The 288,358-nt window shown below is 46.5% G+C and overlaps 2 protein-coding genes and 1 long non-coding RNA gene across 28 annotated transcripts in view; 1 reads left to right on the plus strand and 2 right to left on the minus strand.

Moving 5' to 3' along the window:
- Window positions 1-271: 271 nt before the first annotated feature.
- On the minus strand, window positions 272-170,544 carry Wwc1 (WW and C2 domain containing 1). Of its 9 annotated transcripts, none has more exons than XM_087194501.1 (25): window positions 165,905-166,597; window positions 164,764-164,988; window positions 109,597-110,017; window positions 97,299-97,408; window positions 84,380-84,583; window positions 73,338-73,414; window positions 71,960-72,039; window positions 66,269-66,398; window positions 64,556-64,702; window positions 63,302-63,375; window positions 59,285-59,527; window positions 53,332-53,421; window positions 52,022-52,557; window positions 48,907-49,015; window positions 48,334-48,414; window positions 47,613-47,699; window positions 46,208-46,400; window positions 37,494-37,646; window positions 35,027-35,118; window positions 26,628-26,736; window positions 25,205-25,369; window positions 18,306-18,398; window positions 7,399-7,632; window positions 2,321-2,442; window positions 272-1,073 (listed from the first exon to the last, which is right to left on the minus strand). In XM_087194501.1, the coding sequence occupies exons 5-25, from the start codon at window positions 84,528-84,530 to the stop codon at window positions 1,007-1,009; spliced, it is 3,033 nt and encodes a 1,010-aa protein (XP_087050627.1). In that variant the 5' UTR covers window positions 84,531-84,583; window positions 97,299-97,408; window positions 109,597-110,017; window positions 164,764-164,988; window positions 165,905-166,597; the 3' UTR covers window positions 272-1,006. The 9 variants fall into 9 exon arrangements, with proteins under 9 accessions (XP_087050627.1, XP_087050628.1, XP_087050626.1 ...); XM_087194502.1 differs by lacking the exon at window positions 109,597-110,017 and adding an exon at window positions 154,641-154,789; XM_087194500.1 differs by lacking the exon at window positions 109,597-110,017.
- Window positions 170,545-191,045: 20,501 nt separating this feature from the next.
- Tenm2 (teneurin transmembrane protein 2) overlaps window positions 191,046-288,358 on the minus strand; it is a 1,248,268-nt gene continuing 1,150,955 nt past the window's right edge. For 16 of the 18 annotated variants that reach the window (XM_087194517.1, XM_087194513.1, XM_087194515.1 and 13 more), the window contains 17 exons: window positions 279,555-279,701; window positions 252,519-252,729; window positions 247,762-247,881; window positions 244,415-244,676; window positions 243,377-243,644; window positions 239,500-239,643; window positions 238,819-239,068; window positions 231,711-231,731; window positions 228,612-228,844; window positions 227,252-227,406; window positions 225,199-226,073; window positions 219,510-219,685; window positions 217,520-217,755; window positions 204,772-205,068; window positions 201,777-203,391; window positions 194,631-194,761; window positions 191,046-193,122 (listed from right to left, as the gene is read on the minus strand). In XM_087194517.1, coding sequence (XP_087050643.1) covers window positions 192,361-193,122; window positions 194,631-194,761; window positions 201,777-203,391; window positions 204,772-205,068; window positions 217,520-217,755; window positions 219,510-219,685; window positions 225,199-226,073; window positions 227,252-227,406; window positions 228,612-228,844; window positions 231,711-231,731; window positions 238,819-239,068; window positions 239,500-239,643; window positions 243,377-243,644; window positions 244,415-244,676; window positions 247,762-247,881; window positions 252,519-252,729; window positions 279,555-279,701 — 5,903 coding nt within the window. In that variant the 3' untranslated portion in view covers window positions 191,046-192,360. The remainder of the gene's footprint in view (window positions 193,123-194,630; window positions 194,762-201,776; window positions 203,392-204,771; window positions 205,069-217,519; window positions 217,756-219,509; window positions 219,686-225,198; window positions 226,074-227,251; window positions 227,407-228,611; window positions 228,845-231,710; window positions 231,732-238,818; window positions 239,069-239,499; window positions 239,644-243,376; window positions 243,645-244,414; window positions 244,677-247,761; window positions 247,882-252,518; window positions 252,730-279,554; window positions 279,702-288,358) is intronic. The other 2 variants (XM_087194512.1, XM_087194509.1) reach the window with 1 other exon arrangement.
- On the plus strand, window positions 270,566-284,557 carry LOC147822965 (uncharacterized). The gene is made up of 3 exons (XR_015444636.1): window positions 270,566-270,781; window positions 277,649-277,727; window positions 281,320-284,557. It is a non-coding gene; the product is annotated as an uncharacterized LOC147822965 (long non-coding RNA).

The following is a 288,358-nucleotide window of genomic DNA, read 5'->3' on the forward strand; positions in this document are numbered from 1 at the left end:
ATGGATGAACATCATGGGAAGAAACTGCAAGACAGATTTCAAAGTGTGGGTGGAATTCCACAGGAGAGAGCACAGAGAGTATTTCCAATCTCAACTGGGAATTCTTAATTTCCGAGGAGCTGAGAAGTCTAATGAGCAAATGAGCAGAATGGGCAAAAGAAAAAAGCCATTTCCAAGGTGGGGAATGAATGAGAAGGAAATGATTGGAAAGGGAAGAGTAAAAAGTCATGGAGACACAAAAGTGAGGGACGGGAGAGAAAAAGACAGGAAGTTCTTTTCAAAAGGCCACTTTATTGATGGAGATAAAACTGAATGGAGTTCTCTGCAGCCCTCCCCTCACTCCATCAGCGGCTTCATTGGGCATCTGAGACCAGTGTGGCCTGTTGCCAGCTGGGGCTGGATAGCTCAGCCAGCCCACTGCCCACTGCAAGGCAGGAGGCCACATAAAAACACGTCACAGCCAATGACAATTTGTGGATGCACATCTGAATCCCCCTGATGATTTCTGCACTTTTTTAATATTGTACAAAATATGTGAACTAGGAAAGGTTAGCTGTACTGTGCCATCTGCAGGACGTCCTTTTAGGATTACCGTCCCCCAAACATCACTTCTTATTGCAGGAAAATCTCTAAAAGGTGCTGCTGTACAAAAAGAAAAATCTAGACGATTTTAAGAAGAGCAGCAATTTAACACTGCTTTAGTTTGTTTAAATTTTCTTTCCCAAAAATACATTCCTAAATATACAAACTATACAATCTTGTCATTTTAATGCTGGTTTTTTTGTATTTGTTTTGTGGGGTTTTGTTCATTTATTTTTTGGAGGTTTTGTTTTTTTTTAATAACAGAACCAAAACTAAAAAAAAAAAATCTGTTCATTTTAAAACCAACAAGAGCGCTAGAGGACTTGTGACTCAGTACCTTCATCTAACACCACATAAATAAACTTTAGCCACAGTCAACATTCACAGCGTGGTCCATGGAACAAAGGAAATACTTTTCTGGCGATTAGACATCATCTGCAGAGAGTGCTGGGATATTCATCCGAGGCCGGGTGAAAAACGCCATCTTCTCCCTGTAAAACAGGCCATCTTGGGGTTTCAGTCTTGCTTGACAGATGTTTTGGGCAGGATAACTGGGGAGGGGTATGGTGGGGACCCCCCCCCCCGGTCCCCCAGGCATGCACTCTAGGTCTTGCGATATAGCTTGGTGGTAGAGCACTTGCCTAGCATTTGCAAGTCTCTGGGTTCAATTCCAGCACCAAACTAAACCAAACCAAAGAAAAAAGCATTCATTTTACTACTGAGATACACCCCCAGTCCTGGACAGGAAAATTCATGGTTGGAAGAGCAGTCCTGTACTTTGTAGGATGTTTAGCAACATCCCTGGCCTTGACCTAGTAGATGCCAGTAGCATCACCAGCTTCTAGTTGGGACAATCAGAAATGGATGGTCATTGCCAAGTGTCCCTGAGGCAGGAAAGACCAATAAAATCACTCCTGGTTGAATAACAGTGGAGCCATGAGCATGACCAGCCATCTTTGGGGTCTCTCAGAGTTTAAAAATGATACTTGGGTCACTTCGAATGTTTTCACTTCTCTGTTAAAAAATCAAGAGAGGGGGCCGGGGATTTAGCTCAGTGGTTCCGCCACCTGCCTTGCAAGCGCAAGGTCCCAAGGTCCCAAGTTTGATCCCTCCCCCACCCCCCAAAAAATCAAGAGAGGCCCAAGCATGGTTATACAAATTACAGTACATTTCAAATGTTTATATTCCACAAAGGCACCTTTTTAGTAGGTACAAAAGTACATGCACATTGTCTGAAAGACATCAGAAGTCTAAATTCAAGGTGTTTTGTGGTTTGGAGACCCAGGCCAAATAGCATTTGGGGCCCTCCACCGATATGACGGGGTCCAGGATGACAAGAAAACAGCCTCCAACATCCTGGTAGGCAGCAGGCAGAGCCAGGGAAGCCCAGCGGGCATCCATCAGCACCTGGGTTCTTTATCATTTAGCCAGTCCTCTGCAATTACCAGTGATGGAAACGCGGAGGAAAGGCCAGAGCGGGTGGCTCATTCATTAAACAAGAGGACCCAACAAATTCGCTGCACTTGTGTGGGACTGATAAAGACAGGCAGGAGAAGAGCACTGCAGTACACACAGATCACCAGGGACAGCTTGGCAGAGGAGGAACATCTGTTTTAACAAGCGCTGCAGCTCTGCTGGAGATGGGCACTGGGGATGGGCGCAGGGAGGCTGAGAAGAGGACTGGGCTGAGGGAGCTCGCTGTGCCAGGGAGGGTGTATGGCTGGTGCCATGAGCTCACCTGAAGGACTGCACTTCCGGGGCCTCCTTACAGCTCTGTCCTCGAAGCCGGTGCACATCCTTGGCAGCTGCTCTCATCATTTTGTCTGTCTGCAGCTCGCTCTTGGGCTCTGCTTGGTCCATCTGTGGCAGAGAAAGCAAGGGCTGGACACAGTAGAGAGACCTCAGGGCACCTAGACCTGAGCCAGCCGGTGCGTGGGGGGGAGTGTTACGCAAACACCAGGTCCCGGGGAGTAAAAGGGGCCATGCATGATGGGGCCCAATTCTTTACAACGGTAACAGGAGGGGTTCACATCATCTCTCTGAGTGAATACCTGTGAACATGTTGGAAATGAGAAGGTGAAGACAGCCTAGAAAAATGTGTGTGACCTCATCTAATCCTCAGGCCCACTCAGAGGATATAGTTTATAATTAGTTCCATTTTACAGACCAGGAAACTGAGGCTCGGGCATGCTAAGAAATGCCTCTAACACCAAACAACAAAGTAGTGGTGGAAACCCAATTCCAAGTCATGCAGTTATGCTTAAGAGCCTTAGTGCCAACACTGCACTCCGTTTTCCAGATGCAACCCTATATAAGCACTCTTGAGAACAAACCATCCTATAAACACACTGCACAAAGAATTCTGGTCCATGAAGCCATCATTTAAGTGGCCTATAAGTAGAAGTTATAGATGTACTATTTTTTACTATTTGAAGGTCAAGTTTTCCTGGTTTGTGTATTTTTTAAAAGGCAGGCCACATAGGTGCTTATTTTCTCATTTCCTTTTGCCTTGACAACCAGGAAGCTCAAAGATAAATATAATATCCAACTATAATTAGGTTACTTTAAGTTTGGGATATATTTACGTTCTTCTTACCCTTAAAAGCCTAATTTTATACTTTCCTTTAGTGCTCTCATTATAACCCTACTTATAAATACACAGGATACAATGGACTCTCGAGTTACACCCTGCCTGACATATGAACAACTTGAGAATTTTAGTTATGAACGACTGGAATTATAGTTTTAACTTATGACCAAAGTCTTCAGTTACATACGACCCGCTTGTGTTTCCAGATGGTCTCAGATACAGATTTATAACCCTTAAAGAGTTCTGGAAGGAGCATTACAATATCCTTTCCTGTGTGGGGTTAACTGAGAAATCCTAGGCCAAGGTCTCTCTAAGGACCCTGAGATCTGCCTGTGTACAGGAGAGAGACCTTGAAGGCTGTGTAGAGGAGCCCGAGCCTGCAATTGACCAATGTGAATTACAACCAGCCTTCGGGAACGAATTGAGTTCGTAAGTCAAGGGTATTAGTAAAGAAAGAAATTAGTAAAGAAAAGAAATTCTGTATTAGTAAAGAAAGAAATTCTTAGAAGAAACATTTTGGGACTTCTAAATGACCAGTTTGGCGCCGTCACACTAGTCCAGGCCTAAAAAGTCCAGAACCATTTTCTTGTCCTAAGCTATCACTTCCTGCACTGAGAGCCAGGATTGCAGGCTCTCTCAATTCAGGCAGGTACCCCTGGCTGGCACTGTCTGAGTACAGAGGGCACTAGCAAAGAAAGGTCTTTCAAGTCATGGATGGCACTCAGGGAGCAGCAGCTGTTATTCATTACAAATGAATTAAATATGGCCCTTGTAGATTAGTGCTATATTGTTTATCTCTTAGAAGCCAACTGGTGAAACAGTCAAATTTTTACCCATATGATCATTTTCAATATAGCTCAAGTAAACAGATCTTTTAAGCTATTTAGAACCTTCCTGCTTCCATGCCTTGTAAAACTGTGCCCAACATTTGCTAGCCATAGATAAGGTAAATCTTTTTTTTTTAAGTAGGAAGATATTGATTGATAGGCAAGTTCCTGAGGGGCAGGAGGGGTCCCAAGTGCGTAGCCCAGGGACCCCACTTTACAGAGAAGTTTTATAGGGTGAAACCCACGTGGGTACAACGTGGGCCACAGCCATGAACATCCAATAAGGTTACAAGCATAGTCACTTAGGTAACGGCGGTCCAGTTGGGAAGCAAGTCACGTAGCAAGGTACAAGGATTTTCAGTAAGGGTGGGGGTCAGGGATATTTCCTGGAGAGGCTGGGTTAAGACCTTGACAACCGCCCCCACACCCAGGTGATGGAGACCTGTTTAGAATATCAATCACTGCTATTTATCCCCAGGAGAAGCACAAGGGTGTGTAGTTTCTCTCTTTTTATAATTCTGGCCTTCAGAGAATATGCCTTGGGCCACAATTGTCCTCTGTGCTGAAGGCACAGCCCTGTATAGCCGGCTGTAATATTTATAACTAACTGAGCTGTCTACAATACCAAGAGCCCCCAATAACCTTCCAGCAAATCCCCTTGGCTTAGGTTGGTCTGTCCCTCTCCGTGCTACAGCCAGGAAGTCTAATTGATGTGGTGCTGTGGTTTGTTTCACCTTTGTCCTGGCCTTCTCGAGGACTTAGGCCTATCTGACTGCCTATAGTATTTCTACGTAGCTCATCTATCTATACTATTCCCCCCACTGAAGAAGTATCCCGAACTGCCCTGAGGGGGCAAGGGGTAATGACCGCTCAAGCTACTTCAGCCTGAAAGGGGTCATAGTTGTGGTTGGCCATCAGGGATACCCTTCAGAAGGTCTATCTAAAGGTCCTCAATAAGCATCACGAGTTTCCAACATGGGGAGGTGTATAGCTTTGAGTCTGGAGGAGACAAGGCCAGAAAGAGAGTTAAGTATACATAGGCCAAACAATAAGATCGACAGAAATATTACGAGTACAGCCAACAGATGTTTCTGCCAGGAAGATCTAGCAATAGCCTTCCACAGGGAGGATAAGGAGAAGTCTCAGGGAAGTTCAGAATCCATCATAGAAGTAATTTAGCACTTATGAGGTGTTTACAAGGTCAATCTGGTGGATCCCTGTAAAGGAATTCTAGCACTTTTATCGTTGGTTCCATTTGCATGACTGGAGTATGGCAGCCTCCAGGCAAGAATAAACAAAACCTTTAAGAAATTAGAACATGTATAATCTAAGCATGAGCACACTAGAATGGAAGGGCAGGTTGGGAAGAAAGTCACACTTGGAAGTTGAAATAGTGATTGTAACCTGCTAGCTTTTATAGATTCTACCATAGTTTTTCCTAATGATCCATAACTGTAGTCAGCTATTGGTGTAGCTAGAAACTGCCAGAAGGAGTCAGTGACTGGAGCCGCTTTTAATATCTACCTTTATTACTATGCCATTATTTTATACCTCTTATGGTTATTCTTTTCTGCTGGGTGTTTAAGACCAAGTTAAAGTGAGACCTGCGTCAATCAATATGAACCTCTCGCTGTCTATCAAGGTCAGCTGAGTCTCCTCAGGCATTACTTTGGAACCATGCATAGAGCCTCTCAGCTCCTCCGTCAGTGTCAGCCATCAGGATGGGTCACGGCCTTGCTTGACCAGGTTGCTTTCAGTGAAAGCATAGGAGACATTTCCCTCTTTGTGACCCTCCTTTGGCACACAGTACATTTGTCCTCTGGTGCCCAGCAATCTCCCTGCTCAGGAGATTGAGTGACTTACCAAAGATGTAGGATCCTATAGGAAAGGTTCCTTTGTGTCCCAGATTTTTGTTGACCTTGAGGGGCCAGGGCCAAAATATTGGCTGTCCTCATAGCCCAGTTACCTTTCTAGTTTTGGTCTCCAAACTTTAGTTGTTGAACACCCAGAAGAGAAGATCAGTGACATAAGTATTTCAATAGGAGCAGTGAGCTTAACTATTATAACAAACATCAAGCACTTTTGAAGTATAAAGCACAGTTAGAGGGCTGTTATTTCTTACCAACCATGGTTGTTTTAGTAGTTGAATCCCTGCAGAATGTTAACAGACAACAGTTATATATTATAGAGAGATTTAAGATCAAGAGCCACACATAGTATTTTAGCATGACAATCATGATGACATTTTCTTTGTAACACTTACATGTCCACCTTAGCATGGAACAGTCTTTTAGTCAAACACCTCTATCTGATCACAAGACATTAAATGACATAAAGAAAACTCTTATTTCTTACGCTTTAGTAGGATGCTATCTAAAGAGAACACACATATTGACCTATAAATGTATTTTAGAAGTTCATGATGTCTAGCCTCTAATTTTAGTGTGTGACATTGTTTCAACTGTTTGGCAACTGAACATCCCTAAGTGTGGTGACACATATACATCACATAAGTTTTTAAGAAGAGTACTATTTGACTGGTTATCTCATTTTGGCTTGACATGTACCTCTTACCACAAGTAGCTGGAGTGCAAGGGAAAGGCAGATACCAGAGTCAAAAAAAGATCATTACCGTAAACAATATCTTAGAAGACCTGTACACCCAGAAGATAAGGTAAATCTTGAAGCTTCAGACACCTTAAGTTGCTGTTGTACTTTGCAATTCTTTGACTCAAAGACTCATCATGCCACAGAGCGACACCATCTAGATGTGTCAGCCCTCCATCCAACCTCCTTCCTTGACGTTCCCTTGTGCCCTACACTGGGCAGCATACCTCTACCTCCTGTGAAAGGACTTCCCCTACATGCAACCTTGCCAAAGTGTAAATGAAACTCACTGAGTCCTACTGCCACTTGTGGTTCTTTTTCCCATAGTCAACCCAGAAATCCCTCTCATTCCCCAAAGCAGGGCAGAGATGCCAGCAAAAGCACAGCAGTACCCAGGACATCTCAGCACACAGCCTCAGCACGATCTGCTCCTCTCTCCTTTGGTGAAAGGTGCTCCTGGGACTGTCTGGGCAGCCATGAGTCAGTGCCCTACCTTTGCTCTGTTAAAGTGCATGCCTTGCCACGGATGAGGGACCCAGTGCATGTGATGAAGGACTGCATGAAGAGTCACAGAGTGAAACCTGAGGGCTCACACGAACATGACAGTGTGAAAAAAAAAAAGGCCCTGCAGCCACATCAAGTGGGCAGAGGGAACCCTAGGCCCGCCAGGGTGAGGGTATGATGGGTGTGAGGGGCCACTGGATCCCTCTCAGCAGGACCTGCGGTGAGGATCTTGAGTCCATCAAAACCCTGGCTTTTCCTCCCAGTGCAGCGCCAGCTCCTAGCACTCACCCTCCTCTCCAGCATCCTCAGCAGCAGGCGGAAGCGTTCATCCTCACGCAACCACTGGGGCAGCTCCTTCTCCCCATGGTTCTTGGCTTGCTCCAGCTGCTCCTTGAGCTCTTTCAGCACTGAGATCTCCTGAGTCAGCTGGCTGTGCCAGGTCCTCGTTGCCTGCAGGTCTAGTTCAAGGTCCAGTGAGGTGCGGATCAGGCGCTCATTCCGCAGGGATCTGACAGATGAAGGCTGCGTGGGGATGGCTTCCAAAGTTACTCAAAGGCTCCACCCTGGAAGCCCACACAACCCTCTCCTCTGAACCCCAAAGAGCCTCTTTCATTCATCCGCAAGCATCCACATCAGGCTTGGCCCCTCCCAGAACCCTGTCATGAATTCTTCCAGTTGCACAGCTCACGTTGACTCAGCTCTTACCATGTCCCAAGAGCAGTGCCAAGTGCTTTACTCCACTATGGCGTTTTGTGCTCACAACACCCCTGTGAGGTCCCCACTGTTATCACTCACACAGAGGTGGCTCACCAAACTTAGGTCACAGAGGGTAAATTATAAGGCCAAGTATCCACCCTAGCAGTTGGCAGCAGACCCTACCCACTCACTCTGTGCAATGAGCTGGCTTCGCTTCCCCTGGTGCCCTCAGTGTTGATACTCAGTTCACGATGCCCTTCGCTGCCTGGTCCTGAAGGTGTTTCCTTCACAAGGCCCGTGCCCCGCTCCTCCAGTGGAGGTCGTGCCTTCTCTGTACCTCCTGCCTGCCCAGCCTTCATCTCGCAGAGCCCTAGTCCCCCATGAGGATCCATTCCTCCACCACCCCCAATCCACCTGGTCTGTGTGGGGCATCGGGGGTAGGAATATGACCCGAATGTGGCCAGTCAGAATCTCAGTGACTAGTTCTGGGGGAGTGTGTTTTGGAAATCCAGTTAATATTCGCTTCTGACACTTTGCTCAACTACTTGGATAAAAGGCAAATGTCTTTACACAGAGGTTGCTAGGGCAGCAAGATGTAAACCTGGAACTGATACAAAGGTGGTCATCTTTCCTATCATGGGGGGTGGCCGTGGAGGGAGCAGGGCCACGATGGGGAAGGAAGCCTAACAACATTTCAACTCCAGGTTCAATCTGTGCCTGAAGCGGGCCTTCCTTCCTTCTTTCTCTGCCTCCCTCTCTCCTTTTCTTTCCCTCTCTCCTTCCTTCTTTCTCTCCCTCCCTCTCTCCTTTTCTTTGTCTCCCTCATCCTCTCTCTCCTTCTCTGACTTGCTGACCTTCTCTTTCTTCATGCAACTCTGAGGACTGCCTCCAAGGACGTGTGCCTGCTAGGCAAGCTCTCCACCAGTGAGCTTTCATGTTATGGTTTGGCTCTTAAGTGTCTCCCAAAGGCCCGTATGCTAAAGGTTTAGTCACAGGCCTGTGGAGCTACTGGAAGATGGTAGCACATTTAAGAGGTGGGGCCAAGTGAAAGGAAGTGAGGTCACTGTGGGCGTGGCCCTGAAGGGGATATTGAGAAGCAGGCCCTTTGCTGTCTCTTCCTAGCCTCCATGAAGTGAGTGGCCTCCTCTGCTGTGTGCTCCTGCCGTGGTCCACTGTGCTGCCACAGGCCCAAAGCAAGAGCCCCAACTGACATGAACTGAAATCTCTGAAACTATGAGCCAAGATGAACCTATCCTCTTTCAGAGTTAATTATCCCAGGTATTTTGTCCCAGTGACAGAAATTTAATATATCTAACCTGTACTTTTTGATTAAATGAGATAATAAATTCCTTTTTTCATTTTTAAGCTGTTTTTTTTTAAATTTTATTTTACGCTGTGTTATTGTTGGGACTCTTGGTATTTATGTGTAAAAGATCCAGATTAATACAGTCATTAACTGTCCTTCCATCAAAAGGATTAAGATTATAATATAATCGGGGGCGGGGATTTAGCTCAGTGGTTCCAGCACCTGCTTCGCAGCTCAAGGACCTGAGTTCGATCCCCGGTACCAAAAAAAGATTATAATATAATCTATAATTATAATATAATCTATAATTATAGATTAAGAAGAATAAGTAAAAGGCTGTGAAAAGCAGAATTCTAGGGTGGCTCCCCGAATTTCTTATATGTGCCCAGTGTAATTGCCTTCCCTTCAGTACTGGTATGGCATCACTACTATTGCCAGTCAGGTGACTGAGTTAATCCATAGGAAGATTTTTTTTTAAATTTAATTATCATATATACATTAAAAACCAGACTAATAGGACAAAAATATATAAACTGTTTAAGACAATTGTACTAACTCAGGCTATGCTATTAGATACATTGTCCATGCTGGATTATTATCAGTAAGTTTTCAATTATTTGGATGTTCCATAATTGCCTTTGCCATTTCACTGTAGGGAGACAATTGAGTTATTTTCAGTTTTTAGTTACTAAAATATAATTGTTATAAATATTTGGGTATAAATCTCCCTAGGGACATATGTATTCATCTTCTAATATCAAAATATTTATTTTTACATTAATTTTATTGGTACATTTTAGGTATGAAATATAATAACATTCATCATTGGAAAATTGCACCTTTACATAATCTCTCTTGGTTCTTATTTTTCCATTCCCCTGCCCTCCCTTTGACCCCTCCATCCTTCCCTATTTAAAAAGACTTTGTTTCCATTTTTTCATTTTCTCATATTAATTCCATTCCCTTCTTTCCTTTCCCCTACCCCTCCCACTTCCCCTTCCCCTTTGCTCCTTTTCTTCCTATTTCACATTATCTATTATACCTTTTAGTCCTTATTTACACTTTCAGTTTCTCACACTGGAGAAACTATTCTGTATTTACACGGTGTGTCCTATTTATTTCACTTAAGAGTATCGCCTCAATGTGCACCCATATAGCTAAAAATGTCTCTAATTTCTCATTTTTTATGGCTGAGTAGTACTCCATTTTATTTTTAAAAACCACATTTTCTTTATCCAGTCTCCAGTGGATGGACAATTGGGCTGCTTCCAAATTTTAGCTATTACAAATTGTGCTGCTATGAACATGGGTACACTGTGGTATGATGGTTTTACTTCTTTAGGGAAGATACCCAGCAGGGGGATAGCTGGGTCAAATGGGACTTCCAGTCCTAGTTCTTTGAGGTATCTCCATACTGATTTCCACAGTGGTTGCACCAGTCTACACTCCCACCAGCAGTGGAGCAGGGTTCCTCTTTCCCCACAGCCCCGCCAGCATTTGTTATTGGTTGATTTCATGATAGCAGCCATTCTTTCTGGAGTGAGGTGGAACATCAGCATTGTTTTCATTTGCATCTCTTGAATGACCAGTGATGTTGAACATTTTTTCATGTTTATTTGCCGCTCTTACCTTGTCTGAGAAATGTCTGTTCATTTCAGATGCTCATTTTTGGATTGGGTTTTTAAATCTGGGAGGACTGGTTTTTGTAAGTTCTTTATACATTCGAGATAGTAGACCTATGTCTTAGGAACAGCAGGTGAAAATTTTTTCCCACACTGTGTGTTGTATCTTCACACTGCTGGTGGTTTCTCTTGCTGTGCAGAGGCTTTTTAGCAAGAAGAGATCCCACTTGTTGATGGTTTGTGCAAGTTCACGGGTAACTGAGGTTTTGTTCATAAAATCTTTTCCTACACCAATGGCTTCAAGAGTTCTACCTAACCTATCCTCCAGCCAGTTTAGTGTTTCTGTTTTAACATTTAGATCTTTAATCTATTTTGATTTTAGTTGAGTGCATGGTGAGAGATATAGGTTTAGTTCTAATCTTTGGCAAGTTGAAACTCCATTTTTCCAGCACCATTTATGAAAGACGTTATTTTTCCTCCTGTGAGGGTGTTTGGCTCCTTTGTCAAAGATGAGGTGGCTGAGTGTGTCTGGAATTGTTTCTGCATCTTTTAATCTATTCCATTGGTCCTCAGGTCTGTTTCTTTGCCAGTACCATGCTGTTTTTGTCACAGCAGCTTTGTAGTATAGTTTCAAGTTGGGGGTTGTGACAACCCTGCCATGTCTCTGTTGTCTAGAATTGCTTTTGCTATTCTAGGTCTCTTCTTGTTCCAAATGAATTTTTGGATTGTTTTCTCATGGTCTGTGAAGTATGCTGCTGGGATTTCAATTGGGATTGCACTGAATCTATATAGCAGTTTTGGAAGTGTGGCCATTTTCACTATGTAGATTCTTCCTACCAGGAGCAAGGGATGTCTTTCCATTTTCTGATATCATCTTCAGTCTCTCTTTTCAGGGTGCCATAGTTTTCAGAGAAGAGGTCTTTGATTTCTTTTGTTAGGTTGATTCCTAGGTATTTCAGATTTTTGGATGCTATTGTGAAAGGAATTGTTTGACCTATTTCTCTCTCAGTGAGTCTGTGGTTCATATAGAGGAAAGCTATTGATTTTTTTGTGTTGACCTTGTATCCAGCTACTTGACTGAATTTGGTTATTAAGCCTAGAAGACTTTTGGTGAAGTTCTTGGGGTCTTCCATAGAGATTATCATGTCATCTGCAAATAATGACAATTTGACTTCATTTCCTATCTTTATTCCTTTTATTTCTTTCTCTTGTCTAATTGCTGTGGCTAATGTTTCCAAAACTATATTGAACAGGAGTGGTGATAGTGGACATCCTTGTTCCTGATTTTAGTGTGAGGATTTCAGTTTTTGACCATTTAGTATGATATTGGGTGTTGGTTTTTCATAGATGGCTTTTATCAGATTGAGGTAGAGACCGTCTATTCCAAATTTTGTAGGGTTTTTATCATAAATGTGTGTTAGATTTTGTCAAAAGCTTTTTCTGCATCTATTGAGATGATCATATAGTTTTTGTCCTTGGCTCTATTGATATAGTGTACCACATTTATTGATTTGAGTATGTTGAACCATCCCTGCATCCCTGAGATGAATCCCACTTGGTCAGGGTGTATGATCTTCTTGATGTTCTGCATTTTATTTGCCAGTATCTTATTAAGGATTTTTGCATCTATGTTCATTTGTGAGATTGGCCTATAGTTCTCTTTTTCGGTTGGGTCTTTTTCTGCTTTGGGGGTCAAGGTGATGCTTGCTTCCAAGAATGAATTCTGGAGTATTGCTTCCCTTTCACTTTCATTGAAGAGTTTAAACAGTAGTGGCAGCAGTTCCTCTCTAAATGTCTTGTAGAATTCAGCAGTGAAGCCATCAGGACCTGGGCTTTTCTTAGTTGCTGAGTTTTTAATTATGTTTTCAATTTCATTGATTGATATTGCATTGTTTAGAATTTTTAGGTCTTCTTCGTTCAATTTTGGTAATTCATACATTTCTAGGAATCTGTCCATTTCTTCTGTGTTGTCCATCTTATTGGCATATAGGTTCTTGAAATAGGTATTGATGATCCTCTGAATTTCTGCTGGGCCTGTTGTAATTTCATTCTTTTCATTCCTAACTGCATGGACTTGGGCCTTTTCTTTCCTTTTTCTGATAAGGTTGGCTAAGGGTTTGTCAATTTTGTTGATTCTTGCAAAGAACCAACTTGGCTTCATTGATTTTTTTGTATCATTCTCTTAGTCTCCATTGAATTGATTTCTGCTCTGATCTTTATAATTTCCTCCCTTGTATGAGCTTTGGGTTTGTCCTGCTCTTCTTTTTCTAGAAGCTTGAGGTTCAGCATCAGGTTGTTTAATTGGGCTTGCTCTGTTTTCCTAATATGAGTATTTACTGGTATGAGTTTCTCTTGAAAGACTGCTTTCATTGTGTCCTATAGATTCTGATATGTTGTATTGTCATTGTCATTTAATTGTAGGAACTGTCTGATTTCTTCTTTAATTTCCTTTGTAACCCACTGGTTATTCAGAAGTGTGCTGTTCAATTTCCATGTGTTTATGAAACTCTTCTGGTTTCTTTTGCTATTGATCTCCAGTTTCATCACACTATGGTCTGATAATATACAGGGGATATCTTCAGTTCCTTTGCACTTACTTAAACATGTTGCATGAGTGAGTATGTGGTCTATTTTGGAGAATGACCTGTGTTCAGCTGAAAAGAATGTGTATTCTGATTTTGGTGGGTGGAACACTCTATAAACATCTGTTAAGTTCATTTGTTCAAGAGTTTGATTGAGTTCTAGTATTTCGTTGCTTATTTTTTGTCTAGGTGATCCATTTGTGACCGTGGAGTATTGAGGTCCTCCACTACTATTGTATTAGTGCTTATTTGATTTTTTATGTCTGTTAGTATTTGTTTTATACAGTTGGGTGCACTAGCGTTTGGTGCATATATATTTATGATTGTCATCTCTTCCTGTTGGACTGTTTCCTTTACAAGGATGTAGTGTCCTTCTTTGTCTCTCTTAATCAGTGTTGGTTTGAAATCCACTTGACCTGCAAAGAGGATGGCTATTTCTGTTTTGTTTTTTTTTGTTCCTGTCTCATGGAGTATTGTTTTCATCCTTTAACTTTCAGTCTATGAGTTTCTTTTTGAATTAAGTGTGTTTCTTGTATGCAGCTTATTGTTGGATCTTGCTTCTTGACCCATTCTGCCAGTCTATTTCTTTTGATTGGTGAATTGAGGCCATTAACATTGATGGTTGTAAATAATACGTATTGACTTATCATTGTCATGACTTTTTCTTTTTGTTGGATTCTCCCCCTTTGCATTTAATTTCTTGTCATGCCCTATGGATTCATTCTGCTGGGCTTCCTGGGGTTGTGATCCTCATTGTCTTTTCCTAGGATATTGTCTAAAATTTTTTCGAGTGCTGGTTTGGTATTTGTGAAGTTCCTAAGGTGCTCTTTGTCATGAAAGTATCTTATTTCTCCATCAATTTTGAAACAGGGTACATCAATCTGGGTTGGAGACTGTTTTCCTTTAGGGCTTGAAATACACCACTCCAAGCTCTTCTTGCCTTGAGAGTTTCCATTGAGAAGTGTGCTGTAATTCTGAAGGGCTTTCCTTTGTATGTGATTTGTTTTATTTTCTCTAACTGCTTGGAGAATTTGTTCTTCTGTTGAGTTTCTGGAATCTTAACTATTATATGCCTATGTGTAGATTTTTTTTGATCAAGGCTAATTGGAGTCCTATATGCCTCACTTATCTGTGTGTCAAGTTCTTTTCCCCTGCTTGGGAATTTTCCTGCCACCACTTCTGTGAACAGTTTTTTTTTTATGACATCTGCTCTCTCCTGTTTCATTGATGCTGATCAATCTTATGTTATTCTTTTTTTTTTTTTTTTTGTACTGGGGATCAAACTTGGAACCTTGTGCTTGCAAGGCAAGTGGCGGAACCACTGAGCTAAATCCCCGGCCCTGTCTTATGTTATTCTTCTTTGAATCGTCTAGCAGCTGCTGGATTGATTTCTTGTGATCCCTTACTATTTTTAAGAATTTTTTCTTTTCCTGGTCACTCATTGCAGTCCTATCTTCTATATCTGAAATTCTATCCTCACATTGGCTCATTTTGCTCCGTAAACTTTCAATGGAGTTTTTAGTCTCCTGGAAATCTATTTGCATCTGTTTTATGGATTCCATTTGTTTCCTATGTTGGGACTTCATCATGTTCCTCAGCTCCTCTATTTTTTTTATCTATGTCCTCTCTAGATTTACTAATCATGTCTTGCACTATGGGCCCAATCTCTGCTGTTATCTGAGAAATTATTTCTGATTTCATTTCTTCCAGGCCCTCTTTTGTTGCCAGTTCAGGGAGTCCAGGTGGTTGAGTATCAGATTGTTCCATCTCGTTTCCCTTTGGGGTTGCTTTAGGTGATCTGGAAGTCTGGTTTTGAGGCTTGTTTACGTGTCTTCTCATTTCAAGGATGTGGGGGGTGTGTGCTGCTGGTGCTGGTGCAGCTCACCTCCTTGGTCCTGGAGGTGTTGCTATGGTGGCCCGGAAGGCTTCTCCTCAGCGCTGGGGTCAGCTCTGCTCCTTGGCACTGGGGGTGGGGGTACAGCAGCCGGGAAGGCTCCTCCTTTGGACTTTACCTCAATCCAAAGGAAGATTAACCCTCGTGGGCCTGCTCTAATCAGGTAAGTCCTTAAATGATGGACTGGGCTCTTCCTTGCTAGGTGACTCTGTTGGCCTTGAGGAAGCAGTGCATGTTATAAAGTGTGTCACATGGCAAAGACCGGAAGTGCCCTCTAGGAGATGAAAGTGGCCTGTGGTCTGCAACCAGCAGGAAACACAAGGGAATAAATTATGTCAATGATTTGAGGAAACCCGGAAGTAGACCCTTTCCTAGTCAGCTTTCTGGATGAAGATGCAGTTAGTCCACCACTAGATTTCAGTCTGTTGAGAACCTGAGCACAGGACTTGCTCACTTGTGCCCCAGTTCCTAACCTGAGAAACTGAGAACAGGAATCTGTTTTATTTTAAGCTGCTCAGTTTGTGGTTATTTGTTTATGCAGCCATACAAAAACCAACACAATAACCAAAAAGGGATTCGAGGCATGGTACAAGAAACGATCCTATCACACCTATCCTCACTTTGCAAATTTGACAGCACTTGGGAGGGTGAAGCAGGAGGATCATGAGTTCAAGTCTATCCTGGGCAACATAATGAAACCCTGTCTTAAAAAACACAAAACAAAAAGCTCAAAGCAGAAGTTCTAGAATGTTCTTCTAGGCTGAACATTGTTTGGTCTATGCTTATAAATGACCGGGGTTGAGGAAATCCAGCTGGTGATCTATGTGGTCCAAGGGCACTGGGCAACTATGGAAAATGACTGTGCCCTACTTGAGCCAATGTCCAGTCTTAGAACCCGACCTGGGCAAGGCTGCAGCAGGGTGAAGCGTAGCTCACACTGCAAACAGAAGCAAGGACTGGAGCACCCACGAGCCCTGGCCCAGCTCTCCTCTCAGTAACTCATCCCTGTAGCTAAGCAGGAGGGGTTAGGAAAAAGGGGGAGGGGACCTGGAGGAAATGCAGGGGAGTGAGGAAGAGTCCCATGGGGTATTTCTGCAGGAATAGATCATGGAACACCAGTTTTAGAAGCCCAAAGAGCTTATAGTGCAGTGCCCAGGGCTCCACCCCAGCTGTGTGATGGAGACTGCGTGAGAAAGTCCTCTTGGAATTAGCGTTGTCACCACGCTCCCCAGGTGACTCTTAAGGTTCCAGAGAGCACCATGCATTACCAGTCAGTTACAGCAGATAGAGCACGGGACCCAGAGTGGACACTCAGTTGCCCAGTAACCTGAGGCCATATCCGTGTTCTTCCCCAGTATGCTCTTCCCTATGTGCCCTCTCCAGAATTGTTAGGGATGGGCAATGGGCAGACAAAACACCAGCTCATTTTTTCAGTTTGTTTTTGCAGTGCTGGGGATAAAACTCAGGGTCTTACATGTGTTAGACCAGTATTTTACCAGGGAGCTACATCTGCAGCCCAAATGTATTTTTACCTACTCATCCATCCCTCCATCCAACCATCCAGCCATCCATTTATCTACCCACCCATCCATCTGCAGTGCTGGGGATGGAACCCAGGGCTTCACACATATTGGACCTGTGCTTTACCAGTGAGTTACACATGCAGCCCAAATGTATTTTTATCTGTGTCTGTCTGTCTGTCTGTCTGTCTGCCTGCCTGTCTATCCATCCATCCATCCATCCATCCATCCATCCATCCATCCATCCATCTGCAGTGCCCGGGATTTAACCTAGCCCTCTACCACTGAGCCACACCCTAGCCCTGGACCAACCCCTGATTGTGGCTGTTAGCACACGGGGCTTCGGGGAGGTGGAGGGCCTCCCCATCTCTAGGCTCTCAGAACTCTCTTCTCTCCATGTCCTCTTTCCCTTTGCTGTTGCCTCTTGCTTGTTCCATTTTTCTCTTTCTGACAGTCTGGCTTCCAGGTCTCTTATTCTGCAAATGCACCAGAGTGAAAAAGGACATCTTTCTTTATCTCCTATGGCCTTGACTGTCAGAGTCCTAGAACAGGGTCACTCTCTGCTTAATGCCACCCTTCAGCCCAGGTCCAGCAGGAAAGCCCTCTTTTGGGGGACAGCCTGTGGCCTTTCCATGTGAGTTTCTTTCCTTTTTTTTTGGTACTGGGAATCAAACTCGGGTCCTTGCGCTTGCGCAGCAGGTGGTGAAACCACTGAGCTAAATCCCCGGGCCCTGAATATGAGTTTCTAGATAGTCTGACTGGAGCCCACTGGCTTCCAGTAGATGCCAAGCAGGCTCCCACAGGGTCATGCTTTCTGGTTGATGGCTGTGACATCTTGGGGTGGTTAATTATGTTCTGGTTTAGGTCTAGAATATCCCCCCCAAAGTCTCATGCATTCAGAGGTGAGGTTTTTGAAAGGTGACTGGGTCACAGGGGTGCTGTACTCATCAGTAATAACCTTTTAATGAGTTCACATGCTATTCAGAGGTGGAGCCTGGTCAGAGGGGGCTGGTCACAGAGGTGTGACTTGCCTGCCAGGATATTATTGCCCCTGGCTCCTCCTTCTCTCTGCTTCATGGATGTCGCAGAATAAGCACTTTTCCTCCGCCATGCCCTTCTGTCACGCTGTGGGGCCAACCAACCAGGCACTGAATTCTCTGACACCTGTGAGCCAAAATTAACCTCTCCTCCTTTAAATTGTACATGTCAAGTACTTTGTCCCAGTGACATGAAAGTGACTAATGCAATTCTTCCTGACTGACTTCGATTTCTACCCAGGAAGACAAGCCCAGTGTGCACATTCCAGATCTCACTATCTGTCATAATTATAAGGTTATATTGGTCTTTTGGTCCTTCCCCCAGTGCCTACACAGGCCCAACTTCTATTCATAAATATCATCAGCCTTGCAAGAGCAACACCCTTCCAACCAGCGGCAGAGGGGAACCCTGGTCACCAGGCCGTGTGTGAGTGTGTGTATGTGTGTGTGTGTGTGTGTTGTGTGTGTGTGTGTAGCATGCAGGCCTCGGGAAAGGAAGGGGACGCAGGCACACAGATAGCTTGGAGGTGACTCTTACCCGTTTCATCCGGACACTGCGCCTCTCCAGAGAGTTTCGAACAAAAGGTGGCTTTTTGGACAGGGTGGAGCTGTCACTATCACTCCGGTTCAGCTATAAGAAAAAAGTCAAGGGAAGTTAAGCATGGTAAAAATGCATTCTGGAAGGTACTCTGAGGCTAGGAAGGAGGTTGAGCTCCCCTACTCATCCAGTCCTTTCTCTCGTTACAGTTTTCTGATCTGGGCTTTATTCTGACATTTTTAAATAAGTGAACACTCATTGAGCACATGCTATGCATGATGCATGCTTCCATACGTACATGTTGGTCTCTGCCTGATGCTAACTGAAATGCATTATCTTACTGAATTTGCCCAACAACCCCATGGGATAAGAATGTTGCCATTTTATGTTGAGGACACAAAGGCTTAGGGGCTCACAGAACTTCCTCAAGGTTGGTGAGCTGAAGATCTTCCCAGCAGGTGTGACATCAGTGTCACTACTCTAGGATATGCTGATCCCTGGACCCATTGCACAAAGAGCTGTTGGCATCGACTCGTCCCCGTCACTCACAGAGATTATCTTTACTGGCTTAAATACAGTCTTTAACAAGACCAATATTTGGGGCTAGCAATGTAGCTCTGTGGTAGAGTGCTTGCCTAACATGTGCCCGGCTCTGGGTTCCATCTCCAGAATTGAAAAGAGGGGAGTGGGGAGAGGAAGAAAGAAAAGAAGGAAGCAAGGAAGGCAGGTTCAAGGCAAATCCCTCAGGGACCATGTACTTGGAGGAGATGGGGCAGACAGGTACTTTGAGGATTAAGCTCATCACCCTACCCTATCAGAATCCCTCCAATCACTAATTTATACCCTACCCCAGGAGGGCTCAGATTCTCATCCAGGGCCAGAAATCAGCCCTGTGGTCATGAAGGATTTTCTACTGAAGGTGAGTCACAGCCCGAAGGACCAGAGAGAAGCATTGGGACAAAAGTATATCCCTGGAGATGAGTGCATGGAGTCACATTTCCAAAGTTAGTAGGGTTGACACAGGTCCACACTACTGTCTATGTCTGGCAGCTGTAAGTTCACCGCTGCAGGTCTCTCCTGAGAAGCTATTAATGTCATCATTTTTGTGGTTATTAATCACCATTAATTATGATTATATATATTAACAGTCCTGCAAAGTTGATGAACACAGCAAGTCCAGGAACATAATTGATGAAATAGCTACCGTACCAGGTAGCGCCTCCTTCACACAGGAGAAGAACAGCAGACAGTGACGCCAACAACAGGCACAGGTGCTGTCTCTGTAGTTCCACTCAGTCCTCACACAATCTGAACAATGACCCAGGGAAGTGAAGGTGCTTTTTCCATATCTCAAGCTGGAGATCATCAAAGCGGGAGCTCATGGCCTCGTCTGCCTGCCTCCAAGGCCATGCCTCCTTCAGGCCCCTGGCTGCATGTAGGGCTCAGAAATGAAACTGGTGTGCAGACATGGGGCCACCGACTTACCAACTGCGGTGGATTCCTGGGTGGATAGCATGTGGGACCAGAAGGAACTTTATTCTATATTGTGGGAATCCAAGGTGACATTTATAGAATATGCGTCAAACCCGGCTAGAAATAGGCATCAGGGTAATGACCCTTAACTAGTAGTTCATGTGATAAAGGTCATGTTATAAAACAGCAGTGAAAGCTACATTAAGTTCTGGAACTTCATTGCTACCTATTTTAAGATAAACTTCAATGGATTTAATCTTGCAAATGGTAGAGAATATCATTGCCTCGCTATTACTTCTATGTAACAGCTAAGGAAATTGAGGAAGAGAGAAGAAGCACAGTAATTTAAATCTCAGGGAGCTTGCTGAGGAATGGGAATTTTGCGAAGACTGTCCATTTGGTCACAGTGGCTCAGTTAACACACGGGCCAGCTGTGCTTATAAATACACAAGTGTGGAAAGCAGCAGGAAGTGAAGTTCACTGTCCCTACCTGCACTGACTTAAATGTCATCAAGGACCCAAATCAGAAAGATTAACCATCCGACGCAGGTCATCTGAAGAACAGACGACACCTTCTGTGCAGAGATGTGACTGATGTCGGGCCAGCCAGACAGGCTATGACAACTGGACCCAAGGAGGCCAAAAGAAGCCACTCAGGAGGTGGCTCTGAGTGACAGAAAGGCTACACAGGCTTCGGGGTCGGACTCCGACTTTGCACCTAGTAACTGCGTACCCTAGAGCAAAGTGCTCTGACTTTCTCGTTCTCCTTTCTGCAGCTATGAACATGCAAATGTTTCCTTTTCTTACAGAGGAGGGAACAGTGTGGCTGATTAGCATTTAAAATCTCGTCTTATGGACAGGAAACCCCCATCTCACGACTCTTGGTGGGAAACGAAGTCTGTCTCCCTTAGGAAACTTAAAGGACCTACATTTTGCTTTCCTGGCCTTTCTGGCAGCCAGAGGCAGGCACAGGACTAGGCTGTCTGTCGGTCAGATGCACTTGCCCGAGGCTCTGAATCATAGTGTGGGTCTCTGGACCCAAATCTCTGTTACTGTGTCCTCCAGATTTTAAATAAGCTGCATTCCACATCAGTGTCTTGGGGGAAAAAAGCCACTGGCAGTGAGCAGTAGTGGTGGCTACCAGAGTTTCTGTGGCTGAAAGTGGCAGGAACCTGGTGGAGTAATCAGTATGCATGGCAAACATGTGCTTAAAAAGAAAAAGGAACCTGTTGGGGGCATCAGTACAGTGGCCACCCCTTATCAGTCGGGGGACACATACCCAGACCCAAGTGGATGCTTGAAACCACAGAGAGTACTGAGCCCTACATAGCCTTACTTTGAGACATAGCCTTACTTTGAGACAGAGTCTTGCTTAGTTGCCTAGGCTGGGCTCTGACGTGATTCTCCTGCTTCATCCTCCTAGAATCCTGGGAATTGCAGTTGTGGGTCTCCACACCTGGCTCATAGACTGTGTTTTCTTACACACACAAACCCGTGATAAAATTTAATTTATAAATTAGACACAAAAAGAGACTAACAGTACCTTACTAAAGATCTTGGCAACCTCAGCAGAGGATTGTGGAGGTGTTTTTTTTCCTAAGAACTTTCACCTCTTCACTTCAGAACCCATGTCACAGTTTCTCTGTGTCATGTCTTACCTGCCAGCAACACTTCTCTTGCACTTTGGGGCCTTTATTAAGTCAAATAATGGATTACTTGAAGACAAGCACTGTGGTACCAGGACAGCTGATCTGATAACAGTGATAGCTACTAAGAGACCAGTGGGTGGGCAGTGTAAACACCGTGCGTAGCCTGCATTTGGGGTGACCCACATCCTAAACTGCATGGAGTCAGAAGGCTTGAGACTGTCATGATAGTCAGAATGGTATGCAATTTACAGCACAGGTTGTTTATTTTGGAAATTTTGCATTTAATAATTTTGGACCACAGTTGACTGCAGGAAAATGAACCAACTGAAAGTATAACTGCAGCGAAGCGAGGACTACCATACTTAACACCAAGGCAACAATGGGACCAGCTGCAGATGCTTTTGGTTCTGACCTGGCCTGCATTGGTGCTACCTGATTTCTTAGGTTAGTTCGACAACCTCACAATAGATACATGAGCTACTTACTTTCCTTCCCCAAAATTTCTTCCCCGAATATCCTGTGGTTTGCAGTCAGGGATGCTGAGGGGTACGGGATTTGGTAGGAGGAAGTGAAGTGCTATCAGTCACAGCCTGGAAAACAAGGAGCTGGCTGAGCAGGGGAAGTAGAACAGAGGCTCAGGGCAGCCCCAACACTCCTTGTTGGGAATTTGGTAGTGCTCATTGTGTGGGTTGAGAACAGAGGGTTAAATTATACCTCAGGAGAGTCTACATGCCCACAGACTCTTAGGGGAAATGATAGGAAAACAACCAGGATGTTGTAGTTAGCTATTTCTCATAGCCTTCATTCAGTACGATTCTATAAGAAAGACATATATTTGGGCTCAAGGGGCCAGCTTTGCCAAGAAGGGCCCTTCCTGCCTGTGGATGTGATCCATAGTGACTGAGAATCTCTTTAAAGATTTGCAGCATACAGCCTGGTGCGGATAATAAGCTATGGAAATGCTTGGCACTGTGCTTGCTATAGGATAATGATATTTAATAAGTGGGACTACAAGTTCCTGTTATTTGAGGATACCAATCCCAGAAACAGGCCATTTAAAGTGAACCTATGTAACAAGAGACCAGAATTTTATAGTACACATTGGAGAAAAAAATATTTACCTGGAAAAGATAAAACGCTATGCAAAAGTTATTGTATTTTCTAGTTTAACAAACTCACAACTACATCTTAATCCTGATGAAAAAGAATGATTTCCTTTCGGTGGGATTTTTCTGATGAGTGACATTCTTCTCTGCCTATTTGGTTGCCACAGCATTTTCGTAACAGTGGTAATTATTCATGTTTGAAGCGTGATAGAGTTTTCTCTCTCACAGTTGTTAGGTGGCTTAACTGTAGGAGGCTTCACCTGGAATTCCGGAAGCCCCCATTAACTCCAGTGACTTAAAGAAATCCCATACCTTTTGCAAGCTTCCCAGCCAATGTGTGTGGTGACTGCACTATCTTTTCAGATGCTTACAAGCTTGAACAATTAGACTTCACATAGCAGGGAGGGATTGCTGCTATTATTGCTGGAACGTTTCCATGAGGACTAATTTGATAAGAGGCCAGTACATTGGTGAAATTTTCATGTTACGAAGAAATGAACTTTTCTATTCAATGTTTCTTTGAGACAAGGTTCTTCTGTGTTGTTGAGGCCAGGCTTGAACATGTTGAGTATCTCAGGTTTATCTCAAACTTGTGATCCTTCTGCCTCAGCCTCTGAGTTCTAGAATTCTAGGCATGTACCACCATGCCTGGCTCTACTCAATCTTACAATTGGAGGCTCTGGATATAGAATACTCAGATACTGAGAACCCGTTACTGTTGTTCTCCTCCATGATAACCAGGTAAAGGGCAGGATGATATGTAGAATGGGATCCAGAAGGCTTCCCCTTCTGTGATGAAGTACTGGAACTTAAAGAAGGAAGGTTCCATTTATGTTTCTACTTATTTATTATTCAACGGTTCTAGAAGGAAGAGGAAAGGAAGGATGCTGACATGTCATCTGAGCCCAGTACACAGGTAAGGAAGGCACATATTTTATTTGTGCCATCCCTGTGGAAGGTTGGAAGCAATGGCTGGTTCTATAGCCCTTAGCAACCAGCATGATCCTCACACTTGGTTCGGTGCTTCAATCCTCCATGCACAGCACAATGAAGGAAAGTGGGCTGGCCCAGGAGGGGTAGGCGAGTTCTACAACCAGGAAAGGATGCGAAGAACAAGGCCATTCCAGGGCGGCAAGAGCAGGTGAGCACCCACAACAGGTGAAGGGGCCTGGTCAGGGAGCAGGCAAGCTTTCCAGCCCCCCACCCAAGGGCAGGGGCCACTGCTGTCAGCTGCACCCAGGTGCTGCCAAGAATGGGAGGCCTGTGGCCCCAGAAAGGCCCTCTATTTTCAAAAGCAACTGGAATTTTATGTCAAACTTCCTAGTTTTGCTTTTTTCTTTCTGTTCTTGGGTTTGAAATGTTAGCAACAAATTCAATTAAAAAATAAGACATAACAACCTGCAGCTAAATACTAGACCAGGTCTGTGTCCTTTTGCATCTGGAGGCTGCAAATGGAACTGCCCTGGAGGTGGGGTCGAAACACCCATGGGCCGTAGAATGTGAGGAAAGGCAGGGCAGAGGTGCACAGAAGAAATAAGAAATAAGTTGGTGGAATCAAAGTAACAACACTGATCAAGTACTGGCTACTGAGCCTTTTCCAGTCTTTATCTACAACAATGCTGTCAGAAAACAGCCCCAAAACACCCTGTCTAATTCACTGAAAGCAAGGCAGGTGGGTTTTCCTTCCAGAAGCTTGATTTCTAGTGTGTTCCGTGTGGCAAAACAGTTACATTTTGTAGCAATTCAAAAGCAAAGCTGCTACTAGCCTCATGTTGCCTTGGCACCAGTTAATCTTCATCCAGCGTCCCTTTAAAGGCATTTTCACTGAGAATATCAAGGTAGAAGGAACAGTGGGATAAAAGAGTATTCAAGTAAAACAGCATTCCACTCCTAGGCTGTCATCCTGGCCGGACCTTTTTCAGGGTTCAGACCTTGGCTGCTGGGTGCCCTGCTTGGCTTTTTGGACACCTAACTCCAGGGATTTAATAGCTATCTCTTTAGCTAGTACCTTTTTTTTGTTTGTTTGTTTCAAAAATAATCGTGTTTCCAAAAAGTAGACAAAAGAGAAGACAAGAATAGGGCATGGAAGCACATGCTTATGATCTCAGCATTCTGGGATCATAAGTTTGAAGCCAGCCTGGGCAATTTAGCAAGACTCTGTCTCCAAATAAAACTTTAAATGGTCAGAGATACAGCCCAGGGTTCAATTTAAGCACTGAGGAAGAAAAACAAAAACAAAACAAAGCAAAAAAGATAAGAAGACAAGTATTTAATCACTAAACAGAAGTAAGTACAATTGATATTTTGGTATATAACCTTCCAGTTTTTGGTATGCACGCTGATACTATTTCTTTATTCTTTATTGTATGTATGCATTTTGCAGTGCTGGGGCTTTAACAGCACTTTAAAAGTAACTTCTTCCTCTACCTACTGCTTGTGAAATGCTTATTTGATGACATGTTATTTTCCTGTGGTCATTAAATAATCACAATGACCAATCAATGAACAAAACCCAACCTAGGAAATAGATCTGTGAATCCCCCATAAGGAAACTGAGGCTCGGTTAATCTGCAGGAGGAGACACAGCCACATGAGAGCCATCGGGCTTGCACTGAGAATGGGGTGCTCTGGGTGACCTCAGGGAGGAGGAAAGGGCCGAACGCTTGCTTACCCGGCACACGTACTGGCTCTGGGGTCCAGGCGAGAAGGTCTTGGAGCGGATGATGGTACTCCCTCGAAGAAATGGCCCTGAAGAAGGGGCACCCACCCTCCGGTCCTTGGGCCGCACCACTGTGGGGGATGGGATCACAGCATCTGTGTTGGTCTCCTTGTCCACCTGAGGGAAAAGCCACAGCCTTGAGGCCACCAGTGTCCCCAGTCCCATCCCTCAGCGGAAGTCTACTCAGTGACTTGCCACTTTGTCTTTGTCCCACAGGGCTTCCTCACTTGAGCCCTGCTGGGTCCGTCAGTCCAGCCTTGCCAGGATGGTGCCCAGACAGACTCACAGGATCAGCAGAGGGACCTCAAGTCTTAACATGCTGGACTTTGCCTCCTCCAGACTTATGGAAAAGCCAGATTTTGTTTGTTTGTTTTTTGGTACCGGGGATCGAACTTGGGTCCTTGCGCTTGCAAGGCAGGCAGCGGAACCACGGAGCTACATCCCTGGCCCATGGACAGGCCAGATTTTGACAGAACCACACTCCAGGTCTCCACTGCCCTCTCCCAGAGTTACCAATGCTTTCTGGGAACTATGCAGGCGGCCAGCAAACCTCTTCTGAAAGCAAGGGTAACAGGTTTCCCATTATCATGCACTGCAGGCACCAGTAAAAGATAAACACCTAAAGGCAGGGACTCCTTATCCTGAATGGGACATTTTGTGATTGGGAAGAAGGTGCCCTCTCTGGCTGAAGAGCTGCAGAGATGCCTGGGTGTGGAGGAGGTAGAAGGATGATGGCCCAAATTCTGCTCCAGGGCCTCACGGCCAGGCACATTTGGGGGACAACCTGCAGCTCTAGCCCATATCATAGTCATATCTGGATCAGATATGATGGGCACTCAAGTTGCAACCTTGCTGCAGGTGGGAAGAACACAGGGGCCTCTGTGGAAAATGAATCTAACCTATTACCACATTCGAGTGCAGCAGGGAAACAGGAAGTGCAGGAACCTGACTGGACTTCTTTTTCCCATCATACTTTGAGCACACTCAAATCAAGAAACACATTCCCTCAAAGCCTCTGAACCTGTCTTCAAGGCCGGTGATACTGGGTCCATTTGAGACAGGAGGGAATGCAGGCCAGACAGGGATGAGTCCTTTGCCTCAGACTACACAGCCAGGACTGGAGGCGAGATTCATACGACTGCACAGCATAACACACATCCAGAGAAATAGGGAAGGCACAGGAGGCAAAAGAGAAGGGTCAAGTCAGCCCTCCTGGTTCATTGTCACCAGAATGACCCGAAGTACAGGAGGGGATGCTCCTAAACAAGCTACTGCAGGTGGCCATTCAGAGACAGGACGAATCTTTTCCGGCTGCTTACGTTTGAGGACTAGTGGTAACTTCCCCATTACCAAGCCGAATGGCAGCTCCTCCTACCTTCACCGCCAGGTACCCATCCGCGTCTGGGGAGGCCTTCTCAGCGAAAACATCCTCTTCCTCCTCCTCATCCGCTCCCTCGTTCTCAATGGTCTCCTCCTCGTACCTCCTGTGGTGAGAAGACACTTTGGTTATCCACTTGAAAACCACTCTGCCTCCACTCCTCTGTCTTGAACTGCAGCCCGGGCATGGCTTCCAAGCCTCTTCATGATCAAGAATATGTTTATTTTAAAAACCCCTAATTTATGGCTGAGGATATAGCTTAGTGGCAGAGCTTTTCCTTAGCATGTGCCATACCCTGGGTTTGATCCCCAGCACCACAATAAAATCACTTTTAGTGAGATGTAATTTAAATACAACAAAATACATTTTCACTGTATAGTCTGCCGAGTTTTGACCATTGTACTCAATTGTATAAGCACAACCACACTCAAGATAAGGAACATTTCATTACCCTAAAGCAGTCCCTTATACTCCTTGCCACCTAATTTCCCCTGCTACTTCCAAGCAATCGCACATGAGCTTTCTGTTGATCAGATGTGATTTTTCTAGACTTTGATGTAAGTGGGACCAAACAGTGTATATTCTTTTGTCTCTGGTTTCTTTGACTTTGAAGTTCACCAAGTTCCTACATGTATCAGTAGTTCAGTTATTTTTAATGGCTCAGTAATATTCCACTTGGTGGATTATACTGTGACTTGCTTAGCATCAATTGAATCAGTTGTGTCAGTTGAAGGACATGTGGATTGCTTCCATTTCTTAGCCACTACTTCTTGCCTTGAAAGCACAAGGTCCCGAGTTTGATCCCCGGTACCAAAGAAAAAAAAAAAGAATAAAGCTTCTAAGAACATCCACATGTAAATCTTTGTATTAGATATAGGTTTTCATTTCTTGGATATTATATTAGTTGGCTAGGGCTGCTGAAATGAAATACCACAGATTGGATAGCTTCACCAATGGAACTTTATTTCTCATAGTTCTGGAGGCTGAAAAATCTAAGATCAAGGTATCAGCAGGTTTGGTTTCTCCTGGCTTGCAGATGGTCACCTTCTCAATGTGTCCTCACAAGGTCTCTGCTTTGTTCTCATACATCCTGGTGTCCCTCTGTGTCCGGATTTCCTCCTCCTCTTCCCTCCCACTCCTCCTTCTTTTTCTTTTTCTTTGTGGTACTGGGGATTGAAACCATGGGTCTTTGTATATCTCCAGCTCTTTTTATTTTTAATTTTGAGACAGGGTCTCCCTCAGTTGCTAAGTTGCCCAGGCCACCTTGAACTCGCAGCCCTCCTATCTCAGCCTCCTAGAGGGCTAGAAGTACATGTGTGTGCACCACCACGCCTGGTTTTTTTTTTTTTTTTTTTGAGAAGGGTCTTTTCCCCAGGCTAGCAATGTACTCATCATCTCCCTGCCCCAGCTTCCCAAGCAGCTGGGATTACAGGCTTGTGCCACCAGGCCTGGCTCCAAAGTTTCTCTTCTTACAAAGACAGCAGGCAGACTGGATTAGGTCTCCTCTAAATTTAGAGGATTTATGTTACCTTAATTACCTCTTTAAAAGCTGTGGCTCCAAATACTGTCTCATTCTGAGATATCAGAGGTTAGGAGTTCAAGATAGGAATTTGGGGAACACAGTGAAGCTCATAACAGATACACAGTTAAGACCAGAACTGCTGAGGAAGTCATGTTGCTCTGCGGAAGGGGCCTGCCATGCTTGGAACCCTGAATTCAATCACTAGTGCTGGGCTCCAAAAACAGAAAAAAGAAAGAGTAGGATTATCAGGCCACACAGTAAGTGTGAGCATATCCTTTTAGGAAACTGACAAATTACAAAATGTCTCCAAAGGATTTTTTTCATTTATAGTCCCACCATTAATTTAATGACAGTTCCAGTTCTATATCAACACTTGATATTCTTTTTTAGGATGAGGGGTACTGGAGATTGAACTTGAGACCTTGTGCTTGCGAGGCAGGCGGAGGAACCACTGAGCTAAATCCCCGGCCCGGTATTCATTTTTAGTTAATTTATTTTTTGAGATGCTCATGATTGAACCCTGAGTTAGCTCTAGTAGAGAGCTATGCCCCAGCACTTTTTAAATTTAAATCTAGTCATCCTAGTGGGTGTACAATTGCATCTTATCGGGGCTTTAATGTACATTTTCTTGTTAAGAAATTTTTCAGGCATTAACCACTCATTTTCATTTGCAAAGCATGTTAGAATTTTTAGACCCTTTAAAAATTGGGTTGTCAGGGGTGAAGATGTAGCTCAGCAACGACGTGCCTGCCTGGCAAGTGCAAGACCCTGAGTTCGATTCCTGGTACCACCCCCTCAAAAAAAAATTGGGCTGTCTTTTTTCTATTAAATTGTAAGCAATCAATATCTATTCAAGACAGAGATCTTTTGTCAGGTGTAAGCAGAGCAAATATTGTCTAAGTGGTATCTTCCAAACAGCAGAAGTTTTAAATTGTGATAAAGTCCTATTTATCTATTATACATTTCATAGTTTGTGCTTTGTATGTCTTGCCTTCCTCAAAGGTGCAAAAAATTTTCTACATTTTCTTCTAGAAGTTTTATAGTTTGTTTTCTTCTATGACCCATTTCAGATTAACTGTTGAACATGAAGTGAAACAGGCTTCAAAGTCAATTTTTCCCCATGTGGACATCCAATTGTTCTAGTACCATTTCCCGAAGAGTGTCGACCTTTGGTGATACCCTTCATAACTGTCCTCTGGACTCCAGGGTTAGAACGATTTGGTGTGACAAATGGACTGCATGTGTTCCGGAGTCATTTATCTCTATTCCCATCTTGACTGTTCAAAGATGTACATAACTGCCAGGCTTCTAACCAGCATGAGCCGGTGTTACCACACTGTGCTGGAAGAATTCCAGCCAAAGGCAGAAAACTTGACATCTAGTTAGCTGGCTCAATGAGGCTTTGGTAAACACAAAATCTCCCTGAGGATTCTCTCATGGAGGAGAACCTTGGATCTCCACTACCAAACTGTGATTAGATGGGGACTTTGCTCTTCCTCCCAGGCCCCAGAGGCCTCTCTACCTTCTAATAGAGGAGCCCCTGAGCATGTGAATTTACAGAAACTTTTCCACAGAGAATTCTGCAGGAGCCACACTCGCCAGCACTTAATGAGGGTTTCATAAACTCTCTGTGCAATGCTATGACCTTCGAATAGCACTCAAGGAGCTCATTGACATTTTACAGACTTAAAGTGAGGGAGGAGCAGAGGGCCGCCAGACCTTGTCCAATACCACAGGCTGTTAAGGTGTAGAGGCAGTTTTCCTGTCCACAATTATCCAATTCCACCATGTACTCGATCAGTACAGGAGTCTCTGCTCCCTGTCTCCCTCCCCCAGGTCTTTCACATATGAGGCAGGCATTCTACCACTTAGCTGCATCTCTAGTCCTTTTGAGTTTTTCATTTTGGGACATTTTGGGACACTAAAATGCCCAGGCTGGCCTTGAACTTGTAATCGTTCTACTTCAGCCTCCCGAGTACTGGGATTACAGCATGTCCCACCATCCCCAGCTCCTAGCTCTTTTTATTTGTTTAAGACACAGTCTCTGTTTAAGTTGCCCAGGTTGGCCTCAACCTTGTGATCCTCCTGTCTCAGCCTCCCAAGTAGATGGGATTGTATAGGCATGTACCACTGGACCCTTAGATCTCTTCGATTTGACTGTGAGTTTGTATTCTTTTTTTTTAATGTTGGGTGGTGCTGAGGATCAAGCAAAGGGACTTGAGCATGCTAGGCAAGTGCCCTACCACTGAGCTACATCCTTAGACCTGTGATTATGACTCTAAAAGTATTTAAGGACAGGGGAAAAGAACTCACTCAATATCAGTTGTAAACAGAAAAATGATTAAAAGAGAGAACATCTTTCACCCATTGCAGTGGTGGAAAAAAAAATTAATAAAATCAAGTGCTGGTGAAGGTACAGTTTAGGAAACCGGAATATCCCTGCAGGGAGTACAAAGAAGAGCACACAATTTACACTATGAAGGCAGGTTAGCAACATCTGTTGAAAAAATTTAAAAGTTAAAAAAAAAAAACACAAGGGCCAGGGATTTAGCTCAGGGGCGCCAGGCCTGCCTCGAAAATGCAATGTTCTGAGTTCAATCCCTGACACTAGAAAAAAAAAAGAATGTATTCTTGATTAAGAATAGTATTTTGGGGCTGGGGATTTAGCTCAGTGGTGCCACTGCCTGCTGCGCAAGCATGAGGACTTGAGTTCAATCCTTGGTACCAAAAAAAAAAAAAAAGAATAGTATTTTGATTAAAACAAGTGTCCCGGGAGTATAGGTTAAAGATACTCTCAGTTGTTGCTGGAGGGAGCATTTACTATGCTGGTACCATCTTATTTAAAAACTATTCTACTCCCAGTACCAAAAAATAAAATAAAATAAAATAAAAACTATTCTACTATGTCTACTAAAATGTAAAGCACATGAGTCCTGGGACCCAGCAATGCCGCTCACTGACATCTGCCACTGACACCCACTCACCCACAAGTTCCCAAGGGGGCAAAATGAAGATTTTTCCCTCTTGCAGGGATTTATAAACAGATTCACCTAAATTTTCTAATACTCTTAATTCTGTTTTGCTTCTGGATCTTTAAAAAAATGTTTTCCTATTATATGAACTGAAGAAACCCAAATACTGTAAATAGAGGGGGTAACAATGACATTGAGGGTCTTGGTGCTGAAGGAGGAGCGTAACTTGGAACAGAGAGCTGGTGTGCAAGGGACCCCCACCTGGGAGCCCACAGCTAAGCAGGCCCAGAAGGCTGGCACTCAGGACCAAAGCAGGCTCGGCCTGGGGGCAGGGGCCGCAGATGGACAGACCTGCTAGAGCAGCACAGGGATCCCAGCCCTCTTTGTAAGTCAGAAGCTGGGAGGTTTGAATGGCAGGGGGTGGGGAGATGGGGGCCACAAAGGGAGAAAGAACAGAAGGTGGTTGCTAGGATATGGCTTGAAAAGTCTCAGCATGAGCTTGGAATTTGGTAAGAGCCACTGATCTTGTGCCAGGGTTTTAGGAGACAGGTCCTGGGCCTATTTCTGGCACCAGACCTTCGCCCATGTGAACTATAGTTGGGTGTAGCACAGCAGTGCCAGAGAGGGACAGCAAAGGAGCAGGAGAGAGAAAGAGATTAAGACAATGTGGAGAACCCTAAAACAAACAAAGGGACATACAAAAATTCCAGGAACCTCACTATACTCTTTTATCACATGAAGAAATAGTAAAAGAATAAAATGGGACTCAACAAACCACAGCCTGTGAACCAAATCTGGCCTGCTGCTTTTTTTTTTTTTTCTGGACAGTTCAAGCTATGAATGGTTTTTGTATTTTTAAATGGCTGCAAAAAAAACCAAAAGGAGAATAATTCATGACAGGTGCAAGTGATATGAAATGCAAATTTCAGTCTCTGGAAATGAAGCATCAATGGAACCCAGACACGGTCACTTGTTTCCCTGATGTTTATGGCTGCTTTTACACTGCAGAAGCACACTTGAGTAAACATGCCAGATGCAGCCGGTGAAGTGGACAGTATTTACTATTGGCTGTTTCCAGAAAACATTTGGCAGGGCCAGAAATTTAGCTCAGTGATTCCGCCACCTGCCTTGCAAGCAGAAGGTCCCGAGTTCGATCTCCGGTACCAAAAAACAAAACAAAACAAAACAAACCATTTGGCGATCTCTGGAGTCAAACCTATTAAGGGAAGCCTCCATCTGAGACTAAATATATAATTGGAGGGCATAACAATAATAATATGAAAGTTACCAACTGCTTCCTCTGGGTCAGAGTCTGTGTTAAGTACTTATCACGCATAATTGTATTGAATCTGTAGGATACTCCAAGGCATAGTGGCTGATTTTTAAATCTGTTTCACTGATGAGGAATCAGAGGTTTAGAGTTCTGGTTCTCAGTCCAGGCTGCACAAGAGAATCACCCACAGATCGATTAAACCTCCTAATGCTAGGATCACCCTAGCCCCAGGACTCCACAGGAAGTTGGCTGAGCCAGCCTCCAAATCCGTATCTGAGTGAACTCACAGCCCCTGTACTTCAGGCTATGTACTTTCTCCAAAGAGCAGGATCCTCCAGCTGTGGCCACTTCTTAGGTGGGAGTTACCCTGTTGCTTTCCAGAGGTCAGTTAGCAGTTTTGCTTCTCTTTTTCCTATAATACTTTCTATCATGTATCGCATGCCTGCTGTATGCATTGCATTTAATCTTCACCAGTGGCTTCCCCTACTCATCTCCTGTAACCCTATAGAGTCAGTATTGTCTCCCAGCTTGTAGGTGAGGCTCGGGCAAGGTGAGAATGAGTTGGGCACAGTTGAATGGAGGAAGCAAACACTAGGCTCCCACAGTAATAGTAATGCTCTGCCTCCTGGTTTGGGTGCTGGTAGTTTGGCTCCTGAAAATTCACTGAGCTGTGTACATTACATGAACTTTTCCATACGTACGTTATACTGTGAATATATTACAATAAAAGTTACATGCAAACCTTTATTACACAATAGCTGAGATTCACAATAGGTGAGATATGCGATCATGGCTATTTAAGTGTCCATCAACTATTGAATGGATAAAGAAAATATGATTTTCTATATATATGAATGCTTTATATATATAAGTGGAATACTGTTCAGGTATAAATCTTGTCATCTGTGAACACATGGATGGACCTGGAGGTTATTATGTTAGGAGAAAGAAGGCAGGTACAGAATGACAAATACTATACAGTATGTGTGCTTCCATTTGTCTATGAAATATAACACAGTCAATCTCATAAAAGAAAAAAGTAGAACTGTGGTTACCTGAGGCTGAAGAGGGGAGAGTGAGGGGGAAATGGAGAGAGATTGGTCCATGGTATAACATTTCCATCAGCTAGGAGGAATAAGTCCTTGCATGCTACTGAAAGTAGGATGGCCACAGTCAATGTGCCAGAATGGCTGTAAGAGAGGATTCTGAATGTTTCAGCATAAAGGAACAATGAAAGTTTGAGGTGATAGATTTTAGCCTGTGATCATGACACAATGTATACATGCATCAAAACGTGATACTGTGTCCCATACATTTGTACAATTATGTCCACTAAAAAATTAAAATTGTGTTAAGATTATACAAAAAATGAAGCAGGATCCAAGCCCTGGTGTATATTACAGCTTGTTTGTGCTACTCAGAACTGAACCCAGGGCCTTTATACTGAGCTACATCCCAGCCCTTTTTCAATTTTTATTTTTGTTTTGAGACAGGGTTATGCTAAGTCACTAAATTGACCAAATTAGTCAGGTTTGAATTTGCGATCTGCCTGCTTCAGCCTCCCAGAGTGCTGGGATTACAGGTGAGCACCACCGCTCCTGGAGGTCACTGTTTCTTAAAGTGTGTGATGGGACCTTTCTGTCTGTATGCAAGGAATTAAGCAGCACTGAACCACAGAGCGAGAACACTGTATCCTTTTCGGTTCTTTCCAGACATTCTGATTCCATCAAGGAGAAAGCCCCTCTGGCATAGCACTTCGTGAACATTGCTACAACACTTGCTCACTTCCTTTTTAGTACAGAGAGAGAAGCTTTCAGGCTTAGCAAGCAATTTCTCTAGCTAGACGTCAATGACACTTTTATTTTCATTACACTAAATTTTCCACAGCTACCTTCTGAGGCAGACTCGGCTCACAGCCTACCCAACATCCATCCTCACTTTTTTCCTTAGTAAGAGCAACTCGAGTTTGGTACCCAGTCAGTGGCCCTCATTTCCCAATGTCCCTTGCAGCTAGACAGGCCAAGAAGCCAATGAGAAGCCAATGAGAAGCTGTGCGCCATTTTGAGAAACATCTCTTGGTTAAAGGTGCACAAACTCACTCCCATCTCTTCTTGTTCCTGCCTGACGGCCACCTGATTGGTGCAGCCAACTCGGGCTATAAAGCAGCCTTGATAACGGAAGCCTCACGGTGAAAACAGCACTGCAGATACAGAGGAGGAGCCTGGGTTCCAGGAACCAAATTCAACTGCTTCTTCCAATTCTTCATTTTAAGTCAGAAAAGACCTTCTACGTACAACTGGAATTTCTGCTCTCTGATCCTAGCTGTCAAATGCATTCCTTACTGAAGAATCTTGTATTGATGGCAAAGGATACAAATCTTCCTTTTATCGTAATATCAAATCCAGTTAATTTTTTTAAAAACCAAAATAAGTGTTGGTGCATCGAGAAAATAACATTAGGCATGATCCTGCGTGGGTGATTCATGGAATGCAAAATGACAAATTGGGAAGGGAATTTAGGAACCACTGTCCCTGGCTCTCCTGTCTCTTGCCTGCAGAGATTCTCTTGGTTGCCCTGGGGTCTGGGGAGCTCATCCCTGAGACTGGTCCAAGCCAAGACACTCACTCACCAGCTGTCTTCCAATGTCTGTGTGCTGCTTCTTCCCTCCTGCCTCTTTTCCAGCTCCACCGCTGTCTGTTCCAACAGGGCAGACACAGCATCCTGCAGAGACAAAGGCTGAAGGGTCAGCTGTGGCTTCATGGACTGGCCCCCATGGAATGAGCGCAAAGCGGAAGATCAGAGTAGTCAAGTATCTCACCCAAGGTCACATAAAAGATCCACAGTCTTCTTTCCTCTAACTGGCAGCTCGCCAGGGAAATCACTCCTGCATGAGTGGACCTACTCAGCAGCATTTTGGAAGACAGCTATGTTCAGCAGATAGGGAATTACAGTTGGGACAGTAAGGAGACCGTGGAGACCAAAGGGTGATCCATCAATAACACAATACAAGGAGGACTAGGAGGAAAGCGAGCATTGTGTGTCTGGGAACACAGAAGCAGGCTGCAGTCAGGGAAGGCTTCCCGGAGGAAAACATCTACACAGTGTCTTCGTGAGGAAGCTTGTGGGACTTGAAGGAATTATCTAAACTCTCTGAGACTCAGTTTCTTCTAGTAACTACTAGAGAAGGTCACTATGAAGTTCAGCTGATCTGAACTATACAAGGTATGCAGAAAAGGCCCCAGCACATAGTCGGCACTCAGTAAGCAGCAGGTGATGTAGACAAAAACCTCTGGTTTCCTGAACACCTGATGAATCTGCAGTGACGCTGAGTAGTGTGGGGAAGAGCCTGGGGAACTCCTGATGCTTTCTTTTCAGAGAAGGAAGAAGGAACTAATAGCAACTGAGTCCTGGTTATGCCAAGTACAAAGACAGATTACATGCAGCATCTTATTTAATCATGTAGCCACCAGGATAGGTTGGGATTACCGCTCCCTTGGGATATGGCAAGGAGGAAACTAGTGTGCTAGGGTCAATGTTACTTTCCCAAGGTCATGTTCTAGAAAGGAGAGGCGTCCTCAAGACTTCACCAGCTCGCTGTCTCCTTTCTGGAGAGAGAGAGTCCTGGGTTTGTGACTAGCTTTGTTGCTTATTGGGTGAATGTCTTCATGGAGCTGGGTTAATCTGTTTCAGCCTTGGTATACTGCACATAATAAACGGGACAAAGATGGATGTGAAAGGTGTAGAGATGATGATGATGGGAAAAAAGGGAGAAGGAGGAAGAAGAGAAAAAGGAAACGGACTTAATCCTTATCCTTATCTTTACCTAAATGACACAGCCCATGCCTTCCACTGAAGTTCTGGGCAGTGACTGTCCAAAGTCTACAGAGAGAAGACCTAGGGTAGACTTAGAAGACTACCTGACCGCCCCCTCCCCAGCCGACTCTGGATGTGGTCAAGACCCTGCAGGGGCCGCTTCCTGTCTCCACCGAGGCCTGGCCAGGCTGTTGGCCAGTAGGTGTGGGCCTTGCAAGGTCAGGGAATAGTTTAAGGATAGTGTCAGACTAAAGTATACTGCAGTAAAACAAATATATTTTTTTCAGAGATAGGCAAATATAAAATTTTCAGGAACCTCAAAAATAATAATGGAACAATTGCTGTTTATTAAACCCTTATATCACATGCTCTTTTCTTTTTTTGTTTGTTTCCTTCTTTAGGTTTTGGGTTTTTTGTTTGTTTGCTTTTGGGTTTTTCTGAGAGGTCTATGTAGCGAAGGCTGGCCTTGAACTATATAGCCCACCTTCTTGCCACAGCCTCCCAAGCGCCGGGATTACAGGCGTGGACCACCACACTCAGCCTACGTTTTGGTTTTCTGAGATGTCTGAGATGGATCCCACTATGTACCCCAGGGTGGCCTTGAACTAGTGGTTCTCCTGCCTCGGCCTCCTGAGTGCTGGGATTAGAGGTGTGCACCATCATGCCTGACAACACAAAGTGCTGTTTACATGGGTTTCTTCAAAGCCTCATAACAACTTTGAAAGGCTCAAATTAGACACAAAAACCACCACAGAGGCTCAGAGAGGTGACATGCCTGACTCCTGTAGCCCAACCAGGCATCTTGTAACTGTCCTTCCCTTGACTTCCTGCTGCCTCTCATATACTTTCCACAATGGACTTCACACCAGTGTTTCAAGAAAGATTAATTTACTGCCTTCCAGTCTTGTCCTTCCTTCTCTACTTCGTTTCTCCTTTTTTTGGCAGCTCTGAGAATGGAATCTAGGGTCCTGCACTTATAGACAAATGCCCTTCCACTGACCTACAGCCCTCAGTCCTTGTACTTCATTTTTTACTAACTGTGAATTAAGGTTTTTATTAGGCAAGAGATAACAGGAAAGCAAAATACAGAAGCAGAAAGTGCAAGCTGCAGATGTGGAGTGCCCTGGCTCTGCGGAAAGAGCCCTCCCCAAGCTCTTCAGCCCCTCTTGCTGCATCAGCATCAGCTTCTACCTGACCAGCAGTCTCCATCCAGGAGGGGCTTTCGCTCCACCCATCCGGGTGCTGCACATGTGCAGGGTTCGTACAAACCGAGCGGGGCTCACCGTGCTCTCAGGCCCTGCAGTGGGGCCTGTGGCTCCCACCAGCTTGGGCTCCCTGCTCTGTTTCTTCAAGTATTTGTAGCTCAGGAGGTTGTACCAGCGAGTCGACCTCTCCCCGGACCGGCAGACCTCAGCCAGGCTGATCTGGGCACCTCCCTGTTGGGGATGGAGGAGAGCAGAGTATGAGTCAATGTCCTAAGAATTGAGCTCTGGGGACAATGTGGAAAACACCACGGCAGGTAAGATAGGGGCTCCCTGGGAAGAGAAAAGAACTGAGTGTTAATTATTTCCAGTAACTTAATCATTTATTGGCTCACTCATTCATAAAACCTTTTCTTTGTTGTTTTGAGACAGGGTCTTGCCACGCTGAACAGGCTAGACTTGAACTCCTAGGCTCAAGTCTTCTGAGGTAGGATTACAGGTGTGTGCTGAAGACTTAACTCAGGACCCTGTGCATCCTAAACCTGTACTCTACCATTGAACTACATCCCAAGCCTTCACTTGCCAAATAGATGCTTTACTAAGCATCTATCCTGTTATCTTTTTTAAAAACTGTAATTAAAAAACCCCACATGACATAAATGTATCATCTTTTATTTGAAGCATACCATTCCATAGTATTAAGCATACTCACACTGTTGTGAAACAGATCTCTAGAACTTTTTAATCTTACAAATCTGAAATTTTGTATTTGTTAAACAGCTCCCCCTTCGCTCTTTCCCTCGGCCCCTGGTAATCTCATTCTTCTGTTTCTATGAACTTTACTACTTTTGATACTTCCTATGCAATCATATTCCATTGCATGTATATACACTACTTTTTATCCATCTTATGGACATTTGAGTTACTTCTACCTATTATGAAGTGCTGCTATAACTTGAATGCGAAAATATTTCTCTGAGACCCTGCTTGAATATACATCCAGAAGTAGGATTGCTGGTTCATATGGTTTGTTATTTTTATTTATTTATTTATTTTTCTGATACGTAGTCTGGCTATGAGATTCAGGCTGGCCTTGAACTCATCATGTAGCCCAGGCTGGTCTTGAACTTGTGGTGATCCTCCTGCCTCAGCCTCCCAAATGCTGGGAATTATAGGCATGCACCATCATGCCTGTGATGGATGATATGGTAACCCTGTTTTTAATTTTTTGAGGGTCTTCTATACTGTCTTTCCATACTGTTTTTCACATTGTAACACCACAAACAATGCACTAGAGTTCCAGTTTCGATATATCTACACTAATAATTATTTTCTGTGTGGGTTTTTGATAGCCATCAGGCTCATGGGTATAAGATGGCATCTCCGTGGTTATAACTTGTATTTCTTGGATGATTAGTGATTGTGAGCATCTGTTCAGGTGCATGTTGCCATTTGTATATCACCCTTGGAGAAATGTCTATTCAATTTCTTTGTCCTTTTCTTAGTTGAGTTGATTTTTTTAGCATTGAGTACCCTTCCCATGCTAGTCATACTTGGCATTAAGTTTTGTGATGGTTCCCACAAGGTCCCACTTTCTAGGAACTATCATTCTCCAAGCAACTCAACATCAACCAAGTAAGGACAAGTGAGCTGAAAAACCATCTATCATTCCTCCCATACCAAATCTACAAAGATCTAAAAAGCTGACACAACAAGTTGTTAGTAAGGGTATGAGGAAACAGCTAATCTCTCACCTTCCTGGTGGGAATGTAAAATAGCAGAAACCTTAGGGAAGGAATGTGGCAACATTTAGACAAAACATGGGTGCCTTTTGCTCTTGGACCCAGCAATCTTCCGTGTAAATGTCTATTCCATAGATACTCCTGCACAAGTACAAAATAAACCAGAAACAAGAATGTTTGTTTTGGTTCCCTCTGTAATAACAAGATTTGAAATAAAGGTCCACCAAATGGAATATTATATAGTTATGTCAAAGATGAGTTCTTTGTCCTGATGCAGAGAGACCATCAGGGTATATTGTTAAGGGAAAAAACTGAATGGAACAGAACAGAACATTCAGTATGATTTTTTTTGTATAAGAAATGAAAAACAGAAGATAATTTTATCGCACCATGTTTGAGGTGCGGGGTGGGGGTGGGGTAAATGCTGATCAATAATCATCTGTGAAACAGGAAACATCAGAAAGAAGAAACAATCAAAATGGCTCCTTATCTAAGGTAGATGGGAGGGAAGGGGAAGAGCTGGATTTCTCATTAGCAAGTCCTTCTTAGAGTTTTTCTTTGAATCATATATGAGAAAACGAGCTCCAACAAATTAACCTATTAAATATAACCCCATAGAGAAAGGAATTAATTCAAGTAATTTAATATTTTTTCCTGAACATCCTTAGTTGAAAGACCTATAAACTAACTTTAATATTCCTCAGAGGTTTAATTTTGTAACTAGGTCCTTTTTTTGAAGAGCTCTTGTCAGATTAGGGATTTAACTCATTGCCCCCCGCCCCTACACCCTTTGCTTCTTTACCACACACCAGTGACTGTGTCAAAGTGAGCCTGTAGCCAGTCCATGGCTCACGATGGCACCTAGGTTGAAGAAAGGACTTTTAAGTGATTTACCTTTGAGCTAAATCCTCAGCTTTTTAAAAAAAAAATTGAGACAGGGTCTAAGTTGTCCAGGGTAGCCTCAAACTTGCAATTCTCTAGCCTCAAGCTTCTCAAGGAACTGGGACTGCAGAGGTGCACTGCTTTGCCTGGCAGGGAAGTGTTCTTCAATTCACTTGACAGCCTCCCTTCTAGTTTCTCCTTCTATAGGCTGAGCATTTCTAATCCAAAAATCCATAAACCAAAGTACTCCAAATTCCAAAACTTCATGAACATGAACATGATGCCATAAGTGGAAAATTCCACATCATTTTGAAGGCACAAAAAATTTTTTAGAATATTCTGTAAAATTACCTTCAGGCTATGTGTATAAGGTGTATATGAAACCAATAATTTTCCTGTTTAGACTTGGGTCCTATCTTCATTTGTATCTTACTATGCAGATACAAATATTTCAAAATCTGAAAACATATGAAATCTAAGGCATTTCTAGTCTTTAGTAATTTGGATAGGGATGCTCAACCTGCATCAGAGCACGGTATGGACGATGCTAAATCTGAGTGGCTACAGGTTATTTCTGGGAGGACAAGGTTGAGCAGGGAGGAAGCCAGTCTAATATGATACATTCCTTGTGTGGTATCAGCCTCTCCCTCTGGAAAGTAGGGGGAATAGCTCCTACCTGTAGAGCTATTGGGAAGATTATAGTCAATTCAGGTGTTAAACATTTGAAGTATTGTAGGTACCAGAATAAAGGTAAATATACACAAACGTGTGTATTAATCATCTATTCATTTAACAAATATTCTTTGAGCCCTTCACAGTCTCTGCAGCCAGAGAAATAGGTAGTACATGATTCTTACCCAGGGGGCTCATGGTTTCTTGGGAGAACAAACACAGTGGATACTATAATTCAGAACAGCTACAAGGGGGAGGGACCATAAAAGAGCTTTGAGGTATGATACCTAGATCACATTATTAGTAAGTCTAACAAGATATACTAGCTCCAGGGGCTGGTTCATAGGTATAACTATCATTTACTTCTGCAAACTAGATGAAAGGCACTTGTATACACTCAGTCATTCATCTATCGAACACATACAAATTTACCAAATAGCCTCTAATTGCAAGGCACTGCTCTGGGTGCTGAGGATACAGCAGGATTTAAAGTACAGATGAAGGGCCGGGGATTTAGCTCAGTGGTTCTGCTGCCTGCCTCGAAAGCGCTAGGTCCTGAGTTCAATCCCTGGTACCAAAAAATAAAATAAAATAAAATAAAATAAAGTACAGATGAAAACCCCTGCCCTCATGAGCTGACTTTCAAGTCTGAGAGAATTACATAAGCAAATCAATAAGCAAACTCTATATTGTGTTTCATTGAAGATGTTATCAGTTATAATGTACATTATTATTTTATGCACCGCTAAGGAAAAGAGTTGCCAATTAAGCTGTCACTGCCACCGCGAATAAACTGCACCTTGGTAAAATGTGAAGATAACATGTACCCTAAATTCTGTGAGATACAGGTAAATATTAGGTGAAAAAAAATTGCTATAGAGAAAAATAATCCAAGGAGAGGAGACAGAAGGGAACTAGATGGTGGAGAGGGGAATAGGACTTCAAAGAGCCAGGAAGGAAGACCACTGTGAGGTGACATCAGGGTGGATTCCAGAATGAGGTGAGGGGCTAGTCCTGCTATGCCCATTGGGAAGAAGGGAATTCTAGCCAGGGGCCACAGCAAAAGCCTCCATGAGAGAATGTGCTGGGTATTCAAGGAGAACAAAGAGGCTAGTGGAAGAGTTCTAGGGATGAACTCAGAGGGAGAAGAAGGGGTCAAATGCTAGAGGTTCGCTGAGGCCAGGCCAGACAGCCAGGTGTGGACACAAGGTAGAGACAGCCATCCTGAGGTTTCCTAGGGATACGCCATGGACTGACTGGCAGTTACGGAGTCTCACTCTGGCTACTGGGAAAGAAAGGAAGAGAGAAAAAGACAGAAGTGAGGAGACCCAGGAGGAGACTGCTGCAATCATGCAGACAGGAGGTGACAGAGGACTTGGGTCAGGGGATGATGGGAGAAGCAGATGGAGCCTGGGACCTTTAGGAGGGGAAGCTGAAGGATGGGGCGTGGAAGAAGAGAGTGGTCACGGGGCTGCCATCCACCGAGACAGTGAAGACAGGACAACATGTCAGGGACACTCTTGAGGCCACCCTGATTTGAGGTGCTCATGAAATGTGTAACAGAAGATGTGGAATAGGAGCAGAGATACGAAGTTGGGGAACAGTAGAGAGGCCCAGACTGGAGGCGTACACCAAGGAAAGTGTTTGAAGCTGGGCAAGAGGGTAAGATGACCAAGGAAGTGATGAGGAAAGGAGGAGAGCACAGACAGGTCAGGGGAATGAGGCAGAATCAGCACCCAAGACCCAGGGAAAAGCTAGTCACCTGCGAAGAACATTAGGAGAGAGAGGTGTTGGGGAAGCTAAGGGAAAAGCCTATCAAGAAAGATAAGGCAAAGAATTGGCCCAGGGCAGCGGACAGGCCAGGGCCATGGGAGAAATAAGGACGCTGGTGTATCAGGAGTCTGGATCCCGTTGAGGAGAGAAAGCTGAAGACGGAAGAGAGAGCGAGAGAACGACTGTTATAGTGACGTCCTGGAGAGGGAGGGGGTGGAGAGGCTGCCAGTGGGCAGGAGCGCGAAGGTCCATCCTTACAGACTGGAGGAACAGTGGGCGCCGTAAAAGCAGCTACCCGTGGGGTGGGCCGGTGAGCGCTCTTTTCAGACTCCTCCACTCCCTCACCGAGAGAAGAAGGGCGAACTAGACGCTGTGTAAGTGGCAGAGAAAACGGGCCAGGCAGCTGCTGTCTGATAGCTAGGCACCATGTGTGGCTTGCAGGACAACCGCAATGACAATTTTTAAAGGGTGCCACCCAGTGTAGCCCTGTGTGCTGTTGTCCAGTTGCACAGGTGGGGAGGAGGAGGGGCAGAGTTTATTTGACAGGGCTGGGGTTTTGGCAAGTGAGTACAGACAAGGCACAAGGAACAAGGGAGCTGTTGTAATGGCCAACTACGGGGCCTGGCAAGCAGGCTGCATTGACAGAGCCTGAGCTGCATGACACACGGCTTAGCGGCCAAGTAGTAGGTGGAGCACATGGTAGAACTCTGGCCTGTGGAAGGCAGCCCACACATTCCGCTCAGTCCATAATCTAGGTCCTTCAGAGGGGGCATAGCACAAAGGAAGCCAAGTCTGTGCTGCAGTCCAAGCTTGTCCACCTACTTGCTAGATGACCTGGTAGGTCACCCAGCCTTCCAGGTCCTTGATCCCTCATCTGTACAATGGAGGCCATGTGGGTACTCACGCTGAGGATTAAATGAGATGCTGCACACAGAGCTCCTGGCCCACAGGAGACTCAAAGACAGTGCTCACCGCGGGCACTGTTGCTGCTGCCTCTTTGATTAAATGGCTTGAAATAGTCTGGGGATTTCACAGACCCATCAATGCAGGGAGACTCCTCATGGGAGCAGACAAACCCTTTCTCCCTCCTGTCTCACTTCCTTTCCTCCCACAGCTACCAAAACACAACAGCCTGACACTCCATGTCCCTGCTATGTGCGGGAAAGGTGGCCTCCCATTGGTCATGGACAGAGCCAAGCCACAGAGAGATGAGCGCTTTGGCTGCTGCCATGGCAACCAGCAATGGCCAGACTTCAATTAAGGAGGAGGAATAAAAGGCATCCACTTAGGGGAGGAAAACAGGATTGAGTCTCTTCTCATTTAAGAATGCCCAGGGCTGAGGAAATGCTTCAATGGAGGAGCCTGGGTTTGGAAAAGCTCTTGGCTTTTTCGTTCAATATCCACCATGCTTGCTGAACCCTTTCAGTCACCATCCCCACCTGTGGCCTCCAGGTGAGCCCTGTACAGACAGGGACAACAGAGAGGGGCTGATGTGTCTTCCAACATGGACCTGCTTGGGTAAAGTATCGCTTCTGCAACTTTCCAACTTTAGGGAACGTCTTTCACCTCTTTGTGATCAGCTTCCCTGCTAGTACATAATACCTATTTTACCAAACTGGAAGGAGGGTCAATGGAGATAATGCACTCAGGAACTTAGCTCAGTGCCTACCACATCAATTACATCCTCCTGACATTCACACTGTTTTCCTGACAGCAGTAACACCATCAATGGCAGTGGCGCTGTTGCAGCCTCAGCTGGGCAGGAAAGGGAAGGGGTTGGATGTCCAGTGAGCACTTTGCATGTGCCCACACTTTGACACTCTACATCCTCACTGCACCACGAGTGACCCAGGGATGGGCAGGACTGGGATAACCCGAGAGGCTTGTTAGAAACACAGACTCTCAGGCCCCGCCCCAGACTTGTTGAATCAGTCAAAACCTACGTGTAAACCAGGGCTCCGGGCACCTTGTGTGCATGCACATTACAGGCAGAGAACTAGTGTTTTAGTGGTTCATTGAATCCTTGAGAACAGCCTGCAAGGCAGGCAGTACGAGCTGGATTTTACACATAAAGAACTGAGACTGAGGAATGAACATGAAGCGACAGGGCAGGAAGGGTAGTCCTGATGACTGGGCTTTCGGCTCAACATTCTGAGAATGTGATGCTATAATCCCAAGACAGAGAAGGGTTTTCTAGCCAGAGCAGAGCCAGGGAAGGCTGGACAGCTCAGAGGCTCCTCACTGCAGTCAAGGCCTGAGGTTCAACCCAGAAGAAAGGAGAACAGCCTGCTAGGATGCAGGGACCACCACTGCCACTCTACCAGCCTGCAGACACGGAGCAGGAAGGAGGCTCAGATGGACATGAATTCCAGGTCTCCCCTCTGCATGGGCTCCACGTTATTCTGTCACCGCAGCACTCAGTTCCAGCATGGCCCTCATCACACCTTGTTTCCATGTTAGCTATCAAAGTGGCTCCTTGTTGAAGTAGTTCCCCCACAGGATCCCCCTCGCCCAACCCGGGGTGGGCACCTAAGGGACTCCTGATAGAGACTTGAGTGAGCAGGGCTCCCCTTTGCACCCACACTGACCTCTCACTAAAACCTGCTAAGGCCTAAGCACCGGCAGGGTTAACAGAGCCCTTTACTTCCTGTAACTCATTCGTACATCACAAGCTTGAGTTAACTGTAAATCCTCCTCCTCCACCTGATAAGACTGGACAACATCCATCTGCACTTAGGTTTGCCTGTCTCGCTGGGCACAAACATACACAACTTCATCTCTAATTCTGATGGGCCAGTGCAGGGAGGGGGAGGAAAGGGGAGGGGAAGGGAAGGAGGGGGAGGAACAGCAGCAGCTCTGCTATAGAAAGGGACCAGCAATGGCCCAATGGAATGAGAACCTATTGTGCATCAGACTCTTAGATGCTTTATACGAATTGTCTCATTTAATCCTTCTAATGACCCTTCTGGAGGCACAGGGAGGCACTATTCATGTATCACAGATGAGAAGGATGAAGATGGGAGATGTTAAATGACTTACCCAAGGACAGCCAGCTATACAAAAAGTGGTAAAGGTGGGATTGGAATGTGGGTTTGTGTCTCTTGTCTAGTCTCTAATGCACCACAGTAAAGCTGAGGCAATGTTTAGCATCTCCCAGCACCTCTCGGGTCTACTCTTTTTTTTTTTTTTGAAACAGGGTTTCACTGTGTAGTCCAGGCTGGCCTCAAACTTGGAGCAATCCTCCTGCGTCAGCCTCCCGAGTGCTGGGATTACAGGGATGTGCCACCCTTCCTGGCTCAGGTCTACTCTTTTCTGAAAGGAGCTCCCCACTCACCATCAGTCTGAGAACACAGTTTCTCGAGGAGTCATCTCTGCCTATAACCCAAGATGAGTCAGGTTCTCAACGTCAACCTGTATTGCTTTCACATCTTTTCTTTTCCTGTTTTTTTTCTTTGTGGTATGGGGATTTAACTCAGGACCTGGTGCATGCTAGGCAAGCGCTCTATTACTGGCCTATATCCCCAGACCTTTTTTGATTTTTGAGACAAGGTCTGGCTAAATTGCCCAGGCTGGCCTTGAACTTGCAATCCTCTTGCCTCAGCTTCCCAAGAAGATATGCACCACTGTGCCTAGCTTCTCCTTCAAATCTTCTAAAACCCAGGGTGGACCAATCCCTAGAAAGGCTGAAGGCCAGGTGGACAGACAGACTGACGAAGCAGCCCTCACCAGGGACTCCTCCACATGGCTCTGATCAGTGGTGCAGACATCGACTCGTAAGGTCTTCTGGTGAAGGGCCGGGTAGGACATGGACACCCAGAATGCCTCATTGAACACGAGGCTGTCAGAGGCGTCCAGGGGCCGGGTCCGAAACAGGCAGGTGGTGCTTTCAGAGCAGGGAAGGACAGCCACACGGATGTTCCTACAGGGGGACAGAACCACAGGAGAGCTGGGGTCAGCCAGGGTGGAGGCTGATGTGTGGGGTTCAACAGCTGTTGATATCCCCCAAAAAACAGTAGCGGAAGAATTTGCAGAATGTCTCCAAACATTATGCAGGTATTTGTGAGGGGCGTGGGAAGGGCCTCAGACAGCTCTTCCTATCCCTGGATCCTGAAATCCCCAGAATTTCAAAGCCTGTAGAGCGGTGCACAAACTCTGTGTACTGGGGGGGGGGGGGGTCATAGAGGGTTCCTTGGTAACACTGAGGAGTCAGGGGAATTGAACCCCTTAGACGCCCAAAGGAGAATGCCATACCCCACGCAGAGACGTATCTGACAGTCCTAACAAAACTACAGACGCATTCATTCTCGGACCCAGACACCACCCTTGGGCATTATCCCACAGATGTGCCTGCAAACGTACCAACAAGGTACAGGAAAGATTATTTGTCCCGGCACTGTTTACATGGGCAAGGGCTGGAAACCACCCAAGGGACCTACGTTGGCTTCCTCCTGTGGTCTGCTTTTCCACGTCTCCCCTTCTTTCCACACCCACCCCCCACTGGCTGGATGTAGCTCCTGGTGCTGTCCTCTAGGCCAGTGGTGGTGAGCCCAGGGCACGTGCGCTACAGCAGGCTGTCTGTATCACTGAAAGCTCTAAAAGGTTCGCCACCACTGCTCTAGACCTTATGGACCGCTACCGGAGACAGCAGGTAGGGAGATGAGTGAAATCCAACATACACTGCTCTGCAGTGGGAAGAGCAGCAGCCCATCACGCAGGTGTTTTCCGTTCAGGGAACAGTCACATCCTTGCAAGGGATGTACAGACTGGCATCGACCCTTTAAAGTGGGAGACTCATCCCTTTCTGCGTGGAATGTCTGAGCTTAGAGAAGGCAGACTACTGTGACACTTCCTCCAGGGGGCACTTTATGGGGACTGGCTCGCCACTCCAGCCCCACAGCTGGCACATAGTATCAGGATGTACGAGGGAAGCAATGGAAAATGTCCAGAGGACTTCCCAGAGTGGTTGGTGAGCTTGCCGCTGCGCGCGTGTACACGAACAGCACAGACCTTCCGCGTCATGGTCACATGCGTTAAACACTTCGAGTTGGAGCGCGACACAGCCGAAGAGTATGCCCGGGGAGGACCACGGAGGGCGAGAGGAAGATTCGCAATGGCCCAGCTCCATACTCACACTTTCCGGTCTTGCTGCAGTAACAGCGCCGAAAGGTTACTCAGCCGAATAATTAATATTGCAAACTGCTTATTCTTCTCATCATACCTGCAACGAAAGAGGGCATGTAGACTACCTGTCGGGAACACATTTCCCTCTTTCGCTCTTAATAATCCTGGGATGTGGCTGCTTTGGGAACTGTGGCGAACGACACAGTTGTGTCCTGTAGGGCTGCAGATCCAGAGCTGCCAGTCCTCTTGATTTTTAAAGACAGCCTAGGAATTTGTGTGAAATTTCCTGATATTGAAATGGTGGCAATTAATTTCTATTAAAAACACTGAAGTCATTCCCCCAGAAAAGAGAAATAACGTGCAAGTCAGCTGAATGTGGGCTGCAGCTCCAGGGTCACCTTGGGTCCAGATGGTCGGGACCTGAGTGAGGACGGAAAGCCAACAGCCAGGGCAACAAAGAACAAACCCCTGCACAGAACCGAGGGCGTCCTGCTTCTGGCCCTACTGATGTCAGTGTGCTGGTTCAAAATCTCACCTTCTCCATCCGTAAAATGGGGAGCTAGGAGGCGGGGAGGAACTGTGCCCCTTTAGCTGGGAGCCCACTGTGGTCGGCAGGGTGTGCTGGTTCTGCTTCCCTGCCTGCTTAGCCCTGAAAGTGAGAGCCACTAAAGTGCAGTGGTAAAGAGGGTGCCCCTGCAGAACCCCATAGCTCTCATCCCCCCGACACTTACTTCAGAGCAACCTGAACCCGAGTGGCACCCACCACTTCTGATTCGTCACTGTCCAATGCAGCTGCTTCTGGAGCACCCAATCTGAGAGGCAGCAGGAGAGAGGGGAGTCAGGTTGTCTGTGGCGAATGGCAACAAAGACATTTTCTGCATGTAGGACTCTAGGTGGGAAACTGGCTGGATTCTCCAGGAGGAGGAGGGTTCTACTTGGCATCTCTCCAGAACCTATTTCCTAGCATGTGCTTGGCCCCTCTCTAGAAGGGGTGTCCATTGCTCTAGTATTTGCTCCTTTAGCAAACTCTTTGCAACCCCACCCTAGAATCAGTACTCTCCAAATCCGAGCCATCTCCAGCCCGAGGACAGGCAGCAACCGTCTATGTACATCTTTGCTGTCTGCATCTTCTCATTTGTTGCCTAGCCCCCTACAGGGCTGTCAGGAAAGGTGAGGTCACTAAAAATGCCCTCCTGAGGGGGACAGCTGGGAGGTGCAAAGCCCAGACCATCTCATGGTTCTGAGCTGGCATAGTCAGAGTTCATGGCCTCCCTGGACACAGGAACCAGCATTCATGGACCCACCTCTGCACAGACGCCTCGTAGACACCACTGTCCCCAGCCACAGACTCATCGGACACTGCAGCTGAGACACAGGCCACTTTCAGGCCACATCCTTGAACTGCATTCACAGCTGGAGGAGAAGAGGGAAAAAGAAAGAAAGGGAGGTTCACAAATCAGGACAGTGTCTTTCCAGCACAACCTTGATCCACCTTCCATCACAAGATGGTCCTATCAACCACCTCTGAATTCTAAAGCAAGGTCCTGGTTTGCCTCAGGGCAAAGGAAGAGGTTGCATGTAATTTTATATTAATATCCCAGGCTCTGGGGTCAAATGCCTGGGCTCAAACACACCTCCACCACTTACTACTTTGTTACCCTGGTGTAATACACTGACTCAATCTCCTTAAACATCAGATTCCTCACTGTGAAATGGGGAAAATACTAACTCCTCAGTAGGGCTGTTGGGAGGACTCCGTGAGACATAATAGAGGACAATCTTGGTAGAGAGAGCGGTACAGGCAAAGTGCCTTGCCAAATTCATACCACTATTCTTATGGCCATTACTGTTTCTGTCACTGTGGTAATGGCTCTAGATCCTTCCCTACAACCTGGGACAAAATAATAGCCCTAAAACCTCAGAAGAGGCAAAGGAGGGACTTAGCATCTGCTGTCTCCCTCGGCCTAACCTTTCTGATCTTAATTCTGCAACTGCACTTCCCTACATGAACAGAAGTCCTTGAGATCCTCTGGCCATGGGGCTTGTAATGGAGAACTCTGCACATGGCACGCGTCCTGCCATTGCCGGGGTAATGAGCACCTATGGTATGCAGGGCCCACAGGTGGACCAGGTTCAGAGCCACAAAGATGGCAGGATAGTCCCTGCCCTCCAAGGGGTGGGGATGGGCAGAAATGAGCCTTCAAGCTCACCACATATACATCTGGGCACGCCTGGGAGAAGAACCGGGGCTGGCAGTACAAGGTGCACAGAACCCGGGAAACAGAGGCTGAGGACAGGGGTGGGTGAGGACAGCATGGGAGTCAGCAAGTGCTGGGAATGGGACAGTGGTTTTCCCAGCCTGCGTCCCATGCCTGCTGTGCCCACAGAGACCCCCGCCTTCAGACCCACACATCTCCCCTCTCTGCCTCTGCTAAACCACTTAAGGAGATTAATCTGTCTGCTGACTGAAGAGCAGCACTAATCGAGTAACCTGCTTAGCGTCTGAGCTCTGCCTCGCACAGCTGGCTATGGACGAGGCTTCTGGAGATGCCACAAAAGAAATGCGCCCAGCCCCACGTGTTACCTCTGCCCCACGAGCCTCACACCATTAGGCAGGGCCAGTGGAGGGAGTTACTTCTCAGGACCTGACTGGAGTCCAAGTGTCCTGCTGCAGCTCAATGCCCCCAATCAGAGACACTTCTTAATACTTCTTAAGCCTCGTTAGAGGTTCTGCCCACACCAACCCCTCAGGGAACAATTTGCTGAAGTTTGCCACCTGCTGTAGTAGGAGGCTTGTTATTATTTTTGTTTGAGAGCACTCAGCAAGACTCCCTTCCTGATGAAGGAACCCTAGGGATCTCTCTGCTCCTCTTCTAAAGAAAGCACTGGCACTCAGAGCCTTTGGTTAACTAGGAACCTGGCCCTCCCCAGTTTTCCAACCTGGCTTCCATTGGCTCTTGCGTATAAAGGGAGATTTCTGGGCACGAGAGCACAGCCCTGCCCACAGCTGAGATGGGGCCAGCTCCTCCTCACTGGTCTCATATGGGGCAGAGCCTGAGCCCTTTGCAGGCAGATCTGGGGATATGCAACAGAGCAGGTTCTAGGCAGGTGATCTCACTGCCAGTCCTGACCCTGCTATTGCACTGAAGTCTTTTAATTACTCTCTGCCTCACTTTATCCATCTGCAAGGAAAACTGAGAAGCCCCGTGGGAGCTTACTGAACACACTGATCTGTAAAGACCATTATGTCCACAGCCAGATGGACTTGGTGGCACCAGCAAGCACCGGGAGCATCACAAGAAGCAATGCACTGAGCTGCCTCAGGTCCTGGGGGTGCAGGTTGTGGGGGAAGACATGACAAGAAAGGCACTGGGCTCTGCAATCAGACAGACCTGGGTCCAAATCTCTGCTTCCTCTTTCATGTCTGGGTGACCTAGGGCAGAGAATGTTACCTCTCTGAATCTTCATTTCCTTATGCATGGAATGGGTAGAAGAACCCAGGCAACTTATTTTACCTACATATAATACAGCTCCAATAAATGTTAACTATTATGATTTATTGTGTAGTTGTTATTAAAGAGTTTTCTTCCTAATAAATTTAGCTGTCATCATCATTTATTTTGAAGATTCAAACTTGGATCTCAAACAATACCAGAATGTTCTTTCTGACCTCACGTGGAGAAGGAATCAGATCTGATCATTCCCAGGTTTTCCATGGAATGAGTCCCTGCTGTGTCACTTTGGTCCCTACCTCAATTAAGGTCAAATCTGATCTTCTAAACTGTCACCAGGTCTTACATGCTCAGGACTTGGCCTAATTCTCTAACAATGGTGGTGACCCCATACTTCTGACTAACAGTTTCCCAGCCCCTCTTTGGTCCCTCTTTTCTCCTCCTACTGTTTCCGAGCCTGGCTTCTTCTTATCATTCATGTCTCTACTCCATTGGCGCCTTTCTTTGCAACCTACCCTCAACTGGCAGTCCCTCTGCAAGCTGAAAGGCTCTATCACATGCCCTGAGCTATTTACTTCACAGTGCTTCTGTCTTGCTGCATGTTTATTGCCTGTACCTCCATGTGAACATAAGCTTCTTAAAAACAGGGACTGTATCCTGAGTGATACAGATCCATTAAACCCATGGTGAATAGAATCCATGTACATATATTAGTGCAAAATCTGGCATTTAGGTTTAGTACTAAACACCTGCTGAATAAATAAATCTACCAGGAAAACCCTGAGCGTAGGACCCATAACATACTGGGTTAACAGATGTCTACTGAATGAATAAACAATCTACCATGTAAAGACCTGACACACAGAAAGCAGTTGGTAAGCGTCACCATAATTACCATGTGGATGGACTCCATGCACAAAGCATCTTTTCCTCCTTGTTTCCCACCCTCCGGATATGGGCCTCCTACCTTGGCCCAGTGGCTTGCCCTCCATCCCTGGTTCCTCCAGCCGGTATCTGTCCTGGGTACTGCCACCAAGGCTCAGCTCACAAAGACTGGCACTCAGCTCTGGGTCTTCAAACTCCAGGGGGTTCAGGAAGGCGTCTCCAGCCAGGAGGGGATCGGTGATGAGAGGAGAACACGGTGGGGATGGGGAGGAGAGAGAGGAGCGTGGGGATAGGGAGGTCATAGACTTCGGGGTGCCAGAAAAGGAGCGCAGGGCCTGCAGGCGGCTGCCACCCTCAGCCTTCTGGGTCTTGGCCACCTCGTCCTCATGGATGGTGGTGATGCAGCCAGAGGGCCGGAAGCCTGTGGCCCCCTCCAGGAGCAGGAGCTCCACCTTGCTCTGCAGCTCCGAGTCCAGCTGCTCGAAGGGGTCGTAGTAGAGGTCTGTGAAGCTGGCTGAGGTGGAGGAATCCAGGCTGGAGGCAGCCAGGGAGCCTCGGCTGGAGGTGAGGGATCCCGGGCTGCTCCCTGAGGACAGGGACTGCATGCTGCTGGAGAGGCTGGCGACAGGGAGGAGAGGACAGGGAAGACACACAGGGAGATGAGCCACCTGGGACTCTGCTGAGCTGGGGGAAGCACCACGGACACCGAGAACACACGATGCCCTGGGACCCACTTCACAGCCGCCAGGGTAGGCCATGAACACCTTTTTCCCAGACACACTGAGGAGGCCCGCCAGCAGACAGTGCCACAGCTGGGACTCACACCCTGGGCAGCTGTGTGTATTGAGGACACACTTCTCCCTTCTAACTCTGCTCCTCAAATCTCTACTGGTCCCACAGCATTTTCATGATATTGTTCCACATTTGAATGCAGCCTGAAATGTTTCCTAAAATCCTTCTTGAAGTCAACTCACTCTTTTATTCTTAAAAATACTTATCTTAAAAGGAAACTTATGCTATTTCTGAAAAGCAACATCACTGTGACACACAGAAGGGAATCAATAGGAAAAACTGAAATGAGAACAGAATGCCGGTATAAAATTTCACTGATACACTGTTGCCCACTAAGGCCCAGGTCTAAATCCTACTTCTTTTGTGTCAGAGTGGGTCAGTAGGCATAAGAAACGTGTCTGTGGGCATTTGGGCACCTGACTGGGCCTTCTCAGTATGAGCAGCCCCTACAGGTGAATGACTGTGCCTGGCCACACCACGCCAGGCCCAAGCTTCTAAACACTCCTACTCAATCCACGGAGAACAAGTTACAGGCGGAGTCGGGCTGGGCCACGGGCGCATACCTGCATTCCCAGGGGCACGCCCACCACCCACACTCACCTCTTCAGCTGACAGTGCAGAGTTGCTACCTGCCGAGTTGCCTCCTCCAGTTCCCTCACCAGCTGGTTCCTCTTACTGTTTAACTTTAATCTGGAGGGAGACAGGGCACAGTGAGGATGCTCCGATCCGATTCACCCCTTCTCCTCCCATCCGCTCCCCCAAAGAAAGCACAAGCATGTGCTCTGACAGAGAGACACATACCAAAGACACACACCCAACAATTCTCAGGAAGAATTCTACTGCGGTGTTTGGAAGAAATCTAGCCTCTACTTACAGGATAATTCTACGGTAACTACTTTATTAATTACCATGTATCAGGCACTGTGCGAGGAACCTTAAGACACTGCCTTCAGTTGCACAATGATGGCAAGAATGATTTTTACCATTTTATATTTAAGGAAATTGAGTCTTTAATTTATGTAAAGCTACAGAATTAGTGGCAGAATTCGGATTCTACCCAACAGTCCCTTCTTCTCTTTCTCTTTCTCCCTCCTTCACCCTTTCTCTTCTTCAACAGTTATTCCCTTTCTTCTCTGTCCCCCTTTCCCTTCCTCCCTCTCTCCTTTCTGTCTTCAATTACTATTTACTGAGTGATGCATCACACTGGCATAGGGGAGAAGGCACTGAACAAAACAGAGTGTGTTTCTGCTCTTGTGGAGAAGGGTGCAATGGGTACTCCATATATTCTACCAGGGAGAGTAGAACAGAAAATTAAGAAATATTCAGAGATCTAATTAGTACAGTCTGGGACAAGGTCTATGGGGGAAGTGTAGACTGACAGGAAAGAACATTAAGAAGGAACACCTAATTGGAATTTGAACGTCTTTGTGGCTCAGACCGCTGATGCTCACCCCTGTCTGTGCCCTCTTAAGTCCCTGGGCTCACAGCTGGACTATTTTCCCAGATTCCCTTGCTGCTGGGTAGGGTACATGACCATGCTGTAGCCAATGAGATGTGAGCAGAAGCCTCGTGTATCAGGCTGAAGTGGTTAGAGAAGTGGGCAAAACAGAGTTCCTCACTGACTCTTGCAGATTCAAGGTGGGAGGTAGCACAGATGGAAAGAGCCTATGTTTCTGAATACAAAAGACTGCTAGTTACTATGAATGTCCCGTTAAATACTGTATGAGCAAGAAATAAACTTCTATTGCATGAATCCCCAGAGATTGGGGTGCATAGCATGTGGATGTGGATGTCCTACTAGTAGAGAAATTTAAACTGACATAATAGATGGACAGGAGTTCTTTAGCAATAGGTACTTTCCCCCCATATCAGCTAAGCAGAGTTCTTTCACCACGCTGAATGATCTGGATACTAAATATCCCACTGCACATGTGTCCCATTGGCAGCCCCTCATCTTCTTCGGCCATCCTGCAGGGGAGGTGCCGACTGATGTGCTGTTCCCAAGACTGGGGAGAGGACAGCTAACCCAAGCTGCAGATTGGAAGAACGGCCTTATTTCCACAGAAAGCCAAACTGCACCGTCCTTCCATCAACATACCCAGGCCTCCAACACACAGCCTGCAACAAAGGCCAGAGGTGGCTCTGACACAACCAGAAATGGGAAGGGCCAGGCTGGGGCTTGTTACTGGCCAAGTGAGAAAACTACTGAAAGACAATCGCAGCAGCAGGCACAGTGCTCCATGGTGTGCTGCATGGCCAGCTCAACCCCTGATGCTATTCTTCTGGAGTCCTGCCTGGGACTGGCAGGAGTGTGCAGTAGATTGGCAGATGGAGCTCATCATGAACAATCCAGAACTCTTAATGGAATGAGCAAGGCTGTGGAATCTCATGTCCCTACCTAGGATCAAAACCTAGAAAGCGTGGGAGGTTTGGGATCAAGAAGCGAGGCATATATTTTCCACCAGAACAAGCCACAGAGCCATGTTCCAGAAGGAACAGCAGGTCACCATTGGAGCCTGGATAGGGTCCTGAGGAAACTGGGAGTCGGGCTGCCTTGGCATCCTGAGCACAGTAGGGGAAGCCACAAGCTGCATCACATACAGGTCCTGAGACCTCCTCCTGGCGGCACTGGGGTAGCATGTGGCCAGATGGCTTGTGTGTGTGATGCCCGGCACATAGTGGGAGGCCAGGAACACATGATGTGTGAAAGCGAGCAGAAGACCCAGAAGCCAGAAGTGGGAACCCCACAAGCTGTAGCTCAGCACCTGGAGTCCTGATTAACAATGTAAAAGCCTGGGCTGCATCTCAGCCCTGAAGAATTGGTCCCTGGGATAAGGCCAGGGAGCTGTTTACTAATCAGCATCCTGCATGGCTGCACCATGGCTCTCCTGAGCGGTGGAGAGCACCTGTAGGAAGGTAGAGGAAGCAGGAGGTAGCAAGAAGCATGTTGAGAAGCCTGTGATTCCAATGGATCCATGACTGTGCCCAGAGGTCCTCTGGTCACCCTTTCCTGAAAGCGTTTGTGCCTGTGCTCAAAGGCTCCATGAATGAGAGAGGCCACTGCAGGATGGTGAGGTTCATAATAATTCCATTGTGAGAGAGAAGGGAGAGAAGAGAGAAGAGGGAGAGAAACAGACACTAAAAGGTAGATACATAGAGAGAAGCAAACACCAAGATCATTATAGAAAGGAAACAGAACTCCAGAGGCAGAGAGATGAATACAGGTAGATAAATGGAGCCAGAAGTAAGCAAACAGCTGTAGATACATCAGCACTGTTGCCACCATTCCTCAGGGTACGCTCTTCGGACTCCTCTTAGGGCCCATGCAGCTCCATCTCTCATGCCCTCCGGTTTCCCTACTACTGTATTTCCCCAGGGGACTCTGCCCTCTAGAAATTCCATATGGCACCCTTGGCAGCTGTAGAGGAGTAGATTCTGGCTGTGTCAACTCACTGCTCAGTAGAGCCATCAGACCTTTGAAGTCTTCAGAGAGGCAGGAGCCTCCAGCTGGGCTCTGGAGCCAGCACGCCTGGGGCTTCTAGTCCCAGAGTTTCCACTCAGTAATGTCAGGCAAGCCTCACCTGTAAAATGTGATTACTCTCAGGGTTACTGGAATGCTTACGTGGTAAAAAATACTGTGCCCCACGTAATGGTAGCTTTTACATGCCAGGCATTTTAGGAGTCCCTAAGAGAATCCCCAGTCCAAGTTTCAGGAAATAAAATATTTTATAGCAGGGAAGAGCCTTCAGACTATGTAAGTATTTAATGGAATTATGCTATTTTTTTTCCCTGTGAAGCAACTGAAGCCCATATTAGTCAAAGAATGGCTCAAGGTCAGCAGGTGGGAAGGTATCTCTTTTGACTGGTCAAGGTGTAAGGCTGCCATGGGACTCTTTTCTCCAGCTGCTGGGTGTGAGAATGATGAACAGCTAAAAACTTCCCAGGGGCAGATGTAGGGCCAGGGAGCAAATGGGTGATTCGGAGGGCGACACGGAAGTGAGGACACGGACACAGAGGCCCAGCAGGACCTGCCCAGGCCACCTGCCAATTTACACTTCCACCCAACACTGAGAACATGAGGCCATGTAGATACGGGCCTTGTCCTCCAAGTACACTCCCAGGAAAATCAGGACAGAGAATCATGGTAGTAAAGGAAACTTCTAGAAGGTGCTTTTGAGGGATGCAGAACACCAATTATCTAAGCTCTCCTCCGTTCGCCCCCCTACATGATGACCGTTCAGGGCTCATCAGACATCACTACCAGTGGAGGATGGAGAGAAAGAAGGGGATACACTTTGGACATCCTTGTGAGCAGCTCCGATCGCATGCTTGGTGTAAAGAGATCCCCACCAGTGACCAGTCAAGGGCTGATCTGAAGCCATGAGGGCCCAGGCAGAGGCTGGTCAACCTGATCCACCTGGAAACATACCATGAGCAAATGGAGCTTACTCACGAGCTAGGATGCTGGCGCAGGCTGGGTGCCCCACCACCCAAGGTGTTCATGCTAGATGAATGGACAAGGAAAATGTGGTAGTATTCAAATACAGTCAAATAGTATTCTGCCATAAAAAAGAATGAAATCTCATCATTTGGGACAAGAGGGACAAGCCTGGAGGGCACAGAAAGACAAGTACCACATGTTCTCACTTATTAGCAGACGCTAAAAAAGCTGATCTCATGGAAGCTGAGTGGAATGGTGGTCAGTAGGGGCAGAGAAGTGCTGCAGGGGAGGGTGGAGAGAGGTGGAGAGAGGTCAGATAACAGGTCCGAAAATACAGTAGCAGAGGAAGAATCAGTTTTAAGAGTTCTATATCTCAGTAGAATAACTGTAGTCTACAACAACTTGTATATTTCAAAATAATAAGAGCCAGAGTTTCCGAATACCATAATGATAACTGTTTGAGATGATGGAAATGTCACTTTTCCTGACTTTCTTATTACACAATGTATATACACAGTTATCCTACTGTATGCCATAAATATGTATGAACATGAACACCATGTGTCAATTAAAGAAATCACTAGCTTCAATTCTAAGCTCTTTAAGGGCAAGACTGCTCAGTAAAGTTTGCTGCCAAAAAGTGAAAATAACCAAATAGATCTGTAGGTCAGCAAGCAAGGATTGTATCCTAAACCGCCAGGCACATGGAACATGTGCAATAAAACCTTTCTTAAAGAAATGAGTAAGTGACTGGTTGATGGACAGAATGAATGGAAGAAGGAATGTGAAAGTAAGGATTGTAGGACCTCCTGAAAATGGCGTTAATCTGTGCCATGTGGGTGGGGAGGTTGGTGATGACACTAGAGCAAATCCACACAAAGTCTAGTATAAGGTCTCACCAGAGAACGCACACTTGGGCTTTGAGGTTACATAAAACTCACAAGGAGGCTGAGTCACAGTATTTTCTAAAAATTGGATTAGTTGCCAATATTCAAAAATTAAAAATAAAAATATTTAACCTTTTGAAATTAGGTTTGAGGATACAACTCAGTGGTATGGTGCTTGTCTAGCATGTATGAAGCTGAGCTTGACCCCCAAAACAAACCAACCAACAAATCCCCCCCGAAATACAGGGCTCTCCATTAGCCCAAGGCCTGTACTCTCACTTGCCAGAGCGGGCTGAGAGCACCTACTGTAGAGAAGTGGGGTCTGACAAGGGTTTTGCCAGGTGGGCTTGCAGGATGTCTATGGCCTCCTTGGCTCTTATCAGGACACCAGTTTGCAACCCCAATCCACACTAGCGGTCTGCAAAGTGTACCCTATAGGACGTGGTACAATCAAATCAACAGGTCACAAGCAGCATGATGCATGAAAAGAAATACATTCATCCCTTTGCATCCTGGAAGACTGGTTTCTAATATCCCTCCTCCATACCCCCTGCCTACTTCCATGATAGTAAAATCCAAACATACTCAAATTCCTTATATAAATGGTGTAGCATTCCCATATAATGTACACACATCCTCCCATATGTTTATAATATACACACATCCATGCGTATACTTTAGAATTTAGATACAATGTAAATATTCTATAAATTGTTGTTAGATTGCATTGTGCACTTCTATTTTTAGTTGTATTATTTTTAAATTCTTTTTCCTCAAACATTTTCAATATGCAGTTGGCTGAATCCATGGGTGCGCAACCCAAGGATAAGGAGGAACAACTATCCAACAGAAGAGAGAAAACACCAGAGGACACGGAAAGCTTATGCACCCCTGGGCGAAGCTTGTGTACTTGAGGTCACGATACAGAACATGAGTCATTGTCTCAGAACTGGAAATCAACTGCCCTAAACGATAGAGAATTACAGGTTTCCATCAATAAGAAGACACGATCAGGGAAACCTGCACCTAGGAAGATGTTTCCGTGACACGAGGCTGTGTAAGGGCCCCGTCAGCAGGTGCCCAGGAAGGGAAGTCACCTTCCCCTGATGCGCTCCTGTAGACAGCTGTGAGACATCTACACGGAGTGTGCTGAAGTGCAGGTCAGGTCCCCAGGACCCAGAACAGCCCTGCCTGGCCCCTCTTGGTTCCCAACCAGTGGACCCACCTCTCTGTCAGCGCCTTGCTCTGTGTGTCCCGGGCTGCCTGAAGGTCTTTCTCCAGCCGCTTCCGGGCCATCTCCAGCTGCTCTACCTCCCCCTGCGTCCACTTTCGGGGACTGATGAAGCGCATCTCCTTCAGCAGCTCCTCCTTCTCGTTAATGAGGATCAGCCGGTCCCTCTCTGAGTCTAGCACCCCAGGCCAGGCCTCACTGTCCAGCTTGGCCAGCTGGATCTTCAGGTTGGCAATCCTGGGGGCAAGAAGGCAAGCGAGATTAATGTGAAGCATGGCACGGAGGGAAAGCGGAAAGACTGTTTCTAAGGCTCCCAGACATGAGGAGCCAGGACATCCTCAGAGCAAACTTACCACCCTCCTTAGGATCAACAAGTTGTTTCTTGGACACTATTTCGGGGGGGGGGGGCAGTACTGAGAATTGAACCCAGGGCCTCACACATGCTAGGCAAGTGCTCTACCCTTGAGCTATATCCCCAGAGTGTCATTTTACTTTGAGACCAGGTCTCACTAGTTTCCCAGGGTGGTCTCAAACTCATAATCTTCCTCCCTCGGCCTTTCCAAGTGCTAGGATTACAGCCACATACCACCATGACTGGCAAGGGGACATATTTTTATCTAACAAACATGTTCGGATGGCTACTGTGTGCCAACGATGAAGTCGGCTCTGCAGAGATGGGGTAGAGACATAAATAGGACATGCCCTAAGTCTGGTACAATAGAGACATGGCTGCAATACCAGTCAATAACCTCCTACCACCAGCTGTGTGCCCTTGGGTAAACTGCTCATCTCTCTGAAAGGAAGATGAAAGCTCCTTCCTCCTAAGGGTGTGGTTGATGAATTTATGACATAACCTATAAACTTTCAAAGCACAGTGTCTGGCACACAGTCAGCCCTCAAAAAATGTTTCTGTTGCTAACATTGTTATTATCTGGTTGGACCACTTATTAGTTATGTAACACTGGGCAAATTCCCTGGGCCTTGAAGATTAGAAAAATAATTACTCATCCTTCCGAATGGTTGTGAAAATCAGCCAGAGGGTACGTAGAATCACTACACATAGGAGTGCTGAATCAGTGACAGTTCAGATCACTAGGACTTCGGGCACTAACCTTGGGTCCTCAGCTCTGACAGTGGGGGCAACAGTAGGTAAGGGACCATGGATTTGGGGTTCAGAGGCCTGGAACTGGAGTCCTGGCTTTGCCTTTATGGCAAAAGGAACTATTTCTCTGAAAATCATTTTGGGGGCTAACAGTATAGCACAGTGGTACATCTTTGCACATGCAAGGTCTGGTGTTCAATCCCCAGCAACAACAATAAAAAATCATTTTGGTATCACAAGCAACTAGCACAGTGTCTGGTATACTGCAGGCACTTAATAAATGTTAAGGGGAGGAGTCAGAAATCCTGTACCCTAACTTCTGTAAGACTCAGTGACCTCATCTTTAAGGTGGGGATAAGGACAGTAACGACAAGGTGGACCAAAAAGAAACGTAGCATGAAGAGCACTTTATGCATTGCCAAGTGTGTAGAAAGTAAACACTATCACCACTGGACTAAGATTCCTAATATAACTAAGAGGATTGCTACAAATATCTAACAGCAATTCTGCCACGATCCTTTAAGACTTGGTCTCTGCAAAGCATTTTCAGCTCTCAGAAACTAGATTTCCTCTATCCCTAAAAGATGGGCTGGAAAGCAGTTGTTAACCTTGTGGGACAGATGCCCTAGGGCTCACCTAAGACTGCAGATCATAAACACAGACAGTACTTGTGGAGAGCCCAGACCTGTGAACCTGCAGCTCGATCTTACCTACAGCCAGTGAGGCCAAACTCTTATTTAGCAGAACACTAGAGACAAGACTCCTTGTGTTGTAAAGCAAAAGTTTCAAATAGAAAAACATCTGGGTTTCCTCCTTCCCCAGCCAATCTTCCCAGAAGAAATTCTTAATTATTTCACTTCATATCTATGTGGACAGCAATTTACAAAAATTGCTTTCAGACAACTTTTCAGCTGCTCCTCTCTAGCACTGTGAGGCTAGAGCAGTATGGTAGGGACTGGCAGGGGCTGAGCCATACGTACTGACAGCTACCCCTCTTCCCTCCTCTTTATTCTGCAGCCTCTTATTTCCTACTCAGCAGGCTATTCTGTCCTTTAGACCAAATCTAGCTTTGGGTGGAGGAGGAGGCAAGAAACTGGATAAAGTCAGATAAGCCAGGAAGCTCTGTAATGAAAAGTTTCATGTCTCCACTCCCGAGAGAACATTTCAGTCCTTCAGTATCTCCAGGACCGATCATGTACAACAGGCAGTACAGCAAACTGGAAAGTATCCCAGGTTTACAGTGGTCCCCTCTAGAGGAAATGAGAAGTAGCCGTCCAAATGTACAAGTTCTGCTATTTTGCTGAACCCCTAGGGGGAGCTGAAATAGTGCATAGGACATCTGTTTATTTCTACCTATTATCCAATCCCTCCTTTTTTTGTTGTTAACAGTACCCCAATGTGTTTTTGGGGAACCACTCCTCCCAAGTTTCCGGCCACGTGGTTCCCACAATCTCTCTCCCAGCATGAGCATATGAGCCATGCCTGGACCTTCAAAGACTTCTAAATTCCTTACCTCCACCCTCTGCTGGCCTTGCGACACTGATTGATTCATCCCCAAAAACTAGCGTCAGGTTCACAACTTGTTAAAACTATTGGGAAAGGAAGTCCCCTTTCTACTGGGATTGCTAGCCTGGTAGTACATAAGCGTACAGTTGCTGGGGGTCATTACACTGCTTGAGAATAAAGCTAACACAGAGGCAAGCATGGTGGAGAAAAGAAGAGACTGAATCTAGGTAACATTATTTGAGTCCCTGGATTTAGCTGAGCCTGAAGCTAGACACCCTAGGATTTTGGAGTTCAGTAAGCCAATAAATCCCCTCATTTGCCTCTTCCTCTGGGTTCTATCGGATTTCTGTCATTGCTGCAAAGAGCCTGGGGCTGAAGGAAAGTTGGCAAAGTGGCAGGTTGGGCAGTGCCTTATTCTACTTAGCCTAGGTAAAAAAGTTCACACATCAAACAACTCAGTCTAGGGAGGAATGGAGACAATGCACCTAGATTCATTTACCCATCATACCCAACTGGCTCTTTCCCAATAAGGCTGGCCCAGCATAAGCATACACAAGATCCTAAACTTGGAGCTATGATGTCCAGAGTTCAAATTCTGACTCTACCATCCAGAAAAATGTTTTAAAATCCTGGATATAACTTTTCTCTTCTCTAACATGCAGATAATAAACAGCAGCTATGCTATAAAGTTACTTTTTTAAATTAAATAAGATAGGGGGCCGGGGATTTAGCTCAGTGGTGCCGTCACCTGCCTCGCAAGCACAAGGGTCCGAGTTTGATCCCTGGTACCAAAAAAAAAAAAAAAATTAAATTAAATAGGTGTACAAATGTTTTAGTATAATAAACAATCTGTTTATGTCTATCAGCAGATGCTCTGAAAGTGCCAGCATTATTATTTTAATTCGTGGCAGAGAAACCCAACTGCTTAGTGGTCTACAAAACCACAGAGCAGCTCAGTTCCTGCAGTCTACAATGTAGGAGAGCACAGCTTGCTCGCAGTTATGTAGGAAATAGTGAAGTGAGAGGTGTCCGTGGACTTTTTAGACTGTTGCCGAAACTAACCGAACAAACCTGCTCCTCCTTCAAATCAAATGCTCCTCAATGATCAAAAAACTCATTATAGAAAGCAAGACAGGGAAGGAGAAAAATAACTAGGCTTTGATATTAAACAGATTTGGGTTCAAAGCATAGTTCCAGTCTATGTAGTGCAGTGTCCTAGGAAAGTCATTTCTTTTCTGAATTCTAGAGAGGACTGAAATATAAAGGTTTTAATACCTACCTTCACAATCTTTGTGAGGATTAAAGAAAATGAGGAGGGCAAAAAGCCAAGCCCAGAGCACATACCCTACCAAGCAGATATGGTTGTTCGAATCCCCTGTCCCCTGGCCACAGCCTCTAATTACCTTCTCTTTGCTTCTTCGTATCGAAGGCGCAATCTGACCTTCTCTGCCAACTGATTGTTGCTGCTGGTGCTGAACTAAAGGACAAGAACAAAGTCAGGAATTATGTAGCTATTGTGGCTGGGGCTAAGTTAGGTTTCAAGAGCTCACAAGAGACTTGACGGCTTGCATGGGCAGAGTCAAGAATAGCCCACAATTACCGGGCTGGCTGTATGGATCTCAGGGAAGCTGGTTAAGCAAAAATACTTTCCTTCCTTCAGGCCAAGGGTACAATCTCAAACTCAGACATCTATCACTTTGACAAGAGAAGCCAAAGGCTCAGAATATCACTTTGCTACCCCAGATGGCTCAGCACCAAGGCAGGCCATGGAAGCACAGACAGCAGGTGAGAAGGAAAGGACAGCCAATACACAAGAAAGCCATCCTGGGGGTGCTAGGCAGGGATCAAAAGAAAACTCAGACAGGCCGCAGTCAGGAGTGGAAAGCTAGGTGAGCGTAGGAAGGTCCTAGAATTTAGCGAGAGCCACGCAGTTCTTTTATAGATACTTTGGCTTACAGGTGGCTTGTAGCTAGACACACGGATGGTATGAGGAAGGAGGGGACAGCTGCTGCCCACACTAGTTTGTCCAGAGCTGCAAGAAGCTACAAGGCTCACTGGATCACACGGACATACCTTCTCTTCACACGTGGGAAGGCAGCTATAGAAATTAGATAGGAAAGCATTTAGCTATAGGGGCTGGGAGGCAGATTCCTCAATGGCACACATTCTATTAAGACAAAAGTACTCCGGAAGTTATGGATCACAGTGGGCTGGTCCTCTGATGTTTCTGTGACCTACCTCCGGACGGCACTTTCACTACCCACAGCCAGGACCAGACAGAGCTCTGGTACTGGGTGGTATGCAGCTGTCTGAAAGCTGTGTGAATTGTTTTGGGACTAACAGGAGAAAAATACCCTTTGCTTTCCAGCTGGTAGAAGAAAAATAGAATGATTGTGCATGAAAAAATGACAGATACTGTGTCCTGTAAAACCGCTTTCTGTACAGTGTAAGGGACACAAGCACTTGGCCAGGCAACACTCGGGGGTGTGTAGTCTCCGGTGCTGGCTCTTCCATATACCTCCACGTCCTATTTCCTGTGGCCAGGAGGGCAGAGTTGGGAACCGGGACCCCCCAAGAGACACAGGCCAGCTCCTCAGGTGAGCAAGGAGAAGGCACCACTGTCCTGTAGGAGGCCCTGCAGCGCATCGCGTACTCACGCTTCCTGAGATGTCTGTCTGGGAGCTCACGTCCAGGTACTGCTTGGGCAGCGAGAAGCTTGAGCTCTCCAGAGAGCCGCTGCTGGACCACAGGTCAGAGTGAGACCCTCTGTCAGTGCGGAAGCCATCCTTCAGCAAGGCAAGGCTCTGGAGTGAGGGGAGGGGACAGGGTGCGGGATAGTGAAGCGCCTTCCCGGGGGAGCTCTGGGGCTGGCCTATTTGTGCGCTTTCCTCTCCACTTCCCTAGCTCTGGAATTCATCCCCCCGAAACACGCTACTGGTGCTGTGACAGAGGGCCAGCAGTGAGTGGGCACTTTCTGTCTGCTGAGCCCCTTACCTGGGAGAAACTGACTCTGGAACCCCTGCCCTGCCACCGCCTAGCTGTGCGATCTGAACTGGCTGATGAATCTCTGTGTGCCTCAACTTCCTCTCCTGTAAAATGGGAATGATCACAAGTCCTATCTTATTGGACCGTTACACTGCCTGAGACTGAGAGTGGAAAGCGATAGTACAGCCAGTGCTCAATAACTGGCAGCTCCATCACAATTATATTGGATCCTGGCAGTAGACTTTTGGGGAATGATCTGTGACAGATGATCTTCATTTTATCACTGAGAAGACTGGGGTCTGACTGTGTCCCTTTAATCACTAACACTATCAGAAATGCTCCTTCTTGCCTATGAACATTTTGAATGTTTTCTCTGGGATGCAATCCTGAGCAGGATCGTCAAAATTATTTTGTTTGTCAAAGAGCATCCAGTTTCCTTCACCGAATTACCGACAGCAGCTCTGAGTCTTGGACTCCTAATCTGCCCATGGGAACTAGGAGGAAATATCTCAGAGGTCAGAGTGGCTCCTACATGGGGAGGTGGTGTGTCCAAGGGAAAAGTGAATGGGCTTGAATCATGCCTCATCTACTTACTCGGAGTCCTAGAATGGAGATAAATTAGAGATTATGTAGCCAGCACAGGCCAAGTGCTTGGCACAACTACCTAGCAAAGTAAAGAATAGCTATTCTCATTTGTGCAGTGCCTACCGCAAAGAATACAAGAGAAATGGACATAGATACATTTTGATGGTCACATTAACAATGCTGAAACCATCTTTTTCCATTTGGTGGACTGCAAAATAAACCAGGAGACTAGAGCTAGAGGTCCTCAGGGTATGCCAGATGGTAACACAGATGGCTTTCATTCCAGCTTCACCACTGACACTAGCTGTGTGGCCTTAAGCAAGTCACTCAGAGCTTCTGAGCTTCCTCTCCTCTATAAAATGGGACCAAATCCCAAGTATCGGCTGAGGAGCCCTTATCTAGAATGTGTGAGACCACAAGTGTTTCACATTTTGAAATGTTTGAATATATATAAGAAGGTATCTTGGGGAACGGACCAAAGGCCAAACATAACATGTATTTATATTTTACATACAGCTTATCCACATAGTCAAAAGGGAACTTTACATGATATTTTTGGTGCAACTGTTTTGATTGTGACCCACCATTTGAGGTCAGGTGTGGGGTTTTCCACTTGCAACATCATATTGGTGATCACAAGTTTCAGACTTTAGAGCATTTCAGAAGTAGGATTTTTGCATTAGGGAAGCTCAGCCTGTAGTGAGGGCTCTACGGTCAGTACAGCTGTGGAAACAGCTTCCATGAGTATCCGGGAGAAACTGATGGGGGCGGGGGGACCCACATCTCAGGAACGTGCGCACCTTAATAAGATCTTGTTTTTCTTTTTCTCCACAGGTGATGGCCTTCTTGATGGCTTTTGTTTCTCTCAAGACAGCTTGAGCTTCATCCAGTTTGTAGCTGCCCTGGGCATCCGACATTTTCTTATCAATTCTAGGAGACAATCAATTGGGAAGGTCACACCTAGGAGGGACAAGATTTCCCCAGGGAAAAAGCACAGGCCAGAGCTTCAGTCCTTCAAGAAGTCTCCTCTCTCTATTTTATACCCCTCCCCTTGTGGGATCAGGTGGAGAAGGTCCTTATTACATTGCAAATGTTCCATAGTATGTGGCTGCGTCAGAAACACTGCTTCTAAGGTCACATGTCCTCTAAGTATAACTCTTACAGGAAGCCTTCCCGGATTGCCTCCTTGCATCCTCCAGCTGGGGTAAGTGGTTCTCACAATACATCACACATAGCTGTGACACTGTACTCATTCCCTGGTGTGATGACTTATGGTTTACACAGTGGCAGCCCTGACTCGACGATGGTAGGCTTGGAATCAGAGTCCAACATGTTTGAATACTTTTAGGATCTAACACAGAAGAGTTCTCTAATCTGGGGATCTCAATCTCTGCAATCTTTACATTTGAGGTTGGATAATTCTCTCTTGGTAAAGGGGAGGGGAGTCCTTCTGCCACTGTAGAATCTAGCAGCATCCCTGGCCTCAGGCCACAAGATGCTAAAAACACAACCTTGACATGGGACTCCTAGTGTCCTTGGGGAGAGAGGATCAAAATCAGCCCTAGTCAAGAACCACAGTCTTGTGGGCCTGGAATGTAGCTCATTGGCGCCATGCCTGCCTTGTAAGCACTAAGTCCTGAGTTCGATCCCCAGTACCACCAAAAAAACACACACAAAAACCAAAAGAACCACTGTCTTGTAATATGCAGGTGTTCAAGAAATAGATACAATGAAGAAATGTCAGAAGGATAAAAATTCCCAGCCTTAGTTCTACCTATTAGTACAGTGAGCTTGGGCCTGGCTTTCAACCACACAAGGCCTCAATTTTCTCCTCTTAAAAAAAAAAAAAAAAATCCCCTATCAGATCATCTGCCTGGCCCACATTTATGGAGTTGTTATATATCAATTCAGATAAAGGATGGTAAAATCCTGTGATGATCTAAGAAGTGCTGTACAAACGTAAGGGATTAAAACACTTCTATTCCAGAAAGCTTACTGGCTTTATCCAGACCCTACATGGGAGGTTCATTCTGACTGGGGAAAAAGTACTAAAAAAAAAATACAAGGCCATGGGTCTTCTTTCTTTCTCTTTAAAATTTTTTTGTGCTGCTAGGGATCAAGCCTAGGGCCTTGCACATGCTAGACAAGCATTTACCACTGAGCTATAACCAAAGGATCTTGATATATTTTTTTGAAGGTCAGACCATACTAGAGATGTTTGTGTGTGTGTGTGTGTGTGTGTGTGGAGGAGGGATGGGGTGTAGAGAAGATTCTGAAGGCAGACAGGCTTTTAAGTGCTTCACACATTCATCAAAGCCTGGGACTAAAGTTCCAGTGAAGGGTGGAGAAAAGGAAGTTTGACAGTTGGAAGGAACAGTCTCAGGATGAGAAACCCTCACAGGCATGCCTCTCTGGTTTCCTGCTCTGGGCCAAATTGTCCAGGGCTAAAAATAGCCTGAGCAGGGGGAATCACAGGTTTTCATCCTGGTCTCCCAGGCAGCGCTGCCTCCAAAGACAGCAGAGGAGAGAGGGAGGCAGGGAACGTGGAATCCACACAGCCTCCCCCTGCGGTTACTCCATCCTCCGTGGAGAGAAAACAAAGCCTCATTTATGTCTCCCCACTAAAAATAGCCTGTCTATTCCCTTTCGAGGACTTGGGCCTGGGCAAGCCTGCCAGGTTGGCGAACGCTGGTCTCAAATTTAGCCTGAAAAATTCCCCTAAGGACGAGTTCCCCAGCCGTCACACTGAAGATGTTCCATGGAAAAGTCCCCAGAGCGAGCGATGGGGATGGGAGGTGGCCTTGCCCCACACTGGCCGGGGCAGCAGGTGCAGGGGAGAGCTGTTTGCTTGAGCATGACAGAGGCTGGGGCTCTGGGCCAGGGGCTGTGCCCAGCCCTTCTCTGCCAACACAGTAAGAATGGCCCTGAATCCCCAGCAGGATGGGACAGAAGCAGTTTGTCTGCTGGGTGCAAAGCTCCTCTACCTGATTCCTTCAAGGCCTTAGCAACCCGGGCTCTGGAATTTGGCTGCAGAAAGTAGCTGTGAGAGGAAACACTCGGGATGAAGCTGGGGTGGGGAGGGGTCGGGGAGAGAACAAAGGGTCACCATTATGTACCCAATGAATGCATCTTTTTTTTTTTCCTTCTTTTTGTAAAGGGAAAGAAAAGTTGTATGTGCAGGGGTGAAAGGTACAGCATATGTTTTAGAATTTCCAAATTTTACAGCTATCCTTTCTCTCCGGCCTTCTGAGATTCACAGGCCCAAAAGCTGCACAGAAGCTGGCGAAGGCAGCCGTCCTGGGCTTGTCCAGGCGTCTCTTACCTGGGCGTGGCAGCTTTTGTTATATGAAGACCCTGCCCTGCCCTCCTTCCCCCAAAGCAATGTGCCTAGTCCCAACTCTTTCCTATTCACAGGGGATCAAAGGGCAGACAGGCCAAAGCCCCAAGCTTCTATTTTAATTTTTATTTTTCTTTCTCTTCTAAGAGGTTTCCTTCAATCCTTAGCAAACTCTCCTTTCTTTCTTTTGAAAATTGGTGTCGCTGGCATGAATCGGACAAAGGGATCTGTGGCAGAGTAACTGCTCAACAAACCTCAGCTGTGTAATCACCATCGTGACAGCAAACACACGTCTCTTAAGAGCTATCTTACTAGGCTGCAGTCACCCGCTAAAAGGGCAAATGACATGTGGTCAAAGTCATCCTGGGAAGTCCCTCAGTTATTCCTTAGGGATGAGTTTCACCTTCCCTCGTGTTTCGCAAAGACAAGAGGCTAAGAAATGGAAGTGACTGAGCTATACCTACCTAGATCTTTAATAAAGATTTCAAGGGAAAATGTAAAGGGGTCTTACATTTACTGGATAATTCAATAATTCTCCCAATATTACCAAAAAATTAAAAACATTAAAAGTCCAGCAGCCCTGGAGTAGGGTATGGCTAGTGGTGGAGAGTGTGCTTAGCAGGATCAAGGCCCTGGTTTCAGTCCCCAGCACAGAAAAGGAAAGAAAGGAGAGAGAGAGGGAAGGAAAGGGAAAAAGAAAAGAAGTCCAATAGTCTTGAGTTCTAGTCCCACTCCGACATTTGTCAGCTGGGTGGGCTTGGGCAGATTTTCAACCCTGTCAATGTCTTCATCTATAAAATGTGGCAAAACAAAAACTGCTCTTACTGGGGTATAAGTAAGGAAATGAGGGGGGTTGGGTAAATAAAATGGCTCCCTCAGCACAGTGTCTAACCCAGCGAGGGAGGATGTAGAATCTTAGAATCCACCTGTGTTCCCTTCCCAGTCCAGTAGGACAACTGGCTGGAGGTCAGCACTGACTCCTCTTGCCTAGCTCTCCCAACATGCCAGGTTCTGTTGTGTCCAGCACAGGGGTTTTCCAATTGAATCACTGCGACTGACCACAGGTTTTTAGATAACGTAATCAAAGCTCAGAAGAGTTCGGTCATTTTTCCAAGGTCCCAGGGAACAGGGATTTGACCCCAGGCACTCTGCCTCCTAGGGTTGATTCCATACCTTCTCTGGCAGGGCATACGTTAAAGCAGATGCCTCCCTCCATACCGGAGGCAGAGCCAGGCTTCCGGCTAAGAAGTGTGGGCAGACAGAGCTGCAAAGGAGTCTTATCCGTGCCAGATATCAAACAAGGGGTGAAGGGGGGAAAGGGGGCCTTATCTTTGGGGTTTCGGCATCAGGCATCAGCTTACCAAAGGACAAGAGTTTTCAGTGCTGTTACAGGGTGACAAAGTGGTAAAACAGGTTTGTGGAGCCTCAGAGGATAAAGGGAAGTGTCCTAACCAGACGCTCTGGAGGATTGCAAGAGCAGAGGAGGGGAGGGACGCTGGGGAGGATGGTGTGGAGGTGAGCAGACCGTCAACTATCCACTCAGAAGCTGCTTGGCTGGGAAGCGCAGGACAGAGACGACTGGCTTCATAGGTCAAAAAGGAATTTTCTAAGCTCATGCTATTGCAATGCATAATCCCTGGTGCTACTGAACATTACCATGAAGTATACAGCACAAGCCCTGGCCTTAGCCAGGTTAGAATCTAGTTTGGGAGACAGGATTAATACATGTCCATATAACACTTGTGTAAATATATAAAACAATAATTTATAATGACTTCAACATGAAAACATTATGTGCAATTTATAATGCATCATACTTCTAAAACTTTCTTTTTTTCTTTTATTTTCCTTTTTCTCCCCCCAGTGCTGGGGATCACACCCAGATTCTCATGTATGCTAGCCAAGCACTCATTCCTGAGCTATATTCCCACTTAGGTCTTTCTTTCTTGTATCATGCATTTTGCTGGAGTCATGGCAGCTCTCCGGTTGACAGGGGCTTGTGGGATGGAAGGATGGAAGAACCAACCAGCCCATCAAATGCAAGCCGCAGCTCAAGAGTTAACAGGACTTGCAGACAGCCAGCTGAGACTTGGGGTCGAGGCCGTTGAGTGGTAGGGGTAGATTTGGGGCTCAGTGGATGAGGAAAAGTATGGTCAGGGATAGAGAAACAGCAAGTGACTACAGGAATAGCTGTTTACACAAGGGCACCCTCCTTGGGACTCTAAGTGAAATATGCCTGTTAGAAGGGAGAGGGTGCCTGGACTGGTGCTACCAGGTGACCTTAGAAATGACCATCCAATGAGCCACCAGAGACACTGAACACAATTCATTGAGGAAGTCCCAGTTATACGCTGTGGTTCACAGTAACAACAAGCTAACATTTATTGAGCACTTGCTATATGAGCTCAGTTTCCTTATCCACAGAATAGGGTTAGCTAGAAGAACACTGCTTACAGAGGTGCTGCAAGGAACAAATGAGTCTACTCACACAGGAGCATGGAAGGAGTCATTGCTCAGCAAATCTCAGCTAGTATAATCACGACCGTGACAGTTAACACAACTGCTCTTAAGAGACAAACAAGCTGCATCGCATTTGGCTGCAAGCCAGTCTTTAAGAGTGAAAATGACATCTGGCCGAAGTAAACCTGGAAACTCCCATAAAAGACCATGTATGTGGCCCTGTGCCCGCTTCTCTAGCACTTTGTCCTGAGAAGAGAGTGCTGTTCCTTTGGTGGAGCACTATTTGAAGTAGTGGCTCATGTTCAGGGGCCATGGAAGCAAAGAGTTTTGTTTGTGTGCACGTGAGACCACTGATCTATGGAGTAGATGGGTCAGTCGTGTGTGCAGACACGACTGACAATACCTGCTTCTGTGACTGGATCGTAGGACTCAGCTGAATGGAATAGACTTTAATGGCTTCAGGAGTTCAGAGGACAATGAGAGTTCTGTGGTCTGAAATAATTCTCCTCTTCTGCCCCAAACACCACCCTTGGGTGATGGAATCTTCCTAAATGCCAGTAGAAGAGAACTTGAATAGAATGATTAGACAGCCACATTTAGAAGTGAAGAAAGTGCCTAAAGGAAAGAGACAGAGAGGGCATTGGAGGAGCCGGCACTATGTCCAGCTATGTCCTGCCTGGCAGGGTGGACTCACTTCTTCAGGGTCTGAAAGCCTCGTTCTTTGAACTGGAGCTCATGCTGCAGGTGAACCATCTCCCTCTTCAGCTTATTGACCTGGAGGGCAGAAAAGCACATAGGGGCTGGATCAGAGGCAGACACAGAGCTGCAGGCCACAAAGGGGGGCCCAGAGCAACCTGCTGGTTCTGCATAAAGACTCAGGCCATCGTCCCTTGGACCACATTGGTCACAGCACCCTTCCCTCACTGCTGTGGGTCTGGTCTTTGCAGCTACCTATTCAGGCAGCATCCCAGCCAGAGCTCCTATAGGTCTCAGCCAGCAGGTCCTCGCTCCAGGGAAATGGCAAGTAGAGGAAGCCAACCCACTTGGGACAGAGCTGGGCCTTCCCACTTGTCTCTATGGAACCATCAGAGCCATTCTGAGGCTCTCTCTCCTGTTCTGATGCATGAGGACAATGGCAATCCTGGGGGTGGGGGCATATTACTTAAAGCAAAGAAAGGACACGAGGATGAAAAACAACGCACACAACTTTAGAGGCTAGACATGCCCAAGAGCCAGATCCAGCCTGTAGGAAGGCTTGCTTGGTCTGCAAGTACTAATAAATTTTCAAAATGAGTTGCTAGTAATTAAATATCAGAGATCTCACATCATAAGCCTAGCTATACACTTCCTTTCTAAAGATCTCTGAAGATCTGGCAATATGGAGCCTGCATTGTGGCATCGGTAAAACAGACTAGAGCTGAAATTCCACTGTCCACTGAGATAGGGCACACCTCTCCCAGTCAGCAATCCCAGACTCTCCTGCCTCTTCCCCACCCGACTTCCCCCATGTAGGGTTTCTTCTAGGCATCTGAGTTGCAGTAACTACTTTGAGTTAAACTAAAGCAATATTCCCAATATTGACTTTACCAAGAGTAAGCCATTGAACCGCTGTGCCTTAGATTTCCTGGGAGTAAAATGAGCATTATAATACTTACCCCACAAGGTAATCAAGAATTAAGATAATACAGAAAAAGCAGAAACTAGGAAGCAAATACACTATTCTAAGAACTTTGGCAGAAGATTTGAGTCTCACATGACCTTGGTTAAGTTTCTTAGCTCCCCTAAGGCTCTGTTTGTTCATTTTTAAAATGCAGAAAATGACAGCAGCTACTTGATGGTGTCATTGCAAAAATGTGAGATGGTACACAGGAAGCAGAGACCACAGTGTTGTGGCTGGTATATGGCAATCATGAAATGGAAGCTGTTACTAGGGCTACAACTACTGCCACTGCTGCTGTCATTTGGAGCTTGTTGGTCAGCACTGGCCACCACAGCTGGATGAGCATCTACTCTGGCCTATGGCTGGGTTCAAGGCTTGGACCCAAACCTGGACAAAGGTGAAGAGGCCTTACCCGGGACTTTGCAGTGGCAATTTCTGCTTTCAGGATCTCAGGGTCATACTTAGAGCTGGAGGATGAGCCAGAGACCACTGTAACGAGAAAAGAAAAAAAAAGGCATTTCAGCACAGTTGCCTTTGGGGGTAGGGGTGCTTTTCTTAAGGTCCAAAGTGATTTCTGTAAGGTCTGTTATGGGTTGTATCTTGATGTTCCCCTCAAAGCCTCAGGCAGTCATAGGTGGGGCTTCTCCAGAATTGACTCATGGTGCAATGCTAGGATCTAGGGCACTAGGATTGAGGGTGTGAGTGCCACCCCTCTAGTAGTCTGCATAGAGAAAAGAGGCAGAAAGACACTGCTGAGAGTCCCACCCCCTTCCCTTGTTGCTTTTGCCCTCTTCTGTGGCCATGAACTGTTGCCCCTCTGCCACCCGGCCTTGGAGCCAGCTGATTATGGACCGAAATCTCTATGAACTGTAACCCAAATAAACCTTTCCCCCATTAACTTTGGGTGTCAGGTATTTTGTCTCAGTAATGAGAGAAAAGTATCACAAGGTCCAAAGGGAGATTTGTTAAATAAATATGATACACGCATAAAAATGGGGGCTATGCAACATATACAGTTTAAAATGATGTACAGAAGCCTGGCATGGTGGCGCATGCCTGTAACCCCAGCACTTGAGGAGGCTGAGGCAGGAGGATCACTGCAAGTTTGAGGCTAGCCTGGGCTACATAGTGAGTTCAAGGGCAGCCTGAATTAGAGTGAGACCCTGGCTCAAAAAATCCTAAATGATAAATTAAAATTTTAAATGATGCATAGAAAACTACCAAATAATAAGGCAACATGTCCAAAACTTATTGTTATAGCTGGGGATTTAGCTCAGTGGTGGCGCACCTGCCTCACAAGCGCAAGGTCCTGAGTACAAGCACAATCCCCAGTACTGGAAAAAAAACCCAACTTACTGTTTTAATAAGTCCAGTGTACAAAGAAACATAAAAAATAATTTAACACTGCAAAATATACACAGTTTACAAATGAATACACTTGAGTCTAAAATGATTGGGTGGCCAGGGATGTAGTTCAGTGGTGTAGAACCTGGCAGGTGTGAGGTCCTGAGTTCGATTCCCTGTACCAATCAATCAATCAATCGGTCAATCAGACTGGGTGATGGGCATGCAGCTCAATGGCAGAGTATTTGCCCAGCAATGCAAGAGGGCCTAGGTTCAATCCTCAGGACTGAATGAACAATAAAAATAAAATAGGTTGGAAAGAAATGTACCAAAAAGATAACACTGATACTTAGAGAGGTAGATGATGAATGATATTCTGTTTTCCACATTTTCTAACATGAACGTCAATTTTCTTATCAGAAAAAATTACTAAACACTATTAATTTTCTCCTTTATATTAAAATACATCTGAAAAGGAAAATAAATGACCCCAAATCCTCCTAGTTTAATGCAATTAATTTTTTCCCTAATTGCCTTCCTGTGTTTCTCTACAGTTCCATCATGTTGTGGTAATTTTGAAATAATAGTTATGTCTTGGAAAAAGATCTTACGGCTTATGATAAAAATGAACATAATAGAGTAAAATGTACTTCAAGGAGAAAAAGGAGGTGGGGACAAAGCAAAAATCAGGGTAAGGAGGTAAACATTCAGTAAGCATAAGATTAAGGCTCGATGCATACCGGGAAGTCCCACTTCCTAAGGTGGCTCTGAGCTTCTTCATGTGAAGAGGGAAGCAGCCAGATATGAGGAACATGGTGTCCTTAAGATAAATATGACCCCCCTGTGCAGAAAAGGACAGTGGTTCTTGGGAGGCCAGAAATGTATTTCTCCTGAGTCCTTAATCACATCAGTGAGCATTTTCCACTTACCATCACATGCCTATCACCTGCAGTGAAATTACCTGCTAGGACCTGGATATTTCTGAGGCTAGAGATGCATTGCATGTATCTGGAGAATGCTGGCAACTTCCAGAGTCTGGAGGTGAAAGTGACAGTAATGAAGGGGGGATGCTGCTCTGCAGATTTGGTTAAAGTAGTTCAGTGGGCCTTTGGATTACGAATGGCGAAAGCTAAAATGTAACACTGGGAAGTCGGCAAAGGAAAAAACCGCTCTGTGTAGTAACATAAAGAATATAACCACGGGAACAAATGTAAGAAGACTGGGAGAGGGGGGAGAAAGCAACTATGAGCATGGTGCATTTCCGCCAACGATGACGACAGTGATGGTGACGATGGGTCCTGGGGTTACCGGAAGAGACAAACAGAGCCCACACCAGGGTGGAGGGGGCCTTGAAGACTGTTTTGACCATGGAACTGCAACTCAAGGTATAGAGAGATTTCATTTCCAGATCTGAGGTTTTCACTTTCGTCTGCTGTTTCTTCTGGTCTTTGCTGGACTTGGGGGTTTTAGGGAGAGAACTGGTTGAATACAGAGCTGAAGGCATTGCTGTACGCATATTCCCAAACAGCCACACTTCTACGACATTTTAAGGTGGTTCACACTGTTTGCTACCCTGTGATTGGCAGCAAGAGCACAGTGAATGCGGAGAGAAGTTGTCAATGTGGAAATAAGACAGGGAGATGGACAGAAACGTCATCAAAGGGAGGGGCTGTTCTATGAGCACCTATCCTGCCAAGGACCTTGGTCACTAGGCTGTGCTGCTGGGGATGGGAGGAGACTTTCGGGGAATGCGAAGAGCGCTGTGGTAGCAGCCTAGGAAGAAGAGCTGCTAAAAAGGGACCGGACACATGCAAGCACAGGAGAGGGTGGCTATAGGGACCCGTTCTGTCCCGTCAAGGCTGACCTGAGGAATGTCACCGTCCTTAGGCGTGTCCAGAAATCCTGGAAGGAAGGGAAGCCAACAAAGGAAAAACTGTCAGCTGAGCCACCAGGAGCTCATACTCATGCTGAGGAGTATTACTATGAAGGGCAGTCTGCACCCAAATCTACTCAAACGGAATATGGACTGGGGCTTATTTGGTAAGTAAGCTTTTTACTGAAGTAAAAAATACATTCATAAAAAGGCACAAACCCTATGAGTGCAGCTCAATCAATTTTCTCAAAAGAAACATTCAAATTCAAAAACAAACCATCAAGGCTCCAATCCGGGCATGGTCACCAGCCTCCCCTTTCTGCCTCTCTTTGCTACTTTCTACCTAAGGAACTTTATATTTAAACAAGACCTTCAAGACTGTCTTGTCTCATTTGTTAAATAACTTTTAGTTTCTATCAAAGTTATGTATGAACACAGTTTAACAGCCCAATGTAGAATGTCTATAATGTTTGCTATTTAAAAAGAGCATTCTACAGCCTTTATTCCTATGATTCATATCTCAAAAGGGAATCATTTTTAATGATTCCAGGTTTTTGTTTGTTGGAGACAGGTTCTCATTTTATGTGGTTCAGGGTGGTCCTGAATTTATAGTAATCCTCCTGCTTCAGCCTCTTGAGTGCTGGGGTTGCAAGGGTGTACAACCACACCTGGCCGTTCCCAGTTTTCAGGGGTTTTTCTTTTTCTGGTACAGGGGATGAAACCCAGGGCCTCACAATGCTAGGCAAGTGCTCTACCACTGAGCTACACCCCAAGCCCTTCAGGCAGGCCCCTAGGTATCTACTCATAGTATGTATGGTTGCTGCTAGATTTTTCAGTTTTAGGAATTATTTATTCACTTCTTCATCTGGAGGACAGGACTTAGTTTCTTTTCCTTCCCCAGCCTCTACACCATCCCTGTGTGCCCATCACTTGGCTCCTAAAAGACACAACAATCTTTGGGAGAAAGCAATCTCCCAATCAGTGTTTGCATCATTTTACTCTGGAAACATTGTTCAGGGAGGAGTCGGCCAGCTGACTTTGCTTACTCTTCCTTTCTAGCACAATTAAAAAAAAAAAAAAATTCCCCCTCTGGAGTTAATGATTGCTATTTTCACATTTGCTTAGTTTCTACAAACATCACAAATTCATCCTCACATTCTTCCGGTTATCTAACTCTTTTCTCTTGGAGTCCAGGCCAGCCTGTGTTCCACCAATGCCATCTCTGCTTCCCTGTGAGCTGAATGCTGGCTAATACAGGCCACCGCACTGAGCTCCTCCTTCACGGTTTTCCAGCATCCTCTGAGTCTCCCTCTTTGGAATCTGCTCCCCTTTTGGTAAAACACCACTTCTAGCAGCTTCCTGAGAAAGAAAATGTGAAGGAAATAAACTTTTTTTTTTTTGGTACCGGGGATCGAACTCGGGACCTTGTGCTTTTGAGGCAGGCGGTGGCACCATTGAGCTAAATTCCCAGCCCAGGAAATAAACCTTTTGAAAGCTTGTGTAATTCAAAATGTCTTTATTTTACCCAACACTTAGGTAGTTTTGCTGGATATAGGATTCCAGGTCAGAGCTGACTTTTCTTAACATTTTAAAGGCATTACACCACTGTCTTTCAGGTTTCCAGATCACTGTGAGAAATCCAAAGCTATTCTGGGTCCTGATCACTTCTGTGTGACCTGATTTTTCTCTCCGGAAGCTTTCAGGATGTTGAATTGCTCCCAGGGTCTGAAGTTTCATCATGATCTATCCAGGTGTGTTCATTTTCATCCATTGTGCAGGGTGCTATGTGAACCCTTTCCATTTAAAAACTCTCTCGGTTCCGAGAAATTTTTCTGAGTTATTTCATGGATGGTTCTTCATTTATTTCCTCTGTTCCATCTGGAACACTTTTTAATCTCAGGCAGTAGATCTCCTGGACCAGTGCTCCTTTTTTTCCCCCTCTCATGTCTAATCTCTTACATTTGTACTCTGCTTCTGAGAAGATTTCCTCAGTTTTAATTATCCAGTCTTCCTAAGGAGTTTTCATTTCTGAAGTCAGATTTTAATTTCCCATGTCTCATGTTGTTACTGGCAGGCTCTCTGTTCTAAAATGTAACTCCCTGTTCTTGACACCTGTGTGGCTTCTCCTGTGGTTTTTTCCTCCATGCCTACTTCTTGCTTCTGCCCCCTTCAACGTGTGGTCAGTCGATCACTTCCGCTGTGGGACATCTGCAGCCTTGGCCATCAGCCTATGTGCAAGAGTAGGGACATCCCAAGCTGATGGGAGTGAAGCTTGCTGTGAGTCGCACAGTACATGGTTTGGCCGGCTGTTTCATCCGGGAATCCTCAACATCGGTGTCATGGTATATCTTTTCTGGTCAGATTTCCTAGACTCTTCTGTTCAGCCTAGAGGCCAATAGCCTGGCACCATTCTGGGCATTGAACAGAATATGAGGGCTAAGCTCTCAGTAGCCTCCTCTATGTTCACATAATCACTGTTTTCAGTGTTCAGTTTGAACTTGCCTGGTGTCTTTTAGTCCAGAAGCTCTGTTTCACTCTCACCAGAAAATAAACCTGTAGTCTTTTGCCAGCTTGCAGATGGGTAGTTGCCGGCTATACCAATACAGGGAGGGGATCTGAAGCCCTGTCTCAAAAACAACTTTCACCCAGTCCTCTTCATCTGAGATCCTTCTCAGTTCCCTCCCACTTCCAGAAAGCTGCTGCCACCAATCTCCAAGGCTTTTTTTACCAGTGCTGGATGGAGAACAGAGTGTTTTTAGTTTTCCTAACTATCAGCCCATTGTTTTCTCTTTTCTCAGGCCTCCCAAGCAGGTTTCCCTCTGTCCAACTGCTTTGCAGCTTGCAAAACTTACTGCTCTTTTTTCTTTCCCCAGTTCTTCCTGTCCTTGTGAATATGGTCCTTTCAAAAAATGTCTTATCTGGTATTTTTTTAGTTTCAGGAACAAGTACTACCAGCTGGGTGGTTCAACTGATGGTTTTAATCATGTGGTTTCAATCATTTCTTTTTCAAATAGGGAATCAAAGCCTAGAGAGAGGAAGGAGCATGGTGAGTTTGCAAAAGAATGCAACAGTCCTGAGTCCTCAACATTGCTGAGGCTGGGAGGAACCAAGTGTGGCCCAAGAACCTTTGCATTAAACTGGCCAATGTGAATTAAAGGAGAATTAAGGTCAGACACACCTGGTATAAAGGCTAACTGCGCCCCTTTATACTACTGTGACTTTACTTGCTCTTCTTTGCCTGTTTCTTTGTAAAATGAGAACAATATCATCTTGTGGGATTTTGTGGGGTGGGGGTAACTTGCTCAGGCAGAGCACTAGCCTACTGCTCTCCAGGCATAGGACAGGTGCACCTTAAATGTTGTCCCTTCTCCTTCCCCGAGGACCTAGAGATGATACCAGAGGACTGACAAGTTTCCAACTTGGGGCAGGGCGGCACCTATTACGAGGAGACACTGCAGCTACATCCAGGTGGCAAAGTCCTCACAAGCTGTCTTGAGTTTGGAGGAGAGGCATGTGGCCTCACCGGTATGTCACCTGCAGAGCTTGAGTTGGAAGGCACACCTGGCTTGTAAAACCCAAAGAAAGTGTCATGCTGAGGCTTTGGTCACACCTCATTAAACTGGGGTGCATGGGCTGGGGAACTCCCCAGTTCCTGTCTGGTGGGGACCTCAGACCCAGGTGCCTGGAATGACTCTGGTCCCTTCAGATGGAAGATCTTTCAAAAACACTTAAATGGCAGTAGCCTCTGAGGCCAGTGTAGCTTTTGGGGATGTCTAAAAGTCATACGAAGAACTGCAACCTTTACTTCCTTCCTACCTCTGGGCATGTACTTACAGGTCAAGTACTCCTAACTGCAGTGCACGCTATGAGAAAGTCTTTTGGCTTTCAGACTTTCAGATTTTGGAAAATGTGCAGTATATAGAATGAGGTATCTTGGGGGGTGGGACCCAAGTCTAAAGGGGAAATTCATTTATGTTTCATATAAACCTTATACACCTGGTTTACAAGGAATTTTATATAAAATTTGTAATAACTTCGCCTATGAAATAAAGTTTCATGGTATGGAATTTCTCATTTGTGGATCGTGGAGCATTTTGGATTTTAGATTTTCAGATGAAGAATGCTCAGCTTAAATTTTTATTGGTGCCAGAGATCTGTTAAAATTTTTTGCCACCAGCCAGGTGTGGTGGTGTAAGCCTGTAATCCCAACACTTAGGAGGCTGAGGCAGGAGGATCACTGTTTGAGGCCAGCCTGAAACACATACTGAGACCTATCTCAAAACAAACAAAAAAATTTTGTCACCAACAATGCCAATGAATTTTGTTATTTATTAGGAGCTTAAAATATGATACATACTATCCCAGGTACTTTATTAGCTTAAGTCCCAGAATACCCCTATGAAAGATATTATTATTAGATCAATTTTTAAAAATTTGTATTAGTACACATTTGCAGTACATGATTACATTCATCATGAGGAGTTGGTACCTGTACATAACACATCTTAGATCAATTTTATATATATAAAGAAAGCTGAGGCCCAGGAGTGGCATAATTTGCACCGTGCGGCTTGGCTGATAATCTGTGTAACCTAGATTTGAATTTAGGCGGTATGGTTCTAGTACCCACACTCAAAATATCATGTGATGCGCCTCGTCTCCATGAGAATATTTATCGAGCCATCAACATGTTCTAAGGAAAACTTGCGGGGTGCTTTCTCTAGAATAGTAGTTTTTGTCTGGGGGCAGTTTTGTCTCTGAGGGGACAAGTGGAGATATCTAGAAGCATCCGTTTGTCATCACTTGGAATGAGGTGCTCTTGGCCTCTAGTGGGTTCAGACCATCAATGCTGCCCGAATCCTATAATATCCAGTGAAGCTTTGCCCAGCCTAAAATGTCAGTAGTGCTGTGGCTGAGAAAACCTCAAATGGACCTGTCGGACGATGGTACTATATAAACATAAGTCATCTGAGACTCCCCTAAGAGTCAGCAGGACTGCTGGAAGGGACACGTAGCCCAGGGCCTCTGACCACAGGCTCCAGTGATCCCACCTCCCCTGACAGTGTTTCTCCAGGGAATGCTTCATTCTTATGTACGACTCTTGACCAGACTCCTTTTCCCTCCTGATTTTTAATTTTGAAAGCTTTATATCCATGCAGAATTTGAAAGTAATATAATAAGCACTGATAAATTGTTGCCCTAGATCTACTAGTTTCTGACACATTTCCACATTTGTTCCATCCATCCCTCCCCCAACCCTAATTTTTTCTCTCAGTGGGGTGCCTGGTTCACAGTAAACCTTCAACAAATGATGACTAGAAACTATGGCAAAAGATGAAAACCCATACCCTATGCAAAGCCATCAATGCATCGTCCACATCTAGCTCGATATCACTTGTTTCCTCTCCCTCCCCAACCCCGATCTTTATGAATAATTTCCAGACAAGATACCACATGCATCTTCTAAAAACAAAGACATTCTCCCACATATCCATAATGTCATTACCACACCTCAGGAAACTCATTCTCCAATCGTCTGAGAATGTCTCGATGGCTGTTTCTCCCCCAGTGCGGGTTCTACTTCGAAATGCAAACATTTCACTTGGTTGGTATGCCTCTTCAGGCTTTTAAAAATCCAGGCCAATTATCCTGCAGTCTCTTCTACATTGCGGATTTGTCTGGCTGGGTTCATAATTAGATTCAGATTAAGCATCTTGGTGAGGGCACCTCGGTGGGGATTTTTCTGTGTCAAATCGGATGACCTCTCGGATGGCATGAGAGGTCAACTGGTCTCCTATGAGGATAAACATGGTGGTCCCACACCTCTAAAATGGGAATGCACACTTTACCCTCTGAAATTTGTAAGAATCTGTGGGGTAGTATTTTGGGACCATCTAAAGACCTGCCCCCCAAAAGTAGGGAGATGTAGGGTTTTTTTGTTTTTTGTTTTGTTTTGTTTATTTTTTAGACAGGGTCTTACTTTGTAGTTCTTCAGGCTGGCCCTGAAGTTACCATGTAGCCTAGGCTGGCCTCAAACTCTTGGTGATCCTCCTGCCTCAGCCTCCCGAGTGCTGGGATAACAGGAGTGCACCACCAGGCCCAGCTGGGAGATGTGGTTTTTTTGTTTTGTTTTTCTGGTACTGGGGATTGAACTCAGGACCTTGTGCTTGCCAGGCAGGTGCAGTGCCACTGTGCTAAATCCCCACCTCTGGGAGATGTGTTTTTATATACATCTGTCACCTTTCAGACCATGGAACTTTAGGGAGAAAGAGAAAAAAGAAGATCACTTCACCTTTTCAAACTTGAGTTTCACCAGGGACAATAATAATTCCTTTTCAGGATGAAGGTAATGATAATATTATGCACTGAATGGCATCTTCCCCCAAATTCCTAAGTTCATGCCTTAACCCTGAAAGTGATGGTACCTGGAGATGGAGGCTCTGGGAGATAATTAGGTTTAGATGAGATCACACAGCTAAGCTGTCATGATGAGGTCCTGGTGACCAGAGAGCAGACACCAGAGAGCCTGCAGTCTGTCTCTCAGTCCCAACCAAAGTGGGAAGGCTGCCACCTGTGAGCCAAGCAACCAGGCCAGCACCTTGTGCTCGGATTTCCAGCCTCCAGCACTGTGAGAAAGGTAATGTGTGAGGTACAGGCCAACTCATCTATGGTACTGTTATGGTGGCTCAAGCTGATGAGGACAGATGCAGCACTAAAACCGTCACAACAGGCTTTAGGGTATTCTCTGACCCCAAAATAGCTAACGAATGCAACATAGTTCCTTTCTACAGTCTCTGACATTCTGGGAGTTTTCCTGAGTTGCCATGGGGCAGTGAGTGACCCCGCAGGGTTTGCCCCATCTTGTCAGCAGGCTGAGCTTCCCAAAGCATGGGCTTCAAACAGGAAGTATGTCCAGTGGCGCAACCAAACCACGGGACCTCGCCATCACATTCAAAGGCTGGTCCCCAAGGCTTGGCCCACAGTGAAAATGTAGGGGGTGGTGACGGAATGGGTTGGCAGCTCATCACTGCCTCTCAGCAGCTGGAAGACCCAGGGCATACTGCTGATCCTAAACTTTACTTCCTTGTCTGCTAAAGGGAGATATTTATTGCACTTGAATTAATAGCTGAATTGCACAGAATTGTTAGGAGGATGACCTAAAATAGTGTATTCAAGACTGCAGCAGAGTGCCATGTAACTTGTAACAAGCATTCAAGAAATGCAACAAAGCTTTGGTTGTTAAAAACTGTGGCAAAAGACAGAAGTCCCAGCACACAGGAGAGAGTCAGTATGCTCTTTACGGCCACAGTCCGGCACCTCACTGGGAAAGAAGAACAAGGGGGACACTAGCAGGCCTGCATGCTCCTTAGACCCCAGGTCGAATAATAAGGTAAAGGCCATGGCCTACAAAGCCTGTATTCTAGTGGAAGCAGATGTACTGTGCTACGCGCAGTTTAGAAAATTAAGAGAGCCACGAGCAAGACTAACGCTGGGGAAGAGGGATTTTAAGAGTGCTGTCAAAGCAAGCCTCTCAGAGGTGATAATCTCTTGGAGGAGAAGCAGCTTGCTTGGCAAATGGATCAACAGAAAAGCATTCTGACAAGGAGAAGAGCAAATGCAAAAGCCCTGAGGTTGAAAAGCCCAGGGTAGGCAATAGAGCGGTGTGGGTGTGTGAGCACAGTGTGTGTGTGTGTGTGTGTGTGTGCGTGTATAACTCAGTGTGTCTGGAGCCTACAGACAAGGGTGTGAGAGGAGGCAGGAGAAGCCAGGAGAGGCCTCATCATGAAGAGCTTTGTGGGCCATCGAAAGATGAATGTAAAGGCACTGAGGGTTATTTGCTTGTTTTTAAGACGCAGTAAAACACACTTTACATACATTTCCCATTTATCCATTTTGAAGTGTACCATTCCATGGCATTGCACGCACTCTCCCTGTGGTGAATGTACACGTCATGGTCATGGCCATCCACTGAAGAGCTCCCTCTTCACACACTGATGTTCCCATTAGACTGCAGCTCCCCACCTCCCCAGACACTGAGGCTTGGCGCTCTGGGATGATCACAAATGAAAATGGAAAGGACAAGGCAACACACGGCCAATGAACCATCTGCAACGCACAGGTGGGAGCAGAGAGAGCGGAGAGGGGAGGGTCGTGTGGACAAGGAGTGGAGGTGGAGACCGGGCAGACCGGAGGGGCTAGGCAGCAGCGCGGCGCTCGCGTGGGAGGGAAGTACTCACAGCTGACCTGGGAGCCCAGCCTGTGCTCCCAGAAGGCGTGCAGCTGCTGGTACTCCTGCTGCGCGAGCTCCAGGCGCTGCTGCTTCACCTGGTAGACCTCCTTCTGGGCGCTCAGAGCCTCCTGGGCCACCACCAGGTAGTCCTTGAGCATGTGCTCCTGCTCCCGCCGCCACTGCACCCGCGGGTCCTCGATCTGCGTAGTTTCTGCAACAAGACCGAGACCCCGAGTTAGCGTCTCACTAGCGCCTGCTGCATCCGGGGCCTTGGGAGCCACTGCCAGGAAAGAAACACAGCGCAGAGCAGTTCACAGTCAACGCAAACGCGTGCAACTCATTTACAGTCGGCAGGGCGTCTCCATCTGGATCAGCTGGGAAACAAAAAGTAAACCAGGATCAACTTCCTAAGTGAAAGTCGATCTCTTGAGAACAGACAGGAGAAAGACCAGGTTTAAAAAAGCTCAATGGCATCACAGATTCTCAATTATTGAGGGAAGAGCAAAGAGAGGAATATAAACCCGGTGTGGTGGCACAAGTTTGTAATCCCAGCACTCGGGAGGTCGGGAGGCTGAGGCAGGAGGATCACTGTGAGTTTGAGGTCAGCTTGGGCGGGGGAGAATAAAGCAGTAATGCTTTAGACAATGTGGACAAGTAAGGACTCTGTGCCCTGCTAAGAAGTATAAAGTACAACAGGGTTACTAAAGAGTTCTATGACCACACAGATTAGGAGCCTTATAAATGTTAATACTCTTCATAATTCCTCCTTATAGTAGTTATGAAAAATATTTTAAAATTCAAAGATGCATTTGCACAAAACTAACATATAGCAAGTACGTATTTAATGTTTATGTCAAGCACTCTTCTAAGTATTTCAAATGTATTACCTTCTTCAGTCGTTACACTGACTTTGTAAGGAAGACTGTTTCTTCCCCATTATATGAGAGAAAACTGAGACACAGGTTAAGTAACTTGTTCAAGGATACACAGGAAATAACTGCTTGAATAAGTATGCTTTATTTACATAATGTACTACAAGGCATTATTAAAAATAATGTCTTTGGAAATAAATTAACAACAACAAAAGGGACACAAATTAACAAAATTGAAAGAAAGGTGCTTAGGATAAAAAATGAGTAGAAATGCAGGGTGCAAATCTGAATAAGTACTTTTGTATTTATCAAATAAATATCTTCAAAAATAATATGAAATGGTAAAATATCAGTCAATGGAGTGCTAAGATACTTTTCTTCATGCTTTTTTATTTTTACAAATTATGTGCACAATAAACACATACAGTTATAATCTGGAGGGGAAAAACACACACACCCCCGCCCCCTACCAGGGATCGAACTCAGGACCTTGTGCTTTCGAGACAGGCGCAACATCACTGAGCTAAATCCCTGGCTGGAGGGGAAAAAAGACCTTTAAAAATACAGCTGAGCAAACATGAAAGTGACAAAGCAATGTCTAAAAGTCAGGGCGTGTGAGCTGTGCTAAGTCACCTCCTAACTGTAAGGTAGGGCAGGAGAGGTTGACGACAAAGCAGAGCTGTACAATCATGGCTATTTGCTTTTTCCAGTCTGTAGAAAGATCTTTTTTGTTTTTTGCTTACCTCAAAGAATTTTATTAATTTTGAATGGGCTACTAGTGAATAAAAATAGGCAGCCATATTCACCAACATCCTGCTTTATGGCTTCTCTTGATCATTCAGAAGATCTGGCTACCTTGCATCCACAATTTGCCACATCGAGCAAAACCTGATCTGCTTCATTCATGCATGGCATGTGCCTGGCTCTGGAACAGTGAAGTCTGTGCCTCCTGCAGCCCTCATTCCTCCTACACATGTCCAGTGAGCATCTCCAGGGAGAAGGAGAAAGACCTGGAGCAGAGGCCGGAGTTCTCATCCTTGCCGATTGCCGTGTGACGCGGGGCAGGCTGCAGAACCTCTCTAAATCTACTTCTGTACCTACCGAGGGCAGTCATGGGCCCTGCACCACTGTGCCAGGAGACCAAATTATTGGTGTTCAGAGTTTTACTTTCATTCGGGGGCAAGCAAAACCTAAGCCACTATCTAGGCCCAATTTCGGAACAGTCAGAATGGCAATTCTTGAAGATCCTTCTCCTCCTTCTCAGAAAAGAAAAAAAAAAAAAGAAGAAGGTCTAAAGATTGCTGAGAGGGACCACAAAATTGCTTCCCATGAGGGAAGCTTTATATCCCTTCAACTAGCAAGAGGGAGGAACAATTACAAGACTGAGAAAAAGAGAGGGGGCGGGGAGGGTGGAAGGCAGGAAGCTGGGCTTCGGGCAGAGGCTTGGGGCCCATCTCCCAGCAGCAGGTGTGGGGCCCCTGGGGTTCGGACATGTGTGTCCTCGTGGGCACCAGCACTACCCCTCTAGCTGGCAGACTGCACTGCTCAGGTCCACCCTGTCCAGGCAAAGCTAGAGATTTTCATCCAGTACTGGGGATTGAACCCAGGCCTTTCACACTGAGCTACATCTTCAGCCCTGTTTTTTTTGTTTTTTTCTTCTGAGACACGCTCTCCTTAAGCTGTTCAGGCTCAAGCTTGCAATCCTCCTGCCTCAGCCTCTCCTACACTGTGGGGCTTACAGGTGTGCACCACTATAACCAGCTTAGAGATGGTTTCTAAAGTAAGTGTGTATGTGTATGTGTGTGTGTGTGTGTGTGTGTGTGTGTGTGTGTGTAGGGGGACTGGGGATCAAACCCAGGGCACTGTGTGTGTAGGCAAGCAATCTACCACACCCTCAAATGTAAAAACTGAGCTACATCCCCAAAGATCAAAACCAAAATCTAAAAATTACAAACCTTATGTCTGTGGGTGTGGCCCAAGGGTGGTGTTTGCCTAGTACACACATGGTTCTGGGTTTGACCCTCAAGACCACAAAAAGAAACATATATACACACATACATAAACACATACATACACACGTACGTGCATACACATACAGATATAAGCATATATATATATTTTAAATATCCATATAAAATTTTCAGTGAAAAATCCCATGATTCTACCATTACCAATTTATAAAATAAGAAGTGAGAGTTTCCATCTTTCCATTCCTACTCCCCAGAAGGTACTGTTATTAGGAGTCTCACACACTAAAACATATTGCCCTTTCAATAAATAAAAATCAGTTTATGTATCAGTTATTTTTTTTGTTGTTTTTGGGGTTTTTTTTTTTTGGTACTGGGGATCGAACTCAGGTCCTTGCGCTTGTGAGGCAGGCGGCGGATCCACTGAGCTTAATCCCCGGCCCTTTTTATCAGTTATTTTTACATGAATAAATAAATAATATGAAGTTATATTTAGTTCAATAGTGGCCTGGAATTTGCTTATACCTCCAAATGTTATATACTGTCACCTTTCTTTATATGTGCATTAATTTTTTGTTTTTGGTTTTTTGGCTCACTGGTGAGTTCAGACTGGCCTCGAACTCACTGTGTAGCTCAGGCTGGCCTTGAACTCAGTGATTCTCTGAGCTCAGCATCCCAAGTGCTGGGATTACAGGTGTGCAGCACCATAGCTGGCATGTGCATAATCTTTTAAAGAGCTTCGTAGTATTCCATGGCATGGCATGAGGGTTTTTTAACCAGAACTCTGTTGGAAAACTTCTGGATTGCTTTCATTTATTTCATTACCACAATTGAGGTTGCAGTGGCATTCTTAAATATGCATTTCTATGTATTTGTGCTACTAATTCTGTAGGACGGATTTTCTTTTAGATTTTTAAATTTTTTATTAGTACACGTTGGCAGTACATAAGGATCACATTCATGTGTACATGTACATAAAACATCTCAATTCTTTATTCCCCTTCCCTGCCCTCTCCTTGGTCTCTAGATCCCCTACCTCTTCCCATTTGGAAAAGATCTATCTTCCGGTTTCCTACAGTCTATCTTTATTTCCTGTTTAAATTACTGATACTTTGTGTTTATCATGTAAGAGAAACCGTGCGGTATTTAAGCTCCTGTGCCTGATGCATCTCACTTAACGCTATTAGTGCAGTTAGAAACAGGGGCGCAGTGACCCCCTTTCCTTGGGGCTTAAGCGGGAGCTCGAGCTCGCCGGAGATGGCAGGTGCTTGCAGTGAGAGGTGGGAGGCGCCTGACCTGTAAATCCGGGAAGCCTGAGTTAGACAGAGCCCTTTTCTTCCCGGCACGCCCTAGTCCCTTTGTTCCTTTGCCGCCCCCGCCCCTTTTGCCCTTCCACCTGTTCCTGCGGCTGCCCCGAAATCTTCAATAAACTGACTAAGGTGCATGCTTGGCGATTCTTTCTCCTTGCACACAAGCAGTTGGACTACTATTGGCCCACTCAGGTGCAACATCATGGCCTCAAGGTGCATCGATTTAGGCAGGGCAGATTTCTTAGAAGAAAATCTATTGGGTTAGAGGGTACTTTTTTCTTTTCTCCTCTCCTCCTCTCCCCTCCCCACCCCTCTTCCCCTTCCCTACCTCCCCCAACCTTTCCCTTTCTTTTCCTTCCTTCCTTTCTTTATTGCTTTTTTGGAGACAGGGTCTCACTATGTAGTTCAGGCTAGCCCACACTGGCTTCGAACTCAGTGATCCTCCTGCCTCAGCCTTCCAAGTGCTGGGATTATAGGTGTGTACCACCACCAATGGCTCCATGTTTTAAATTTTAACAGATTACCTTCTAATCTGGTTCTGCCAATTTCTGTTCTCAAAAACAGCCTATGAGAGTGCCTTTCCCTGCAGATTCTTGGCAAAATTGCTTGAGCCTGTGCCTCAGAGCCAGTGACTTTGGGTCTTTTTTGGTTTATTTTTTCTTTTCTTTTCTTTTCTTTTTTTTTTTTTTTGGTACCGGGGATTGAACTCCGGTCTTTGTACTTGCACAGCAGGCTGTGACACCACTGAGCTAACTCCCTGGCCCTACTTTGGGTCTTTGCTGAACTTTAGAATTAGCTGAGTAGTTTCCCAAAACAAAAACAGGCCTGAGCCCTTTCCCAGAACACTAGTTAGAATTCCCAGGAGTCAACACAAATGTTGACTTTATAAAGTTTTTCCAGGCCCAGGCTCTGGAAAAGTGAGTTCAAGGCTAGCATGGGCTGCATAGCAAGACCGTGTCTCAAAAAAACAACAAAAAAAGATAAAAACAAAAAAAGTTTCTTCAGGACAAGGTGTGTAGCTGAGTGGCAGAGTACTTACATAAAATCCTGGGTCCCAACCTCAGCCACACGCGCACACACACACACATACATATTTTCCAGGCCATTGTGACAGGCAGGTGTAGCTGAGAACCCCTGGCTGAACATTAGAATCAACCAGGGAAATGTTTTAAATGCTGATGCCCAGGCCACGCTCCCAAACCAATTAAATCTCAGCCTCTGGGAACGGGAACAAGGCAATGGTCATTTACAAAGCTCTCCCAATAATTTCCACCAAAAGGTTGCCACTGAAAGTAACAGCCAGCATCTAAGAGATGGAACACAAAGGGGCTGTGTGGCCACTGAGGCTGGTGAGCTGCGGTGGCAGGTAAGATGCTGAACTCAGAGCCAGACACGGTGGTTCACACCTGTAACTCCAGCTACTTGGGAGGCTGAGGCAGGATGATCACAAGTTTGAGGCCAGCCTGAGCAACTTAGTGAGACCATGTTTCAAAATAAAAAATAAAAAGGGCCGAAGATGTAGCTTAGAGCCTGGCCCTGGGTTCAACCCCCAGTACCCGCCTCCAAAAAGGATCCTCTTCTGGGCCCTCTAGATTCACTCTGCGAGGGCCACTTTCCTTCAGGCCTCAGACCTGAGTCTTGCTCCTGGAAAATAAAGTTATCTGAGGGCCTTAACTAGAGGCCTAGGCAAGCCAGGTGGCTTCACTACCATCTTGTGGTGGTCCATGCTTGCTTCTGTAGTATAAATCAATATAAATACAGCGGCACCTCGGTTCATGAACTCAATTCTCTCCACGGTTCTGGTCGCAAACCAAACTGGAAGAACCAACCCAAATTCAACACTGCACCTAACCTGTGAACTTGATTCGGTTCTCACCCTACTTGGGTTTCGAGCAAAATCATAGAATCAAGTTTGTGAACCAAGGTACTACTGTTCATGGTTACATAGACAAACACAACACCCACATACCATTTCCTTTAAATTGGCCTGCAGAGTGAAGCAGGCAACATATGCTGCTGAAATCAGCTTCATTAGGCAGAGTTTAAGTACAAAGAAAGGCAAGTAAGGTGTACAGTCTGACAAGATGCACACACTATAAACCACCCCTTCAGATATTTGTAGAATATTCCCCTTATCCAGTGCTCCCTTCTGCTCTTTCCTAGTCATGACCTGCCAGCCCTCCCTTTCCTCCCAGGCCTGCCTACTGGATATATGTAATCATACAGCAGACATTCTTTGGATCTTGCTTTTCTCACTGAGCATAAGGTTTTTGAGACTCATTCATGTTGTCATATCATTGAATAATATTCCATTGCATGAATATATAGCACTTCACTTTCTCATAACCTTTTCGATTGCTTCTCATGTTGGATTATTGTGAACAATGTTGTCATGAACATGTGTGTTTAAGTCTTTGTGCAGATGTTCTCATTTTTCTTGGGCAAAAATACCCAGGGGTGGAGTTGCTGGTTTATGTGGTAGATATATGTGGAATTTTATAAAATACTAACAAACTCTTTTCCAAAATGGTTGCACAGGGCCGGGGATTTAGCTCAGTGGTTCCACCGCCTGCCTCGAAAGCATGAGGTTCCAAGTTCGATCCCTGGTACCAAAAACACAAAACAAAACAAAATGGTTGCATCATTTTACATTTTCACTATCAGTGAGAATGTAGAGGAATTCTAATTCCTACATCCTTGCTAATAGCACTGTCAATTTTTTTTTAATTTAGCGTTATGGTAGGGTGTATAAATGGTACATTGTAATTTTAATTTGCATTTCCCTGATACCCAATGCTATAAAGGGCATTTTAATGTGTCTATTAGCCATTTATCTCTCTTTGTTTCATGAAATGTCTGTTTAAATCTTTGGCCCCTATTTTTATAGGGTTGTTTGGCTCTCACTATCAAATTATAAGGGTTCTTTTTATATTCTGAATATGAGTCCTTTGTCAGATACATGTATTGCAAATATTTTTTCCTTATCAATGGCTTCCTTTTTCAGTTTCTCAAAGGCAGCCTTTGAAAACTAGTTTGTAATTTGATGAAGCCTAATTTATCAATTTTTCTTGTATGGTTAGTACTCTTGTGACTTGCCTAAAGACAAAAAACAAAAAACAAAAACAAAACTTTACTTACCCTAAAATCTTACAGATTTTCCCTTCTGTTTTTTTCTGTATGTTTTATAGTTTTTGCATTTAAGTTTAGGTCTTAGACCTAAAAGGTCTTAGTCCATTTAGTGTTTATGTTCCCATATGGCGTGAGGCAGGGGTAGAAGTAGAGGGGTGCTATTTTCTTTTTCCATGTGGATACCAGTTGTACCAGCCACTGCTGAAAGAACGATTTTTTTTTTTTTTTTTTTTTGGTACGATACAGGGGATCGAACTCAGGTCCTAGGGCTTGCGCAGCAGGTGGCGAAACCACTGAGCTAAATCCCCAGCCCTGAAAGAACTATCTTTTAGGGGCAGTCAGCTTTTTAAACACTCCTTCATTGGCTCAAAAGAGCTGTGTTAGATGCTGTTACTTCTGAGTTGGTCATAGTCCAGCTCTTCTGCTGGTACTCTTATCCTTCTCAAGTTTATCTCACCAAAATAGGTAACTTTAGACCTGGGCAGGCTCTTGGAGGTAAACTTAGCTGGCTATTTTTTGTTCTTATTTCTGTTCAAATTATACATGGACACGATTTAACAATTCAGCATACGACAAAGTTTACTTCCTTAAACATCATATCCCCATGCCTTTCTCCTTCTCTCCCCAAAAGGCAGCCACTGGCAACAAACATTCAGCTGATTTAGTGCATGACCGCGCCCGGGTATCTCGTCCCAGGCTCCAAGGCTGTACCCACACACATTCCACAGCTCGTTCTCCACGCGCCACATGGGGCCCCACTCTCAGGAGCTCTACGCAGCTCCCTCCTTCCTACACACGCCGCACATCTGCTTTCCACACAAACACAAACGCACCCACAGGCAGACAACACTGTACTTTCCAAAAGCTGCAGCAATGACAAAGGCAACTGTCTTAAAACAGCTGGACAGGGGCCGGGGATTTAGCTCAGTGGTCCCTGGTACCAAAAAAAAAAGGTATGGGGAGACCCTAAAATGTTGGGCCAGGGATTTAGCTCAGTGGTTCCACCACCTGCCTTGCAAGCACAAGGACCTGAGTTTGATCCCTGGTACCAAAGAAAAAAAAACAGCTGGACAAATGGGCCAAGGATTTAGCTCAGTGGTTCTGCCTCCTGCCTCACAAGCACAAGGACCTGAGTTCGATCCTAGGTACCAAAAAAAAAGAAAGAAAAAAACAACTGGACATTTGGAGAACATCAACATTTGTTACCGTGCAAAGAAATGCAAATTTAAAACAATGAAGTAACATGCTAAACATATGATAAATTTATAAAACAATCAAAAAGAAGTGAAAATAGCCTCATTCTGATGAAAATAAGAGGAAAACAGTACCCTTATGCTTTGTGGCAAACTCTGACCCAAACTTTGAGAATACTCATCAATCCAGGAATAGGTGCCAACTCCACCCCAAATATATACAACCTTTAATAATCTTCTATAGTCAGGATGAGTTCCAGGATCCCTGGGGATACCAAACTATGTGAGTGCTCAAATCTCTTATATAAAACGGAGTTGTACTAGGGTATATGGATGTACCTCAGTGGTAAAGTGCCTGCCTGACAGGTGTGGAGCTCTACATTCCACACTTAGCATTAAAAAAAAAAAAAAGTATGTGTGGGGATTTATATCCCATAGAACCTATGAACATTTTCCCTTATACTTCAAATCATTTCTAGACTACTTATAATGCCTAGTAAATGTAAATGTTATGCAAATAGTTATAGAGTTTAAGAAATAATGACAAGGAAAATAGCATGTACATGTTCAGTACAGATGCAATTTTTTTCCAGATATTTTTACTCCACAGTTTTAGAACCCATGGATATGGAAGGCTGACTGTACTTAGAAATGCATCTGTAGGGGCCGGGAATTTAGCCCAGTGGTTCCAGCACCTGCCTTGCAAGCACAAGGTCCCGAATTCGATCCCCGGTGCCAAAAAAAAAAAAAAAAAAAGAAATGCATCTGTAGAAAATCATCCCAAAGAAAAACAAGGACATATAAAGAGTCTTTCTCTAGTCATAATCCTAAGTAAATGGGGGAAACTCCCAAAAGGCTAGCAACGGGCATGCAGCACTTAAGTTTTATGTGTTCAGATGTATTCATACAGCATACATGAAGATATAAGGTCCTACAACCTACATAAAATGTCTCCATGAGTTAAACATGATTAATATGAAGACTATGCAACATCCCTCCAATAATCATGATGTAGCATGAGGAGAAAGAGCAGAATCCATAACATAGCACTGACTAAAACCACACAGCACATAGTCAGTGGTGGGGATACTGAAGGAAAATGGGCTGCGTTTTGGAAAGACTTGTCTGTATTTTTGCTTGCAATCCCTCCTCTGATTCTTCTTTCAGACTTTTGCCCCTAGTCCATGTCTAAAGCTGCCATTCAGAGCCAAGGTCACTAGCAGCACCCAGGTTGCTAAATCTCCTGGTCCATTCTTGATCCTCTTGTACTTCACCGTCCACCGCTGACGGCTGTCTCCTCGATATGCTGTCTTCGCAAGGCTTTACTCTGGTTTTCCTCCCAGGCTTCTCATCACTCTTTTTCCTGAATCATCACTAATTTTTCTCTTCTTTCAATCTCTGAGAACTGAACAGTTCAACCCTTGGTCCCCTCTGCCCCCCGTCTTTATTCTTTTGGGGACTCTCATTCAATTTCATGTCATTAAATAATATCTACACTGTATGCTAATATCTCCCAAATACATATCTTCAGCTCACATCTCTTCCAAACTCCAGGGTCCTAAATGAAACAGCATCTCTCAGATGTGTAGCAAGTACCGAAGGCTTAACATGTCCAAATAAACCCTGTTTTTCCTTTCTAAACCCACTCCTCTGGAGTTTTCTCCATTCAGTGGAAGTCACTTCCATCCCTCCAGTAACTCAGGCCCAAAAAGGGTCCTTCTTTCATTTTTTTGTTCCCACCTCACATGCAATCTACCATGAAATCCTGCTGGCTCTCTATCTCGAAAATACATCCAGCATCTTCCAGCACTCTTGTCACCTCCACCACTAGAGCCTGGCTTGGGGCTGCTGGACCATTACAACTGCCTTTCACAGGTCTTCCTGCTTGAGCCCTTGCCTTAGTAAGGTCTATTCTCAGCACAGCAGCCAGACTGACCCTTTTAAGACATAAGTCAGATCAAGTCATGCATCTGCTTACAATTCTGCAACGGCTGCCATCTTGCACAGAGTAAAAGTGCCCGCCCTTAAGGCAGACTGTCACCTGAGCTACACCCTGTTCCCATCTGAGGATGTCCCTCAGTGATCTTCCCCACGCAGTGTGCCACATGCACACTCACCTTCTTGCTCTACCTGGAACAAGCTACACGTGATCACACCTTACAGCTCTAGTTCTATGCATCCTCTCATCTTGAAATGCTTCTTCATCTCCATCAACTCTAAGCTCAAATTTCATTGTCTCAATAAGGCTTTCTCCACTGAGGAACAGATTACATATTGCCACTACCACCACGCTTCCTTCATCTGCCCAGCACACCACGGCCCCACATTCTGCTCTTTTCCCCAGGGGCATTGAACATTTTCTAACACACGACATAATCTACTTATTTAGTTCATTTTCTATCTCTCTTGCCAAACTGAAATCTCTGGGAGGAGCTTTGCCATTTTGCCCTCTGTGTATCCCGAGCTTTCAGAACAGGTAGTGAATAAATATTTGTTGAATAAGTGAAAGTTGGATGGCGAATTTATGAGCAAGCTATTATTTGATTGCCTTGGGTCTATAGTTCTTAAGAAGAATTTCAGTCCATGAGTAACACTTACACACAAGATTGGCCCAAGTCCATGGCTCTGAATGCTTGGGCCCCAGTGGTCATACTCATGCTGTATCAATAGATCTATCTACAGAGTTCACACCATCCATCACATGACCCCACCTTCAAACCAAAGGGAAACCAGGAGCCTGACAGCTGGTAAAACTACCACACAGAAATCTTCCTGTTGCTGTCCCATTTAATCACCCACCTTCTACACACAGCCATCTCCCTTGGACAATAAACTGCTATAGCCTGCTACTCCTTCCTTCTATTTCCTCAGTAACTCTCAGAATCACCTTAAAATCCCACTCCTGCCATGAGATTTTAATGAGGGGGATGCTCTCAGCAATTAGAACCAGGAAAGGACTGATTAGGGTGCCTGTACATCAATGTTTAACCCAGCATCCCATACAGCCCTCCAAGCATTAACCTCATTCCCCAAACACACTCAATTAGGCATATTTACTTCTCATTACCCAGTATGCAATCATGAGTGCTAATAAAAACCTCTGCTACCCCCAACAATGCAATTAATGCCATTAGCTGTCTTTCAGAAACTCTTCTACACTTTGGTGCCAACAACAGTCTGCTCACCCATCCACTTACTCGTGTATTCATACATGCAGCTCTTTTCTATTTAGTAACGGTTAAGTGTACGCCTACTATGTGCCTTACCAAGTAACAGCCTGGAACTAAAGAGATGAATGAGCCACAGCCCTACTGTAGAAGAACTTACAATAATAGGTAAACAAAACCCAGAAGACGGAGTTGGGAAAGAAGCACAACTCCACTCTCCAGCACCAGTTCAAATCCTAGCTCAGCCCTGTTTTAGCTCTGAGTCTACAGCAGTCAGTTGCCACCTGTAAATCCCACTTATAAGATGAGGACAATCATCATAATACTGCACAGGGTAGGTGGGAGGGCGAAATGACATAGTGCCTATCAAGTGCCTACTAAGTGCCTACCACTCAGTAAACAGGAAATCAGAACTTAGTGCCCTGTTCTCGGCCTTCAGACTTTGCCAGGCACTTCCCACCTCATTCCATTCTCCTCTTACCCGAAAGGTAAATGGAATCCTCCCAATCTAGAATACAGAAAGTAAGACAGGAAATCCTTTTCTTCTGTGCAACATAGATAAATGGGGCAGCTTACAGACAGCGTGGTCTTAGCTAGAGGGTGCACCATAGATTAAGTCCAAAGAGTATCAACTCTCCACACCTGGGAACTGCACCCTGGGTTCCTGTCTCAGACAATATGCTTCTCCCTTTCTTAACTAATTCCTCTTCCACAATTCCACCAAAAGGGCTACCAGGAATCTCTACACTTGATCAGACTGCTGGGATCTCAGACAGGAGAGTGGCCTGACTGGTGTGACAGGCCAGAGACACACACACTCACACCAGTGTATCATGGTCTGTGTGCATATGCGCTCCTGGGTCTGGAAAGCTCTGACTCTTTCAATATGGTCTGACAACGACAATGGCACATCAATTTTTTTATGGGGGGGAAAATCTATATGAACATAAATTTATAAGAATGCACACACAAAACCACACACACACATGACTGGGAAATCTCTGAAATGATACAAGAAATTGTTAGCAATATTGCCTCTATAAAACTGGGAGAATGGACTGCAACAGGAGGATTTTTAGGTTCTATTAAAAACTCTTCTAAACTGTTATGTTTACATGAGAATACATTATCTATCTATATCTACAGTGACATCTCTGCATTTATGAAAAACAAAACAGTCTGGCTTCAAGAATCTCTGCTGATGGCTCTTCCAGACTTGGGACGGAGGACACAGGGAGGTTGTGGGATGCAGAAGAGCACAGGAAAGCGAGGAGTCCCAGCAACTTACTGGTGTTGTGGTCTATGAAGTAATCTCCAACCTGTGGGTCATAGGCTTCTTCCCATCCTAGCGGCAACTCATCACTAATGCAGTCAGCAAAGGTGAGTGGTTTGGTGTACCTGGGAAGGGAGAGGAGACACAGACTCCATAAGCCTCCAATATCCAAGCTCCTGCAACACGCTGCTCCCCCAGGCCAGCCCATGGGTCCTCAAGTTTTGTACTGTGGCACCAGCTCTGCTGACCCTTTGTTTGTGGGAAGGTTGTGCAACAGCATCAGGGTAAGACCACCCTAGTAAGGAGCCAGAGAATCTGCATTCTGCCCCCGATTTTTGTCACTAACTTGCTAGTGATTTGATAAGTCACCCTCCTTCTCTGGACCTCTGTTTGTGCATCTCTAAGTGAGCACTAGGCTCTAAGGCCAAGTCTTGGCTTCTTGACTTGGACTCCAGCCCTCTCTGGCTACCCTGCCTGCAATTTTTGGCCCACCCCACCTCCCAACTTGAGCCTGGCTCTACGGTGTGTTTGTCATGTCCACTTGCCCATTGGAAAGCTGGCTTACTACAGCATCTACAACAGTAGATGCTCTACCCCTGTGAATCTGGCCTGTGAGCAGGATTTATTGGCTGACTGAATTGATTCCCAAATGCCTGCACCTATGCTATCCTTCCCATGACAGTCCTGGCCAAACTGATCTTTTGGCAATAACCATTCTTTAAGTCCCCAGTATGGGAGAAATGAATGGGCTAGTAATCGCCAAGTCTTCATGGCAAAGTCAGACAGATAAACGAAACACCCAAATAAACCAACAAAAGCTTGTCAAGCCTGGAAAACTGTATCACAAACCATTTGTCCAGTATTTTAGCCATAGTGTGGACAGCCAGGAACCTAGCCGTATGGAATTTAGCTGAAGTGGTTTCCTCCTATTACTGCCTTGTCTAAAATACTGATTCTAATATTGCCCCTCTCCTGTCTGCTTCCTCCCTCTCTCAGCTCTGGAAGAAGACTCTGCTTCACACCTTTTCTACAGATGGGCAAACTGAGCCAATGGGATAGGAAAAAAGATGACTGGGGTGGGTCTAGGATTTCTGATCAAGGACTTTCTTGATCAGAGGAAAACTACCCTCTTCCTTATCCTGTACCATCTTCTTCCCTCTTAAACCCATGCCAGAGTCTGACATGGAACCCGAAGGCCCATGAGTTAGAGGCTTGGTCCCCGCCTTGGCACTTCTGGGAGATGACAGGGAGCCTTTTGGAGGTGGGACCTGGTGGGAGGTCTTCGGGTCATGGTGTAGTGAGATAGTAGGACCCCAGCCCCTTCCTCTTTCTGGATACGAAGTGAGCACGCTCCTGCCACAGGAGCTTCACCATGGGTCCAAAGCAAGGGAACCACTGCGGCACTGTGGAAGACTGCTGAGTTCATGAGGATGGGGCCAGTGGTATGTATACATTTATGTGCACCAGACAAAGCACTAACAATAAGGATTTGATAAGCATCGCTTAAGCTGGGCATGGTAAGCACACACCTGTAATCATAGCATTCTGGGAGCCTGCGGCATAAGGATCACAAGTTTGAGACCAATCTGGGAAATTTAGTGACTAGCAAGACTCTGTCTCCAAATTTTAAAAGGGCTGGGAATGCAGCTCAGTGCAATGGTCCTGGATTCAATCCCCAGTATGGGGGCCGGGGCATCGTCATTTATTAGCTGAACGAGTTGGACAACTTACTTAAACTCTCAGAGCCTTTTTTAGATCTGTAAAAATGAGGATAATACTGTAATAACCCTCCAGGTGGTTAGGTAGATTAAATAAGGTTGTATTTGTGAGTTAAACATTTAACACAGATGCTGGCAGGAAAGAGCACTCAAAAAACATTAGTCACTGCCTCTACTTAAGAGCGGGGGAAACCAAAGCTAACCAAGACGAATACTGTATTCTCAATGTCAGTAACAAAGACTGGAATTTGATCAGGGCAGGCAGTCCATTTCCAGTTCTCCCTGCTCAACACCTCTCCTAAGGACCACGGGAAATCACAAGCCACCAGACTGATATAAAAGAGGGAAAAGTGAGGAAACCAGGCAGCAGGGACCTTTCAACAACTCAAAATGCTCTTCGCTCAGGTGCACCTATAGCAGGCAACCTGGACACTTTCCACAAAGCTGTGGTCAACTCCGCCCACCCCTACACTCCACCACCTGCCCAGCCTTCAGGAACCAGATGCCGTTGCCCTCCGTGCTTTCTCTTGCCCAGACTTCTCTTGGCAGTTGGTTCCCTCTTCCTTAGAGGGAATGAAGACCGAGGATCTAGAGTCACAAGTCATCCAGCATTATTCTGTCCAACAGATCTTCCAAAGGGTCTCTGAAGAAAACCTCCACACACAGATACAGCCCTCCAAGGCAAGCTGCTCTGTGACTGACACAGACAAATCTGCAGGGAATAGGAATGCTCAGGGCCCCAGGAAACCTCTCTTCCTGGCTCCTTTTCCCTGAACTCTGCCCTGAGAATTCCCACCTGCCAGCAGAGACGGGAATCTTACTATATGCAGTTTGCACCTCAGAAAACCAAGAACATATGTCCCCTCTCAACAGCTCTCCCGAACCTGCATAAAAACCATCACCTTTTGAAATTCCTCCTAAGAATGAAAGACTTTAATCAATGGTGCATCCAAGCAACAGAATCCTATGTCCAGCACAAAGGGTGCTCAACAAATATTTGTAGAATGGGTGAATAAAATAATAAATAAGCAGAAACCAAACAAGGATGTAGTGGTCTACATATTGCTAATGTGGAAATAGGCTCTCAGTGTACTTAATGAAAAGTTTCAAAGTCATCAACACAAATGATTCCCTGAGCCCTTCAGTGTGTGGATAGGAATGAGTGTAGGGGGACAGGACTGGTGAAAAAAAAAAGCTGAGAATTCTGTTATAGTATGATTTTTTTTTTTGAGACTAGTTATTACCATGTAGTCCAGATTGGCCTTGAACTCACTATGTAGCCCAGGCTAGCCTTGAACTTGCAATGATCCTCCTGCCTCAGCCTCCTGAATGCCAGGATTATAGGCCTAAAGAGGGAGGGGGTGTGTGTGTGTGATGAAAGTGGAAAAACAGATATAGAAATGTTATCTGGGTAGACAGACTTATATGCAATTTTATTTTTTTTCTTTTCTTTTTAAACTAAATGTGCTGTAATGTTTATGCATTAAATATAATTAAAATATTTAATAATGGCTAAATCTAGGCCTGGAAAGCATGTTATATATATCATATTCCCTCTCTAGGTAATAGGTGCTCTTACTCAATTTTACAAATGTTTTCTCAATTTTACAACTGTTACATAGTTAATAAGCACCAAAGTTTACACCTCCTGATGCCCTACCATTAGATTTTAAACCAAACCTCTGGGAATAAAAAGTAACAAAACCAAGTGAGCTTCAGAAAAAAATGGAACATGGAGCAAGCTTTGGTAGAAGCAGAGGATGACACTGAACCACAAGAATTCCTGATGTAAGTGGAGGCACTGGGGCTTTATACTCTGGGTCTGTAGCTATGTCTTGGTACAAAGATACTCAGTAACCTTAGCAAATGCACAGTTCCTTAATGAAAAGGCAATGAAATGTTCCAAAGTCATCAATACAAATGATTCCCTGACCCCTCAGTGTTGGATAAGAACGGGGCAGGACTAAAACAACAAACATGCACCCCTTCTCTAGAAAACCATTAAATTCCACTGATTGCTCCAGCTTCACACAGTGAAAAGTCAGAGCTCGGTTATTTGTAACAGCATCAGTAATGTGACAGGGCTAAGATACTGATTCCCACGAGCAGGGAATGAAGCAGGTGTCCAACAGGCACAAAGGAAAGTGAGGCAAGAGGACCCAAAATTAGAAGAAGACAAGAAGAGAAAGCCTTTGGATTTGATATTCGGGTACCCCATGCACACAATCATGGGGGGAAAGGCAGAGGGCGGCCTCTCAGAGTGCTTCCATGGGAAAGAGGAAAGCTGCTATGGGAAAGAACTATGCAACTTACAAGAAATCTGGACAGCAAGATCCTCTCAGGAACAAATGCCAAGAGGGAGATGAATTATTCAGTGTGCAGAGATGTGTCATTCAGAGAACTGGGATAAAGTGAAGTGTTTTAGCAGCACAGGGATTTAAGCACATGCTCGTGTGCATGCACATAGACACACACACACACACACACACACGCACATGCACAGGTATACACTTTCACTCCTCCTGTCAGGGAGAGCAGAACTGACTGTCCGTGGACACCAGTCCCCTCTCCTGGGAGCTGTGGGCCCTGCTCTGGCCAGCAACACTGTTCCACACCAGGCAGGTGCCAAGAATGTGAGCTGGGAAGAGATACTGTATCATCTGCTTTCAGATGTGGCCAGGACTTGGGGGCCTGCCTGGAACTCCCACCCCCCACCTCCATCCAGCCAGGCCCGGTCAGTCTCTGCCTCCAGCCTGGCCTCTATGTCCTGGGCTGCTCAAAACCTCAATCATGAAAGCAAATGACCCAGATGCTGGAGGGGTGAGAGGGAGGGAGGGCCGAGTGCCAAACAAGAGCCAGATCTGCTTCTTTTTAATTACAAATCTCAGAAGGAGCACAAACATTCCTGAACGTTTCACAATCGGCCCTCCTGGGAAAACAGCCCGGATATGTCGCCTTGGAGACAGGTAGGTCCAGCTAGGTGCACTCCACAAGGGGTATCCAGCCACACCTGCTGGGGAAGGCGGAAAGTAGCTCAGGAGCTGGAGGCCTCCTACCAGCTCTGTCTCCTCTTGGCAGCAGGTAGCCAGTTGTTTTTTCCAAAGGGAGTCAAGGGGTGAGACTCCAGGGGCACCAGGCCATGGAAGTCATTCTGTATTCAGACACAGTGTCTCTTCTAAGAGGCCAACAAGGAGAAGGAGCAGAAAGCCACCTGCCAAGTGTAACTCTGGGGGTGATTCTCTCGGGACTGAACAGTAACCAGTCTCCTGTGTTCCTAGCACTCCCTACTGAAGTGACCTCTTTCTTACCACCCAACAAGCCACTGGCCCCCGACCTGCCCTCTCCGTGCAAGAGCCAGCCAGGCAGGATCAGTGGAAAAGGCCCTCCAGACCTAGCGCCAAACTGTCTGCTCTTTCGGCTGAACCTTTCCTCCCACCCAGGCACAATGGGCAGGCTGGTTCTTCCTGTCTCAGCTGTTTCACACACACACTCCCAAGGCTGGGATTTCATAACCACCACTAACACCTCTCCTCCTTTTGTGCCTGGAAGGCTTGGGTGAGCAGAAACGCCAGTGTCCAAAGTTCTCCTTCCTTCCTTTCACTCGGTTTGGTTCCCACACCTTTCTGCATTCGTCTAACAAATCCAGGGGTGATCAAGATAACCATCTCCCAAGTTTGCGAGTAGGGCTGAGGGTGGGAAGACATGGCTGCTACAACTGTAGAAAAGGGAGAGACAGATGGAGCCCTGTCCTTCCAGTCTAGGGGGAAGACACACCCCATCCAGACACAAATCAGTGCCATCATTTCAGATTCACATTATTCAGAAAAAAAACAACAGGGCCCTGGAATCAAGTGTAAGGGTGAGTGGAAGGTCAAAGGAAGCCTTGGAGAAGCCGACCCTGGAAGGGAGACTGGGCAGGTAAGAAGCAGCCAGCCAAGTGCAGATCTGGGAGAATACCAAGTGCACAGGCTCTGGGGCAGGGTGATGTCGGTGCATTTGAGGAACAAACAAGAAAGCCAGTGTGGCTGGAAGTGCAGTGGTGAGACAGTGATGGCAGTGCTGAGTCCTTGCCAAGTAAGGACTTGGGTTTTAGCACAGTGTGACCTGGAGATGCTCGCTGGCTTCCCGTCTTCTCTCTGCCTTTCACCCTCACTTCAGTTTACACACTGCGCAACCGGACTTTATAGAATACACCCAGCAGCCCTGTCCCATCTGGACTCGATGTGACTTTCGAATGAGCCTATTTCTCCCATCCCAAGCACAGGATCTGGCCAGCGATACGAGACTCACACTTCAAACAGGCAGGGAATGTCCTGTATATTCCGGGACAATATATGTGGCAGTGGGACTCCCCAAAGCTGTGAACCGTGGGTAATGAAGGCTGCAATGACACTTAATAGGGTACAAACTCAGTAAAACTGAGCAAAAGGCTAAAGGGCCTGGGGGAACAGACAGACTCCCAGGAGCAAGAGGTCCAGAAAGGAAGAAAGATAACGGTGGTCAGCTTCATGGAGCTGGGGTGGGAAGGACAGATGTCACGCACAGAGCTGAGGAATTGGATGCTGGCTGAAAGTCAGGCTCCACCTGGTCTGAAACTGTAAGTATGTTGTATAACTCCATAAAGAGGTGTCTCCTTCAAAGAAGTGGATGAGAAGTTCCAATCTCATCAGGGTGGTGTGGGGATTAAATGACATGGCCCACAGAAAGTTCTCGGCAGAGGGCCTGCCTGGCAGGTAATAAGCCCTCAAAAATGTGGGTTGTTCATGTGATTAGCTGGAAGACATCTGTGCACTGTGAAAATCATGTCACTCTTCACCTTAAATCCTTCACACGTTAGCTGCCACCATCAACACCACCAGCACCGTTCTTTACCCCAAGGGATACACAATGGTGGCTAAAACTCATGGGCCCCAGAGTCAGCCAACTGGGTTCCAGTGCAGATACTCTCTTCTCACCAGCTCTGCACCCTTAAGGCACAAACTCTGACCTCTCTGAGTTGACTTGTCTTGTATAAGATGGGATGCTCCGTAACTTCCTTATTAAAAGGGGCTGCGGTTGAGCTGGGGGCGTAGCTCGACAGCAGAGCATTTGCTTAGCAGGCACAAGGCTCTGGGTTCCATCCCCAGTACTGCAAAAAGATTTTTTAAAAGCTGAGCACATGGCACAACCAACATTAGCTGTAATGAGTTAAGTTTTAGGCCCCTAACTTAAAAAAAAATCAGCCAGGCTTGCGTAACTAACGAGCTTTACACTGTGCCACACCAGCCCCCTTCCCGGAGAAGCCGGGACTGCAGGAGTTCTCTTTGTAGAAATCAATCCAGACAAGTGAGGAGACAGCAGCTGTCCCGGACGTGGTCCTCAGAACTTGCTCTCCAAAGCAGGCAGCAGTTGCACAGGATCCCCAAGTTCTCTTTCTCTGAAACACTCCCCTCCCTCTCTCCCACTCTCCCCTCTCAGAACACCTGTCTCAACATTCTGGCTTCCCAACCCTCGGATCTCCTAGTTTCCCTGCTTGGCTGGGCTGGTTTAGCCAAACACTTTCCTGACCCAGGCATGCCCACTCCTGGAATTCTTGTATGGGAGAAAGAAGAGGGGGAAGAGCTGGAGGGAAGATTCCAGACTGTTCCTCCCTCCCACCCTCCTCCCACCTTCAGGCTGGACCAGCAGCTTGGCTCACTTCCTCCTGCCAAATCCCCGAGAGGTGTGTGATCCTGGGGTCACACACCTGCTCCTTCCTCTGCCTCCACCTGGATGTCTCTGAAACTGTGTCCTCCCCAACTATACTGCTTCCGTGTGTCACCTGCTCTGGAACCTGGGGTTACCGTTCTGAGAACCAGATCATGGCTTCGAGGAAACGAGGCCAACTGACTACCTGACGGCTAAGTTCAGCCTGCAGAGAGGGCTGTTTATCTACTACAGTGCTCTATTTCAAACAGGAAGTGGCACGCCTTAGGGGACAGATACTCTCAGCCCCCTGCTCTCTGGTGTCACTCCTGTGCCTCATCAAGAGGCAGCACACACTAGCAGTTAAGGGCAAGCAGCTCTGCAGCGAGACTCCCTGGGTTTGGTTCCAGGCACTGTCATTTTCCAACTGTGTGACCTTGCGCAAATACTTAAACTCTCTGTGGTCCATCCAGTGTTTACATTTGGAAAACAAGAAAAGTAACACATTTATTGAGCGGTCACAATGCACCAGCAACTGTTCCAAGCACTTGATAAATATTTACTCACTTAGCCTTCACAACAACCCTTTCAGGTAGGTATCTTTCAGACCTACTTCAAAGTGTGCCTTCTAGATTAAATGAGATAATGCATGAATGGTACTTGAGTACACAGTGAGCATTCAATAACTGAATTGTTCCTTAGGTACATGGCCGCCCCAATGCAGCCCCCAGAGCAGCAGTATTAAACGAAGTTAAAACTAAAAAGGAACTGCGAATCGATTCCTCGTTTTACCAATGAGAAAACTGAAGCACAGAGAGAAAAGATTTGCTCGGCGTCACTCAAGCATCCAGCATCAGGAGCTGAGACTGAAACCTGGGGACCAATCCCAGCCCACATCACACTCCCAACACCAAGAGATTGACTGGCCGGTGCTGGGTGCTGGGGCAGCAGAGCCTGCAGTCCTGACATCATTTTCCTGGTCTAACTACCACTACTACAGTGGGAGAAGATTTATCACCGGGTGGGAACCGAGACTCAGCTCCCATTCATGGAGAGACAAGGCCCGGCCCGGAGATGGGAGATAGGCCTTCATTTGATTATACGGACTTGCAGGGTAATCCCGGGAAAGCCCAACCCATGGCAGGAAAAAGCCCCTGATAACCTGTCTGCCCCTCACCTGGCTTCACCCCAGCTTCACCCTCATCCCCCTTTGGGAATTAGGCTGTAGAAATTCTGTGCCCCAAAGAGCAAGCCAATGGAGTGAGATGGGACTCCCAGGTCTATCTGTCCTGTGTCATTTCAGCACATTCCTTTTCTGGTTCTGAGCCTCAGTTTCCCCACGGGTACAAAACAATCAAGAAAACCAGCCAGGTGTGGTGGCGCACGCTTGTAATCCTTGTAATCCCAGCACTAGGGAGGCTGTGGCAGGAGGATCATCAAGAGTTTGAGGCCAGCCAGGGCTATAGTATGGTGAGTTCAAGGCCAGCCTAAACTACATAGTGAGACCCTGCCTAAGTGGGCCAGGAATTTAGCTCAGTGGTTTTGCTGCCTGCTGCGCAAGTGCAAGGACCTGAGTTCGATCCCCGGTACCAAAAAAAAAAAAAAGGAAAGGAGAGAAAAAAAACCTGCCTCCCAGGGTTCTGATAGAATCAATGAATTAGGGTGTGGGAATGACTCACCTCAGCACCTGGCACACAACCTAGGCAGGACCGAAGCCCTCCTCCTTTCTGTACTTAGAACCTGGAGGACACTCAGCACCCAGCTTTATTCCCTCTGGCCTGAGCTGGGTTTCTAAGGTACTGGCTGCCCAGGGCCTCTTCCATAGTAATAGCAGCCTCTCTAGCCACCCACCCTTCTCTGAAATTGGGCACTTTTGAGTCTTTTGCTCAGAATCTGGACACATAGCTCAAGAATCTGGACCTCCAAGAAACAGAACTGGTCTGTGACTTCATCACTGGGATCCTGCCTGGCTTAGGGCCCCTCCCACAACAGTATGGTTTACACGAAGAGCACTGGAAGGGGAATGCAGAATCTGGGTTTGAATCCCAACTCTGCCCTTAGACGAGGCACCTGCCCGCTCTGGGCTGTGAGGAGCTGGAACAAGACGAGTGTAAGGATCCTTCACTGCATCAACCTAGGTGAGTCTAAGAAGGGGCCTGGCTTTCCCAAAGGCAGAGGGCACTGTGAGGCTGCAATGGAATAATATACAAGTAAAACATTTTTGCCAGTTAAGTTCTAGGCACTGCAGCACACATGCTACATAAAATAAATCATTTCCCTGATCTTCACAGTATTTCTACCAAGCAGGTACTATCACAACCAACTCCCTTTTTGGCCAACAGGAAAGTGATGTTTAGTAAACAAAACAAACCTAAATCTCCTTTAGTGTTTCCAAAGTGCAAGGCACTGTCCATGGTCCCTTGCATGCTCTGGTTCACCAGTGCTGCTGAGATGCCCATTATAGACACAGTCAGCACACCTGAAATCAGGACATGTGTTCCAATGGTGACATCCTGCCACCACTGCCAGTCAGGTGGCAGTCCCCATGTGTGGGCACAGATACCCCAGGTGCCAGTACTGCCACTGATGGAATGGATGGCACAGGCTTGGGATAAAACCCCAGAAGTAGTAGAAGAGCACTTTTAACCCCCTAAACTGCATGGTTGCAGACCCGGATGGAGGTGCAGTGAACAGACCTGTTTAACCACATTCCCACAGCAAGAGCCCAAAGTAGGTTAACTCTATACAACACCAAGTTGGCTTCAAAGCCCAGCAACATAAGCTCCAAGCTCCTCTTCTTAATCCTTATTACAAGACTGCATGGCTAATTCTCTTTAAGGGGACAAAGGGAAGTACTAAAAGCACAGGTATCAATAACTCTGTTAAAAAGTGACCCCAAAGACTTAGATTCTGAGTGGGAAGATGTTTTAGCAACACTGGAGCTTTATTTTGCTTATATATTCTTTTTTTGGCTATGTGCATACAAGTGACATGTGAGTTAAAAAAAAAAAGCAAAAACTTGTTTGAAAGATTTCAACAAGTATAAAATAAACATTCTAACTAATTAAAAACAATGGGTCACAGTTTATTGGAAGATTTTCTCCTATTCTTATGACTCATGAACTGATATTGCTTCTCAAAGTCAGAGTTCTATTTATTTTTCATAACCCCAAACTAGAAATAACTCAAAAATAACTCACAAATAACTCAAAAATAACAGGTAAACAGACATATAAACTGTGAACACATGCAACAACATAGATAACTCTCAAAAACATTCATTGTAAAAGAAGGGAGAAAGTTATACTGTATGATTCTATTTATATAAAATGCCAGTAAATTCACACTACATTATACAGATAAAAAGCAAATCAATGGTCACCTGGTGATGGGGTAAAGGGAGAGGATTACAAAGAAAGTTTCTGAGATGATGGGATGTTTGTTATACTGATTATGAGGATGGATTTCTAGATCCATATATGTGTCAAAATGCATCAGATTATATCCTTTATATATACATCTTAGCATGTACATTTCAATCATTTCTCAATTAAGTTGTAATGAAAAGCACAGGAAACCCTCATTTTCTATGCAATATATCAATTTCTTTAATCTTGTGAGGTATTATTATTAGTTCCACTTCACAGATGTGGAGACTGAAGCAGAGACACCTTAACTACTTCACTTTTGGCTGGCTGAGAGCAAATCTAGCTGGCTTCAGTTCTCATCTTTGCCATGAGTAACTGTGGCCAAGTCCCTTCCCCTCTCTGGGCTGCTGTTTCCCCATCCCCACCATAAGAAGATGTCATAGCTAAGGGACATTTCAGCACTGAGTTTCCCTGCCTAAATCCTAAGGACTTATCCACGGAGGAGTGGATCCTCCTGGTTACTTCTGGTACCTCCCCTGCTCCTTTCGTGCACATTCGTTGCTGGGACACATCCCCAGTGTCTCCTTAGTGTATGCAGCAGGTCTTTCTTCTGGGGCCACTGCTCTGTGCCATGCATTAGAGGCATTCGGCCAGAATCCAGAGGCAACGTGGTCATCTACCCTAGTGGACGGCCCTCCCGACACCTATCCACAATGCTGCAGCCAGCATGTCTTAGAAAGCACAAGCCAGCCCCGGCACAGTGAAGCCTGCAGACTCCCACATGTTTGCTGATCACATCACGGTGAGCAGGCTGATCCAGCCCTGGAGCTTGGCTGATCGGTCTACCCAACTGCTATTTCTTTATTTTTCAAGACCACAGAGGCCTACAGTGACTGATTACAAAGGATCTTTGCACAGGAATTGAAACAGTTTTCACTTTGGAAAAGTATGGCTTTCTTTAAGGGTTTTTCTCCCAACATTTCTTTGTTAAAGAAGAAAGTGAATAGAATGCTGTTCCCAAAGGGAAGTCCTACCTGCAAGTCAACATGAAACCCTGAAGTGCTCTGAGCTGCAGGCAGCTGCATTAAAGTCAGCAGCGCAACACAGAAGCAATTAAAGCAGCTATTTTGGGAAACCCTGGAAAGAGGCTGAGACAATATGAATTATTCATTCATACTGCTAGGGTGACTTCTCAGCATTGTCCTCTCTGCTGCTGCTCTCTTTCTCTTGTTCATTCAGTTGCTCAAGCACAGAAAGGAAACACAATACCCTGGGCTTGTGCATACACACACACACACACACACACACACACACACACACACACACACATGCACGAAAGCCAGCTTGCTGCTCCAGATGGTGAGCCACACGGTAAAGAAACCCACACAGGTTGCCAGATGCTTTCGGCTCCAGCGCCAGGGGAGAGAGTATGAATTTCTAATTGGCTCAAGGAGAAGCAGCAAGAGAAAAACAGACAGATACACACACACACACAGTGGTCACAAGAGAGCATGCACACTGCCACCGAGAATATACGGTATTTCTAATATTTCGCAAACTTACTAGTTGCTGGGTGACCGATTTGGCAGCTTGACAAGCAATGGATGGTATCCAGAGTATAAGCAGACTCTGCTGTCCTCTTGGGAGGAGGGAAAGCACCACAGAGCCTCACATGGAATCCATCTACAGTCAGGGCACTGCAGGGTGTGCCCCGCAGGCCTGGGGGAGACATGTCGCCTGGACTCTGGATCCTTCTCGCTGCCTGATGACAGGGGCACTAGCTCTGTGATATCATCTCACACTCATCCAGGTGATCGTGGTCAGGTCCTGATTCTCTTGTGGGCCTCAGTTTCTCCATCAATGAAACAATGGGGGTATACTCCATCTTAACAAATGCTTCTAGGACCGATACTCATGGTGCCATCTTGTCCTAGCATTTGAGAGGTGACTTAGATGCTCCTCTGCAAGGATGTGGCGTTAAAACCTCGAGAGAATGACAATGACAGGTGCTCAGGACTCTACATGTATAGTACCATTAGATTCTCACAGTGGTCCTCTTATGGGGCCCCTATTACAGTCCCACAGTACAGACAGGTAAAGGGGCGCTTTCAGAAGCAAAAATGAGCTACCCAAGGTTACGTGGCTGTTAAGAAACAGACAAGAGATTTGAATTCAGATCTTAACTACTACTCAGAGAATGAAGGAGACAGCTGACTGCACAATGGGGTAACCAGAAGAGAGAATTTGTAAAAGACATCAGAGTTTGAAACTATCCCCCAGAAACAGCCTCCCTTTATAAAGTCTGGTACAACAGAAAAAAATGAAGGCACTACTTTCGCACCTGGCTACTAGGAATGTTTATTAGGAACATTGGAGCAGGGCTTGGAGAGCTATTTCTTTACAGTGGACGTACTTTAATCATTTGCCTATGTCTGATACCTCTGTGACTTTCATATGGGCCGGAGCAGTATCTTATTAATGGCTGTAACCTCAGCATCTTACACGAGTGGGCACCAAGTCAATGTTCACTGAATGAACAAACGAACTCCTGAAGAAAGAAGTGTTTCCTTTGAAATTCTCAGCAGGATTTACTGGTAGTTTTGCCTGTTCTAACAAAGAGAAACACATGACTTAAGAGACACTATAAGGTCTCAGAGAGCTGTGGCCTTCTTGACCTTATCTGACTCTCAAATACCCATCACAGCAGGACCATCATGGCCACCCTGGTTATCCCTCACTCAGAGAGCTCCCGGGTTCCTGGCTGGTGCAGCCCTGGACATGGGCCACCTGAGCCCTGGCCCACTGATCAGTCTCCTCTTCCACGAGCTGTCTCAATGGGCTTTCCCGTCACTTCCAGCTGATAACTGAAGAAGGGTGGCAATGGCCAATCCCCTTCCCCCAGGGAGCAGATAACTCACTGGGAAGCTGACATTTCACTTTCATTAGTATAATCACCATCACACATTCTGCAGCCCTCAGACAGCTCTGCTTAAAAGTCCTGGGGGCAGGAGGTGACACGGAGCGTGGAAAGGATCCTTGTGGACTCTCCATAGGTTTCAATTTCTTGGCAGCCAAGCATGGCTCCATCACCACACAGATTCCCAGACCAGAGCGAGGTGTGGGCTGAGAGCTCTCCCAGTGTGGCTGAGCTGTGCTTGACACCAGTTCCGTGTGGCTTCTTTTCCCTGGACATCAACACACAGGAGCTCAGAAGTCAGGGGACTGAACACAGGCTTTGGCACCACAGATGCCCGCGTTCCCAGCTGTAAGAGCCTGGGCTGGACTCCTCCCCTCTAGGGCCCTCATACAGCACGCTCTCTGGCACAGGACAGGGCTCCAGAAGTGCACAGCCCTTTCTTTTTGGAATGAGGCCTTCCAAACACTATGCTCTTCAGCTATGAAGTGGGTCTGACAAGCAGAACTCGCCCAGGGAGGTCTCATGGTAGAAAATAACATATTTGGGCTATAGGACCAGAGCAGGAGTCAGGTTTCTGTCCCTCCTGCTCCTTCTCCATACCCCACCTGGACGAGGGTGCTCTTCCAGGCCTGCACCTGATGGACTGCGAGTGCCTCCCGATGGCCCCCACCGCTTCTCTTTGAGTCCGCAAAGGACTGGCTGACATCTCCCCCGCTCTGCCCTCCCTTCTCAGCCTGGCCTCTTCTCCCCCGACTTTGAAGCCCTCTCTCCTAACTTCTTGAGCTATTAGCCTTCCCAGGTTTTCTACCCTGTCCTTCCTGTTCCCTCCCCGATCCCTGCCCCATAATAAAGAACACATAAACCCAATCTTGGCACTGTCTGACTTCAACCCCTTCAAAGTCTTCTTCCCCCCCAAATTAGATGGAACCAGCTCCACCCTGGGGCCTGTGCAGGGCCTCCTTGCTGAAGCCCCTTTCCTGTCTCTTCATTATCATCAATTCTCAGAAGAGAGTAACCTCGTCCAACCTCATAGCCTTTGCTCACACAGGTCTGTCTGCCCCGGATGCTGGTACCTGGCCCCATCCACACATCCACCCACTTTTTATCTAGGAGGCTCCTTCTGGCCTTCAGCTCACAGCTAAACTGCCATTTTTACAAGGCCTTCCTGGGAGCCCTGTCTGAGTGGGCCTCCCCGCCCACTACCTTCTGTTGTATGTCTGTTGACAGATTGACTCTTTTCCACTCACATGGAGCTGGGCCTACGGATTTTACTATATAATCTTACTGTGATCAAACAAAGGGCTGAGGCTCCCTAGTATCTGCTGAATGAATGAAAGGACAGAGGACTCAGGTGCATCCCTTCCCCTGTAAGGGGCTAAGTCCCAGGGTATGTTAGTCTTTTTCCCTTTTCCTCCCTGAAATAAAGTCCCGGAGCCCAACACTGACAAAGCCAGCACCAGACTCCTACAGAGAATTCCAGGAACACAAAATACACAGCTCTACAAAAGGGCCTGCCACAGGCCACAGAACTGTTCATCCCTGATGCCCAATGTTGTTCCCATACCCCAAAGCAAACTAGAAGCTATCAAACAATGGGTCCTAAGAACATTCTGTAGGAAGACTGCAAAGGCAGGTCCACTGCAGAGAAATCCACTGACGGAGTGGACTACGGAAGCTCCATCTAAAAACCTTTCTCTGCAGACTGGCAAAAGTGAGACCCAAGCTTGGCATGATGGGACTGGCCTGTAATCCCAGCTACTCAGAAGGCTTGCGCAGGAGAATTGTAATTTTGAGGCCAGACTGGGCAACTTAGTGAGTCTTGGCCTCAAAATAAAAAATTTTAAAAAGGAGTTGGAGATACACAGCTCAAGAAGTGAAATGCTTGCCCAGAATGTACAGGGCCCTGGGTTTAATCTCCAGCCCTGCCCAAAAAGCAGAGGGAGTGAGACCTTAGAATTGAGTCCATGATGATCACCCAAGGATTTAATCATCTTGAAGAGTAATGACTTGTGTGCTTTTTGCTAGGCCCATCCCAGTTTCCCCAAAAACAGACTGCAAGAAAAAAAAGAATGAGTTTTTAAAAAGTAAGGCAAAATATATTTGAGAAATTTGTCAGTCACTTAAATGTTGCTTTTCCTTAGAGAAAATACAAGTCAAGGAAAAAAGATCCAATGGTGAACCTTTGATTTATGTCTGTTCCAGTATATCAGTAATGAAAAATAAAAGAGGAAAAGGCATTTATAATCAGAAAGATCTATGCTAAGTATCTTGTGCATGGCTACTATGTTCAGCACCAAGTAGTATAAGTACATGAACTCAATATTAACCAGAACTAAACATTCAGGGATATTTACTCATTCATGATCCTATATATGGGATGAAAACAATGAAGATGCCATAGGATTCCAAGAAAGGCAAGATCCTTGCACACTGGACTATTCCCAGCAGGCTCTATAAAGGAAGCAAGTAGGGAAGTAGCTTGGGCCCCAGAAGGCAATGATTGTTTAGCCAAGTCAGTAACTCCATAAGTCTTCAGCCTTTGCAACTACACGCTATAAAGTGGAGGAAACCAAGTCTTAGAGGTGTCATGATTGGCTTGATGACACACAGCTAGGTAGGGACAGCCCTTGGGCCCACAGTCTAGGAGCAAAGGATGTCAGACTCCTTGGCATTGGGTGGGGGAAAGGCAGCAACCCTAAATCTAGTAGAGATGGAAAATCAGAGGCACTTCTGCAGCAGGTTGACGCTAGGAGTAGGGGTATCACATGTTTGCACATTAGCAGTGTCTAGTCTCTTAAGAACTTCACACACAAAGGACAAGAACAGCCTCAGGGTCAGGAAGGACAGCAGGAGATTAACAAAGTCTGGAGCTGGGTGTGGTAAGAAAGCTTTTGTAAATAAGGAGGGGGAAGAGGGGTTGAAGGGAGGGGAAGAGAATGGAAATGGGGGGAAAAAAAGAATCAAGATATATAATACACAGGTACAAATTCCCTATGATCATTACGTATACCTAAAATGTACCAATAAACTTACTTAATTTTTAGAAAACTCCTCTAATCCCAACACTGAGGCAGGAGGATTGTCCTAAATTCAAGGCCAGCCTGGGCTACATAGTGAATTCAAGTCTGTCTGAACTACACAGCAAGACCTTGTCTCAAAAAACAAAAGCAAAAATGAAAGATAGGAAGGAAGGAAGGAAGGTAGGTTGGTTGGTTTGGAAAGAAGACCCAGTCTGGCCATGGGATACCTTCAAGGGAAACCTGGGGGCAGTGGGGAGGGTCAGTCCCAGCCTCTCCTTAGGGGATGCAGGAGAGGGGGTGACACACTGCCAAGGGGAGCCTGGGAAGGCCTAGGAAAGGGAAGCAGTGTGGGAAGGGGTGTTCCAAGTGCTATAGCCTGGATGGGATTTCAGAGCGGGAGGGAGGCTACTAGTGTAGTGGGAAGAGCATACGCCTTGGAGCATGAGAATCTGGGTTCAGGTGTGTGACGTACCTGTGCCAACTCTCCATGATGCACGTAATCATTGAGTACTGCAAACGTGTACTAACAAATTTTAATTTAAAAATTACAAGTGGGAAAGTCACTTCACCTCATCAGTAATTACAGCGACAATAAAATTCTCATTCAAGAGCATGACTATGTGCCTAGCGCAGACCTAAGGGTTACACATGATGTTCTATTCCGCACAGCACCTCCCTCTTTTACTAACTGCATAGTGCAATGAGAGCTATAATTGATTGTTTTCTGTATCACAGATGGAAAATGAGGTACAGAGAGGGTAAGCCACTTGTGCAGGGCCCCACAGCTGGGGTATGAATCCAGGTGGGTTGGTTCTGGGTTCTTTGCACTAAAGCACCATGGACTATGTAGTTAGTAAAAGAGAAGGAGCAACAATCTCAATACTGTGTATCATTACAGGGCCCCTGCTTATCTGTGGGAACATTCCAAGGCCCCAGGGGTGCCCGAAACCACAGAACACTACACCATATTTTTTCTACACATACACACGTATGTATGTGTACACCTATGATAAAGCATAATTTATAAATATTAACAATCTGAACTAATAACAAAATAGATCATAATATACTATAATAAAAATTATGAGAATATTCCCTTTTACTCTTTCTGCCTCTCTCTCTCTCTCTCCCTCTCCCCCCCACCCAGACAAATACTATTCTCCAACTGCAGCTGCCTGCAAGTAACTGAAGCTGTGGATAAGTAGAAAATACTGTATTTTGACAATCATGAGGCAAAAAACCCCCCAAAAAACAAAACTACAGATGGCTCTGGTACTAAATTGAAGCTCAATGAATGACACTTGAGTAATCCAGAAGCTGCCCAGGCAAAGTGCGTGCTTCCCAAGGGCATACTGTACAGTTTTTACTTTGTAAATGTTACTTGACCACCTGAAGTGGTTATCTCATTTTTCAGATGATGAAATTAAAGCTCAGAAAGGTTAACTTGGTGCAAGTCATGTAACTGCAAAGTCAAATGGACCTCAATTGTGAGTACCCAACCCATAGCTATAGAACAGTGTTTTTAAAAATCATATTTAAGCTGGGGAGTGTAGCTTAGTGGTAAAGCATTTTCCTTGTTTCCATTCCCAGCACCAGCAATAAATAATTAAACAAACAAACAAAAATACCGTGTTTGTTAAGATTTACTGAGCTCTTACCACATGCCCAGCCATGTGCTCAACATTTCATATGCTTTGCCTCAGGGCAGAGGGTCCTACAGCTGGCAAAGAGCAGCTCTGAGATCTGAACCCAAATGGCCCTGCCTCCCAAGTGTGTGCTTCTACAAAGAATGTGCAGTGCACTATGGTACAGTGGGTGGATCCGCCGGGAGGATCTCAGTATGCACAGGTTACCCCAGAGCAGGTGGGTGGTATTTGGCATAGAAACAGCCTACCTGCCCACAGGTGCATTCTCTAAGCCCCTCCAACCTCCCTGCCTTTCCCATTTCCCCTCTGCCTGGGATGTTCTCTCCCTTCCTCCTGAGGTCAAAATCCTCCCATGGCTATCAAGGTCCCCTTGAGACACCGGCTTCTCCTCGAAGTCTTCATGAGGTCCCCTCATCTCCCACAAGTCTTCATCTGGACTCTTCCTTTTAGTCACATCCTTCCTCACAGCACTGACATTTGTGTCCTACTTTTCTCTCTCCTATGAGAGTGGAAGCTGCTTCTGAGGCAAAGGTCACACTGGATTCATTACTGGATCCCACCTATGTTTTGCATTTCCCACCTCTACACGATACCTGTTAGAGGCTCACAGAATGACTTACAGGGTACATGTACAAGATGGAAATGAACACTGGTCCTCTTAGTGACAGCAGGATTCCCATTCCAATGCTCCCTTCAGCTTTTCAGATGCAAACAAAGACAGGGGCTCAACACCTCCAACGTTAGCCAGGCTCCTTTTTCAATTGAGTGAGATCTGACTCCAAGCTCACAGGCTTCCCCCAGGCTATCTAGCTAGGATTAATAACATCATTCCATTCTACCCCTGTGGGCAAAAAGTGGGAAAAGGAACCCATGACTAAAGTTTGGGAAACCCCAATTTAACTCATTGTCTTGTTATCTCTTACATGTTCAGTAAACATTCGTTGAGCAAAGAGCTGAGCTGAAGAATGAACGATGGTGATATCAGGTTCTTTTCTACTTCTTCTCCTTCCTGCCCTGCCTGTGAACAGATGCCTTTCATTCTGAGGTTTAGAAAAACAGAACATTGCTTGAAAATAGGGAGCAAAGAGGACTCCATCCAGAAGAGCTCCAAACTTCTATCTACATAGCCCGCACAGAGCTGGGAGCCAGGGGCCAGAAAGGGGACATGTGGAGGGCAGCTCCTGGGTTTTTGCCACCAAACACCTATTTCTCCCTCACTTGGTGAAAGCACTCCAAATTTCCAGGGAAAGCCACCTCTCTTAAGATTCTCAATCCATTTTCTTTGATGGGGAGCTGATTTTAGACCAGCTCTAGAGATGAGTATGTGATACCAGTCCGATCCAGTCTCACTCCATGACCCTGAACCCCAGCTTCTGGCCCAGTGGCAGGCAAGCAGCAAAATACAAACTAGAGAGAGTCAACTGGAGGACTTCCAAGTAAGCCATAAATAAGAGAAACATCTTTTTCTATTTTCCATCAACCCTAGAAGACCATCACATGCAAACTGGGGAAAAACAGCAGCAGATAGAGTCAGGAGATGGAAATAAACAAAGTCCTGATTTCATTGGAGTTCTGGATCTAACAGCTACTTCTCCTAGGCTTTTCTGGTTTATGAACCAATATATTCCCCTTGCATTCAATATCCAACTTGGCTGAGGGCTTTTCCGTGAGATCGTGGAGGAATGACCTGGAGGTGGGAGGTGAAGCAGGTGATTTGAGTACCAAGGCAGAGACAGCTCAGGTTTGGAGGACCCAGGAAGACAGTACCCATGTAGATTAGCACCCTTTTGGCTTGATGAAATGTGGGCTACTATCTGGAAGAAACAAAAGGTCATTAAGGAGGATGCTACTGGTCCTACTGTTTGGCTAGTCGGGCTGCTAATCCTGACCAAGCAAGGGTTCCAAAAGCAGACAGGGTAGGAGTCCCCACCTCAGCAGGGTAGAGCCCCATCAAGTCCACCTCCAGCCCCATTCTGCCTCTGGTCTGCAAACAGAAATAAGAAAGATGAGCCACCCTAATGAGGGAAAGAAAGTAGCATTCCTGTGGACCTCACGGAAGTCACAGCGTGGTGTGGCCACTCACCGACTCACAAGCTCTTGTGCTCAGTAAACACCAGTAGGCTGATAAAGCATGCCCGCGTGAGGCTGAGCTAAAGGTGAGGTGGGTGAGGCTGCTTGGCCATGGGGTGGGGATGGGGGGAGTGGGATGAAAGACAGGAAGCTTTCATAGGAAGTGCAAAAAAGGGTTTCTTGAAAGTTAAACATTTAAAACAAACCAAAGCCTATCGCTATAGCTGTAAGTTGTGAGATGTTGTATAATAGTGTGATAAAAAAAGTGGTGAATGTTTACATCAAAATAAATTTTATTATAGTGAAAGCCACATTCCCACTAATTCCCCATATAATACTCTCACTCACTTCAAACACATTTTCCCTTCCTTCTTGCCACTTTCTGAAGCAGTTCTGGAAGTCCTCTTTCCTAAGTGTCTTTTCATGGCTGCCTCGATGTTCTAAATCAATTCAAAATGTTTATGGCAATTTCTGTCCAAATAAAAACATTACAGTGTGTCCTTATACACCTCACTCACCAGATCAGGCACCATGTGACTTTGGCTCTCCCCCAAAGTCAAAATAACCATGAAATATTTGAATCGATTCAGGATGAGGCAGCCACAATAGTGCAACTGAAGATACAAAAGGAGGTTTCAGCAGGTTGGCTGAAGAACAGGTCGGGGGTGGTGGCTGGAAAGAGGTGCCAGAAACTCAGGTGCCCAAGAGGACCCACACCTCTGTGGCTGAATGATTTTGTAAGTCACTAGGACACAATCACAAGAATTCAGTATTTTTAGAAATCAGTACGTCCAGTCATCTCAATGTGGAGAGGGGGAAACTAAGGCCCAGAGAAAGGGACTCAGTCATGATCATGCAGTGGCAGAGCTGGGAGAACACAACTGCACCACATACAAGGTCTAGAATCTTGGGCATGTCAGTTTCACTGTACCTCAGTTTCTTCCTCTGCAAAATGAGGATGTAATAGTAGTGCCTACCTCACAGGGCTGTTGGCACATTTACGGGACAATGTGTGCTGCACCAGGCATTACACCTGGAGCGGAGAAAACAGTCAAGGCATGTTAGCTTGCAAATTTTCAGATCACTCAGCTAATTTACTACCAGGAGAGGAACCCCTTTCATCCCATATCCCCCAAGCAAAAAACCCAGGCTGCAGTTTAGGGACTGGACATCCCGAGCTCCATCCTAACAAAATTCCTCCTAGGCCACATTCAGGAAGGGATTTCCTAGGTCGATCATTTCTTTCTTTGTGTTGCTCCAGTGGACCCTGACCGGACAACTACTCCTCAATCCTCCCAATTCCCAGCTCTCCAGATGGCGCCTTTGTACTTCCTCCTTGAAGAAGCCCTTATTTGTGATGGCCGTCACCCCCAGCTGGCAAGATGTGTGGCTCTCCTCTGGCCTGTTGAGTGGGATAAAGGCAGGCCTGTGCTCCCAGCCAAGCTCCCACCCCACCCCGGAACTTCCAGAGAGGTGTGCTTCAGTGAAAGGGACAATGATGTATGGCCCGTCCCTGTGCCAGCAGCTCTTCCCATCCGGCTGCGGATTAAGGGAGCCTGGGTAACTGCCCAGGCGGAATAAAGCCTGCAAACATCCTGGGGACGTGCCCCTTGTTGGCAGAAAGGCAGCAGAGAGGGCGAGGGGCTGGCTTGGGTCTCCCTGAGCTTCACCCACCTGAGCTTGTGCACACATGATAGTCATGTCTTCAGTTCAGATGCCAGTCCCACCACTTGCCAGCCATGTGCCCTGTGCACTGCACTGTACCTCTATGCCAAACCCCAGGGCTGAGGGCAACACCATCTCACAGGGCCTAGGAGGAGTACAGGAGCTCAGGTGCACCGGGTATATGCACAGTGCCTGCACACAGCAGGTGTTCAGTGCTCTGCTATCACAGGAGATAGAAGCTGAATAACTAACAGGCCCTCTCCTCAGCAAGACACCTCTGACCCTGCAAACTGGGAGAGACCCCACCCCAGTAAGCCCTCAGCCCTTCTCTCACTCCTCCCCAGCTTTTCACAAGGCCTTACCATGTCTCCCTGGAGACAGTGACCTCCACAAGGGTAGGGGTCAGGATTGTTTAGGTCACTGCAGTGTCGCCACTGAACAGGGGATGAATCATCCCTGGCACATAATGAAGATAATGACTATCTAGGGATATTTGGGGGGCGGGGGGACTGCTTGACAATGACACTGTAAAAAAAAGTCATCACATTTCACCCAGGCTAATCAATGAAAGAGATCCTCATATAGATTCCTCTTCACTTTGTGTAGGGCCTTGCCCTGACACCAAGGTACATGGGGCCACACGAGGGCTGTGCCCCCCTGTCGGTCCTTGAGTGACAGAATGGCAAAAACAAGGTTTGGGTCTACTTTCACAGAGGACCCATGTACAAGTCCTAACCAAATAAGCAAGGACTTCACACTGAACACCAGCATCTCGGTGAAAGGTGCAGGAGACTGGAGCAGCAGTCAGTAACTGCTCCCAGGTCAAGGTGAATGGGAAGCACGGAATGACCCCTTCTGCATAGGGGGCTGAACAAGCAGTACCAGGACTTCCTCCCTCCTGGTGTCTGTGCTGGAAGGCTGTGTCCTAGCTCAGTTAAATCAGGAACTCACAGCATCCCCAAGAAATAGGGCCCCGGTGCTTCAGAGTTGTGTAGCTGAACTGGACAGACTCTGACCTTGGCCTTCGAGAGGGGATCAGTGTGTTGAGGCACTGCCAATGCCTGGGGGTGGCTTCTGTGAACCCCATCCGGAAAGGAGGGAGGAGCCCAGATTACACACAAGTCCAGTGTCACAGATTGAGAAAGATTTTCCTATAAGGGAAACAATGGCTGCTGAAGACAGGGGGCTTTGGGCTCTTCCGGCCCTGCGGGCCTCCCTGATACTTTCAAAGGCCCCTCAGTATATCTGCCCAGTGCCCCACTCTCTAAGAGGAAGGCATCTAGAAGACTGTGTGAAACACACTACCTGACCCCAACCGAACAGCTCCTCCTCCAATCGTTTTACATGGAACCAAATATCTATTAACACATTAAAAAATCAGGCATGTCTGGCAATCATTTCTAAACTGCCACCAATTTACAAAGCAATCTCACTCAAACAGCATACCAAACCTGAGCCCAGAGGTCCCCGGCTTTTACTTTTTAACTAACGCTAACTAGTTATACAAGTTTCTCAGCAATGGCTTACTTAAATTCCTCTGCTCAGAGCCAAACAGGTATTCAGACACATTGCATATTCTAAATCATTTAATCTCTCAATGAGCATTTCAGGGATGCCTACTAAGTACAAGGCGGGTGCTAAGTATCTCATTGCAGTGTGATTCTATCTGCAAAGTGCAGATTTCTAGCTTAACTCCAGACCTGCTAATGTGGATCTGTGAGAACCTGCCTTTCCTGCCCTTTTCCTCTCTTCTTTTTACATCAGATACCAGGGCCCAGCAGCAGCCCGTTCCAGATGGCAGGGCAGCGAGGACTGAGGCATTCCCCAAGGTTCTTAAAGGGGCCTCCCGGGGCCTGTGATTCTGTTATGAGACCGGGCAGTCTCATAACACCCTGCCTGCGCAGGTGGTGCTGGCTGGAGCCACTCTCACAACCCAAAGTCCTGGCATGCTGGTAATACTTTTTCCTAACCTTGACATGGTCCTGGGGTCGCTCCTTCCTGTTAGTCATTGGACTTAAATGTAAGGATGACCTGCAGCTCCATAGAAAAACTGGGCCACAGACAAGTTTAAGAAAAATTCTGGTGGAAATATGAACAACGCTTGGTAATAATAATTAATATTTTCTGAGAGCAGGTCATGTTCCAGGAACTAAGTTCTTCACTGCAACTACCTTACCAAGTCTTCACGAAAACCCCGAGAGTTCAGGCCGGGGATGTAGCTCAGCAGCAAAGCACCTGCCTGGCAAGTGTGAGGCCCTGAGTTTGATTCCTGGTACGAAAGAAAAGAGAAAGAAAGAAAGAGAGAGAGAGAGAGGAGAGAGAGAGAGAGGAGAGAGGAGAGAGAGGAGGGAGAGAGGGAGAGGGAGAGGGAGAGGGAGAGGGAGAGGGGAGAGGGAGAGGGAGAGAGGGAGAGGGAGAGGGAGAGGGAGAGGGAGAGGGGAGAGGGAGAGGGAGAGGGAGGGAGAGGGAGAGGGAGAGGGAGAGGGAGAGGGAGAGGGAGAGAACCCTGGGCCGGAGATTTAGCTCAGTGGTTTTGTCACCTGCTGCGCAAGCACAAGGACCCGAGTTCGATCCCCGGTACCAAAAAAAAAGAAAGAAAGAAAACCCTGTGAGTTAGTGAATAACATTATCCCTTCTTTATAGGTGGGGAAAACCGAGATTCCAATAAAGTAACTATCTTACTAAGGGTCATATATATAATATAAGTAGAAGTTTAGATTCAAAACCAGGCTCTCTAAATTCTGGGAAACTCAATAACAAGATACATTATTATTATCTGGCTCCCCATACTGAGAAGATTTAGTAGAACAAAATTTAACCTGTGAACCAAGCACTTAGAAAATCAGTGCTGCTCATATATCACTTCCTCTTAACTATTAGTGTCCGAGCCAGTCCATCAACATTTCCAGTCAACATCCTTATGAACTGGTCGGATACCCCGGCATCTTATGTAACAAAGCAACTACCATACCCATCCGCTAGAGAGGAAATAACTGATATTGTAAAGGTGGCAGGACACGTGAAGTTGGTGAACATGAATTTGAAGAAGTAATCAAATCACTCCGGAGGGGTGGCAGAGTTACTCAGCTAACAGTCAAGGAGGAGAAAATGCACCAGAATGAAGAGACAACAGGCCCTTCAAAAGAGGATTTCAATGGCAATAAGGGGTTAAAAGAGGCCCTTGGGGAAAACTGAGAAAGCCCTCTCCAATATTTTCCAAAACATTACCTTCCCAATGGGCCTGCTGGAAAAGTCAAATGAGAGGACATTTACAATTATTTTTATAATTATGTCAAATTAATTACACAATAAATAAGTGAATGTACATTCTTCATGGGGCAGAGGTGCAACTGGATATTTCAGTCAACAACCGGCTGCATGTATGATGACGGTCCTCTATTATCATAAAGGAGTTGGAAATTTTCTATCACCTAGTGATTTTGTAGCCCTAATGACATGGAAGCACAATGCACTGCTCACATGTTTGGAGTGATGCTGGTGTCTTACCAAGTGTATAAAAATATAGTACATACAATGATGCACAGTACACAAAATTTGATAAAATAGACACCTCTGTCATTGGCTTATGCATTGACCATACTATATACTTTGTCATTATTTTAGAGTGGATTCCTTCTACCTACTAAAAAAAGTCTGCATAAAACAATAGTGGCAACAGGCTCATGTACCTCACGTTCACTACATCTCTTGATTGCATCCATGGGCCAGGGTGAGTCACTGATCTTGGTTTGTGTACGTGCACACTGTGATGCTCACCCAATGACAAAATCGTCTAACGATGCAGTTCCCAGAAAGCATCCATGTCATTAAGCAACACATGACCGTACAATATAAAATATACTTCTTGTTGTATTTTTTAGTTTTGTTTCTCAAAACAATGGACTAATCAAATCCTTGTCCTCTAACACTTAGTACAAGTGTTAACCACTATTTTAACTGTTTCTCCTGTAAATGAAACTCCCTCCTTGAACATGACCTTGCCACACTGCTTTGTCAGGAGTCCCTGCTTCCTGCTACAGAAGGCACATTGCGTTGCTCCAGCTTGGGGAAAACCTCGCCCACCTAGACCGTGCTGCAAGCTTCCCCCTGCGATGAATGCTCCCATCTAGTGTTTCACCTGATGCCTTCAGGAGCTCCAGGAGGTAGGAAAATGAAGCTGTGTGCTACAACTCCCCACACTTACATCTCTGTTAGTTCATAGAGCTCTCATCATATTGGCTATTTCACCTTGACCTGCAGAGAAATTCTGCAGGACAAATGCCGTACTCACCTTTTACAGATGAGAAAACTGAGGCTGAGACATAAAGAACAGGACTGAGGCCCCATAACTGATTGCTAGAAGCTGTAAGATTGGAACCCAGATTATTTTTTTCATCTTTACAGCTTCCTTCCTCCCCCCATCTCTTTTTGACACAGTAATTGTGCATATTTATGAGTGCAGCGTGACATTTCAATACAGGTAGACAATGTGTAACAAATAGAGCAGGGTTATTGGCCCATTGCCTCAGACAGTCATTGCTTTCCTTTTCTTTTCTTTTTTTTTCTCCCCTTCCTTTCAGTACTGGGTTTGAAATCTATGGCCTTCGCACTGAGCTAAATCCACAGCTTTTCTTTTATTTTGAGATAGAGTCTTGCTAAGTCACTACGTTGCCTGGGCAGGGCTCAAACTTGCGTTCCTTCTGTGTCAAAGTTCTATGACGACAGGCTGGGCCTAGGTTTTGAACACCTCTTCTTTCCCACGGGATATCCGACTCTCTCAGTCTTAGGAAAGACAAATGAAAGTTGAGCAGACTGGCAAACATTTCTTTAGGCCAATGAGCTATGTGAAAAGCTACCTTAAAATACCCAAACATATCTCCTTTGCTGTCATGGGAAAGATTTAAACTCATTAAGCAAAACAGTGACAATTAATACATTTCCATTGTCCTATCATAACTGTCCTAGGTAGAAAATAAGTATCAGACAAGCTCTAGTTCAAAGGTTCAGAACGATTGATTGACTGATTTAGTGGTGCTGGGTATGACCTATGCCTTCCTCAGGGCAGGTGTTACGATTTAGATATATAATGTCCTCCAATGGACTCATATCATCAGAGGGAGGCTTTTGAAAGGTGATTGGCTCATGGGGCCACTGTACTCATCAGTGGACTAATCCACCCACCCCAGGCTCTTTGCTTGTCCCTCTGCTTCCTGGCCGCCATGAAGGGAGCAGCTTTCAACCACCAGGTCCTTCCACCATGTTTCCACCTTGAAGCCAGTCATCCAGGCATTGAAACTAATCCAAAATACACCTCTCTTCCTGTCAGCTGTGAGTTTCAGTTATTTTGTACCAACAACAGGAAAGAGATTAATACAGAAAATTGGCCCCGTGAGCAGCAACATTGCTATGATTGTACTGGACCCAGGCGTTTAGAAGCCTTTCGAACTGGTTTGTGGGAGGAATCTGGGAAGGTTCGGAGATGCTGACTGGAGAACGCCTAGAATGCTGTAAACCCAGCTGGATGAGAGATTCTGGTCAGAGGTCAGAAGACCAAAACGCTGACAGGAATGACAGTAAAAGCCAAGCTCAGGAGGTTTCAGATGGGAATGAGGACTGTTTTGGAAAGTGAACTGCAGGCCATGCATGTCAAATTTTGGCAAAGAACTTGTTTATATTTTGCCCATGTCCTAAAACAGTGTGTGAGGCTAAATTTAATGATGGTGGATTAATTAATCTGGCACAGTTAATTTTAAGGGAATCCAGAATTCAGGCTGTGGCGTGGGCACTATTGACTGCTTTTAGCCAGATCTACAGTGAGAATCAGGAAAAAGAGCGGAGCCAAAAGATATAAAAACTTTCCAGTTTTTCATCAGGTGTGCTGGTGCACACCTGTTATCCCAGCCCTTGGGAGGTTGGGGCAAGAGGATCATCACAAGTTTGAGGCCAGCCTGGACTACATAGAGAGATCCTGTCTCAAAAAAAAACTAACTTAAGTAATTAATTAAAACTTTCCACTTTTGCCAAAAAGCACCTGCAGAGTTGGGGCAAAGGAGCGCATGGTTGCTGAAAAGATTAGCATTAAAAAGTACCCAAGAGCTGGGCATGGTGGCGCATGCCTGTAATCCCAACACTCGGGAGGCAGAGGCAGGAGGATCACTGCAAGTTCGAGGCCAGCCTGGGCTACACAGCGAGTTCAGGGCCAGCCTGAACTAAAGTGAGACCCTGTCTCAAAACACCAAAAAAAGAAGCCAAGTAGTTTATATCAGGACAACAGAAAAGACGGCTTGAAGACACTGAGGAAATAGCCATGCCTCACTCTTTACTGGCTCGAGGGTAAAAGGTAAATTCCTTTAAAAGACTTTGCTTTGAGAAGAGAGCCTCAGGGTGCCCTGCTCAGAAGGTCTGCCTAAGGAACTGGCTCACCAGAATTCATTTCACTATGCTCAGCCATCCAGATACTCAAAGGCTGCTGCAGCTATGGTCCAGCTCAAGCTGGTAGCAAACTGTGGCATCATCTTTGGGGCTAGGTTTTCATGCATGCAGAATGCAAGAGGTGTGGTGTCACGGAGGCCCTCATCCCGATTTCAGAAGAAGGCCTGAAGGTTAGGCAAAGATGTGTGACAGGGTCATAGTCCCTCCAAGGAGCATATGAGAGGGCAATGCATGAAACTATAAGAATAAAGCTGAAGGTGTAATGAAGAACCAGGAAGTTGGAGATGCCACGGACATGGAACGTCTGCTGAAGAAAGCCACAGGCAACAGAGCCAGCCCCCAAAAGAGGTCACATTTGCTTCAACTGGAAATGCTGTAGGGCCAAGGTTGCCCAAGCCCTTTGGAGCTCACATTCCACCACAACTTGCTCTAGATGCTGAACATGGAGCTATAAGATTTAATGTTTGCTCTGCAGAGTTTCTGTCTTGCTTTGGTCCCATTCCTATGCCCTCATTTCGCCCTTTTGGAATAGGAGTGTTTATCCTGTGCCACTGTATGTTAGAAGCATTTACCTTTCTTTTTAATTTTTACAGGAGTTCACAGCTGAGAGTGTGCCTTGAGTCTCAGAGACTTTGGACTTTTTTTTGGTACCAGGGATCGAACTTGGGACCTTGAGCTTGCGCAGCAGGCTCCAGAACCACTGAGCTAAATTCCCGGCCCCTAGACTTGGACTTTTTAACAAAGATTTTGGTAACTCTTAGAGATGGAATATGAATTTTGCATCAAGAAATGGACATATGTCTCTGGAGGGGCTCGGGGTAGATCTAGAATGGCCCCTAAAGGCCTCATGTATTCAGAGGTGAGGCTTTCAGAAAGTGATTGGATCATGCAGGCCTGACACTCAACAGTGGATTCATCCATTGATGGCTTTGTGACTGAATGTGCTATGAGGAGGTGGGGCTGGTCAGAAGAGGCGGATCGTTGAGGGCATGACCTAGAAGGTTGTATTCTTGTTCCTGCCTCTCATTTCTCTCTCTACTTCCTGATTGCCATGAGGTAAGCATGTTTCCTCTGCCAGGTCCTAAAACCATGTTTCAGCCTTCAAGTCAGTCAACCATGGACTGAAGCTATGAGCCAAAATAAACCTCTCCTTTTATGCTGCAAGTGTCAGGTATTTTGTCCCAGTGATGGGAAAAAGACTGAAAAAGTAGGTAAGCACTCTGCCACTGAGCTAAATCTCCAGCCCTCAAATGTTCAGAATATACAAGCCTGTAAGCCACTCTTCGGCTGTGCGGCAAGGGAACTTGTCAGCTATAATGGTTTAAATGCAGCTGTATTCTCTAATGCTTAACTGAGCCAAAAGAGCAGCAGGTAACTTATTAAGAAATGCCATCAAGAAAAGATTGAGTAGAGTGAAAAATCTCTGTGGGGTCTGAACCCCTAGAGACCAGAAGAAATACCCATAGAAATAAAAGTTCAACTCTTGACACGTAAGTCAGCAACTTCTTTGCAACCAACTCTGTGTGCCGTCCACAAGCAGCATGCGGAGGAAGAGGATGTTCTAGAGTCAGGCAGACCTCTTCCCTGTGATCTTGGGGAAGTTATTTCTCCTCTCAGAAGCTCAAATTTCCTCATCCATAAAATGGGATCTTTGCTTCCAACTACTGTGAAAAGTATATGGGAACATCGGGATACTCAGCACAGTGCCTGCCTCATAGATAACATTCAAAATGCAGAGGCTATCATTAATAGATTCAAGTGCAGCACACATGATAGCATTCGATACACATGAGGACCCTTTTTCAAGATGGTATTTCTGGATCTCCTAGCATAGGAGACCTCATGACCTTCAAAACCATGACTACAGGTTTTTGACAATGGGAAAGAGAAATAAAAGTGGGACAATTTTAGGGTAAGGGTCCAATCTGTGCAGTGGAAATGCATGCAGATTCATGGCCTCTTAAGGCTGGGTGGTCCGAGAGTAAGATCTCCCACCAGGTACAATGTTGCATGCCTGTAATCCTAGCACGGAGACAGGAGGATTACACGCTTGAGGCCAGCCTAGGCTACACAGCAAGTTCTAGGTCAGCCTAGACTACACAGAGACCCTGTCTCCAAAACAACAACCATCTCCTCACAAGAAGAACTCTAAGCTTCTGGCTTCCTAACTGTTCCTTGTAAGTTATAAACAGGGAGGAATCACTTAATACCAAAATTGGAAACACCCTTTGCTCCCTGTCTGGTGCCCAGACACAGGTACTTGGCAGTGGGCATCTGAACAAGCCTTACTGCCCAGAAGGATGGAAATGCTTGGGAGCACAACCACAGTGCCCTCAAGCCATCCCCAGTATGACCTGTCCTCCACATTACTTTCGACCTCTGATTCACTGCTCAAGAACCAAGAGAGACTATGTAAAGGTGCAAATTTCCAATGATGAATGTCATTATCTTGTATACCTAAAATGTACCATTGATTAGAATGAATAATCGATAATGCAAAATAGGAAGAAAAGGTCCAAAGGGGTAGGGGTAGTGGGAGGGGCAGGGGAAAGGAAAGAAGGGAAAGGAAAAATGATGAGAAATGGAAAAAATGGAAATAAAGGCTTTGTAAATAGGGAAGGGTGGAGGGCGCGAAGGGAGGGCTAGGAATGGGGAAAAAATAAGAACCAAGATGCATTATGTAAAGGTACAATTCCCAATGAGAAATGTAATTGTGTTGTATACCTACAATGTACCAATAAAAGAATTTAATAAAAAAAAAAAAAGACCCTCCGATGGTTTTGTCATTTATGAGCTTCCTTGGCGGCATCTTTGACTCTATCTGTTTCATTTATGTGCTGGGAGTTGCTTTTTCCATAGAGACACTCCTCCCTGCAGTGTGCTCAATCCTGTGCCCTTTTCCACCTTGATATCTCAAGTATATGTCCTCTATGAACCCCTAGAACAGTGGTGGTGGACCTATGGCACACTTGGCGCAGCGGGCTGTCTGTATCATTGAATGCTCTAAAAGGTTCACCATCACTGCTCTAGACCAACCCCAACTACATCCATTTCTGCTTTTCTAAATCCTATAATCTTTCAGTCCCTCATGGAATCGCCAGGAATCTCTCTGAACCTCCTCAACATGAATGCAACCACACAGCTCATATTACTGCTTAAAGCTGGGCTTTTGCCACATAACTGTGCAACTCACCCATAGCACTCAGCACTGGGTCCAGGCAAGTGCCTGCCTCATGCTCAATGGCTGTGTCTCCCTGCCCTCTGGCTTCCTCAGCTTCTGGAGAGAAGCTATTACTCTCACCTGTGTGTCTCCCCTCTCGCTTTCTCTGCTGCACATAATTCAGAATAAAGCCAGGCCATTTGGATGTGAGCCATGTAGAATCTACTCCAGGTCTCTAAGTCTTTCTGGGAGCCACACCATTGCTCCCCGTTCTCCTCCAGTAGAAGCTCCCCACACTGAGGGTGCCAACTTCCATATGTGATAAAGCACTCAGAATCAGCGCCCTGGACACAAGGAGCTGCTTCCTCCCACCATACATGGTGTGTGTGCTAACTGGGTGGAATGATCATAACCAGCTAATAATGCTTACTCAAGGCCCACCTGGGAGAATGGGGGAGGAAAAGCTGCAAAAGTTGTGGAACACAACAGCGCTTTCTGGCAGGGCCTGTGGATGGGTCACCTGGTCCTTTTCAGGGCTTCCTGAAGGAGCCAGGGACCGACGTGGTTGCCCAAACACCTGACAGGTGTACATTTGTGACTGCAACCTTCACTTTTTTCCAGATCCATTTTTCATCAGCCAGTGGCACCCACAGCCCTTTGAAGAGGAATGGGTCTTCTCCCACATTTGAAAAGCCAGTTATCTGGAGGGGAGGAGATGAAAAATCCCCCCGCCCCGTTCAGATCAGAAGCATACCAGCCTTTGATCTTGAGGATGAGAAGAAGGAATTGAAATCGGGGTGCTTCAGACAGAGACGTCATCTGTCTGGTGTGTGCTTCTGTACCCTTGGCTCTCACAGCAAGCTCCTGCTCTCCAGGAAGCCTTCGTTCCCCGTCCTCTCTGATGGGGCAGGTCCTGGGGCCCACATGCCACCCTTAATACCACTGTCACGCTAGCTGTTCCCTGTCTTTGGTTTCCCTAGAAGCTTCACTAGGACAGGGATACATCTGCTTTGCTCTCTTTACTCTCTCTGGCTCCTAGCACAGCAGCTGCTGTGTGGAGAGTGCTTGGGAGAGGAACTGACTAAAAGCATACACTCGAGCTGAATGGCCTGAGTTCTCATTACTGCTTTGGCACTTACTAGCTTGAGGAACCCAGGCAAGTAACTTAACCTTTCTGTGACTTCATGTCTTTATTTGTAAAATAAAGATAAGAATAGTACCTACCAGATACCCAAGAGAAATAAAAACACATGAACACAAAAAGCTTCTACATGAATGTTCACAGCAGCATTAATTCAAAATTTTCCAAAAGAAAAAAATACCCACAAACTGATGAGTGGTTAACAGAATGTAGCATATCTATACAATGGAATACTGTTTAACAATAAAAAAGAATGAAGTACTACATGCTACAACATGGATGAACCTTGAAGGTGTCATGTTAAATGAAAGAAGCCAAACACCAAAGTCAGTTATTGCATAATTTCCTATGAAATGTCCAGAACAGAAAAATCTATAGGAACAGAAGGCAGGTTAGTGGCTGCCTAGGGCTGGGGAGAAGAGAGATTTGGGATGACAGCTAAAGGGATGCAGTACTTTGGGGGCAGGGTAATAAGAATCTTCTAAAATTGATTATGGTGATTCTATTGATCACTTTACTGTCACTGGGACAGTACCTGTCTTAGTTAATTTTTCAACACTGGGACACAATATCCAACATATCCACAAGTTTGAGGAGGAGAGGTTTATTTTGGCTCACAGTTTGTACAAGTTTCAGTCCACAGTCGGCTGGCTCCGAGGCAGGGCAGCAGGGCAGAGGGACATGGCAGAGGAGATACAGCTTGCGGTGTGCCGTGAGAAGAAGACAGAGGGACAGAGGGACGGACGGACCCAGGGAGGCAGGAGGGAGATAGACCCTTCCCAGCCATGCCCCCCGTGACCACCCCATCCAACCAGGCTCCACCTCCCAAATCACATTTAGCTGTAAACTCATCCCCGGACTAATCCGCTGAGAGTATCACATCCTCATGATCCAATCACCTTCCCAAAGTCCTACCTATCAGCACACGAGGCTTTAGGGGAACATCTAGATATAAACCACAATAATTTAAAGGAGGAGAGGTTTATTCTGCTCACAGTTTCCAGTGGGTTCAGTTCATAGTTGGCTGACTCCCGGGCAGAAACAGCATAGTGGAAGGGCATGGCGGAGGAATGCTGCTCACCTCATGGTAGTCAGGAAGCAGAGAGAGCAGAGAGGGAGGAGCCAGGGACAAGAATACACCTTTCCAGGTCACATCCGCAGTGACACACCTCCAACCAGGGTCCATTTCCTAATAGCACACTCAGCTGCTGGACCCACGGTAGAGGAATCGACTGATAAGCACGGCATCCCCAAGATCCAATCACCTTCCACACATGGGAGACGTTTGGGGGGACATTTAAATCTCAACCACAACAGGGATAGCTGTACAACTCTGTGAATATACCATGGTCCAATTAATGGCAAGTTTTAAATGAGTAAATTATATAGCACATGAATTATATCTCAATAAGGCTGTTTAAAAAGAAAAAGAACAGCAGGTGAGGATATGCCTCAGTGGTAAAATGCTTGCCTCTCATTCTCTTTCACCCTGAATGAGAGGACCCCCTTCCCTGCCCTCCAAACTGCATCCTCTCCTAGTAATCAGATGTGGAGCAGCTCCTTCCTTTCTCAAGTCCCAGGACACCCACAGCCTCACATCTCTGCTCTTGGGGACTCTGGTTTCTACAAGGGGCCGAGCTGAAAGCTCCTTGTCATGTAATTTAAGGTCACCTGACACCTGTTAAGGGGTCAATGGCTTTCCTGGTGCCCTTGGGTACTTCAAGGGCCAGGTCTAGTTCCTTAGCATCTTCCAGCTTCTTTAATGCAGAAAAACAAACAAGTAAAGCCTTCCAATTTCTGCTGTTAAAGTCTTTTTTTCAAAGTAAATGAGAGTCAAGAAAGAAATGCTATGGATGGTGGAAGGAAGAGTTTTCCCCCAACTTCAGAGTCCATACTGCAGTGATCCATAGCACTTTGCGTGTTAGCCCCAAGGAGAATTCAGCAAGATTCAGGAAGCTATCTGAGAAAGAAAGAGTGCTCCTAAAATACAGGAAAGGATAAGGACTCAGACTAATGGAAGAAATGACACACCCACCATCAAGGTAGTGGAATGGAAAAATATTCAGAAAAATACATGTAAAAATCATCTGTGTTGCAAAGCCTACAACCATGAATCCCTGCATAGAAGAAACAAAATGACTGAATCTGGAAAAGGTTCATAGAAATGCCATCAATGTGGTAAAGCTTTTATAAGTTGTGCTGAGCGTAGAGGCCACACTCAGACTAACATAGGAAATCAGCCATATGAAGGTTGCATGTGCAGAAAAACTTTCAGTCCATCTCTTAAACATCCACATGAGAGAAGAGACACATGAGAAACTGTGTGAATGCCAGTAGTGTGGGAAAACTCTCACCCATTCATTTAACTTCAGAAGTCATAATCGCACACATACGCAGGAGAGACCATATGTATATCATCTATGTGGGAAAGCCTTCACTGATTCGTCTACCCTTAAAAATCATAACACACACAGGAGACAAACGATATGAATGTCATCTGTGTGGGAAAGCCTTCCCTCATTCATCTACCCTTAAAAATCATAAGCAAACACACACAGGAGAGAAACCATATAAATGTCATCTGCGTGGGAAAGCCTTCACTTTTTCATCTAAACTTAAAGAGGCATAAGAGAACACATGGGAGAGAAACCATAGGAATGTCCTCTGGTGTGGAAAAGCTTTCACTCTATCTACTGCCCTTAATCAGCATAAAAGAAAACACACAGGAGAGAAACCATATGAATGTCATCTGTGTGGGAAAGCTTTCACTTGATCCAGTCACTTTAGTAAACATGAGAGAAAACACATAGGAGAGAAACCATATAAATCTCAACACTATGGAAGCCCTTCACTAATTTATCTAGCCTTGGGCCACATGAGAAAACACAATCTAGAGAGAAATCATGAATATTCTGTGTCGGAAAACCTTCAGTAAATTATGTTACTTAGTCTTCCTGAGAGAACTCATACAAGAGAGGAAACACATGACTATCCTATGAGAGAAAGACTTCAATGTTTTAGACTTAATATTCATATGGAATAGTACGATTACCTAGAAATATCAAATATGGATGTGTGGGAGAAATTCATTAACTCTCCAAAAACCAAATTCAATACAACTTATGTATAAATAACAACTGTGATTTTAATTATTTAACTAATAAAACATTAGGAAGAAAAAAATAAAAGTAAATGAGATCCTGTAACTTCCCGAAAAGGCTTTCCAAGGGCTTCCTACTGCATTTAGAACAAAATCCACACTCTTGCCCAGACCTGAAGATCCTCACAGCCAGCTCTCAGCCTCTGCCAGCCTCTGCTTTCCTCCAAGGACCCCTTTCCTCCAGCACCTGCACTTCTTTCTCTCCCTGTGCCCCCAGCAGGCCTCCCTCCTTCTTTTCTCTAGGCTAGCTCACTCTCTTAGATGACTGAGCCATCTTAATTAGGTCCCCTCTTTTATTCTTCATGGTGGTACCATTTATTTCCCTTACAGAACTTATGGCAACTGGCAATATTGTGCTTCTGTTTCTTTATTTCACATTGAGCTTCTGCTCTCCTTGTCCTCTTCAGCACACACGTGGCTATAAAATCCAGTTGATCAGGGACAAAGCCCATCCTGTCCATCACCAGGCTTGCACGGTGGGTGCTTAACACATATTTCCAGGTGTCTCAACCTTGGCCTTCCTCCATGAGAACCTGTTGACATTTTGGGGTAGATCATTCTTTATTGGGGTGACAGCAGGATGTTCCCTATGCACTGTAGGGTATTTGCACCATCCCTGGCGTTTAACCAGTGGGAGTTCTCTCCCAGTTGTGACAACCACACACATCTCCAGGTACTGCCAAATGTGCTCAGGGGGAGAGGGGAGGAGTTGTCAAAACCTTCCACTGATGGTGTTTGTGAAAGATTGTGTAAGCCTAAAGTAAGGGGGAAAGAATTCATCCAAAGTCTCGTGCAGCTTGAGAGTGAGGTTATATGAACATTAGGAAGGGCTGCTCCCCATCACTGAGTGGAAGGGGCAAGGGGAGCCACAAGACCAGGTCTTTGCAGGGCATCAACTTTCTGCCACCAGCAGCAGGTGCTGATGGCCTTGCTAGGCAGCTGGTAAGGGAATACAAGGCATGTTCCTTTCCCTTAGCATGGCATTCTATCTTTATATGTAACCCAAGGGGCTTTAGCTCAGGGCCTATTTCTAACTCTCATCATGGTACATAAGAAATAATAGGTGCTTTCAATCAAGATCAGTACTACTATAGGCTGAATATCCTCTTCTGAAATGCCTGGGTTCAAAAGTGTTGGAGATCTGAGATTTAGAATATATGAATATACATATACAATGATATAATTCTGGGATGGGATCCATGTTGAAATATAAAATTCATTTATGTTTCACACACTGCCCCTTACACACAGCCTGGAGGTAACTGTTTACAATATTTTTAGTTCCGCTTTGTTCTAACTCTGACCCCTCCCGTGAGGTAAGTCTTACTTGTGGCATCATATTGCTGCTCAAAAAGTTCTGGCTTTTGGAGCAATTCATGAGATGTTTGACCTGCAATGGCTAAAATGTGTTGAGCACATGAATCACCTAGTTTTTTAAAAATTTACTTTTGTTTTTTGTGACAGGGTCTCGCTATGTAGCTCACGCTGGCTTTGAACTCACTATGTAGCTAGCCTCAAACTCCCAGTGATCCTCCTGCCTCAGCCTCCGGAAGGCTGGCATTGCAGGAGTGCGCCACCACAGCTAGCTACATTGTCTAGTTTAAAACTAGGATCTGTGGTCAGCATTATTACCTTCTCCATGCACAGGAGAGACTAAGGCACAGATGTCCTGCCCACAGCTCACAACTCTAGCCCTGCTGCACTCACTACTGCAGTACTTTATACTGATATCCTAGCAAGTCAGAACATCAACCAAGCAAGCAGAAGAATATATTTCCTCTTGCTTCTCTGGAGTCAGTCCATATCTGCACATGCAGGAGGGAGATGCTGGAGCATCAACTCAGAGCCTTCCGGTTGAGGGTCCTGAGGAGGCTGCAGACCCTGACACATTATTTTTTAAAATGCAAACATTCCCTGGCTCTTCTGCTAGAAGCAAGGATGGCTAATCACACTGAAGAGCCTCTGGAAACCGCCTACAGCCGAGGCTCTCAAATTAGACTCTGTGGGAACTCTGTGCCTAGCACCTCCAAGTCAGCCGGAAGTGGGAAGCAGAGGGGGAGCTGGTATGCATGGGTTCGGGGTGAATACTCCACTGGAAGGCATGGCTTTACTACTAAATACCACAAAATGCCTCAGTGGTCCAAGGTGCTCGTTCTATAGAGTCCAGAGGGAACAAGTGATTGTGGTGTGTAGTACAGATGCCCATGTTCCCATGGAGGAAGGCAAGCAAACGCTTCCCAGGTGGATGAAGCTGTCTTAAGCCTGGTTCTGATACTTATTTGGTTTATCTGAGCTTCATTTTAGTAATCTCAGAAATGAGATTATGCCTATCTTCATGAAGTTTTATACACAATTAAATGAGCTAATGAATGTAAAATGCAAGGGAGACCGGAAGTGATTGAGTGCTGGCTGTCAGGGCTACTTGGAAGTGGCACCGTGGTCAGAACTGAGGCCTGGGAGCTACTAGATGGATCTGTGTTCAAATCCCAGCACCTCTCATCCTGGCTGTGTGACTATGCAATTTTTTGAGCTCTAGTTCCTCTGTTTAATTGGCATAGTAATTCTTCACCTACAAGGGTGCTGGGAGGTCCAGATCTTCTGAAGCACGCAGAACACTCCGCACACTGCCTGGAACATAACAGACAGGCAATCACAGCTCCACTTTGTCGGTTCTGTGACACTTCAATAGGGGAGCTACTCCCAGGATGTTCCCAGGGAGCACTCGTCAAGGACTTCCACCCATCCTGGTGTGCAAAGGGATCCTGGAAGAGGTACCTGCACCAGCAAGCAGCAGATCTTGCCAGGCATGGCAGTGCACTCCTATAATCCTAACACTCAAGAGGCTGAGGCAGGAGGATTGCTATGAGTTCGAGGCCAGGCTGGGCTACACAGTGAGACTCTGTCTCAAAAATTAAAAAAGCACTAGGTGATGAGTGGAGTGTGACTTAGAAACTCCCACCTGGAAGCTCCCTCAGAAAGAACAGGCTGCACGGTTATTCCTTTTATCTGATTTTTTTAAGAAAGAAAAAAAAGGCAAGAACTTCAAGGTCAGGTTCACTTCCCTGCAAACTCCTCCCAGGCTGCAGTGAAATTTCAAGAATGCAGCCTCTGGGCCCAGTTTACATTCCCACCCCCTTGGTATCCAGGATACCAGAGGACCTGCAGCATTCCATCCCACCAATCAGCCTCCTCGGCTGGTCTTTGAGCACTCAGCCACATCCTTAGCTGCCTCCCTGCTGGGGGCAGGGCCTGCCTCTAGTTTTGGGGAGAAGAATCACTTTTTAGCAGGCCAGTCATTCATTCATTCATTCATTCATTCTTTCACCCAACATGTATGTTCAGAACTCACTGGAACAAGGCACTATGGTCAAAGTGCCACCCTTGGGGACCTTTCAGCTTATTGGAGAAGATACAAAAATAATTTGACCAATTCTATGAAGCAGCAACCCATGAGACTAGATGAGGGCAGGGATGGGGCTCTGACCTGCTCCTCAAGGTTAGGGAAGGCTTTCCCAGTAAGTGACAGTTAAACACAGCTCAAGGATCTTAGGCATAAACGGGTGTAGAGAAGAGGGGAAAAAAATCCAGGTTGAGGCACCAACATTCACAAGGCTCTGTATCACGAGGCTGCAATGCCTCTGAAGACCTGCAGCCGAAATGTGGTAGAGGGTGGAGTGGGAGAATAAGGTGGGGCAGGGTGCAGAATGGCTGGGGAGACAAGATGGGTATCAGACGCACACACGAGTGTCCTGTGGGCCACGCTAGAAAGAGCAGCCTAAACATAAAGCCACAATGGAGTATTAGAGTTTTATGCAGGGGGATGGCAGGATCAGACTACGTTTGTGTAAAAATCTCATAATAAAATCATCATGGAGAACAGACTGGAGGGGAGGAGGGGAAGATAAAAAGGAAGAAAAGCAGCTAGAGAATTTTAGTAGTTTCAAGACCCCAAGATGCTGGATCTGGATAGGGAAGCGGAGCAGGTAAAGCCTGGGTGGGGAGCTGTCTTCTCTCCAAAGGCCCCACTCCCACAGCCTCTCCTTCGGATGGCACTATGGTCACACCAGCACCGAGCTCAGCCTTTCAGGGTGGAGGTGGCACCAGAGCAGCCTCTCTGGGTGGCCCAAGTCAAGATTCCCTACCCATCACGAGGACCCTGCTAAACTCACACCTGTCTAGCAACAAGATCTTCCAGGGAGAGGAAGCTATGGTCACCACAGAAGGCTGAGAGCACCCAGGATGCATTTTCAGGTGTACAGGATATGAAGAGACAGGTGGTCAAGAGTCGCAATGTTACAGGCATTTTCCTCAGGCGTCTCTCATGCAAAACGGGCACCTTCCAGCTCCAGAGGCAGAAGAGGGTCTGTAAGTGTGTGACTCACCCTATATGTAGGGAACACATTAAAAAATGTTTGAAAGGGCAGGGGAGAAAGGGAGGGAGTAGGATAGGACGATAGTCGGGTCTAGGATGTGGCTCAGTGGAGCTTTGCCTTCCTGGCAAGTGTAAGATCCTGAGTTCGATTCCCAGTACCACAAAAAAAAATAAGATAGTTGGCTGATTTCTAACTAGCTCTTTGAAACCCTATGAGCTGCACTGAGTTTCTGCCCCACTGATGTGGAGATGCTAAGCTGGCTTTCAGTCTGCTTGGACAGAGGACCAAAACTAGGTACCAAGCATCTGCACTCCTATTCCAGAGAAGCTGGGACCAGGAGGCCACAGGTGGAGCTTGAGACATGAAAGGTTCCCCCACCCTTTGCTTTTATAGAAGTGAAAAAGATGGTAACTGCTCCATACACAAGTGACAAATGACTTCCCATCTCAGCCTCCAGTGCAAGCCCCTAAAGGAGCACGCAGGTTGTTCCTGTGTCCTCCATAAATATCTTCAGATCAGCATGCACTGTGTAAGAACCCAGCATGCACTGCGTAAGAACCCAGCACGCATGCACTCTCATCTGCACACACATCCATGTTGATCAGATATTAGTGCACAGATACCTCATCATTAAGAAAACATCACTTACAAGCAGGATTACTACTATACAATTAAAGAAAAGCACTTCCAATAAGCTATGAGAATCCTGTCTTTATCTTAGGAGACTGTATTTTATATACTGAAAAGGCTCATTTAGACTTACTCGGACACAGATTTTATCACATGGCTCTCTGCTCCACATGTGAAACGAAAGACAGGAGCAAAATAAGTTAGCTATGGTATCCATAAAATTGAACCTGCTCACAGTTTTAAATCCCATGCTTGCCTGGAGCACGCATGAGCCCCTGGATTTGATCATTAGGATCACCAAAAAAAGCTGAGTCATCAACACCTGCCGGGTCTCACAGCATCTTTCTTTGTGCCACTAAACTTTGAGGCATTTCTTGAAAAAGACCTCGGATTATAGTTGGCCACAGTGGTATGCACCTGTAATCCTGGCATACTGGGAGGCTGAGACAGGAGGATCACAAGTTTGAACCTAACCTGGGCAACTTAGTAACTTTATTTAGTAAATAAAAAAATAAAAAGGGACTAGCGATACAGCTCAGTGTGAAATGTGAAATGTCCTGGACTCAAGCCCCATTACTGAAGAAAAAAAAAAAAAACGCAACAAACAAGAGAAAGCTCTGGTAATGTCTTCATAATTTTGCTCCAAGCCACTTACTTTGAGTTTTGATTCATGCACCTTCTCGATTTTATCAGATGTTGAAGAAGTTTTTTTTTTTTTTTTTCAGTAAGAGCACAGATCTGTTTGCAATGCTTCTGAAATGGTTTGGAATGAGAAGCAAGATGGCCCTGGCATCCCAGGGCCATCAGCAAGCGCAGTGTCCTCTATGCGTGTGCAGCCAACAGGATGCTTGAGATTCAGGCCCAAGGTGGAGACATTCAGAGAGCCAGCTGTACAACCAGTGAATTCTCAAATCAGCACAATGCAAGGAAGCAATAAGTGAAGTGGAAAAGGTGGGCTTGTGGGGAGTACAAGCTTTTCAAGGGCAATGATGGACCAACAGCTATTTTAATTCTGTGGACCATATATTTCTATGAGATAGATAATTCCTTGGAGCCCCTCTGTAAAACTCTAGTAGATGTGGATTAGGAGTACTTTTATCACCACTTTTAAACATAAAATGTTCTTTTTTTTTTTTTTTTTTTGGTACCAGGGATTGAACTCGGGTCCTTGTGCTTGCGCAGCAGGCAGTGGAACCACTGAGCTAAATCCCTGGCCCTTTAAACATAAAATGGACTCTTCTGAATCCTGCTGTCTGCTTACTCTGTTATCTTGGAATTCCTTCCATTTTCAGCCTCACTCTTGTCAGTGTCTACGCAGCCTTCCACTGCAGGGTGGCTCCGCAGTATCTACACAGCGTCTGGGAAGAGAAAGCCAGGCTGGCTGCTGCTTTCCTCGCTCTCTCACTTCAGGCTGTAGGGGGAAGCAGCAGACCCTTGCCCTGAAGCTGGACTCCCCTGGAGGGCCGGGGTGGGTGCCCTGAAGATCTCCAAAGGAGGGCACCAGGGTTTTAGGCAGCTCCGCTTTGAGGGTTTGAGCTTCTGGAGAGGTGGAAGGAGGACTGGGCATCTGGGTCTCTGACAGTTGGAAGGCTCAGGACAGTGAGGGGGAGGCAACTCTTCCTCCCATCTCCAGCTTCCTGCCACCCCGTGTCCAACTGCTCCCTGTCAGTGGTCCCAGACAATCACTGTCTCTATCTCTGAGCTGCCTACATCCCCAACACCTTCCAGGGGAACAGAGGAGAGGAGAAAGCTAAAGAGCCTCCTCTCTGTATGAGTGCACGTGGGACAGAGGAAGGTCGGACCACCTCTCTCCACCCCATCTTCTTCAAGCCCACTCCTCACACTATGGTGCACGCCCTACAAGGGGGGTAAACAGTGACCTCCTGAGTGGTTATCAAACACTGCGGTGAGCAAACACAATTCCAGTTAATCTCACAGTTCTGCAGGTGACTGCTGTCTGCTCCATTGATAGGAAATCTGAGTCTTGGAGGAGGAGGTGAACGACATGGCCCATCAGGGGCCAAGCTCCACAGAACGTCCCACTTCCCGAAGGACGTCCTCTAGGTAACGTTTTCAGGCCCTCCTGAAACTGAGGATCCTTTTTCCTAGAGAGTGTGGGCCCAGGGCCAACTCTGAGACCCTCCTATTCAATCAGTGCCTTACACTCTGGCTGTAGTGGGCAGGGTAGAAGCTTTCCTTCAGTCATCTTTTTAAGAGTTTACATCTTTAACCAAAGCCACAGTTTTTACCCAACATCATCGCTTCGCATCGCTTCACTCTCCCTATGGTTCATCTTTCTAACCTTTTAATTACTGATTGGCCCAATTCCTCCCATTTTTCATGTAGTGACCTCCCCCCCTAAGGGAAGAAGCAAGGGGCATTTCCTAAACCCTCTTTTCCAGTGGGCCCAGGAATTTGCAGAGCTGGGTGGGAAGGCTCTGTCCCATGGCAGGTTCATCAGCACGGCCCACTAAGTATAAACTCTGCCCTCCTCCCAACCCCCTCCCCAAACGCTCCAAACAGCAGATTAAGGTTTAACTTTTGCTGGCAGGACACCTGCTTCTGGAATTCTTTCTCCTGCCCCCGCCTTCCAGGATTTACAGCACACAGGTAAATATTTACACTGGCTAAGATTTACCAAAAGGAAGTAGGGAGCCCTTCAAAAATATGCAAATTAACTCTTGTTAGAAGAGAAAACCTCAAAGTGGTCTAGGTGATGTCCAGCTGGGGCTCAGCATAACCAAGGACTTCGTTCTTCTTTGGCCACGAGGCCAGAGTCCATTTAATTCTAACTATAGGAAGCCGGGCATGGTGCCGCACGCCAGTAACCCCAGCACTCGCAAGGCTGAGGCAAGAAGATCACGGTGAGTTCAAGGCCAGCCTGGAACACACAGTGAGAAACTACAGGTCTCTATTCCAGGTAGACAGAGTTATCGGCCAGCAGTGTAGTCAAGTGGCCTCTTGAAAATTCTTGGATAAAACTCTCTTCCTTCCAGGAGGGAAGGAAAGAGCACCCTACAAAGGGGAAACCAAAGGGCAAGAGCAACTTACCAGGAGGGGAAGAAACCTACCTCCAGCTGCTTCCACCAGACGGAGCAGATTTTCTCTGAGACTGAATGTTTTATTGGAGGTGGGTGAGACATGGACATAGTCAGCCCACAAGGATGCGGCTGAACTGACCCAGTAACAGAAGCTGTGGCAAACAGCTGAGGCCATGCCAGTGCCTTGGGGGAAAGTGAAAAAATTCCCTACACCCTACCCCAGACTGCTAGTGCAGGTCCATGGGAATCTCTATCAAGAAAAGAGGGTTGGAGATGTATCTCAGTGGTAGACCTCTTGCCTGGCAAGTTCAAGGCCTTGAGTTTGATCTCCAACACCAAAACCCAAATCAAAGCAAAAAAGGAGGATGAATGCAGTTGTTTGGCATTAGTGTCCAATCTATTCCTATGACAGCATCTCTACTGGTCAAGATCAGCTAAGAGTCTTGACCACGTGAGGCAAGTGAACAAATTGCTGGTAGAGCAAGAACTCAGCTGGGCCGGGGATTTAGCTCAGTGGTTCTGGAGCCTGCCTCGCAAGTGCAAGGTCCCAAGTTCGATCCCTGGTACCAAAAAAAAGGAAGCAAGAACTCAGCGGGATGGGATGTCATTCTTAACCAACTCTGCCCCAGATCCCCACTCGCTGCTTTACCTGGGTAGCTTGCTATGTAGCAACTGAGATCCAGAGAGGCAGGTGCTATGATCCATACTTTAAGGATGACGTTGCTTTGAGGCTGGCTAAGGTGGTCAACTTTGCGAATGCTGCTGAAGTCCATACTTTTTTCCATGGCCTTTCAGGTGAAAGGTATATGTTAGGAGCAGGATGCTAGGTCAATGACAAAATGCCCCCTCGGCTCCTCAACTGTGGGAGGCCCGGCTCAGCTTTCTGTGGGCTGGCGGACACTGAGCACATTACTGAACCCTCTGCAGGGGTTTCTGAGCCACCGCTGTCTGCAGCCACAGCACTTGGGTGGGCTGCATAATGGGGGAAGGAGCCTATACCCACCCACTCCCTTTGACTTCCTGACAGCTCGAGTTTAGTGTTCTGAATTTATCAGCATGAAGGCAACTTACTTTAGTAAGGGTTTTCTTCCCATCCGTGCACCCTATAAAGTGAGAGGCATGTTCCTTTCCTCATGCCCTGCCAGTTATCATTTTATATCCTTCCAGAGTTGGAACAGCGGCCAACTTAATGCAATACCATACCAATTTACACTCAGGCTTTCATTAAGCAAACATCCATAAGCACTGGCTGTTCAAGGCTCTTCAATCACACTCAGCCCCAGCAAGCACTTTCCTTTACTTACGGAGACAGAACACATCCAGAATCCCGGGGCATTTATTCTTGTTGCCTCCAGCTTCCTGTGACCTCCTAAAGCCAGAGTGTTACTTGGAGGAACAGCTTGGTTCTGCTTCTCGGTTTGAATGAAGGACCACAATTACAAATCCATTTCTCTAAATCTCTGAAGCTCAATTTCCCAAATTGCCAACTAGGGATAAAGCAATTTACTTCACTAGGTTTCAATGAAGAATGAAGGAGACCCCAGATGGTAAAACTCTTCTAACCATGAACATCCCTGCTCTTACTGTGCTAGGCCCTGTAACAGAGTGAATCAGTACCCAACACACACGTCAGAAGCAAACATAAAAACACAGGGCACAGGGTAAACAAATGAACCAATCACTGAGCCAAGGAATAGAGGGGCTGGGAAGGGCGGGTTGGGAAGCCAAGGGGGAACCTGACTCATACTACAAAGTTTCTTTTCCGTGGGCACTGAAAAATCATGGGAAATTTCTGAGAAGGGGAGCAGGTGGCTCTGGAAAGCACTGTGGAAATAAATTCTAACCATTGCAACCAGAGACCACTGGACCTTGGAGTCCAGTTCTCCTGTCCACAATAGCTTAAGTAAGGAAGTCAAGCACCATAGCGAGAAAGGCTAAAGAGGCAAAAGTCCTCAAACACCAAAAGTTCTTGGTAGCTCTGTCTCTTCAAAAGTACAGATATGCAAGCATAAACTTTTCCACGTACTTATTTTTGTTCCAGACGTCTACACATGTGAAAGAATACTGCCATGCAGTATTGTCCTGAACCAATAATTCCTATCCCCATGTTCTCATCATTACCTTAAAACAAAAAGAAACTATCGTTGCATACCCATCTTCACAGCAGCACACTGTTCACAACAGCTAAGAGATGGAATCCACCCAAGTGTGCATCCTTGCATGAATGGAAAATCGAAATGGGATATAAACATACAATGGCATATTTATCATGCACCCTGTAAAAGGAAGAAAATTCTGGTCAGATGTGGTGGCACACACCTGTAATCCCAGCACTCTGGGAGGCTGAGGCAGGAGGATCACCAATTCAAACTCAGCCTGGGCACTACAGTGACTTAGCAAGACCCTGTCTCTAAGAAAAAAGGACAGAGTTACCCTGTATTATGTACATGTACCAACTCTCCCTGATTAGGTGTAATTATCATATAATGCAAACATGCACAGTCCTGATAACTTTTACAATTTTAAATAAAGGGCTGGCGATGTAGCTCAGCATGGTATGAAGCCCTTGAGTTCAATTCCCAGTAACACACACACACACGCACACACACACACACACACACACACGCAGAAGGAAGTTCTGACATAGATTACAGAGCACAGATGGGTCTTGAGGACACTGTGGTAAGTAAAATAGGCCAGATACAAAAGGACAAATTCCATATCACTCAACTTACATGAAATGCCTAGAGCTGTCAAATTCCTATAGCTAGAGAGTAGACTGGGAGTTACTATAAGAGGGGGTGTGGGTTGTTATACCAGGTAGATACAGTTTCATTTTGCAAGATGAAAGGAGATGTGTGGTGGCAATAGTTGTACACTGTAAAAGCAGCTTATGCCAAGGAACTACACACTTAAGTATGGCTACTACAGTAATCTAAATGTGTATGTGGTAGGAAGCATTGAACCCAAAGCTTCAGGTATGCTAGGCAAATGCTGTACCACTACATCCTAGCCCTTCTTTATTCTGAGATAGGCAGGGATCATCCAACTTGCAGTCCTCCTGCCTCAGCCTCTCAAGTGGCTGAAATTACAGGCATTTGCCACTATGTTATTTTATTTTACTATATTTTTTTAGAAGGGGAGGAAGGAAGAGAAGGAGGGAAGGGGAAGAAGAAGGGAAGCAAAAGGCCGAGAAGTGAAGGAAGAATAAGAGGGAGGAAGCACTGCTCCTGAGGACTGAGGGGCAAACAGCACTGCCTGAAAACAAGGCCATTCTGTGCTGGCCAGGCACAGCCTCTCTGGGAACAACCTCCTCCTCCTCCTCCTCCTCCTCCTCCTCCTCCTCACCACTTCCCATTATCATTACAAGTCCCCTCACCCCACCTGGTGCTGACTTGTTTCCTTTCAGTAAGGTGAAGGGCAGGCACCAGCCTGAGGAGGGACACTGCCTGCTTCTCTTGGGTCCTAGCACACCCTGAATTCCTGATGACCACCCTGAATTACTGGCCCCACCCACCACTCCGGGACCCCAGCCTTCTCCAACATCAGCAAATATGCCCTCAAGTTCTGGCTGGCATCCTCGTGGGCTTGGAAGTTTCCAGCAAGCACTCGCTGGTGGGAAAGGCTCGGGTGGGGCACCCTCTGGTCACCACTCCTAAGGCCCCATCTAGGGCCCCAGGGCTGGGCCTCTGAGCACCACAAGAAGACAGATGGTCTGGGGGCTGAGCTTGGGAAACCCAGCATGCAGCTGGCTCCGGCCGACTCCTGTCCTCTCAGTGACTCACAGGAGACTGAGACTGGAATGAGGAAGTGGCCACCATCCTTCCGCCAGGGAGGAGCCGAGAAGCCTGCTCTGCCAGATCAGAGCCTACACCAATTCACCTGTTTCGGCTCAGGTGTTGGTGTCTACACTTTCAGGATTGCGGTGGTCATTCTCATTCTCCTTTTTCTTCTCCTCTTTCTCTTCCTTCTTCTCCTCCTTCTTTTTCCCTCCTGCTACCCACCCCTTTTTTGGCAGCACTGGGGACACTGAACCCAGGCAGTGCTGAGTCACATCCCAGCCATTTTTCTTTTTTTCCTTTTTTTCTTTTTCTTTCCATTAAATCCTTAAGCATATCCATAATATTTATCTTAAAGTCATTTCCAAATGATCCTAACATCTCTGCCATCTCTGGGTTTGTTTCAATGGACTGTTTTTCTTCATAAGTCTATTAGATTTTCTATTGTACGCTGGACATTGTGAACACTAAATTGTTGAGCATCTAAGACCATAAGGTGAATTTTAGAATGGAAATTATAAGTTTAGAATGTATAGCAGAATGGGATATGAAGCCAGATATGGTGATGCTCGCCCAAAATTTCAGCACCCTGGGAGGGTGAGACAGGAGGATTGGAAGTTCAAGCCCAGCCTGGGCAACTTAGTGACTTAGCAAGACTCTGTCTCAACAAAAAAACCCAGAAAGGGCTGAGGGTGTGACTCACTGGGAAGCTCCTGGGTTCATTCCCCAGAGTCCCCAAAACCAAAACAAAAAAGCCACAGAACCTGGCCCCTGGTAACAATCCAGAGCCACTACTTAGCCCTAACTGCTGTCTTTTAGTCTCTTTTTAATGTGACACAAAGTAAACATCTATCCTGAGGTGAAGCCACTAGCACGTTTTACTTATACTCCTAGTAGCCACACATTATTCCTATTCAAATTGTTGAGCACTTACTAAGCAGCCGGTGATATCCTACCATACAGGGCACTATACAGAAGTCCAAGTGCTGAACAGGGCTGCCTGAGTCCACAGGATACATGTCGCAACACAAACCCTTAGCTAACGATCTTTTTTTTTTTTTTAACGGTCTTAATTTAAAGCAATAAGAAGCTGTTCCCTACCAGATGGTTATTTATTCTAACAATTACTGGTTGAAGAGACCATACCTCCTCCTTTCCACTCTATCTCCAGGCCTCCCTGCCATTTCCTTGTTGCCAGCTCTGCAAACGCTCATTGCAAAACCAGACGCTGCCTGCCGGGTTCAGGAAGGGTGGGTGCTGGAGGATGCAATGACCCTCCTCCACCACAGGCTCCCTGAGGTGTGAAAACCCACCCGGTTCCAGCCACCATCTCACTTCAAACTTCTGCAGCCTTTGCCCCACTTGAAAAAGATAAGGCACAGAAGAAAATCATCTCTGTGTGATGGAAGGCAGCAGTTTCTCTAGGGCTTCTAGCTTTGAAGGGACAGGAGGAGGACTCGCTTTTTAAAAAATGTCTGTATGGATGCTCAGCATTACTAATTGGTAGAGAAATGCAAATTAAAACCACAATGAGATACTATTTCATACTTTAGAGAGGCTACTATTAGAAACAACCACTATTAACAACAGAAAATACATGTTGGTGAGGATCTAGAGAAACCTGAACCCTTGTCCACTGCTGGTAGGAATGTGAAATTGTGCAGCTAGTGTAGAAAAAAAAGAGTATGGCGGTACCTTGGAAAGTTAAAAATGATATTATCTGGGATGCAGCATTTCTACTTCTAGGTATATACTAAAAACAACTGGAGGCAGAAGCTGAGCACGGTTGTAGATTCCTGTGATCCCTGTATTCAGGAGGCTGAGGCGGGAGGATTAGGAATTCAAGGCCAGACTGGGCTATACAGAGGGTTCGAGACCAATCTAGACTAGGGCTGGGGATTTAGCTCAGTGGTTCTGTTGCCTGCCTTGCAAGCGCAAGGTCTCGAGTTCAATCCCCGGTACCAAAAAAAGAAAGAAAGGAGACCAATCTAGACTATGTGGTGAAACCCTGCCTTCAAAAACAAAACAGAACAACTGGAAGCAGTGACACAAATATGTGCACGTCCGTGTTCATGGCATTATTCACAATTACAAAGGGCACAAGTAACCCAGGTACCCACTGACCAATGGGTACACGAAATGTGGTATACACATAAAATGGATCATTCTTCGGTCTTGAAAAGGAAGGAAATTTTGACAAGGCTCAAACACGGATGACCTTGGAGGATGCTTGCTGGGGGAAACAGCCAGGCACCAAGAGACAAAAGCTATTTGATTCCACTTACAGAACATGGCTTGCAGTCGCATTCATAGAGCAGACTGAAAAGGTAGGCTTGTGTGTGTGTGTGTGTGTGTGTGTGTGTGTGTGTGTGTTGTATTTTATGGGCTCAGTTTCAGTTTTGCTTTGTGGCTCTGGAGACGCAAATCAGGGCCTCCCACATGTTAATCAAGTCCCCTTCCACTGAGCTACAAGCCAAGACCCAGTCTCAGTTTTGTAAGATGAAGAAAGTTCTGGAAACAGCAATGGTGAGAATAGCTCAACAGTGTGAATGTACTTAATGCTGCTAAACTGTTCAATTAAAAATGGTTATAAAGACAGTAAATTTTCTGTTAAGTCTATTTCAGCACAAAATAAAAGTTTTTTTTTTTAAGTAAAATAAAATAAAAGTAGCTGTGCAATAACCTTTAGGAACCATTCTATAGTAATCACGTTAGGAATTATCCTGCCTAACAATCTTTAAAAAAACAACTTGGGGTCTGACGACGTCTCAGAAAGTCTGGAATGCAGGGGACATCTGCAAGCAGATGAAACTATTGATTTTTAATCAGACAGTTAAAAAAAAATCCTTTGTCAGAGGCTACAGGAACAAAGGGCCAATATATCTGGGGCTGCACAACGCAAGATGCATTTCTCAGTGTCCCAGGCCCTCGGCTGGGCTCTCTCCAGCGCCAAAGTCGTGCCTGGGAACTGTTCTCCCACGGAGAGCAGGGTCCGCCTAATGTCACCGGGCGAAGGCACCACGCTGCCTAGGCAGCCGGCCATGCGGACTGCCCCTCCCCAGTAGGCAGTGCTTCTGGATCAAGACGGGCGTCTGGGAAGACCTCTCCAGGATCATCCGAAGTGACATCCAGACTGCCGCTGTGCGCCGGCCTCCCCTTTCCACACCATTCCGACTCTGTCTCTCCAGTGAGCTAGGATACTGGGAACACTGGCGAGGGAAGGGAAGGGCCTCTGTGCTCACACTTGCAAGTGGCCAACAGGGCAGGAGGCAGAGGGGAGAAGGGAGACGCTGCAGGCGAGGAGCCTGGGGTGGCAGGGAGCACCAGCCTACGGGGCATCACTCCCTGCTGGCCATGCCCTCACCACCCTACAATGTGGGGTTGTGTGATCTGGCTAGGGGATCCAGGTCAGAGGCAGGAACTTCCTCCAGCGTCTGAATTCCAGCCCCTGCGCCCTGGAGAGGGCCAGTGCTTGACTAATGCTCAAATCAAGACATGGAGACAGATCCTCTGAGAAATGGCAGAGAACTCAACGGGATTCCATGATATCACATCAGCACACACCAACTACCTCCAGGAGGAAAAGCGGCCAGGAAGACATGGATTGTCCCTCTCTTATACTGTGTGACCTTAATAAGTTCCTGAACCTCTCTGGGCCTCAACTGCCTCACCTGGAAGGTGAGGACAATGAAAAAGTAAATGTACGTAAAAATCCCTCCATAAATCGCAACCATTGCTACCTCCAGCTGAGGGTTTCCATAAAAATCTAACAAGATTTTTGAACTTTATCACTTTATGATTTTTTGAATATGAAATCTTGATCAAATGATACCATTATGTTGTCTTCCTCTTGGAGAGAAATCAAGTGTCACTTGGGAATAAGAGAAGGGAAAGGGAGTGGATTTAGAAATAACATCCTTATTAAAAAAAGAAAGCACGAAAGGAACTTAGTAATTGCCTAAAATCTTATAAAACCCAACTCCTTTATGGAGTCACAGCGAATGTCAGAGGGATCGTGATACAGCCCAAATTTAACTCAAAACTGCACGCATGCCTTTCAGGGATTAATTCAAGAATCGTCTACTGTGCACTGAGCCTCACAGCTCTGCCCTGCTGCCTAGAACGCAGCCAACTCTTCTTCCTTCTCAGAAACCCAGGAGTGTTCTGAGGCCCCTGAGACTGAGAGAATGGGGCCTCCTCGCCCTGACCTCTTGGGCTGGGTCCCCTGTGGTCACAGCAGTGTGGTCACCCTAGAGTCCCTGTCCCCAGCCCGCCCCCACATATACACGAATCTGCCAGCAAGCTTAGGGGAGGCGCCCGACTGGGAAGGCCGGTTTCTGGGGCCCAAGGATGAAGAGCAAGGAAATCCTTTTTGTTCTGCAGAGGTAGGTGACGGGGCAGCATTCTTCCCATCACAGGCACTGGCTCTCCACCTTCCACTGACACAATTAAGACAGCATGTCCAGAGCTTCTGGTATTTGTTTGATTTCTGTTGGGTCAACAGTTACCGGTTTGGCAAATAGCAATCGCAAGCCTCACACAGAGAATCCTGGTAGCAAATTCTGAGAAACGCTGGGGGAAAGGACTCTTGGGAGTTTCATGGTCCAGTAGCTCCATTCTTTTGCTCCTCCTGCCTGAAAAGCTGGGAGGGAGGCTGAGCATTCTAGCTGCCCTGCTTTGGGGTCAGGCCTGGGTCTGGAAAAGTGTCCTTTAGTCTGTGCTTTCCTTTCCTACAGCAGGCAGGATCTCAAGCTGTAGAACCTTCCTGAAAGACAGACAGGAAGAGGTCTTTCCCTGGGAGTACCTCAGCCCTCAACGGGTGGGCTGTGTCTCCTGCCAGTCAGCCATTCAAGCTCGCTCTCCTGCTGCGGCCTTGAGGCCTTGACTGAGGCCTCCCAGGGCCCAGAGGTGGCAGCCTGCTAATGGGAAACACCCACTCCTCACCCCTGCGTCTCTCCCTTTACTTGCACGCACTCATTTATTTCATTGTTATTTTTATTAGTGCATGTTTGCAGTATATAAGGATTGCATTCACTGCAGGTAGTTGGTATATCTACATGACACATCTTAATTCTTTTTTCATCCCCTTCCCCTCCTTTCCCTTCCCTCTCCCTCCATTTCTTGGTCACCTTCCCTTTTGTGAAAGATCTCTCTGTTTCCTATACTCTATCTGATTATTTCCTATTATCTGTCTGATTTATGTCACTTAAAAGTATGGTCTCAAGGTGCATCTATTTTCCTATAAATGACATGTTTATCCTTCTTTATGGCAGAGGAGTACTCCATTGTATATAAATATCACATTTTCTTTATCCGTTCATCTGTTGATGGACATATAGGCTCCTTCCAAGATTTAGCTATTATGAATCGTGCTGCTATAAACACTGGCACGCATGTGCCATTGTGATACGATGTCTTTAACTCTTTCAGGAAGATACCTAGAAAGGGAATATCTGGGTCAAATGGAATTTCTATTTTTAGTTTTTGAAGGACTCTTCATACTGATTTCCATGGTGGTCATACTAGTTTACATTCCAACCAACAACGTAGAGGGGTTCCTTTTATTCACTCATTTATCAATGCTCATTTTAACCATAAACTTTGTGCTGGGCTGGGGGAGGCCTGGCAGGTGCATCACCACTGAGGGGAGCAGTCAGATGCCATGAAAAAAAGACCATGACGTGCATCAGGACACAAGGGCACACCAAACAAGCTAGGACTAAGGCAGCAAGGAAGGCTGTAGAAGAAGTGGGCCTTCTGCTGATGCTTTCCAGGCACAGGGGCCTGGGGAGCGAGCTTGAGCAGGCAGGGGCTGTGCACAGTTTAAGCAAAGGAAGGAGAGCTTCCCATGATACGGCACTGCTGGGTTCTCAGGTATAGCGTATTACACTGCAGATTGGGGGTCTAGGAATTCACATTTTACACAATCCTGGCAGGAGTAAGTCTTGCAAAGGACTCTGGGACTATACTCTTAGAAACCCTGCTTTGGGCCGGGGATTTAGCTCAGTGGCACCTCACCTGGCTTGCCAATGCAAGGTCCTGAGTTCAATCCCTGGTACCAAAACAAAAACAAACAAAAAAAACCCCTGCTTTAAAAAAAATGGAAGGAGTGTGAGCTATTTGGGGCTCTGATGGGATATTGGTTTATTTTCCTGGAATGTTCTCAAAGGGCCTTGGATAGCTCACCCATGACTCGTTCTTCAGTTATTTTACACAGCCGTGCATACTAACATCAAACACACTCGAAATGAACCCAGGGAAAGTGTCACAGCTCGCTCACTGTCAGTGTTCCATGGGACCCAGTGAGCAGGCAGGTTTTACTCAGGAATATGCTGGGGCAAGGTCCGCGCTTAGGCTAAAAGGTGGTTCACAGGTGAACTATACTGGCGAGGGCAGTGTCCTAACCCTCAGTGGAAAAGCCCTGAATTTGGCCACACCTGCTCAACACCCTCAAGCCACAAAAGACAGGCAGGCATTGCCTGGGCCTCCGGACTCTGCAGCCGCAGCTGGCTCCCTACTTCTCTTGGCCCTCACCAACCCCCACCAGGGGCCCCCTGCTGCCCCAGGCTATGAGCAGAGTTTATATGCAGGGACCCTGCTCATCCAGCCTGAGCCCTGGCCCACCAAAGCATCATTTCTGCCAATCCTCTGCCACTTATTTCCCTGGTTCAGGTCCCTGCCTAGAAGGCTCCCTGGGGGCTTTAGTGCCTCCCTGTCTTGCTCCTGCCCACTGTCTGAGAACTAGAATCCCATCTCTGTCATCTGCTTGGCCATCCATCTCCTTATGACTTCTAGGAGCCAACAAGCACCGCCCTCCCCAAGGGGGCCCCTCTGACTGACCCTCATTTCCCAGATACCACATTCCGAAGCCCTGCTAGACTTGCTGCATGGCCTGTGTCCTCTCTGACCTTTGGCACCCGACCCTGCCCGACATACACAGTGGCCTTGTGACCCTGCATTTTCTCGGCAGGTGTGAACCTCTATCAGCTGAGCTCTCTGCCCCACCCAGCTTCCATCCCTTATCCCACACTGGGCTCTGGGAAGGAGTGAAGAATCTCCTCTCCCTAGATACCATTTATAACGAACTGGCTATAAAAACCCACTGCTTATTGATACCTCAAGTATGTGGCGTGCTCTAGATCAGAACTAGTCACAAGCACAGGCAGCCACAAAGCAAAAGACAAAAGGCTACAGTCAGTAGTGTTGAACGGTCAATAGAATCAAATTCTAACACTCCCCTGTATCCAGGGGAACTGCTGAAAATGCAGATTCTGCATTACACATTGCAGGCAAATATTGAAACATTCTCTATAAACAGCCACCATTAATATGAGTGGATTGGAAATTCACAATGTTGAATGCACAATCTGACTCAGTGGGTCTGGGGTACAACCTGACCCACAAGCCGCCATGGGGCTCATACTTTGAGTAGCAGGAGGGTAGGAGTCCAGGGCTGGGAACAGAACACATGCTCAGCAAGACAGGAACCACGGCCGGGAGCACTCAGGACAACTCACTCCGGAGGTCCTGACAAAGAACATTCTGGGGATGCCAACTGCCACGTGACTCCTGACCCCTGTCACTTCCTGTAGCAAGTGAGTCCAGCTCCAGGCTGATTCTGTGACCCTTCCAAGTCAGCACATCTCCTTGGCTACTACTGCTGAAATAAGGCAAGCCTTTGCACTCTTATCTGAGTCACCTGCAAACTGATGCTGTAGGACTGTAATAATTGCTAACATTTTTGAGTATTTTTTTCGACACAGGCTCTTGCTATGTAGTTTGGCTGGCATTTCTAATTTACTATGGAGTCCAGGTTGGCCTCAAACTCGCAGCAACCCTCCTGCCTCAGCCTCCTGAATGCTGGGATTACAGACGTACACCACCACATCTGGTTCATTATGGAGCATTATGAGACTTGTTCTCTGCTGAGTGCCTTAAAGGAGATAAGCCATTCCTAGTTCTCACCGTACCTTGCGAAATAGAGGCTAGTTTAAGAGCACAAACTCTGGAGCCAGGCAAACTGAGCTTGAGCCTCAGCTTTGCCACTTTTTAGCTGTGTGACCTTGAATAAATTAGTCCCTCTGTGACTCCACTCCCTCATCTCTAAATGGGGACAGCAGCAGCAGCTCTCTTAGAAGGTTGGTGTGATGGTTAGTTGAGCTGATCAACTTAAAACATTTAGCACAGTGTAGTACAATCTTGGCTCTTATTACTTTTAGTCTTATTTGTACAGACTGAGGAAACTGAGGCTCACAGAAATGAAGCCACTGGCCCAAGGTTGCATGTTAGTCAGAGGCAGAACTGATTCATAAACAGAGGTTTCAGGACGGGGCAAAAACCATGACTCATGTGGGCAGATGGAAGGGATCGGATGGAGAGACAGTGGGTACTGGCTGCTGCCTTGGCTGCTCACTGCCTTCCTGCTGCAGGCCCCACTGGCCCAGGGCTGGGAGCCTCTAGTCCTTCCCTTAGATTCCCGAGACATCCTGGCCCACGCAACAGCTTGTTTGCTACAAGGGCAAGGCGTGAGGCATGCTCCCAAACTGCTGCCAACTCAGGTAGGACAGAAGTAGAGTACCAGTGCAGAGAACTCAGTATCCACAGCCAATAGCCACCAGCCCCTACAAGGGTGCCAGCACTGCACAAAACACAGTACATTGTTTGTGTTACAAAAACTGCATGAAATAGCGCAGTTATGTAAGAGGCTGTCCATGCCTCTTAAGAAATACACAGTGAAGTATTTAGTGGTAAAAAGACACATCTCCAAATTACTTTTAAATAAAAGGGTTTTAGATACATTACGGTCACGAAAATCTGAAACCTGAAATGCTCCAAAATCTGAAACTTCTTGAGCACTGACATGACAACACAAGTGGAAGATCCCACACCATAAAATTTTATTTTATGCACTATTTGTTTATTTAGCAGTATTGGGGATTGAACTCACACCTTCACACTGAGATACACCTCCATCCTGCCCTTTTTAAATTTAGAGAAAGGATCTGGCTAAGTGACTAAATTGCCCAGGCTAGAATCCAACCAGTGGTCCTGCTGTTTCAGCAGCTGAGAGTGGTAAGAATACAGACATTGTTACCATGTGCACACTGGCTTCATGACAAAAATACTGTATAAAATAACTTTCAACCTGTGCACATAATGTATATACAAAAAAAAAGGATGAGTGGATTTTGCGTTTGGACTTGGGTCCTATCCCCAAGATATCTTATTATGCATCTGCACATATTGCAAATATGTTAGATTTCTGTTGCTGTGACAAAATACCTGAGATAACGTGAAAGGGGAAAGGTTTATTCTGACTCACAGTGAAGGGGGTTCAGTCCATGGTTAGTTGATTGTGTTGTATTGGGGCCTGTGGTGAGGCAGAATGTCCTGGCAGGAGTCCACTGTAGAACAAAGCAGCTCACTTCGAGGCAGGGCAAGCTTTGGAATTGCCATCAACCCAGGCAGGCAAAGAGACAGAGGAATGGGCCAGGGTCCCAATAGCCTCTCCCAGGACAGCCCTTCAGGGACCCAACTTCCTCCCCTAGGCTCCATATCCTAAGATCCCATCACCTCCAGTAGCATCACAGGCTGGTGACCAAATCTTCAACAAATGGGCTTTGGGGGACACTCAGGATCCAAACTATAGCACCAAAACTCTGAAAACATCCAAACTCCAAAACACTTCTGGTCCCAAGCATTTCAGATAGGAAGTACTCAACCTGTATATTATTGAGAGAAACATAAAGAAAGTGAGAAAGATTGTAAGGTAAAAGAGTAATATGTATAAAGTGGTTAATTTACATAAAAGGTATATGGGAACTGTATTAGGTTTACAATTTTCCTATGTTTGAAATCATATCAGCAAAATATACATGGGAAAGTTTCTTGGTTTGGGGGAGAGGGGGATGCTGGAATTGAACCTAGGGCTTCACACAGGCTAAGCAGGTGCTCTACCACTGAGCTACACCTCCAGCCCAGAAGAGCTTTTCGGATCTTTAAATAGTATGGGGTAAGCCAGGTGTGGTAGGACACACCTGTAATCCCAGCCACTTCGGAGGCTGAGGCAAGAAAATCAGTTTTAATTCACCCTGGACAACTTAGCAAGACCCTGTCTCAAAATAAAGACACAAAAAGGCTTGGGACTGTGGCTCAGTGGTAGTTCACTTGCCTAGCATGTATGAGGCCCTTGGTTCAATCCCCAGCACACACACACACACACACACACACACACACAAAGTATGTTGTAAATATTACTACTTAACTGCCACCTTAGAGGTAAAGAAAGTGAGGCACAGACTTAGAAAATGAGTGCAAGTGGGCCCAGGTTCAAAAGGCTTTGGGTGTCAAGCTTGGAAACACGTCTCTCAACTTAACAGAGGGAGTCACTAACGGGCAGAGAAGGAGGTGGTCAGGGTTGGGGTGCGCAAGACTGATCCGGGAGCAGAACGTGGGGCAGCCAACAGGAGAGAGCCACCTCCCATTTGGTCTCTATTATCACCTAAGCCCCTGTGGGAACCCAGAAAAGAAATGAGGCATCAGAGCCTGCAAGAGACAGAGGGATGGAACCTGGCAGCTAGGTGGCAGGAAGAAGATGGAATTTTCTGCAAATAGGGGCTGCCTACAGGGAGGGGGCCGGACAGATGGGAACCAGGTGGGAGGGAGGCCTACATCTCACTGTGTATTTTGACCTTCATAATTTGGACCAGGCTCGTTTAATCATTACAGAGGGATGCTCTCCTGGTAATGGGATAAAAGGCAAGAAGCAAAGCTGTTTGAGACCAGGACTAGATTCACTCTTACAGCCTCAAATCCGATGTCCAGCAGGTTCATGGAAACGAGCACCTGTGGTTTCGGGGCACAGCAGTCGGTCGAAGGCTTGGTGGACAGGACACCGCCAAGGAAGAGGCCAGCAATGCTGGCACAAGCTACGGGGAGGTCAGGGCAGATGTCTCAGGCACTAAGGGTCTGTGCAGGCAGCAGGCGCAGCGCCCTCTGTTGTCAGACAAGCACACAGGGCGGGACCGGGGCGGATTGAACACGTTTTGGAGAACACCTGAGCATATTGTAAAAAAACATCCGTGGACGCCTGAAGGCAGGAAGAGTGTTTTTGACATGAGGATCAAGAAGTAAGTGAAGGTGTAGGGGCTGAAACGATTCTAACGCTCACAGGGTCTCTAGAATGAGCTGCAATTTGGGACACGTCCATTCCCTTGGTCAGGGGCTCTCAAACTTAGAACTGCACCCCAATCCCTTGGAGGCTTTTTTCTCAAATGTGCAGTCTGGATTCTACCTCCAAAGATTCTGAATAGGCAGGCTGGGTTGTGCTGGGAACCTGTATGCGAGCCAGTCTCTCTAGACGTTCAGATGCATGCGCTCAACAGGCCAGAATGCCTCCAGGAAAAAACAGCTCCTGGCCAAAGTCAAGAAAAAAACACTGCTTGCTGTCCGTATAGTACCAGAGACTTATGACTGTAATTAAGAAAACCTGTGAGGCCCTAGGTGCAATCTCCAGCACAGCAAAAAAGCAAAGAAAAAGAAAACCTGGTTGAAGAGGCAAAGAGCTGTAGCCAGGTGTGGTGGTGTATGCCTGTGATCCCAGCACTCTGGGAAGCTGAAGCAGGAGGATCCTGTTTTAGCCCAGCTTGGCCAACTTAACAACTTAATGAGACCTTATCTCAAAATAAAATAAAATAAAATAAAAGGGCTGGGAAGGTAGTTCTGTGCAAAGGCCCTCGGTTCAATCCCCAGTCCCACACATACACACACGAAGGCAGAAAGGTGATTGATACATAGTATGTCTTAAGGGTAAAAGCAAACTCAGTTTTCCAACTACAGAACTTTATATTTTGACCTTTGGTCTCATTTACAAGGCCCATTATTTCCTAATACATTGCCCTTTTAATTTTCCTAATCTGTAATTATTTTGTTTACGTTACTATTATTTGTAAGCACCGTATGGAACAATGTCAGTCCCTGGTTACTGTACCCCATCCCTTGCCCAGTTCCTATCAGGAACAAACCACACAAAGGGTATGGAGTTTTTTAGATTCAGTTCTACCGGACATGGGGCAGAGCATTTCTGGCTCAGCCAACCTCAGCCTGAGATGGCCCACTTGACTTCTAGTGAACTCAGAACAAACATCGGGAAGTATGTTCCAGTGGGCAAGCAAGAATGCTGCAGACCAAGGCCGTGGGCTGTTCAGGCCCCAAAGAATCAGAGGGAAATTTGGTTCTTGCTAAATCTTTCATATCAAACTATAACAAGATTGAGCTCCATTGAGCAGAAGATAGTCTAGGAAAGGTAAAGCAAAGATGGTGACAACCACCATGCACTGGGTTCCATCTTCAGTATGGGGCAGGGAGGAGCTGAGCAACTGCAGGACCCTGCTATTGAAGAAATCACAGCAAGCAAGGGAGGAGCTGGTCCAAATAATAAGGACTAACTCGGTGTTGCTCTCCTTGACAGCCTACCCCAGCCTGACCTACGGGATGGTGAAGATGGTGATTTGGAGGGCATACAGACTGGGTGGGCGTGCCAGTTCTGCCACCTATTAGCTATGCAACTATAGGAAAGTTTTCAATGTGCTAAGCCTCAGTTTCCCCATCAGCAGAATGGAGATGGTAATGGTTCTTACCTCATAGCATTGCTCTTAGAATTAAACTGGATAATGCATTCAAAGCACAGAAGCCCTGAGTCTGGCACAATCTAAAGTCTTAATAAATGTTAGCTAAAAATAAAGAAGAAAAAAAAGCTAGTATCAGTTCTCACCCACATGAGCTCTTAGTCCATGATCTATATGGCAAAAGCATCTGCACACACTTTCTGGCAGGCTCAAGGATTCAGATAAGTTTATGAAATCAAGACCAGGTTCAGCAGATGAAAGGGAGGCCCAACCCCCAGGCTGACAAATCTGAAGCATCTCAAACCACTTTAATTAAAGCATTATTGCTGTGATAAGAATTGAAGATTTTCATTCAGGCAAAAAAGAGAGACCAAATCTCTTTGACACCTTAACACATCAGGAAGGAAATACCGAGATAGGTATAGAAGAGGGAAAATTACCAAATAGCACAGTAACTGACGTTCTCCAAATACCTGCTTCTCCACCTCCTGATACTATTTTTTAACACTTTCTGAATCGTCTCAATTTTTCCAAGAACTGTATAAGTGACAAGTTTTAAAATGCTGTCTGATGTTCATATGGTACTTTCACAAGGTACTTTCACAAAATCTCATTCAAACTCTACAAGTGGGAGGAAGACATTTAACTCCAGCTATGATTCCTCAACCTAGCTGCACCCCACAATCAACAGGGGAATTTCTAGAAATCGCATGGCCAGGCCATACCCCAGACCAATTAAACCAGAATCCCTGGGGCTGACCCTGCATGAGTATTTTCAGAATGGCCTTCCAGGCAGCTGACGATTCCACTATGTAGCAAAAATTGGGAACCACTAACTTTTTCTATTCCTCCAGCTCCAAAGACATCCCCCTCCTTCTCATTCTCTGTTGTGGAAAGGAGACCTGGGGTCCTTATTCCCCTGTTATAGTTATGGATACCCTGACCTAGGAAAGCCAAGTGATTTGCTGCTAAGAGGAAGGGTCAGGAATAGAATCCAAAAATCCTGACCAGGGAGCATGCATCTCCTGGCTTATGTGTTCCTACTGCAACTCAGCCCCTAAGCTACCCAGTGACCAAGGATGGAGAAGATACACATAACCACACTCTTTTTTTTTTTTTTTTTTTGGTACCGGGAATTGAACTTGGGTCCTTGTGCTTGCACAGCAGGCGGTGAAACCACTGAGCTAAATCCCTGGCCCCTCCACACTCTTCTAGTACAGCTAATAAGGTATTACAGAGCAGGGGAGAGGGGGAAGGCTTTTCTAAACTTCACCTGTGAGCTGACTCATGCTGAAAAGGAGACCTAAAGTGACAGTAAGGGTCTGAAGAGGTGACTGTTGAGGTTTAGCTACCCAGTAAGAATGAGGGGATAATATTAAAATGGCCACAAGCCATTTCAACTGGTGGCATATACCTGTGCTCAGAAGGTTCTGGAATCCTGGTCAGTTTCTGCCATTCAACCACTAAAAAAAACCTTAGGTCATTCTGGCTAAAAACACTTGACCAATGGCTCACAGACTTGCAGGGGCAGGAGGTCACCTGGAGGGCTGGTTAAGTATACATCACCAGGCTGCGCCCCAAGACTGTCCGATTCAGTAGGTCCGACATAGTCAAAGTTGATATACTGTTCTGGTACCACATTTGAAGAACCTGTTTTTCTAGAATAAAAATCCCAGAGGGCCTAGTGAGCAGTAAATAGACTGGAGAAAAACCCAGGGTCCTTCATTGGCTGCTGGGAAATGCTCATTTTATGTCAGTGGTGGAAATAAGCCCTTTAAGCTGGTTTTTAAACTCCTGGAGCTATAAGATACCTTTTAATATTCCTGTGTAGCAAAAGTCATTGATAACTGGGAAAGGATCTGTCTTCTCAGGCACAATCAGTTTTGTTAGGGAACATTTTTTTTTTTCAGAGAAACAAAAAGAAACTGGTTTATTTACCAAAAACATCTGATCTTCAAAATACAGGAATTGAGCTGTAACTAAATAATTAGAGAAAGCAATAAAATGTCCTCAGAAGGCTGGGATCACAGCACTTAGAACTGTCTGTTGGGAGAACCTGAATATCATGAGGCGCCTCTAATGTGCTTCTTACCAACCCCAGTAAGTAGGTTCTAATTTATCCTTATTTCGCTCACTCAGAAACGGAGGTTCAGGAGGGATTAGGTAACCTAACCATGGTCAAAGAACTAGCAAGTGACCAAGGTTTGTAGAAGTCAGTAGTAATCAAGGGGAATACCCTTGGATAAGGCCTCTGAGGACCGTTTTGAAGATTCCCTATGATGAAGAGATTTGCCTGTTTCTCCACTCCTAGGGCAGAAGCAGGGAAGTCCCTAGGGCTGCAGGAGCCCAGACACCTTTCCTGCGACAGGGACTCAGCAGAGAGTCTAGGCTCAGTCTGAGAATCAGGGAGGCCAGCTTCCTCCACCCTCCCTCCCACGACCACAGATATGTAAATTCTATACTTTCTAATCAAAGAGAGGCCCCTTCCAGCTTTTGATATTCTTTCAGACTGCCTGCTGCCTGTGCTTTATTCCCTCATAGACAAGGAAACCCTACAGGATTCTGGCAGTACTCAGGCTTTAGTTAGTAACATAGAACAGTGGTATGTTCCAAACAATCACAGGGGTGCAGGGAAGTGATCTTGCCCGTGACATTGTTTCCTTTGGTCCTCTTAGCTCAGGCAGAGGCACCGAGTTACTCCCCATCCTCGGTATCCTCAGCTGTCAATGGTACAGGGATAACATAGTACCCGCTGCAGGGTTATTGAGAGGTCTGAATGAGTCAACATATCAACAGACCAGCTGCACCACCTGGGGACCAGTTGGAAATGCTCATTCTCCCCACCCAGACCCACAGGCTCAAACTGCGGTGTTCAACAAGCCTTGCAGGGGCTTCTGATGCGTCTCCAAAGGTAACAACCACTGCTCTAGAACATAAGCTCCACAAGGGTGAGGATTTTTTTGTTTTCATCGCTGCTGAATCCCTAGTGCTGCAGCAGTGTCTCATTATGTCACAGGGATGCTCCTTGGTACATATTTGTTAAATGACTGGATGGATCGAGACAGCAGGACAGAAAAGACTGAGGCTCAGCGAGAGTGGTGTGTCTAGGTATATCTGCACCGTTTGGGACTAGCTGTGCCTCTCCTGATTTGTAGTAAATTCTGTAAGTTGGAAGCCGCCTGGCATCTCACCATTGCATCCCAGTCCCTTAACCCTGCTCATCACATCAGGCTCCTGGCAACACCCTACTGAGGGTGAAGGTCTCTGGACTCCAGATCTAGCTTCACACCACTGTCAACAGGTGCCACAGACAGTTCTATCTTCCCAAGATACGCAAAAGAACACCAAAGAACACCAGGCCCCTGATCATAAATGCAATCCACCTGTTTAACTATTGGCTGGCCATCCTCAGCCAAGTGTGTACCCCACTGCAACAAGGACTTTGCTCACTGGCTCTGGAGGCTGAGCACAGTAGGCTCTCCATAAATACCTTCGGAGTGAATGGGCAACACCTGGCTGGGTGGGACTGATATGTGCCAATGCCCTTCGGCACCTCCACCACTAAAATCAGCAAGTTTTCCAACAGTTCTTAGTGCGGTGGGGAAGCCTGGGTGGAGGGATACACCGTCAAAGGAGTTACGAAGGGATTCCAGGGATCTCTTGCTCTACCTTAACTTTTTCCCCTCTGCTACGACAATTTTCTTACCCTGATTCAAACACATACAGCTCTGGCACCAGATCACTGGCAGGAATCACTTCAGAAATTCCAAAGAAGGGCTTGCCTCTGATAAGACCCAGGGGGAAAAAAGTTTATTGATTTATTTGTATAATGAGCACTGCCAGGGTGGTTTGCAAGCACTAATGTCAATGTGGCTCAGGTGAGCTGTGGCCCATCAGGGAAAGACTTGTTTCGGCAGGGAGGAAACAGGGCTTTAGATTCTCTACCAATGCACAGGCAGGTGAGTTAGCCTAACTAGTAGCAGTTTCATTGGAAAGCAAGTTGTGTACTAGGCACTGGGCTAAGACTTTCCACATGTGGTGTTATGTCATCCTCACCACAACCCTTGGAACGAGGTAGGCTCTAGTCTTATTCCTGTTTTATACTCAGGAGAAGGAAGTGGTTCAAGGTTGGTTACTATTCATAAGACAGCCAGATTTGACTCAGCGTCTTTGATGATTTTATTTATTTATTTTTGTTTGTTGTTTTTTTTTGGTACCAGGGATCAAATTCAGGAACCTGTGCTTGCAAGGCAGGCAGCGGAACCACTGAGCCAAGACCCCCACCCCACCCTTATTTATTTTTTCTGGTATCAGGGATCAAACTCGGGATCTCGGGCTTTTGAGGCAGGCGTGGTACCACTGAGCTAAATCCCCAGCCCCGCTCTGATGATCTTTATAAAGACATCTACTGTTGGGAATAGTGTGGTGGGTCAAGCCAATGATTGTCCACAACCACACACACTCCTTCTCTATTAGTGAATAAGATACATGCACCAACAGCTACTTCTGTTTATTTTTCTATAGTGAATAAAGGCCTTTTTCTTTTGCTTCCCTTTCTGAACTGAATTCAATAGAAGAAACTGTAGGAATGAAGGGAGTAAGCCTTTGAAATAAAAAAGATTCAGATTCAAATTCAAATTCTTCTCCTTTCTACCTGTGTAATCTTAAGCTTGACACTTGACATCTCTCAGCCTCGGTTTCCCCACATCCAAAATGTCAGAAAAATATGATGTGTATATAGCACAGTCTCTGGCACATGACAGCCACTGGATGAAAGTCATTAAAGATCATTAGTACTGATCATCTTTACCACCTGTGTCATGGCTTGTGTCTAGATGTCCCTACAAAGCCTCGTGTGGTCATAGGTGGGGCTTTTCAGAGGTGCCTGGTATGTGACGCTGGGATTAAGCATGTGATGCTGGGATTAAGCATGTGATGCTAGGATCAAGGGTGTGTGATTACTAAATTACTCCACTGATTGGTTTGGCATAATTCTAGGTGTGGATAATGGGAAGGCCCACCCTGGATGTGAGTGCTACTTGCCCCAAGGGTGGGAGACTGGATAGAATATAAGGGGCAGAAAGAGGGCTGCTGTTGCCACTTGCTGCTTCATTACTTTGCTGCCTTCTGCCCACCATAAACTGTTTCCCCTCTTCGATGCCACTTTGCCACGCCACACTGGCCTTGGAAGCCAGCCAATTATGACATGAAACTTCTACAAACTGTGAGCTACAATAAACCTTTCTTCCTTTAATTTGGGGTGTGGAGTATTTTGTCTCAGCAACAAGAAAGTAACTAAGACAACCTGGTACCAGTTATTGTTTTACTGTTAGTGATACAAACAATTTAGGAAATTCCTGGAATACACAGAGCCCTAACTATCCAAGAAGAGCCACAACAGATGCGGCATCAGAAGGCTGGCCCAGGGTCATCTCATCCTAGCAGCCACCTGATGCTTCTATCTTGACATTTTATCCTTCCAAGTCAATTACCAATCAGTGAACCCCAGGGTGGCCCTGGCAACCAATTAAACAAGTAAGGGCCCACAGGGTGGGGAGGAAGCCAGTCTGTTGGGGTGGGTGAGGGGACCCGCTCCCAAAGCAGACTGGGACAACAGCAGGCAGCCGAATGGGGAAAGTCAGCAGCTGCTGTTGGCCTGGTATCCTGGCTGCCAGAGAGTGATGAATGGAGCAAGAGAAGAAAAAAATACCAACAAAGGTGTCCCTAATCTTGATGCAGCTTCATTTTTTTTTTCCTAGCTGACCATTGAGTGAGAACTTAAGCCTCAGTCCCTTTTCTTTGGCAGACATTTGAAACTGAAAGATCTCATTTCTTCCCAACTGGGAGATGTCATGGGTAGAAGCATTAAGGAGGCAAATTAGGGGGGTGGAGGGTGGGCATGTGACCCTCCACACTTGTCCTCCCGAAGCACCTCACTCCACCCCCTCTTTCCTTCCAGCATCTTTATAGAATGTGCTTCCTACACGGCTGCAGGGAAGGTCCCATCCTCACCATGCACCCCACCGTGTTATTTTGGCAAGAGGTTTTCAGCTTTGGAGCTAGAGGCTAAATGGCCATCTGGCAAAGGTTAAACAGCAAAATGCTGCTGTATCCACAGCCCTAGTTTTCTCCCCTTTTATCTCACGCTGAAACAGGGATTTGAGGCAGCTGAGCAGCTCAGGCCAGGTGCCACAGCAGCGAACACAGCCTTTTGCTGTTCTACCTAAAAAATGTGTGGGGCGACAGGCCTTCTCGTGCTGGGAGATGCATGGCGGGAGTTTTCTGCACAGACTCAACCCAGATCCAGCGCTCAGCCCTATCCAACTGGAAGTGCTTCCTTCAGCAAATAGTGAGGAGCTGGTGGCAGAAAGGCCACCAAAGCCACTTTGCCGTCAAGTGGATTCCACTCACCCAGGGCCCCTTGTTGAGGTGGGGACTATGGATCCTCTCCACCTAGAGACACATGTGACCACAGAAAGCCTTAAAATGCCACCAAAACTCGACCAAGGCTTCTCCCACACACAGCTCTGCAGCACACACCGGCCACCTCTAACTCTCACTTGTTCGAGCCTTGCCTCTCCTTCCGTGCACCTCAGCTTGGCAGGCCAGCCTTCACAGTAACTAAGGCAACCTGATTCTCTTCCCTTCAAAAGGGCACTGTTTCTCTCACAGCTACCTGGGACCCTAGGGGATTGGAAAATCAGGTCACTTTGGCTGAGCCCTCTCCCCAGAAAGGGGAGAGATAAGGACAGAGAGGAGCTGTCTTGGCTACTCAGTCCCTGGCTGCTGGGAGCATTTTCCTAAGTGACTTGGAAAGGACTTGGATCTCCCTGCACGTATTGCATTCTTCCCAGCGTTTCTCTGCCTTCATCTCCTGTTCTCTCATCCCCAGAGCTCTGGATAGCTGGCTGCTTCCAGAAGGTAGAGTTTATGCCAACCAGTCTCGAAAGCTGCCACGGGAATCTTGCAGGCTTCTCTAAGGCTCCTTGGCAACATCTCTGAGATCCATATCGCGTCCCCCTCCCCTTTTATGCTGGTATCAGGAATCGAACTCAGGACCTTGCACTTACCAGGCAGGTGCGGCACCACTGAGCTAAATCCCAGGCAAGGTTTTCCCCTTCTAAGAATAAGTGGCAACTCTGGAGCCCAGCTTGTCAAAAGGGCTCTCCTTGACATGGAGTGAAGAAGCCAGGGCAGATCAGTCCAAACTGCGGTTAGGAGAAGGATAGATTCAGGGCGTCCTACTAGCTGGGCTCCGATCCTTACTTAACCTTTCCAAGTCTTGGTTTCCCCATCTGAAAATAGAAGTCATACCACTTATCTCACATGGCTGCTGAAAGGACTGAGATCACAATATAAAAGGTTTAACTCAGCAGGGAGCACAGAGTTAAGGTTCAACAGATGGCAGCATTTATTACTTTATTCATTTGTGAATTCCCAAATCTCTTCTTTTTTCCCCTTATATATTCCAGTGCTTTCTATCCTTCTTTCTTAATAATTGACACAAGATATTCCCACGCGTGGTAGACACTTGTGGAATGTGTACATTTTAAACTTAAGCCTTGAAAAGAGCAGAAATGAGCCGGGAGTGTTTGCTCACTCCTGTAATCCCAGCACTCAAGAAGCTGAGACAGGAGGAAGGCCACAAGTTCAAGGCCAACCTGGGCTAAATTGTGAATTCAAGGTCTGCCTGAACTACACAGCAAGACCCTGCCTCAAAAAGCCAAAAACAGGGCCAGGGATTTAGCTCAGTGGTTCTGGCGCCTGCCTCGAAAGCACAAGGTCCCAAGTTTGATCCCCAGTACCAAAAAAAAACACACCAAAAACCAACAACAGCAAAAAAGGAAAGAGCAGAAATGAAGATCTTGAATTTAAGCCATGAGGCATTAGTATTATAAGTCTAGAGGTATTAGAGGATCACTTAGTAAAGAGGCTTCGGGTAAATTCCCCAGGGGGCTGGTTATACTCCCAGTTCAGAAAGCAAGTCAAAATATCAATTGGTAGAAAGTGACAGCAGTCCGGCAATAACTCTAAATCCATTTTAACTGATTATAAAAATAACAATTCATTTGTGATAGCTGGCATTTTAACTGCGAAATTCCTATGACACAACGTACAAACAATTGTGACACCATGAATAAAACCTGCCTGTCCATAGACACAGCCAAAAAAAGATTACAAAGAATAACTAAGCTACAAGATAAAACATACCTGAGTTATTGCCGTGGAAGAGGAGAACTTTTAGGGAAAAGTTTACATAGGAGAAAAAGATACCTTCCCTGGACTCACGGTTGGCATTTACTTGCTGTGTGACCACAGGAAGTCCCTTGTCCCTGAGTGTCAGTTGCACCAGTGGAATGACAGCCGGGATTACATAAGGAGAAAGGTCCACTCCAGCTGCAATCAGCCTGCCCCTGACTCAGTTTCACAGCTTACTTTTTCTAGTAAAAGAAACTGGCATTCTGGGTGCCTCCTCTACCCAGGCCCTGTGCTTGCCGCCCTATCTGCTTTAGCCTATTTAATGCTCAGTCACCCTTGATGGCTTATGTGCACCCCCGTAGCCAAAAAGAGACAAAACTGAGGGAATATATAACAGAGAGAATATGTAACTTGCCGAGCTCACTCAGGGAGCAAGCAGCAGCTCAAGATTTCAGGGTCCAAAGGTTCCCCCTCTGCACTATTCACACTTGCCCACGGCTGACCATGGCCGGGCACCCCAGCACGGGCACAGGTAAGTGGTCATACCTGTTCCACATACACTTCCAAAGGCCAAATTCCTGAGCCAGTGAAGAGGTCTTGTGCCAGCTACTCATTCAGGAGGAAGCCAAACAGTGCAGTGGTTGGAAATGTGGGTTCCCGGGTCAGCCTACTGGGCATTCACACAGCAGCTTCACAAAAGCTGAGTGTCTCCAGCTGGCCATGTAGCTCAGTGTAAAGGCCCTGGGTTTAATCCCCAGTACCCCTACCCACCCACCCCCAAAAAAGAGAAAGTTGGGTGGCTTCATAGAATCTATTCTCGCTGAGCCTCGGGTAATTCAAGGAGATGGCTGTACCCAGTCCCAGCTCTGTTAAGAAAGACTTTAAAAAAAAATATGTTTGCTCTTTAGGAAGAGTCCTGTACCTCCATCAGAGTCTCATAAGGACCTGGGACATAAAGAAAGTTAAGATTTTGAGTGCTCAGACAATAACTTCCTGTAATATAGATTATTTCGGAAACAGCAGGGCTAGCAAAAGTTGGCCCTGGAGTCCTAAGGGAAGTTTCTGAGTCCTCTAGAGCTACGAGGGCCTCTAAGACTTCTTACCCAGTCCCAGAAACTGCCTGGGGTTCCCAGAGGGTTCCCAAATAAAGATTTGAAAACAAAGCAGGGAATGAGCAGGAATCAGGCTTCAGGAACTTTCTCTGGTAGGGCCAGTCCCAAAGATCCATTCTTCCTCAAACAACAATCCATGTGTTTGTTTTTGCATACCGTGAACTAAATACAAGGGGAACAGACAAGGCCCCTCGGCTCTGTGCTGGCTGCTCCCAGAAGCATCCAACACCTACAGCCCCAGGATTCCGGCTCTGAGGGGCCATTCAGGCCTGGCCTGCAGCACCTGATTCCCTAGGGATCATAGCCTTCCCAGGCTGGCCTTGACTCAGGCAGGCACAGCTCATGTGTTGTTGGAGCCTTTGGCCCCGTGGGCAGGGCCCAAGCTGCCCACTGGACCCTCTCCGGTTGTTGAGACAACTATCCTCAGGAATTTCGGCCTCCCAGTCTTCCCCGGGTGAGAAGGGGAGAGAGTTGGCAAAGCTGGCTGGTTGGCTGCTCTTCCAACCCCCTGGTGAAAGGGGAAGCTGAAAACCAGAGTCCCTACCCCCAGCAACTCCAAGCCGGACAGCACACAAAACAGCGCAGCCCCAGAGCGAGGAATGTGCCAAGGCATTCTTTAGGGCTGGTAACCGGAGACCCTATTTTGTCCTTGGTGGCTAAGAAATCACTTTTCCAACTGAAGGACCATTTGACTGACTTCTTTTAAATTCAGGGGAATGGGCGGGCATCTCCATGATTAAGAAAAAAGACAAGGAAACATACACACATGCATGCTCTTAAAGAGTGGAACTTTTTTTTTTAAATAAACATGACTTTGGTTTGTTTCACAGCATTGAGTTGCAGAGATGTGACTGCCCTGAGAGAATTTATCTCCCCACCTCATCATCGGAGAAAAGTTCAGTTCTTTTCGACTTTTGTTAAATCGCTTTCTTCTCTTCCCTGCAACCCTTCCCAGTTTCCTGTCTCCCCCAACCCCGATAAAGTCAGGTCGGTTAAGAAGAGGCAGAAGGCTCTGAAAGCATATTTGAGAACAGGCCCTTGAAGACCATCGAATCACTTCTCTCACAGTGGAGCACTCGAACCTCATAGAGGTCAAGGAATGTGCCCGTGGCCACACAAGCAGGACTGAAAGGCAGAAATCATTCACTGGGTACATAGAATAGAAATTCCAGAGGCCCACAGGTGGATGTCCTCCGATCAGCTCTGCCCCCTAACCTTCAAGGTTGGTCCACAACATCTGCCCAGCACAGGTAGGAATACTGGGAGCCAAGAAGACAAAACCTTAAAACCCAGGGACACACAAGGTGAAGAAGAAATGCAGCTCCATAAACGCTGATGTTTTTGACTTCTCTCCACTGTTTTTAAGCCAATCTGCCTAAAAACAAAGACTATGTGACCTGGAGCTAGGGCCCTAGGCAGACTCCAGGATCTAGCTAAAACATGACCACCCTTTTCTTCCTCAGCCCCCTTTTTCCTGCTCATTGACTGTAGTTTTAAAAAGTGGGTTTTTTAAATGGCAATGGATATTATTAGTTTCCCATTCATGAAAGTGGTGCAAAGAGTTTTAAAGTGAGTTGATCTAAAGTTGAGGATTAAGTAAGCAATCGCTCAGGTGGCTGTATCAAGTCATGAAAGTGGTCTAAAATTGGGTAAACTGCGTTCTGCCCAAGTTAGTTCTTCATGAAGTGACATGCTTGCCTTCCTCCAAGGGGAAAGAATGACTAGTGTTTGCTGGAAGCTCCCTAAGGCTGTATTATCATCACTGCTGGGGGCGGGGGGGGGGGGCAATCCTCCAACCTGAGGCTCAAGTGCAGCCAGCGCCTGGGGCCTCGGTCAGCAGCAGGGACTTCTAGGGAGAGGGACCCATGAGTTTCAACTTGTCTGTTCTGAGGAGAGAAGGGAATGGGGTCGGCCAAGTTCACCAACACAACTGCCACAGCCCCTAGGGCAAGTGACCTGAGGCAGGGGACAGACAGCCCTGGAAGGACTACCAATTTGGAGGCTGAATATCAGGATAGAACACGAACTTGATGTATGCCAGTGGAAAGATTAAAATTCTTGAGCAAATCCCATCTCTGGGCTTCAAATTTTCTCTTCTGTTTAAAAAAAAAGGGGGGGGGGGTGAGCTCTGATCTGTGTCCCCTTCAGCTTTCAAGAGTCCCACTAGTACTCCTTCCCCCCAAAGCAAATCACTCCTCTGCCAGCGGGAAATCGAGGGGCAGCCTGCCTAGAAACTCTCTACCATTAAAATGTTACTCTTCAGGTCATATTCAGGTGTTCTGCATGGTGCTGAGCACAGAGTGGGCACCCTGGAAAGGATGGATGGATAAATGAACACAAGTCCTCCACAGAAACCACAAGGAATTTCACCCGTCATACGCCCACCCCCCCACCACACACCTTTGCCATACACCCCATCCCGGACTTCTCAGATGCCCCTCCCCAAGCCCCATGGGATGAACGTCCCCAAAATTCACCTCACCCTCAAGGTCACAGACCAGGTGAAAATTCCACATTCCTGAAACGCTGAGCACAATCCTATGTCAGCAAAGGATAACAAAGTCGTCTGGGGTGACAGATCCCAGGACATTCATGGGGAGGGCGCGCGTGCAAACCAGTGCCCAGCATCACAACCGAGAGCAAAGTCTGGACCGGAGTCGCCACTTGCCTCAGCAAAATTTCTTGCTACAGCCCGCGTGGTGTCCACCAAGGTCAGAGCGCGCCGGTGCAGGACTGAGCCTCAAGCCCAGAGGGAAGAAAGGGAGGAGGGAGACAGAGGGGCAGGGCTCGCTGGGAGTCCTCTCACCACCATCTACATCCTAACAGCTTCCAAGTTGCTGCGAGATTCCTGGAGAACCTGTCTCTCTCCTCCGGCCTCCCCACGCCCTCCTTCCTTTCCTATTCTCGGCCTCCCCGACTACAGCCCCGGAGGCACCTGTCAAAAAGCAAGCTCTGCGCTGCCCGCCCCTCGCCGAGTGCCCTTCCCCGGGTCGTCTCCCACCCGATGCGGGGTCCCTACTGCCCCTCCAAGCCAGATCCCATCCCTCAAGCCGTGCGGGCACTCCCGGGAAGACCCAGGCGGGGTCGCCCCCCCCCCCAACCTCTCCTCCGAAAGGGGCGGGGGCGGGGCTAGAGCTTGAGGTCAAAACTCTCGGCAGGTGCCGGCTGGGGCCTAAGTCCTCCACCTGGGGACGGCAGCGGGGGCGCCCCCTGGGGCAGGACTGGCGCTCCAGAAGGGGTGAGGATGGGGGCAAAGTGAAGAAAGCCAAGAGGCACACACGGCCCCCTCCCCCGCCCGGGTCGCTGGCCCCAAAGGCAGGTGGACTCCAGGCAGGGGTACCGCGGAACAAGAGGGCTTCTCCCATCCCCGGCCCCTACCTGTCCCGCGGGTCGATCCAGCTGGTGGTGCGGCTCGTGTGGTCTATGTAATAGACCTTGCCGTCGAAGTCGCGCGCCTCCTCCCAGCCCTCCGGCAGGGGCAACTCCGGCCGGGGCATCTTTCCGGGTGCGGCCCGCGCTCCCCCATGCAGTTCACGGCCGCAGCGGGTCTCAGCGGCTCCGGCCAGCTGCCCCTGGTCCAGGGGGCCGCCGAGGCACCATGATCAGAGGGCTGGCGCCCGCGGATCCGGATCTCTAGTGGGGGCCGGCCGGGGTGGCGCCGCTGTCCATGCGGCCCTGAGGCCCCGGCTCGGGGCCGCCCGCTCCTCCCGCCGCCGGCCTCTCACGCTGCCATGTGCGCCCGCAGAGGCGCGTTGCGGGTCCGGGTGCGCGCCCAGCCGGCTGCGCGGAGCGGGCCGAGCGTTGCCGCCGCCTGCCCTCCTCCTCCTCGTCGTCGTCGTCCTCCTCCTCCTCCTCCTCCGCGCGGCGCGCTGCGCCCTCCACGCCGCCGTCGCCTCCCCCGGCCCGGCGCCTTCCCTCCCCTGCGCTCAGCCGCCCTCTGCTCGGCTGCCTTTCGACTTCTGCCTCCGCCAGGTGCGGCTCGAGCGCTGCAGGTAACTGCGCTGCCCCGGAAACGGGAGGCGGAGCGCCGGGCGCCTTGGTTCCAGGGTCTCCTCCCCGCGCCCAGGGCTACGAGGGCGGGTCCTAGGGCCCGAGACGCGCCCCCTCGCGGGACAGTCCGAACGGCTGACCACCGCCACGCCGCCCTGCCGAGACAGAGACTGCGCGTCACCTGGGCTCCAGACCCGACCCGAGCCTCGAGACGCCCGGACCAGCCCCTCGCGGCCTCTGCTTCCCCACGCTCTTGGCTTTCTCCACCTGGGCAGTCCAGACTCTCGGCACAGGTGGCCCCAGATCTTTACACTCGTCGCTTTTCTTTTCTGCAGAATCAAGAGTCAGGCAAGAAGTGGTTAAGTGAAAACATTCTTGAAAATCAGGGAACATAAGTTTTCCAGGACCTCTCGTCCCTTCCCCCACACAGGCACCATCTGTCTCTCTCATTCGATTCTCCCCACGTGGCTTCACCCGCCCTACCTCCTCACCCCGTAATTTGCAAATGTAGCCGGCTCACCTCAGGGTCCCTAAAATTAGGAGTGCAGTGGCTCCCCTTCCCTGAGAGGACTTCCCAGAGAGGCCAGAGAAGCACTCTATCGAATACTTAGGATATTGTCAGCTAAATCGTGTACTTACCCGAAAAGGAAGGAAAGAGGGAGAAGCGGAGACGGGAAAAAGACAACATTTCATCTTGAAAAAGAAAATAAAACAGCCTTGCCCGGCAAGGTGGTGTGCACCTGTTATTCCAGCTACTCGAGAGACTGATGCAGGAGCATCCATTTCTAAGGGCCCAGAAGTTCAAGGGCAGCCCAGTGAAAATAACAAGAGCTCCTCTAATGAATAAATAAATGACCATTTTTGAAAACTCAAAAAATACTGAATTGAATACCAAAAAAAAGATAGCATGATTGACTTAAGGATCAAGCTGCTTTGAGCTTGCGCATCTCCTCTGCTGTCTGTGCTTCCAGAGTGAGCGTAACCATTTTTGCTATGGACGTATTCCATATGCTGGCGTGTAGAAATGAAGCCCAGCGCGATGTATCCTCGTGTGTGGGCCCTATGCTGCGTGGGCCAGAGGGTGCAGAGCAAGGGAGAGAATCTCCTGTTTGTCATCTTTCACTTGGGGTGGGGGTGGGACTGGGGGGTTGAACTCAGGCCTTTGCACTGAGCTACATCCCCAGCTCGCTAGCGCTCTCTCTCTCTTTCTCTCTCTCTCTCTCTCTCTCTCAGATCTAGCTAAGTCACTAAGTTGCTCAGGCTCATCTTGAATTTGTGATCCTCCATTCTCAACCTCCCAGAATACCAGAATTATAGGTGTGAGCCATCAAGCAAGTTAATTGCTGCCCTGAGGCCAGACAAGGGGCTCGGTATTGGCCCTGCCTTCCTTCATTCCATAAATACCAGGCACTAAAGTCCAGAAACAACCCTCAGGCAGGTCCCAAAAGTAGAAGTTTCCCATTCCTTTACTAGAAAGACCCTCAGCCCTCCTGGTTTCCTCTGCTTGGGCCAAGCTTTCACTATTTTTATTTTTATTTTTTTAACTGAGAATTGAACTCAGGGCCTTGTGCTTTCCAGGCAAGTGCTGCCCTGCTGAGCTACATCCCCAGCACAAGCTCTCACTATTAACAACCTCCAGTTATTACATTTTCCACGAAGTACAGGGCCAGGTAAGTGCCCTATCACTGAGCTACATCGGGCAAAAACCTATGATCATTGATGATGGCAGTAGCCCCAAACTAAAGCCGACACACGCTACATGTTTCTCTGACATGATCTCATTTACCCTTCACAACACTCCTCTGAAGTAGGGAAATGTGTATATTATACCCATTTTATGGGTGAGGAGATTGAGGCTTTGAGATGGCCAGGGGTACCGAGCTAATGAGACAGACTAGATCTGTTTGACTGCAGTGCCTGTCCTCACAACATTAACCGACACCTCGATTCTTTGTAATATTACTCTGCAGCTCCATGGCCTTTCCGTGGCCTGAATCTGGAATACCATGGAAGCTGACAAGCGACTCTTTCCGTTGGTCTTTTCTTCACACTTTTTTGGCTGTGAAGCAAGAGCTTTGAAGTCAAGTTGTTCACATCCCAAATTTGCCCTATTTTTGGCCACAAGACCTTGCACAGTTTGCTTGCCTAAAGTTTCAGCCTCTGGTCTGCAAAACAAAAATCACACAATAACACGGCTTCCTTAGGGCTGGCTGTAAAGGGCAAAAGGATATGGGAAGTGTGAGCACTTGACATCCCGATAACCCATCATCCCAGGACCCCTGCCCCGTGAGGCACCAGGCACACCTCTATGAAATGTGGCACCACAGAATATTTTCTGTTCAAAATACAAGTCCATGTTCTTCTCATTGTGAAAATCATTCATGATTGCTCATGACAATCCTCTTCATTGCTAGTTTTGTGTGCTTGCCTTATTTTCCAGCCAAGCCTTCCTACTGGGTGAGTTGGTGATGAAATGCCTTGTAGACATCCAAATCTAGCTTTCTCTCCAGCCTGGATGCCCATAGCATGGCTTGCTCCTCCAGACCCTTGGACCTGGGCTGGACAGCAGGAAAGTGACCAAAGCAGAAACTGCCTCCTTCAGGCTTTGACCCTCCTGCCCCTACTGAGGATTCTAGGTTGCCTCCAGAAGCAGAACTCATGGTAAGGTCACAGCACAGAAGGCTGCCTGCCTGCCCCATTCATTGGCAGTGAATCATCCCCAGGCATTCTGTGAGGCAGAGGGCAAACGTGCAAGGGATAAAGGGCAAAACCGGCTCTGCCATGTGATAGGCTGAATTGGACATTAGTCTACAGGTGACTGAACTGAAGGAATCCGAACTGAAAACAAGCAGCCTCAGCTTCTCCTGGTTTTCTTGCCAGTGCTGTGTCCAGCTCCCCTGTGCTGAGTTCAGGGCCTGGCCAGTGCCAGAGCAGAGCAGGTGACCATGGACCACACCTGTGTTCACTTGATTTCACAGCCAGGAGCCCCATGGGAGACACCTGAGCCTGAGACAGGCTGTTTTGTTCTTCAAACAATGCCTACTTCATTCTTTTCTGCCACTGTCATAGCGAAGAGAAAAGGACATTTCCCACACACGTCTTAAGAGACAGGGCAACGTATTTCCTGAGGATAGTGAGGAGGAGAAATTAACTGCAAAAAAAAAAGGGGGGGGGAGGAAGGAAGGGAGGGAAGGAAGGGAGGGAGGAAGAGGGGGACAATATGTCAGCAGTCGTTTCCTGTTGGGGGAAATGGAAGCTTGGAGAGCTGCTGAGATTTGTCTTCCTACTCCTTGCCTGTACCTCCCAACCTCATGCTGTCCCTCCCACATTCTGAGGGAATGCACACAGTTATGTTCCACGATCGAGCCAATAATATCCCCCTTTCTTTAGTCACGCATTGCTTGAGATTCATAACTGTGCAGTGGACTATTTTTTTCAATGATGGGAAAACATGTCCTAAGCCAGAGAAAATGCGGGTGGAAGGAACCTTGGCAACATGAGAGCAGAGCAGAGGCAGAAGAGATGGTTTCTTGTTTACCCTTGGGTCTCCCGTGCTTCACACCATGCTGGAAAATACAGTGAAATAAGACTAAGGCAGACGACTCACTGTACAAATAGGGGAGGGAGTTTCTGTGCAGAGTGGCTTATTACCGTGCTCCTCGCGGGTCCCGTTTTATAGAGGTGTACCCTGGGCTCGGAGAGGCAAAGGTACCTTCCTGTAGGTGCATAGTAAATAACAGAGCTCAGGTTCCAATGCAGCTGCTTCCGATGGGTTTCCACTTGTGAATTCCAACTTCTGCAATTCCAGATTTCTCTAGGAAATCTATGAAGGAGAAGCTTTAGGGCCATATTCTGGCTGGAGGAGGTGGAAGAGCAGCCAGGAGACCTGTCTTGCCTTCCTTTGAGCTGTGGACCAGTTGCAGGGCTTGGAGGAAGTTGGGGGCACCAAACTGAGCAGATGGAAAGGGCAGAACTGGGGGGAGGGGGCCTGCAGTCCTGGGGATGGAGCCACCTGATCCTCCCTCACTGTGAGCCAGTGCTGGCCACAGCCCCACAGGGGGCAGATAGCCGGGCCTCTGCGGAAGGAGGGGCATTTCTCTCCTGTGTGGCCCGCCCCCTCTCCCTGTTTTCTTGGGCGGCCTTAAGTGTTAACTATCCTGGATCTCTACTACCCTGCAGCTGGCAGGACAGGTTGAGTCCATCCTGCTTCCAACACCCTCATCAAAGAGGCCTCTAGGGACTGGGAGCTGCTGTGTCTTTCACTGAGGAGGAAATTTATGCACTGAAGGAGGAGGTGGAGATGCAATCCGCAGTTTCAAGTGTGGGGGTGTGGAAAGAGAAAGCCAGCATGCGAGCACAGGCCGGGCCCTCTTGCTCAGCGGTGTCTTCCTGCACTCCTACCCCAGAAGCCCAAGCGCAGCCCTGGTGGGAAACGGGGGTGGGGACGCGAGCTCAGTAACCAGCAGGCTGGCAGCAAGAAGCCTCTCGTGTATTTATAGCACTCGCATTGCCATGGTACCCAGGCACTTAAATTAAACTCCAGCCCAACTGCTTAGAGATGCTGGAAATGAAATGCTCCTTACCTGTCCACTTCGCACAGCCTGACACCTCATTCTCAAAACCTTAGTGCTTTAAAGATAAGCAAACAGAGCGAATTTCACCAACCATCCAGCAAGAAGGGTGTAGGGCTGGGGCTTAAACCCAGAAAACCTGCTGTGGCTGGGGGGGAGTAGTAGAAAGAGCACAGGTAGGGGAAAAACCTATCTCTGATACTGCTCTGTTACATCTTGTGTGACTTCAGGCCTGAGCCTATGGCTCTCTGAGCCTGTTTGTCTATAACACAAGATCAACAATGCCCATTTCACCGTGACTTGAACAGCCATGTGAGAAGATGTAAAGAAAGTGCTTAGCTCAGGCCCCCCGATACATAAATTCTTTTGCAGGCTGCTCTTGTTTATTTGCACCCAAGACTAGATGCAGGTGTTTCTAGTCTTGAGGAACTTGCAGTTTAGTAGAGGACACATACAATACACAAGTCAACAAGTCAACAAACATTTGCAGCCAGGTGTGGTGACACATGCCTATAATTCTAGCACTTGGGAGGCTGAGGCAGGAGGCTCACCACAAGTTCGAGGCCTGCTTGGGCTAGATAGTGATTTCAAGGCCAGGCTGAACTACACAGCAAGATCCTGTGGCATGTGCACGTGCACACCTGTCCACACACACAGGCATGCACAGCAATTAGGAGTTATCAATAAAAGGAAGAAAATAGAGTGCCATGAAGAATTTCGTAGGTTGAGAATCTGTGTTAGACAGGACTGGAGGAAAAGGCCACTCTGCAGTGGTGACACTGAACCGGAGACCTGAAGAAGCCAGCAAGGTGAAAAGCGAAGAGCAGGCCTCCCAGGCTAGAGGCCAAAAGATAAGGTCTGGCCAACGCCAAAGGAGCCCTGTTTCCATTTCCCTGACAATGTTAGGAGACAGGGCAGCCAAGCTAGAGGGTGGTAGCCTTAAAATCCATCCAGGCTTCTGAACCCCAGTCTTCCTGCATTGTCTGTCACCTGTGCCCTCATCCAGGTAACCAGAATTCCCCACCTGCATTAGTCACCTGCAGAAGCCTCAAAGCTCCAATGCAGCCTGGTACAGTTGGGTGCTGTGCTTAATGTCTTTAGTTGTCAGAAGTTGACTCATGTGTCTCGGCATGGATTTCCTTAGGTTTATTTTATTTGGAGTTCACTTAGCTTCCTGATTCTGTACTTTTATGCTCCTCTCCAAGTTAGAGAGTATTCTGCCTTCATTTCTTTGAGCCCTTTTACAGTTCCACCCTCTTTCTCTTCTTTCAGTCCTTTGTCTTCATTATAGTCCTACAGGGTCCTGGGGCTCTGTTCATTTTCTTTCCTTTCTTTTTCTCTTTGGTCTGTTTTTTCTCTGTTGTTCACATTGGGTAACTTCTATGTCTCTATTTCAAGTTCATTGATTCTTTCCTCCATCCCTTCTGTTTTGCTCTTGAGCTTTTTAATTCTAGTGAGCTTTTTATTTTAGTCATCGTATTTTTCAGTTCTGACATTTACATTTGGTTCTCCTTGATGCCATTTCTTTCTTCACTGTGGCTAATTTTTAAATTGTTTCACATGTGTTCATAATTATTCCCAATTGCCCACTAAAGCATTTTATCATGGCAGCTTTAAAAAAAATCTTTGTCAAATAATTCTACCATCTCAGTGTTGGGATGTATTGCCTTTTAAAATTTTAGTCCAAGATTGTCGTGGTTCTGAATACAGTGAATGATTTTTGATGAAAACCTGGATATTTTTGTGTTGTGTTCTGAGAATCTAGATCTTTGGTAAACCACCTATCTTAGGTGAATTTTTCTGATATCTTCCCAGAAGGAAGGGAAGCACCCTGTTACTGCCAGGGGGAGGTAGGATGATGGGGATCAAAGCACTGTACCAGCTCCCTGCTTGGATTTCCCCCACCCCATGCCTGGGGGTGTTGGGGTTCCTCATGAAGTGCAGTGTTTAGGGTCCCCCCTTGATCTTTGTCGGTGTGAGTGAAGTGGGACTTCCATTTCTTTCTGCAGAATTTGGCGGGAGTTTGGTGGTTATTGTCTAAAAGTTTTCTGTTTGTAATTACCCCTTTGCTGGTCCTTCGGCAGGAGGGGACAGGCCACTGCTAGGGCATCTGGGAAGGCCTGCTGGGGTTGGGGCAGTCTGCTCCTCCAGCACTCAGCCTGTGGTGAGTGAGGCAAAGACAAAGCTGGGGACCCCTCCATCAGGTCCCATCACAGACTGCGGTCCTCGGCCCCCTGCCTTCTTCCGCACCATTGAGAATTTTCTCATCCCTGTTTCACATTTAATGCCCGAGGTTTTTGTTTAATAGTGAGAAGGATGGGGGAAAACATGCCTACTCCATCTTCTGGGAAGCAGAAGGTCACTGCTTACTCTGAGCCAACAAAATTCAGTGTGCTGAAGTGGGTATCACCTTTTATTTTCTAGCCACTGCCTGCTTTCTTTCCCTCCTTCTCTCTATATTCCAGCTCATGTTCCCTGTAGTTATCCAGGTGGGAAACACAGAGGCTTTGCCCTCATAGCCTCCGATGTGTCTCTTCTTTGTGACCTAAGCCCAAGCTCAGGGCCTTCTGTCTGATTCTTGACTACTTTAATGATGTCTTACTGGGCCTAATAACTTGAATTCACACCAATTTTTATCCCTCTAGTATACACCCTACAGCAGGTATCCACAGGTACTTCCTCAGTGTTTCGCATAAACCTGGTATGAGAGCAAATACACTTGGAAAGTGTTGGTTTTAACAAAGAAAATAGATTTCTCTCCTGTGGGACTTCTCAGAGATCCTGGTATGTGTATATCCCTAGTGACAGGCGAGGAAACGATACAGAAGACAGAATCAGTCACTTATTTGACTAAAATATCTTTTTCTTTCCCTGAGGCACTTCTGGAATGCAATGTTTTAAAACAAGTGGGCTAAAATCTTTCTGTAAGGAATCAGGTAACACTTTCAGCTTTTCAGTCTATACCGTCTTTGTTAGGAATGCTCAGCCCTGTTGTTCTCGGGTGAAAGCGGCCACAGACAATGTGTAAACAGAGGGGTATGGCTGGGTGCCAATAAAACTATTCATAGAAACCAACCATTGGCCCTCAAGTTATATCGTGTTCACCCCAGTTCTATTTCTTTTTTCTTTGGTACCAGTGATCGAACTCGGGTCCTTGCGCTTGCAAGGCAGGTGGTGAAACCACTGAGCTACATCCCCAGCCTTCTGTATTTTTGAGACAGGGTCTTGCTATGTAGTTCAAGCTGGTCTTGAACTCACTATGTAGCTCCAGTTGGCTTTGAATCCATGGCAATCCTCTGGCTCAGCCTCCTGAGTGCTGGGATGACAGGTGTGTGTCACCATGCCCAGCTCAGTTCACCCCAGTTTTAAAGCATCACAGAGACCTGGATGTCATCCTAGATTTCTTCCTTCTTTACTCTCTACATCTATTCCATCTACAAGAGCCTTGCACCCCACCATTAGAATCCCTGTCTCCACCTACCCATCATGTCTTCGCTACTTTAGATCACAGCCACCATCACCTGTACAGTGTGCAGTAGCCTCCCAAGGAGTTTCCTCTCCAACTTGTCCCATCATCTGGTGAAACACTGTGAAAGTGGCTTGATTTTCCCTTCTGCCCATGTCTAATGCTGGACTCAGGCCCAGCACAGAGCGCCTTAGAGGACAAGTCTGGTTTTTTGGGGGGGGGGGGGTACCAGGGATCAAACTCAGGACCTTGCGCTGTCGAGGCAGGTGGCAAAAACACTGAGCTAAATCCGCGGCCCACAAGTCTGTATTTTAGAGGACATGGGCTGTACCCCGACCAGGGCCTAAGGCTCCCGTGACATCACCTCCTGACCATTTCTCCTTCTGGGAGGGAGCGGATGGAGTGGTCTGGGGGAATAATGAGGAGCTGTATGCCCCTCTAGTCCTCATTTTCAGTGAGGACTGGGAATGACACCTCATCCAAGGGTCCTTTATCACAGGACTTCTGCTTTTCTTAGTTTGAGTTGAAGGGTTTTTTTTCTTTCAAATCTTTTATATCTATCAAAGTGTTAGGAGAAGCCAAATCCAATGTACCACCCACAAGGGGATTCTGGATTACTTTAAAAACTAAAAAGCTGCAAAGAATATTCTTGGGAATCCTGGAGAAACATGATGGTGGAATGCATTTTAGACAATATCACCGAGTCAGTGTTAAATCCCTCAGGATTTCTGGTGGTTTGGTTGCTATGTAAGAGGGTAAGGATCCTTCTTAGGTGCTATCAGCTGACACATTTAGCACTTAAGTGTGAGGATGTCTGTGCCTTGCTTTCAGATGCTGCAGGAACCATTTGCATTGAGCATGCCAAGGGGGAGGAGGGGGAAAGCGTATAATTGTGTCAAGATTCACAACTGCTAAATAATAAAAATAAGCGTACTGTGTTTGATATTTTACTCAAAGCCTATCTCATTTATCACAGTATCTGGCATGAAATGTCTCTCCGTAAATATTGGCTGAACTACAGTAACAACAACAATAATCATTGGATTGCCTAAAAATGTGCACAGAATCACTTGAGAGGAACTGCTGACTTCCTGTCTATTAACCTCTGACACTGGGCTTGGAGCAGCTTTGTAACCAGTGAGCCCAATAAATAGCCCTCTCTTTCCTGGTGAGCCCTATGCCCGAGTTCCAAACATATTTCACAGAGCTTATTTTTCGTGGAGCTTAGCTCTTCATAATATCTTTACAAAGGAAAGTAAAGATAAGGGAAAACGTGGTGTGTTCCCCATAAGGTAGCAGACATCTGTGTTGGATGTGGCCGTGGGTCATGATATCTGGCCCCATCCAGAGAAGGATGGAGTTGCTCTCACACTGTCTGTGTGTCCCTGCGAGAGCTCAGTTCCCTCACACGGAATTAGGAGCCATGGGCAACTGGATCCTTCTCCTGGCTTCAGTGTCTTGGTGTCTTATGTCCCCATGCCACCACCACCAGCGTCATGGGGTTGGCCCAGGAAGGAGGCCTTCCCAGGTGGTGGCCCTTAGAGCAGGGGAATGGGTCTTCAAACACTGGCCTGCCCCATGATGTGGGCCACGTTCTGGAGGGTGGGACTTGATGGAACAGGCATTTAACAGTTTGCTCACTTTGGGGGCTTCTCTGGAGGGCAGCAATGAGGGGTTAACAGTAAGGAGAGGCTGCTGGTTGAACATTTCCCCTGTACCAGAACTGAGCCAGCATTTTCCAAGTCCAGACCTGACTCCAGCTCAGACCCAGGTCTGTCTGGCATAGCAAGAGCTGTGCAGTGTCATCCTGGGCCTCCCCTGGGAATGCAGAAGATGACATTTTGTATCTGCGCGCTTGGTAAAGTTCTAGATTAATCTAAATGGGGATCTCTATTGCTGTTATTCTCAAGGGACAAGGACCCCTCTGCTGGTTCTCAGGCTCAGTCCTAGCACTTTAAGAGAGAAACTAATTTCCAGTTAGCAAGCTAACAGCTGACAAGGTTGCCTCTGAGGCAGGGCTAGGTTTGCTAGTATGCTATCTGTAGGTGGCTAGATCAGGCAGGGGTATCACTGGGGAAGGCGGCAAATCCTGCCTCCACTTGAACCACCAGCAGGCATGGGTACAGTTCACTGCCTGGAGTTTCTTCAGCAAAATCCTCCCACCGTAGTGTGGCCGGGAACTCCCTTCTTCCAGGTGGCAGGGAAGCTGCCATCTGTGCAGCCTCCTCTGGGAAGAGGGAGCTGGGGCTTGGATTACAAGAGGAGGCCCTGAGCCAGAGAGATGGCAAAGCAGAAGACTATATTTGCTAGGGCCGAGGGCCCCAGCTTGTCCCTCTAGAACTCATGGTGAGGTCAGGTGGATGCAGCATGACCCTAAGGTTGGGAGATGGGCTGCGTGGGGGTCTGGCACTAGCACGATGAATGGCTGTATCAGCACCCTTCAGAGTCTTTGCGGAATGAATGAGCATGCTTGGGGAACTCTCAACTGTCCTGCCTCAGCCAGCACAGAGCCAGAGGCTAGGACTTGGGTATGACCGGAAGCTGACACCAGGGGCCGAGACAGATTGTTTAGTTAGGTGACCACTGAAGGTCACCTGGCTACATTCTTCCCACTCTTGCTTAAGAACCGGGAACCACAGTGTGTGTTTTGGAGGCACGTGTCTTGTGCCTGGAGGTGGAGGGTGGGTAGGTGTCTGCATGCTCAGATCTCCGAGTAGCCCATACAGCAGATGCCGCCTGCTGCAGAGATCCTGTGTGTTGCTAAATTCAACAAGCAGGTGACTTTCCTTTGTCCCCTTCCCCTTGCTGTGCCCTTCAACTGGAACACAGCCTGAAAATCAGACATTGGTCTTCACATGCATGAGCATACACATCCCTCAGTCTTTCTCCCCACCCCCTCCAGCCCTGCCCCAGCACGGACCGCTTGAAACCTGCCCTAGCCCAACACAGTGATGTACCTACTCTTCGGACACACCCTGCCCTGTCCCCACATAGGACCCCAGTGTGTCACACACACCCCCATCTTGTAAAAGACGACATGATGGTGGTTGGGGGGGTGTGAGGCTCTGTCATGCAGTCTGCAGCCTACATCACTTCCACCCTCTGTGGGACAGCAGAAGTCTGTGTGTGTGGAGGTCTCAGCTGGGCTGTGTGCAGAATTTTCTTAGCGTTGTCAGCAGTCACACCTGGAGGGAAGGAGCGGGTAGGGATGGGGAGAGGAAGACATTGGGCTGCAATGCTGCACAGCTGTGGGAACTCTGCAGCTGGGACGACTCCTCAGACAGCACCCTCAGTGCCAGGTGGCAGACAGGAGGGGTGTGTGTGTGTATGTGTGTGTGTGTGTGTGTGTGTCTGCCCCAGGCAGCTCCTTTCTGCTGGGGACATGAGGACCACAGACCTGAAGGAGGAGTTCTGTGTCTACTCTAAGGGGCAGGCAGGTCACACTGTGTCCCAAACAGTCTCTCTGGGACCTGGTCACAGGCACCCTCAGTCTGGAAAAATGTGGAAAATGTTCTCTTGCTCCTTCTACCACAGTCTTGTTTTTGTTTGTTTTCAGCGGTGCCAGGTCTGAGCTCTCCACCCTTGGGTGTCAAAGCGCTCATGTCTGTGAGGTCAGCAGGGAAAGCTTTTACCCACAGTTCATCCTTACCCTTCCCTTCTTCTCCCGGTGGCTCTGTGACATTTGTATTCCCCCCCCTGCCAATTTCTATGGTGCAAATGCAGCTGATTTCAAACCACCAGTGTGTGGTCACTGAACCCAGCATTGGCAAGAGACGCATGCATGTGTCTGGCGGGCCAGTCCTGGCCCAGCCCGCATGCAGCAGAGGGGCTTGGGGGCTGAGTGCAGGGTGCAGTGGGGTGCAGCCTTTGCTGGCCATTGGTGGGAAAGGGCTTGCCAGCCTTCCTTCATTTCAGGGCTTCAGTCTGCCTGAGTCCTGAGTCGTTTCAACTTTGTCCTGTTTTCCCCAGTGATTTTCCATCCACAGAATGTGCCTCTGTCCCCGGCCCCCAGTCCTGGGCATCAGACCCAGGGATTTCACACTGAGCTACATCCTCAGCCCTTTCTAAAATGTTTTCTTTTGATACAGGGTCTTGCCAGGTGGCTAAGTTGTGTATGCTGGGCTTGAAGTTGTGATCTTCCTGCCTCAGCTTCCCAGAGTGCTGGGATTATAGGCAGGCACCACCACACCTGGTCAGGATGTCCCTCTGAATGTGAATCTTGTTTCTTGGTTTTTTTTTTACAGTGCTGGAGATAGAACCCAGGGCCTCTCGAATGCTGTGTAAGCTGGTGAGCTGGATCCCCAGCCCCTGAATGTCATTTCTTGATGTGCTGGCCCCTCAGTTCTTCCCCTCTGCCAGGCCCCCTGCCAAGGAAAGCAAGGGCTTGGCATGGTGGGTCCCCAAGATGGGAAAAGGGCTTTCCCAGCAAGGATCCTGCCCGAAGGAATGACAGACAGGTCTTGGGAGAGCCTGTCTCTCTGCCCCTGCAGAAACACTTGAGATAGTGCTAAAGGATGTTCGTCTGCCCTCACGGTTCACGTGGAGCTAGTATTTGGGGATGTACCAGCTCTGCACACGCACTTTACCCTCGGGTTTCCTTCCAAATTCTCCACGCCACAGCAGGTGGGTAGTGTTCCTCTCTCCAGTTTGATGATGAGAAAACTGGGTCAGGAGGAGACTTCAGATTTGTGCAAGGCCATGGCAGAGCAGGGCTCAAACTCAAATCACAGATTGCAAAGCTCATGCTGGAAAGCAGCACACAACAAATCCCTACGGAACAGAGGCTGACCTGGGTCCCGTCTTAGGAAGTCCAAGCAAGAAGGCTAAACCTGGCCTCTGCTGTGCTCACACACAGCACACATCGCCTGCCCCTGCTACTGTTTCCTGGCTTCCTGTCGCACGTGTGGCGAGTGAGAATGGACAGAAATCTCCAAGCAGCCCTCGTGGGGATGTTCGTTGTGCTCCCACACACGCTCTGTACCTTCTCCCCCAGGACTTCCTCTGGTTACACACCAGGCTCTCTCCGCCCCCAGTGTCTCTGCTTTCCACACCAGGCCTCTTCCCTATTCACACCCGAGCTCTCTGTACCTGTGGACCTCTCCCCACGCAGTAACTTCACCGCTTGTCGTTTATCACGCAAACGTGTGCTTCCTCCACTCGGCCCCGCGGTGGATCATGCCTGTGCACACGTAGACACAAACGTAAACCAGTGCTCATGGGGCACACGTGGGTGTTTCCATGTACTTCCGGATGTATGGCGCGTGTTGCAATCCTGTGTGCACACTGCCTGACAAAGCTCGGGATCTGTGGCCCGTTCCTGGGCTCGCTCTCGCCCGCCCCAGGCCACCTCCGGGTCTGTTCTCTCTCCACGCCCCTGGGGCCCGGCCTCCTGTACCACAAGAACCAAGGCAGAGCCAGCCGGCTTCCGCATCGAGTGCAGGAAGGAAGCCAGCCTGCAGACTAGCGCCGGAGGACTTGACAGCTGGGGGACTGAGGCGCGCGGCTCACGCTCTCTCTGAAGCTGCCATGGCTGCACCTCCAGCACTGCCCAGAGGACACGATTTAAGCATCGGTCAGTTACCCTCGAGATAACTCTGTTTCGGGGCCCTGTGATCCTCAGCACAGGGATAGGACAGGGAGGAGGAAGTCACGCATTACCTTGTCATCTAGGCCCTAGGGTCCCTTTCCTGATCACAGGGGAAGGTGCTTGGACATCCGCGGCTCCTCCCACTTGTCCCTTCCCTCTGACACTCCGGATTCTCAGGACATACATGGGAGGAGCTGTGAGAGAGGCAATCACTCTCTCCTCACTCGCCATCTGAAGGAACCCTGGGCATTGCAGCCTAGAAGAGGAGGTGAATCTGGGTGGCTCCAGAACCCAGGCCTGGGGTTCTGCTTGGCTGCTTGCAGTGTATTGTTAGTCTGCCTGATCAGGCACAGAGGCCTCTCCTCTTTCTGAAGACTGGCAGCTGGGGAGAAGGAGGATGAAGGGGTGGGAAGAGGACTCGGGAGGGACAGTCCTCCAGTGGGGCTACTTACCTTCGAAGGGACCTCTGGCAATGTCTGAGGGGTTGTCACAATGAGGTGCAGTGGGGCGGGGACCACTGGCATCTCCGGGGCAGAGGCCAGGGACACTGAAGCATCCCACAGTGCACGGGAGATCCCTGCAGAGCCCTGACACTGAGCACTGCTCCAGCGGGGCACAGGCCGGTTGCGGGCAGGGCAGAGGTCCTCTGCCAATAACCCAGGTCCCCAGTGCAGGGAGGAGCCTTGATGTCCTCAGAGTGGTGGGCTAGGAGCTCAGTGGGAGCCCCAAGGACTGTTCTGGTTCAGTCTGAATCTTCACGCGCTGTCTGGGCAACCCTCCCCTCCTTTCTCCTGAATCTATCAGCTGCCTCTCTCCACCGCCCCATCCTGCCCCACCAGCTCTCTCCTGGAACTGAGTGGCTGGGTATTATTCATGCTTGTGCCCCCAGTGCCTGGGTTTGTCTCCAGAGCACGTGAGATGTGTCAGGCACTGTTCACGGACAGAATGGACAAATGCACGATCTTGGAGCAGCTGCTGACGTGTGTCTGGGGCAAACATGGATTATGGCCCTACAAGGGCTGGTGGGCCAATTCCAGGGCTCTGAGCAATGGAGGGAGGGTCTCTGCTGTTCCCCTGGGTGTTGCAACAATGTAGGTTTTGGGGCTGTTGGCTGTCAGCTGTTCCACCCAAGTAGTAAACCTGCCCTGGAGTAGGACCACATGCCAGGGAAGCGGGGGTATGAGGTGGTGGGTAGCAGGTGAGGACCTCCAAGGCCCGAACCCAACCCCACCTGGAGTCGCTCAGGCCTCTGGACTTCGAGCATTGCAAATCTTAGGTTAATGCAGTGGTGCTGCCTGGGGCCAGGAGGCAGCTGTGTTCTCTGCCACACCACAGATGTTTAGAAAACATTCTCATGGCTGACATACAGCCAATGGGGCAGATTCCTTCTGCCAGTGGCTCCTGCCTCAGAACCCATCTGCATGTGTTTGGCTGAGATAAGATTAAGGGCTTGCTGGGCCAGGGATTTAGCTCAGTGGCACTGAGCCTGCCTTGCAAGCGCAAGGTCCGGAGTTAGATCTCCAGGGGGGGGTGTGGGGGGTGGAAACTAAGGGCTTGCTCAGGGAGCGGCTCAGGAGTGGAGATAGCAGAATGAGTCTGAGAAGAATTTCCAGCCACTTAGGAGGGGCCTGCTCTGTGGTAGGATTTGATTTAGGACCTCCCTCAGCCTCCGTTTTCTCATCTGCTTTGAGCAGTAGGCTTGGGTTGGGAAGTTCAAATAAGATTTATGTGGACGAAAGAGTTATGAATGCGTAAGTTTAGAGGTTACTGGAATTGGGCTCGGGCGGGAGAAGGGCAGAGAGGGAGTGGAAGGGATAGAGAAACGAGTAGGGAAGGGGAGAGCTTGGGAGACAGTGCCTCACAAAAGTGGTCACCCCGGCTGGGTCGGGTGGTGCACACCCTTCTGCCCAGCCTGGCAATTTAGGGAGATCCTGTCTCAAAATCAGAAAAAAAGGCCTGGGGATCTAGCTCAGTGCAAAGGTCCTGGGTTCAATCCCCAGTACTGGGGTGGATCACCCTTGTGTAACCCTAAAGTGGACTTTGAGGGGCAGGGCTGGGTCTCACTTCTCACTGAGGGTGGACGGTCTTGCTATGTAGTTCAGGCGGACTTTGAACTCACTATGTAGCTCAGGCTGGCCTCAAACTTGTATGCTTAACATGTTCTACTGTTTTTCTTTAATATTAGCTTGCTTTAAACACGCATTTTCTTTTTCCGGTACTGGGAATTGAACTCAGGACATTGTGCTTTACAAGGCAGGCTCACAACACTCATTTTTTTAATGGTGTTTTCCCTATCTTATTTTTGTAAGTCTTTGCAGATGCTGCCCCCTGTGCGGGAGGTCTTTTTGTCCCTATTCTACAAAGGAGAAAAAGGGAGGTTTAGGGAGGGGAAGGATAAGCGGAAAAGTGCGGTGCCGTAAACTGAGGATGGCCCTCCCAGTCCCACCTGGCTCTTCCCAATTCTGGAGCTCGTTCCCGGGTCGCTCTCGGGAGCGCCCCCTCATGGCCCGGGCCCTCCTCGCGGCCTCTTGCTGCCTACTGGCTCCCTTGCATCAGCAGGAGGCTCCCTTGCATCAGCAGGAGGCTCCCAGGAAGATTTGATGGGAAGGGCTGCCACCTGGTGGCCACACAGCAAACCCAACACTTACGGCGGAGGCTTGGGACTGTGGGGCTTGGGGGACCATGGAGGGAGCAGTGGGGAAAAGCGCAGGAGCCAGCTGGGGGTCGGGGGCGGGGTGGAACCCCAGCCACAAACCTCAAGACCTTGGAGGCGCGCGCATCCTCTTAGCCCGGATTTCATGCCTGCCTCGCCTTCAAACCCAGGCCAGGCGAGCGAGCGGGGGAGGCCCGGCCCGGCCCCAGGTGAAGCTCAGAGCCCAGCCACTTCCAGCTCCTCTAGCCCGCGGCTGTACTCACGCTCCCTCCCAGCACCTGGTGTACTTTCCGTCCGGTCTGGAGGAGCGCCTGCTGCCCCCATCCTACTTGGCTTTTCCTTACCGGGGCGCAGATGCTGGTGGGGCGCACCCCAGCCGCCCCTTCTGGCTGTCCTCACCCCACGGGGCCAGCTGTGCTTCTGCTCCGCAGTGAGCTCATCTCACATCTGAGATCGTGAGCCTCTGACCCGGCTTTATCTTTGCAGTCCCAACCTCCGACGGTGCCAGTGTCAAAACCGTGCCCAGTGACTGGGAAGGTGCATGAATGTCTGAGCGGAAGTCTCCTGCTCAGCCAGCCCGTCTTCCTGTATGGAAACCCTCGACCCTCTAACCTCACTCTTTCTGAAAGGCCCTGGAGGCTGTGAGCAAGGGGGAGAGCCCGAAAGTACTTGTTCACGTCAGGCCCGGGTGGCGGGAAAATTGGGGTGGGAGAACTTGCTAAGCAATAGGAAGCCAGGCCAAAGAGGAGAGGGCATGGCCTCCTCCATCCTGCCAGCCCCTGCGTACAAATCTCTCCCTGAGCCAAAAGCTAATGCTTTAGTTTCCACTTATATACAATCTTTGCTCGGAACAAAGACTTAAAAATAATAAAAACAAATATAATATTAAGTACTTACCACGTGTCATTGATACATCTCATTAAATCACAGCGGCGGCCATCCTCAGCTCCGACCTAGGATGAGTGAGTGCTTCCTTGAGTTAATTTACACTGAGTTTCTTTCTCACAGCAGTTAATTAATCCACATGGCCTTCCAGTTCCCACAGGTATTTTTGTTTTGTGGTACTGGGGATTGAGCCCAGGCTTTACACGTGCTAGGCACACTCTCCCACTGGGCTACAGCCCCAGCCCTGATCCCACTTTCATAGAGCGATCAATCAGGTCTGAGCCCCAGGCAGGCTGACTTGAGACTGCATGGCTTTTTGGGGGCAGGGGTAACGAGGGGGGACTTTGCTAAGTTGCCGAAGCTGGCAATGAACTTTCAATTCTCCTGCCTCAGTCCCCTGAGTAGCTAGGATTATAGGCGTGTACCACCACGTCTGGAAGAGTGGACCATACTAGTGAACCTCTAGGCTGTGCTACCTTTCCAAAATTCTCTGTCAGTCAGTTGTCCTGGTCATTCTAGGACTGGCCTAAGGAAAGGCAGGAGAGGAGTCTCCATTGGAAGCTGCTTCCCTCTCCCATACTGAGGAAGTGTGCTTACATAGGCTGTAGTGAGGAGCTGGGTTGGGCTAGGTGTAACAGAAAATCTATGGCGACTCAAAGATGGCGGACTCAAAAGAGGCGAATCCAGGCTCCTGTGAAATTCTGTGCAGTTCTCTCTGGCATACCTACCCCTCAGAGGCTGGATGGGGCCTAGAAGTCCCTTCCCTTTCTGAGCCAGTGAGACACCACACTGTGCCAATGCCCTCACAGCTCCCGGCACACCAGGGCCCGACTGCTTCCTCAAATGGCACAGTCACAGGCCAGCTGGACCTGGGCCAAAGCACACAGGAGGGAGGGGCTGCCTTGGGCCTCTGTCCTCCTGGAGGGAAACAGCCTGACCCAGTGCTGGAGAAGCGAGCTGTTCACAGGTGGTTCTTTGAGGCCTCTCCAGACAAGCTTTTCTCACCCAGCTCCCGTGCTGGGAACTTGAGCAGAGCTCGTGAGGCCTGCTTTCCAGCAGGCCCTGCCACTCTGGCTTTTCTCCCACCTGTGGAAAGCACCCTTGGCCCGGCTGGGTGATGGGAAGGCACAGGGATGCAGCCCTCAGGAGGGGCTCTGGGTGAGAGGACAACTGCCTAGAACAGTGCTGGGGAACCGAAGGCATGAGTGCTGCAGCAGGCTGTTTGTTAGCATTGAAAGAAAGGCCGTTACTGGCCTGGACTTCCAGAAGTTCTGAAATTGGACACAGCCATGCTTCAGTGTGATCCCACCACTTACCTGGGATGTTTCCTTACCTGCAAAGTGAAATGGTAATGGCAGCTCATCCTTGGAGTTCATTTGCTTGATTTACCTCCATCTTCTCCTCTGAGGTGGCAGTTACCTTTATCCCAGTTGACGGCCTCTTTACCTCTTCCCTCATCTCACCTAGGCGATGCCTCTTCTACATGCTGCATCCAGAGAACTTGTCTATTAAAACTAATGACTTCCTGTTGCTTTTATTTACTTATTTTGGTTTTGAGTCAGGATCTTGCTCTGTAATTCGGGCTGGTCTTGAACTGTGTATAGCACTGGCTGGCCTCAAACTTGAAGCAATCCTCCTGCCTCAGTCTCCTGAGTTCTGGGATTACAGGCCTGCGCCACCATGCCTGGGTCCCATTGCTTTTAATGTTAAAAATAATCTGGTCTCCAACGTGTGTCTTCTGAGTTGGTCTCTTAGGAGTTTCTGCCTCCCGACTGTCGTTGAACTGACCCTGCTGCTTCTGCCACAGTCCACTGCATCTGCAATGCTTTTCCTTCTCTTCACTGCCCAGCTGCTGCTGAACTTCGAGAGTGGAGCAATTTCTGTGGCATCCTCAGCCTAAGCCACATCCCCAGGGATAAATCTATCCTTCCAAAGCGTCACTGAACGCCATGTCATTTTCACTTCTTAGTGTCATTCTTTGCCTACTGTCTGCTCTTCTGCCCTATGCTTCATAAGGAGGTAGGCTGGGTTGTGTCTACTCACCTTCCATAACCAGGCCAGGCCCAGGCCCCTGTGGAAGAAGCTCTTAGTCAGATGCCGCTGCAGAACGAAAGGTAAGGATGCCATGAAAATCCTGCATGCAGAGCTTAGCACTGTGTCTTGGCACCAAGCAAGGGCCAGGGCCCATTAGCTGTTGATGATACCATTTCTTTATCTGTAGGAACTCTGTATAGAAAATATTCATGCAAACCAAAAGGCCTCTTCTTACTAGGGTTGCCCCAAATGTGCAAGTTTTGCAGTAAATTGATTTAGCCTGGAAGAAAATATGAACACACTCAGAGCCACACAAACTTACTCAAACCTCCCAATGTGGTGAATGCACTCCCATTCGGGTCTGGCAGAATTAGAACATGGTGGCCGGGACCCACCCTAGTGTGGGCCAGCCCAAAGGGCCTCACCGCTCACCCACACCAACCTCAGACTCTCCTCTCCAGCAGGCGGCGCCACAGAGGCAGACAGAGACCTTTCCAGAGGAACTAGCGCCGTTAGGGGCATAACAGGAGAATCCAGCAAGAGCTCCTCCAGATATTCAGAGGACAGGTCCAGCATCTCCAACCCGGAAATCTGAAATCTGAAATGCTCCGATATTTGCGTGCTGACATGAGGCTCCAAGTGGGAAATTCCATACCATGAAGGTTTATTTCTTGCACAAAATTAAAAAAATTTTTTTTTGCATAAAATTACCCTCAAGCTCTGTTATGTATAGGCAGATATTCCAAAACCAGAACAAATGTGAAATCCCAAACATTTTGGTCCTGACCATTTCAGGTGAGGACGCTCCCCTTTCCTCCAGCCCAAAAGCATTTCCACAGAAGACCAGTGTCCACAGGAGTTTTAGAGACTTTTATTTATGTATAAACAATTTAAACACTTTGCCATAAATTATCTTTGCCTGTCCCTAGTCTTTGCTTAGCAGCAAATTAAAATTAATATAAAAACTCGATGAACAATTCATACATGTATATTACAAAAAAGTTCCTGTACCAAAGTTCTTATTAGACTTTTTTTGTTTTCGTTTTTTATGTTTTTAAAATTTTTTTGTTTTTATTTTTTATTTTTTCTCTCCTCGTGGTGACTGTCATGTGATTGTCTCAGTTTCTGGACCAAACAAACACACTAATAATTTTAAATCTGAAACAGTGATTGTGCCTTGCGGCGGATGTATGTACAGGGTGACCGGAAGTGGTACCTGTTAGCAACAGAGTCACAATGCCGCACCTCTACCGTAACTGATACCCACGAACTACGGAATCTAAACAGACTACACCCTGTAACTGCGTTTTACTGTCCACAATGGAATCGCCAAAGACAAAAGAGTATGAGATTTATCAGTAGTGAGTATCGCCACCATTTTGAATTAAATTTTACACTCTGCGCTCAAATAAATTAGCTCAGGCCAGACTAAGTTGAGACCTGAGAGTTAAGTGCTGGACGGTATTATTTCTCTTGGACTTTTGATATGAATTTTTTTCTTGTTTTTCTTTTTCTTTAAAAAGTATTTCCAGTGCTCACTCCTCCACTTTTATGCCCCCCTCCCCAGGCGCTACACACAAATCACCCCCAAAGTCATGTTTTTCAATGCACCTGTATTTGCTTAAACGAAAACGTCGGAAGTGTCTGTCCAACAAGCAGTCTGAATTGTTGTCCTCAGCTGGTCTGGTGTCGCTGGCCCTTGTGAATGTCTCCGTGTCGCTCACGTGTGAATGAGTGAGGTAATAGGATATGAGGCCTTCTCGTCTTTATTTCTTTGTTTTACTGTCGGTGTGTGTGTTTTTTTGTTTGCTTTTTTTTTTCCCGTTCTTTTGTTCCTTGCGGATATTTTGCGTCTCTTTTCTGTGTTAGGCCCAGAACAAGTGGGCCATATTTGAGGGGAACTTGGAACATTTTATATGCTTGTTCATTCACTCATCTGTTTGTGTTGATTTCCTCAGAATTTGCAGCCAGGCTTTAGTCTACTTCAGGATGAGGGACTTCTTGCTTGGACAGTAGCATTGGAACTCAAAAAATGTGAGCTTTTTTGCCACTTGGAATCCTAAAGCAGCCCAGCCTCAGTGCCCCTGTTAGGTCTTCGTCTCCTTAGGAGAGGAGATCACAGTTACTCGTGCTGAGCCATCCAGCCAAGGAATGGCAACAGATTATTTTGTTACCTCTTTCCCATCTCATTCTGTCTTAAGAACTGGATGTTGCTGCTACTGTCTGCGAGCTCTGGGTACTGCTCGACCGGAAGCACGTAATAGCCCTCATACCCTTGCACGCGGCCTGAGCTCAGGAGCTGCTGCTTCTCGCCCTCAGTCCACAGGCGGCTGCCCTCGCGCCCATCCCTGGCTTTCTGCTGCTCCTTGGCCCAGGCTGTGCCCAGGGCCCTCTGTCTCGCCTGGTCCAGGACTCGGGCCTTCTCTTCGTCCAGGGTGTCGGGGGTGAGCCCGTAGCGGATGCTGAGCAGCAGCGTGGAGTACTGGAACTCGATATTGGTGAACCTTCGAGTCCTGCCATTGACCAGCAGTGTGGGCTGCGACACGGTCACGTTCACACCGCTCTCCAGCACCTTGCGGCCGAGGGTGGTACCCAGGGTGACCAGATCGCTGTCGGCAGAGCCGATCTTCACAAAGTAGTGAGTGTCCTTGCCCTCGATGCTGTAGTGCATCTTGTCTAGGTAGTAAGCGTTGTTCAGCACAGATGCCACCTTGCGGCTGTCCTCACTGGCAATGCTGGACACACCGGTGCTCACCCGCCCTTCTTTGATGGCAAACATGATGCCTTTGCCGATGATGGGCGTGGTGGTGGCGAACCAGTGGCCTGCTTTTTCTCGGATGTTGGCATGGAGCTTTTTCGAAATGACCTGCCCTTCCAGAGCCAGAAAGGCTTGATTGTGCCTCTCCGTGGTCTGTTGGACACCTGTAATGAGCTGTGGGAGCAAGACAAACAGAGAACGCTGAGAAGGGGGTGGGGGTTCAGTGAGAAAGAGCCGCGAAGAGAATGGCTTGCAACTCCCCTGCCACAACTATGTCATGCGTGTCTCCTACGCACCAATACCATCCTCCCTCTGGAGCCAGGGCAGGCTGGCTGGCGAGCAGAGCTCTGATGGGTGGCCTGTATGTCTTGGACTGTGCCACTAACCAGCAGCCAGTGAGGGAGGCGTGCTGTTGTGTGAGCCCCCACCCAGGTTCACCAAGGCCGGAGCAGTCACTGCACACTCGTGGCGTGGCAGCTGCCTTGCACACTTTGACCCAGGAGTGTGCTGCCCCGCGGGGCAGGTGGCTGCTGAGCCCGAGGCCAGTGGGTTAGGACTCCGAGAAGGGCCAGCGGCTAGAGGATGACTGGCACCCACCCCGTGAGCTGAGCAGAGTCTCAGGCCTGGCTCCAGAGCTCCGAAGCCAGCGGCTGCATGTTAACAAGCACTCGAGGCAATCTGTGTGCATACAGACGTTTGCAGAGCACTAGGGCGAGAGAGCCAGGCTTCGAGGGCCAGAGGGAATGGCCCCCGACCCTGAGTCCCTGCTTTGGATCCCAGCCCTGGTTCTGCGGAGGGATGAAATTACCATTATCTCCTTGGCCTCGAGTCCTCCCTCACAAATGACAACTTGTCTCGATTGGTGGTTGGGGGACAGGCTGGGATAATGGAAGAGGCTGTATTTGGGAGGTAACGGCACTTAGATAAATGAAAGAAATGATGGCTATTCATCCACTGAGTGGTCCCCAAGGGGCAGGACGGAGAGAACGCTGCTCTCAATTACCCAGCAGCTCCTCCTTGCCTCTCTATAGTTACACAATCTGGACAATTATTCACAGCAGCTGAGACCTCGCAGACTTTTATAGTGCCGAGCGCTCGCTCTGCAGCAGGGGTTAGCGGAGCGCAGATGCCTACCCCTCCCCTCTGATCGTGGCGAGGTCTCAGCTGCACCCAAATTGAAACTGACCACCCTCCGGTCATCACAGAAAGACCCAAGTACAAATTATGTTCCAAAAACTCAATCTGTATACATTTGGGCCATAAAGCACCGGGGTTTTATGTGGGGCATAAAAATGTGCTTTAATGGGACAGAAACTGCGAACCACAGTTTTATTACGTCCCATAAAAGCTGAAAGGGTTATGATCTTATAGGCAGTGCAGATGGTAGGTTGCTGCTAGATCTCTCCGCGCTGTTGTTAATCAAGGAGTGACTCAAGGGTATATACCAAACAGATAATGATGCACAATTAAGGTAATAATCGGAGCTGGGAAGAAATACGTGCTGCAGCAGACGGGTGACAGCACTGACATTCACTTTCCGGGGAAGCCCCAGTGGCTCCTGAGCCTTTTATACCCAGCCCCAGTGTTTTCTTCTCCAGACGCCCACCCAACTCCTGAGTGGTTCTGTTTGCAAAAGGGGCTGGTGACAATCACTTGTATCCCTGGCAGGAATCCCCGCTTACCTGTCCGTTCTCACTTGCTTGACTCTCTGACAGTTCATAGGGAGGAGGCACAAAGTACATTTTGGCTCTTGGGAAGCCAGGGATTATGTTGCTAAGCTGAAATCCAAACATCACAAGCCAGCTTTTCACATCTATGGCAGAAACAAAAATAAAGATTTCTGAAATCGGGATGGATGGAAAGCTGCAGTGGATTTCAGAGAGAGAGAACAAAGTAAAATGGGTGGTTGGGTGTGGGTCCAAAAGAGAGACGCAGGTCCTGGGTTTGGATCCAAAGCTTCTTTTCAGGCTCTGAAAGGCCCTGTTCCTCCCAGCATGACTGACAGATAACCACTGGGTCATGACTGAGAAGGCCGGTGACACATCTGGCTTCAGATGTATCCTCTTGCTGTGTGACCCTGCCTAAGTCCCTGGCCCTCTCTGAGCCGCGGGCTTCTCAGATATGAATGGGGATAATAACTGCACCATTATCATTGGGTTGTTGTGAAGATCAGAGGAGAAAACCCACGGTAAGGACTCATCACAGTGCCTGGCTCTGGACGTTTCAGTTAATGTGAACCCCTTCCTGTGCCTGCCACATTTTTACGGGAGCATCTACCCTGGTTCAGGCAACATGTGAGGAGACAGATACAGTGAGCAGTAGTAAGGATCCGCGGTGATTACCATCACGGAGCAGGACACTGGGGCTCAGGCTGAGGCTGCTGCATCGAGGTGGGCCACACCGAATGGCATTTCAAGGGTTGGAAATGGATGGGATGCAGTGTGCCGGCTCTCGAGACCCACTTCTTATCTCCTGCTCTTCAGAGAGAGCTCTGCACACTCAGAGTCAGGCCCTGTGCCAGGGGCCATGCTCGCGTCCCCTGCTGGGGGAGTGGTACCGCCTGGCCCACACTCTTCCCTCTGCTAACTTGGTCCGGGCTCTCAGAGTGAGGAGGCCTCCCCAGGCCTCCTAGCCTCCCTGCCCAGCAGTGAGCGGAGTCCTGGATGGCGACCCCGTGAGACATTTGTATCTTCACCAACGCCACTGTCCTGGGCCCAGTGCCAACCTCATGTGCTCCTGTGCCGAGCTCATGCTTTACGGCCCGCGTTCCCCTCCCTTGCTGCCTCGTCCCTCCTCTCCCCCATGCCGGGAATACTTCCACTGGGCCTTCTAGAATTTGCATGTTGTCAGGAAAGCCCCCACAGCTTTAGTCTTTTCTCTGAACATTTCTCTTTTGCTATAACTGAATCTATATTTCAAGAACATGGACCTCCCTGGTCCTCCCCTCTGTCAGGCACTGGACCCAGCAGTGCAGTGGACCTTGTTGGGTTTGATGGTGATGCCTGGGCCACGCACCTGAATGTTTGGAAGTTTTTAGCTTCTGCACCACGTTAGCCTCTGTCTCTGATGTGAATTAACTCTCACTGGTTTCACTAGACAGACAGCTGGTCCATCCAGCATCCTGGCCTTAGTTCCTTGACCGCTTCTCCTTGGATGATCATTACCCCACTTGACTCTCATGCTCCAATCTGGAAGGTGTGATTCCTGATACAGAACTGTGACCCTACTGTGTCAGTTTCACGCATATCTTCCCCTCTGACCACTGCCTCTTCTAGCTTGCTCCATGCGTGTGTGTGTGTGTGTGTGTGTGTGTGTGTGTGTGTGAGAGAGAGAGAGGGACTGGGTATTAAATTCAAGGCCTTTGCACTGAGCTACCTCCACAGTCAGTTTCCTCCTTACTTCCTTTTGTGGATTTTTTATGTTGAGACAGGATCTTGCTAAATTGCCTGGGCTGGCCTTGAACTTTAGATCCTCCTTCCTCATCCTCCCACAGTGCTGGGATTACAGGCATGCACCAACCACACCAGGGTTAGTTTACCCAGTGCCCTGAATCTTCTGATCTTTGCCTCCCAGGGCCTTCCATGCTAAATTTTCCTCCTGTCCCTCAACTTCCTGGTCCTGCCTCTCTTACGCAGCATACATTCCTTGGCCAAACACTGAATCCACCCTCTGGGTAAGTATGCATTTCCTTTCATTTCATTAGGTGAGACTGCAAACTGGAGTACAGCCAAGCCTCTGCCTATTTCAGGGTTGCACTTGTGCAGCTGAATGTGGCTGCTGAAAAAATCATCACCGTGCTGACAGGCGTCACTTTGAACTCCTGACCACGAACCCATGTGTGTCTTCCTGCTGCCTGGCACTCTTACTGCTGTCCCTTGCTCCGTGTACTCATTCTCGTCCTCTTGGAGAACTCTGCATCTTCTCTTCTCTCTGAAAACCTCCAGCACCCACTTTCCCTTCCTCCCTCCAGCAGGTGACCTTGTTTCCTACTCTTCTGAGAAAATAGGGGCAGCCAGAGGAGGGCCCTCCTAAATTCCCACCACAGTTGCTAATGGTACCGTGATTCCCATGTCTGTACCCAGGCTCCCTGCTTTTCTCCTGCTCTATTGATGGGCTGCCCCCTCAACCCTCCAGCCACCATGGCGGAGGGCGCAGGCCTTCTTCCCAAAGGCCTTCCCACTCCAGCAGTTCTCTCTCTCAGTTTCCTGCCTCTTCCAGTGGCTCAACCCCATCAACATACAAACTGGTCCTGATATCCCTCCTTAAAACACTTTCTTTTCAGTCATGACTTCTTTTAGCTACACCCTTTTCATTTTACCCTGTACAAAAACCTCTCAAACTCAGTCTAATTCTCTATACTCTTTGTTTCCCATTCTTTTCCTTCCACTGTCTACCCCTCCCAACTGGGAATTGAACTCAGGACTTTGAGTTTGCCAGGCAAGCGAGGTACTGCTGAGCTACATCCCTGGCCCTCCTACCATTGTGTTTTGGATCAATCTTTTGCCTCCTCTACTACATGGAAACAACTCCATCAAGGTCATGAATGACCTCCATGTTGCTAAGCAAGCCCTGTGCTGATCACTTAGGGACACCCATTTAAAAAGAAAGTACATCACTCCCATAAATGAGAAAGCAGACTCACTTGTTGCTAAAAGAAAATGACTGTAAAATTAACACAAAGGAAACAAAGTCACACAACTAAATTAGAGCACCATTTTGTTACCTGCTACTGAGGGAGTCTTAGACCTGCTGTCTCTGTTGAAAAGGGAGATTAGAAGTGTTAATGAGGTGTTTAATACGTACCAGCACCAAGCAGGGACTTTCTCTTCAACTGAATTGGAAGAATTAAGAAAGCGTCGAGAAGGGACTGACTTTTCTCATCGGTATTTCAGTGTTATTTAATACCTTCTCCGGATACCATGGAAAACCCTCCCATCATTCACCAGGGATATATAAGATTTCTGGAGAATTCCAGAAAAAGCCTGCCCTCCTGGAGAACTCGAGGAAGTCCTTGTCCTCAGAAGACCCTCTCCGTCATCAGCTGTTTCCTTTAAGGAGCTCTTGCCCTAGCCTAGGATTCCCGTAGTGAGGAGGGAGGAGGAGAACTTCTGACTTTGAGACAGGATTTTAATGATCACTCTCATGAACAGTAATAGCTTATGTCATTTATCTTTTTCTTTCCCTTCTCCTCCTCCTCCTCCACATCCCTTTCTTCCTCTTCTTTTTCTTCTTCTGCTTTAAAGTCTCTATCATGATTTTGCTTCTGTGTGTAAACCTACTCTGAAATGTCTATTCAAAGCTCTCATCTTATCTTCTGCTCCACAGACATAGTTATTCCTCTGGAGTCATTGGTTCAATCTGGTGACAGGCTCCTTAGACCAGTGGTGGTGAAGCCATGGCACGCGCACCGCAGCCCATATGCTGGAATGCGAGCCAAGTTGTCCCGGCAGCTGAGCATTGACTATTCAGGTTTAAGTGCAGTGTTGGCACTTTGCAACAAATAAGTGGGGTCTGGGTTGCAGTTTGGGTACTCGGTCAGTTTCTAGAAGGTTCGCCATCACTGCCCCAGACCATCTGCTGAGAGGAAGTAAAGACAGGTGAAGTCATTCATCCGAGTTGAACAGCAAGCGATGGCTGAGGCCAGAACTGGTGTTTCCAAAGTGGTCAGAAGACAGCGCAGAGCTTGGGGCTGGGTGCAGGTCCCACAGTGTCCAAGACTGCAGGGGTTCCTGGGATGCTAAAGTTGAAGAAGTCTAGGACACTACAGATTGTTGGGAGGAGCCTGCCCTCAATGTCTTACACCTTGTCCTCTAAGATCTTTTCATTACAGATGTACCAATTGTCCTGCTAGAAATGACTTAAAACTAACTGAAAAAGAGGGCTGCTTTAGAGTCCACAGGTGGGAAAAGAATCACTTGCTCCCCCCTCTGTCCGTTTGGGGCAGAGAGACACCCTAGCGTGGGTGCCTGAGTGCCTACACCTCCCGTACTCCATGCCACTTTGCTTTGCACCAGCATGCCGGGCGAACACAAATCTTCCTCCCGAGTTGGGAGCTGCCACTTGCATTCAGAGAACTGTGTTTCCAAACAGCAATGGTCCTTCTGGGTACAGGAGAGAGAAGGTTCTGTTCTTCCCGTTCCTCCCGACTACATCTTAATTACCTCTTCTGTTTAAATTGTGAGCAGCAAGTTCAGCCACTCTGTTAGTCTCCTAAGTGGCAAATTAAGACTAATTTAGATGGGGTTTACAGATGAGCCGGCACTGGAACAGAGGAGCACGATTTGGTGTTCTCTGCGCGGAGCTGCTCTCCAAGGGTCACCTCGTGGTGAACAGGTGGCAGCAGTTGTGGGCTGTGCCTGGCCGGGCTCCCTTTTCCGCCTGGTTCTCTTCCTTCAGCTGCGACTATAGGCATTGGCCTGGTGCACGCTGCTTCTCTGATATAGCCCTTTATTTTAGATTTTTTTCTAATGGCTTCTGGATTCAGTCTGGTTGGATTCAGTTCAAATTGATTTGATTTCCATGTATTGAGACTCCAGGAAGCATTGGAACGAGGAAAGCCATCTTGCTATTCAGAAAACCCTGCTAATTTTCTTTTTCTTTTTGGAGGGAAGCAGAGAAGTACCTGAGGGGGCTGGTGAGGTGGACTGTGTCCTGTGAATGATTCTGGTTGGGACTTGGCGGCAGCAGTATCTGCTCGGCCCACTCTCTGGGCTTCTCTTTATTTGCCTCTGACTGAGTCCAGCACCAAGCAAGCCTCTGAGAGGCACATGGTGCAGGGGACAGGATTCTTCGCTCTGGCTAAGACAGGCATGGCCAGTCTCCCTGTCCACCTCGCTTCCTATCCAATTCATAAAGGTCATGGCACAAATGCTACCTGCTCAGAGAGGCCTTCTGTGATCACCCTAAAGAAAGGAGATTCTTCCCCTCATACTCTGTCTAACCCCTTATCCTATTTTATGTGTCTTCATGGCACTTATTATTATTATTTTTTTTCCCCCAATATTGGGGATTGAACTCAGGACCTTGTGCTTGCTAGACAGGCATGGCGCCACTGAGCTACATCCCCAGCCCTTCGTGGCACTTATTGTTACCTGATCTATTTGTGTATTTCCTGAGAGGCACTTTGATTTGAAGTTGCAGTGAGCTGGGAGACACTGTCACGCTAAGCCCTGGGGAGGAGGGCCATGGGCCCCGATGAGGTGCAGGGGGAGGACGGAGAGAAGAGATAGCCTGGCCATAGTCCCTGGGCACAGAGGGTCCTAGCTGCTTCTGCTGGACGGGAGGCTGGGGTCACCTCAGAAACTCTGAAACTTGTCAGTGAAATACTGTATGACATGAGTCAATTTCTGAGGTCTTCCATGAGACACTGAGGACAACATGCGCTCCAGGTAGTGGCTGCTTCATTTTGTGCCTTGGGAGATGGACAAGTGACCCCTGGTTACTTGAATAATGAGCCTCCATGACCCACAGTCAGGAGCTGTGAGTTTCTTGGAACTTGGGGACCCCTGGTCTTCGGGTTTGGTTTCCAATGTTGGTTCTCTACACAGTGCATCAATAGGTGAGATGGCCCTTATCTACTTCCTGGAATTTGACCCTTTGGGGCCCAGTCACTTTGGATCCATCCATGTTTCATCATATGACTCCTTTGCTTATTTCCCCGAAGACAGGAACTCTGCCCTGCTCCCCACTGCATCTCTTGTACTTAGTGCATGGAAGATATTCCTAATACGGTATCTAGGGAAGGGATGGATGGTTGGATGGATGGGTGGATGCACAGGAAACCTCATTTCACATGTGTCATGCAGAAGCACGTCATCTGCCCTCTGTGGCCCCTCCATCTATTCTCCTCTCCAAGGTTCCCACGTCCTTCTGTCCTTTCCTTCAGCCTCAGCCAACCTAGAGCCTATTCCTTCTTCAGGCCCAGTTTGACATGGGCCCTTCTATATGGTCTCAGATCTTCCAAATCTGAATTGATCTACACACACACACACACACACACACACACACACACACACACACACGTGTACATACACACAAACCCTCGAGAGAAAGGTGTTTGTCTTGTTCACCACTGTATCCCCAGAATCCCAGGTGGTGTCACCCTGTGAGCCTTGCTTTCTGGATAAAAAACTGAACAGGCACCTATGTAGCAGCACAGATTCAATTTTGCTCTGCACCACTGCTGGATATTTGTATATATATTTCCCCTCAGGCAAGCCCCTGGAGGTCAGCAAGCGGGTATTAGTTATCTCAATACCCATGCTAACTCATTGGTTTGCTAGGAACAGCAGTGTTTGTAACACAAACAGACAGCACTTCATGAATGTCTACTGTCTAAGTGCCGGGCCCAGCATTACCTATGTAAGTTCCTTATTTCTCATGGTCACTCTATGCAATGGCTTTATCAGCACCTTTCCACAGAGCAAAACGAGTTCAGAGAAATTGGACAGCTAGTCCCAGATCTTCTGGCTCATAAAGGGAAGAGACAGAATTTGAACTGGATCTTTCTAACACTAGAGTCCCATTCTGCATCCCTTTCTTAAGCAGATTTCCTCTGTTGGGCTAGGAACAGCTCTTCTAAGAGGTATTTCAACAGAAAAAACTTGTAGCAGCCAGGAAATCTTCACACAGACCTGGGGATTGCTCTGCATCACTGTCCCTCTACTTTTTTAGACACTGTCCTGTTGTCAGCTGCACTGCCCATGGCTAACGCTTCCCACGAGCTCTCTTACCATCAAATGTCAGCCCCGCTTTGAAAGTTCCCATCAGTCCACCAAGACAACCACCCAGGGGGCGCCACTGCCCACCCGAGGCTGTACAGCCCTCACCTGTCACGTAGTTCTTCAGATCCAGCTCGTTGCTGAGGGGATTGTTGCTCTTGAACATATATAGGTTAAAGGGGGCCGGCTCCTTGCCCACGTTTTTCCACATGGTGTAGTCTGGGGAGGTCCACCGTCCTGCCAGCACATCATAATCACGCTGAGTAAAGTGGACCAGCTTGGTCAGGGGGTCATAGAGGCCCCCGTGGAAGCCGATGACCATCTGGAAGTCAGGGTTGGAGTCGTAATAGATCTCCCCATAGGCCGTGTACTGCAGCTGCTTGATCATGAGCCCGTTGATACTGAACACAGCCAGTGGTGTCCCTGTGTTATCTGACGCCACGTAGTACTCCTCACCACTGCTGCTCTCCATGGCAAAGAGGTGACCCTGGAGGTCATAGTACAGTGAGGTGATCTCCGAGTTGGAGTGATTGTACACATGGGTGATGCGCGTTGGGTTATGTAGGTCAGAGTAGAAGTACTGCAGATGGTGGCCCAGGTTGGTCTTGTAAGAAGCCCGCCGCCCCACACCATCGTAGCGGTACTGGACACTCCATCCACTGGCCTTGTTGTATGCTCTCGTGAGGAGGCCCTTGGAGTTGTATTCGAAGATGTCAGCACCTCGCTGGCACAGATAGCCATCGTCATCAATTTTGTACTGCACATCGCCCAGTCGGGTGATGCGGTCCCGGAGGTCATAGCGCAAGGGCATGAGGCGCACGCTGTTGCCAGGGTTCAGCAAGTGCAGGTTGCCGTTGAGGTCGTAACTGTAGCGCCAGGTTGGGCGGTCGTTGACGGCCACGCTCTGCAGCTGCCCGTCGCCATCATAGTCATAGGTGTACTTGGTGGTGTTGGCATAGGGCCCCAGTTTGAGCTCCCTCTTGATCACCCTGCCCATGCTGTCATACTGCACTGTCATCCAGTACATGAGTGAACGGAACATCTCGTACTGGACCTCCTTGATGCGCCCATGGGTGTCAAAATGCTTGCTGAGGGTCATCACGGCAGTGGTGATGATCTGGTTGATGTCATAGTAGATGACTCCAAACTTGCCAAAGTGCTCCACTTTGCCAGAAATCTCATCATAGCGGTAGAGGTCAACCGGAAGGGGCGTCTCACTTATGACAGGTTTGATACTTGCGATCCGGAAACTGTTGTCATGATAGGTATAGTCAAACCTGGCATTGATCATGCCTTCCTCTGAGAACCTATAGATCTGCTTGTCAACGAGTGGGCCAATCTTCCGGTACCGGATAGTGCAGGAGAAGCCCCCGCTCTGGAGGTTGACCATTTTCAAAACGCCGGTGGTCTCATCGTACCCAAAGGTGACAGCAGTACTGTCATAGACAATCTCCGACAGCTTGGAGAGTTTTCCATACTTGTAGAACACCTGGCGCCCAGTGCCCAGAAAGGATGTCTTCAGGATGCGGCCGTCATCACTGTAGTCAAAGATGACCGAAGCGTTGCTTTCAGGTGGGTTGTAAATGTTGCGGATGTAGCCAATGGAGGTGTGTGTGGACATGCTATGCCGGGCGACACTGGGCATGGTGACGGCATGGAGACGCTCAGAGGAATCGTACTCAAATACGTACTGACGTTGACTCTGAAGCAGGAGCACCATGGACTAGGGGAAGGAAAGGGGAAGGGAACACATGAGTTGGCTCTTGTGCTCGAATGACAGAGTTTATTCCGTTTCCTCATGTCAATTTAAAAACCATGAAAGATGGGAAGCGTAGGCCAGAGATTACACGGATTCATGACACTAGGCATAGCAATTCTAATGGAGCATGGTGGCTGTCTAAAGCAGCACTTCTCAAACTAACATGCATGTGATCTGATTCAGGAGCTTTGGGGAGCCTGGGGATCTGCATTTGCAACAAGTTCCCAGGGGATCCAGATGTAGCTGAGACTACACTTGATCTTAGCCAAAAGGCCTAGAGGCGATTATAGCTGAGACTATACTGGAGGACTGAGGTGAGAAGCATGAAGATCGGCCCCAGGCTCAATAATAAAGAATTCTGAGACTGTTTAGAACTAACTGAGACTGGCCCAACCAGAGAGGGGTGTGACACTCCTACTACATTTTCCCCCCTCTGAGTAAACCTGGGAGAAAGCACTTCCTCCATCTAGAAGCTACTGTGAAGTTTAACTCAGAACTGTTGATTCTTTGGGAAAGGACCCGGCCTCAACTAGAAGCAAAGAGGAGACTGCTGCCTCCCCTGGCCACCCATTCCAGTATTTTATGGTGCGATGAGAACAGTCATAGGTAAGGACTGAGATGACAGCAGCAGCCCTGTCTGCAAGTCCTGGATGTCGGAGTTGGTGAGAGGGGAGAAATGGAGCTGCACTGCGGGCGTTTATGTGACAGACTCAGGCTGAGCAGGCCCTGATTGATGACCAGTCACCAGGGCGGCCTCTGACAGTCTTGGCACGCGCCCAGAAAGGACCTCTTCTCACCACTGCTCCACCCTGACCTTTCTGCAACAAGAAGCCTTGAATTTGGCACTTTCAGACACAACAATTATGCAGAGAATCTGTTGGCTGTTTGAGCCAAGAGGCCAAGTAGGAGGGTGTTGCTCTGTGTGCTTGAGTTTTAGGCAACATTCCCTACCCTGATGGCTTAATTTAGGGCAAGGCAGAAATGAATCGCTGCATTTCCAATTCATAAGTAATGATTAGCTGTGCTGCCAGTGGGATGATTCTGTCTGCTTCAACATCGCCCTTTTTTTTTTTTTTTTTCTGGAATAAAATCAGACAATCCATCCTTTTGCCATTACTGAGTGTCTAGCACTTTTTTTCTTCTAATGGTAATAGTGGTGAGCTATGAATAACATTTTCCTTCAGAATTTTTCCCCTCCAGTGAGGGTGCGGGTGTGAGGGGAGCCCTTGTAGAATCAAAGTAAAGATGTAAAAATGTCTCACGGCCACGCATGTCAGGTTAGCTTCAAACGGGCAGAAGGGATGACAGGAAGCCCTGCTGGACCACGGTGGCGTGGTCACTCACCTTGTCAAGGTAGGAGTAGCTCCACACTTTCCCGTCGGCGAACATGCGGGACACGATGCGGCCCTGCTTGTCAATGTCTGTCCTCTCGCTCATGGCCCCGCGCTGAAGGCCAGCCAAGCGCCCATTGAAGAAGTAGGAGACGTTGACGGCAGCCAGCCCGCTGCTGGGGAGCCAGAGGAAGGGGCGGCCCACCTGGTCATAAATGATCCTCAGCGTGAACTTCCGGTGATCATCATAGATCTTTTCTGTCCGGATATTCCGGTCATAGTCGATGGACAAGAGATTTCTTCCATGGACCTAGGAAAACACAAGAGCCTGCTTTGAAAGACACCGCTCAGGCCCATGCCAGGCTTCTGTGGAGGACGTGGCAATGTGCAATGGAGAAAGAAGTAACTGTGACATTACTTAGAATGTTGCTTTCTAAACTTCAACCTTACAACACACATAGAAAATGGCAATATTTATACAGTGCATTGGATATGGCTGAGCCAGGCACGGCCACCACAAGCAGTGAGGTAGGCTGAGGCGTGTACAACTACAAGGGGTGCTATCATGTTACAGAAAGTGTGAACAGTGAAAACTGTGCAGTGTGCAAATTACACAGCCACACATCATAGCCCCAGACCTCAGGGTTTTGACAGCCCTGCCTCTCTACCCTGGGGACAAGATAATTTGCATACTGTAATCCTTTCTGCCACATTATCAGCTGGGAAGCTAATGACCTTTAAGAACAGGGGCAATAATTTCTCCTGAAATTTCATATAAAGGTACCTAAGAGGGTGAGGAGGAGGATTTAGGAATCCACATTTTGCAAAGACCTGGGAATATAAAGGCTCATTCCAATGTGAACTCCTTTATTTCAAATACCAAGTGGAAAGTCTTGCTACTGTCGCAGATGCAAGGCACCAGCGGGGACCGCTCTGCCAGGCTGGGGACTCCAACAAAGGGAATGCCTGCCTGACTCAGAGTTGAAAGGGACAGGGGAACACTTCCAGACACAATTTAATATTCATTTAGGAGTTGATCCGATCAGAGCGGAAAGGCTGTCCCAGAAGGCAAGGCTGGCTGGGAGACTAGACTCTCATTAGGGGCAAAGGAGGGGGACTCTTGAGGCTCGGCGAGCCCCAAGTGAGCGGAGGGCTGGATGGGAATGAAATGAAGCCGACTCTGTCCAGACTTACAACATAATCGACTGCAAATCCAGGCGTCCCTGGGGGTGGGGGGTGCTGGAAGCAAGGGAGGATGTAAACAGGCAGAAGGGAGAGACTGCAGAAACGTTTGCTCCCTCCTCTCCTTACTCTAGTCATCAGCCACACTTCGTGGTGACAGGGTCCCTGATGGGAACCACACCCACAGCACACGCTGAGGACCAAGAGACACAGGCATCATGCGAGGACTTTGCACCCACTGTCTGAGTTGATGCTCACAGAGATCTCTTGACAAATGAAACGTGAAACAGAGAGGTTACATAGCTTGCTCGAGGTCACACAGAGTAAGGAGGTAGGGCTAGTCTGCAATACCACTCAGACACTGGGTCAGCTTCACTGCCTCTGGTACTACATTTCCGTACAGTGCCCTGAACTGTGTCAAATGGTGAACAGAGTGTAAACCATTCCCACACCCTTGAGGGCTCTACAGAGCAGCTTATGGGGACACAAGGAATAATTCTAACACCAGAGACATCTGCATTTTGTAGAACAGCTTTGTGCCCAAAACAGCTATATTCTTTGCCCTCCTTTTTTTTTTTGGTACTGGGGATCAAACTTGGGTCCTTGTGCTTGAGGGGCAGGCGGCAGAACCACTGAGCTAAATCCCCGGCCTACCCACCCTCCTTTGAAGATGCTGGTCTCCTATAAGATGTTAGTGGTGGTTATTAGCTGTGTGTATTCCTTAGGGAAGCTGAAGTCCCCCTTCCTACTTTTCCTAGGTGATATGTGCATGTAATGCCAGGTACTCCAGCATTCGTCTTGTGAATATGAGGTGATTTTGAGAGTGGAAACTCGCAGGATAATGGCTCATACAGAAAAAAAGTCTAGATCCCAGGGGACCTAGGTGTCTTCACTGGTCATCCATATACCCATATACAAATTGCTTTCCTCAAGGCTTTAGACAGGTCATAAGAAAATAATAAGAGTGTAGCTTATTTAAACCTCTGTTATTTCTAATCTGTTACCAGCAGTTGAAACTAATCTAAATTCATACAAGTATCTAGTACTTTCATAGATATGGTGCTAGGGGCTTTATATAACTTATCTCACTTTAAATTCTTATAATTTGTGTAGAAATTATTTTATATACAGGTGACTAAACTCAGAGGAATCCCATAGCTACACAAGGATTTGAACCCGGACTACCTACCAGATTCCCCAGGCCACTGGGGTTTCCATGGAGTACTACCAAGGGGAAGAGGATGGAATATTTGGCCAAAAGAATGCATCAAAGCACAGAGAAAGACGAGAGGGTGGTGAGTTCTTGGGATTTTGTGAAAACCCAATGTGTGTGGAGGAATCATGGACAAACCTGTGGCCATGGGGAAGAACACTCCAGAGCCAAAGTGGGAAGACAAATGCTAATGAATGCTGTCTGAATCACTGGGGAGCTCACCCCCCAGAGTCACCATTTTCATTGTTTTGTTTGTTTTTTGGTACTGGGGATAGAACTCAGGACCTTGCGCTTGCAAGGCAGGCAGCAGAACCACTGAGCTACATCCCCGGCCCAGAGTCACCATTTTCAAAGCAAACACAAGCTGGGAGTCAAAAAGATGACTTCCTCTGCAAACAGAATTCTGGCTGTATGGCATTCCTTCATCTGGGACAAACACGGAAGGCGGTCAAGTTTCTTGAAACTGTGTGCTTAAGAGTTTTAGTGCAGGGCCTCTTCAACACCTCCTTAGCTGAATGGATGCAGGAAGGATTTTCAGGGCTCCTGGAGGCAGCTGCTGATGACTCCCCACTGTGTGACTTCCTTCCTGGCCTCCGGGCTATCGTCCCTTCTCCTCTTCCTTTCCCCTTGTTTTCTCCCTTTTGCGACTCTTCACCGGTAACCTGGGCTCCCCAGTGGATCTGTCATTCTTAGGCTGTGCGTCTCTGCCTGTGCCATGCAGGCCCACAGCACTCCCACCAGCCCCACTGTATGCACAACGCATGCATAGTTATAAGTGAGCCCTGCACGCTGGCACATACGGCAAGCGGGAGCGCCATGACCTGACCCAGAGCCTGTCCTCCTGAGTCTAGGCTGACCCCGAGGCTGGGTTGGGACTGTGGCCCAGGGCCGCCATCGGGCTGGAACTGTAAAGCACCTGGCACTCTCTGTGCACCCTCACCCTCTTCCGGCTGGATCAGCCCCAAAGGCAAAGGGGCTGTGGGCTGTGGGCTTGTAACAAGGCCCTATCCATCCTCAGTCACCTGGGAAAGACTGACAGGTAAATCACTATCATGTATCAGAGCCACGAAGTTTTATACACGTGCATATGCACGCTCTCAGGAAAAAGACCAACACGGAAACCATAGGTATAATCATGGCTACCATGACAGCAACATTCATATCTGAGGGTGTCAAGATTACAGAAAGACAAAACACTGGGCAAATACAGAAGAAGGTCCTCAACCTCTGGCTGCCACCATCTGGTTTGTGATTACCTGGAGCTGATGAGGCCTCTGGCCCCTGGCCTGGATCCACCAACTATTAAAAAAGTAGTGACAGTGATTAACTATTGATAATAACTGTTGATATTAGGGTGGGTTTTCACTCCCAAACTCACCATGTTCCTGGGAATAAAATTTTGATACCACTGGTTGAAGTTTTTTTTTTTTTTTTTTTGCAACAAGGTCTTGCTATGTAGTTCAGGCTGGCCTTGAACTCACCAGGTAGCCCAGGCTGGCCTTGAACTCTAGATGATCCTCCTGCCTCAGCCTCCTGAGTGCTGGGATTACAGGTGTGCACCACCATGCCTGGCTCTGGAGTTAACTTTTGAAATGTGAAATTTCTATAAGAATGTCCAATCCTTCTAAAAATTAAACACAATAAACTCATTGAAAGGTAAGCAGAGTTCAGGACTCTTGTGTAATTTAATCAAGAATATTCACCAGGAGGAGGTGACTGGGCTGTGGGAGAGACGGTGCAGGGTCCTGGGACAGGCAAGTGTGGCTTTCGTGGGTGCTGCCCCCCAGTTAGAGCACGCGGGAGCTTTAATTTAGCCACACTCTTCTCTTATTCTGAATTAAACTACCCGTCTAGCGATATTTAAATTAACCTTGAGGCTTCCTGGAGAACATAAAAGTTATTTTGAAATATTTTCACTGCCAGGATCAGCACAATTCCCTTCCCAGCCGGCTCGGTAGGAATTCAGTGATAGAGAAAACCAATTTTTAAATTAATACAACTTTGTGTTTGTAAGGAAGCTATTATTTTTAATCATCGGGCATTTTCCTCAGCCTGGCTTCCCCAGTTAATAAAACTCAGCTATTTAGCTTAGTTTTTATTTTTGCAGAGGGCAGACCTTGGGAAGCAGTTTCCTCTGAGGAACTGGCCCCCAGAATGTTTTGATCTCACCAAGCACACGCCTGTCATGGGGAGGCTTGTAAAAAACCCAGAGAAAAGGAAACACTGTTGTCAAAATGGTCCTGCTGGGCCTCTAACTGGTGACTCTAACTTAGCTCTGGGGGCAATGACAGGAGCTGGTGACTGGAGAAATGGGGAGGAGGAAATTACACAGGGCTGGATCCCCTCCAGGAAATGGAACTGCAGCGCAGGAGGAGAGATTTGGGTTAGGCACACTGAAAGACCCTTCTCATTCCGCTTGGAGTAAGGGAAACCCAAACAAGATGAGCGAGGGAGGTTGCGAGCTTCTCTCATGTTTGAAGGCAGCAGTGCCCGCCTTGGAGAGTTGAGTATTCACTGAGGTGGAGGAGAAGCCTGGTGCGCTGACATCTTCATTTCCTTTCTGGGCCAGTCCTCTGGGATTTACACTGGGCTCTCCCCAGCTCCCACACGATCAGACTGGATGCGGCACTGGGATCAGCACTTGTGCAGACAAAATAACTTGCCATAAATTTCATATTAGCTTAAATAATGCATCATTAGCAGGGTAAGCTCTGCAAACACATTAAATAATGTATTCCTCAAGCAAACATTAGTTTTTGGAATGGCTTGCTGTTTTGGTGAGTGGAAAGGTGGGAAGACCTGAATTTGAGTTGCGGTTGTGACACTGATTAACTCTGTCATTCCAAAGCCATACTGTCGCTGCGGATTCCTTCATTTTCCCATGTGTGATGGCCTGTGAGCTCCCAGCGGACAGGGAGTTTAGTGTCGCTTTCCTGGTGCTCCTGCTGTTTTGGGACGCGCTTGGTGCTCCATGAACACGTGTGACTTCGGAGGTTGGAGATGGTCAGTATACGAACCTGGCCCACTCTGACATCTGAAGTTTTAACCTGGAGAACTGCGAAAAGGCAATGTGACGAGGGCCACCTCTGATTGCCAAACATCTGAAAGGCTTTACTCCGAAAAGCAAGTCTGGAAGGGCTCCTGGGACCTGGCATTAACAGGCAGAGGCAGGAGAGAGGGACTGTTCATGACATCAACTTAAAAAAATCCCATTCTGGCTGAGGATTTAGCTCAGTGGTTCCACTGCCTGCCTTGCAAGCACAAGCACAAGGTCCTAAGTTTGATCCCTAGCACCAAAAAAAAAAAAATCATCCCGTTCGTTCGTTCACTATCTACTGTACACCTACTGTGTGCGTCTTACTACAATAGGCATCTAGGAAAGAGAGGCAGGAATGGCTTCTGTGCTCATGGGACTTACTGGTCTGAGGAAGATAAAGGCAGGTGAGCCCAAAGCTAAAACATAGGGCAGCATTTAGTATATTCACAGGAAAAGAACTGTGGGAATGGACAGGAGCAGGGAGCCGTAACTGGCCAACAAGGATGCTTCCCAGAAGTGTTGCTCTGCTGGGAACCTGAGTGTGAGCTGCAGTTCAACAGGCAAGCGTTCTGGATTCGTGCTCCTCAGTATTCACTGTGGGGGTGGGGAAGTGGGGGGGTCATTCTGCAGAGTGCTCCAGTGTTTCTAAGATTTTATCAGGGCCAAGAAGGCCCTGTTCCCTTGGCCTTAGTTTCTGCTAGTTGGCTCCAGCCACATAAGTTTTCCTTCTGCTCAGCATTCAAAAAATGGCCTCTTCTGCCTCAGGGCCTTTGCTCGTGCTCAAGCCTTTGCATATAAGGCTTTTCTTCCATGCTCTACACAGACAGTTCCCTCCTTCTTTCAGTTAGTTCTCAGCCCAGACGTTCTTTTCTCAGATTTCAGAGTGGTCTTAACCCAACTCATACACTGTGTTCCCTATTCCCCTTACCCTCTATTTTCTTTAAGCACATATCACAATTTCTTTACATTACTGGTCCATTTATTACATTATTATCTGCTTCCCCTTGTTAAGGCATAATATGGGGTAAGCTCCATGAGGATTTTTTTCACTTTTCCATTATACCATCTCAAGCAGGAAGTTGTTCAAAAGTAATGCTTGCTTAGGGAATACGCTGTTTGATGTTTTTGCGGAGGCCTGCCCCCTAATTATGTATTATGTAAGTGGATATTAAATTTACCACATGTTTCTATTTCTCTGTGCACAAGCTTTGCTCATATTGCTCCACTGAGTCGCATCTGTTTTGTTCACCGATGTTCACTCGGTGCCGGTAGAATGGCAAGATGACAACAGGTGCTGGACAAACAAACATCACTCAAGTGAAGAATGAAAACCCTGTGGCAGGAAGCATAAAGCCCAGGCTTTCGTGATGACCCATGTACGTTAACAGATCCATGCAGAATGGAGTTCACAAGTGTGTGTTCATGCATGCACATGCGTACCCCACTCCTGTGTCACTGTGATCTCCCACATAAGTGAAAGTAACGCACGCCAACATGTAATTTCAATGTCGTATTAATTAATGGAAACCAAAACAAAATTACTACCTCCTACTTCTTCTTGGAATACTAATAACATGACTATCAATATCATGATGAAAGATTATCTTGGAAGCAATTTTTCTTTTGTTCTGCTACGTACAAGTGTAGCTGTTTCTTGCTTTTGCAATCTGTATGTAAATCATAATCAGGAAGAAATATCCTAGAGGGTGGTTATATGCCTTTGCTTACAGAGAGAATCAGGCAAAAAACCAATTTTAGGATACAGCAGAAGTTTCAAGCTTTCATAGAAGGGATAGGTTTCAGTTCCTTCTTCCAAAGGCCTAAGAAAAAGTCTGGCTGGGTAAGAGTTAGTGGGTGGGGTGGTTCAATGGTGCCTCAACAGAAGCTCAGGGCAGGGGTTTGCCTCCGGATCAGGCTTTGGAGGAACTCAGGCTGTGGAATATACCTAGCGTGTGCGTGTGTGTGTGTGTGTGTGTGTGTGTGTGTGTGTTTAAATCCTAGCGTCTCTTCCTTCCTTCTTTGTAGCACTCCCTTTTTCCAAGCCTTCCTCTGTCCAGGAGGTTTACTGAGATGTCTACTACGATACAAATGTGGGCTTGCAACCTGGGCCTGTCCAATCGCAGGTCTCCCATCTCCCTGACCACTGATTGGCTCAGAGATGTAAACTCTATCTCAGCCAGGCCAATCACAGTTCATAGGATTTTACAAAAACTTATCCTGTGGGGAGATCTCTGTTCCTTTCCTCTCCATTTACTAAGCCAAGAAAATGAAAGCCTGGTGATGGCTCTGGCCAAGTCTACCTGTGCCCACAATGTGAAGAGGGCACAGGCTCCACTGCCAAGATCAGCACTGTTGGGGTGGGTGGGGGTGGGCTGTGAAGGGGAGAGAGGGAGAGGAAGAGGTGGAGAGGGAGAGGGGGAGGGGGAGGGGGAGAGAGAGAGAGAGAGAGAGAGAGAGAGAGAGAGAGAGAGAGAGAGAGCGAGTGAGCTGAAGCTGATGACATCTTGGAGTCTTTAAGGCCAGCATATGTCTTGTGGCCTCTTAGGTGAGACCATTGTGCCATTTTTTATTATGCTAATTTGAATGAATTTCCTGTTTTGTAGTGAAGACTCCAGAGAGAGGGTCCTGTGTTTGTAAATTCATACCTGTTGGGATAAGGGCGGATTTATACACTAAACACTTTGAAGCAGTAGTCAAAAGAGAGCGTGCCCTATTTATCTTCCTTTGTACCTGTGTCTGGGTCCCTACCACATGGGACTTGGCACCAGGGCTACAGGAGAGACATAGTCCTTGTGCCTATGAAGCTTGTGGATGCTGTGATGTAACTGCTCCTAATGTTTCTGAAAGGACTGAGGCGACACAGGAAGGAGTGGAGGACAGTGTGTGTGTGTGTGTGTGTGTGGGGGGTGACTCTCAAATGACAAGTCTTTCCCCAACTGGCTAAAACATTATATAATTTTTGGTGGAAGGATGTGGTCCGTCCATCTAAAAATTTCCCAGTCTGCAAGGAGAGAGGCTGTCACTTTCCTCTGCTGAGAGACGTCTCTAACTGTCGGACTGTGGCAAGATGAGGCAGTGAGGTGGTTCAGAATGTTACTGGCATGGTTCTATCATGGTGGCTTTGCCGGGAATTTTGATTTTCTTTCAACTCTAGGGATACTTGGAATCTTGGAATCTCAGACCCTGCAATTGGCCAGACTTCCAGGAGCTGGCCAGTCCCTGGGAAAATCAGGCCATTTGCTTCAATGCATGGTATCACCAGTTGCCACCCCACACTAAACTCCCTGGCATCCGTGGAGGAACAATGCATACAGTCCCTGCTATTACCCATGTTGGCTAAATGGCTGCATTTTCAACTTCATTCGGCTTCTTCCCCAGTGCAAAAGGCAGGGGTGGAGCCACCACAGTCTCATGTCTGTCTTGGTGTCAGCTTCCAGTCTCACTCCTCATAGCCCACAGAGCCTGGGGGGCCACCCACCCTTCCCAGTCACAGGAGATGGGGAAGCCATCTCAGAAGGTCAGCACAACACAGCAGCCCTGCTATCTGCCCATCCTGTTAACTGTACCTGCTGAATCTCTCTCAACTTTCTCAGTCTTTCTCTTTATCTCTTCCCTGCTAGTGATTCAGCGCTTGTGTGGGTTAGTGCAACAGCCTCCATGCGGTCCCTCTTCTCCTCTCTTGCCTCTTCACCTGTCTTCCCCTACACTGGAGGAAGCTGCAGAGATCTTTCCAGGGCAGCACATGCTGCATATCACTCTGCTAATTCAACCTGGGGACACTCCCCCATTGCCCTCAGGATATACGCCAGCCTCCCGTGTAACAGTCCACTCTATGTGCTTTCCCAGCCAACCAGCTCCTCTCCTGCACCTCCCATTACATATACACCTTCTTTCTGGCCTCCCCGAGTGACTCAGAGCTTTCTGAAATGCCATTCCTTTGCTGGTCTCTTGGCCCTTTTCATTTAAAAACTTTTTTTTTGGTACCGGGGATCGAACTCAGGTCCTTGAGCTTGTGCAGCAGGTGGCGAAACCACTGAGCTAAACCCCCAGACCCTTTTCACAGACAATCACTTCTTTTGCCTTTGTCTGGCTGATACTTCTGCTGTTCTTCAGAAATGATTCTGACTCTCTGTGAAACCATCCCGGTCCCCTGTCAGCCATGAGACCTGACAGGAGCCGCAGAAACTCTGCTTTAAGTTCACCGAATCTCCTTTTGCCTTCTCCTGCTTGGGCACTCAGAGAAGACAGTGCCCAAGCTTCCTCACAGTGAATTGAGAGGTCCCGCAACTCTGTTCTCGCCAGCCTGGGTGGAAGGGATGTGTGGCATGACCAGGCCTGTAAACATCCAATCTCTCTTCCCCAGCTGCTGTAACTGTGGGGGCCACAGGCTTCAGATGGCAGGATCACAAGACAGAGCACCTTCGGCAAATCATTGTTAAGAAGAGCAGCCTGCCTCATTCAGATTGTGACATGTTAAGGTCCTGAGATTTCAGGGTCCATTTGTTACCTGGCTATAGCCTATCTTTTCTTGACTGATACAATTAAGCATCCTTTTCCTTGTAGTATTGGCTTACATCATACTATTGGCACTGTCTCCTTCTCCTCATTTCTTGTACTACTGAGGACTGAACTAATTACCTACATCCTCATCCCCTTTTGTTTTTTATTTTGAGACAAGGTCTCCCTAAATTGCTTAGGCTAGCCTCAAACTTGTGACCCTCTCAAGTAGCTGGGGCTACTGCCACCACATCCAGCTACACTGTCTTCTTCACTAAAATGTAAACTCCTTGGTTTCAAAGACCCTGTTTTCTCTTTCTCTCTGCAGTTTAGTCATTCTATGGTGCTGCAGATAGAGCTGGCACGTAGTAAATATCTTTTGAATGAACAAAAAATGTCATGGCCCCACCTGACAGTGGAGCAGGAGTGAAAAGAAATGTCCAGATTGGAGACAGGAAGAGAGGAGCCCATGCTGTCACGGGGACCCCAACTTACGGGTGCCACCAGACACTTTTCAGTCGGGGGCTGCACACTCTGTGCCACGAGCTTATGAAGCATCAGAGAGGAGGCCACTCCCAAGCTCCCCTAATCCACAGCACACTCAACACTTCTCTTCCCCCTTCTTCCAACTGCTCCCCTGCAATTTCCAGGAGTTGCTTTCATTTCATTCACTAAACAGTTTATGAACTGAATTAAAATAAATGAGATGCAAATAAATTCCAGGCTTTCTCCCTCATTTTCAAATTACATTTTCAGTCCACTCAACCTGTTATAATCTCATAGTGATTTTCATTTAAGAGAGCTAAATGGATATGTGATTATTGTTACAGGAACTAACACCAGACAATTAAATGTTGAGGTGTTGATAGATAAAGCTGTGTTTTGATTTGCATAAACATGATGCCAGCAAATCTAACCCTGGCAGAAATTCAGTTATAAGACTTGCGTGCCTAACTTCTGCTAATTACCACAAGTACCATTATTAAGATTTTTAATATTCAGGGTTGGGATTATAGCCATTTTATTTTAGGGCCACATTTATCTTTATTTTGAAAACTTAGTCAAAATGCATAACTGATTTATCAGAGAAAAGGCGCTATTACTACTTATAATCAACTTCTACAGTACAGCGTATCAAAAATCAATTACACAGACCCGAAATCCAGTCATTAAGGATTTAGCTACTAATCTCATTCCATTTTTGTCTTTAGGAAGATACTGCTGCTTGCAACTTTGCAGATACCAGCAGAGGAAGAAAAACATGGGAGACTGCTGATAACCTAATGTGGAGAATTAAACTCCAGCCAGACAAAGGCAGAATCTTAATAAGGAGTGGCCTGGCTCTGCAGGGAAGTCACCTGGGCTGACTGCATTTCAATCTAGTAACACACTGCAAAAGTTATGGCCCATGGTTTGCCGAGGCTGAATCTGCTGCTTTCCGGGGTTCCAAAGCATCTGTTAAACTCTGCCATGTGCCGTGGATTACTATCTTTCTAGTGCTTGTCTTGATCTGGGATTGTTTTAGTTGTGTAGTAGTTTACTTATCATCTGCCCTTCTCTTTTGTTCTCCTGCACCCCTGAATGAAGGCTGCAGGGGGTGAGGGGCTTTGTTTGCTGCATCATATATCACACGCACACAGCTGATGGTAAGGGTACAGTACACATGTGTTGGATCTGATTAAAACCGGGAGCCTCCATATTCTTCTCCTGACCCTGGGGAAAGGCTTAGCGTAATAGTAGGAACAAGTTTCCACGGGTGACAGGTAACTGACAGGACCGCGATCTACTAGTGCTAAGATTATCTGTTGGACAGGGAATCAAAACAGGAAGTTGTGTTGGGACAGTGGTTAAGGTAACTGGTGGACAAGCCAGAGAGAAAGATGGAACGGGGCTGAGGCCTGGCTTGCCTGTGTTCTAGCCATTGCATCCTTAGTCATTAGCTTTTCTGGACTTGTTTCTTCATCTGAAAAACGGAGGTGACAGTCACTGCCTCACTGGGGCTGTCAAAAGGTTAAAATTAGATAATACAAGCAAAGCATGTACTAGGATGCCTGTGACACAGAAGTCCTCAATACATGCTATATATCAGTTTTCAGAAGATGTGACTGGGGCACTTTGCTTAGTGGGGAAACTAGGGTTGGTTTAAACGTCCTCCTGTGGTTTGGTTGTTAATTCCCTTCTGGGTGCCTTCCCTGGCCCCTGCAGGCTGGCTGATATCTCTTCCCTTGGGCTCTTAGGACTCCATCAGACCCTGGAGGAACCTTTGTCTTTTCACTTAACCCGTGACCATTCTGCGGCCCTGTGTTCTGTCATATGGCCTGGAGTGAAGAGAATATACTTTATAGTTTTGTTTTTCTTTTGGTACCTGACATGGAACTCAGGACCTTGCGCTTGCACGGCAGGTGGTGGAACCACTGAGCTAAATCCCTGGCCTTACTTTACAGGTTTTATTCTTCCAGTACTTACTAAATTACCCAGCCCACAGTAGGCACCAGCACCAATTCATTTGTCGAACTGTCCAGACAGGGAGAATTGGGGGATAAGATGGCAAATGCGAAAGAAGACCAAAGAGTTGCCCAGCTACAGCATAATGTGAACCCCCTAGCAGGAGATGGCTGCCCTTTTCAGTCCTAGGAAATGGAGAACATTTGCCTCAAGGTACAAGACCCAAAGGGATGTGGTACCTACCTTCTGAGGCAAGAACTTACCCTTTCCACAGAAGAAAGGAGGAATGAAGGCTTGGAATCTGGGAAATTCTTCTCTGCACTGTGAGGAAAGGGTGTGCTATGTGGCCTTTCACTTTGTGGCAACAAGTTGGGTGGGACCACTTACCCGGAGCTTCCTGCCAAAGATGGTGACTTTGCCTTTAATCTGCTCCTTCCTCAGGCGCCACTCGATGGAGTTCAGGCCATTCTCCATGGGCAGGGAGATGTTGCAGCGCCCAATGGTGGGGGTGATGGTGCCCGCAAGGACATGGGGCTCACTGTGGAAGCTGACACCCATGCCGTTGGCGTACATCACCCTCAGGGTGCCATTATTACAGAGCTGGTAGCTGTTCCGCACTTGATCTGGGAAAAGCACGAGTGGAGGTGGGGAGAGGGAAAGAAATTATCCACTCGATTAGTCAGAAGAGAATAGAACCCCTATTTTTACAGGTTTCCATGGTACTTTGCAGCTGTCAATCGAAGGCTGCCTTCAATTAGCACACATACAATGTGAAGGTGAGTAGCAGAGATGTTACTGATCCATGTGAAGAAAAACATTATTAATATGTGGCACTCCAGAAATAATTATGCCGTGATATTTTTCTTTTACTCACAGAAGACTATTAATAGTACATTTAAACATTTAAAAATGTCTATTGCCTACACAATTTGTGTCAATCAAATTCCTGAACTTTAACATACACATTTTAGCTCATATGAAAAAAAAAAGTAAATGAAAGGCAAATTATTTTAATTTTTCCCCCTCTCTTGCCTAACATCTAACCCAAGGTTGCTGGTCTAACCACAGGTCAGATCCATTGCAAAGCAAGTCCAGGCTTCTTCAACAGATTCAAGAGAAAAAGACCCCTTTCGTCTGCTAATGCCATTGTCACTAATTCAACCTCGATACCACCTCCATGAGAGGGAACTCTCAAGCGACTCAAATAACTGAGGTGGAGCGAGCCAGTGGGTGCCAATAATGTGCCGTTTGTCTTCTTGAACGAATTTACACTAGTCAATCAGACTTTGACCTTTTTCTTTATTGGAAAGTTTCAGGAAGGCAGTGTGAGTCAGAAACTCTTTTTACAGATACACTGCTTCCCAACTGCCTGGGTGAAGGAGCTGGGCAGGGTGGGCCTCTGAGATTTCAGCTTCTGGGGGAGTGAGCCAGGGTGTACCTGTCACTCTGTGACTCCAGCCAGCATACAGAAGGACAGAATCTAAATCATTAATCATTCCATAGAGCAGAAAGAGACTCATTGAAACAGGCTCTGTCTCAGGATGATAGTCCAGAAATGTCACCATTTATCTGCCGAGAGGACACTTTTATCCTCTGACAACTAACTGGCTAACCCACTGACATTATATCTCAATTAAAAGAAAAATTAATCTGCACATGTCCTTTTCTCGCCTGCCCCGGTGCTTGTCCTGGACCATGTGGGATGTTTAATGGCAGCAATAACCCCAGGGAGGTCAGAACCCTTGGAGACCCTGGTTCTGGCAAGAAATTGCTCAAGACTTCAGACTCCAGGGTAACCAACTCAAGAAAGACATGTTTGAAAGAGAGAATCAGAATGCAACAGCAACACAACAACCAGACCAAACCAAACCAAGCCAAATCAAACTAAACCCCCAAATCTAGTGGTGGGATCAAGAGAATAAATAGCCCTTGAGAAGAAAGCTGTGTGTGCTCTGTTGGTGGAGAGTGGTGGTGATACAGGGTAAGACATGGGGAAAAAAGATGAGGGATAAAAATGGACATTTTCAGATAAGTAGACATTTCCAAGTATCTAGATATTTGGTTGAGTGTGAATGACATCTGAATCTGATTGAGACTTCTTTAAAAAAACAAGATCCCCTCTCTTTTCTTAGTATGTGTGTGTAGTACATGATGTTTACACTCCTTTTTAGGGAGTTGGTACATGTATATAATACATCTTAATTCCTCTTCTGTAGAGCTGGGTTGCCGCATGTGGATGTTTGGATAAGACAGAAAGTTGAGGAACGCTCTAGGTGTCTGGAAGTCCCCCAAGCTAGGGAGTTCTTCCCTCTGGACTTGGCTGAGTGCTGGGACTGGGAGCAAGTTTGGGGCACAGAGATGCTGGGGTGGGGTTTACCTTGTACCACTGTGTAGGAGGCTTCTACCGAAGAGAGGTTGGTGATCACAGTGACGTCATCATCCCGGTTGGAGTTCTCAATGTCAATGGTGATGGATTTCTCCATTTCCCGGTGCAGACTGGTGACCACCCCTGTGGGGCGTGTCACATTAGTCAGACGGCCCTCGTGGTCATAGCTGGTAGAAGAAACACACTGGTTGGAAGTACAGTCAGTGAAGATGAAGGTTGACCTGACATTCAGAATTATACAAGGGACAGATGTATGGGGCCAGAGAAAGAGGGTGGAAGGTGGAGTGGCTGGTAGTGTCCCACACTGAAGGACCCTGTCCTAACCAGAGCCTCAGCCTGCCCTGAGAACTGGTGGTGGTATTTCCTCCTGCCCGCTGGTGTAAGTGGCTTCATCATAGCAAAAACATTTCCTCTCGTCTCTGTACTTAATTATGCTTTCCTAAGTTAAAGAGAACTGCTACTTATAAGCATCTTTTGCTCTTTATAAAGCCACCAGATTAATCTTCCCAAAATATCAATTTCATCATGTTCTCTGCTCATCACCTTCTCTGCTCAGCAAACCACACTTTCCCAGTCACTGCTCAGTCAAGTCAAAATCTGGCATTTGAGACCATCCAAACCTGGAATCCTCTACTGGGGTACAGTCTTGTCACCTCACAGACCCCTCAAAAGCCAGTCTGGGCCAAATGCTTCCTCTTTGTCTCACCTCAAGCATGGCAAGCCAGGCTTCATGTAGCCTGTTCCTTGGTCCTGTTGCCCCAAACCACCCATGTCTCTGCTCCCCAAGCACTTTCCTGGGTAGTTTTCCAGGGACTGTAGAGCTCAGCTGTCCTCTGTACCCAAGTCCAGTTGAACTGTGGTCTTACCCTGCTGCCTGCAAAGGGCCTGAAATTGGACTTTTTCTGCCTTCTGTCTATGTGTCATCTTTAGTTTCCTCAGGGCGTGGAGTTATTTTCTGCTACCTCCTTTCACAAGAAGCCTCACTGTTCTAGTGGGTACAGTATCTCCTTACCCTGGAAGAGCCATTCATGCCAAAACTGGGTCCTCCTCACACCCCAAGAGAGGGAAACAGACTCCAATATCTGCATGTGGAGGCCTTTTAGCTCTCCCACATGAAGCTGGTGACAAGAGGAGAGACAGGGGAGGTAATACCTTCCCTGGAAGGTCCTGGTGTGTAAGGAGGGATGGGCACTCGGGCCTTCTGAGTCTGAGGTTTTCTCACCTGTAAAGAAACTGCCCCTCTGATGGCTACCTAGATGCAATTTGTGATAGTGACAAATTAGAACAATCTAAATGTTCACTGATGAAAGATTCATTAAGTAACTGAGGATCTATCCATAAAGTAGAAACCTAGGAAGCTATCAAAATGGATGGCATAGATTTTTATTTACTGCCACAGAAAAATACATATATTGTTGAGTGGAATAGCTGAGTATTAAGGATACTCCTCGAGAGCATATAAGTGTCTGCGTGCAGAAGAAATTCTCTGAACACAGAAACATCTAAACATTAAGAGTTGGTTCTCTGTGCAATCTTGAGTAATCTTTGTTCTCTTCTTTGTGTGTTCTAATATGTTAGGAATTATTTGTAATCAATATGACTTGCCTTCATGTTTTACAAGCAGAGAAGATACTTAAAATAAGAAAGGGAGGCATTTGTAAGTGTTTGAGTTCTGGATGTCTAGTACAGTGCTCAGGGACAGAAAGCGCCCTTCCTCCCGCTGCAGTTGGGACTGTGTCAGTTCGTTCTCTGGGACACACATTGAGGACTTTAATCCCATCCCCTGTGGTCTGGTGACCCTTACAGTATAAAGGCTGCTGTGCTTCCTTCTGAGAGAAGAAAGATGGGCCAGAACTTCCACTTTGGGGCAACAGAGGATTGGGGGAGAGACTGGAATTGTAGGGGCCATAGGGAGAAGAGCATGTCCTCTTTCCCTTTTGGGAAGCTTCAGCTACCGACAGCTTTGCTCATTTCCTCCATGGAGCATCTGCAGATCCAGTTCTCTGTGCAAATAACTATGTGTGCAGGAGTAAGAGCTGTGGGTTCCAGCAGTGAGATCTCAAAGCTGACCCAGTGGATCTAACTCCTTTAGTCAATATTCACAAAGAACCTATTATGTACCAGGCACTGTTCAGAGTCCTAGGGGAATGGCCAGGGACATAATGAACAAAAATCCTTGCACTCATGTTAGTTAGATAAAAAGAACACAAATAAACCTCAGCTGCTCTTCTCCTATTTGGGAATTCAACAGACGAGACAGGGTTTCCACATGGGCATTTCCATGTCTGCTCCATTCCAGCCCAGATCTCTAGCACAGAGAGGAGGGAGAAGGAGATGACAGCTATCAAAGGGGCCCATTCCAGACTCACAAGTTGCAAAACCTGCTCCTCCGAGAAAATAACTCTTGAACTCTATTCTACAGGTTCCTCCCACCCCTTTCCGGGATCCACCATCCTCTCCCTCCCCACTGTTTACAGGAAGAACATCACTGAGAGCTCTTTCCAGTTTTTCTCTTCTGGAGGGCCTGTCATGGGTGTTGAGTTCTGCGCCTCTGCGCCCAGTTGGCTGAGGCAGACTCTGCACCTGCCACAGATAGAAGAGCAGCAGTACTGGGGATGAGGAGAGCAGGATACATTCAAAGTGAGACATTAAGAAGACCTAACGTACAAGCTACATTCTTTGGTTCTGCTTTTCCAAAATAAGTCCCTACCTGTCTGACTCCTGTGTCCACTGTGGATCCAGCGCTTGTTTGGAATCCGAGGGATGGGGTGAAGACAGAGGTGTGCTTAGTAATTACCCTCATCTTCTATTAGCCTCTGTTCTTTCTTCAACTTCCATGTGCCAAGTGCTTTGCTAATCTCTAAAAGTGGAGTAGCTCAATGAATTGCTGTGACGCCTCTAGTATATAGTATGCATTATTATTGCCATTTGACAAATGTGGGCATTAAGGTTCAGAGAGGCTGATTCACTTATCCAGGGTCAATCAGAAATTATGCGGCAGAACTGACGTCCATGCCCCTGTCACTCAGGAGCACACTGTCTTTTGTGGAAGGCTGTGAAAACCTGTGCTCCCTTAGGACATGCCTTGATCAGGACACTTCTCTCAGGACCCAGTGGCTTTGCATCTGGGGAAATCTTATTCCCAAGGCTGGGGCTTCCTGAAACTTTCTGATCATAAAATGAGACCAGGGTGAGTCATTATTGTTATTTTTCTCTATACATCTCTTTGCTCCAAGTCATTAATAGGCTTGCCTTGTTGGGAACATCTCCCAGTTTAGGAAAAACTCCCATGTGGAGTCCAAAGGTGGAGCTCCAAATTCCATCCACAGCCCTGTTTCAGGACAGTGGTGCATCATGCAAAGAATAGATGTGGACATCTGAATAAGCCTGCTTCACCACGGACTCTCGGTGCAGCCTGGGAAGAACTGGCACACTTCTCGGAGCCTCAGTTTCATCGTGTATAAAACGAGGGCAATCAAATGTCTACTCACAGGATCACTGTGATGTTGAACAGATAAACGGCTTCTCTATCTGTGAAGTTCTATGCAGACAGAAGGTATTGCTACTGCTGCCAGATATGGGACAGTGTGCACCTTGCTTTGTGTAACAGGGTGGGAAGCAGGATCCCCTTAACGATGCTCTCACTGAAGGTCAGACTGTCTGCCAGTATCCTTATGTGGTTTTCCTCACTACTCTGTTAACTCTTCTTGCTAGAGTTTTGGCTGAGGGTATGCAGTGTTGGCCATGAGCACACAGCCCCAACAGGAAGTGGAGTTTGTGTTTATTTTTAAACAGCCAATTTGCTGACCATGCATAACAAGTGTTACAAAACCAAGAGAATTCACAATCCTCGTTTTTTTTTTTTTCCTAGGAAGCCTAAGAAAACCTTATATATCTCAGCCTTATCAATGAAATAGTGGAAATTGTCAAATCTATCCATATTATGAAAACCCCTCCAGCTTATTCAATGAAGAGAAAAATTATTCAGTTTTATGCTAACTCTCGAAAAAAAGTTAAAAATGTACGAATCAAACCTATGTTTTCATTAAGCTGGAGACCCTTGCTGGAGGATGCTGGGAACTGCACCAGACCTACACCAGACCTACACCAGAGCTACACCAGAGCTACACCAGAGCTACACCAGAGCCGCTCACTATGGCTTTCAAGACAGCCTGAGGGGGGCTCCTTAGAGCAGCCTTTCACCTTTACCCAGGAGCCTCAACAAATCATTTCTATTATTATTTTTATTTTACTGCTACGTTTTAGATATACATAATGGTAAGACTCATCCTAGGGAATTTGTACCTGTACATGATATATCTCGCTGCTTCTTTTTTTTCCCATTCCCCTCCCCTGCCTTCAACCAACAAATAATTTCTAAATGTGCTGCGTCTTCAGGAGAAAGTGCCACTAGGGGAAAATGAGAATCCAGGAAGTGTGTGGGTTAAAGTACAGCTCCAACTACTTGGGGCGAGAGCTAAAGGTGGCACTCGGATGGTGCCCTCAAGGGAAGAAACGTTGGCTGGTGAAGTGTGATCACATCCCAGGGCCCTGAAGAACGTGAAGAGGCTTTAGAAGACATCTTTGTCCAAAGAAGGAAGCCACAGCAAGGAAAGCAACTGTATAATTCAGCAAATCTCCAGCAGGTGGCAACAGCTGCCTTTTAAATCTTCCCAAGCCCATTGACAAACGAATGAGAAATGAATGTTGCTAGATTTAGGAGTCATCAACAGTGAAATCTTCTGTTCTTTCTCTTGTTCCCTTTTCACTCTGTGACATCCTCCCCCTAACTTACTGTATTTTTACCTAGCCGCAACATCCAGACAGAAAGCAAGCAAGGACTTCATATACATAAAGGTTAACGCACTTCTTCCCCATCAAGGACAGCTGGATACTTATAAATTCCATTCCTATCTCAGGCAGTGATTGGGGGGATCAGGTCTTAGCAGTTTCCGCCAACCAGCATCTCATTGGTTAACACCTGGAGGAGCAGGCAGCTTGACCAAGAGCTGCTTCAGGAGCTAGGGAGAACAGCTTTTTGGCAAAACAAATGGTAAGACTATTAAGTATGAGATAATTGTTAAGGGAAATATGACCAGCTTTCACATCTTTTAATATACCTAGCACTTTATCTGTATTGATCTTCTTCTGCTAAAGAGGAAATTCAGAGTTTATCTACCTGTCTGTGCAATCAAGTATTGCTGGACCTACTGGCAAATTACAGGAGCCCCACTGGGAGCTTGCCTTTTAGGTTCTCATTTCCGCACCCATGGCAAACACGAATAATCAGCAAAGTTAATCAGCACTTTATCTTCCAGGTGCTGTGGGTGTCCAATATCCTGAAAGTTGAATGGCAAGCAGACAACAGGAATTCCCAGTGCTAGTAGGGAGGATGTTCAATATCAGAGACCCAATAGAGCAAATCACTTAAGAGTCAGGGAGAGAGACATGAATATCTTGAGGCCATGAAAAATCATTAAAGTTGGGAAGACAATGTGACTAAGCAATTTTTTTTTTTATGGTACCGGGGATCGAACTCGGGTCCTTGAGCTTGCGCAGCAGGCGGCGAAACCGCTGAGCTAAATCCCTGGCCCTGACTAAGCAATTTTAAAAGCAACACAAACAGCCAATCCTGATCCTGATGCCGGCTAGGGCAGAGATACTTTACAAACCCACTTACTCGTAGAAAGTTGTCCATCCTGTTTCGTCGCTCTTAGTGGCTAGGAGCCCAGTGTTCCCATCATAGGTCATGAGGCCAAGCTCCAGGTTCTGTGTGGACACGACCTTGAGGCCTCCATTGGTGCCCACAGTGAGGGTGATGATCTGACTGTCTGGCATGAGCAGGTGGCGGGGCATGCCACTGCTGTCCCGACGGATCTTCAGGGAATTGCCATTATTGTCAATCAATTCAGTGACGTCATTGTCAGCGCTATATGTAAAATTGTATAAGTATTCCCCTGTCACCAGGCTCACAGTGTACTGGTGGATGCCATCGGCATTGAAAACATACAACTCCTGCTCTCCGGGAGATGCAGCCTCATACTGGTTGAAGGCATTAAGAACAGGTTTGTTTTTGCTGACTGCCCGGATCCGGATATTCCCAAGGTCTGCAATGTAGATGGTGCCATCCGGAGCTACGGCTAAGGAGGATGGGGAATTCAAGATGGCGTCAGTTGCGTAGGCGTCATCTCCTGAGTAGCAGATGCAACTGACGTCATTTTTGCAGTCGCAGTCTGAGGCTGCCCCAGCTAAGAGGCAGATCTCTCCATTGGTTGTTACCTGGCGTAGACGATTAATCTTCTTCTCATCTGTCTCAGTGATGTAGAGCACCCCCGTGTGAGAGATGGCAATGGCACTGGCTGACTCCAGGGCTGAGTGGATGGCGAGCTTGCTGAGCGAGTAGTCAATACCGGGAACCTGGCAGTGCATGGGGCGTCCTGCGATGATGCTGACTTGGTGGTTCTCAGTGATTCGAAGGATGACATTGTTCTCTAGAACATACAGGGAGTTATCCATGGGGTTGACAGCAAGGTCTGTTGGCCACTCCAGGCGAACCTGTCGATGACACGGTAACACATTAAGGAACAGGCTCTACTATATCCAGTGTTCAAACGTGGGGCATGTACATTGATTTTTATGCACCTAGAAAAAGAGACTTAGCCTTTAACACATTCCATTAGAGGTGTGCATCAATGAACCAGCTGCCCACTGCCCTTGTTGACCGTGTGACAAACATCTCCTGCACCTTCACATGCCCTGACTAGAGTAGACTGCCAGTTCTACCCGTGATGCTGTTTCCCAGTCCCAGATGGTTAACCAGGGTCAAAGCTCTCATATATGGTGCACAGGCTGTTCACTGCAAAAGGGACCAGTGGAATCCAGCCCATGAGCCTGAGAAGGCTATGTTCATTTGGGTAAGACATCTTTATCTAAATAACAGAAAAGGACTATGTAGCTTTAAAGGTGACTGTAACTCAAGGGCACACAAAGTACAGGCTGGCTAGGAAACTTCAACTTGAGTGTTTGCCTGAAAAAAAAGAAAAGAAAAGAAAAAAAGAACTGAATCAAACACATTCCTCCTCTGTGGAATTTGAAATAAAAATCTTAGTAGCAAGTTGTCAGCTTGTTGTGAAATTTGAGCTGAAATTTATGAGGTTGACCGAGGGTTGAAAAGACTCTTACAGGAAAAGTGAATGTACATTCCAGGCTGTTTGAGAACATGCTACACATTCAAGGAAGCCTCTATTCTCTGCCACCCTAAGAGCCTTGATTAAACACACACTTTGGGGACTATTACAGAGGGCTGTGCTCTAGTTACTCTTGCACAAAGTAAAGGTTTATATAGTGAGGATGCAATCATTTCTGATTAACAGGGATGCTCTGATTGACACATAACACCATATGGTACAGCCTCAAACCTGCAATAATGATGGAGAAGAACAGTAATTACACAGCAACTCCTACCCTGTAATCTGCAACGGCTGGAGTATGTCACCAACTTGACTTCTCTGAGCTGCATTTCCCTCTCTCTTACACATTCTCTCCCATTCTTACCTGAGATTTTCCACTCCATCTTGCTGCCTAGTTCACCTGGGGGCCTTCTCCAAACAACCTGTGATCAGTGCCCGTATCTCACCCTACCATTCCTCTTCCAGTTCAAACAGGAAGCAGGTGAAAATGTCAGGCCAAGAACTGGAAGTTGCTTAATGATGAGAGAAGTAAGAGAGTCCCACCTGAGCTACATCCATGCTGGAGTCACAGCTCAGTGGCCGGACAGCGGTGAGATCATTGGAGCCCAGCAGGGTGGAGATGATTCCATTCTGGTCCACCTTCCGGATCATGGTGGCATCCACGAAGTACATGAGTCCATTCTTATCCACTGCAATACCTGTGGAAGGACAACCAGTGGGAACATAGCTCTTGGAAAGCAATCTGGTTTGCGGGGTGGAGGTGGAGGATGCCTTCCCACTCGTTCTCTGCTTGGACCTTACTGGGATGGATTAGAACACACAGAGCAGCGGTCCTCAGTCTTAGGGGCACTGCAGTGAGATCTGCATAATTCCTGGGGTGCTGGCGATAGCACCATCCCTCCCTCCAACTGAAGGAAGAACCCTGGGCTGCCAATGAACTAAGGCTGCCAATGAACAAACGAGGAACTGACTATATTTACTCTCTTTTGCAAAGAAGTTATTTCCAAAGTTCATTGCTCTAAAAATTATTGGTGGTAAATCACTTGAATATCCTTCACTGATGATTCCAACAATGTGGCTGAGAAACAGTGGTTCTCAGTCATGTACTCCCAATGCAAAATGTATCCATCCTCCAGGAAGAATTCCCAATTAAGCCTTAACTCAAATCAGCACTCCAATGCCCTGGGGGACACCAAGCCCTAGCATTCCCCTGTCACAGCAGGGCTGATAAGACACAGACCTTGGTTTCTATTTCTTTTTCGTTTTCATTTCAGTGCCCAAGTACAAGGCTTCACATCCTTAATCCATGCTGCAAGCTGCTTTCACACTAGCTAAAAATGCTAACAGGAATTAGACCCTCAGATGATTGCTCCTTAACCTTAAGCACCTTTAGTCCTTTTCAAATGGGGACCTATTGGTTCCAAGAACTCCTCCATTCCAGACCCCTGGAAATTATACCCATTCTTAATTGCTACCATTTTCTTGGGCATTTACAACATGGCAGGCACTGAGCTTTAGACTTTCTACAGTGTATTGTCTCTCACAAAAGTCTGGGAGTGGTTGGAGGCCCCTACTGGGCTTCGCTCTGTCTCCATCTCCCATAGTTGGTACTCTGGCCTCTGGAACTAAGATCTCCTTCTGGCTGCGTGACTAGCAGCAGTCAGAAACCTCCAGGTGCAATCCACCCCACTGTTCACTTGTAGTATATGTGGGTGAATAAGTTTACTTCAAATAAGTAAAAAAATTTAAACACCCACCCACACACCAAAGCGATCTATCAGAGTTAAATTATTTTAGGGAAAGCTGTGTTTTGGACTGCTGGGCTCCGTTCAGTTTCAAAAAGACACCAAAGCTCGAGGCAAGCTCTATCTGGGATTGAGATTTCTTCTTCTGCAGGCTTTACCTCTCGGGCTCATCAGGGTTGCGTCCACAGCCTTCCCTCCGTCCCCACAGCGGGCTTCATCAAAGGGCAAACACTGTTCGCCAGTCCCTGCCACGACTTCTGAATTCCCAGCCAGATCTTTGGCTCCACTCAGAGACTTGACACGGTAGATCCGGCGACTGTTGGTGTCAGAGACGAAGAGTGAGCCGGACACTGGGTCTACGGCCAAGTAGTACTTGTGCGCAGGGTTGTTGCTTTGGTAGAAGAAGCACAAAGAGAAATGAGGGAGGGGCTAGACAGCTGCCTCCTTGGTCAGAGAGAAGACAAAAACCCTAGCTGACTCTTATCTTCTCTAGCATCTTTCCACTTTAGTGAACTGGAAAGAATCATAACTTAGTGTTCTAATATAACATGGCTCTTCACTACTTCTAATGAGACGTAAGTGCCTCATGCTATCATGAAATTCAGAGATTCCATCGCACACACTAACAGACTATTGTGTCACTGAGCCATACAGAAGATCCCACTCTAGTCCTGTTCCATGGGCAGGATAGTCAAGTCGTTCAATACCAAGTGCGTGTCAGCCTTTTATTCCCACTGTGGGCTTAGCATATTCTCAAATGGGATTGAGGAAAACGGCCATGTGACAATGCTCCCTATTTCATCGACGCATCCTAATGCCTCCAAGGCACTAGATCATTACTACCGAGGCAACTGGAGTTTTCCTTTTTGACAGGAAGCTCCCCAGAAGTATCCCCCTTCCAACCTTAGATCTTACTGTTCTTTAGTGTAGATACAATACAGTTGGCGTTCAGAGTGAAGAAATGTGACTATCATGCTAAATCTGAATTACAGAGTGAAGAATTTTCAAATCTTGGGTAGCAGTGAGGTCACAGGGTGACTGCCAAGGCCTTATGCCACACTAGGAGATGAATGGCTTTGTGCATGTGAAGTGGACGAGGAAAGTGTGAGGCTCAGAAACTGGGGCACTTCCTCTGCCGTGCACCTACCAGTCTTGTGCAAGGGCCAGCCAGGACAGAGTGAGAGCTAGACCTGGCTCAGGATAAGACACAGGAAACTCAAAACTTAACTCAGACCACATGGTGACCTTAGCTAAGTCTCTGGGTGCTCTGGGTGTTAGCGTCCTTACTTGGGAAATGAAGAAATCAGCCTGGATCATCCCTAATGTTCTTTCGAGCTCAAAACCCAACAGTTCTCCCCCCTTGCAGTGGAATCAGAATGAGGGCTCCTACATGGTCAATAGCGGTTATTCAAGCTGAAACTCTGCAGGGGCTGCCTCTCTGCTCCAGTGGGGTAAACCAGCTTTTCAAACCACATGCCTGAGACAAGCATGGGTCTTGTCTTCCTGATATTTTAAAATTAGACTCTGGGCCAGTGAGAAGAGGGCATAGGTGAGGTGGAGGGAAGGTGAAGGTGATGACAGTGTTTGGCACATTTGTCCTGTAGCCATTAGCTGGTAAATCACTGATTAAAACACTACTACCACTTGGGTTCTTCCCCGATTTAAGGAGAAAAAGGAGCTAGGGAGCTATTTTTAGGGGTAATTTGTGAGGCGAGACCATCTTTAATCCCAGCTTCTCCTTGGGTTGCTATAAGACACAACTGAACTAGAAGTCAAGGTCTTTCTAAAATCCCAGCCTAGATAACTAGCTTGTAAGGGTAGGCTAGCTGGGTTCCCTCCCTTCCCGTTCCTTCCATCTTTCTTCTTCCTCTTTTTTTGGCTAAGTCATTAGAGAATATCCGGATATGCAAAACAAATTAAGGCAGAAAGGGAAAAACTCATGCCATTTTTTAAATTAGATGCTGCACTCTCTTACTGAATGAGCAGTAGCTGGCATGATCAACAGAAAGATCAAGGCGTTGCACATCTGTGCCTATCTACGAGCAGGATAATTAATTCTGGACTTTCTAGGGAGCCTGATTTGAGGAGGCTTTTCCAAGTGTCTGCTATAAAAGCAGGCAACTGAGGGTCTGGGATTAGTTCTTGCTCAGGGAGATCATTCTTTCCCATGGCCCCATGCTAATTCCAACCAAGGATAACAGAGCTGCTCAAGTCAGATGGACGGCCCTGCTTGCCTAGCTGGGTGACGGGACAAAGGTGGGCTTGGGTGTCCTTCTGGGGCAGTTCTACTCCTTCTCAACTGGGCTCAAATGAGGTCCCTATAACCAGCCAATTTTGAGGTGCCTGAGAATAAGAGGACTCTTCCTATGAATTTCCACTGACTGGGGATGTCATACAGTTGGACACCACTCTTGGTCTAATGTTGACTTAATATCATAAGGAAGCCCCTTCCATGTTTCACAGGACAGAGAAGAATTCCTTCAAGTAGTGAAACAAATAGCTTTGCTTCTTTTCCTCTTTCAAATAAAAGTAAGGTCCCTTTTCTCCCAGAATGTGCATGCTAGGTCCATTTCAGTGGAGTATATGCATGTGCTGTACAGTTTGTATATGAATTGAATCAGTATGGCCTTACATGATAACCTTTGATCAGTGAAATAACAGAGGTTATTTGGACAAACAGCACTTGGTCTACACCCCGCAGGCTACTCAAAAGTGATTCAACTCCATGAAAATGCTCACACATCTCAGGGTTGGATTTGTGTGGACCAGCAGATTGGCAATTAACTTTGTGTGGTTGTGTGTGTATGCATGCATGTGTGTATTTTTAAAAATGAACATATATCCAGGGGAAAAAATCATTAATGAGTTGAAAATGAGTTTTTGACCCGTTTCCAGTTCATTAAAGCTTTTGTGAACCCAGTCCAGAATTTACAAAAGCCAGAAGTTTGCCTCAACTGTTTTGCCCAATTCTGGGCTGCACTGAGCAGTCGGGATGAAAGTTCATGGAGGGTTCATTATCTCGCACTTGCATCTCCTGGAAATTCTAATTACTGTCAGCTTATTTGGTTGCTTTTTGACTGCATTTCATAATTGCGAAAGCTTATCATATCCACAACACACAATTAGCACATAAAAAAGTTACTATGTTTGGTACATAAAAATATACAATATTACACAAGAAGCACAAAACAAAAAAGCAAACACAAGGAAGCAAACGAACCATATCAAATTATACAGGAAAGAGTTCTTCATCTTACCTATGTTTAAACTCTTTATTTCTTTATAGAAAGAAAACAGAAGGAAAAAAGAACAAACAGTTAGCTGAAGAATTGATGATAAAGCAAACACAATATATATTTTTTGTTTCTTGTATAAAGGGGTCCCCAAAAGGGCAGTCTTCTTTCTTTTTTTCCCCCCTTCTACCTGACAGCTCTTGGCTCAGTTACTTGGGAAGAACCCCTGATTTAGGACTCATCCCGTCAGCTAGAAAATCTGGACAAGAGCGCTCAGACTCTGACAGGCAATGTAATGTGGCTGTCACGGGACAGGGAGCAACAGGTGAAACAGGACTTCTGGCTCATGAAGGAACCACAGGTAGGTTACACCTGTAACCTTCAGTGACACCTGTTGACCAGCAGCAACTACTGAGAGTGTGGTGGGAGAAGGACTCTGAAGCCCATTTTGAGTTCAGCTGCAAGGGTGAGTCGTTCTGAATGCTTACACTGGGTGGAGGCAGCATGGTCACACCTGCGCCATCTGTTTACAACACAGAGTCAGTACCACCCAAGAGAGCCCCTGCTCATACTCAGCTGCACTTTCAGAGAGGCTCTGTTGAATTTGGAGACTCTGAGGCATTTCTTATTCCTCCTCCCATCTCGTGTGTGTGTGTGTGTTTGTGACCCTAAATATGCATCCTTTCTCACAGCAACATCTAATACTGTGATGATTTCCATTATCATTCATGGCATTAATTTATAGGCAATAACAGTCCTCTCTTAACTGAACCCAGAGATGCCAGTTTCTATTCTTTTCTGGAGAACTAGGAAAAGATAGGTTGTTTTTTTCTTTAAAGAACAAAAATACATTTCAACTTCAACAGGAAAGTGGCTGAAAGTTAACAATGGAGAGAAGAGAAGTCAGTGCCTCAAGCAAGGAAACCGGTTCCCCATCCTTGAGGCTTCTAGGTTAAGGGGGAAGGAGTCGCCGACCTCTCTTCTCCTTCCAGCCGGAAGAGGGAGGCTTTTGGGAAGGGACAAAGAGGGCTGGATGTTCTGATTCTGGCTTAGGCTCAGCTCGGGGTTCTGCCGGGGGGCCATCATTAGTGGTGGGTTTGCACAGGGATTACATTTTATATTTCATTGTAACGTGTTAGTTTTTGCAAAAAAAAAAGTTAATTAAATGATGCTGATAACTCCTGAGCTCTGACTGACATAGTGCAATTTAAGATTCATTCTGCAAAGCCTGGTGTGTCAGGGTGGCAGTCGGGAATTCTCGCGTCTATTTTATATTGCTTAATGAAAGTGAAATGTTATCTGCCACCAGTGGTAGACATATTTGGCTCTTAATTATTGCAATATCAATTCCACTTTTTTTTAAAGTCAAGATTTTGTGAAAAGACTGGATGGGATTTAGGTCTGCAGACCTGACCTACTTCTTTCCTAAGAACATCTGCTTTAAGTTGATTAATATAATATCTATGTTGGGGAAGAAGATGGGAAGGGGTAAGAGAATCAAGTCGTTGGAGAGTGTAGAGTCCAAATGATCTGATGGATATGAACTTTGGATAAAGGCAGAGGTCACTGCTATTCCAATCTAGGGTCTGTAGCAGGTTGGGTGCTTAGTAGGAAACAAATAAAAATAACAGCATCCTCGAATCAGTCTATGCAGATGGGTACGGATGGCCTACTTACAAGGAACAAGCCTAGGCTTGTATGTGTGCGCTCAATAACACAAATCCTTTAAGCGTCCCTTTGAGGAAAAAGTGGTGTCTCTGATTTAAGAATTGAGATGGATTAGCTCTCCATACTACAGAGTTTCAATGACTCCTCTGTGAAGCCTACAGGGTCTCTCTTAGCTTTCACAGACTGTCTGGCAAGCTGTCATCACACTGACTTGTGATTTATGTTTGTGTGCTTGTCTTCCTCACTTCTTTGTGAACAGAACGTGACTTACTCATCTCTGTGTTGCAGACACAGTGGAGAGCCCAGGATGGGGCAAGGGCTGAGAAAGTGTGTTCTTCAGGCTGCTCCCCTCAGTGCTGGGCAGACCCTGCCTGGGACGATCTCCAATCCCTCACGTTCTGCTTGGAAGTATGGAGCTACAATCAGTTGGGACTATTCTCTCTCTCTCTCTTTCTCTCTCTCTCTTTCTCTCTCTCTCTGTCTCTGGCAGTACTAGGCATTAAAACCAGGGTCTTCACACTTTAAATTTTTTTCTTTTGAGATAGGGTCTCACTAAGTCTCTAAGTTGCCCAGGTTGGGCTCAAACTTGAGACTCTCCTGCCTGAAACTTCCAGAGCCCTGGGATTACACAGGTGTCCTACCATGCCTGGTTCACTGTCTCTTTTTATTCCAACTCCCTTTCTGTCCCATTTTGCCCCTTGAGCTGGACTGAGGGTAAGTTGGACTGACTACAGGTTTTTTTTTGTTTTTTTTGGTACCGAGGATTGAACTTGGGAGCTTGTGCTTGCAAGGCAGGAGGTGGACCACTGAGCTAAATCCCCGGCCCCTGACTATAGTTCTTGTTGTTGTTTTAAGTGAAGGGAAACTGAGTTGGGACACATTTAGTTCAGTTATAGGCAAGTGTAACTATGTGGCTTACAATCCTTTCAGCATCTAGTTAAATTACTGCCAGCCATTCTGGTGTAAAAGAGCTTCAGGAATGCCCCTGTCCTACCGTGTTGATTTGTCTCTGCTACTGTGTGGCATCACTCGAGGGGATGTGATGTCCAGTGTAGAATTCATATTTCAGTGCCACAAGGATATCAGTGAGAAACTGGTTAATTAATGACTATCAACTCATAGAGTATTTATTCGCTGCACAAGAAAATTTAAAATGTTCAGAAATATTACAAAGGAAACTTGATGGAGGCTTCCCCAAGTTTTACAACTCTACCCACTTACACATCACCCATAATCAATTGCAAACGTGAAAGGAATTTTCTCTGTCAATAATCGGAAACAAGTTTTGATCAGCCATACTGGAGGAAAGACTGAATAGCTTTTCATTCACTCTATAGATACTGAAAGTGACCCTCATATTAAAAGACAGCTAGGGAATATGGAGCCAAAAGGTGTGGGGAAACAAGTATTATGAAAGTATAACAGTAGTTAATTAACACAAAATATTAGGTTATTTGTCTGGATTTCTGTGATGTTTGTGCTGGTAGTTGGCTTGTTTTTTGGTACCAGGGATCAAACTCAGGACCTTGTGTTTGCGAGGCAGGTGCCAGAACCACTGAACTAAATCCTCAGTCCCTATAGCTGGTTTTTTTAAGTGTTGCCATTTGTTTTGTTTTCCTATCCTGAATAATATTCAGTTTCATTTTTCATTTTCTTATTGTAACATTGTTTCTTTCTTAGAGGAACCCCCCCCCCGCCCCCCAATATGTATTGGCTTCAGGTCCCATGAGAACTGAATCTGTCTTTGGTAAAAGAGCTCTGAACATGGTGTCAAGCACTGTCCAGAATCTCGTGGACACACGGCCATTATTATAGTTCTGGGTCGGGGATTCTGTTGTCTTTCCTTTCCTGAGCCTCGTCTTCAAAGCCTGGCCACATGGCAAGCACTGGCGTTCTCTAACCCACCCACTGAGTCCTCCCTAACACTGTCCTACCCTGCTGTCCAGCAGCGCCTGCCCTTGTGGGCTGCTCAGGTCAATTCTTGCTTCCACTTCCGGCTAGCTTTGCCCTCCCTCCCAGGTTCCTATTTCCTCACATTGCCATCCCCTCCAGCACTGACACATCTCCTTCCTCTCCCTGAAGATCTTCCCTGATGCAGTGATGCCCTGACCCCTCCTCAAAAGCACCACAGAAAGTCAGCATGGAGAAGCGGTTTCATTGAAAAAGACAGTACAGCTGGGGATTTAGCTCAGCAGCACTGCACCTGCCTCGCAAGTGAAAGGTCCAGAGTTGGATCTCTGGTACCAAAAAAAAAAGAGAGAGAGAAAAAAGAAAAAGATAGTACATTTAATATCACAATATACCTATGTTTGAAAAAGAAAAATAATTAAAGCACTTCAAATATTAAAGAAGATCCAAAAAGGGCCACATAAAAAAGGCAGAGAGACAGTGTCTCATTCTTCATCATTTAATGTCTTATATTAGGGTCCAGTTTCTAAGATATTCGCAAACTGTGGAGGGAGAAAGGATTTTCCTATGAGAGGAATTCATCCTAAGATGTGAACAACCGACAAATGTATTCAGCTTCAGAGGGCTTAGGTTGCACAATGACCAGTTGGAGAGGGTGATAATTATAAGGAAAAGGGGATATAAAAGGTGGGATATCAGGGTTTTTGGGAAGTGGGTATTGAAAATGTGCTCAATCAAAGTTCACAGGTGATAACCATATCACCTAAGAGAAGGCTCTTTCCAGCATGAGAAGTTACTCAAAAGCGTGTAGAATTCTACCTTGTGTGTTTTGTACAAACCAAGAAAGGAAGGAGGGACAGGGATGGTGAAAGAACCATGGCAACATTTCAATAGGATCCCAATTTTGAGGCTCAATTCTGGGGTGGGTAAGCAAGATGGGGATGGGCTCTGACTCCCCAGATTGAATCATTCAACTGCCAACTCACAATGGAGAAAAGACATAAGCAAGACAGGTCTCCTTCTCCCTCCTCCCTTTCTTGGCTGGTTACGGTTTTGAAGAAAGGGGATTGACAGCCCTTTGTTTTCAGGGATATAGTGGGAAGAAAAGAAGAATCAAACCAGTGTTCTTGTAAAAGCTTAACTTCTAATCGGCTCTAGGTTCCTGGCTGATGAAAGCACGAACAAGTCTAAAGACAGTTAAAAAAGTAAAACAAAATCACACAGCTGTCAAGGGAAATTGGGAGTCATATTCCCTCACGCTGTCCTCAGTGTCACTGTGTGGGCACGGCGTGGTTTCCTGGGCACCAGGAGGGGATGGGCACTGCTCTAAGCATCATGAGGTGACAGTGATGGAGGCGTCTGTCCTACAGAAGTTCACACACTGCGCCCTGAAGACTCACGCAGACTTAACTGAACAACGAGGCAGTGGGTGGCGTCAACTCAAATGGGAAATCAGACGCTTAAGTGATCCAGAGGAGGGTGAGAATGATTTCTCCTAGGGTGATCAGGGTTGATGGAAAGGGGGAATCTTCAATCTGGTGGTCATGGAGAGGGAGACTTGGTAGAGTAGCTATTCTGAGTCGAGCAAGCAGCCTGAGTCATGATTTTGAGGTGGGAGTATACCGGGCAGGGCTGATTTGACTTTGAGGAGGAAGAACTGTGGCGGGAGAAGAAGGGCCAGGCATGCAGGATAAACACCTGCAAGAATAATAATTTGTCTGGTTTTCACTGTACGTCTCGGGAAAGCTTCATACTACCTCCATCCCCCTCCTGCCTCCTCCTGTGTCTCTCCTCTCCTCACAGGATCCTGGCTTTCCTGGGTTAAAGATAGAGAGAAAAAATCTGGCAAGGAGACCTCTGTGGGGAGAGCTAGGAAAGCACTGTGTTGAACTGTCAGCTCGATAGCTTGAGAGTCACCCTGCTTTTTCTACTCTGCCTCCTTCTTGTCCTCTTTGCTCGTCCTTTGGATACAGAAGCCTCTTCCACCTCACGAACTCCCACCCTGTGTTCTGTGTTGCTTGATATCTCGTTCTTCAGCGCGGCCTGCACTGCAGCGACTTCCCAGGTGCCCTCTTCCTGCAGCGGGGGATCTTTCAGCCTGTGTCTCCTCGCTCTTGTGACTTCAGGGGCCAGCACAGGGGTGGCTCAGCCTTTGACCCCTGAGACTGCAGCCTCCTCAGTGTGGGGCTGCTGTTTTCTCCTCTCTTTATTCCCTGCAGTGCCTGGCAGTCTTTGCTCCCAAGAATACTCATCAGTAGCTGCTGGTGGTCAGGCTACTGATCTGTATCCCAGAAGAGGCCTCAAGGACAATGCAAATGGGACCTAAAGCTTCTCCTGTCTGTTACCTCATGGGTGAGGTTGCTTCGGGAGGCATCGCTGGCCTCTCGGTGGCCTAGGCCCAAATCCTAAATGGCGCCCTTGATCGATCCAGCAATCTCTCTGTGTCTGTTTCTCTCTCTCTTCATTCTTTTCACTTCATCAAATCCTACCTGATGTAACTAGAAAATATATTTCAGTTGGAGAATTTCTACATCTTTCTGCTACTATTCTAGTCCAAACTGCCATCACCCAAAACCAGCAGCACTGCCGCATCCTCCTGATGAATCTCCCAGCTCCATAGCTTCACTCTTGTGGTCTGTCCACATGCTGGCCAGGGGCATTTTTAGAAAAGGCCAGTGCAGTGTAGCCACCTCAGCTTCAATCTCCAGTGGCTGCCCACTGCAGCAAGAATGCAATTCACACTTGTCCACATGTCCAGTCAGTTGCTGAAGCTTCGATCCCCTCCCTGCCCCTCTGATTTCCTCTAAGGACACTCCCCTGGGCTCACTGTGCCCCGACACACTGAATGCCTGTCAGCCCCTTCAGTAAGCCAGGTTACTGGCTAGTATTAGGGCTTTTGCACAACGTCTTTCTGTTCAGCATTCTTCCCCAGCTTACTTACAGACCTTATTTCTCCCTCTATTTACATATCTTTCTCTGAGTTGAGAGTCTGGAATCAACTTTCCTAGAGAAAGCATTTTCAGGTGTATGCCGGTGTTAATATTTCCCTAGCACCATGCAGTCTGGACTTTGGACCTAGCAGCAAGCAAAGGGCAGGAGGTTCTGCCAAGGTGGCAAGAAATTACCTAGGAAGGCCTAATGCAATTATGCTGCATCATATCCTAGTGAATGTGCAAAGATTCAAAGAATTTATAGAGCTAACACACAGAGGTGCTTAACAAAAACTTTTGAATTAGTAAATAAACATTAGTGTCTCGCACACTTTGATGTGCATCACAATGTTTTACAGAGATTTTAAAAGAATGAAAGACATCATGGTCCTTCTCTAGTCTGAAGACAGAAAGTCATTTCCCTTGCTCATAAATCAGTTGTTGACAGTCATATCAACCTGTGTGTGCTGGCGTTTCTCTGCAACCTTAGTTGATTCTGGGCCTAGGTTTGGGATCACAGGGATTACATATTCTCTGGAGAACCCCAAATACAGCTACCATTCATCCCAAGGGACTCAGGAGCAACAGGGAGTGAGAGGCAGAAGTTTGCTTGCATGTTCATTTACCGTAACTCCAAGATGCTGGTCACATTTCGAGAGGGAAAGATGCGCCGGATGTAATTGAAGTCACCCACAAAGAGGCTGCCATCGACTCCCACTGCCAGAGCCACGGGGGCCAGCAGCTTGTTGCCCTCGGCAAGGCCATTGCAGCTGGGACAGGAAATGCTGCGGCGTCGGCCATTGCCCATGATGCTTGTGATAATGGCAGGCTGCTGGGTCAGGAACTGGTTTTCTCCAGTGCCTTTGTGCAGGATTCCTGGGAGATGGAGACAAAGGGGAGTGGTCACCGCAGCTCTCTGGGGAGGACAGTCATGTTGGCCCAGGGAGGGTCAGGGGAAGGGACAGGGAGGAGAGAAGATTCTGGAAACCTCTTTTCAGGTGCTCTCCTACTTCCTCATGAGGCTTAAGGAGCTAGAATGGGACAGCAACCCTCAAATGCCATGGGCTTGGGTGAAGAGCACTTTGAGGGATATGTGAAGAACTATGAGGTATGTCCTGAGCGAACCAGCCCCATGTTAGCTGACATTTTAAAGGAGGTAGGAAAATAACCTGTGATTTTTTTGAGGGTGGCACTTGGTGACATGGCTGAGGGAAGGGGAAGGGCTGCTCCTGGAAATGTCAAGGCTGGAGCGATGGTTCCAGGGAAGGCACGAGGCTGTCCACAGGAAAGCAGAGGAGCTCACATACCGCTCTTCACGTTGAGGATGTGGTGCTTGTCCAGGGACCAGCCCCCGAGGTTCGAAGGGTCCAGCTCAAAGCCCTGCAGCAGAGCGGTCCTTTTTTCCCACAGGATGAGGCTGGGGCAGGTCTCGTACTCAAAGCCCACAGACACTGAAAGGCAAAAGGGAGGTGGGACAGAGCAGGGGAAAAGACAGAGGTTTTGATTACTCTGGAGCAGTCTAGTGAGAATGAGAAACACGTGTTTGGGGGATACAGACGCTGTTCTCAAAATCACCCCAAGAGGTGGGCTGATTGCTTTTCTCTTTGTGATTCCACAATGTTAACTTCAGATGTTGAGCTGAACTCAGCCTTGAAACTTTATACAGTTGTACTTCACGTACTTTGTGTCCAACGGACAACCAATGTTTGAAAATGACCCCAGTGATGTGGAGGGAGAAGGGGAATCATTTAAAAACTGAATACTGTATAATTCTTCTCTAGAAATAGATGGGAGACTGTTTCTCTCAGCCTGCTCTTCACCAAGTGCATTTGTTATATCTTGTGTTACTTATTTTCACTTACTAGGAGAAAGAACTTTGGAAGCTTAGAGGCTCATTGAGGAGGAGTTCTGAGGCACCAGCTTGTATAAGTCAAAGCACTTTTTACAACTGGTAATGCTGTAACTACAGGTTTTGCAACCATGTATTCAACCAACCATGGATTGAAAATATCTGAATAAAAATACTGCATCTGCACTGAACATGTACAGATTTTTCTCTTGTCATTATTCCCTAAATAATACAGTGTAATAACCATTTGCATGGCATGTACATTGTGTAAGGTATCATATGTAATCTAGCTATGACTTAAAGTGTATGGGAGAGTGTGCATAGGTTGTATGCAAATGTGGCATCATTTTATATAAGGGACTCAAACACCTCAGATTTAGGTATCTGTGAGGGGTTGTGGAACCGTGGCTCTGTGGGTACCAAGGGATAACTGTGTGTTCACTCAGATTTTTCAGGAAGTGCCAGGAGAGGCAGGCACTAAGCGATGTGCAGCCTACCAGTGCCATGGAGATCCAAAGAGGATCAGACCCAAAATCTTATTTGTAAAAACCTTGCATTTGCTACATGGACAAATGAGAGAGGAAGAAGGAGACGGGCATTAGTCTTATCTTGCCTCCTGCCTTATGCTCGTGGTTCCACGTTTCTCGCATGTAAAATGGGGTAAAGTCAAGCCTCAGTTTCTTCAAGAAATGTGGTAAGGGTGAATAAGATGAAATGCTGGGCACCACACATTGTTAATTGAAACACTATTCTAGAAACATAAAACATTGTTATTGCTGTTCCTACTACATTAAACTCTTAAGTATGTGTGTCACCTTTGGGATTCTCTGCAGCTTTTTAGAAATCCTGAGCTATAGAAGTGCTGATATGAGTGAAGAGTACATTTTATCCTAAAAACAGAAACTGAAAACCAAAAACTAAGCCCATGTATTTCCTAGCTTGTCCTCTAAAAACACCAAGAAACAGTGACCAGCCCAGGGGAAAAGTGGATTGCTAGTGCTCTGCTTGTCACCTTGATATTTTATTCCTCACTGAAAAGAACCTGGACCCCTTGAAGAAATGACCCAAGAAAGAAATGAATGATATGAGATCAGGCGTGCATTTAACCACACCAGATAGCAAGAGAGGCATCTACTAGGGTCACAAACAAGGATTCGGGAGTCCACTTAAAGATGCTCCCAGTGCTCAAACATGGGACCTTGTGACTATTATTAGGAGAATGACTTCAGTGGTTGAAACATACTAGATACATTTCAGTCTGAGTTTATAATGGTATTTAAAGAAACAATTTGCCACTCTCGGAGGACAAACCAATTCATTACACTGAAAGTTAGAAAAGAAGCGAACTAAGTAAGCATTTGTCTTTTCTTATTTGAACTATGCCTCAAATAACCAAATAGTTGATGACAAAACATCTCATATAAACTATTCTAGCTAACAGATGGGAAGCAATAACAGAATTAAAATATCACTGTGCGGTCCCTAATGACCTACAAGATCTGGGCAATGAGCGTCTACGGCTGCCCAGATTTTTAGAGGCACACATCCTGACACTAGGTGCCTCCAGGTGGAAGAACACAGAACTACCTGTCAGGTGGTGCTGCTAGAAAGGATAGTCAGACCTGAACTGAGACAGCCTCAGACCCAGTCATCCATTCACCAGAGATGCTGGGGCCAGAGGAACAGGTCAAATGGCCACCAGCATGCAATCAGGAAACATGCAACCAGACGATGGGACATTCTACACTAACAACCCAGTTTCATGAATGAATGAATGAATGTCCAAAAGAGAAATGGAAAGATTAAAATCTTTAAAAACTTTTAAAAATATTTACGAGCCCAATCAATTGCAAAAGGTTGATCTTATTTGGATCTTGACTTAAAGTATTAATATTTTAATATATTCAAGAGACAACTGAAATATAGAAAAATGATTGGAAATTGTGGGGGGTTTTTGTTGATAATGATATTGCCATTATGTTCTCAAAGTGAGTTTTAGAGATATATTTTGAAATATTCCAGAGGAAGGGATGGGATATCTTTGACTTACTTCAGAAAAATGCAGGAGACAGGGGAGTAGATAAAGGTACAGCAAACAAGATTCATCATGAGCTGATAATAGTGGAATCTGAAGTATATAAGGGTGGATTATTATATTCAGTCTACTTTTTGATATTGGCTATTATTTTGATATTTGCTAAATCCAGTATGGATGGTCCTTGATATTAAATACATTCAGTACTCCAATACCTTCTGACAATTTTGAGTAAGTTACTAACTCCACTCAATGATGAAGCTGACACTGGGGTCACATTCTGGGCATTTGTAACAGGCCAATTGTGTGATCTTAGACAAATTCCTTGGGCTTTCTCTCTTCTGCCCCATCTACAGCATAGGGATTATGAGGGACTATGAGGTGACCCGACACAACCAACTCAGCAATGTTGTGTGCACAAAGGCAGTGCCTGATAAACACTGGCTGCCAATTCTAGTGAAAATATCTGAGCTTACTGGTTACTTACTTTGGGAACTTATCTTTACTCACAGTTCTTGAAAACTACGAGCCTACTTGTGAAGACAATACAGGACGCTGGAATTTAATTAATCCCTAGATAGCTCTCTACCAGTAGGAAGATCCTGGGCAGATATTAATCCAGAGCTCACAACTCTGATAGCCACAGGAACTTTCTCTTATAGTGATCTTTCCTAAGTAGGGGATGGTGTGAGTCCCTCAAAAGGCAAAGCCCTAAAACACAGCAGGTAGCTCTCAGATCAACTTGAACTCAAATTTCTTATTCTCAAAGGTGCATTCTGTGCTATTTGCAAGTCCTCTCTCCGGAACACGAACCAGTCCCCGCTCACCTCTCTCCTTCACCCTGAACACTCGCCTTGCCTACCATGCTCCAGCCGTAGCTGTCTTCTCTGTGTCCCTCACACACTCCTGCCTCTTCTCTGTGCCTGGAATGCCCATCTCCTGAAGTCACCTGGCGCCTTCTGATGCTCACATCTGCATTTAACTGTCACCCTGCTGAGAAGAATTCCTTGAATGCCTGTCCACAGATGTGCCTTCTCCTCGGTATATATCTCTTATTGTTATTTTCTTATTAGCACTTATTATAGCTTGATATTTCCTTGTCCACTCTGTGTTTCTTTTTTATCTTGATCTTCCCCTTGAATGTAAGGTAGAGGGAAGAGGGATTTTGTCTGTGTAACTGACCTCTGTGTCTTTATCTGCTACAACAGTGCTTGGTATACAACAGGAACTCAGTAAATGTTGATTGAATTAAGATATAACTAAGTCCATGAACTAGTAAATGATTGAAACCACCACATACCAACGGCATCTGAGAGTCCATACACCCTTTGGCCATAAGCATCGGTCTTGTCCCAGATGAAGGTGTAGGCCAGGTTGGGAGAAGCCTGGAAGGACTTTTGGAAGAGATGCCCCTCGACAGCGACCATCAGGTGGACTCTGATGAGGTTCAAGGGGACTGTGGACTGGGTCATGGTGATTTTCAGCAACGACTTGTACCCTGCAGTTCTAGAGCTCAGATAACGAAGCTTGACGTTGGAACCAGGGAGCTCAATTTCCTCATGAAGGACCTGGAGGGAAACACATGGTAGCTACAGCATATCAAACACACCCTGGCAGGTGGGCTACCAGCAACCCAAAGCTGGATGGTTGCTGCCTCCCTCACAGAAAAGTATCATAACATACGTGGGTGCAAGAACCACTTCCCACAGCTGAGAGGGAAAAAGAGAAAACTAACCCTAACTTCATCCTGCACCATGGAGTGAAGGGGCTGAGGTTATGATTTTTGGATTAATAATTATTCTTGGTCACTGTTGTATTTCTTTTAAAAAACACACTGTTGGCAAAAGATGTAAATAAGAACAGCAGGCTTTATTGCTAGCTGCATGCAAGGAGGCCACAAGAGGCTGTAATTATATGAACCTCCAACTTCCACTGACAATCGGTATAAAGCAACAGGGAGGCAATAATGTAATCTGCCCTCTGTCGTAACACCGATGTAGATCATTAAAGAGCCTCTTATCATGTATCTCGGTGACTAACAGGAATAAAAAGCAATTTGCAGGTGGGTTGCACATATGTAGATTGTTTTTATTTTATTAAAAGCTCCAGCGACTGCCAAAGTCTTGAACAACTATCTGCAAACATCTAGAATGTCCGGGAGGGATTCAAACTTTGGTCTCCAGTGGCTATAAATTCTACTGTGCTCCTATTTTTTGTCCCTCCTTTTTAATATTAGTTTCTGGCCCACTGAAGGAGGCAGAGGGGACAGAGGAAGTTGGCTGGTTGATTTTGGTTAGGGAAGTACGGAGCGTCTCATCCTGACACCTGTCCGTCCTACCTGGGTCTCAGGCACGATAGGGTTCTGTGCAGGGGCGGCACTGAAGAAGGTAGACAGTGGGGAGGAAATGATGATTGGGTCGGGCCGGACAAAGCCACTGAGGTCACAGCTGGGGATGGAGTTCTCCTCCGTCTTCATCACCAGGGTGTCCATGGCATAAAAGCTATTCCACGGCAGCCACACTGTGCGCTCCTGGCTCATGAATGGGGCTCGCTCAAAGTGCAGAGTCAAGGAGGCGCCGCCATTGGCGATCAGGTCAAATCTGGAGAGAGGGAAATGGGCTCAGTGAGTCAGGAGGATTCACTAGTCCCGTGACCTCAGAGAAGCCGGAGGGGGAGAGCACCCGAGAAGAAGCAGGGGTTTGGAAAAAAGTGGGCTAGGCTGGAACCCAGACGCTGCCATTTATCCGGTGTGCAGCCTCTGGCATGTTACTAGCCCTCTCTGAGCCTGTTTCTTCATTTGCCAAATGGAAACGATGATACTAACACTCAGTATAGCTGAGGGAATCAACGTGATGAAGGTTGGGTACAGAACAGGGGTGAGCAAACTATGGCCTAAGGACTAAATCTGGCCCACCATCTGTTTTGGTAAATAAAGTTTTATTGGCACATAGCTACGTCCATTTGCTTATGTATCCTCTGTGACTCATCCCTTTCACAGTGGCAGAGCTGAGTAATGGCAAAAACCTCCACACGGCTACCGAAGCTTAAGCTATTTGCTATCCAGTCCTTTATGGAAAATGTTTGTTGATGCCTGGTATAAAGCTATTAGCATGGCAACAGGCTAACAGGAGGGTTCAGTAAGCAGTGCAGTTATAATGACAAGATGTTAAGACACAGGGAAGGCTCCCAAGAGCCTTCTTCTTCAACCTCTGCTCCTCTGCTATCTTTGGCAATGGTTCTTCAACTGAATTCCTGTTTATTCCTCAAGAGCTGGATGGGGGGCGGGTATGATGAGGAGAGTAAAACAAAGTTAGCTTTTTTTCCAGTTAACAGAAAGGAAGGAGATTAGTGGAGAGAAGTTCCCCAGCTTTAAGATGTACTCTACTAGAATTTCAATGCTTTGAGGGCAGCAGTGTTTCTGCCTTCCTTGGTTAGAATTCCCCATGTCAAGATCCCAGTAAAATTCAGTGAAAATATACTGATCGCTGGCTTCATCCAACTTTGTATCAAGCTTGATGTTTGTTTTAGTAGACATAAAGTGAATGAACGAGGAGCACATAAATATTAACGTCAATAGAGCATACACAGTGCAGCAGTTTACACATTAGTTTGTTTACAAATTTATTTACTGGGTGTGCAGGCTGCTGGAGACAGTTTTGCCTGGGATGCACAAGAGAGTCTTACCTTGAAACAAAATTGTTCCTAGCTGGCACGACTGAGTGAACAAGAGTTTGTGTTGCATACCATACTCTCTAACACACCGTGGGAATCGTCAGAGCATTCTCAAACATGCAATGGGACTTTCATGCCTTTCAACCTGAACAAGCAAAAGAGTCCAATCCAGGAGCAGGAACAGATGACTTCGGGGGTAGACTGGGGTACAACTAGCCAAGAAGCATCTGAGAGGGTCAGGGGAACAGGAAGAAGGAACGGACAGGAGACTGAGGGGTCAGAAATGTCTCCCTGTATTGTTTCACAGGCCTTTCAGGAATCGATTCAAGGATGTTGGTCCTCTAGGACACCGGCTTCTAGAATGAACAAGCCCCAAAGGGTCTCTGCATGATAACACTTGGCTGTCCTGGGCTTTCTAACAATTAGGTTTGATTACAGAAATGTATTTATGAGCAAGATGTCAGACATTTAATGAATGAAGATGGTTCCCAACTTACTTTGGGTGGACTTTTGATTTTTCAACTTTGCAATGGTGGGAAAGAGATATGCACTCACGGAAACTGTACTTTGAATTCTAGTCTGTCCCTGGCCTGGTGATATGCAGTGTAACCTGCTCTTGCGACACAGGGCGGTAGCAGTGAGCCATGGTTCCCAACCAGCTATGGTACCACAAGGGTGACCAACAGGTACTCTGCAGCCTACTGTGCTGCTAGAGTAGGATGTCTGGCAGGTTAGGTGCATTTCATGCATTTTTGACATATAATATTTTCACTTTGTGTTGCATTTATTGGGATATAACTGCACTGTGAGTAAAGGGGCATCTGACTTGAGAATTTCACAGGAATCATTAGGCCTCCCTTTTTGGTTTTTGAACATGAGAACAGGGCTCCTGTGGGACGATAATTTTTTAAGGGCTTTTTTTTTTTTTTTTTTTTTTTTTTTGAGACAGGGTCTTGTTCTGTAATTCATTCTGGCCTTGAACTCATGATGTAGCCCAGGCTGGCCTCAAACTCACAGCAATCTTCCTGCCTCAGCCTTCCAAGTGCTGTGATTACATTGCATGTACCACCACGGCCGGCAAGGGCTGATAATTTTTGAAACTGCCTGCAAGCCTACCTTAGAATATCAGGAAATAGGGTAGACACTTTGCCAGAGAAAGGCAAGAATCACGGTTCTTACCTCCACAATATGTCCATGATTTTCCTGAGTATGGTTTTTATAGAAAAAGTATTTCAACAGATTTACAGTGACAGTCCCTCTCTTCCTCTGGAATAGAATGTGATTGTGTGTGTGTGTGTGTGTGTGTGTGTGTGTGTGTGTTTCTAGTCCAGGGCAAGTGTTTCCCTCTTTCTATAGATTTCTTTTCTTTTTCTCTTTTTCTTTAACTTTTGACTCTATGCCCAATGGACTAAGAAATACAGAGCTTTCATCTTGCCAGGGGCTGAACGGGTAAACGTTTCTAATCAGAAGATAATAGGGGAAGGTTGCCTCCTTCACGCAGCAGGGTGACTGCTAAATGTATTTAATTAGGCTCCTCTGATTACAGCCCACCCCCTCAAAACTGTAGCGAAAACAACACAGCTCCTACAGCCACAGATGAAAGCAGAAGGGGATCACCACAGGACACTGTCTCATGTGGATCTTTGTCACCCTGCACTGTCTTTGATTTAAAATAGGAGTTAGTTTCTAAGAGCTCCTTTTCTTCCCTTCTTGGGTCAAGAATCTGTGCCCATCCCCAGCACACACACAGAATAGCTTTTACCTGACATGGGAAAAGGAAAGAGACAGCTGTTAGCTCTCCTGGATTCACTGACCTTTCTATTTATTTTCTGGTTTTGATCCCACACCAAAAAGCACAAAATGTCTCTGGGGAAATACTCCCTAAGAGGTCTGGCTGCTGGGCACTCAAGTCCACAGAAAGGAACCACACACGAGGTCTAAGCCAACAGCACTGACGCTGTCTCTGCAGGAACACTCCCTCCTGAGTGGTACGAGCCCTGCGAAGCTACTCACGTGCCATCCTGACGGGTGATGGTGTAGCCATATTTCGGGTACTTGACGAAAGACACATTCACGCCAACCAGGGGAGTCCCATCCGTAGTTACCACCTGGCCGCGGATGAGAGAAACCAGGCTGAAAGAGAAAAAAGTAGAGGTCTCTGAGCCACACGTAGGAGAACAGTGAAACTGCGTGGGTAGGGGTGGAGGTGGGGTGGGGGTTGCCAAGTTCCTCTTCCTCAAAGCCACTGCTCACTCATCCTCCTCTGGTCTCTGGGCAAGGAGAAGGCTTTGCACCTTCACTTCCGGCTTCACACCACACGGAGAGGTCGGGCCTTGCTCCAGTGCCTGATGGTGTGGGCTGGTGTTTGGGCTGGGCTCCAGGCCGCCTCCCATCACTCACGTGTGTGCCTCAGCCTGGCACAGACAGAGTTATGCTCCGGTGAGAGCTTCCCCATCTGGCTGCTCATTTCCTAATCTGACTTTGGAGCGAGGCCATGTTACTCTTGCGCTCCAGGCTGGGCTGGCAGAGGGGTACAGGGGCACACACAGAGGTTCTTTTATGAGGCTGGACATATATACACGTTGCTTTCTGCTGCCCTCTAAGAGCAAAATTTCTCACAATCCATAAGAGTTTAAGGAAAAGGGGATGTTGGAGATATTTTTGTATCTGGTAAAAAATATCTTGGATGCTGGATTGTGTGTAACTACATATTTTTCTTTATGTCAGATTCCTGCTATCTTGGGAGGGGGTGGTTGAAATGCCATACTTTTTTTTTTTTTCCTTCTGGTGTCAGGGAAAACTCCCCTCTCTCCAGAAAGTAGTAACTAGAATTTTCCCTAGAATACCAATTTCCAACCAGTTACCTTTGGGAAATCCGATAAAGCCACAGAGATGCTACAATATGGGCTGAATATTCCTTATCTGAAATGCTTGGGACCAGAGCTGTTTAGGTTTTGGATTTTTTTTTTTTTTTAGATTTTGGAATATTTGCCTATCTGTAATGAGACATCTTGGGGATGAGACCCAAGTCTGAACACAAAATTCATGTATGTTTCATATATACCTTACATGCAGAGCCTGAAGATAATTTGATGTAATACTTTTAATACTTTTGTGCAGGAAATAAAGCTTTATGGCATGGGATTTTCCATTTGGGGGTGTCCTGTTGGTGCTTAAAAAGTTTTGGATTTTTGGAGCATTTCAGATTTTGCATTTTTGGATTAGGGATGCTTGAACTGCATTCTACTCAAAGCACACAGAGGGCAAATGCACATGTCTCCTTTCACCTGAATTCTCTTGACTTCTTGGAGAAATGGGACAAGTGAAGCTTCATATTTATACTGAGCTTCCAGGCAGATCTGCAGCTGTATTGTTGGCCTTGAAGATGTGGTCAGCTTGGTTCCCAGATCCCTGGATAACCTCCCAATTTCTGGACTAGGTAATCAAGCCGAGCCATTCTCTGCCAGAATCTTGTCAGAGATTTTTGGAATGCATTTACTTTTGCAATCTTGGGTGTCCTGGAAGCTGGAGGGAAGCTGTCTCCAAGCATCTTTCTTTCTATTAGTAATACCCCCAGCTGTTCAACTCCAGCCCTCTGATGATCTCAGGAATGTTTAGACTGTTCTACTGACAGCTCTAATTGTCTGCTACTGGCTGCCTAACAAATGAATCCCATTTTTAGCTGGTTTCAACTGTGATGCTAGAGTCTTTTGAAAGTGGGAAACTAATTTATGAAAATAATCTTTTTGTTCAATTCCCTCTTCTTATCTAAGATTTCTGTATGGCCTCACGAGACACTATTTTAAAAATCAATGATGTGTGTTGATGACCACAAGGTACACAGTGCTCATGATGAGAAAACAAAATTGGGAGTACATTCCACAGTGGTTTTTGTTCGCTCTTCCATTTTTCTACTACTGCTATTTTTTAAAAATCGGTCCTGTAGCATAAGACTTGCAGAGCACTGTAGGAATAAAAGGGACTGGGTTGCCTGTGATTTCTACCCTTCCATTTTTCGAATTCTTCATTGTTGCTGGCTTCCTATCATTTCTAGGCAGCCAACTCACAGAAAAGATTCAGAGAAGACATGCCAACAGTTCATTTCTATTTATGATTACTGATGTGTAACAATTATCACATTATGTAGATAGTGAGATCTGCTCTATAAATTATAGTGGTGGAGTCAAGGCATTTTAGTTATTTTTGTATGCCATTATCTAGGGGAACGCCTTTTTAGAAGTCTTGAATTAAGTTCTTTTTTACTCCTAGCTTTGTCCTTCATTATTTGTCAGATGATAATGCACTGAAATTCACATGCGTACTGAACTTCAACCTGTGTCTTGGAGTACTATTTTGTACTTCTGAATTATGTATCCATGCACACAGGCGGGAGAGTGTAGGCTCATCAAAGCTTTGGAGAAGCTTTTTCTAAGGAGATCTTCTTTCACTCAGATCTCTGGGCTGACTTCATCCACCAAATATTTTGGGGTCCCTGGTCTGCTCCCCTGTATCTTGGCTTTTGCTCAGGATGCTTCTAGGAAGTGATAACTCTTGGTGGGAAAGATGAGATGAAATTAGAAAGGACAGGTGATGAGTAAGTAGAAAAAGGAGAATATCAGGAAATGACAGATTTAGGGTAGAAATCACAAAATGTTAATTAGGAAGCAGGATGAAATGGATCGTGAGCCTTTACAGGATGCATTTACTGTACAAGTGAAGCATGTGCAAACTCCACTCAAACATTTACGACCTAGTGCAAGCTCTGTTCGTAAGTCCCTGGCAACATGGATTATGTGCATAATCAAAAGGAAACACACCTACAGAATCAATCCTAGAACTAGGATTTAAAAAGCAGAGGAAATACATTTTTTAGGGGGTCAAAGATTGGTAGTTTCTTTCTTTTTTTCCAAGGTTCTTCTATTACCATGCATAATATAAAATAATTATTCTAATTGTACTAGTCTAGAAAATGAGTTTTATGAGCCAAATGTGGTACAGACAGGAGATGTCAGGGCAAAAACAGAAGAAGGTTGAGATTATGATTTCTTTTATGTCATTATTTCTTTTTCTATTTCATGTTTAGTAGAACCAGAATAGAGAGAAGCTAAAGTTGCTGGTCATAGGTGACCTTGTTATAGACTCAGAAGGGCTGCTGTGAAGGGGAGCTGTTCAGCTTCCCCAAGGGCCCTAAGAAGACGGAGGACTGGCTGGGCCACCCCTTCCCCCCGCATCCTGCCTCGGCGAGGCTCTTCAGAGACTGGATCAGAGTCACAGATGGGGTCCATCAAGAGGGGCTGTGAGAGTCACTTAGAAAGCTAGGGGCATCTCCTCCCTGCTGGGACCCTGGGTAAGCAGCACATGAGTGGTTCCTGAGCAGAGAGAGAGAGGACAGAGGCTGGGAAAGGAGGGGAAGGTGTCACGGTGAGGGAGCAGGAAGGCGCTCTGGTGTGCTACTGCTACAGTGAACAATAACGCACTGTACACTTCACAATGGCTAAGAGGGGACTTCTGAATCCTTTCATCACAGAGAAATGACAATATTTAATACTCTGATTTGATCATTACCCAATGTATACAGGAATCAAATATCACACTGTACCCCATAAATAGGTACCATTGTTGTGTCCATTGAAGGTAAAATAAAAAAATTCATAATTTGGAAAACAAGGTAAATGGAGGAGGAAGGCAGAAGAGAGCGAAGGATGCAGTGAGGGGGCTGCAGAGGGCAAAGGGGGCCAGGGCCATCACGATCCCAAGCTCCAGATGCTCGAAGTTTTGTGAACAAGGAACCAACCAACAGCCGTTATTTCTCCTCTTGAAAGGACACAGAGATCAGGCAGGGCCCCCACCCCAAGTCCCCGCCAATCATCCTCAGATCAGCACATGCCACTGACATCCGGATCTGGGCCCACTGAGGGTCCCATCAGTCACGTGCAGCCAGGCCCTGAGAAGACCCCCTGCGTCTTCTTCCCTCCTCTCTCCCCACACAATCAGAAAGAGTGTCAGGAAGAGAGAAGGTTTCTCACAGCCAAGGCTTCCTGCTGCTCTCTTTTCCGGGCACAGTTCTGACTTGTCCTGCAGTCAAGGGAGGGGCTAGGCTGACTCAAAATAATTCCAGAATTTGGCCCTAGCATATTCCTAGACCTCAAATTAGCAACTGTGATCGAAGATAAGCCAGAGAGAATGGGAAGACCGAAGAGTGAGACACAGAGGCACAAAGCATTATCCACAGTGGGTACCTCGGAGGAGCCCTGGATGGGCTGCTGTGAGCATCAGAGGTATCTAGAGAATGTCTCTGCTCATCCTAGGTGCTCATAAATTCTCACAACTAGCATTATCTTGACTCTAAGATGCCACGAATGATAGGTTATGTTATCAAGTTAATAACACCTTTCAAAAATACTCTGCTGAATGAACTATTTCAGCAGTACACAAACAAAAGCCACTCTCAGAGGCATTACACAGGAAGATTTAAAATAATGACAAAATATCATAAAAATAGATCATAACAATAATCTTAAAACTATGAAATCAACAGGTACCTCCAGCAGATTCTGGGTCGAATGTGGCCAAATCCTGCAGGGAGACCCGTAGTCTGCTCTGGAGCCCAACCAAAGGAAAAAAGGGCCTTCTCTAGGCTCAAGCAGATAGCTGCCTCCAGTGGGCAGTTCCAGGGTCAGCTGGTGCAGAGAGGAGCCTAGCACTCCCCCTGCTCCCACAGGAAGGGAACCGGTGAGCTCAGAGGCCTGCACAGACACATGGACGCCCACCTGCTGTTGAAGGGATTGTCTCCAGGAATGATATGGGTGCTGTCCTTGCCGGCCAGGAGCTTGATTCGGTCGTAGAAGGATTTCACTGCAGGCCAGTCCGTCTGGCCCTGCTGAATGATGTCCAGGGGGTCCCGGGACCCCCGGCAGAGCAGGCTGTTCTGACAGGCAGTCTGAAGGCAGCAGTCGGGGTCCAGGCAGTCCACCAGGCCATCTGGAAGGGCAGAGGCAGAGGCATGGTCAGTGCCACCAAGCCGCCTGGAGATGCTAGCACTTTTGTTACCATCCAACCCTCCCAATGGCCTTCAACTGGCCAGTTTCACCCAGCAAGCCTAGCATAATTCCAAGCTATACACACAGAAAGCAAAAGATCGAAAGGAAATAATTGCAAATGTTGACAAATGGCTATCCCCAGGTACTAGATAAGTGTACTTCTCTGTGTTTTATTTCACTTCTTTGAAATTTCTTTTTTTTTTTTCTACTGTGAGCAAGGATTATTGGAGTGGTTGGAAATAAAAACAAAAACACTGCTTTTAAATAACATCACATAAAAAATTACCTACAGCCAGTTTCCAAGGGGCCTGTGCTAATGGGTGTACAAGTAATCGAGACTCACAGAATTTCTTAAGGCTCACTTCCATGGAGAAAACCATCCCAGCCTTTCTCTGAGCCAGGGAGGGAACTACTGAGCAGTTTGCCTACAAGACTTTGGATATTCTGATTTACTTCTCAGAGTCCTGCCCCTGTGCCCCATTTCCCGGGCTGAGTCTTTTACATTCATCTACCATTCAACACATTTTTAAGTTCCATCCAGATGCTAGGAGTCTGGCCCTAAGGAGCTGACTGATTGTACAGGGGGAGAGGTGGATATGACCGACTCATTGTTTGAGACCCAGTTTTGGTGTGGCCACCTCATCTATGAAGCTGGACTGATGATACCTGTGGTCAGGTTAATGTTACTGACTGAATGTGTGTGTCCAGATTCATATGATGAAATTCTAAACTGCGATGTGCTGGAATCAGGAGGTAGGGCATTTAAAGAGAGACTTAAGTAAGTCAAGAAAGTAGAGCTCTCACGAATAGGATCAAGGCCCTCATAAAAAGACCCACGAGAGCTCTCCAGCCCTCCTTCTGCCATGAGAGGACACAGGAAGAAGTGTCATCTGGGAACCAGGAACCAGCCCTCACCAGACACTGCGCATGCCAGGGCCCTGACCTTGGACTTCAGTCAACAAAATGGTGAGAAGTTATTTGTTGCTTAAGTCCCCTGATCTAGGGTGTTTTTGTTTCAGTAGTCCCACTTGATCAACACAGTTAGGTACTCCTGTTTTGTACATCTCTGTATCAGAGGTTCTCAGAGGATGGCTCCCCATCAAAATCTCTCAGGAGAATCGAGGGCCCATCCCAGACCTCCCCTGAGGGAGCCTAGAGGCTCCTAGAGGAGCAGGTCTTGAATCTGCAGTTTAATCATGATTCTCAGGTGTTTCTAATGCACAATAAATTTTAGAAACTGTTGTTGTTAACACCAACTTCCTTGCACTGGAATTAATTATCTCTTTATGCTTGCCTCCCTATCTGGAAAATGAGCTGGGTGAAAAGAGGAACAGTGTTTTATTAATGTCTACATTCATGCATTGCTTAGTGCCAAGCATAGAACAGGGTGCTCCATGCATGTTTGTTGAACGAATAAATGACCGTTTCTCATTCTTCACGTTTGTTAGGGCTGAGGATAGTAATGTTTAGGGTAGGGCTTACTCCTTGGAATTTCTTATTAGAATGGATTTCTTGGTCAATCCTTATTCACTCTGCTGGGAATTGATTGAACAGCAGAGGAGCTTGAGAATAACTTGTTTGTACCTCCTGGATTTCATAGCAAGGCCTTTTTTTCTGCTATAATTAGCATCCTGGAGACATGCACTCAAGCCTCGGACTGTGCCATGACAAACACTTGTACCAGAATGCTGAATCAGAGGCTGGGTAGTGCACTTTAAATTTACTACAATGTAATTTTTTGGCATTACCCTTTTCCTTTGGTTCTGTTAATGAAATCGAAATATGTAATTTCACCAAAGTTCCACTGTAATTTAGCAATTAATGTACAATTATTTTAATGGATTACTTTCTTTTTAGCAAACAAACAAATTAGGAGGTTGCATGTTTTGGTTGGCTTTAAATTACTAGAACTAGCCTCTCATTTTCCACATGGGCAAATGTTGTTCGTGTGCCTCATAACACATTTAGATTTACAAAATTTCCTAGAAATGCAGACACAGGAGGGTGAGCAGGCACAGCATACTTTAAATTTAGAGAGTTTTGAAATCAAGGCTCAGAACATCTCAGCTGGATGTGCTGGTTGGATCGAATACTCCCCGGTGCCTGGGAAAGCATAAACCTCGGACCTAGCACTGGAGAATGAATTGTATCTGGGCAGCAGGATGCATTGTATCTGGTCTACATTTGGGTGGTCCAATCTGGATTCGAGGGCCATCGGCAAAAGAAAAAAAAAGAGGGGGGAAAAAAAACCGCCCAGAAATCTGCCTTGGATCTCACCTTTTGTGGATGGCCTGTACTAGGCAAAAGGAATGTGCCGTGAAATGCCTGCTTCAGATTTTAAAAATAATCTGCTGAGATATGTTGGCGGTGCTTCATTCAGCAGCTGCAGAAAGTTCTCAGGTGAGAAGAAACCCACTGTTGTTAGTGATATGGATTTTTTTTAAGGTCGCTGGCCTCTTCCCATTAGGAGTTCCATCTATCTCTGGTGGCCACTCCCTCCTGAAGCTGGGAATGGTTTTTCCTCCCTCTCTAGCCCATTTACCACCCACTCCGCATTACTAGCTCAAGGACCTCTTTGGGCTCAAATAATACCTTTCGACAGTTTTCCTATTAAGCACTGAGCATTTTCCTCCCCACCCTCTCCAATCTGTCATTCTTTTTGAACTTGTGACTGCCTCAAAATTCAAAACCCCAAATTCCCCCACTTTTTGTTGTTATTGTTGTTGATTCTGGGCTTTTGATTCAAGGGCTTGTCTGGCAGGAGATGGCCTAAACACATCAGCAATGGCTGATGACAAACACTAAAAAAGAAGGGGAAAACAAAGGACATAAATCATTTTTCCTACATATTTACAATTACCTGCTCCAGAGAATGTGCTTTTGGGATTATTAAGTGTGAGCCTACATTATGCCGGTAATGACCTCATCATGCTGTGTGATTATGGGCTGCTTACTGCCCAACACTTGCAGATGACACTGAACTTTAAATTGGCCCTCCCATCTCCCAGTGGCCTGTCCGTCATGAGAATCGCATCTTTATGCCAGCGAGCCTCTTGGATGGAGTCTGACATTGCAATCTTCAGTAAATTACCCTGTCACTGACAATCTTGCAGTTATCTCGCCAACAATCAAGCAGGCAATCAAACTGTTCTGAATTGCCAGTTCAGGACCTGAGAGGCCACATGATGTCTCCATTCAACAGTGGCAGGAAAGTGGCCTGGCCCTCCTATGACATCAGATGATTTCCTTCTTTATATATCTATGTGTTTATTTGTCTGGTTGCTTTTTTCTTGGTGAGGGTGGTAATGGTGCTGAGAGAGGTGCAGAGAGTACTCAAAAAGGGTCTGATTCTGACTCAGCAATTAAGATAGGAAAGCATCTTCTGCCTTCCCAGGGGGGCCCCTGGCGACAGCGTGTGTCTGCTTAATCAGTCCTTGTCTTACTCCATTGTATGAGAGGTGGCCAATGAGGGTGGGCTTTCTAGGTGCCTTCTGTCAGAGCCAATGCTGAACCAGGGCTCAGGCTGTATTCGATACATATGCAGCATATGCAAATTGCCATGGCATTTTCAGGGACATATGGACATGGGAGAAACTTCCTGGGAACAGTATTGAGCCGTTCTTTTTACTGCTTTTATAAAGAGCAAATATTCCACAATGGTTCTGGCAATATGAAGCAGAAATCAGGTTAATTCTTTCTGAATTCAAACCTTTGGATTAGAAGTCCCAAGGTGAAAAGCCAAAACCAAAAACAAACAAACATAAAAAGAAAAGAAAAGAAAAATATTATTTAAGAATCAGAAGCAAGAACTTGGCCTCTAGAGTCAGATGGATTTGGGATTGAAGTTCTCCTCACCGAGACCCTGGGTGTGCGAGCTTGGGAAGATAATCAACCTCAGTTTCCCTGCCTTTACCACTTACTAGTCCAATTGCTTAAAAACAGGATGACCAAAAACTGCAATTTTCACTAATTTTTATAACAGAAAATGTAAAAACAACAATTTTATTAAACTTATTCAATACAAGAATGGACTGGTTGAAATGACATTTGCCTGAGCCACGCTTAGGATAGGATGAAAACAAACACACTGCCTGAGTGATGGTCAGGGTAAACTGATGAATGGTTAAAACTGAGTTATCATAGTGCATATGCCACAGGGAATAAAGGAATTATATGTATATATATTTATATATGCCTCTATCTAATGTGTTCAATAAACTATAGGTATTATTATAGGTATTGTATGCAGAAATTCCTTGAAGCTTTTAACCCTATAGATACTGAACATGAAAATAAACTAACATCCCTTTATATTTACTTACTTATGTGTTTTTTTTGAGATGAGAATCTCATCATATTGCCCATATTGGCCTTGAACTAGAGACCTTCCTCTCTCAGCCTCTCAAGTGGCTGGATCACAGGTGTGCATCCCCATGTCTGGCTTTCTTTTATATTTAGAGTGATTCACTCATGGGCTTGATGAACTCAAATGCTGTTTCCACATAGTGACACATTCATAGTAACAGTAATAATAGATGCTACAGATGGATTAGAATTTATATATATTTTTGATTCAAATCTTCATGGAAACTTTGTAAAACAGAATAACATAATCCTTAAATTTTAAACTCTGGGTAGGAATCTCAGATTGGCCACCACCTTGCCGCTACCTTAGGCAATTAATTAGCTATTCTGTACCTCAGTTTCCCTTCTGTGCAAATTTTTTGGTTCAAGTCTTGCTTCCTGTAGCTTGGTATGCAAGTAACTCCCTCTATGACCTACATGAACTCTGTGGCTTTTTAAAGCGATGTTAGAAAGTGGTGCTGGGAGAATAAAGGCAGTTAATTCTTGACCCCTTGTAGTATCTAGTTCCTGTATCTGTGGATTCAACTAACTTTGGAATAAAAATGTAGGCAGGCCTGAGATGATTGTGTCTGTACTGAACATGTGCAGATGACTTTCATTTTCCTTATTCCATAAACAATATAATGTAACAACAAATTACACAGTGTTTTCACTGCATTAGGGTAAGTCATCTGGAGATGATTTAAAGTATGCAGGAGGATGCGTGTCAGTTATGGGCTCTGTGTGTCCCTGGATCCGGGTCTGTGGGGTCCTGCAATGAATCCTTGGTGGACACTGAGGCCTGACTGTCCCCAGAGCAGTGCTGGATACAGTGAGTACCAAGTAAATTGCACTGTCACTATCATCACCACATCACCCAGCCCTCCCAGGACGAAACGGAGGCTTGGAGAAGCCGGGGAAGTTATCCAAGTGGCTAAGCAGCAGCTATGGATAAAAAGCCTGAAAAGGCAGCGAGTGAGATCGTTCTCCTTTGTCTTCATTTTGGGAAGGAGGAGACATTTTTCCCCCAGAGGGAGTGTGAAGACAGGGCAGTGGGTACCCATCCACCGGGAAACAAGAGTGGATGTGAGATTTAATCACTTCTGAAGGCCTGTCTACTCTTCCAATTGGGAAGAAATTTGGTTGGCTGACAGGAGCATCTGAAAAGAGATCAACATGAGGAATAAGACACCTGGGAATTCATTTCTGGCAACCAGGCTGCTGAGGCCCACACTGCTTTACCTGTGAGATTCAAACCCCCATTCGCCTGCTTAGCATTGGCAGAGGTGGTGCTTCCTACCTGCTGCCTACGGGTTTGCCTCAGCCATTTCCAGCCTGTCTGGTGTGCTTGCTCGATTTTAAAGGCAGTTCCTAAATAGTCATGAGGTTTAAGCTCACAGCCTTAATTGAAGGCTTACTAGTAAAGGTAACAGCTTGGGGAGGTATGGGACCCATGTGTATAGGGAAGCGGTAAAGCAGCCCCAGTAAATGTCTGGATCTTTCGGAGTTGGCTGAAACATGCACACTTTTTGCCTGGGGGGGGGCTCCCTGGGTCTTTGTATCATCTCTGTTCTAGGGAAGGGCTCTAGGAATTAGAGGGTGTTTATTTCACTTGTTTTCCTCTTTTATCTTTATAAACTAGGAGGTTTGTGGAGAATCTGGTTGGACACATTTGTTCAATTTCTTGGTTCAAGTTTTGCTTCCCATAGCTTGGTATGCAAGTAACTCCCTCTCTGACCTGTATGAACTCTGCGGCTTTTTTAAGTATTAAAGGCTTCAGAGAAACACCTAGATTTACTTTTCTCAGTTCAATTTTGTGACAGGGTGGCACAAATTGACTCTAACAATTCACTGCAGGTGCCACAGATTGCCAGGGACAGTGAGGGTTTGCATGCAGCCCCAGGCCAGGGATTGTTTAAAAGCTCAGATTTTACAATTGCCTTCTTGTACACAAATAACAGACTCACTGACAGAGAAATTAGGGAAATAATTCCTTTTACAATAGCATCCAAAAAAAAATGAAATATCTAGGAATCAATCTAACAAAGGAAGCAAAAGACCTCTACACTGGAAACTACAGCACTCTGAAAAAAAGAGATTGAAGAGGATATAAGAAAATGGAAAGACATCCCTTGCTCCTGGGTAGGAAGAACCAACATAGTGAAAATGGCCATACTTCCAAAACTACTATATAGATTTAATGCAATGCTGACTTAAATTGCAACAATATACTTCACAGAACAGAGAAAACAATCCAAAAATTCATTTGGGACCAGAGGAGACCTAGAATAGCAAAAGCAATTCTTAAGCAACAGAGACATGGCAGGGGGTATCACAATCCCCAACTTGAAACTATACTACAAAGCTACTGTGATAAAAACAGCATGGTACTGGCAAAGAAACAGACCCGAGGATCAGTGGGATAGATTAGAAGATGTAGAAAAACTCCAGACATACTCAGTCACCTCATCCTTGACAAGGGAGCCAATCACCCTCATTAGAGGAAAGATAGCCTATTTAATAAATGGTGTTAGAAAAACTGGATTTCAACCTGCCAAAGATTAAAACTAGACCCATACCTATCACCATGCGGTAAACTAAGATCGAAGTGGGTTAAAGATCTAAATATTAAAACAGAAACACTAAACTTGCTGGAAGATAAGTTAGGTAGAACTCTTGAAGACATTGGCATAGGAAAAGAGTTTATGAACAAAACCTCAGTTGCCCATGAACTAGCAAAAGGAATCAACAACTGGGATCTCATCTTATTAAAAAGCTTCTACACTGCAAAAGAAACCAACAACAGAGCTAACAGACAACCTACAATGTGGGAAAAAATTTCTAGCAGCTGTACCTCAGACAAAGGATTACTAACTGGAATTTATGAAGAACTTAAAAGAATAAGACCCCCCAAATTCAAAGACCCAATTGAAAAAGGGGCATCTGAAATGAACAGACATTTCTCAGATACAGAAGTAAAAGCAGCAAATAAATATATGAAAAAATGTTCAACATCACTGGTCATTCGAGAGATGCAGATGAAAACAACACTGAGATTCCACCTCACCCCACAAAGAATGGCTGCTATCAAAAAATCAACCAATAACAAATGCTGGCGGGGCTGTGGGGAGAAAGGAACCCTTCTCCATTGTTGGTGGGAATGCAGACTGGTGCAACCACTGTGGAAATCAGTATGGAGCTACCTCAAAGAACTAGGACTACAGGTCCCATTTGACCTAGGTATTCCCCTGCTGGGGATCTTCCCAAAAGAATTAAAAGGATCATACCATAGCGATATATGTGCACCTATGTTTATAGCAGCACAGTTCGTAATAGCTAAAGGTTGGAAACAGCCCAAGTGCCCATCAACTGGAGACTGGATAAAGAAGATGTGGGGTTTTTTATAAAATGGAGTACTACTCAGCCATAAAGAATGAGAAACTAGAGTCATTTATAGCTAAATGGATGCACTTTGAGGCCATACTCTTAAGTGAAATAAATAGGACACATATGTGTAAATACCAAATAGTTTCTCTAGAGAAACTGAAAGTGTAAATAAGGGTTAAAATGATTAAGATGAATAACTGATAATTTGAAATAGAAAGAAAAGGTCCAAAGGGCTAGGGGAAGCAGGAGGGGTAGGGGCAAGAAAAGAAGGGAAAGGAAAAATTATAAGAAAAGAAAAAGAATGGAAATGAAGTCTATGTAAATAGGGAAGGGAAGGGTGGAGTGGGTCAAGGACGCACAGGTAATGGGGAAAAAATAAGAACCAAGATACAGCATGTTCAGGTACAAGCACCCAATGATAAATGTAAACGTATTGTATACCTAACATGTACCAATAAAAGAATTTAAGAAAAAAGAAAAAGCTCAGATTTTAAAAGAGAGCTCCACTCTTTCCAGACCATTTTTTATGGGCAGCACCACCAGCCACCAAATCTACCTGGCTTACTCAATGAGCCAGGAGGCCATGTAGTGGACTGGGTAAAAACTTGGACTCTGAAGAGTACACACTGATGCATTTACAGGATGCTCCAAATCAACCAATTATGATGGAAAATTAGAAGTGGTAGTCACCTGTATGGGGAGTTACTGGCCAGCAAAGGGCACAGGGGTACTTTCTGGGTGCTGGGCACCGTCTTGATTCTCATCTTGGTCCCTCAGACAGGCAGGTGAACTTACAAAGTGGGAGGAGGATCAATGGCAGTGATTCACACCAGGTACTTAGAAGAGGTATGAGCTTCTGGTCATCTACTAAGGACCCTCTCCTCCCCCTCCTCAATAGCCTCCTGTTCCTTATTTATCTGAGTCTTCTTGGCAGCACATATGTTTGTTTACCCTTACAGAGGTAGGTACTTACCAAGTTTTCATTTCCCCCCTAAAAATACAAGTAGCACAGGTGGTAAACCCAATAAATCTTAGGGGCTTTGTTTTCAGAGTAGCTAATGATGGGGGAGATGGAAAGTTAATGAAGCAATGGGAAGAAGGGAAGAGGCAACCAGTTGGGGCAAGAAGAAAGAATCTGGTGCTCTTTGTACTGGAATTGGAGAAGACGGAGGGGTGGGATGTGTATAGGGCACTGGTACTGGCAAAGGTCAAAGGCTCCTATTAAGTTCTGGTCACAGACATGAAGGAGTCCTTGAATAGAAAGGAAGATGTGGCCACAGGATTAATTGTACTTTGGAGGTTTCCTTTTAGGATCAGCTCATTGGGCTATACTTAAGGCATATGGGACCCTGGGCAAATATGCTTTTGCTGGTCACTTACGTATATAAACTATCTGAATCACAAGTCAGCACCACTCTGGCAAACTCATCTCACACGGTATTGCAACGGGGAGATCTGGTCTCTGGGCTGCCCTCTGGAGGTGGGGATGGCCACTGAGCCCTAGGACATCAAAACACTGAAAACTCCCAAGTGAGCCAAATAGTCCAGTTGATTCCACATGCACAAGGCTGGTGTAAGCGATGGCAGACCACTGAAAAGTATGCTGGCAGGGAGCAAGAGGGAGCAGGGCTAATGTGGGTCCTAGTCTGGACTGGAGTGTCCTCCCAGTTAGCAATACCGGCCCTGGCCAGTCCCTTCACTGGAGGATCACGTAGAAAATTTCAAAGCAGTCAGTCTAAAGCTCAGGACCCACTAAGAAGCAGTGACTGTCCCCTGTCTGACTCACCTGAGTTAGCACTGAGTGCCTGGCCCAGTCAAAAAAATAGCAAATGAATATGGACTTTAGAATTTGATCTAATTCATCGATTGTATAACTTTGAGTAAGTGAGCAAACTCCTATGACTCAGTTTTCCAATCCACAGAATGGATTTAATAGCACCTACGGTCCCAAGTGCAGAGATTGTACAGGACGGTGCATGTGAAGAGAGATTGTGAGTGTCAAGCATCAAAGACGGAGGCAGGGGTCGATCACGGAAAGGAATTCCTCACCATATCTCCTGCTCTCCACCAGAGAAGGGTTCTGTGCCATTTGCATCTTACCCAACACCTGCTGACAAGTTGGAAGTGAGGGATAATTGAAAGTATTGTGGCTTGATGTAACTAAGAAGTGAAAGGAACAGGCCAGGCTGACTTGATTTAGCCTGGCAATATGAGATTAGTTCTTCATTGCTTCCGTTAGGTCTCCCGCATTGCCAACCTTTGAAAGCAATAGATTGGCTGACAGGGTGCTCATTTGGAAAGTTTCACCTGCCATTAATACCCTGGCTGCCTGATGGACCGTTGTTCCTCCAGAGGCCCCTCTCCCCACACAGAGCACGGCCATTCTTAAATACTGCAAGAAGGAGCACTGTGTTTGCACTCCCCGAAGGCCTGTTGGAAGTTTTCCTCTTCCGCCCTGCCAATTCTTTTTGTCAGTCTCTGAGTTCCAAGGCCAGGGAGCCTTGCCCCAAAGCACCTTTGGCTTTTCTTACGACTTAGTGATGGAAGATCAGTCATGTTTGACCAGAGATCTGGCAGACTGGAGTTCACACAGCAAGCTGCTTTGCTGGTGTTCCTATTCCTTGGGAAGGATTTGGGAAAGGAAACAGATTGCTTAGGAAAACCAAAGCTCTGCCTCCAAGGAAGGGCCATGGGCTGTGTGGAGACTCTTTCTTAATATGACTCTGGGTGTACCTTGAAGCTGCTGGGGGAATTTTTAATTTTTATTTTTGGAATGGTTCTTCACCAAAAATTAAACAAATTGACCAAAACCCAAACAAATATTATCAACAAAACTCACACAAATGCTTTTCAAATTCTAATCAGCATCAGAATTACTCAGGGACCGTGTTAAAATACAGACTCTACTAATCCCATGGTCTTGGGGTGGGATTTCAGAGCCTGCATGACTACCAGCCCCCCCCGGTGAGTTGGACACTGATGTGGAGCAATGTTGAGCAACTAAAATTTCCAGCATCTACACTCTAAACCAGCACTGCTCAAGGTGTACTCTCTGGCCCCTGCCCTGAGATGGTATGACAAGTCGATTCCTGCTGTTACCCAGGAACTACTGCATTCTTGACTAGAGACTAGAAATCTGCTTCTTAAAAGAAGACACTTAGAGGATTCTTTTGTTCATTAAAGCTCAAGAACTCCTGCCTTGAATTGTTGAATTACTGAAAATACCCTTCAAATATCCACAACAGTAATCTGGCCTTAAGAGAGTAAGGCCGCTTTTCCACACTGTGTCTCCTATAGAATATTAATATGGGTTCCTTGAAACATAGAAATGGAGTTGGGGGGGTGTATGTGGTCAAATACAATTTGGGAGACATCAGTTAAACAAAACAAAACAGGTTTCTTTACAGCAGGACTTCTCAGAGCCTTTGAAATGTATGTATTATGACTTTAGTACTGCAATAGACGTGGATCATTTCCAGGTTGTGGACCCTTTTGGCTCAGAGCATCTCTGCAGTTGTATCCGGTGCCATCTACCTTGGGAAACACTTCAGGAGAATACGGAGCTAGGCTGGGATGCTCTGTCCTGGGGTAGACCATCTAAACCTCCACCTACTCAACAGTGACAAGCAGCAGTCTCATTACTGTTTGCCTTCTCATAAGATGCAGGCCATCAGCGGGCAGGCCAGATACAAACCAATCACCACCCTTAGCACATCGGCTCAGAGCTCCTGCCCTCCGGCTCCCCATGCAAACAAAGCCAGTGCATTTCAGCCTGGGGACCCTGTGCTAGGTAACAGCCTCTTGGGGTCCTAGGGACAATGAAGCACTAAAGTAAACTGTGTCTAATGAGAGCTAATGGTCAGCACTCAGAAGAGCTTCCTGGGTGGCAAGCACCCAGATCAGTATTTTACATGCATCCCCTTGCAAATCACTATCAGGATCCCAGGCATTACTGACATTGTTATTTACAGATGGGAATAGGAGACTCAGAGAGAGATTACATAATTCATTCAAGATACACTGGTTCTGGAGTGAGAGGGGATGGCTTTGGAACTCAGTATGCCTCACTCTATAGCCAAGTTTTATATGAAGCTGCTATGAAAGTCTGTGTTCCTGTTAAACACTCCAAGTGCACAAAACACAGGGCCTGTTGTACCCTCTACTGTGACATGCTTACTACCTGCATCAAGCTTTTTTTTTATCTCTGTCCAACGGAGTACCAGCAATCTAAATGCTCATTAGAGGACGCTTTATCTTCGGAAATGCTGAGATACAGAATGTCTTCACTGGCCATCAGTTGCAGCTCCTAACCTCACCCAGGCTGTTTCTGACTTGGGTGGGTTGGCTCTCCACCAGCATCCTTTATTTAGCCATCATGCAGTAACATTCGTAAGAACACTGGGGTTCTATGATCTCCATTTTGCAGATAAAGAAACAGAGGCTCAGAAAGGGAAAGGAGCTTGGCCAAGGGCACAAAGCAAGCAGTAGACGGAGGAGTGACTCACACTTTGGTTGTCTACCTCCAAAGCTTCCTAACCTCTGCTCCTGATTCTTCACAGGCGGTGTTGGCAGTCACAGCGCTAGCAAGGTACCCTCTGAATGTCAAAGGATCAAGGCGAGCCGACGCTGAGGCCTCGGAAAACACCTTCAGTTTTTAGTTATTTTTCTTGCTCCTTCTTTGTCTGTCTTTCTCCTTTCTTCCTCCCCCTACCCCGACTCTCCTCACCCCAGAAAAAGCGGCTGGGAATGAGCTCATGTGATTAGAAGCTTCCCGCAACCTTGGACGGCCCCTGACAAACCTCCAGGGCAGACTCAGCCTTGTTAGCCCACAGCCTGGCTGCTGCTGTCTCCCCTCTTTACTGTTACAAAAACCAGTGGCAACAGGGAGCAGGGGCCTCTGACCCTGGCCTCTGATATCCCCAAATGCTTGCCCTCTGCCTGCTGCTTCTGGCCTCTCCCAGTCCAGTCTTCTCTTCCCTGCTCTGCTCCTCATCAACCTCCATTTCACAGAGCCCGCTGACAGGTCAGACAGGACTGAGCGGATGGCCAGCGCAACCCAGGCCCGGCAGGGGGTGGCAGCCTGGTGGGGTGCCAGACAGTGACCTGCTGGGTCCCTCAGAAAGAAAAGGGGCTGTCACCACCGACACCTCAGAGCAACAAGCCAGAACCGTTACTTTCCGCCTGAGGGGAGACCTTGTCTGGGGGGTTTGGCAGGAGGACTGGCCCAGAGCTGAGAGCATTAATAGCAGGGCATGATGCTTCTCTTCTTGTGGCATAAAGAAACACCCTCAGATGACCGGATGGGAGCGAGGCCAGACCCTCAGCTTTCACGTGAGCTTTCTACTTGGTGAGGGTGACTGGGAGCGCTGATCCTAAATGGGGTCAGTCCTAGAGGTGCCACTGCTCTGCTCCAGACCTTGAGCCTACCACTCCCTGGAGAGGGTCTTATCTAATCTTTGCCTCTCCCGTGTGGGGTAGGTGCCAGGAGCCAATATTGTAGTGCCAATTATGATCACAGGCTCTGGAGGCAGGTGACCTGGGTCCAATATACTGGCTGTCAGCCACATACTGATTGCAACACATCGGCTATGTGACCACAGGCTAGATTCTTTACCTCCCTGAGCCTCAGTTTCTTTGTCTGTAGAATGGAAATAATCACACACAGCTTAACAGTGTTATTGCAAAAGATTAGATAAACCTTACACAAAAGCATTTAGTGCATGCTAACCACTTGTTTACTCCTACTATATATAAATAAAGAAACCCAGTCCTAGAGAGGGGAAGTTACTTGACCAAGGTCAGGCAGCTGCCAGTGAGTGGCAAAGCTGGAATTCACACACAGCAGGCCCAGCCTCCCTGACTCTTCCATACCTTGCCCAGCCAGCTGCAGTTTAGGAGGGCAAGGTCAAGAGCCATCCTTGGCAGCCCCTGCCTTTCCTCTTGTTTTAAAGGAGACTTCCAGGGCTCATACACCAACTGCCACAGCCCACAGGCAGCTACTATACAGAATAAGGTAATGTGGGCCAGGGATTTAGCTCAGTGGTTCTGATGCCTGCCTCACAAGCGCAAGGCCCTGAGTTTGATCCCCAGTACCGAAAAAAAGAAACTTAGAACTCAGAATTAAATGAGATTTGATTGATCATTTATACCCCCAGAATAAGGTAGTGTTGGTAAGGGGGACAAAGAACAGGCTAACCAGGTGTCTCCCCAAAAGAAGCAATGCATCTGATGTTGGATTTTCTTTGCATTAGTAAAATTGTACCTCAGGTATCGAGTGACTCAGGTGTCATTGTCTGAATGCATTTTTAAAAAATCCCACAATGAAATTTATTCATCCCCACAGAATCTGCCGAATAAAAGGCAACTGTTTCCCACCTCAAGCACTGCTCATTAAAGCATGTAGGCATTCAATTCATGTAACAAAGAGTTGACCAAGACAGATAAGGACCCTGTGGATATGGACCTAGACTCTAGAAAGGGAAACAGACAATAAACAAATAAATGCATACTAGACTTTGAGAGAGTGATAGTGTTTCAAAGAGAGTAAACAAGGCAAGGCAAACAAGTAGAGCTTGCTGGAGGGCTAGACTTGCTGCTTCAAGTTAGGGAGCCACAGCAAGGGGGGCTTGTAGGAAGATGTGATGCTTGGGTAGAAACCTACATGAAAAGAGGACGTGAGCCTTGGAAATGTCTGGAGGCAAAGCCCTCTGGGCAGAGGGAGCAGTGAGTGCAGAAGCCCAGCATGGAAATCTGTTTGTGATGTGTAGGAACAACAAGAAAGCAAGGGTGGGACAGAATGAAGGAGAAGACAGGGTGAAATGAGGTCAGAGTGGAAGGAGTGACTCACTCCTGGAGAGCAATGGATGCCATGCTAGCAACTGAGAGGGCATTCTAGGGGAGATGCTGCTGCTGGGAAGGGGTGAACAGGGGTGTGATCCAGTCTGACTCTTAAAGAGACTCACTGCACTGCTCTGCGTAGAAAGACCAGGAGCTGGAGGACAGTCATCCACCAGCAAAGGTGGTGTGATTTAACCACTGCTTTAATGGTTAATAACACAGACTGCAGGAGCCAGGCAAAGGATCACCCAAACACCCTTGTGGTAACATGTAGATTATGATGGCACGTCAGTGGCCAATGGCATGGTCACCCTGGAAGACAAGTGACATCAGTGTTGCTTATGCAAAGGCCAAGACTTTGGGTTATGGGCCCCAGGTGGGCTGGAGTTGTCTCCCTGTCTGAGTTTTACGAGTGAACATGGCAGAAATAAGAACAGGGGCAGCTTGCTTTGGTGACTGTAGCTTCTCTTTTCTGCACCTGTCTTTTCAATGGATTCCCCTTTCCCTTCTTGATCCCACATTCACAGTGGCTCTGACCTTCCTGGAAAATGTGGCACACAACTACTTTCAGAAAAGGATCTGAAAGAAAAATAAACAAAGCACTGAGAATCAGGAGAACTGGGCTCCAATCTTAGTTCTTCTGTTTGACTTTGGGTGTTCTAACCTATAGCCCCTCAGCTTCTTTTCCGGTTAAATGACATCTAATAAATGTCAGCAACTAATTCAAAGACTTTTTGTAACCCCAGTGCAAGCAAAGCAGAACATGTCAGTGAGCCATTGGGCTGTGATCTCTGTGAAAATCTCACTTATTTCCAAGCCTGTGAGGGTGGGTTGGAGGAGAATGCATTATCACAGGAAGCAAAAGGTAAGTTCTTGATTTGGGAATGCCTGCATCACTTGATATAATCAGCATGGGGCTCAGGGACAGTGCATGTTTCCTGAGTCCCTGAGTCACATTATACAGGGAGATACTAATCCTTAGAGCTGTCATTTAGAGTGTTGTGAGCGTGCTTTCTGTGAACTCTCTAGTCACACCTCCTAAGAGGCCTATGAAGGTGGTACTATTGTTTCCAGTTTCCAGATGAGGGAACTGAGGCTCAGAGAAGTGAGGTCTTTGGTCAAGAAAGCCTAGCTGGCGAGAACAAAAGTCAGAATTTATACCCAGGGCTGCCTGACCCAAGGCTCATGGACCCCACGAGTGAAGGGCATAGCATCTCCTACTGGTCAGGCAAGCTCTGTCCTAATGGGGAGCTGATGCCACAGAGGACAGGGGGCCAGGGCTAGCTCTCTCCCAGCATGCTCTTTCCACTGCTGCCATTCATTTTAACACTCTTAAAAGAGGAAGATGACTCAGGAAGCCGGAGCCCTGAGCTACCCTCTATTGCCCTGCCTCTGTAACATGGCCCTCAGTGATCCTGGGGTCGTTCTCAGGGGGCCCATGGGCCAATTACGTTGCCATCACTTGAGGATGAAGAATTGCTTGGCTTGTCTCTCCACATTAGGTGGCCCAGGGCTGCTATGTTTAAAGGAATCACTGCCAGCACTTGAGCTCCCTTCAAAATGACAGGTGGGTGGCTCTCGGTGTCAGCGTCATCTGGGGACACATTAAAAAGGCCCATGCTTGGGCCCCAGCCAGAACTACTGAATCCCAAACTCTGGGAGAAAGGCCCATTGATCCATACGTAATCCCTTCCAGGTGATTCCGACGTTCTCTGATATACAAGAACCACTGTATGTTTTATGTACATTAATCCACCTGTGCCTCCCAGCAGCCTACAGGGTAGGAACTAGCCTCAGGCCCACTTTACAGAGAAGAACAGTGAAGTGCAGCGAGATAGAATGACCTCCCCTCACACTGTAAGCGGAGGAGCTGGGACAGGGCTCCACGGCTCTTTATCATTTCACTAATTCTGCCCCTTCCTTCCACTTTGCAAGGCACAGTGGAGGAAACAAATGCAAAGGACACTCTCTCCTGCTGATACTCTGCTGTATGCCCAGCCTTGTACACACACTCCAGGGTCTGTTTCAGCCCTGCTTCTACAGCCTTCTCTTCCTCTATTCAGCAGAGAGACTGCACTGCAGTGGCACCGGAGGTCCCCACCAGGTACTGCTGCACCTTGCCTCCTGCCTTTGCATTTGCTGTTCCTTTCATCCCTCCTTCCATATTGAATTCCTCTATATCTTTCAAAATTCATGCTCTACCTACTTTCGAAGGCTCCTTCTCTGCATGGCCATAGCCCCTTGAGCTTACTGTACTGCAGTTAAGTGGACACCACCCTGTGGCTTCTTGGCAGGTGGAGTCTGAGTCTCACTCATTCATGTGCCCTGACACTGGGTATGAGCTTGATTATGTCTGCTGTATGTGTAATGAATTTGGGGGCACTCTGTCCAGGAGGGTGGCCAATGTGGGGGAAGCTGTTTGCCACCATCAGCAATGCCAATGACACCTGCGATGACGGCGAGACGAGTGAGGGCCCCCAGGGCAGAACTGAAGAGGCTGCTCACCCTCAGGTGTATGCCTTGGGTGTGAGACAGACTGGCTCAAGCAAGTCGTGGCAGATACCCACTCTCCTGAGGGCCACCGGGTCCTTTTGGTAGCAGAATAGCATGGAAAAAAGTATATAACATTTTGTGCCCAGAAACTAGACTCCAGGCCCAGGTCAGCCCTCCCTGTAATTTGGCCTTGAGAAAATTATTTTGCCTCTCTGGGTTTTGTAGTTGCTGGGGGCTTTATATTTGAGCCTTCTTGCATCTGATGCTCCCAGATGTGCGTAAGTATGTGATTCCATGATTCCTGTAAATTAAAGAGGTGATGTCCCACACAATTTCTGGAAATGAGTGGGAGGGGGTACAAATTAATGACGATATACCCTGTGACAGATAAAGGGAGAGAATTTCCTGGGAAAAGTTTGGTCTTTGTTGTGAGCGGGGGAAAAAGAGAAGCATTAAGTAGAGAGGGTTAGGGGGACCCCGTCATTTTCTTTGGATTCACATTTGGCCACATAGCTCTGGCCCTCCTCCAATCCCCCAGAGCTCTTGGCTGAGGAGATGGAAAACCAAAGAAAAGAGCACAGGCCTTGGGCAGCTGCTCTTGCTGTGCTGCAGAGAATGCCTCGCTATTTAAAGTCCAACTGCTCTACTTTCCCCTGCTCGCCCCTGGCATTCCAGCACAGAAACACTTTGTGGCAAAAACTGCATTCCAACTCCAGAACTGGGGGGAAGAAAGCTAACGCCAAGAGTATTTTTCAGCATGTTGCAGAATTTGCATTGCTGAGGAGCTGAGGGTGTCAAGCATTCCTGGTCTGCTCTGCTCTGCTCGCTCGGTCTTGGTGCTGTCTGGGCTCAGGTGCTTTATGGGCTCACTTCAGGGCTGTTAAGCTGGGTTCTGGTTCCTGGCATGGCAATGTTCTGGCTGTGGAGCTTGGGTAAGACACCTCCCCTCTCTGGCTCTCCATTTTAAAGCAAAGATGGGTTCTTGTGAGAACTGTCATGGTTTATTTGGGCGATGTAGGTAAAGTCAATGCAGGCCTGGCCCTTGCTAAGGGTGCAGTGCCTCCTCAGGCTTTGGACATCAAGTCCTTTGATATCAGACCAAAGGACACTCCCTGTTTTGGGACCATCTGGATTTCTCACATAAATGTGTTCCTGGGAGATGTTAACCTCTACACTGGATTCTTCATCCTTGGCATTATCGACATTCTGGTCCTGACTTTATTGTGGGCAGTTTTCCTACGCAAGTAGAATATTTAGCAGCAGTCATGGCCTCTACTCACTAGATATCAGTAGCATATCCCCTCTATGGCTTATGAAATGCTTCCAGCCAGGTGTTTCTTGGAGAGCGAAGTTGCCTGGGTAGAGAACTACTCTCTGGAGCTGGACTGTGGGAGCCAAAGAGCTAATAAAAATGGCACCAGGACCTCAAGCTTGTTCTCAAATGCTGCTCACAGAAGCAGGAGGGTATCTGCTCTAATCTAGGCAGAGACTCTGGCCAAGGCAAAAATATAAGAAGCCAATATAATGATATAAATGATATAAATGTTACCCCTTGGCCACCAGTTAAAACGGTGTTAATCCTTTAATCCCCTAAAATAAATCTGTAGTGATTTACATTATTAACATTTTTTAGATTATGTATCTTAATCACAATTTTATGATGACTATTGGATGTGTCATCTAATCAGGGAAAAACTATAATTCTTTAAGAGACACTTAATAACCACTGAACTACTAAAGGCTTGATTAGAAAAGACTGAAGGTACAGTGTTGGGTAAACTGGTGAACTTTGAATATCTTCTTTTTTTTTTTAAACAAATTCAGTGGTGAAATAAATTTACTTAAAAAGGTTTCCAAAGGGAAAGTTTTATCTTTGAGGTGATTTTTCCCTCCTAAGGTCTCGCTACAACAGCACTCTGTACTTCTTTGCATCTTCTTCAGAAACATTTTCAAATTTTGTTAAGAGTTTGAGAAGAAATGTGGCAATGGCTTTGAAGGAGAAAAGTCATGTGTCCTATTGGCCTGCTGGAGGGGTTACTTGGAGTCTTACTTTCTTGAGTCTCTGTATCCTCTTCTGCAGTCAACCCTCCCTCTCCTCAAGTTCTGCATTTGTGGATTCAGCCACCCATGGATCAAAAATATCTGGAAAGAAATGTCTATACTCAACATGAGCAGATGTTTTTCTTGTCATTGTTCCCTAAACGATACAGTATAATAACTCTTTGTATAGCATGTCCATTATATTAGGTATCATCAGTAATCCAGATGATTTAAGGTAAATGGGAGGATGTGTGATTTCCTGAAAACATTATGCTATTTTATCCAAGAAACTTGAGCATCGTTAGATTTTTGTGTTCACTGAGGTCCTAAAACCAATCCTACTTGAATACTGAGAGATGGCTGTAATATATGAAATAGACTCTGAGAGCTTAAATAATGACGTGAAGAAAGAGACGATATGTTAATTTAGGAGTATGATATTTATGTTAGGGAAACATGAAAGGGTAAGGGAGGAAGGGGCACTGTATAGGGTCCTGGGGAGGGGGATCTGAGCTGAGAACTGAATGATGAAAAGAAGCCAGTCCTACACAGTGCCTTGACTGAGCATTGCTGGCCCTGGACCATGAGACCCCAGGGTCAACTGAGCACAGCATGTATGGGGCTCAACAGAATGGCAGAGTGGAGGAAGCAGAGGAGAGGCAGAGGACTGCTTAGAGAGAAGGGAGGGGAGACAGGGAAGGCCCATGAAGCCAAGGTAGAACAAACACTTGATATTAATTCTAACTGCACGAGAAGGTTTTGAGGACATAAAAGATCTGATTTACTATTTATTTATTTGGTTTTCTGGAGACAGGGTCTTACTATGTAGTTCCTGTTGGCCTCGACCTTGCTGTCTGCCTGACTCAGTCTCATGAGTGCTAGGCTTATAGGTCTGTATTACCACACTCAGCTCTGATTTACACTATCCCTCTGGCCATTGGGTGGAGGGACAGGTAGCAGGTGGCAACAGCAGCAGCAGAGTCACACACTGGGAGGCTGTTCCCATGATGCAGGTATACAGAAAGCTCAGCATGGAGACTGATGCATGCAAGCTCTCAGAACTCTTACTGATTATGATTCTTCCGTGCAATGGAGAATGGGTTCTATCTTTAAAAAAGCTTAGAATAAAAGAAAACTGAACCCCTACCTTCAGTTTCCTAAACAGATGATTTTCTAGTCTAATTGACTCATGTTGTCAAAGCTTACTTGAATTGAAAGATGCAGAATAATCTCAGACCTGTGTTGCCATGTGCTCCTATACAATATCAGCTGGGGCTAGTTCGGCTTCCTCCAAAATATGAGAGACCCAGATCAACTGGCAGTGGCCTGAAGACCAAGTTTTCTTATGCTTTAGATACACTGATTTCCTCTCTGAGAATGAACTGGGGACTCTGTTAATAGTTCCAATTACATTTGTTTGGTTGTTTGTTTTTTGGTACCGAGGATCGAATTCGGGACCTTGTGCTTGCAAGGCAGGCAGCAGAACCACTGAGCTAAATCCCCGGCCCTGGTTCCAACTACATTTGCTACAAGGTCTTTGGATGGCAAGGGGAATCCTCATCCAACCCAATTAATAGAGCAATGTTGCACTCTTAAGCTGTTCCCACCCAACCAATCCATCAACATGATTTGCACACATTAATCAAGGCATTTGCAATGGGTTCACCAAGTACTGTCTCCTTCTGGAGGAAGAAACTGGACTCTTTGGACTTGAGAATGATAATCTCCTAGAGCCTCCGAGGCCCCAGCTTGGCTTTGCTAAACACACAGACAAGGTGAGTTATTAATTAACACATGAAATAAATGTCGGAATAGCATCCCTGAATCATGTCAAACCAATTTGGATGTGGAGAGGATGGGAAAGGAGGGGAAGAAGGCAATGGGCGAGTGGTGGGATTCATCTGTTCCAAGTGCTCTGGACATACTCCAGTATTATTTCTCCTCATTTAGACCTGGCTAGAGTGCCTTGATAGCATGCCCAGAGCCCAGGCCAACATCCACATCTCTTAACCCAAGGCAGACTCCTTTGGAGCAAAACAAGGAACTGAGCCTCGCAGATGGAGGTGGGGGTGGGGTAGAATACCATTGTGAAGGGAAGCTGGTGAGGGGGCCTTAACTTAGGGAGGGAAAAGAAGGCTCTTCGGTGGGCTCAAGAGCCCCTGCCAGGGGTTACTCAGATTTGAGGTGACTCTGCCTGGGGCAGGCTGAAAACCCTGGGCCCCACACTGTGATGGGTTTTCTCCCCCATTCTATAAATGTCACATCCCATGACAGTCGCTTGTCTTTGTTCCTCCCGAATTCAGGTACTCTGTCTCTACCACTCCTCACATACTAGATTGTAAAGACAGCAACAACATTGTGAGCACACAGGCCAGCTTTCCCAATGGACAGCGAGCTCTTTGCAAACACCTCTCATGTCTGGGTTAGTATTTTCAAAGGGCGACTGTGAATGTTTAACATTGAGCAGAACCTCACAAACGTTTGTTAGATCATGAACGAACGAGCTAATGGATGGATGGATGGGTGGGTCGAGGGATGGATAGATGAACTCACTCCCCAAAGTCAGAGAGTTAGAGGCCTTTAAAATTTGGACACAAACATCACTCACTTCTTCAGCTAGCAGTGTAGAGCACTTTTAAAACATGCTGAAGTTATTTACTTAGGAACGAATCATGAAAACTGTGTTAGTATTTTTCCCAATTTTTTGTTTCTTTCTGAAATGAAATATCCCTCTCCTCACTTCATTCCTCGTGTCCTGGGAGTTTGAGTGGTAGTTTGGGGTATAGATGCTATGACACTGGTGGTCAGTCCACCCAGGAGAAGCCATAATTTAAAGAAGTTTTTTTCAAAATGTGGTGTGCAGAGCCCTGGTATCAGATCACCCGAGGTGCTTGGTAAAAATGTAGATTCCTGGATCCCATATCTGGCTTTCAAGAGGTGGGAGCCTAGAAATTTGACTTTTCAGCACTTCATGGGGTCATACAGTGCTAAAGCTCGAAAAGCACAAGGTTAGAATCTTTTTGGTTATATACACTGTATATGTATATGCATACATCTATATGTATTTAATCTCCATTCTAGAAAATAACATTAACAAGGTTAATTCTAGCAGCAGCCAATTTGTGAGCACAACCTATGAGCCAGGCAGCTTGTAAAATATATAACATGCACATTTGCTCTCTGAAGCCTCACAGCACCCGATGGAGTTGGTGTGTTCATGCCTATTTTACAGACCAGAAAACCGAGACCTTGAGAAGTACAGTGACTCCAACGCCAGGGGTCTGCACCAGTATCATGTTCTAGCATCACCTGCACAGAAACCAGGAAACAAAGGGGAAGGAGCTGAGTGCCTGTCAGTGTTGTGGCGAAGCACAGCAGAGGGGAGGCAGATACCACCCTTAGTGTGGGGAGGAAGCAGTGATGAGAGATGACAAGTTCAGCCCTGCGAGGGGCTCCCTCCCAATCCCTGCCACCTTGAGGCTGACAGGTGACAATGTAGCCTGCCCTGGTCTGCACTTGTCACTCCGTGCAGGGAACGAACAAGGTATCCGGAAGAATGGCACAGGGACTCCAGACTCCTAGGCTGGCTTGAAATGGTGGGAAGTGGGCTTTGTGCAGGGAGAGGGCCAGGGCTCCTGCCTCTAAAGTCTGGGTAATAAAGGGGTGCAGGAAGGAGTGAAGACTGTCTCTGCAGGCCAGCCAGTCTAACGGCGCCTCCTCACCTTATGGCTCCCACTTTTAGAGGAAATCTGCACCCTCTCTCCTACCTCTGGCTGTGATGAACTAAACCTCGCACCTCTGCCTCGGTGGTGATAATTAAATATTATCTGCCTGTCACTTGGCGCACATGTTGTGTGTATTCTCTGACTTTAATGAGCTGGTATTTGTCTTCTGTAAGCAAAAATATTTTTTTGAGTCTCTTCTTTTTCAAATTGGGGTGAGTGGTTCAAGTGAGGATCTCTCACTATGAAAAGACAGCCCTTGGCTGGCATGTCTGTCTAAAACTATTTCTGCTTTGTTGGAATGGTAGGCAAGCTTGTTCTTCTGACTCTGCCACTACTTCCTGAGGTGACAAAAGGTCACACGGCTGGGAGGATAGGAGCATCAAGGCAAGGGGTTGACATAAATTGTTTTGATTGGCAAATTCCAAGGCAGCCTTTTCCAACAGGGTTTCTCATCAAAATATCACAGAATACAGAAGACGTCTGAGTGTAAATTTTCTCAGTTCTTCCAAGAGGGTACTTTATCCAGTACCACTGTAGATGCATAGGAGAGAAATTAATTCATTCCATATAATGGATACCTTAGGACAATGGTTTACAAAGAAGGGCTGCATCCTGGAAATTCAGGAGAAATTCAAATTCTTGTACTCTATCCCAGATCTTAGAATTCAGAAACTCAGGATAGAGCTCAGTAGTGTGTGTTTAATTAAGTGCCCCAGGTGATTCTGCTGAAAGCTGAACTCTCAGAATTACCAGTGGCAGGAAGTACCCGGGCTTACATGTCTCACAGAGGGAACCCAGGTTGAAAGAGGTCAGTAAGGGCTTCAAATATCTCCATCTGTATTTGTATCTGAATCTATCTCAGTTTAAAATGAAAAAAAAAAAATTGTATCACTTTAAACTGAGATGTAAAAAAAAAACTAGAACGTTTGTAGATGAAAAAGTGATTTGCCTTTTCCAGTCCACTTTGGAAGAGTGCTCTATTATTTTCCCCATTCATGAGATTTATAACAAATGTGTTCATTGCAGCTGCTCCCTGGGCCTGCATTCATGCTCTGCCTGGATGCCTCCCTGACCCAGCGCCAGGTTTCTCAACCCACACAGCTTTCCCTGAGAACTCCCAAAGCAGGACAGAGCCAGGGGCAAACTCTCATCCCCAACCCAAACCAACAAAAACAGTGATACGATTAGTGTGCTGCAGGACTGCATCTGCAGTTGATGAGAAGCAACTTTAATATTTATAAATAAACAGCAAAGTGCTTAGTACGCCTCCTAGGGAAGTAATTAACCATAAAAAGGATCCCCTGTACCAAGGAATCTCCTCCAAAAAAAGAACTCAGTTAATTGTAAATTGCTTATGCCAGGTGAGAGAGAACTGGTGTCTGCCTCTCTCACCTGACATAGGCAACTCTGAATTAACTGGGAGTTTCTTTTTATAAACACCGTGTGGATCCTTTTTTCTTGGTGGTTAATTACTTCCTTGGGAGGTTCTCTTTAATAGTTCCCATAACAAGGCCATTATTGTCTTTAGCATAATCACTGCCTCATTTGCTTTTGTACCCTGCTTTTCTGATGCTTGGACTCGGCCTGCTAGGAGGGACCCTGAATTGTGTCTGCAGACCTGGTGCTATTTCTAGCTCCATCACTTCAAGAATTTGATTTCTGCCTGGTGGGCACCAGGATCGGGTGTAGAGCTGGTCTGCAGGACGGTGGATTGCACAGTACATGTTGGGGAGACTGAGTTCTGGGAACGTCCTCTTTCCCTGACATGCTGCATTCCAGCAGTTTGCTAGCTTTCAGCTGCTGACACCCCGAACAGGGAAGGAAGCCAGGAAGGCAGCCCCTTTCTGGAAGAAAAAGCTGATTTGTAAGCAGCCGCTGTGCTCAGTGAAATCACCAGGGAGGCAGAAACAGAAACTGTGAACCTTCCCAGCAAAAGTCATTGGATTGACTCTCGGAAAAAAAACGCCGTATGTAGTTATGCCTCACCTTGTTAAAAAATGAATTCAAGGGGCTTCTATTTTGACTGTGTTTCAGGAAAGAGAAAATGAATGAACAGGAGCTCTGCAAGCTGCACTGGGTCTAGAAACTTTTTCGACTGCATACTTCTATCAGGGTATGTACGTCTGTTTATTCACAAATTATATATGTATGAAGGCAACTGTAGATTATGGCAGTTGCAAAATGTCCATTAAAAGGATGAGGAAAGATAAAAACAGAGTATCTAATACTCTCATTTGTCACCTTGATGGAGCGAGCACATGCCACTTGGGAACCTGAAGCTGACTCCCTGGGGTTGAGAAGCCAGGGGTTGACTTTGGGTCACTGAGACTCTTGGAGTGCAGTGATGGACACATAGTGGGACCACATACATTTCTGTTAGATCAAATACTTGGACTCATGGATCCTTTTGCACCAGGAACAACTTCTGCCCTGAGTAAATTCTGACCTGTGTGAGTCACTTTGGTGAGCGTGGCTCACATATCCCTGCTTATGTTTGGCAGGGGGTGGGGCACTACATACAGTTCTTAGGTCAGGTGGCTCTGTGCTAATGTAACCCCATTTAGCCTAGAATCTTAATTCTTTTATGCCCAGTGTTCCATTTTTTGGAACATCCATAACAATAGAACATAAAAGTTATTTTCTTTAAATTCTTATTCCTTGAATTTTTCTAGGTAACATAGGTGAATGTCATGCAAAAATTTTAAAAAACTACAATCTTTGGCATAAATAGGTTAATGCTCCACCAGGAAGTAACGTGGAGAAACTCAGCTCTGAGGTTCAGAAAAGGATCAGTGAACTTCTGCAAAGGGCCAGAGAGAGTATTTTAGGCCGTGATGGCTGTGTGTTTTCTGTTGCTATCACTCAACTCTGTCACTGAGGGTAAGGCAGCTAGAGACAGAAGATAAGGAAATGGATATCACTACATTCTAATAAAGAAAGGTGAAGTTTAAAGGGGAGGACGCTTCCAATATGCAATATGAATAAATTTGAGAGTCCTACTATATAGTATCATCAATAGTTTCTACAGCTAACAACACTATATAAAATTTGCTAAGAGGGTAGATATCATGTGCCATGAAAACCAACCAGCTAATCCTCTAATAATAATAAAGGAGGTGGGAGGGGATTCTGGGACGTGACAGACAGATTCATGGCCTTGAGGGTGGGGAGAGGTTCATGAATGCATACTTATTTCCAAACTCATCAGGATGTGCGCCATCAAATACATATAGCTATTTACACGTGTCGATCATACCTCAATAAAGTGCTTAGAGACAACTTTCTCCTCTGGTATTTGAATTTGACACTGGCATTTGAATTCCACATAATTTTTCCATGCCACCAAATATTATTCTCCTTTAGACTTTGCCCTCCCACCATAAAAAATGTTAGAACCATTTTTAGCTGACGAGTGGAATTTGGCCCATGGGCTATAGTTTGCTGACCACAGATTAGAACATGTTCTTTGGAGCCAGAGCTGAGTTTAGGTCCCAATTTTCTCCTAGGGTTATACTGGCTTTAAAAAGCTCCTCAGCTGCTTTCCAGGCCTCTGTTCCCTTACCTGTAATGTGACATCTTAAAGGGCCACAAGATGAAGGGGTGCATAGCTTATGATGGGTTGAGGACCATTGTCGCTGACTGTAACCACCAGCCCCGAAAGGTCTGGCAAGGCTGGACACCTCAGAAACAGTGCCAGCACCCAGCTACTTTTCTGCAGGTACTTGAAAACCCAAAGCCAGCATCAAACCCTGGGGCCTGCTGCCCATGTCTCTGCTGGCCCAAGGACACGGATTCTCTGCTGCATTTGCTTCAGAGGAATTGTTACAATGACATTTGACAATGGGATAGGGGAGGTCTTTCAGGAGAAAAATGACTCATGATGAAGGCATATACGACATTCTGTTCTTGAGGGGCTGGGAATTAGAAGATGCTTGCTCACCTCCCTCATTATCCTTGTTATCAGCACAGGAGGTTTCCATGGCAACGTTGCATCCGGGCCCTCTCCAGCCGGTTTGGCAGACACACTGCCAGCTGTTCTGACCCAGTGTGCATCTCCCGTTACCGTTGCACAAATCAGGGCAGCCATCTGGTTGGAGAAATGGAGAGAATGAGAAGGAGGGACGTGAGGCCGCGCTGGGGAAGCAGGAGAGCCATGCAAAGGGGGAGCAAGCCTGCAGAGCAGCCACTGGGCCAGCCTCACAGTGGGGCCCATACCTGCCGTCCAAAGGGGTTGGGGGAAGCAGGCCACACATGCAGTTGCAAGACGGAGTGGGGTCGCAGATGCAGGGCATTCCCAAGGACAGCTGACCTGGGTTCAGGGATCAGAACAATCTGCCCAAAGAGGGGAGTTCGATGCACATCCCAGGCAACTGCACCAGTGCTGAGCTGACAAGCAGGCTCGCTGTGATTCCTAGCCTAGCTCAGGATGGGTGCTCCCTCAAGAAAGCCTGCCTTCTTTTGCTTGCTTGCTTCTTTCCTTCCTCTTGTCTTTTTCCCCCCTTGTTTCTTGCTTCTCTCTTTTCCTTCTTCCTTCCTCCCCTCCCTTCCCTTTTTCTTTCTCTTTCTGTTGTCTTCTGCAGAAAAGAGAAAACTCTCTACAAGCCCAGGATGGAGGCAAAATGCCATTCATCTTTCAGAATTTAAAAAATACATTTATATATGATTTTCTCAAGTTTCCAGTGATCAAGAACTGGATGGCTCTGCTGGGCTATTTTCATATTCTTGTAATATTTGGTTTTAAGGGAAATTTAACAACACTTAAAAATGTTGGCTGCTTTTCACTCAACCTATTTATGGCAGACTTAAAAATACTGCAGAATATGAAGGCTGTAGAAGGAATAGGTGCTGGGTGCCATGAATTGGGAAAAGATGGAAGAATTTATCTAAATCAGTCAATCAATCTATCTGCATGCAAATGGGGGAAGGATGGTGGGGTATGGGTATTCTTATTTTGTGGCTTTCTTTTGTTTTGTATGTGTGTGTGTATGAAATCAGCAGCCTATCTAATTCCCTAATTGCTCCAGCATCCAAAACAACTGCAGTTACCTCTCTCCTGGCCTGAGCTTGGACAAAGGGAGGCTGGGTGGGGGTGAGAGTGTTTGCTAAAGAGACAGGGGAATCATAGCCTCAGAGTCCCTGCTGCCCTTTATAAGATGGAGAGAGAAGAGCGGAAGTGCTGAGATGTGGCCACACTCACAAAACCTACTTGTTCATAAGAATTCCTAGACACATTTTCAGTTTTCTTTCTTTCTGTTTTTTTTTTTTTTTTGGTACTGGGGATCGAACTTGGGACCTTCCGGTTGCGAGGCAGGGGGAGGCAACACTGAGCCAAATCCCTGCCCCCCCCCCTTTTGGGTATTGGGGATCGAACTCGGGACCTTGCTCTTGCAAGGCAAGAGACAGCACCACTGAGCTAAATCCCCAGCCCAGTTTTCTTTCTTTTAACAGCTGTTTTGAGGCATAATCTACACACCATCAAATTCACCTGTTTTAAGTGTACAATGCAGAGACTTCTAGAAAATTTACAGAGTTGTGCAAGCTAGGTATTTAACTTCATTTAAATATACCCCAAGAAAAGTACTGCCCCTAGAAAGTACTGTAACTTCCCTGAGTATTTATCTTGAATCCTGCCTCTATCTCTTCCACTGTCTCCATCTCCATCTCCGTCTTTTTTTTTTTTTTTTTTCCTATATCTGTTTCTAAAGCACACAAAAGGCAGCCTGGGTTAGGCCATGGCAGAAGAATGAAGAGCTTGGATGGAGGCAACTGATTGGAAGCCTTCCTGGCTTGGACCTTGGGAACTGAAAGTGTGCGTCTTCCAAACTTCCTTCTCCAGCACTCCAAAGACCTTTGCCTAGCACCCTCTGCTCTTTCTCAGGTACCACTCATGAGGAGGCTAAGAAAACTAATTTGGGCAGGGCCAGTGGGGGGGTATAAAGGGCTCCTCATAAGGAGGAAGGTCTTGAGGGTCTATGATCGAGTTTTATTCCTCAGTGCTTGTTCCCACCCATCCTTTTCAGAGTGTGGCCTGGGTTAGGATCTGAGATACTGTAAACAACAGGGGAGCCTGGGGTGGGGGCAGTCTGTAAGGAAGCTGAACTGTTTGAAGAGGGCAAACTAGAAGCCCCCTAGCACAGAACCCATTTCTGTTGCTGCCCAACATGGCATGAACTCCAGCGTACAAACGAAGCTCCAGTGTTTGTACACACACTTGGAGAAAAACATTCTTGGTCTCCATACCTATCCTCACAAAGCCCAGCTTCACATTCCCAGACCTTTCCATCCAGTGGGGCAGCCACGGCCTTGCCTGGAAAATCAGTGACATGTTCCCTGGTCCTACTGTGAGAGAGTGCTCCAAGGGAAGCCTTCTCCAGCTTCAACATTTCTGCAGGAGCAAAATGGAACTGGGGAGGAAAACCCCAAGGGACATTTCACAGTTCTCAGGGAAAAGAGATTGTCTCCAATCTCCTGCCACCTCCAGCTTTACAATTTCTTCCAAGTGAGTTTTGGGGAAATGGATCACAGAGAATGGACCAAATGACAGACCCACTAACATTTTGCTCGGCATGGTCTCTATTATATGTGCTTTGTTATTTAGCCACTGTGGGGTCTCATGTCTGACTAAAATCATGCCCAGAGTCTCAACAGAAGCCTCATTATATAGTAAACCCACGTCCACTACCTAAAATTTAAATTTGCAAAGAGCACCAGCATGTCAGTCAGGGATATGCACACAAAATATGTACGTTCCTAGATTGAATGAGGCCTTTCCCTCCCTTCTCTTTCTCTCTTGTTTTTCTTCCCCCTGACCAACTGAAGTGAGATAAACAGACCACAGAAGCAGGTTTTCTTCACATCATATGAGGAAGATGAAAACAGGAACAGTAGGAAGCTGGCAAATCTCTGAGAAGTTTCAGGGCAGCTGGGAATTAATGGACAGGACTTTGCTTTTAGCTTGAAGAGGAAGAAAGCAGCCTTGGTAGATGCGTGGCGTTGCTAGGCAACCCCAAGCTACCCCTAGCACAAGTTCATTCTGCTGGTGGCCTTCTGAGGAGGTGATTCTTTGTGTTTGTAAAGTGCAAAGCCAGCTTCTGCTTAAGGAAAAACAAAACGTAGGAAGTAATTAGTCTGGAGGGCAAATGGGTATCAGGTGGCGGCTTTTCTCTGGAGAGGATGCTATAACTGTAGTTGGATTGGGCTTATGGGCTTATACTTGGGCATCCAAGAAGTCTCCTATATGGAGTCTTCTGGATTTCAGGCTAGCTCTACTGACTTCTTGAGTGCCTACCTCTAAGCTCACTGATTTAAGTCCTGTAAGGCATCCTCATTGATTCCCTGTATACGCAGCTGGAGAGGGCTGGCTGCCTGGAGGCTTCAGGTTCTATCATGACCAGTGGTCCTCAGTGGAGGCAGTTTTTGTCCCCCTCATTCTCTCCAGAGGACATTTGGTAATGTCTGGAGATATTTTTTGACTGTCATCATTTGGGGAGTATGACATCTGACATTTGGTGAGTACAGGCCAGGAATCTTACTTAACATCCCACAAGACACAGGACAGCCCTCACAACAAAGAATGACACAGCTTTAAATGGCAGTAGTATGGACGTTGGAAAGCTCTGCCCTAGACATACAGCTCGGCGAGATCTGAGATTTGATTGTTTGCTGTTGGATCTCAGGGCTTGCCTGTTCTCAAGCACATAGTAGGTGCTTGAATGAGTGGAACACAAGCAGGTGGTGCTCTGTCATTTCAGTCTGGTCCTTATCTAACTCTTCTGAGATCGAGGAAACCTTCTTCTCCAAGGTCAAAAGCCCTCTTCCCAGGGAGAACTTTTAAGAGCACCAGTGATATTTTAGGTTGGTTTTGTTATCTTCCAACCAGCTGATGTAGAAATTAGTGATTAAGAAAAAAACCTATACTCCAACTAAAACACACCCAATACATTCGGATGACTTCTGAGTCTTCAACTTCAGTCTCCTGAACTGCAGACATGGACTCCAACTTGCATCTCAGTGTCCCCCTGCGTTTACCCATAAGTATCTCTGATTCAACAGAACCCTACCTCTTTCCCCTTCTCTCCCTAGCTCGAGTTCCTTAATCAATGAATGGCACCTCCATATTTGATCACCCAAGAATAAAACCTTGGAGTCATTCTTAATACTTCCTCCCTCCCATTACCTCTCTCATAACCCTAACCAAGCCAGCCAAATTTTCCTCTTACTTGTAAGAGGTCTGCTAAGCCCAGAGAGAACTTGAATGTCCCCCAAAGATCCATGTGTTAAAAGCTTGGTCCTCAGTGCGATGGCAAGAGATGGTGCGGATCCTTAAGAGGGTGAGGCCTAGTGGGAGGCCCTTTGGTCACTAGGGGTGTGCTCTAGGAAGGGACCGGGGGGACACTGGTCTCTCTGTTTTCCTGCTTTGATAATCTCTTCCTCCTGCATGAGCTTCTGCCTTTGCCATCCACTCTAAGTGACACAGCCCAGGAGAACCTCCCATCACAGCCTATGTCAGTGGTGGTGAACCTATGGCATGTGCGCTGCAGCTGGCTGTTTGTTATCACTGAAAGCTCTAAAAGGTTTGCCATCATTGCTATGTAATGCCATTTGGACTTTTCCCATCCAAAACTGTGTGGTGAACTCTTTTCTTTATAAAGCTAGCCTGTCTCAGGTATTTCATCACAGTAATGCAAAAACAATACAAAGTCTTCCCTGTCCTTCCTCCTAAATATCTTAGAATAGACCCTCACTCTCACCTTACCGCCATTATGTTAACCCAAGTCATCCCCATCCTTCATGTGGACTCCTGTTAAAGCCTCCTAACTGGTTTCACTGCCTTGGTCAATCTTGCACTATCATCCACTTCTCTCCATCTGGACACTGCTGAAAACACTTTGATAGCTGATAGCTTTCCATTGACCCCTGGTGCAAGTCTGAAGTTTGTCACCTGCTCACAGACCTGGCATGGACTGGCTCGCAAAAACACCAGCCCATCTCAATATCACTTTGGGTTTTGGTCGTAAATAAGCCACTTGGCTTTTCTGTTTGCCTTTTCTCACCTCCCTAACTCCAAGCCTTCAGATCTCTATTCAGAAGTCACCTTGTCCTGGAAGCTGTTCCGAAGACAAAGCTGGCCGCCATGGCAGCTTCATCCTTTATTTATCTTGTCCACCGCAGTGTAACACCAGTGTCTAGCACTTCCTCGATGTTGGCTAGGTCATCTACTGGCTCCTACCATGTGCTAGAAAATCATCTTAATAACTGTGGATATTGTCTAAATTTTTAATGGTGCACCTAGAATTGTGCAGTGTACAACTGAATAGTTGCCCTGCGCATGCCTGTTACGGTGTGGACCAGTTAGGTAAACGACCATGTCTGGCTTATTTACTGCTGGATTGCCAATACTCAAAAAATAGTTGGAATAAATGAATGAATGAGTAATGCCCAACTGAAATCAGCGTCTCTGGTAGAAATGGAACAGTTTCCAAGACTTTCCTATACATAAATACCAACCACAGTATATCTATCTATAAAAGGTTTTGTCGACGCAAGTTACCAGGTAGGCAAGCCTTTTGCCTTAACAAAAATTAGGCATGAGCAAAATAATGTCTACAGCACAGTAAAAAGGGGAGCATAAATGCACTTGAAGAAAGCTATAATTACCATAAAAGGTTTTAAAAAAAAGCATCAAGACATGTTCTGCCACGTGCAGCAATTTAGAGGTAGAAATAAGTGGCTAATATTGCATAAGGGGTCTGGAGAAAGAAATAGGATTTTAACATTCAACATCAAGCACATCTGACAAAAGCATAGAGGCCAGCACCCTAGGCAGCTGGAGATGTAAGCAGAAGCACAGAATAGGCTGCATGTAAAAGCAGGCAGAGGCCAAGGGGAGCCAGGAATCAAGGCTTCCTTCCCTGCTTGGTTCCAGAGGTCATCAGCAGAGCCAGCATATCCTGGGATAAACCCATGTGGAAAAATTTTTTTCTCACTTTAGGGACAACCATACCCTGGTTTGGAATCAGAGTTCTGTATGAGCTTGGGCTGGTAGACCCACCTTCTGAGCCTCACCTTGTGTAAAACTCTATATTTTACCAACTAAGCTTATGTTTTGCCTTTCCCAATAGAATACTACCTCCAAGAAGGCTAAAATTTTTGTCTCCTTTGTTCAGCGAGATATTCTTAAGCTCTAGAAAGATGACTGGCAAATAACAGACACTCGATACGGTTTGCTGACTGATTAACTTAATGAGGGATGATGACAAAACTGATTTTGTACACGTCAGAAGTGTTAAATGCAATGATAAAGACAAATATTTTATCAGAACCTTGCACACTGTAAGTGCACAGCAAATAGGGTATGTATTGTTGTTAGCACTGATACAGTTGTTACTGCAAATATTATAATTAGTGGTAGGCTCTGTCTTCAGGGTATAGCTTGAAGTGCTACCCATTTCTCTTTTCCTGTCTCCCAGATGAGGTAAGATACCCAAGAGCCTATCCTATTAAAGTTAAAAAAGAGGGGCTTCCTTGGGCGTCCTCAGTGCGTGACAGTGTCATGTCCTAGGAAATCATCATTCTCTCTATGACCATCAGCCAAAACTCCAGCAATGCCACAGTAGTTCCACTAAGAGAGAGGAAAATTCACTGATGCTAATGGTTTCTGGGAGGTCAGGAGAACTGAAGATAGAATAAATGGTGGAGTTTTCTCTTGGGAAGAATTGTACTTTTGAACGCTAACTTAATTAGGGACACCATCCCCCACTCTATCCCTGCAACTGTTTTAAACTGTTTTCCTGAAGCTGAGCGTCACTGGAATTAAGGAGCACACGCAGGCTGGAAATATTTAATAACAGAATCTGCCACACCTTTCCAGAGCTCATTCTGAAGAGAGCTGAGGTGCTGGGGATCAGGGATCACCAGGGGTCCCATAGCCATTTATACTAAACAGCAGTGGCAATGCCCAGAAAATTAATCTGATGCTTTGAGACACCCGGGAGAAGACCTCTGACTAATTTTGGAAGACTGGCTGCTAAAGAAGTACCCTGGTCTCAGAAAACCTGCAGGGCTTGTCTCTCTTGGTCTCCCACATGTGCAGGATGGAGCCGTACAGGGATTTTGTTTCTAGGCACAAACTGGCGTGGACACACAGCCATGAACCTATACTTGAACAAGTGTCCCTGCTTTGCTAAAAAAAGTATGGAAAATCAAGAAGCAGATGTTTTTCTTTGTTTCAACAGCATCTGTATGTCTTTAAGGGTTTGTGGAAGTGCAAGGATGCATGATGCTGGGGTGGGTGGGGGTGCTGAGAAGGCCTGAATCCTTTACATGGTCTACTGCAGAGGGAGAACTGGTTTTTGCTTATAAGGAAGCAGCTACAGAGTTAGACAGAGCCTCTGCGAGGTGATATAAATGTGGACCCAGCTGTCTATGCTGCACGTGTCCTGGATGCACCTGGGTTCTCACTGAGCAGCATCATTTCTGTCTGCGTGGGCAAAGGCAGGCAGCAGGCCCAGCCTTGGCTGCAGAAAAATGATGAACTTAAAAGAAGGAAACACAATCCTTTCCCATTGGAAGAAAAGGGAGAAAGGTGGGCACAACTCTTTTATTTAAATCATTTTGATATTTCAGGCTCTTATTAGTACATTTGTTTTATCAACTTGAATATCATGGGAGGAGGAAAATGAGGATGTAGGCAGTAATAACCAGGAATAGCTATTCTTGGCAGGGAAGCCCTATCTCAGTTACTGAGTGAATCCAAACAGAGTCAGTATCCCCCAGCCATGCTGGGTCCAACGCAACAAGACTGTGCTTCTCTTGGGTGTCTACTGTCTCCCCCTGGAACCATACTTTTCTTAATTCCACTTCACCTAATCAAAGGAGGATACAGTGGGCTGGTTGTTGGAGTTGGATTTAGCATCACCCCATTACTAAAGCACACACCAACTCGTGCCAAGTCCCTGCTGAAAATGCTCCAGGAGTTTCTCCCACAGTTTTAGATTAATGCAGTGCTTCTCAAAGAATGGTCTGGGCATTGGCAGCACCAGCACTGCCTGGGAACTTGTTAGAAATGCATGTTCTTGGGGTTCATCCCAGATCTACTGGGTCAGAACCTCTGGGGCTATCATCTGCATTTCAACTAGCCCTCCAGGGGCTCCAGATGCCTGCTCTGCGTGAAACCACTGCTTTAGGATTAAATCCTAAATCCCTCAGAGGGCCTCAAGGGCCCTGCACTATCTGGCCCTGCTAATTTCCTCCTTCTTTTCTCGTGTCACTTCTGTCTCTGCTCTCTGGGGTTCAGCCACAGTGGCCTGCTGTGTTCTGGAACGGAGCCTTGATCCTTCTTCTGGGCTTTTGCAGATTTCTTTCCTTAAAACTGCTTCCTGCACCTACTTTGGCTAAAGCCATTCATCCTGGGCGTGGCTGGCCCATCCTTGTTCAGGGATGGCTTTCTTGACTCCCAGCTCAAGGATTCTCCCACTTCTGGGCCTTCACAGCACAATCTTCTCCTCCTTAATTGCACCTATCACAATGTGAATTCATCCCTTGTTTAAAGCAGCGGGTCTCAAACTGGCTGCACTTATGCACTGCCTGAGAATCTTGAAATATCCCCGTGGTTAGCTGTACCACAATTAAGGCAGAATCTCTGAAGATGAGACCCAGGCATCAATATCTTTCCTATTCCTCTTTCTTTTGTTTGGTCTAGGAATTGAACCCTGGGCCTTGCTCATGCTAAGCACATGCTCTACC

This window comes from Heterocephalus glaber, unplaced genomic scaffold (assembly GCF_053883595.1).
Source record: "Heterocephalus glaber isolate CG9 unplaced genomic scaffold, H.glaber_assembly_v1.0 deba00001606, whole genome shotgun sequence".
Classification (NCBI taxonomy): domain Eukaryota; kingdom Metazoa; phylum Chordata; class Mammalia; order Rodentia; family Bathyergidae; genus Heterocephalus; species Heterocephalus glaber.

What these genes read in the sequence shown, in the direction of transcription:
- Wwc1 (XM_004836413.4), bottom strand. Translation starts at nt 170,501, where the DNA reads ATGCCCCGGCCGGAGTTGCCCCTGCCGGAGGGCTGGGAGGAGGCGCGC. An exon ending in TTGCCACTGCAAAGTCCCGG is followed by an intron (nt 72,040 to 73,337) that starts GTAAGGCCTCTT and finishes TCTGCCCTCCAG; the next exon opens with GTCAATAAGCTGAAGAGGGA. An exon ending in GGGCAAGCCACTGGGCCAAG is followed by an intron (nt 49,016 to 52,021) that starts GTAGGAGGCCCA and finishes CTTCTCCTCCAG; the next exon opens with CTGTGAATGCAGTTCAAGGA.